Source organism: Cottoperca gobio, chromosome 15 (assembly GCF_900634415.1).
Source record: "Cottoperca gobio chromosome 15, fCotGob3.1, whole genome shotgun sequence".
NCBI classification, from domain to species: domain Eukaryota; kingdom Metazoa; phylum Chordata; class Actinopteri; order Perciformes; family Bovichtidae; genus Cottoperca; species Cottoperca gobio.
The window spans coordinates 14,979,912-15,229,911 of record NC_041369.1 but is presented as its reverse complement, the minus strand read 5'-3'; the positions used below and the strand labels follow the sequence as shown (position 1 = coordinate 15,229,911).

The following is a 250,000-nucleotide window of genomic DNA, read 5'->3' as shown; positions in this document are numbered from 1 at the left end:
AAACTGTACATACTGTATTGTAAATCACCTTCCCCCATTATCTTAATGACTTTGTTAATGACCAAGCACCTCGTTTCAGCTGATGCCGTTAATGAGCTTCGGCCACCAAAATAATATTCCTTGATACTACCCTTCAGGAAGTGGGTGTAGTCTGTCCCTCTTGACAAAGTGTGCTCAGTGAAAATGGTCCATTATCATGCCACGTTTTACTCCATCATCTCTGATATTCTTATATGGTCTCTGGGTTAAACAGTACGTCTTCCCATCCTTTTTACCCCATCCCTCGAGTAAAGTGTTCTTCAAAGGTATATATTTCATTGCAAGATGACAGCCATGACACCATAATTGACCTGAGAGCTTCCATCTTACTCTTTTGAAATTCTCCGTTGTAATGTGTGTCAACTAGATAAAATGATTCCCATCTCCACCTTTCTCTGGATTTCCATTTGCAAAGACGACTGACTGACTGACTGACTGACTGACTGACTGACTGACTGACTGACTGACTGGCGGAGAGGCTCCATTATCGTTCTGCGTGAATGTCTGTGATCGCAGGGGAAAGAAGGGAATGGATCCTTTGTTTGAAACAGGTGCTCACATTTAAGTCCTATACATTAGTCGAGCATACGGAGCTTTTAGATGGGCTGAATAGTTTGCGATAATGTTAAGGTTTTGATTCTTTGGGAATAATGCTTTGCTCTGCTTGACAAACCGCCTTGTCTGTCTGTCAATGTGTCATGGTTTCATGGAGGCAAAATTGGTTTTAGGCTTTCATTAAATTTGCTAATGACCTCCATAATGTTCATATTACTAAACTGAAAATCATCAAGAGTGGGAATGTAATGCACATTTTAACCTTTGAGTGCTGCCAATCCTGCAGCACGTGCCATTAAGAAATGCAATTTTCTTTGGTCTGTACTACACATGTATACGCAGAGTAGAATGCATTTTGCTCTGATAATTAGATCTCAAAATAATATATGTACAGAACAAGGTGTTTTCATATTGTATATATCGGGTTTCAAGCTCATTTAAGTTATTGTTCCCACATTCATCCTGAAAATAAATGCTAGATTGTCCCCTTTACCATCTATTTATAATTCCTTCATGTTTTTTTTATTGCTCTTGTGTGTCTATCACATTTATCATGTCACTTAAATCCACCATCAAATAGAAAGACCCTGAAAACATTTTCTTTCCAGTAAAAATACGAGCACCTCTTCCTTCTTGTTCCTTTTCTATTCTTTTTGCTTCCTTTTCACATGTGGCTATAAAAAGACATGCTGTGTTTTTGTATGTCATGTCATATTATTAAGTTTCACACTTGCTCCGTGAACCTGAGACATATTTTGTGCGCTCCCCCTGGCTAATTGGGAGATTGTTAGGACTGTCTCTATCCAGAGCATGATGCCCCCAAATGTGTCAATGTGCTCCTATGCTGCTGCTAGACTACATGTCTTCTAATCAGTATGGGGCATGTATTTCAGAACAGTTTGTTATTGGATTAATTAACACTGTATTGACAAACTGTGATAGTGTTGTGTGATCTTTGCATACACTCACAGTATGTAGGGACTTGTCTTGGGAACCAAAGGGATGGCGGTTCAAATCCCCGCACGAACAAAGTATGAACTGGTACGTTGAGAGGTCCCAGCTCACTGTCACTGACCCCCACACTGATAATATAATAGCTGCCCACTGCTCTTACTAGGATGGGTTAAATGCCACTGTGTGAGCTGTGCTGTGTACATATAGGAACATTAAAATAGGATTCAATTTCCATTCCAGATAACACTTAAAGTGGTATCTCTTTACTCGAAAAGGGTCTTTGAGGAACATTTTATTAGAGCAGTGTACTATGTGTTGAACAAATGTGACCCAGCTGTTTATTTTGCCTTTGTCCAAGCTTACAAAGTAGAGGGAGGCTTTATGTGCCTGAGTAAAAAGGTTTCAAGCAACACTTTTTGGGGGTAAAGCTGGGAGGCTAAAACAAGCTTTAAAGAGGGACCAGTCCCACTCAGGTTCACTGGTAAGCCTGTTGGACATCTGGCTTTGTTCCTCTTATAGGCTTCTTATCAGTGGCCTGATGCGGTTGTCCCCTCGCATGTTCCTCTTGTATCTCAGCTGGGCCAATTCGTTGGCCTAAGTGCTCAAATTGAGCCATTTTGTCTCACTTTGAAACAAACTAGGACCTATTATGCGTGTGTTTTTTTATTTTTTTTATTCATACCCCTCCTCCTTGTCTTCCTTCCACGTTGGCCTTGGTCTATGTAGTTTGTCAGTCCCCCCTGCCTTTCTCTGCTCTTAAGTTTGAAGCGCTAGCCTTGTGAGGGGTCAGTGTTTCCACTCCAGCAGTGTCAACTTCAATCTGGGGCGATTTGGTGTGAAATGTGTGCCATGGTGTGGGGGCTTGCAGGTCAAAGCCCCAGTAATTGATGTTGCTTATTCATCTGCTTTCCCTTGTCTACTCTCACCGCAGCACAGCAGCCGTTTTTGTTTGTCTAAATTGTTTGAAGATTTACTGTAGGTCTTAGGGCCCTGAGAAGCATCCCCCTGCTGCACTTTGTCTGTGTTCCTACCTAGCAGGGGGTTCAGCACTGGGGACACACAATGGTGTCTGCACAAAAGAGGCTTTCCCCAACACAAGGCCTGGAGGACACCTCATAGCATGATACTGAGCACTAGGGGACACACAATGGCGGAGGCACAAAGGAGGCTTCTCTTAAGACAGGACTCGGAGGACATCTAGCATGACAAGCAGGGCAGCTCTCACTGTAATTAGCCATGGAGCCAGCCTGACCAATGGCCCTATGAGATCAATGAACTATCAGTAAACAGTATTATCAAAAAAAACAGAAAGGCAGGGAAGAAGGCTATTGGCAACATACTTGTCCTGTGATGCAGCACACCAAGTGAAAGTGATTAGTAGAATGCACAGCCCTACTTAGTAAAGACAGCCATGTTTGAAAAGCAATATCCCTCTCTCCGCTGAGCTCTTTAGGTCTGCTGATCTCTCTTCCGCTCTGTTCCTTCTGAGGAACGCTGCCTGCTAGCTGAAGCGCAGGATGAAATGCTGGATCTGTTTAAGCACAAAGAGGAACGTAATGATGGAGCCACGTTTAATCTGGCCCTTTAGCATGTCAGGCAGCTGCATGGGTGGTATGTCCTCCAGGGCCTTTGAAGAGGGCCGATTTAGTGAAGAGATTTGGATCATTACACAATAAAGAACACTTCATAAGTACTGAAGTGAGTTGGAGAAATGACGGTTAATGATGTTGACAGCAATTCACCTCCGCTGAATTACAGAAAGATTTGACTCAACTTGCCTTCTTTAATGAGCCTCACTCTGTAAAGGTAATGGGCCAGCGGTAAGACATGGAGAGAGGCGGGGAGGGGAGAAAGTGAGAGAGAGTGTGAGGGATTTATTCTTTCTTTTTTTCTCAGGTAGCTGCACTGCTGCCTGTGGTTTACACTGGGCTGATAGACTATCACATACCTCCCTTTAAGCTGTCATGTCAGGAGAGACTGCCTATGAAACAAGGTTGTCTGATCTCTATTCTTAAAGATGCGTTTTTGAGTTTTGTGCATATGGATCACTAGATCTTGTGTTATAGCTTTTTTTTTCGATCTTCATAGACTGTTAAAATAAACACCCTACTTGCTTTTGCAATATGATGGATGTATACTATATATAAATAACTTTTGGAAAGTGCGTACCTTGCGTTCAAATAATCTGCAATTGTACTTTTCCACACTGCAGTGTGTCACAATGTAAAGGGTGATTTCCCAATAAGTGTCAATCATTTACTATTATTTACTTCTAAATTCGTCTTCTTAATTTTATTTTCTCTGCTTGGATCAAATAAGCCTATTTACACACTTCTGGAGCGAGGACAGCCTACAGCTCGTTTGCTGTTTCTAATCATGCATGTTTATGTGCAAGTTTGTGACAAAAAGCTTAACTGACAGCGCGACTGTTGATTTGCAGTTCTATTTTTTTCCACATCTGACTGTCATCCCATCAAAGTAGCATATCTGTCGCTGTCTTTGAGTGTCTCACGCTGCATGATAAATATGTACATCCAAACTGGGATTCACTGCCAATTATGCATTGACAGAGATGTCACAGAGAATGTAACATTTAGATTAAAATGATGGCATTCAATATCAAACTGCCTTGTGACATGTTCTATTATCTCCTTCCCGAGGTGTAAGACAAGGCGAAAACAACAACAATGAACGAAGGAACTATCCCAAAGGTCAAATCAATAACTTGGTTGTTTGAGTGTTTTTCTTTTGTGTTTGTCACACCTACATGTCAATCATTAAGACTATTAATAGGCTTGTTAGAGCCAAAACATACTCCTCCATTGTCATCTTGGAAAATCTCAACATACTTATTACTTTCTCCAAAGATAGAAGGCCTTGAAAACCTTCCAGCTTCTAGTAAACAGAGTTACAAGCTGCACTGAAAACATACATGATAGGTCAATGTCGAATATACTGTTACTACAGTTATATTGATTTCTCTATGATGGTTGTACATGAGCGATATCATCGTATTATGTTTTTTACATGGAAGATCAGCGAGCTCTAAATCACACGAAGGAAAAAAAATACAAGGCTTGATATTTTAATTGGCAGGAATACTTGTCTAATTATCGCTTTTCTCTTTGCTCTCCATGCTGAGATTATGTAATTATCTTTCTGAAACATTGTGGAATGATAATGCCTTGTGTGTGTCATTTCTGAGACGTCTCTGCACCTGACACTCAGCAAGCCACTTAATAATATGCTAGAAAGGCAGCTAATTATATCATAATAATGGCTTGATGAAAGCAAAAAGGATGGCCGGTGACGGAATGATAGCACTGTTAGACTGCTCAAGTTAAATCTTTGTCTCAAATTATTGTAATCACACTAAACAGGAAGTTCTTTAATTACTAATGTGTTTATTCATTATGCCAAAAGAATGTGGAGTCTTTGCATTTGTTATCATTATGCAAATTGCGGTTCATACTAAATGATATGTTTCTCTGCAATGATATTTTCAGCAAATTGAATCCCTTATCAAGTTAATTACTCCATGCTTACAAGCCCCCCCAAGCTCGGGTATCCCAATTAAAGACTACACCTGTTCTATTTGTGGGATTTGTATTTGTTACACATGTCATTACACGTTCTCCTGCAGAGCACAGGTTTGTCAGGGGGGAAGAACCAGCAGTTAGACCCCTTACTGGGCTTCATCCTGTGTCTACAAACGTTCTAGGCTGACTGGTGTGTCGTCTAGTTATGGGATCCTTTGCAGAAAAGAGGCAGGAACACAGCTGACACACGCATCCGCAGGACCTGCGGAGGGGGTAGATGGGTGATCTGACTGAGGGCGCGCCAGAGCAGCAGCAGCAGCAGCATCAACAGCAGCCATAGACTGCTTTCGAAACTTTTTAATTAGCACTAATTACCTTTGCAGGAAAATGTTGAGGCTTGAAAGGATTTGTGTCAGCAAGTGGGAGATCAAAGATTGTGGTGCTGTGCATTTTAATCTGAACACTGAGGGGTAATAGGGAGCTGTTTGTGTGTTAGAGAGCGGGAAGGAGGGAGAGAGGAGGAAAGGAAGCATCCCAGGTGGTACTTGAGAAGTCTACCTCTAGTGATGCTGTCTACCAATCACACCACAGGTCCCGTCACATTATAAAATCTTCCACTAATATAAAGAAATTAACTTTTTTTATTGTTTAATTGAATCATCGCTTTCATTCACTTTGTTCATTTTCTCTTTTTATCTGTGTGCATGCATTCCTCAGTGTCAGTATGTGCACACGCCTGTGATTTTGTGTGCGCCGCTTCATCAGACTGACAGGCATTTCATAGAGGTGGTTTTTAATGCATGCCTGGACATCACTGTGGCAGGGTCATCCATCAGACTTCAAGACAACATCGATCATTTGCCATGAAGAGAGCGCGGGGTAGTGATTATTTGCTATTAGGTGGATGCTGAGGCATACAAATGGCTGGCAGTTGACAGTTGAACTCACTCAAACGTAATGCGGGATGGCTCCCCCTCTCAGGGAAATGTTGACAAGCACTGAGCCTGAACACTGTAATGACAGCGCGTACAGGCAGACAGGGCACTGAGGGATTCTTCCTCACAGATCGCAGCATCTATTATTTAATGCTTCCTTTATTTTATTGCGAGAGTACATGAGTTCATATCCAGTTACATATTCTGTATACATATACTATATATTTGTGCATTATTTTATTCATGAATAACTCATTGTTTTATGTGACGTATACTCATAGCGATAGGCCTCGGCTGATTGACCCTGTCACTGTAATGTTATAGTATTATATACTTAAAGATGTGTGATGCTGTGTAGCATGCATGAGAGCTTGTGTGTGTGTGTGTGTGTGTGTGTGTGTGTGTGTGTGTGTGTGTGTGTGTGTGTGTGTGTGTGTGTGTGTGTGTGTGTGTGTGTGTGTGTGTGTGTGTGTGTGTGTGCTTGTTTGTGCCGCATTGATGTCCTCACTGACTGAGATGCCATCAGTGAATTGATTTCCAGCTCCGGCTCACTGAGAGAGGAGGGTGTTTGTCATGCGGGTAGACAACTAATCTTTCAATACAAACATTCTCAAGACGCATGGCCATACTTTGAGTACAGTCCAGACACTATGAGAAGGGAAGTGTTGTATAGGCTCTGAAGGAGCTCGGCTTCACTAGCCCTGCCTCCCTTGTCCGATGATGTATTTCACAGTGTACAATTTAGTGTTGTACACGGGAAGCAGCTGTCATTCTGTCTGGCCATGTGACAAACCTCACTTGCTGAAACTTTAAAAGAGACGTCCACCTTTCTGCAGTTGTCTCTCCATTTCTTTCTTCACTGGGAAACGAGCAACTCTCTCTCTCTCTTACCTCTCAATCGGGTCATTGTTGGAGCTTAGACTTCATTCCGGGCCAAACCGGGGTCAAGCAAGGCTTATGAGGTTGGACCTGACAGAAATGTCTGTCAAGTCCTTATCACTTGGCCAGGGTTGATCCAGGGTGATTAATCACACAGGGTTTGGAGATGCAAGGGGAAGCATGAAGCCAGTTGATGCTGACCTCAGTACAGTGGCTTTGATTTTGTCTAGCCCTGGATCTTTGTGTGCGTGTGCGTGTGTGTGCATGTGCGTGTGTGCGAATTGACAGGATCAGTCCCTGTCTGATTCACAGTGCTCTCAGCCCCTCTGCCAGCGCTAATGACATTGAGAGAGAATATTAACCTCACACACTCAGCAGGACATATCCACAGGGGTAGTCTATAACTCAGACACTGCAGGATCCACAGTGGCATTATCATTCAAACACACCGAAGCTAGCTTTAAACGTTCGACAGACGCACCATGGTGTAGACATTTTCAACAATTTAATCTGCACTTCTCACATAATAACTTCATATAGCATGAAGTAATGAGCAGTGATATTGAACTTCTTCATCAACAAAGAACTTTGCTAATTATATTTCACAGATTTCTTCTTGCTTGGATTTGTTTATGTTTCTCTAAAAAGATATTTTTGTTTTGCAAATGATGTAACCCTGTGTAAAGTTCAATCTGACATGCCACCTCCAATTGACAGCTTTGTAGCTAGTGATGCTTTTACACATTGGCTATCAGGAGCACACATAGCGCAATATTCAGAACAGATTAAGAGTGAACCCACATAAAGAAGAGATTTGCTGGCGGCGGCAAACGTACTCTAATGATTTGCATTGCCATTAATAGTAATTTGAAGCTGCCTAGGAGGAGACGTGTAATCCCCTTCCCATGTGTGAATTGACATGCATTCAGGGAAGGCTATGTGTGTCCCTGGACGTGTGATCTTTAAATGACTGCCACCTGAGGCCTGGCAATACAGAGAGAGGAGTGTCCACATTGAGCAGTGACTGTCTACATGTGAGGGAGATAGGGGTGAGAACGGGAGAGCTGTGGGGGAGATGGAGACATATAATGACAGTCTAATTCACCATCGCCATCAGAGATGCATATACAGAGGCGTGTATAGACCATAAACTGTAGCTGGAGGGAAGAGTGCTGGAACAGAACTGATCAGGGCTGTGTGGAGGTGGTAGGAGGGATGTCGGGGGCTTGATGGGTTGCAGGGCATTAATTTGCTTTACAGATAATGTCATCTTATTCACAACGAGCTAATCCTGATAGTGTTTTGATGCTGTATTTTGCTATTTTTTTATGTTTATTTGTGTTTTTGTTGTTGGTCCTAGTGATTAAATGCAGCTGTGTTGATCTAATGGAGACTTAGTGTATTAATAGGTAATATTTCAAAGTCACAAAGCTAAATAACTGCTAAAATCAATACAATTAACATTGTATTTTATACAAAACAAGAAAAGTATTTAATGATAGGTTAAATACACTTCTTCCCACTGCATTTTATTTTAAAGGAATTTCTTTAAAGATGGTCAGTAAACAGGACATACATACATATGCCCTTTGATGCAGTTGTATAATGGTATTTAGACTTGATTCTTGAAATATATTCTTAAAGTATACTATATTTATATTGGAAATATTTACTTTGATTGAAGACCGCATAATTTGGGAATATGGCCAACTGAATTACTGATTAAGATTGACATCTTGCATTGTACAGAGTGGCAAGAACCATCAGAATATTTCTGACTATTTCAGGCTGAATGGCTCTCCAGCCTCCCACCTCCCTCTCTAACCAGCCCTCCTCCATTCACCTTTCTTATTAAGTTTATTAAAGCCAGTCCAGATACTTCGTTTCCCAGGTCCAGTTCCTTTTCCCATTCATTACAGTACCTTATCGTGGCAGGCAATCTGAAGTGTGCTCTGAATAGTCCATTATGCACATATGAAGGCCATCATGGCCCCAGTATTGGTCAATTCATCAAACATTTATCTGTTGCCTTCTGAAAAGGACGTCATTATGCCTGTCACTCTGCAGCTCTGGCCCTCCGTTTAGAATAACAGTGCATTGCTTTTCTACACCAATGCGACCCTTGAGAGAACATCAGTCCTTTAACCATTGACTGCAGCTGCATGTGCTCTCCAGCGTTTCAAAGAGTTTGTGTGTTTCTCTTTTAAATGCATTGGACTCAGTAACTTTTTCAGTATTGTAGTGCTAGCTGCAGGGAAGTTGCGTCCGTGATCTCTATCGCCATTTCAGTAAAGGGGAAGGCTTTGAAGTTGTTTTACATTATAACTCTTTAATATACAGCTTGGACAAACTCCACATATCACCTATCTTCATCAGAGTAAAAATGTCCAACTATAATTCATTTAGGCAACAGTTTTAAAAGCAGCAGACGTACGAAGGAAGACAGTGTGACACGTGTAAAAGAGCCAAGGCTGCCGTTCTCCATTTTTCATCTGCTGCCTGAGGATATATGACATGACACTCGCGCACACCATTGGCAGGAGTGACTGACATTTCAGCCAATAATGGTCGAGAGTTTTCTTCCCTCTGTTGTCAGCAGTGGTTCATCAATCACTATGTCTGCATTAGTGTATTGATCTGGCAGGGCTGCTCTCTGGGTCAGTGTCTCCTCTCCAGTGTCCTTGTCTGGTGTCTCACATCCTCCCCGGCTTCCCGTGCGGAGTTTCTGCTCCGGCTAAATATTGGTGTATGTACTCTGTGTGCTCAGTAGACAGGAACTTAGCAGATAATGGAGATTTCAACACATACATGCACTACTTATGTAAGCTCAAAAGCACACATGCTGATGCACATGGGGCCGTATGATGTATGATGGTGAGCTTACACAGGCTAAGTGGTAGTCAAACCGTAAAGACAGCCTGTGTGAAGTATTAGCTCTGACAATGAGGCTGATCATAATTATCTTAACAAGGAGAGGATTCATCGTCTCACCTCGTTAAAGCTACCGCCTGTCTCTGTCTCCCTCTCTTGCTAGTTAGAGGTTTAAGAAAACGCATTTGATCACATGTTACTCGAGAAAGAATAATTTTTTTAATTTGTACAATAAGGCGATGCAACATGATGTGAGGGTTAATTATTTTTCATATAGAATTTGTAGGATTCTGTGAGTTCTCCATTGTTTTTAGTTAAAAAGAGTGTGCTTATTTGTTCATAGCTAATGATGTATATCTACCCGTTTCATCTGTGGAAATCACATTAGCAGATGTATGAAACAAGCCAAATGGCAGTAGCAGTATTTACCATTGCAGTGGAACTAAAGATACATTACTGAATATTTTCACAGAACATTTTCTGAGGTGAATTACAAAAAAATAATTCATTAGAAGAAAAAGAATTAAGTTATATTTCCTGGAAAAATCTGTGTGTTTTGACTGTTTGACATAACCTCTACAGCATTGGGACTCAAGTCAATTATGCCCATTAGTTTAAAGCTCCCTTTTTTTTTTCTTTTTTTTTTAGAAGTGAAGTACTTTTACTGCAGTGCTTAAACTTTGTTAGTTTTCCAAGCCTACACATTAAAACAAGAAAGCTTATAAAAAGTAATGAAACCAGCGATGGAAATCTGCAGTGGGAGCACAGGAAGCTGGAGAATATTAGAAGTTCAATCCCTGCACTGTAGTTAATGCTGGATGGGAATCAGTGGCTCTCCCCTGGCTGTGAATTTAACTGATTAAATCAGCCAGTGCACGCAGCAGTGGTGACATGAAAACAACAATTAATAAGGCTCCCTCCTGTGCCATGCGGCTCCCTTTAACCGAGCAGCTAATAACATAACCCACAGGACTGCAGCCCTTCACGCACACACACACACACACACACACACACACACACACACACACACACACACACACGCACACGCACAGGTGGCAATAGTTAGTTAGCAACCTGTGTTCACAGAAAAGGTAATAATGTTTATCCAATATGGTTTGTGTCCAACTACACATTCACAAAGATTATACTCGCAGATTAATTGCATGTTGTACCAAATTCCCTGCCAATACAAAGGCAAACACTGTGCTGTGAAATATAAAGTTTGTTTTCTAATAGCTAGTTTGGACCAACAGCCCTGTCAAAAAAAAAAAAAAAAGGAAGTATAAGTATGGTAGCATAATACAATACTTCCATTTATAGATTGTTCATGATTTTAGCTAGAAATTCTGTTAAAATCCAAGACAAACGACAGTAAATTATAATTATTAATTATAATTATAATGAACATTATAATGTTTGCCGTATCTTTAGATTTAAGTGTAGCTTCCTAGCTTAATGGGCCTTTTTGCTTTCATAAATGAGAAGCACCATGGGGGGAAAAAAACAAGCAAACAGAGTAGGATTTCATAAAACTGGCACATCTCTCTATTCATCCATCTTGCCAGTGCATTAATCAGACCTGATAAGAGGTTGTCAGCTAGCGGCTTTGCCAGCACCCTGGCTAGGTGCTGTCAGCTGTTGTTGTGGGTCTCAAGTGTGCGTGTTTGCAAAATGTTGATGTCTTTTGAAATGAGGCAGCTCAGTCCGCCTCGCTCACAAGTCCACAATGAATTGCTTATTTGTTGTTTTCCAACCGAGAAAAATAGTTGCAACATTTTTGCTTTGTAGTTCAGAGTTGCTGCCAGTGTGTCCACTCCGTGCATCTATTTGTATTTTTTTTGGCCACGGTCGGCGTCTAGGTGAAGCGCAAGCCAGAAAAAGCTCACAAAATAGCAGATGGAGCATGACAACAGTTGGTATAGATAGCTGGAAATGTGCAATAAACAACTACTCACTGTACTCACAAGTCCACATCTTAATAGATCCAGGTGTATTTTTGTGCACACACATTATATTTTTAAGAACTCATCATCTTCTTCCTTTGTCAGTATTCACATTCACATTTCCACAATTCCCTAATGAAGGTGACTGTACATTATGCTGTGTCCCCACGCAGTTTACTGCTCCTTGCCATCCATTTGCAGAGTTGTTATATTTAGCTCTAAGTTGATATGTATTATGGCAGCCATTAACACTAGGCAGATCCAGAGAGGAGTTATAGTTCTGTTAAAACCTCACTGTACCTTGAGTTTGTCATGTTGCAATGTGCCGCTGTTCACTGGAATTTATATTTATGTAACCTAATGTCAAAGGTCATCCGTCTGCTTTTACAACTAGAAACATACTGTACTATACATATCATTTAGAAAATGTAGAGCTTGGAGTAAATAATAAATATATTTAAATATATTTAGTCATTAAAAATACTACGTTACATTAAAGATCCCTGTTTTGTGAACTGTGATGAATATTTCTTGACATGTATACAGTCAGTATGTGTCAAGTTCTGGCAGATTTAAATGTCAATGAAGTCACCCAGGACACTTTAACGTGGCATGTTGACAGTGTGAAGGATTAGACAACACACACATTGCCTTTGTGCACCTTCCATGACTTGAACTTTGCAGGGCCCTAACATCACTCCTAACACCACACCTCTATCATTTTTATGACTTTGTGAATGTGTATGCGTGTGAAGGGAGAGAGTTGAGATGACCCTTTACTCTTTGCAATTTGTCATGAAAAGGAGCGGAAAGGCAGAATTCTTCCTTCCATCCTTTGATCTTAAAACCCAACACTAACCCCCATCGCGGTAAAGCTGCGAAAAAGTTTCCCCTTCCCTTCCATCTGTGATTGCGAGTGTATTCCGGTTCCTCTGTGAAAATGATGGATGACAAGTTAAATTTGTGTCTGGGGAGTGAAGGTGAACTGTGACAGAGTGATTTGTCTTGGGAATGGAGGGTTAGGGTCAGGCGAAACTGGGCGCCTCAAGGCACAAGACATTGACAAATTCATCCTGCCCGCCGCATTTCTGAAGCCTTTTGTTTTGAATCCTGGCTACTCACAAGTGACCCCCATCCCTCATCCTGCCAGCCGCTGAAGGATGCCTCACCATGCCAGGGGAGCTCAGCACCACTAATTCTTGTCATTCACTTCCCTGACAGGCTCAGACCCATACTCTCCCGGCGTATGAAAGAGGGAGGCTGAAATATTTATTTCTGCACAATAACGGCTCACCAGATTTAGAGCCATAACAGTTTTCCTGTTGCCTTATCATTGCAGGTCACTGACGGGCCTCAAAATGTTCACTGAGCTGGAAGAGCTGATCGTTGACAACAATCTGCTTGGAAATGACCTCCTGTTGCCCAGGTTACCCAGCCTGCACACCCTGACACTCAATAAGAACCAAATATCCTTTCAAACTAATCCCTTAGTTAATTTCTCACTTTGATTTGCAGCTGACTATGCAGACATGTATCACAGGCATCAGTATCGCAATCAATAGTGTGTTTTGTTTACGTTCACATGTCGATACAGCCTGCCTTTGTCTCAGAGAACCCGTGTTTCATGTTGTGCTTTTTGCAGGGAGCACAGTGTGTTGCAAAGGAGAGCAGAGGAACGTGGCTGTCACAGAGCTCCACACAGAACTAGTTTTTGAACCACAGGGACCTCTAGTGGAATCAGATTTTATGTTTTAATTTGAAAGAAGATAAAAGTGTTGGATTAAAACTACATCCAAGATGAGACTTAATGTTTGATGTGTTTGCTGTTTTTATATAAAATGATAGAGAACTAAATCAGGATTTCTTTTTTAGATTTGCATCAGTTGCTTTATGCTTTATTATCCTGCTTTACCTCGCTGAAATACAATGAATCAGTTATTTAATTTGTCACTAAACGCACTAGAACATGCTCACTTTTAGCGCGTTGATTATAGCGGTGCTGTGTGTTCTACTTGCCACCCAAAGTAAACACGGTAAAAACCTGAGCTCCGCACAGCCGCCCAGAAATTCAAGACATAGACACATTGCGAGGCTGTTTATGATCAGTCAAAAATGTGTGAACTCCCCCTCTAAGCTTCAGAACAGGTTTAGCAATGTGTCCTGTTTTCCTCTGGTTATGCAGATCCTACTGGGTAACGATGTTCACTCTCTCGCACATTCACACACGCACACTTCCAGAGTCAACATTAAAACTGGGGCTCCTTGAAGTGTGCGTCTGGGACTGTGTGCTGAGTTTGGTTGTGAAGTGGTCGGCACATGCTAATAGGCCAATTATGTACATCCTGTCGTGGCACAGTGCCATTTTAAAGCTCGAGCACTGCATTAGTGCAGTTGTATTTTGACACTTTGGGGCTCAATTTTCCAAGTGAATGTATTAGTGATGAATGTGCCTGCTTAGGGGCTGTTTGTTTTTTCCACGTTTCGCAAAAGTTTTTCCACAGCACGGCTCTGGGAAGCACGGACTGTTTGAACCACAGGGCATCCATCATTTTGTCACTGTTCTGCACCCGGCCACCTAGGAAATGAAAGAGATCGAGAGAAAGGGAGAGAGAGCGGCAGCCAAATTGTGTCACTACTATATGCCAAAGCCTGCACCTTAAATTGCCCCTCTGTCTGCCCAGTTTCACAAAGCCAGTGACTAGCCCCTTTGAGCACCTCGGTAAATTTGACAGTGACGTGTTTTCGTGCAGACAGGCCCGGGAGGGGCTGTGCGGGCAGTAAATGCTAATGTAATTAACAGCGCTAGGTCCTTGACATCCGCCCTTTGACACCTGACTGATATCGAGGCCCTGCTGGAACACTTGGCTGATGTGACCCCGTCACTGGAGTACCTAAGCCTGCTGGGAAATGAGGCCTGCCCCAACCAGCTGGTGAGCCCGGATAAGGACGAGGACGACTACCAGAGATACAGGTCAGTTATTATATGTATTGTGATGATGTCGCACATAAATAAGGAAAAGATATTACTCTGACCCGTTTACATAGATGGATAGATAATGTTCTGTGTCTGTGTGTTTTTATTTTCAGTCAGACAGTTTTGATGCTAAGCTATTCAGAGTGATAGCTTTTTGTAAGTAATGGATTTGGAGATGTTCCTTTTTTTTAACATCCAGCCCCTTACATTTCACAAGCAGACTGTGGATTCAACCACATCACTCTAAAAGCTTTGTCAACTGGCCCCTCTACACTGCAGTTTGCAAAATGGATTTCATGTGTGACTAGTCACCACCACAAATGAGTGTTTACTACCCTGCCTTACCAGAGCAGATGATGCATTAAACATCAAGCTAGGCCTTAAGCCATGCAATATGACCACCATTTGTCAGGGTCCTTTACATGAAATGCGATAAAAGGCGAAAAGCATACTCTCTTTTGTCTGTTTCAGCCCTAAGTGCTTGTTTCTGACTCTGCGTTGCTTATTAATCATTTACCACCCATGCCTTTCTTGAATAATCTTTCTTCTCTCTTTTTGTCTCCCTTCCCCCCTCCAGCCCCCTCTCTCACTTTCCCTCCCCTTCTCCCCCTTTCCCCTCTCCTCGCATGCTTATCTTGCTGGTGAGGAAAGCTGTTCTGTTTTGACTGACAACGTCTAGGGTCCTGTAATGTAATATTCATAATGTGTCACATAGTAAAACATCAATTTGAGCGTGATGCAGATTTCATGTCTGACAAGGTTAGGCTGTATGCAGGTCGTGACAGCACTGGCCTTGGGCAATAAATACCCAGCGCAATGCCTCTGGAGCTCTTGGTCTCTCAAGTGAAACACCCTGGTGCGTTGCATCGGTGCCCCAATTAGAGCAATGACATAGAAACATAGAATTCATTCACACAGTATTGTGTAGTCTGTGTGGAGGTTAAATGTTGTCCTGTTCTTAGTCGACCAATGCGTATGCTCAGTGGCCATTGGTAGTACTACAATAACACAAGAGTTCAAGGCTGTTCTATTATATGTTAACAGTGGTTACTGATCATGCGGCATTGTTGGCTTATAGGGCTCCTCAGAAAACGCTCATCTCATTATCTCTGATTCTGTGATGTATAAAGATTAACATATTTTTATGTGACACTTTAACCTCTTATCGTGAGGAAAGTTATCAGTTTGTCCGATCTCCCTTCGTGGCAGATCAAAGAGCTTGTGCCTGAGGTTCCTCAACCAGCAGCTGTACTTTGTGTTCACTCGACCTTTTTTTCTAAATGCCATGAATGCAGCTGAATAATAATTACCCACTATGTCTATAAATATACATCTTGCGTAGATGTAATACTAAGTGTAATGATTGTTTGAAAACACTCAGAGGTCCCATAGTTTCCTAATGTCTTCAATTCCTGTTAACTATTAGTTTAATCTTTACCAGAATAACCACTTTTCCTCAGTGCAGAGCAGGTCAGCTGAACAACACAATGTTAAATGTGTCCGTCTTTGTAGTTATTATTTACCGGCAAAGTACAGAACAATTCAAAAATGGAGAATAAAGTTTCCAACTAATATTTAATATTTATTTGAGTTTAAATGTATTTCGGTGAGTTTTGACAGTCATGGTTTAAGGAACTATGACTACAATATAATACTCAAATAAACACATTAAAATTATAATTCTCAAAGAAATAATTGTCTTTATTTTCCATACATTTAAGGAAAGTATAATTTAGTAGCATAATCTAGTTTACTCTACAAAAAAACACTTCCCAGGACATCAAATATCTTATTATTGTCATACCATGTTTGGTATTGCTAAATAGTATGTATAGTAACGTGTATGAGTCTGAGTTTTTTTTTTCCAGTCAGCTCTCCTCCCCCCTACCCCCCTGTGCTCCCTTATCCTCCCTCTTTGGTTGGGTTGAATCATTAATATCCCTACTGGCTGACAGAGCCTTGTCATCTGCTCTGACCCTGTGATGGTAGGTTACCTATGGAGAATAACCTCCCTGCATGTCTCCCAAGGGCATCTTCACATTTCATCATGGAAATGCGCTGAACAAAGTCATTTTGCAGCGAGGGAGACACTGGATGGGATTGGGGCCTCTTGTATTTGAGTGCTGGGGCTCTCATTGGTAAAGGAGCTCTTATTAAAGGGTTAGGAGCAGGTCATTTTACCCTATAATAATGTTCCTATAAGATTACATTTTGGGCCATGTGATAAGTTTAGTGTTTTAATCATTTTTTCTTCCACTCTTTCAAATTATATCAGATGTTTTTCTTCCTTAAATTTGCACGGAGATATGTTCTGTTCCGTGTTAGTCTAAACGTTCTCCCTGCATCCCCTCCTTATAATCCTCAGGTGTTGAAAACTTGACACAGGCTTTGTCATCTCCCCTCATCGCCATCGCCATCATCAATTTGTCACAGCTCTTTGCGCACAGGTCTTGTCTGTGCCCATATCCCCCGTCCTTTCTCACCCTCCACTTAGGTGCTGCATGCATGTCCTTTTTGGCTACCAGCTCAGCCCTGACATACTGGTTCCTCTATCCCTGCCTGCCTGTGAAAGGATCTGTTGTCATCTATGTATTCCAACCATTATCTTTTGACGTTTCTCTCCCTCCCAATGAAAGACAGAGTGTGTCTGAAAGCTTAGAGAGATATCTGTGATGCTGCCAGAATGACAGCTCTGGCAGACGGGTTGTATCTCCTTTCGTGCTATTTATATGTCGTACTTATTCTTATCAGCTTTGAAGGTTATTACATACAAGAAAATATCACCATTAAATCTGCACCACCATTAAGTCTCAGTAAACACGACTTCTTTTCAAGTTTTGTTGATGCGTGCATTTACATATTAGAATGTGTGTCAGTTTGATTAGAGTGTCACGGTTTACACACTTCCTTTCGATGCTCTGTTTGTCTCTTTGTCAAGAGCTGGCCTACAAGGAGACCTTTATGACTGTGTACGGTTCACTTTTAAGTTGAATTGTTGTTTTCTCACAGGTACTTTGTTCTGCACAAGTTGCCCCATCTGAAGTTTCTGGACACCAGGAAAGTAACCTTAAAAGAAGTGATGGAGGCGCAGGCAAGAGGAGCGTTCATGAAAGTTGTCAAACCCAAGTTGGAAGCTGTAAGTTAAGCTCTGTTTTGCTTTTGTGTGTAAATAGTCCTTCCTTTCTTTTCCTTTATCCTTCATTTTTTTTCCCCCTGTGCCTGCTTGACTGTCAGTCTCCCTTTACAAAGGTCCTAGTACTGTGGCCCTTTGTAAAGAGTCTCTCTTTACTATCGCTTACTATTAAGTGTACATGTGTGTGCGTGTTGTCTCTGAGTGCGTGTGTGTAACTGTCTGTGACCACAGCCTGACCTGATTCCGTATGCATGAGCCCAGATCAAAGACGACGGCCGGCTGTCCGGTCGCGGTTGTGTTACCGAGTGTGACATGGCTGGCGATTGGAGTGACAGCTCACGTACATGCCGCTCACAATCGCTTAATTATCCCGTGCCCGTGCACTTATTCCTTCCTCTCTTGTTTTGGGCCACACAGACTAATTAGAGTTCGGGAGGTTCATAGATATACCCACTTCACCCCTTTCAACCTCTTTTTCCCCCTGTCTTCCACCCCTTTGATAATGCAATATAGATGAACAGCTTTTGCCTAGATTTGATTTCATGTAATTGTAAGGTCATGAAATATTTACTGTTTGGATCAGCTAAGCTTTGTCGTTTCAAGGTCTCTGGGGCTCTGACAGTGAGCCTTGGAGGTAAAAATGGATCCAGAGTAGCAAGAGTGAAGGCATCCAATGACAAATGAGAAGCATGTGAGTCGATGTTGAGTTTAAAAGTGCACGAGGAAAACAACATATTTATTGTTTCAGACAATCAGCTAAGATAGTGTGTACTCTTTTAGTGTCAGTTCATGCTATGCTTTGTTCTTGATTCTTCATGCAAGTGGCAAGCGGGAAAGCAAAACATTGAAATAATTTAACCTCAGTGTGGCATGTTTGGTAGATGGAGAGAAGTGGAATGAAAACACTGTTCATCCACTTTATATAAAAAGAAACTAAGGACCTCTACAATGCTTTTTGGCAGGGTAAAGTCACTTTATGAGATTTTATTTACATAGCTTGTCAGTGAAAAAGAAATGTTTGCCTTTGTCGCCACAGCCTTAGATGAAAGGAGAGATAATCACTGATTCTAGCTGACATGATGTGTGTGTTTTTCTGTCTTTGTGTCTTTGAACCTGCTGTATATGATTATTTATTCCCTATGCAAAGTAAAAGGTTACAGCTTTGATAAAAACACGTCTACCTCCCATTGCACACAGTATTTTGTGCTTAACATACTTACTATCCGCAGTTCCTTATTACCAGTATCTGCGTCTACACAATGAAGAGAATTTTTCCAGGACATATTCCGTGTCTGAATGCCACAGCGGCATTTCCATAACATTTGTTTTGAGTCAGATGAGACGTGATGTGTCAACTATCACAGACTTGATGAGCCATGAGTACCTCCCGGCTCTAATTGTCCACATCATCAGAGTGATTGTTAGCTGACCAATAGTGCGGGCCACCAATTAATGCAACGTCTGCAACAGAACAGGGAAGCGAGGAGAGATGATGGCATAATTAGATATTTGTGTTTGCTTTTATGTCTGGTACAGCGGGGGTGTTGCTCATAACAGTGGCTCATGGTACAGTGTCTGCCATTTGCTTCATTACAAAGGATGGTAATTAGCTGTCTCGCTGTCGCTTGCGCTACCATTTGAGTCTCAATTAGTGCAAGTAGTGGAGGGAAAAAATACAGGGCCACAGACATGATTTAAAAGGTTTATTTATACTGTAAAAGTTTTTAGCTCTGAATGTAGTTTTTTTTTCTTCCTTTAAGACCTTATTTGACAAATCTCCTTTCTGCTGTTTACAGTAGATAAATTGAAACCATAGAAACAGCAGCAGCTGCCGCAGGGTTACAGTAATACATGCCCACTCATGACAGCATAAAACTGAAGAAAGAGCTCCTGCTCTATCAGATCATTCCCAATGCATGATGTGCGTATTGGAATAGTTAATGGACTCGCTATGAAAGAGACAGTGCTGAACTTTCGAGACCTCTCTTGAGTCATATCGGAGTGGATTGTGACCACAGTTTTAACTCCTTTTCAATCATGCCATTACAGCGTGGCACTGAGCGCCGCCACATGGTTCTGATAAAGCAGTTATGGTCTTTAGCACAATCTGAACACCATAACTTTTCATACATTCCCAATTTTTTCCATGTCGCCGAAATCACAACCAGACACTCAATGGCCGTTGTTTTGCAGGAAAAAGGCACACACACACACACACACACACACACACACACACACACACACAAGCGATGAGATTTCTGAGTGCAGAATTGACAAAAAGTTGTAAAAACAAAAATGTATATTTTCTTTACTTTACTGCAAAGACAAACGTTGTACGAACGAATTGTGCTCAAATATAATAGCCATGTTCATACACTGAGGATAATTGTGTCACTCCTTTAATTGTTATTGTGTGCCTTCATGCACTGGTGGGCATGACACCATAAGTGGGGGGACAATGAGCTGTCTCTGACTTGTCTGTATGTTTTGGTGTTTGATTCAAACTCACAAGGGGGTCATTATCTCTTTTTGGGTCTTGGTTATCTTGCATTTCCATATCTTGCGAGTGGAAAGGACAAGTAGTTGGACAGAAATGGAGGCAAAATGGCAAAGACAAGAGTGAGAGAGAGAGAGAGAGAGAAAACATATATATATAAATAAATACCTGAAGTAAACAAAAGAAATGCAGCGGGCACGATTGAAGTGTTTTCCCAAAACCACAACACTAAGCAGAGTCAGAGAGGAAAAGCCTTGAGCTGTATTTTGGGAAATTGGGCGTGTTGGAATGTTATAATGTGATAATTCTCTTTGAGGATTTAGAGGTCATGGAATGAAATGGCGTTAAACCACGTAGATCCATTTTGGACTGTGTTGAGCTGCTTTCGGAAAATACATGTGGTACTTCTTGGCTCGGTTCCTCCACATCCCTCCACTCTGCCACGGAGCCCACATTATGCTGTCGAACCCTTGGGTTAAACTGGCCATGTCTTTCAAAACACTATGACAGTACATTCTGTTTTCAGATCGCAGGCACTGCTAAAAAAAAAAGAAGTGCAAAGCAAATTTAACTAGTAGAATAACATTTACTCCTTGCCACATGTTTAAGAGTGTTTCACAGTGAATGAAGTAGGTTCTTGGTCCCCCCCCCCCCCCCCCCCCCTTACTAAGCACAGCTTGGTAGCTACGTCAGCGGGTATAAATGTTCCTCGGATGTCACTTAGATTTTCCCTGGACGAAGTATTTGACTTGATTTTCTAGCATGAACACAAGTTTTTCCCCCACATCCTTCTGCGTGTAATGTAAAGCAGACTGCATTGCAGGATGGCTTGAGCCAGCTCCCGGGTCCCATGAGTCTCTGCACACAGGGTAACGGTTCTTCAAGGGAATTGACCGTGACAGAGCCAGGAAAGTCCTCAAGTGGATCTTTTCAGTTGGGTTTTTTCTTCCCTAGACACTAACCTGTTTTACTCTGCAGCAGACAGCACTTCTTTTTAAGTTTGCACCGAAGGGATCAGTCCAAATCTAACGTAGACGGCATGGTTTTAGACCCATGATTGTGCATTATGTGATGCATGATTGTGGCTTTTATTTTTATTTATTTTTCGCAAAGCAGCTCTGGAAAAAGAGGAGGTATTTTGCTATAGGTTGGTTGTTTTGCTTCCTTTTCAAGTCTCAAATGTACCCCGTAAAGTATGTTGCCACGTTCATCTCGACTTGAGAGTTATGAGTTCCCCGAAGCTCTCAAACATAACAAACAGCATGCAATATAGCGCTTTGTGAATGTGCCTTCAGTGGGTTTGCTGAATCATTTTACTGAACAAATGTGTCCTCAGAGAAAACTCAAAGAATATGGTTCTCAACAGGGGAAGGCAATATAACCCAACAGATTGCTGTGGAAGCAAGTTTATTACCACTATTCGCTCTCTGATAGATTCTGTATTTGCACCAGCTATTATACATACAGAACTCTGATTTGTCACCTTTCTTTCATGACACATTCTTGAATCAATATGTAGTGTACACAGCAGGTCGAATAAGGACAGCACTGCGGACTGGGTAGGCGTTGTGGGCAAACTGTAACCATGCTGAGTGCCTGTCTGCTTTATGTTCAGACAAATAAACTCACTGACATATTGTGATCTGCTTGCTTTCAAATGATGTTCTTTCTCCCATCTTACATAATGTCTTGTTATCTGTTAATTGCATCACTTGAGACACTGCTGTTCTCCGTCTTCTAATGACAACATATCCTAAATGTTAAAACAGCTGTTTATAATTGTTTGGACGTGTTTAGTTTGTGTGATAGACAAAATACACACCGTGGTTTGTGTCAGATTATTCCAAAGGAGCCACATGTTGGCTCTCTCAGGTACGTGTGTTTGTCAGTTTCCGTTCGCCTGTCCGGTGTTTGGACCAGTGCAGCCAGGAGGCCCGGTTTTGAAGCGCTCTGACAGCTTAAGTTGAGAGGTCACGCGGGGGTTATAAAACCAGGAAAACAACAGCAATTAGAGGGAGGGATTCAAACTGTTGACATAAATCATCCAGACCCTACATATCATAAACACACTGTAAAACTTTAAAGCACAATTAATTGTAAGTAATAGCGCCAAGATTGATTTATTGCCTCTTTCAATGCCTGGAGACACGGGTTGCATGACCTGAGTGTCACGTCACTCTCGCGAGCAAAAATGATCGATGCTTTACTCATTTTTGGCTAAACGCAGAGCATAAAAACAAACATGTTTTTTTTGTGAGGGCTTTTATGAGACACTGAAGTGGCCGCGTTGCATTAGTTGATTTTCCTCTCCTCCTGCTGGCATCCAGCACAGAAAAGAAACGCCTCTGTGGTGAAGCATTTGTTGTCTCGACGTCTCTTGTGTTTAGCGGTGGAGTTTGAGGCCTGTCAGAAAACAGGCCAAGGCTGGCCAGCAATAATGAGATGTCTCCCTCTCCCATTTTGATATAAAGTTTTCATAAACTTTGACAAGTCATGCCATCGTTCACGTAACTTTTCTCTCTCTTTTTTTTTATCTGTATAATGTAAGTCTTTGTTAAGTTTTTATTAGTGCAATAATATTGAGTGCCTGGGATTGGCAAGCTATGAAGCCTTTGCTTTCTACACATACTGTTCCAACTAGATCCTTTATAAGCCTTTAGGAAGGGCCGAGTTTTTATAGTGATTTTGCTGTTTTCAAAGTTCCTTTAAGAAACCGAAAACTACAGGGAAATAATACACTTCCACCTCCCAGTATCATTGAACACATTATTTTTTAGATATATGTCAAGCATACAAAGCTCTACGTCTCACAGTCATTATGTTCGTCTATAAAACTTAGCCTTCTTTCATTGCATGCCAAGGGGTTGCATAACTCCACAATCCCCTGTACATGTGCTGTAGCAACAATATCATAGCCACTAAGGCATCTCTTCAATTACACTTCTTATCAAATGATGCTTTTAGCTATTACATAGTGCAGTCTCCCAGTGCGTTGGCCTATCAGTCCAATCAGAGCTAATCCTCCCTGTTGGTCTCTTTGGTGACAGGAAGATGCTGCTAGCCTAATGAGAGACAGCTGGCTTAGTGTGCTCTAAAAAAAAAAAAAATCCCATCTTTCTTTCTTACCCACTACCCCACCGGGTGTTTCCACAGTAATGTGCCAAACTTTAAATCTCTCAAAGAGATCAGTTATTTCTTTGCCTGTCTATTTTAGTTGATGTTGACAGTGCACATTAATCACTATTTCAGCACTCGCATTTATAGTTTACTTTGAAGTTGATTGTCATGTGCATCCTCTCGAGGCAGCTTTGCTTTAATTCACGTTCAGATTTTTATCAGATAATTCAAGTAAAGTTGTTGTTGTTTATGACATGCAGATGTTGATATGCTATTAAGAAAGTTAATGAATGTTAGAGCTTAAAATATGTGCCAGATGAGGTGGAGAGAGTCTACACAAAAGTGCCGCTTTTGTTTATGATTCACCATAGGGTCCAACGTGAAAGTTAATTAGTGTGAAACTTTAAAGGTTTTTCCTCATAAATATGCAAAAAGAAACATGGTGGCATTGGACTTTTTCTTTAATCCATTTCACCAGTTGTGTGTTTTCTTCAGCACAGTGTTAATGAGAGTCTTCTTTCAGCGGCGACTTTCATGAGCATGCAACAGAGGACGGCGCTAGAGTTGAAAGTCCCTTCAATGAAGTTTATGCTTACGCAGACCTTCTTTGTGGTTTTTGGAGCTTGTCAGACATGTCAAGCGCAGGCTCGAAAAAGTATATTGTTTCCAGCCACTTGGATTCCTTTCCCCCTGACATCTGCCACTCTGCCGAGATGATAAATTCTTGCCTCATTAAGCGTGGGTGTGGGATTACAGGCTGACAACACATTAATCACTGGGCTGGGTGGCAGCAGCCCCGCACCAGCTACAGGCATTGTTAACCAAACTTTTCTAATGTGTCACTCTCCTCCCTGACAGCCCATAATCAATCATCCTGATTGGCAGGGCTGATAGATTACACTATTTATACTTTGTGTAATGAAAGCTAGCGTTTCCACCTACTGTCATTGTGGGGACGATGATAGGCCAAACCGTCCAGCTGAATAGGAACACATACAAAAAGAGACAGGGAGAAAAAAGAAAGGGTAGGCAGACCTTGGAGTGAACTTTAAAACAGACACTGTTGAGCTCCATGGTGGCGGTGTGTGGGGCGGAGGGGGGGGGGGGGGGGGGGGGGGTATTCTGCGAGTCTGTATTGTTCCCCCTGCACGGTATAGCTTAAAGGCAGTCTTCACACCATCACTGAGCTATTGTCATCTTTGTCGCTATCAGTGGCAGGCCGTGCTCTCGCAGGTAAAACTATGCTTTGTCTGCGGTGGGATTCAGTTTCTCCGTGACCCCGTCAGTGAGGTGAGGTTTTGTTGTCAAAGCCTCTTTTCTGACAGAAAGTGAATGATTTACACATGTATAACAACAAAATGACAGGACACCACATACTGTATGTATGTACTTGTCAGAGTGCAGAGGTCGGCAGGATAATGGATTTCCCTGCTTCCTTACTAAGGGCTTAAGAACTTACATTGCTTTACAACCCCCCTGGCAGTCATTTGTTTGCATGGGAACTTGTGGATGAAATGACACACTGCTGGTAGCCTTCAAACATAATAAGGTTATGTTTCTTTTTTGTTCATTTTCAGCCGTATGTCTTTGTCTGGAATTAGAGATGTCCTCGGCACACCGACAGAGGATATTGAATATGAGCTCTTAGTTGAGAGGCTGCCAAGCAAAAGAACATTCCATCACGTTTTTGACAGACAGTGAATCTAAGACTTTTCTTATGAGACAGCGTGCTGTCAGGAAATTAGTTAACTCTACCATATTATGGAGAGCCAGGTAATTTACCCTCAGAGATGCAATCGCAAATAACTAGCAGGAGGCCGCATCCCTGACCTGACATTGCTTTGTGTATAATGCAAAATCTAGTAACATGCTCAATGGGTTCTGTCAGCTGCAGGATTGAATTCTCTGCCTACTGCGTCTCAGTTTGGAGCACGCTGGTCAATTATTTCTGAGGCTGTCAGTGCGTAGGGAGACACTGTTATTTAGTATGTGTTAACTTGGCATCATTAAGACACTCGCCTGACAGAGAATAGCACACCTGAATGCTATTTATTTTGATTCTCCGACAGGGGTAACCTTCAAACACGTTGACCTCTTCCTATTTTGCGTTTTGTGAAATCCCACTCGGTCCATTAGAAACAGGAGCTGTCGAGACAGTGGGGAATCAAATGACCGAGTGTCGTCTAATCTAACGCGGTAATGTGCGAGAGAAGCTTCCATTTGTTTGGACATATTGCTCTGATCACATGGTGGCAGTTCAGCGTCTATCTACGCTTGCGGAGCAGACGTTGCTGTCCACACAATATCTTTAAAGCACACACAGAAATGTCACATTAGATCCATGTTTTTGCCCGTGTTGAACAGTATTGAACACTCAGAAATGAATGCCGTGGTTTTATGTTATGTTCCTTTTAAGTTTCAACAGAAATACTAACTATGCATTATGTTATTGTCACTTTGTGTACAAAGCCAGATCCATTGCACAACATGTCATAATTTAACGATGGCATATAGCTGACAGAGAGATCTACAATAAGGTCAGAACATAACAAAAATATAATATTTTGACGAGAATCTCTAGGATTGTTTTTGGCCAGTTGACTAAAGAGAAACAGTTTAAAATTTGAACTCTGTGGGAAAATGAGGGTTACCATTCTACCCCCACATCCTCCTCCTCCTCCTCCTCCGACACCACCACCACCTCCACCACTAACCAGCCCTGGTGATGAATAGGAAACCTGATCGAGTAAAGCCTCAGCATCACCTCTGTACAGCAGGATGACATGATTAGGAGGTGACAGCTTCTGTAACAACATCTCTGCATTTATCTTTTCCTGCTCTCTATCGGTCACCCTGTGTGTGTCTCTCCCTCACTCTCTCTGTCTGTCTGTCTGTCTCTCTCTTTCTGTCTGTCTCTTTCCTCTCAACAAGTCAGACTACTCTATAATTAATGTCCCTGAGGGCTATCCGCAGGTCAAGCAAGGGGATTGCTGTTGAGACAGGTAGTCTTGACACCTTCCGCTTTGTAGCTTATGCGTGCGGGACAGGCTGAGGATCGGAGAGAGAGGCCAATGATGAGGGCTAGAGCATGTTTAGGTTGGAGGCTAAGACTGGAGGATAACTGTAGGTTGAAGGAAGACAGGCCTCGCTGTGCGACCTTTCCTCCTGAGAGTCAAAAAGGACATTTTTTCACAGGATTAACCAGTCAAATCTGGTGCATTAAGGGCTTAGCCTGCCAGGGGCTTCACATTTGAGTGGCAGAGAGGGGACTTACAGTTTCAATAATATCAGCACCACACGCATGTAGCCTTAGGAAGGCATTTTAAGTTACTAAATAAACTATTTTGGGATGGTTGATTGTGAGTAGGCGTTGGTTTTAAAGAGCACTGAACTTGTGCAAAGGCAGACAAATTAATAAAAGGCTACATTGCATCTGGTCCAAATATTCAACCAGTCAAAAGTTTGCGTAACAGTCATGATGTGAATTCATTCTCACGTGGTGTGCTGCCTCTCACGTTGCTGCTTGAAAGACTTTAAAGAATCTGTCTCCCTGTTCTGTTCGTATATAAGTGTGCCCTTACACCCTACACTTCTCATATGCATCTGTCCAAAATCCACACACTCTCTCCCACTTTTCACAAACACAGCAGCCCTTTTTCCCCCCAACAATCACCCTCTGAATAGCCACTCACCCCTATAGTTTTCTACTGGTGGAAAGGCGGGTTTTTCTCTCTCTCTCTCTCTCTCTCGCTCTCTCTCTCTCTCTCTCTCTCTCTCTCTCTCGCTCTCTCTCTCTCTCTCTCTCTCTCTCTCTTTTCTCTTTTTTTCCTACCCTAGTTTTGGATAAAGGCAGAAAAGGGGTTGAGAGAAGCAGGGTGATGAACAGGGCGATGGAAGAATTGGACAGCGATAAAGAGGAAATTAAGTTGAGACGGAGGGGTGGGGGGGGGGGGGGGGGGATCGTGTTTAGCAGTGAAAATATGTGAAAGAGTGAAGGCTGTCCAGGGTGCACTAGAGGTCATTGCGGGGGCAGAGGGGTCAAGTGACACTCAAACGGCATTCTTGTGTCATTCATGGGAGTGTTGGAGAGGGCTGTGAAGGACTGGCATACAGCTACAGGGCAAACACGGGCAGTGAAGTAGGACAAGACCCTTAATGCCACAACGTTTCAGTGTCACCAATCTGAAAAGAATGTATAGTCTTTGTTGGGTTTTTTTGTTGTTGTGATGAGAGCTTAGTGAAGGTGAAGTGAAACTTCCATCTTTTGAAACGTCTGATTAAAATGCAGCATCCGAATCCTTTACATGCTAAAACAAAGAGTATTAAGCTCTTCGTTTTGTACCAGCCAGGCTTTTTTTTTTTTTTTTTTTTTTTTACATTTCCAGTGTCAAATTATTTGCATCTTTCATTGGTTATCAAAGGAGTTATAACCTCTGACAGTTTCATTCGGTTTCTATTTGCAGTCGGTGTTCAGTTGCGAGCTGACAGATTCGTAGTGCCTCTTCCCAGAATAGGTCCGACTTCCATGCGCTGTACCATACTTAAGAAATTGAATCAGAGCCAATGAGCTGGAAAGGTCTGTAATACGATATCCTGTGAGGTGTACTGTAAGTCATGATTAGAAACATATTTTATTTCAAGGATAACTTCTCCGGGCAGTGTGGCACAAAGGTTTGTCATTTCATCAAGTCTGATTAAGTGAATACGGGAAGTACTGTACTGGGGTTGTGGCTGGCCAGCAAAGCCATTCGGACACACAATGGATCTCTATTTCTCTTTATTACAGTTTGTCTGTCTTCTCTGTTCTCTTTTGACTCATGGTGATAACGCGTTGACCTTGTAGCACACAACCCGTTGTTGTCCCATTCTGTAAGATCTATCTTTTATTTTGTTAAGACTTACAACTGTAACCCACAGCTCAGACATTTCATATGATATGATAATAGGTTTCCCTTGGGATCACCTGATAGTCTGTTTCAATGCAGCAGGCAGATGGGTACGGCACAACGGGCATCACTTCCCAGCGTTTGTCCTGCCAACTGGCAACGTCCGTCAATAGACGTGTTCGGGGTAATCTGAGAGATGGGCCGAGCTGCGGCGGCTCCGACTTTCATCACACCTGTGCTAAAAGCGCGGTGAGGAGCAGCCTGTCCGTCCTATCTCTCCCTCTCTTTCCCCCACTCCCTGTAAGGGAATGTTGAGACGGCAGTGGATCAGATGGGCTCACATCCTGTCAGACTCATCAGATTTCAGGACGACTGAGTGCTTTTGTCAGCTGAATTCCAGACATCTTCTCTCTTTCTCTCTAGAAGGGTTTTCAAAGATAATGTGTTTCAGGACTTGACCCCCCCCCCTCGAAACAATAGTATCATTGATACGGCGATGACTCTAACTAATGCTAATGCTGTATAGTACATAATTCATGAGGGAGATCAAAAAATGAAGTCCTAGACTACAAACCAAACCAAACCAGCAGGCCAGAAAGAGGTAGACAACAAGTCTGACGCTCCCTTCACGAAAACACTGTTGTCTTCAGCTCATCCGCTCGTATCCTCTAGCTTCTCTCGTAGTGCCCTCTGTCACAGATGTCATTCTTCCCTGACACCTGTCTGCCCTTCCCTCTTGTCTCACTGTCCCGTCTCCTTCTCTGTGGGGTGGAACTGTTTGTTTTTGGAGGTTTGTTTATGGGGGGAAGGAATACCCCGCTGCTCCAGGCCGCCTCTAGTCTTTCAGCTCATCACACAGAACATGACAGCCCTCCTTCTCTTTGGTGCTGAGATGAGCTGTTTCTCCTGTCCCCATGGGGAGTCAACATTTTCTGCTTGGCTCTCTCCCTCTTGAACTTCCCTTCAAGACAGCAGATCGATATTGTGTGCGCGAGCAAACGCTACCTGCTCTGGGCCGTGTACACAAACATTGTGTAATATTGCAGTGAATTGGTTCGAGGTTGTACACTAATTCACTCCAGGAGGAATGAATGTTTCATTGAATGCAGTTATTTCTAAGTATTTCTTCCACACATAAACTGTCCTTGAATGGAAATTCAAAAAACGAAAAAAAGACGCTTTTAGAAATGATCACGTGTGTGCCAGACGCAAACATCTACAAACCGCTGTAAAAGCAAATCAGTGGTCCAAAATCCAGTCTATTTTATTTGCTATTATAGTTTCATTAAAACTGTATAATGCCCATGTAATCTGCTCTGTTTGGACACTACAGCTGGTAATTATTGCAATGAAATTAGGCCTCAATTCTAGTAAACATGAGCTGTGAAAAGACTATGATTGGCCTGTAAATGGGAACAACGTGAAATCAGACACTGACAACTTGTAGCTTGTAATTATGCTGATTTTGCTGACACACGGTGTAATTATGTTATTACTTTAGCAATGATGTGTTAAACACTCAAGTGTTGCCATTCATAATGTCATTGAATTAAATAGGAATCCTGTACCCTGAAAAAAAAGAAATGCAGCGTATTGCAGTGTGTTTTTTGGATGTATGTCTGTCATGGCTACCATCACTTTCTAAGTCCCAGACCATGTTTTGTTTGCAGACAGCGGAAACTGAGGTTCATGGAAAATAGTTAATACCAATAATCATACTAGGTGGTCTACCACTGGCCTTCTAAGGCCTCCAGGACTCCACCTAGCAAGCCAGCTCCCGGTTTCACTCTCTTTTCTTTTTAAGCCTATTTCAGTCTTACACTTTTCTCCTTTTTTCTAGCTTTCAAGTTTCTCTTTTGAATATATCAGCACATCAGATAACCTCAAGGTATAACAGTAAAACCTTGAGTTCACACACACATACTCAGAAGTTGTTTTTGTCTGGCTGGTGTGTGCAAGTTGTGTGTATTTCTTCTTTTTTTTTTTTACTCTTTTTACAGCATGGAGTTAAGACTGAATCAGCTGTTTACACAACCTTCTCACATAGCATATACACACACACACACACACACACACACACACACACACACACACACACACACACACACACACACACACACAACTCAGATATGTACAAAAGCCCAATTGCACAGAAGCAAACACAATGTTTTTGCACACAAAAACACTCACACACCTAAAGCGGGGGCTGTGCCTCCCGGGGCCACGTCAGTTACCTGCTGACACACAGGCTAGTGATTGATGAGACGCCGGGGGCGCTGGAGTAGACTTTGTCAGCTGCTCATAATTTATACATCTTATCTCCATCAGAAGAAAAGACAGAGTGCCGCGTTGTGTATATGGAGATGAAAACACTGGGCTTGTTTAGGCAGCGGTGACAGGGTAGCTGCTAGCTGTTAGCCGTGGCGCAGAGTGATAACTCAGATTGCTATCTGTTAGCTTTCTCACCAGGTCCCTCTGTGGCCAGAGCCTTCACTCTTTGCCTGTGACGAATCCTCTGTCTGTCAGTCATTCTCACTCACGTTCATTGCCTCTCTCTCTCTCTCTCTCTCTCTCTCTCTCTCTCTCTCTCTCTCTCTCATGTTTCCTTCTCTCTTTGTGTCTCCTTTTCTCCAGTCTGTGACCCTCTCTCTGTCTCTCTTTCTTTCCCTTCTCTGTCTATCTCCTGTCTCATTCTCAGGCCAGACAGGCCCAAGCCTCTGCTGAAAGCTGCTGGCTCTTCCTCAGTCCACTCACAGGGCGAAGGTCAGGACAGAGGCAAGGCTTGAGTTACAGAATAGTTAGCTCTGTCAGCGTCATGTTGAAATCAATGATCAGATGTTGTGTGAGGGTGGGCCAGAGGATTTATTTTAGTACAGTGCAGGCAAGATTGCTTTTGAAATAACACTCTGAGAGTTCGTTTGTGTTTGATGTATTTAAAAGATCCATATATATTGTTATTAGGGCACAAGTGAGGACTTGCAGATGTCATGTCGTATTGTGGTGCATGTTTGGTATTGTTTTAAATAGATAATTTCTTTGTCAGCACTACAATAGTTTGTAACTTAATTGATGATTAGAGGGTCAGTGTTTTAGAAGAACAGAAGAGGAGCAAACTATTCTGATAAAAAAACAAATGCAGCATCTTGTTGATTTAGTATGTGTGATTTTTATTTTTATTTTACTGCGGTTCAAGCCAAGAAACAAAGGAATGTATCACTGATCCTTCACAGAGCTTGTCAGTGGTAAATTAATCTGACTTATGTTGCCCTGTACACTCAGTGTTTGATTTTGCCTTCCTGAATGTGAAAAGAAAGTTTATCAACCCACAGAACTTCACCTTACTCTCCTCCAATTGTCTTTTTAGCCCGCTTTGTTCTCTCAAATTGTGTTCAGATGTTTTTAAGAGTGTCAGTTAACTACTGCATCAGCAAAACAACTTTGATTCCATAACCCCTTCCCACTATTGATCTTGCCTCGTAGATAAAAGAGTGCTCTCTCTGAAATCATGCATTTTTCATTGTGGTATCAATGGCAGCCTTTGCATTTGGCAACCCACTTAGCTTAAAGCTATACTCACAAATGCTGTCTGTTTTGCTCTATTGATTCAGAGGTTTTGCATCTTGTTATATTTGAGATATCAGTCCCTTGGCATCATTTTACTTTGTCTTTGATCAGCCTGATTGCTGTAAGCAGCCACAAAGAATGAAGCAAATTATTTTAATTAATGTTTTTTTTGGTGTAGATTAGCATTGTGCTTTGCATTAAATATTCAAGTTGAAACATTTTGGCATGATTAAGAAAGTGTGTGCGGTAATTTAAATGTCCATGACTGCTCAGGCGACTGCAGCTTTGTCTGTTGTGGCAATTATTTGTGCATAAAATACTTTTTTTCAAATCTGGCACACACACACACACACACCGAATCAATGCACTGAATCTTTTTCGTGAGAATATTTATGTACTGTTATTTTAAAATGTTCAGACACACACCTCGAAGACATTTTTCATTTTTTTAGAATAGAAGTCCAATATTACCGTTCTCACGTAGTAGTTGGCATTGTGGGGCTGATGGTTGTCAGGTGTTAAACAACACTTTGGACGAAGGACGGACAAATGAGAGAGTCCTCCTCTCTAATAGAATCTAAAAAGATGAAAAACATAGTGCAGGAGGCAGGAAGGACTAGTCAAAGAGGTGACCATCAGCATCTCGGCAGCGAGGTTTGGCAGCCTCCAGCCTGCCATGGTGTAATTGGAGAGAAAACATATATAGGAGCAAATAACCCCCTGTCAGGGGCATTAAAAGGAGATGTTGTGACGACTGAGAGCCCTGCCAGTTGAGCACAGCAAAGTGGAGGGGAAGAATAAGGCCCTTCAAATGGAAACTGCTCGGAAAAACCGTACATCCAAATATTTAAGATAATTGTTGAGCGGTAGAGGAACAGAGCATCCATGTTTGTTTGTGGAACTTTCCCTCTAGAGAAAAACAGATATTTGTCACGATTGTCACCGTTGTTATCCATTCGTTGTCAGCCTTTGATTGATTTGACGTGTTTGCTTTGATGAGTATAATTTGAAAATGGTAAAGGGTAACATTAACAGTAGAAGTGCTCAGCCTGTATTACTGTGCTGGAGTGACATAAAGGTAGGTGATGGGAATGGTAGAGAAATATGACTCGCTGTCAAAACTCAGAAATGAAATGTAGAAGGGAAACAAGTAGACAACAATTTTATAATTTAAACAGATAGATGGTTTTACTCTATAGGAAGTGAAGCATTTAAGTGTGACAAACAGCACTGAACGTTTCCTATAATATAACATGAACAGTGTATCATTTTAACCCAAAATGTATGTGCAGTGTTTGAGCTGCTGTAGAAAACAAGTAGCCCCTTCCCAGGATGTTGTGTGGATGTGAAGACTCTGTAAGTGAGGCCCCTGTGGTGCCATTAAAACCATCCTCAGCCAACCTTTGCTTGGCAACTAACATATCTCTAACAAATAAGATTTTGGTATAGTTTACTTAGGTAAAAATTAGCCAAAGTCCTGTGCTCTTTCTCCCATGTCTGCTTCACGATGATCACAAAAGAATTCCCCTGTCTCTCCGAAACTTCCCCTGCGTTCGGAACCTGTCTGACCCCACCATTCAACCGAGCGTGTCAAATTGTTAATGAGGATCCCCCCCCCCCCCCCCAAAAGCGCTTAGAGGTTAAATAAAGTCTTCATAAGCTGTCGGTCGAAATTCAATAATTTATTTACTTGGCATGTTTCCACTTTCCCTGCCACTCTGCCTCAATTCCTGTTCCTATCGAGGGACAGGGCTTGTCTTGTTGTGTTTTGTTTAATTTTGTTTGTGTGCAGGCAGCTGTGCAGGCAGCCTTTGTCTGTGTGCGAGATTGCTGCTTTAGCTCGGTGGCCCCTCTCATTAATCATCCGGTCAGACTATTTATAATGCCGCAGCCAAGCCACCACCTCGGCTGCCATTGGCTTTTGTGTCCGTGGCACTGTGTTTTGTGGCGGGAGGAAGCCTAATTATTAACTGTTAAGATGACAGCCAGCGCTGTTCCGTCAACACGGCTGGCTGACAGACTGAAGTGATAGCCCAATGAGCACTGTGCATTTCCAAATAAAGTTTTTGAAAATTCACCACCTTTTTTATTCTATGTGTACAATTTAAAATGGAAACTAATCCTGTATGAACACACTGTATGAAAATTGCCTGATGAAAAACCATTTAAAATGTCAAAGTATGTCATCAATATGCATGAACTTACAGCTCTTTTAATCTATCAAGTATTTGTCTACAAACAACCATCAAATGTTTCCAGTAAACATACACATAATTATTTTTCTGATTAGATTTTGAGGAAAATTGCAGCTGTCGTTGTGTGGTAGAATTTATTGAGTAACGTCAACATTTCATTTACAGTGCTCTCTTATTTTGTATGCAATGATTCTGGCAGAAGTTGCCAGTCATGAAGTCTGTTTTCTTATTATTAATCAGTTATGTTCATGCTGGATACAGATATCAAACTAGCATGGATAATTAAATCACTCCCTTTGCAACACATTACATATCATGCAACGCTAAGGAAGCTTGAAATGGCGCTGGACTTGAAGTGTCAAAAGGATATATATATGTATCTTTTTTTTGTGAGTGGGGGAAAAAAAAAAGAATTAGTGAAAGCCTCCTGGAGAATGACAGTCTTTGTTATTTGTCTTCTGACTCTTTAGCAGACAGCTATCAGGAAGAAAGAGAACTCACTGTGCACCACCGAGAGAAGAAAATATGTGAGTCAGACTTTCCCCTCCTCCCTCCTTTCCCCAAAGCTTGAGATCCCCCTTCCAAAAAATGAAAAGGATCAAGTTGCTGTCACTGTCACCGAACAAACATAAACTTTTCTGGCACCTAATAAATAGGCAGTGTGGCATTGTTCTCAAAGCCAGACAGGTGTGTCTGCCTCAGTGATGATGGATTCCACTATTCTGTATGGAAAGCCTGTTGGCTTTCTTGTCATATGTTGTCACACATCTCTCTCCTGAGAGAGAAAGGTTTGAAAGATGGCCAAAAGTAATTACACAGACGCTTCCCTGATGCTGTTGCCATGTGTTTTCTTGTGCTCATCACCACTAAAGGTAGAAAAAATCTGTTACCCACAGCTATATTTCACCGGGAGAAGAGGAGTGCAGACATGTTGGTGCTCTGCTGCTCATCTTGTTGTGTTGATTGCTAGCTCATTAACCCGTCAGCTTTATTTTTCCTTGCTATGAACGCTAGCTTTGGGAAAGAGCCCTGGGCAGTTTTACTCATCACTAAGGTGGAGCAGCAGGCCCTGATCTGGGTGTGTGGTGATGACATTATTTGCACCTGAATGGCAGGTACATCAACATCTCCTTGTAAACGTATCAAAGGAGAGACTGTGGCACCTTTGTTCTCCTCACAGCCCACTTGGGTTGCTGACAGCTTGCTGATTGATATTATCATTCTTAATGTCAGTAAATAGTGCCGTGCCAGATAAAGAATCAGTTTCCTCTTGGTTCTGGAGAGCTCATTTATCTTTCTGCAGCTCGCCCTGGCATATGCCGAAATTGGAGCCGGAAGTAGTCTTCCATTTCAGTCAAAAAGGGACGTGTGGATTTTTTCCTCACCATCTCCTAATCTTCCCTCTCTGTCTCGCTTTTCTCTCCTTGTCTGTGTCTTCCTGGTTATTTTGATTCTGAGTGAGTGAGACTTAACTGGGAGGAAAGATAGAGCTTAAGTCAGTTGTAATATGTTGGGACAACTCTTGATTAGATTCTGTCAGAGTGAGGTCTTTCTGTGTCTCTGCTGCTCCAGCCGCCCTATCCTGGAACACTAGCTGAGCAATGAACCGATATCAGGCCACTCAAGAGCCCTTCCATAAATGTGTTACCAAAATAAGACCCTTGTTAGAGCGATACTTCTTCAAAGGGTGAGCCGCAAAACTATCTAATTGTGCCCCATGTGCAGTATATTTTCCCGCTCTGGGGCGGTCATGCATGTAATGAGTTATGCAGAGGAGCCAGGATATAAAACCTGCAGACAATAAGCCTTTCTATAACCGCACAGTGGCCACCAAAGGTCTCAGAGACATCATATTGAAAAGGTTAAACACTGACAGTGAACAAGCCTAACATGGTGGGTACACAACCTCCGCTGAACAGCAACAAATGATGACATTTGAAAAGAAGAAAGAAAAAGGTACAGGAGAAAAGTCAACGGTTTTTTTAATTTTAATTTTAGACAAGAATCAAAAGAGAAACAAGCTACACTTGACAAGGCTGGTGCATCAGGGTCGCGTTGCTCGGAAAATAAAACACACACACACACACACACACACTGAGTGCTTTGCGAAATTCAAAGTACATATCTCCATGTTTTTCCTTTCACCCCTCCTTTCTGAATTCCCGTTACCCCCCTACCCTTTGCTATTATGCTGACAGACAGCACCTATATCCTCTGAGCTGGTGATAGATGCGTCATATCTTGTGGAAAAAACGGGTTTGTCCTCAGCAGGTGAATACGCTGTCTCCCACATCCTCCGGGGAGACAGACACACATGACACTTTTCGACACCCTCTCCCTGATAGCACTTTGGCATGCGGGCAGAATCAAAGGGGGAATCTTTCACATGCAATTAGAGCGGAAAATAAAGACGATGAAGTACGGTGTACAAAGGAAAGCTGGGGATCAGAAGGCTGTAATGAAAGGTGATTAGAAGAAGAGGCCCGAGCCAATGAGCTGCAGAGAGCTGGGGAAACAAACTCATCCTGATAGAGTTCTCTATTGAAGGCACTATTAGACATTATCAAAGCTGATAATGACAGACAGCTACTGGCAGACAGACATGACTTGAAGCTATGCTAGATGTATGTTTGTGTGTGTGTGTGTGTGTGTGTGTGTGTGTGTGTGTGTGTGTGTGTGTGTGTGTGTGTGTGTGTGTGTGTGTGTGTGTGTGTGTGTGTTTAGGATTAAAAATAAACATAGAAAGTCAGCATGCGTGTTGATAAAAATGCTTCATTTGAAAGCCTACTGTTGTAAACGATTGTCCCACAATGCATTGCAGAAAGGAAATGGAGGTGCTTCACACAGCTGCAGATTGTGGATAGATGCAAGATGGCTACAGAAGAGAAAGATCAAGATCAAAATGTGTTTTTCTTATGTTTAGGTCCCCTTAAATGTCTGACCTTGACTGACTTGTATCTAGAGAGGTGTTTTCACATTCCTCTGCTGAAGGGGGTGATGTCTGTGCACTTCCCTAAAATCTGAAATTCAAGCACACATTATCTCGGGCAAGCCTAGTTTTGGTGCGTCACAAATTTGAGAGCCAATCGCTGTCTAATATGCAAAAGCCGGCACAGAAAGCTGAAACATCCATCGAAAACTGTACTTGTCAGTACAGAGAGCGAGAGTTTGCATTAGTAGAGTGAAAGTTTTGACAGAGTTTGCAGTTTTTACACGTAAACCAGACCCTGGAGCTTTCTTCCACTACATACCAAAAACTAGATATTCTTTTATGTTCCACAACCACTAATGCTGTAACAGCCACTTACAAGCTAACAAACAACATATACAAATAAAAGATGCTGACTACACTTACCATGCTGAGACGTCTGCTAGTCGCTGATTTTGGTGTCACGTCAATTTCCCTCCCATGCTATTTTTGCGTGAAAGTGAAAATAGCACGTGTTGTATTATTTCCTGTCCGTCCAAAAATGACCTACTGCAAGAAAAGTATACTAAAGATAAGTATATAATAACTACCATGTAAAAATAGTATATTTTGTGCATGGCTATATTACTGAGAGTGTGTGTGTTACTAATATTTTAAACAAGGATAACTGTATTCTGTTTTTTAATCAGATTACTTTGCCTTTTATTTTATCTTTCATCTGAAGTCATGTATCATCTTCTAAAGTCTGATAACTTTCCATATCATCCCGTAACATCGGAGAGGAAGCCACCAGCTCCCTCACTGTCAAATCTGGTTCATTTCACTCCTGACTGAACGGCATTTTCCCTCTGTCTCTTCGTCCCTACATGTTTGGCCTCAAAAAAAAGCCAGCCGTCCTGCTGGGTACTGAGTGAGTGAGTGATGGACATTTGTTTCACTTCTCTGTGGCTAAACTGAAGAGAAGGAACCCCATTCCTCTGCCTGCCATTGCCAGCTGTGAGTGGTTGTCAGTGTTGCGGCTGGTCCAGGGCCTGCTAATGGTGCTGTCTGTCTCAGTCAAGTCCTTGAGACCTTGAGTCCCTCAAGAGACATCACGCTCCTAAGTTTGACTGGAATTAAGCACCTGGTGAATGAACAGAGGGCAACTAAGCTGTCATGGATGAAATCATTGTGACATTACAAATACAGTTCACGTCTTAAGAGGCCACATTTGAAGATGTTGTCATGCACTCTTACCAGGATGAATGTCGGGATTAATCATTTTGCGTAGCAGTGGATTTGTAGAAAAGATGTTAGTGTACAATAATTCCTTGTGTGCTTTATACTAGATTAAATACTGATTATCATACCAAAAGTAACACCCTACAAAAAAACCATTGATGCTGAGAAAGATACCAGCGGCTTCCACAAACAAACAAGACTAATTCAATGCTTCACTGACACAAAAGCACATTCAATCAAAGCACCAAATAACATCCTTGTCAAGCATCTGGTAAATGGGTTATTTGGCACCTTAACAACAAGTTGCAGTTCAGGCCCATTCAGATTGTCAGCAGACAAAACAGGCACGCTGTCTGAGAATGAGAGGCTTAGCAAAACAAGGGGGCGGCAGGGGAGCGCCAGGGGCGGCCGGCGAGTTTAAGACCAGCAGTGTAGCTATTACGGGATGTCAGAAAATATGCTTAATTGAAAATGATTAGGGCTCTCATAAAAGCCGATCAAGTCAGGGTTTGGGGAGAAAGCGCAATTGTCCCACATAATCCTGCCTGTCGCTGCTCTTTCATCTGGATGAAGAGATCAAAAAAGAAGGGATTTGTAAAGGCCAGACCTCCCTGCGCCGCAGCCACTGAGCTCAGCTCCTCTCTCCGGTATTCAGTCTCCTTTTCAAATGCACTTCCTCTCTCTCTCTCGCACACTCCTTCTTCCTCCCCGTGTTTCTTTTTGTCTTTTCCACACTGATGTTTTTCACCGGTCACATGGTATGTGGTGGTCAGCATACAGCCCTTTGTTGTGATTCTTTGCTCCTAATATCAGTGTGCTTTTGCATGAAGCTGTGAATCATGATGTGGTCTTGTGTGACAGCATGTTTAGAGATTGCTCAGTATTGCCCTTCATTATCAGACATCAAAGAAAGACACACAAATGCGCTCACCCACACACAAGCCATGGGTTGTACTCCCATGTCTTCCTTTATCCATCTTCCAGAAAAAGTAAAAAAAAAAAAAAAGACAAGAGGATAGCAAGCGGTCTGAAATGAAAGCTAGAGGGGCCTAGAGAGAGTCAAAGTGAGACACACATAAACATTCACACACACATGGAGGAATCAGCTGTGAGCTGAATGGATCTGAGTTGGGGGGGAGTACACTGCCCTTATGCCCTCTCTTTGAAGTGAGGCACAGGCCGTATGTACAGGCCCCAGAGAGGGGCATGTCTACATCCCCCCCATAGGCTGGCTGAAGGCAGCAGTCCGAGCGGAGCACACAACACAGAGAAAAGAATGGCGCGTCCTAACTGAGCAGCTTTCTCATCACACACTAAAGGGGATTTTGTTGAGAGAAAGAATGTTGAAGGCACTGAAACTCACCACACTTGATTTAATGTCTGCAAATGTTTGAATTATATAAGATACAATTTGATCGAGTGGTGCTGTGTGATTGTACCGCTTGTTTAACAATCCGGCGGTCTTGATAAAGTTGTTTTAAAGATTTTATAGCAACCTCTGAACGCTGCTATCAGTCACTTTGAAAGTGATAGCATGCAGCTCATTCAAGTTGCCCTCTGAAAGATCTGTAATGGCATTCACTATTTATCTTAAGATTGATGTAAAATAAATTCTGCCAAACAGCAACATGAGTGATGGGTGTTTAGTCCTAGTCTCAACATTTATGTTTAAGTCAGTGGATGAAGAGGGATCGTGTCCATTTGTGTTGAGTGCAATGCCATTAACCTCTAGCCCGATTAGCAGGACGCAAGAAAAACTCTGAGCAGATGATTTCCGTCACTGTAATGTCACACTGTTGTTCTCAGCTGTCCAGGCACACCCTGTAAACACACACGCACGCACTTTGACGGACTGTTCCCAGCTTGTGCGCCCGGCACTCGGCTCTCGGGTTGGGTGGGAGACGGTGAGACGGTGTGAGGTCTGGTCTGGTCTGGGCCACTCTTGCTCTGCTCTGGCCTCGGGGAATGTTTGACGTGAGATAAGGCTGTGTTTGAAGAGGAGCTCCAGATGCTCGTATATTACAGGTTGTCTTGTCATGCCGCAGATAAAGCCTCAGAGAAGCTCCTGTCGCCAGGCCGTACCACACACAGACACACACTCACAAGGAAGATAAATGTTTACAGGAGGCATTCACCCTTCGACAGTGTCGTGCTGTGGACGGCAGGGCTGTCAGAGCTCTACCATTTTTAGGCTGTGACTCGTGTCTGCAGCATCTAGATTTTGACAACATGTTATATATTGCATATCACTTCTTATAAACATATGATTATATTCCCCAAGCTTTGAGAAGCTTCCGCAGTTTTATAAAAGATATGGTTAGCCTTAACAAACTCTGACACATGGCTACACTGGTAAAGGCCATGTGAAAAACATGTTAGCATGCTCTGGTTTCTGAGATTAGATTTCAGAGTAGTCTCTTTTTTCCTCAGTGCGTACTGCTGACTGGCCTTCCAATGTCTCTTCACACTCGTTAAAACAATTGTGCGGTTGTAAATTCACTTCCTAAAGGTGAAATTGTGTATGTGTCACACTCATAAAGATATAAAGTCCTGCAGTGGTGTTCTCTACCTGACTGTCATGCTTGCCTTAAGTTTATTATGCCTGGAAATAGCTTTTACTGTAGGTCAAATCTTTACAGACTAAAAGTGTGGATTCACTTTACTCTCAGCATGTAACCTGTTGAAAAGGCATAACACTTAATTCCTTATTGCTTCTCATCATTTAATTTGGCTAACCTCTGTATCTTTTAATTGTAAGTATTGTCATCACAGCTCCTTGAGGCGGAGACTGTGTCCCTGCTCTCCATCCAACCTTGAATGAGGTTATTCATCACTAATAAGACAAGAGATAGTGGGTTTGTGTAATGCAGAGACAGGTTTCCCTCATGTCATTAAGTCATGTGTTTGCTAAAGTGGAATGGTATATTGCCTGGCATAAAACATGGCGTGTCTTCATTTGTCAGGCTCGTAGAGCTGTGAGACAAACGATGTTCAGAGTGTATGTCTGAGGGCCCTCTGAGACCACAGTTGAGCGGCTGCTCACTGGTGCGTTTCTCATGCTAATGTCATGGTCTCCCAGTCTATCTGTCACCCCATTACGCTAACATCATTATGCATAGGGCCCTGTCTGTGTTGTTGAAAAGAAGAGAATCATTCCTGTCTCATTTTGAAGCAAATTGTTTGGGGAACATTTCTGTCTTTTTTTTTTTTTTCCAGTGGTAATGGCGGGCCAATCATTTTGCAAGGCTCCAGGTATGCAGATGAATGAATAGCTATTTGAGCTGTTTGGTGAAAGGAGTTTTTTGTATTATTCATGAGAGGGATGGTGTGTCTGAAAGAGAAAGTGTGTGTGTGTGTGTGTGTGTGTGTGTGTGTGTGTGTGTGTGTGTGTGTGTGTGTGTGTGTGTGTGTGTGTGTGTGTGTGTGTGTGTGAAGGGGCAAATGTGTCTCTATCAAACACGCATTCACACACAAGCACAGTATACATGCATTGTACAAGCATCAACCGTCACACACACACACACACACCCTACGCAGCGGCGTTTAAACATTACAGATGAATGTGACCTATGAGGGAATTTACTGCTATGAATTGGTAGTTGCCTTTTTTAAATACGCAACTAATGGCTGCATGGCACATATATTATATTTATGATGGTGGATTTCTTATTTATAAATCAAGATATCCACTGTCACTGCACACTGCTACAGCGTGGCATCATTTCAGTCTCTGAGCTGCGAGGTGTTTATGAGTGAGATCGTTCCACTGTGTTTTTTTCTTCCCTCTCTTCACCTGGAATCTTTTCATCTCACTCAGCACAGGTTCAAATCCAGGTTAAAACCCTTGTCTCAATCTATATCTCTCAGTCCTGGAAAACAGCACAAGCAAAACTAAAAAAATCACTAGCAAATTGTTAGCTCAGCAGATTCCCCGTGCTAGTGTGCACGTCTCTCTGTATGTGTGCACGTCTCTCTGTATGGGAGGTATGCTAGCCATGCACCCACCTGCTAATTCAAAAGCTTCAATCAGCTTGGCTAACTGAAGAGACAACCCTGGGTTGCTGTAATTGCCCTAGTGACAGTGCTTCGGCAAGAAAGAAAAAAAGCCTTTCTGTGTCATCATTTGCACAACGTTATGAATAGGTTAATAAAATAAAATACTTTAATTATAGCTTAGTTGCCATATTGTTAATGGTGCCACTGTGGCTCAATTGAATAATACAGTTTTTACTATTAATTATCTGAAAGTGAACTTGCTTAAATGATATTTTACAGCCCCTTGATAAAATTACCGCTAGAGGCAATGTAATGATAGACAGACAAAGGCCATGCACAAATTATCATAAACTATTAGCTTGTTTCCAAAGGGTTTTATGTTAATCTTTTAGCGCTTAAGTACCCTGCAATTAACATATCAGGAGGAGCTGCCTTCCAGCTAGGCTTGCAAATTGAAGTCCTCAGATAAAAAAGCTATTGAGATGAAACCCTGAAAGAGAAGAGGAGCTATCGCACTGAAGTGTGCTGGAATTTTTTTACTCGTGTGTGTGTGTGTGTGTGTGTGTGTGAGTGTGAGCGCACATTAGTGAGAGAGGGAAAGCGATAGAGAGACTTTAAGAGCACTGAGACAAAGAATGAGTAAAAAAGAGAGCAAGATGCCGTGAGAGTGTCTGTGATCAAGGATGTATAACAATTCCATTATCTCTCTTAGGTGATGACATGAGATGTCTCTTTCAGGCCTCGTTCCCTTTGTCTAATGCTACACAGTGTTCAAACTATAGGAGGATTGAAATGGCTTTCATTGGCTGCGATGGCGGCATCTGATGGAATGTGTTTACACATCAGCCTAGTGGCTTGATATGTAAATGTAGCGCGTTGAAAAGGCTACAGGGAGATATGGTTCATTGTTAGGTCTTCACAGTCTGTGTTCCCTTTTATGCTAAGCACAATTGTATCCACTGAGCGAGCATCTTGTAAACCACCCGTTGCCTTTGGTAGGTTAAACCCACAAAGGAGACCCATGCTTTGGAAGATATGCATGTTTTATAGGGTAATTGGCAGCTTTGCTTTGGTCTGCCTTCTTTGTTGTCACATAGCACATAGCAGCTGACACCATTTACATTTACGACAATTAAATGAAAATACCCATTACTTACGTTCATTCTAGTTTTATTGTCACGCTTACTAACTGTAGAAAATAAAAGAGGGTAATTACGTTTCCAGTAGAATATTATTCTCTTTTTTTGTGAAGAAAAATGTAGAATTTCTATATAAGTTTTTTGTTATTTTATGTATTTATTTTCTAACATAATTAGCTAATGTTTTTTGATTTAGCAGCCTTTTCTGTTTTGTAACCATCTCATCATCCTCGCTGTAAGAAGTGATTCATTGTGTATGTGAGTAATGAATTGTTAGACCATTACACATGGCATTCTGTACATTCTAGTACACATCACTCCTGACACAGTGAAACTCTATTGTCCATAGAGTGCTCGGATATTTTCCTCCATCACCCAAAGATAGATGGCTCCTCTGAGGCCTTAATCTCATGTTAAAGATTTGTTGGCCTCTAGAAGTCAGGCCTAGCATTGAGATGCCTCGCCTGATTTATATTCACTGGCATGGAAGGGGAGCCAAGTGCACTATCTGCAAAGCAGATGCTGCAGCAGTGCCCTTGTATTGGGCTTTATATTTCACCTGAAATACAACCTGCAAACAAGGTCATGTCCTTGAACCCCCTATTCCCTCTTTTTCTATTTCTCTCCTTGTATTTTTTCACTCTGTAATAATGATCGGCCTAACAAAAATGTTATGTCTGTATTTTAATTTGGAAGAATAGCATAGGAAATAGCACTTATAGTCTCTTAATTTTCTTTCATGGTTGAATATGAGAGCAGAAGAGAGAAACGAGGTGCATAGCCAGCCAAAGTCCTGATGAACACTGCCTTTAAAACCAAATTCTTGTCTGTCAGCCCCTGTAATTTATGGGGCGGAGATTACAAAGCTACCGATACGATAAATTAAACTGATGGACAGAATTATGCCCAGTGCTTCCTGCTCTCCCCAATGACGCACACTAACTTAGCACTGGCTGACAATGAGTGTGATTTACCACCCGGGCAAGAGTGGAGAAGGGAAAACATTCACATGCAGAGGCACCAAGGCCTCACTTTGGCCCACAGCCTAGTGAATAAAACCCCGCTTTAATTCACCCACAAACGTGTCGCCATTAAAAGACTAAGAATAGGGATTGCAGATCATAAATACTCTCTGATTTATTAGCTAACAACAAAGAGCATGAGCCCAGCCAAGGAGATGGAGATTGTTTGACAGAATGTTGTCAAGGAGAGAAAAAGAGAGGAAAAACACACTCATTCTCTCTTCTCACAGACACTCTTAGCTAAATCTGACCAAGGATGTAGCCCAGCTCTATCTCCTGCAGCAGCGTAGGAGCAGATGTGTCTGCTCTCTTCTCAATGTGTGACAGACAGAAAAGATAAACAGAGAGAAAAGCGGAGAGAGAGAGAGAGAGAGAGAGGAAGAGACGGAGGGAGGGAAGTAAAGAGAGCAGGAGCTGGCACGGCACTGGCTAATTTATCTCGCTGAGAGACAGATTAAAGAGAGAGGAGAGTGAAACAAAGTTCCACTGGCTTAATCAGCGGACAGCCTGCTAGCAGAAGACATGATAAATCAGAGCGAGCTCAGTACAGGAGAAAGCCTTTGCTCTGGGAGGGAACGGGAGACATCCTCCGCCAAACAGCGGTATCTTTTACATGCACTGTTGTGAATAGCAACTCGTGAACTTGCTATGTGTATTCTTGCAATCGATACTCATTGCTATTGTTTGAACAAACATTGTTATACAGTAGCCTTCTGCTGTTACTTTGTTCCGACACTGTTATTTTTAGTAGTGGGTGAACAACCCTGCTCGGCGGTGTTGTGTAAACAGGACAAAGGGACATGAAGGGCCTTAAGTTTCCCCCTTGGTTTTTGTGTGCAGCCGTGTCTTTCTTTAGCTCCGTGTCTGACAAGGGACTAACCTAAGGGCCTAACCCAGGAACAGGAAGAGGGGCTTAGATATCCCTGTGTCATTAGTTCACTACGGGGTCACAGCTGGGCCACTCAGAGCATGATTACACCCCTTGATTTATCTGCTTTGGAGCCCAAACACAGATAAATCTCCAAGCTCATCCCCGCCGTGGGATCCTCACTGTCTGATAAACGGCCCAAGCTCAATAAACAGCCACCACCCCCCACCCCCACAAGCCAGCAACCCCTCACACATTATGAATAATGCATTCAGATTGCGAGCTCTGTTAAATGTGTATATTTTGTATCTTAAATGGCAAAGGTGCCTCTATGATCTCTATCCAATCCTCCTTGTATGTCTTTGATGAAATGCGAGGGAGGCAGAGGTTGGCGGACATTTTGTTTTGTAGTTGTGAACTTTATTTCCTCACCCTGGCTGTCGTCCTCCAGCATTCTCACATAAATATATTTTATGCAAATATGTCACGAGTTAGCGTGCACCGCAGCTCCTGTGTAGATATTGGCCTGTCTGCGACTTTATGACAAAGTTTAAAATCATTCATTACAGTGACCCCTGCGGTAAATTCACTCAGTGGAAAATTGCCCCGGCTCTCCTGTTTGGTGTGTAGATGTGATCACGAGTGCATTTTTAACTTAATTAATTGGCCGTTTCTGTTGACAAGAAATTTATGCAGTAATAATTTGCTCGAAATAGATGCAGAGCGCAGGAAATGAGATATCCATCAGGGCGCTTGTGTTCCGCCAGCTGCACCGCGGCTAATATGAAAGTATTTCAGGCTGCTCAGACCCTGCTGTTTGCGCAGTCAAGATTATATATACCCACGATCCATTGCCTGCCTCAGAGGCGCTCATGGAGGTCTATGATAACAAAGACTATGTGATTTATGGCCTGCTGTGAAAGCAGAACTTGATGAGATTAAACAATTTCATAGCACGAGTGTTTCTCAGAGGGCCCTCTGATTTGTGGCGGCAACGCCGACAGTAAATCAGGTTTATATATCTGAAAGCATGCTCAGCAAAGGAGTGCAATTACTGTTTAAGACAGCTACTTTTTATTTAATTTTTATCCCTGGTTTGTCTCTTTTATTCCTGGCCTGTCACACAGCCACTCACCTTCATAAGTCCTTCTGAGGGAAGGGTTGAAGAAGAAAGGAGGTGGGGAAGTCGAGGAGGGGAAGGCGCAGTGGCGTGGGCCCGCTGCTATCTCTCCTTCACAGCTTTTAGAGAAACAACAACAACAACCAGGGGACAACAACGGCCACCGGCAGAACAACACGGGCATCCATAGAGCAGGGGGAAGCACTCCATTTTTAATGCATTGTTTGCCTGCTGCTCTGTCCCTGTCTGAGTAAATGGAGTAGGCAGAGTGTAATTAGAGAGCTGGGCTTTGCTCCGTGCCATAAAGATGACATGGTGTAATGATACAGCTTACAGGCCCGCAGAGGGTTCTGTCTCGCAATGGAGGATCTGGGTCGTTTGCCTGTGACTTATGATATGTGTGGAAGATGACAGTGTTATCATTGCGACGTAGAACTCAGAGATGTGGATGGGGGGAATTTCTTTCGAAAGGTTGTCAGGGATCGGAGGCAAGCGGAGATGGATAGGGAGCATATTAATCATTTGTGTTTACAGTTTGTCGTGTAACGTTTTTTGAATTGAAATAAAGAGGAATCTAATTTTCAGTAGCATCATTGTCATCATTTTGTATGTTTTTAGTGATCTGTACATGCTAAAAGAATGAAGTGTAAGAAAACACAAACAAAAAGCCCAATTATTTGATTTCATACCGCTGAACGTCTCTGCTTTGAGTTCAGAGGTCAGAGTTTTTACATTTCGATAACTGTAGTTGTAGCTGTATTTACATCATACAAGTCTGCATCTGCACTAATCAACAAATCAATTTGTGTTTGTGCGTGAATGTAAGTGAGCATGTAAGTACATGTGCATTAGTGTTTCACGCATTCAAATAATGTGAAAGGGTGTGTGTGTGTGTGTGTGTGTGTGTGTGTGTGTGTGTGAGAGCTTTTTAATGTGAGTGCATGCACACATGCAAATCTGTGTGTTTTTGAAGTTGTAGTTAAATGTTCCACGGGTGTGTGTGTCTGTGTGTGGTGTGTGTCTGTGTCCTTGGGTGAAGATGTGAGTTGTGCATCTGTCTGCATCATCCCATATCTTCCCAGAAAACATCAAGAGATCTCATTATTTCGACATATCTCAGGTTTTATTTTTTTTTTCTTCCTCTTTTTTTTTTCTTACCGTATGCCTTGAGTCAAAATTAGTTTTCATTCCCTCTGTGATCTTACTGACTGAAGCCGGCTCAAAGTAAAGAAAATCGCAGTCTTCGCAGCGAGGCTGAGTCAAACACACACTTCACACAGTCGCAGTCTGAGTTAAGCATTGCTAAGTAACCTTCACATTTCACTCGTGTGAAGAGCTAATTTCCTTTAAGTTCACATGTCACTTTTTGTGGCTCTTTTTGTGGGTCCTCTTCAAATGTCTCTCGGCGTCTAATTGCATAGGAAACATTCTAGACAAGCCGGTGTGACAGGCCCGCTCGCAGAGTCTTCAATTATTAAACATCCTACACTCTAGAAAACAGCCCTGACGTTAGCTACAGCCCCTAATCAGAACAGAAAGCCTCATGATATGTCACACTCCTTAGTTGCTGTGGTTTTGTGTATGTGTGTGTGTTTGTGTAAGAAAGATGAAAATATTTCTTTTCGCACCAATAAGGCAAAACTCTTGACAAAAATGATTTTTGTCACAGGTACGAACATTCACACTTTCCTTTTTTCTCCTGTTTTAGGAGAGGATTTTGTGTAAAAGTTTTGAACACACATAATCATTGTTTTAACTAATACATACAACATTTTGTGATTCTTTTTTTTTTGTCTTTGTAACTTCAGAATCCGTGCCAATGGAAAGGTCATACTAGTCCAAAATAAGAAATAGCCTCCAGCTAATTGTACTGCATACCTGTAATGTAGGCTTACATTCCCGCTTTAAATCACCTACACTTATTCTGCAAGACGCTCAAAGTAAAGGTCGGGTGGCTTTTTTAAATTTCAACCTAAAAACAAATACAGCCTTATTACCATCTATGAGTCATTGCTATGGATGATTAACGTCCAGCAGCACTCAACCTTTGCCTGTCTGATGCTTAGCCGTACACAAAAAGACAATGTTCACTGTTGCCGGTTTGCTCAGTGTGCCCCGTGCCCCGTGCCCCGAGCGAAACATGGGAACGGTTGCTCTTGTGATCAGTGATCATATGATACATTTACTCAGAGCAGGGTCATTGGAGTAGAACTGGTAAATCATTAAACACACGCTCAGCAGTCTTCCTGCTGAGCAAAAGACTGCTGAACTACCCACAAGTGCAGGCACCATTACATCAAATGTTCTTCCCCCCGCTATTACCTAAGAAAACAGAATTAATGCTTTTCATGTCCACAACAGCAATTTAAAACACGTTATTCTCTTCCCTCCTAACGCACCATCATTAAGGTCAGATATATAAAAAAAAACGTTAGAATTAATAAACTAGTGTTCTACCTTTCATGAAATGGTTGCTGGCCAAATGTGAATTTTAACAATTTTAACGACTTACGTGTTTTCCTGGCTATATAATAACATTTAAATATAATATTTTGTGTATTAGTACACCGTAATATTAGGCTTCTGTGAAAGCACTCTGAATTATGCATGCAAGTCCTGTGTGTGCATGTGTATTAGGGATAGATTCAATCTCTTGTAGTGAATTAGAGCATTTCTCATTTCATCATTACATGCTGTAAGACGCTGCAAGCTGGTGCTACTTATTCCTTTCATTGTTTATTTCTAAAAGTGTTGTATTGTTCGTAACCCCGAACTTCAGAAGTATGACACGTGGATCATAAAAAATTCTATCTAGTGAAGAAATAAACGTGTCATGCCAGCATTAAATGTTGACTCAAATAAGTTCACAAGTTGTGTCTCCTCTGATCTCTAACATGATCAGAAAGCAAGCACCAGTTTACAAAGACAAGACGTGAAAAAAGTTCCATGCACAGACACAAAAGAGATATTTTGATATAGACCCAAAGAGAAAACATATCAAAAGACATTTTTATACATGTCTTTTGCAAGCACAAAAAGCAGAAATGGTGTCAAGAGAAAACAAAACAGAAGGCTTGTTTCTTCCAACAATTGCTTTAAGCTACAAAAATCTCCTTGAGTCCCTAGCCTCCCCTCAATGTCAGCCCCCCCCCCCTCCCCCTCCCCTCGCTCTCCCTCCCTCTCTCTCCTATCCGTTTCTCTCTTTTCCCCTTTTCCCTCTCCGAGGCAGGACAGGGCCCTCTTTGCACCCTGATAGGTTGCGGGCTGATGCTTAGCAACAACATTCCTGTGCCCTAAGTAGCAGTAAGCCTCTGGCTGAACTCTTTGATGTGGCTGTCAGGCCACATTTATTTCCTTTTAGCACTTTGTCTACTTGTCCAGATGTATAAGGAGATAAAAAGGGCTGGTGTTTACACTGGTCTCCCTCTGTAGCGCGGCTGTAATTAGATTGTATTGCTGGTCAGTCTTAAGGAGGGAGGTGAGGTGAAGCCAGGCAGGAACCACCTGTGTCAGGATGAGACCTCAGAGTCTGCCGGAGAAAAGAAGCCGTGTGTATAACACTGTGCAAGATACTTAATGTATTTCACTTTTGTACATAACGCTGTGGCAGCAACATGATCACATTCTAGTGAAATCTTTCTAGATCAGTTGCTGTCAGCGTAATGTTCTGTAATATTACATCCATCAAGATGTGAAATTGACAACCAAGCCTGCAAAACTTTATAAACTTTGTTGCAGTTGCATCTGAAAAACACCTCGATATGCTTCAGCCTTCCCCAAGTCCCTTTTTAGTATCTCATATTTTCAGGAACCCCGCTGTGGAGGTGGTTATGTGCTTCCATGTGGCTCTCTTTGTGTTTTGATTTTGTGTCTTTCCATCCCTCCCCTGTCTCTCTCTCTTCCTGCTCCCCTCTCTTATGGTGATATGTTGTAAGTAATAATCACTATTGCCTCTGGGTTTCAACTTTATCAGCATTTATTCACATAACAACACAGACAAGGAGACGACAGACAGCATTGGTGTGATGTATTATCCAGTATGGGAATCATCTTTCATAATGACATCCAACAGAGCTTCCCCTCACTGCCACCACGCTTTTCTCTCTCACACACACACATACACACACACTTTCTTCATTTTTCTCTCCCTATTTTCCACTCCCCTCTGTCCACCCTTTATTATCGCAGAATCCATGGTGCTCCCCAGCCTGTAAATTTGTGCGGCATTATCATAAGCTGTGGCGATAACTCACATTGCACAGAGACAATAATGATGTGAACACTCAGCATATGCCCCGGGCCCAGCAAATTAAAACAATGCTCAGCTTGATGAGCAGACTAATCTGGACAGCAGAGAGACTGAAAGAGAGGGAGAGAGGAAAAGGGGGTGCAGGAGCATCTTAAATACACGACACAGCAGCACCTCCCTCTGTTCAGTGTAGGTACAACTGGAGAAAACAGAGAGGGACAAGGGGAGAGAAAGAATGGATACAGGAAAGAGGGAATAAAGAGGGTAGGAGCGGAGAGGAAGAGCTTGTTTAGAAAACATGAAAGGGATATGATTTGTGAGGACATCATGAGACAATCACTAGCTTGTATTTATGTCCTTGGAGTAATCATACTAGTTCATATTGTCATATGTTATCTAGTAGTTTATTAAAAAAAGAGCTAAATGTCAAATATTATAACAATCTTTGTTTTTTTAATACATTTATAAGACAGTCGTGTAGCTCTCTGTGTTTATTCTAACAATTGTGTGTCAACCATCATTTAGGTCTGCGAAGACTAGTGTTGTAGCCCGTTTCAGTATGAAATATATAATATACTAAAATAATCATCATCATAAGAGCTCCTTAAGGGCAAGAGATACATTTCTCCTTCATTTATTCCACATTCATTCTCATTACAAGCATTGCTGCTTTCTCATCCTCTGGACAGGACGTTGAGTAAATTGAAAGAGTGCAGATGTGGAGGGATACAGAGGAAGGTCTGAGAGGAGCAAAGGGAGGATCGGGACTTGGGGAAACTAGCTGATTGATGTTCTGTGGGTGGGGTAAAATGGTTGTGCTGGATAGGACAGGAAGTGACAACCACATATGTTGAATGGGTTGGGTGTTTGATCAGCAAGCATGATACTGAAGAGGTGAAGTGGTGGTGTCATGCATAGCATGGGGACTGAGTGGGTGGTGATACTAAAAGCAAGGTGACTGACGTCCCATAGGACCAAAACCAGCCCAAGGCTTCATGCAAGCAGTCCCTCCCTCTCCTTCTTCTCCTCCAACCCCATCCCCCCCCCCCCCAGTTAATGCAGTTAATAATGTGGCAACTAGGAAGATTAATTGTGAGCAAGCAGCAGGATTAGGAGGGGCTTTTGGGGGGCCATGGAGGCCAGAAGAGGCCCAGGCTTGTGATCTTTCAAGCAGGCCAGGAAACGAGGCAAGCAGGGGCGCAACTCCGCGGTGGCTCAGAAGAGCATGGAGGTATACGTCAAATAAAGAGGGCTCACAATCATTGTATTAGTTGCTCTGTTAGCTCATAATGATTGTCATAGACAGACTCTTTGTGTGTTCATCATGACGACTAATATCAATCATACCCTCAAAACCAAAATGCATTTTGTTGTAGATAGAATTTGTGGTTTGTCTCTTTGGCCCATTCCAACATCCATTGTGCCAGTGACGCAGTTTAAAGACATAACTGCGTTTGAATACCTCATTTATTTTTTCACAAATGGGGAGTTCACGTTTTTACTGAGCACAGTATGTTCTTATTTTGGGTCGTTTTAACTTTTTTGTATTACACATTCCATTCAAGTACAGCGGACAAGCAGGGAGTGATCTGTGATATTCCTAAACAGGTTTCAGCCACTCCAGAGGCAGCAGGTCTGCTGTCAAAGCTGTATTTTTATTACAAGCTGGTTCTTTTTAAAAGCCCGGTCCGCCACATATGTGGTAAGGCCTCAGAATAGGCGTATTTCGCCATTTTTCTCTTTGGTGTAATGTGACACACATGCCGGCCAGAACTTAATGCCTTTCAGAGATGCTATCTGAAAGCACATTATGTGATTGTTTTCAACTCACAGTGCTCTCTTTGCCCATGAAGAATATGGTTCCATTTAACAGTGCAGACCATTCCATTTCTCAAGGTTATGCATGGGCATGTAGAGGAACAACAATACAAGTGGGAAAAATGCAGCTCCAAACCATCTCTAATATGTATTTGTCAGTTGAGTCTCTTGCTATGATTAAAGACCCAGTGAATTCCTTCCTGCAGGAAAGGAAAGTATTTCTACAAAGGCATCGGATATCGCTGTGTCATGATAAACTGCCTGCTCCACTGGCTAAAAGGCTAAGGGAAGGAAGTGGATGTTTTGGACCTTGAAAAGTGCACAAAAGAACAACAGCACAATAGACTGTTGACCTGTTTGGGATAATGTTCTGAGATTCAGGCCTCTGTTTTCTCTTTCTCTTAAAGCCGCATTTGTCACACTTGTTTAGCCTGAACCTCTGACTTTGCTCACAATCGATAGCTTTTTCTTGTTTTGCAGCCAGGAATATACGCATGTATTTACCTCCCGTTTCAATTATGAGACATTAAATAAGGTAGCCGGTTAAAGATTTTTTTTTTGCAAATTGCATTTCCTCTCTGTGGAGAAGATTACTCTCGCATAACCACGCTACATTTGGCTGCTCAGAGTGAGTGACATCTACCCTTTAGATGACCACTGAAGGAGGTCATGGCTGAGTGAAGGTTAAGACCTCTCCTTCCTAACCAGGCCGTAGATCAGATCATCAAAGACAGGAGTGAAGCTCCACTACACGTGAGAAGTAATAAAAATTATGCCACATTATGTCATAAAACAGGAGCAGTGTTTCTAACATGTCCTGCACCAATCCCAAAGGATTTATGACAGTCTGCTACAATGATACTTGCCTTTTTAAAAACTTCCCATCTAAATATTCATTCTATTTGTTATGTCTCCTTTCTCTTATAGCCACCTAATGTGCCTGGATCTGAGAGTCACCCTCTGCCCTACACTCCTCTACCCCGAGGATCCAGAGATGCCAAGAACCACAAAGGTAACCTTTTCACTTAGGTGGTTTGTACATTCATCTGTACAGATATTCTTCAAAGTTAGCAAGAAGCAGCACAATATAATAGCAAGCATTCAATCAAACCCACGGATTATGTAAATATAAATTATAACCTTAGCGGCTATTGACCTTGAGACTGAGTGAAGCATGTTATCTATTCTTATTGATCTCATTTCATCTGCGTGATGTGTTGATAGTGGGAATAAATCTGAGTAATCTAGGTTAACTCTGATCTGAATGTATGCGTGGGAGCACACGGCGCATATACAAGACGAAGCATCCTTGATCTGTTGATACTAGACATTGATTAGGCCTCATATTGACCCGGTGTAGATGTAACTGTGTAGCAACTCCTTAACATCAAACACTCTAGTAATGCATTACATTAATTAAAAAGGCACAACGTTCTAAATTAATTGCGTGGGCCACCTTCTGCGTTTGTAGCAGATTCTAAGCTGAGGTTGTAGTAAAAAAGCCCATGGCAGTCCATTTTACTAAACTGTACCCATACATCAGATAAACTTGAGCCTTCACACTTATTCACAATAAGCCCCACATTTCTCAGGCCAGCTCTTGTGCTTTAGACATTCATCACTGTCTTCACAATGCAAAACACCTGTGATAGGTTGACCACCAGTGAGGTAGCACAACACGCCGGCAGTGACCATCTCTACCTCCCGTTTATGGCGCCAAGGACAGATCTATGTCATAAAAGCGCGGACGGTGGCAGCTCCCACCGGATATAAGGACAGGAAGAGCACCGTGCTTTGTCAAAATCAGACCCGGCTAAGATCAGTCCATTTAAAGGTGAGGGGATCTGACATGAAATATTTTCCCCTCCATCTAAGATCTGAGCAGCAGTGACAGTCTCCATTTGTTATTTTTATGATGCAGTGCTGCAGTCTTAGATAACACAGCCCTCATCTTCGCCCTTCACCTCCTCTTCATGTCCCCACCTCCAGCCCCTACTCCAGCTCTTTGTTATGTTTTTCTTCCTTGTATTTACACTTCTTAAACATACTTGAGTTTTCTTTATTTGTTGGAGACGGTCACAGTAACTCCTTAGTCAAAGAGAACAAAGCTGTGGCAAGGCAGCGCCACAACAAACAACATTTTTCAGACAGTAATTTCAAACAACCGAGTCTTTACCGAGTTAAACTCAGGGAAGAAAACAATAGAGGTGAAATAATGAGCTGAGCGATTTGATGTTGTTCATTGCAACAATGTCATTTTAATATGCATGGAGAATTAAACAATACCCTACATGTTTGTTTTTTAAAGTGAGAGTTGATATTGCATGTCCTGTTTGTGCTGTTCTCTAAAGAACTGCTTTTGTTGTGTGACATTAAATGCACTATGCTGTATTGAAAATATATTGAATTATGGCATTTGACAATATATCGAATCAAACCCTGGATTTAGTGGATTACATTACATCCTTTGTAAGCAGCTGACGTGTGTCTAAGTACACATTATACAGTATGTGATTGTGACAGTAGTTCCTTTAAGGTTTAATGAAGTGGCCTTGTTGTGGGTACCGTTCAAGGGAGGCTATATAGTTTCATCCTGATCAGCAGCACTTCTGACATCACCCTGTCGGCTGCTCAGAGAGAACCTCCCTTTCCTCCTTCCAACCCCCTGCACCCACCCCCTCCACCGTGTCACCTGTGTGGAAGCCCCAGAGCCTGGGTGCCAGAGGTAATTACAGCATCTAGGAGCTCCCAGAGGAGGGCAGCGCTGGCAGGTCACTGCCCAGGGAGAGAGGAGTGGAAACCAAGGACAGAACTCCAGGATAAGCTCCTGTCTTAGCTGGTGGAGGAGACTGAGCAAAACACGGCAGCGAGGAGAAGAACAGGGAGGGAAAGGGGAGAAAGGAAAGCAAAAGATGTGGTGTTATCTCAACCATAGACCAGATATGAAAAGAGATAGATAGACAAAACAAGAGGGCAAGATAAATGAGAGAAGAAGAGACAGTAAGAGGACCAGCGTTAAACAGTGAAAGTAGATTTGACTTAAAAAATGAGAGAGAGCTAGACAAAAAGACAAAGTGAAGGAGGAAGGTGGGGGCTCCAGAGTGTCTTGGTGAAGGCGTGACAAAGAGTGGAGTGGAGTATATAGTCTGGCAGAGGGGCCTGAGGATCCTCCACTACTGTCACCTTGGCTCTAACTCTCAGTACTGGTCCAACTGTCAACTCAACTTTAAATCCAACAGTCCAAAATGGAGTCCCAGCCTAAAGTACTGTGTGTGTTCACGAAGACTGGCCTCCACCATACTATTAACCCAAGCCAATGACATATTGTGTTCCTGTGCCTTACCATGATGATTTATCATTTCATCATAGGTTATTTATTACCACCCTGTTATTTTCTTAGGATGACACATTTTGAAGTTTATTTCATAGATCTAATTATAACTGTAGTTCAGAATTATGTAACAAATGATGCTTCAGACTTGATTGATATATCCATGTACACAGAGCAGATTTTAATGAAATATCTTTCATTTCCTCTGTATATTTCAATAAATATGCAGAGACTAGTAACTGCTTTTTTTACAGGTATCAGATTAAATGTGAGTAGGCCATCCCTCAGCAGTGACAGCGGTAAATGAAAGGGATATATTTGTACGAGCAGAGTAAACAGACGAGGTAAAAAAGGCCTGAAACCCGCCTTACAGTATGAGCCCTGGGCCCTTTTAATCTTGTTGTTCTGGGCCCGCTTCCAGCTACTTTGTATGTATGTATCTTAAATGGTGCACAACTGTTATTAAAATCCCAGGAGGAAAGCAGCTTTCGATGAAAAAAAAAAAAAAGCCTCCTTCCTGACGACACCCATGGGTTGTCTCTCGCATTTTGTTTGCCGGTTCGCTTTCATTACATGTCGGGGTGATCTGCACCGCAACTCCTGCTACACTCCACCTCGCTCCCTCGGCGCCCCCCCCCCCCCCCCCACAAAAAAAAATGGAGCAACGGGAACAGATCCAAACTAAGAGTAAACTGTTTTATAGTTGCCGCACAACAAATAAACAAACATCTGGAAGCATTCAGAGCGGCCCATTAGAAGGACTCTGGGCTTTGCCAAAAAGGGGTAAATGATGAGGAATGGGCTGTCGAAAGGCTGGCGGAGACAGGGGAGAGGCCAGATGACGGAGCTGTGGGTGCTAAGCACTGCCTTTTAGAGCTCAGCTGGGCTCAGAGAGATCTACACCTGCTGCTATCTCCTCCTCCCCTCCTTTCCTCCACCAGACATCTGGATGGGATACATGACTAATGGATGACTAAACTGCTAGTGTTGAAACTTAGCTGTTGTCATTATGAAGGGGAAGGTTGTTGGTTTGACTGATGACTTAATGTTCGTTGCACAACGCACTTAGTTAAACTAAAAGTGAGTTTGACAGCTTTAGAAAATGTTAATGCGTCAAAACAGATATACAGCTCCCTAATGTCGGTTTATTGTTGCTTGTTTAATAACCAGAGCTGATACTATTATTTATAACCGCATGGGTCAGATGCTGTTGTGAATACAAATATTAACCTTTCGTAACGTCCTGTTATTTAAAGTGAACACGTGCTACAGGGTACGGAATGTTTTAATTGACTACATTATCTCATACATGTGTTTCTTTACTCCCGACTTGTTTTCCGCGCTTGAGTGATTCGGCTCGTTACTGTTTGATGTCACTCAGTGGTTCGACTGAAACTCGTCTTTCTGTTGATAATCTTCTCATTCCGGTCTGGCCCGCCTTGGCATCTTCCATGAGTATGGAAATGTCCTCTCCAGAACGCGGTGAGAGAAGACAGAGCACCTTTTGACGTTTCCCATTAGACACATGTACGTGCTCTGCAAGACATTTCACTCAGCCTCGTAATGATTATACCAGCAGGATCCGTCCCCTGATAAACATCACTCTTAAACACAGAAACTGGCCCCCACACAAGTAAAACGAGGCGTATGGAAAGAACAAAGTGTAAGCTTTTCCTCCACACAGATGCAGAGCAAGTTACCCTTTGCAGAAATGCTTTCTGTAAACTTTTTATGATAAACTACAATGCGTGCATTCAACGCTAAGAAATGACAGACGATGAAACATTTCATAGAGAAGGATATATACAGATCTCACTGCCAGCTATACAGCATGAGCGTGTGTCGAGTGAGCCTCTGCACCGAACTCTACGAGGTGAATTGACAAAGTAAAGACATTCTTCCCGGGTAAAGAGATCATAAAAATGTTTCCCAAGCACTCGTCACGGCATGAAAGTTTTATTTTCTTGCAATGTTTGCCAGTTTGTGAGCTGATGAGGTGTCCACGATTAGCTTCTAATGACAGTGTAAGTTTTCCTCCACATAAAGCCACACAAATTAAAACCCACAACAGATGGTCTTATTTGTTAGCATGAACATAAAAACATGGCCCCACGAAAATATATTACTAAAGGGGTTGAAAGTGACCAAGTACATTTTATTATGTACTGTATTTACGTGCTTACATTACACCATGTTATACTTCTACTCCACTACATTTCAGATATACATATTACATTTATTCACTGATTTCCAATTTTACACATACTCATGCGATCAACTCATTGGATGTGAAGCATTGTATTGTGAAATGATAATAAACTGTGTGTGTGTGTGTGTGTGTGTGTGTGTGTGTGTGTGTGTGTGTGTGTGTGTGTGTGTGTGTGTGCATATATAGGCACCTATATTTGTGGTGTGTGTGATCTACTCACTAATTGTTGAAGCTGTTCTATATTAAATGTTTGTAACCCAGACTTGTAGTGAAGGAACTAGAACCTGAAAGTTCAGCCACAGTCGCATCAATCTGTTTTTTCGCGAGGTAGGTCCTGCTGCATATCACAGTGCTATCTACTCCCCGTATATGAGGACAGCCTCTATTTCCTTTATGCGAGTCAGATGATGTGATATTATTCCTCCAAGGAGTGGATTGGCTCTGCAACATGAATATCCATTAAAGCCGGCCTATGGAGATGGATGAGGGGAGAGGGGAACGAGGCAAACTGGGCCTGCAATCCTTCACCGCAGCTTCACATAACACTGCGCTGTCCGCATCCAAAGTGATGAGAGCTCATTTTTGGAGGCATGCCTGTCCTTGTTATTACTACCCTGGAAATCACCTCTACGTTTTCTCCTTCAGAAGCAGGCTAGATTAAAATGCCAGTATAACCTCCTCAACTTCCATGACAGGCTTAACTGCCGAACTCTGACGTGCCAGCTCTAAACTGCTTTGAGAAAGCTGCCTTCCACCAAGTGTCATTATCTCTCCGTTATCGGATGGCACTCCGCTCACAGTGTGTGAATAATTCTGTTTGTGCTGGGTTTGGGGAAATGTCAGTGACACTATTGTTTTTACCTTGCCGTTTGATGTAGCTGAGAGAGTCTCCTGAGTGCCTTGAGTTCTTAAACTGATGTTGGACGTATACAGCAAAAACTTAAAGTGAAAAGATAGGACTGTCAGCTTCTGAGCCATTTCAAGATATTTGTTAGGGCGTCTTACTAGAGGTATAAAAGTAAATATTTCTCTCTCTGATATTCTGCCTTAATAAGGGATGTTTCACAGTCAAGTTTAAAGTATGCTGGATTTGTTTTGACTGAAGTGATCCAAGCAATAGATCAAATTAGACATTTTGTATCTGAATGTTGTTCATTTAAATCCACTGTACAAATTCATCTGATGCTGCAGTTTTTGTAAAACACCTATATCACTTAATAATGATCATTACTCATGTTGGACACTAAGCCTAAAAGCACACTTTTGAATTCTTCCATCAATCACCACCTAAATATGATGATTACAAACTTTGAACCATTTTTGTCAGCAGCAGGGAAATATGTAGCCTCTTAAATCTTAACCGTCTGTGACGATCACAGACAAAGCTTTCTTATTTATGATGATACAAACCCAACTGGACTCACATTAGAAACTTGCTCAGGCACAAACGGATGCAACTTTGAGCCAATATGTTGGCTTCTACTCCAAATGTGTCAGCCCTCTTGGAAAAACACACCGCTGGTGCGTTGGACTTTGGTCTACTTCCCAGTTGCACTGGTCAGTCTCAGGAAAGTAGCAGAACATAAATCACCCAAAGTAGATAGGTCTTACTAGGCTTGAATCAGCTCTGAACTTCTGGTATGGCTAATGCTACACCATTATTCATTTTCCAACATGATTTGTAGTTGTGGTTCGGGAAAACTGAGATGCGGCCTCGGCTTCTTTCAGTCAGAAGTTGGAGCAGGTTTTTGCAGCCTTTATGGTTTCCAAAGGTGGGAGTCCATCATAGTCGTTTTGGATGGGTTTTTAGCTGCCAGATGGTTTTGGATATTTTTACAGCAGGATGGATGTTGGGTCCACCAGTTTTGTTCTGTGTCAGTACCCTTTGAAACAAATTGCTCCGTGAGCAGGCGGAGTATGTCTGTGTGAGGGGGCTCACTACCCTTCATTCTGATGAATAGCTACTAACATGCTGGCAGATGCTGGACAACTTGTCATGCTAAAGGGGACAGGATCGGACCTCAATAAGTCCTTGTAGCTTGTAATTATTGTATATTACCAGGTATGTTTACACATACGTACACGATGTCTCATATTTTAGATTGTATGATGAAGCAAGTTAACATACAGTACCTGCTAGATGTCTTGTTTGTTTATGTAGGATCGTACTGTATATCTCAGGGTGTTTTTAATAAATTATTTTTTGAGTAGACTGTAGATCGTAACGCTAGGGTAACTCAGCTCACACGGTAATAATTCAAAATGAAAACAGTCTGGTTAATGGCTCCAACAAATTAGATTCCAATTCACTCGGTGGACAGTTTATCATGCCGGGTGACAAGGAATTCTCTATGGCTTAACAGCTGTGCTACATCACTGAACTTTTCTGTCAGACATGATCGTAACGGAGCTTTACATGCCATAGATTCACTAATATGTAGTGAGAAAAGGGGCCACCAGTGATAATTTACACAGCTACATAAACTGCTGTCCTGTTAGAGGACAAGTGGAAATCACACACTGAAACAGCAACCTTCCCTGGTTAGCCATATAGTACAATATATCAATACAAGCATGCAGGTGCAAGATGCATGGGCCAAAGCTAGGATGATCACATACTATAAGTCTGTCTTAGACTGATAGACTTATCCCTTATCCCTTTAAGTAGTTTGCATCAGAAGACATCATCACACAATCTTCCTCTAAAACATAATTTATTTGTCATAATTATAAATTCTATGGTTTAGATGTTGGATTGAAGAATTATAGAGATTTGGGGCTTTTGAGTCATAAATAATTATGATTAAAGGATTAATATGTAAATAACTTATTTTATATTATAATAATTTTAGAAAATTGCTCTAAATGTTTGCACTGCTCCATGTGTCCGTATGGGCCTTGATAAGCTTTATTAACATTCTCAAGTAAGTTTGACAAAACATAGCATTGAGCCAAAAGTTGTGTTTTTTTTCCAGATACAGATGTGCAAATGTTCCTATATTACTAAAAGGGGGTGTTATTCACTAATACATAAACACGTCAAGTGTAATGTTAAGTGTGTAATGCCCTTAATCAAAGTAGGAATTACTGCAACCACTGTTTCTCTGGAGTATTGTGGGTCCTGAAACTTTACACACACGCACATACACACAAACACACACACACACTAACACAGTCATTCCCAGGTACCCTCAATGCTCCAAAGCTATTGTGGAGGATAGAGCTGAACTCATCTGTCAATTACGGTAAGCTCCATTGGGCCATTGTCTAAACTGTTTTCTCACTCACTGGTGAATCCAGTGATTTATTGTCATCTGCCTCGGCATCAATATACAATTGGGAGACACTAAGCTGTGATGTCTGAACACAAACTATTGTCAGAGTATCAGCATAGCTCACATTAAGTGCCATTTAGATTATTCATTGCATCGGGCTGTGTGAAAGCCTTGTTTGGATTTGTTGCTTGTATAAAGAAGAGAAGGTCATTATCCTCTACGCTGGGATTCCTGTGCTTTGGATCTGAGCTTCTATTTACTTCATATTCACTCTCCAACTGAATGAACAACTCCCACGCTGCACCAAACACAGACACAGTGCCGCAAATCTATAGGTCAGCTTGTCCTGCCTTGCCTTAAAGTCCATCGGGTCAACTGGATATGAGTGTCACAAATATTTTGTTGAACTGTCATGCATTTTTATCTCTCTTAGAATATGAAGGGGAGACTCGGTTACAGGAAGTAGCAGGTCTTTTATGGTTAGTACTGGCATCAACTTTCCAGCTCAGCCAATGAAGAGAGCGAGGTCACTGAAATGCTACGAAGTCCAAAACAACCTTTTAATCTGTCACTTTGATTTGCTGAAATCACTTTAAACAGACGGAGCAGGTTTCTCTGTCAGGATGATGTGAGCGGACAAGTTATTTCCCCATCCCAATTTGATTTGCAGATAGTTTCTGGCACATTATGTCACTGCAGCGCAAGATGATTGGATTGACTGAGTCATTTTAGTCAAACTCATGAATTTATCCCAGATTGTTGTGATTTAAAAGGCTGTTTGCTTCATTCCCCTCCCTCTGGACAAACGTGCTCAAAACTAAACCTTCAGAATTGGTAGCCATCATATGTGCTCAGAAATATGTTTTTTTTTTGTTGTGTATGCATTTGTATACAGTGTGTTGTATTACTGAGAGTATGAGCTTGAAGTGTTATTTACTGTTGTAATATACGGCCTTTGTTAGAAAATGCAGTTCAAGGACAGTAGCATTTCATTAAGAAACTGAAAACTTTGAAAAGTAATTCTATTAGTGTAAATAAATGCAACATTTCCATTATTTAGAGTATTGGATGCCTGGAGACCCTCAAAAGAAAGCTAAAATATGTTTCTCCATTTGACACCATTAGCAAGTGTTAACACATAACCTTTGGCAGGGCTGGCCAACCGCTCCACACCATGTTAGGCATCCTCTGCAGCACTAGTTCGGAGCAAAAGATTTAGACAGTTGGATAACAGAGATAGGGGAAGAGGGCATGATATTGGATGAAGTGAAATGAACATGTTCACATGTCTGGCGGTGGGAGTCTTTGTTTGCACACTGTGACCCTGAGATGCTATGTCTCAGGGCTAGCCAACTGTTTGTTTTGTGCCCTCTGATCCATGTCCGTGTGTTTGTGGTTAAAATAACGAGCTTGGTTATATTTTTTTATCCTTTGCATTATACCCTCATGGTAAAGAGTGAATACATTGTTTTATAGGGGTAGAATATGTTGTACCATCGCCTGTGTTATTGTTTTGCTTTATGTAGCAGGCAGTAGATTGTAATAGCTGAACTGAAAGGATGATATTAAGATAACCTTGGGAGAGAAGCGATAACACAGCCATGGGCATCTGTCCTTCCTGCCATCACTAACCCACTGTGACATTTTGGCTGAGGAACGGCCCAAGCTACGGCACTAACAGCTTATTTGCACTTTTTACTCGATACTTGAAGGGATGGCTTTTTTGTTATTGTACAGTTTGGGAAATTGCCTCCTTGGTCAGGTTGCATTGTGATATGCTGTTCGCCATTAGACTATGGCGAGGTAATCCTGACAAATACAATGAACAATTCAAGGATATTAGTGCTGTGATGTGCAGTCGATAATATTTGGCTTCATTAATTCCCATGCCCTGAGATGACATCCAGCCCCTATTAGGTTTGAAATCTCATCCCCTTCTCCTCTATACCTCAGCTGTAGGCTCAACCAAGCAGCCAAGCAGATAATATGCTCTGAGCTCTGAAACATGTACCATTATAATTAGCTTTGTCAGGTCCTAGCCCCTACAACCCTCATGCAGATAATATGATAATATGTCTTCATAACCGGCTGACCTTACATGCTCAATATTTCTCCCCTTATGAAGATTACATGTCAATAAAGTAATTGAGTCCCGGGGTGTGTGGCAAGTGAAGATTTAGGTTATTGGACTTTTTGGGGCAGTGATGTACGAGCGTTATTATTCTACCTGTCAGGAGATGTGCAGGGGGCTGGGGACAGTCCGAGAGTGTCAGGGGGGGAAGGAGAGGAGAGGAGAGAGGGGCAGGGGAGTGAGAGAGAGAGAGAGAGGGAGACAGAGAAGGGAGGGCGCAGAAAGACATGAAGTGAGCCAAAGAGAGACACGGGGAAGGGAGAGTGAGGGAGACGGAAATGAAGAGAGGAGGGAGGGAGGACCGGGGAGAGCAGAGGCAAGCTCATTTCTCACAAGGAGGGACCGATCCACAGTTAATCATTCCCTCATACCTCCATCTCTCTGTCCCCTCCCTCACTCTCTGCATATGAACAGGGGATATGTCATATTAATTAAGAGAAGTAGAGTTACAGTGGAGCCATCCGTCTGAATGTGGCCCAGGGAGGCCAGAGGGGTATGAAATATTCCACACAACACAAACCTATCATCACCTCTACCACACACCTGATTGGCTACTGTGGGTTCATTAGTTTCAATTCTGGCAGGAAATGACGGCATGCAATTTGACACAACCATCATTTGAGCCGTATATGATGCCACCAAGAATTCATTTTTCATCACTTGCATTAAAAACAATTACAATATTTCTTGGTTTACATGCATGTTGGCTGACTGCCATATTTACTTTTTCTGTAAATAATTTAGAACTATTTGAAATCATTAAGTCATTTTCTTTATTTATATGAAGCACACGCATAAATCAACATTTCTGTAAATGTGCCAATCCGATCATGTTCAACTAGATTCCTTTGGCAAGATGTTCTAAAGCCAAAACGTACTGTAAATACATGCTGTTTATACACTATATATGAATAAATGACAATGTTGAATTAATTGTGAGTCTTGAAAAGAAAAACCCAAGTAAGTAGCAATTATAGGGATTAGTTACTGAGTACACACACGTTGTATTCTCACATGTATATTACGTGTACATTTACCAATAAACATACAGTAAATGTGTGTCACCTCATTGTAATGACTTCCAAATGCTCCACCATGATTAACACAAACAAACAAACAAACAACAACAAAAGAAACCACACCTGGGTTTATTTTCCACAACACCCTGGTTCAAAACATAAAGGTTGAATCCCTGATCTTGACGCTGCACAAGTTCTTTTCTTGCCAGATATAGTGACAAATTGTGCTAAATGCCACATGTCAAGGAACTGTTTTGTCCATCATAATTTGACTGTCAGTGCTAGAGACAGAGGAAATGGGATGTGAAAATGAGTGTGGTCGATTGAGGTACCAACAATGAAGGTTACACACATTTTCAGCTGCGGGAGACACAGAAGCAGGGGACACACAAAGGCAGGGTTGGAGAGCAATGTTAAAGGATATTTTACCATGTCCTCTTGGATTAGGCCTAGAGATTGATATCTTCCAGTCAGATGAAGCTCTGATGTGAGTGATCCAGCCCCTCCATCATTGTGACATGCAGCTCTTGGCTAACGCTCATCCGTGTTGATGGGCACACCCTGCGCCACAAGGGCCCTGGCTAACATACCCACCTTCCTCTCTCCCCATCTCTGTCCGCCTCACTCCGCCATCTCTGTTCTTTTATTTCTATTGCCCTTCTCCCCTGTTTTCTGTCACCATGTCATGTCCAATCACTGTTTGGCTGGCCAGGCACTCAGTCGGGCAGGCAGGGAGCAGGAGCCCCAGGTAGAGAACTGCCTAACAGGCGTCAGGATGGGCACTGAAATGACTCTAATAATGGGGTCCCCGTGTGGCCCAGACAGGCCAGTCAGTTAGCAGGGCCAGGATGGGGACTAATAAGTGTTTGATGTCTGCAGGGGAAGGAAGTGTGAAGGAGTACAGCCAACCCTGGGCACTCCGGTCAGGCAGGTGCAGCCAGCCAGGGTCTGAGGGGAACGGCTGTGGAACAAGACGTCAGATTAGTATTGATATGTGTCACGCTGGAGGTTGCCAGGTTGTTTGTTTAAGAGAGTGTCTCAGAGTGGTAGCAGCGATGCGGTGATTGATGTCTAGCTCAGGAAGAGAAGCTAGAGGACAACCTGATGCGCGTGGTGGCTAGTGAAAGTCAAGAGCTTTGGTGTGTGGATGAAGGTAGAACATTCTCCACAATGCGTGCATGTTTTTATGCCCGTGTAAAGCTCAAGTAGCAGTTCCTCTCGTGGCTAAATTTTCTGGCCATCTTTGATTTGATGGAAATTGCCACTGACAGGTAGCGAGGTGCCATTTTGTCCACTGATGCATGAAGTCCATCATTGTCTGTGTAGTTGAGTTTAGTTAACACGGCACTTAGCGACTGACATTGCTTTAGAGCGGGCAAAACACTGTCATTGTCATGTCATTTATCTTTTGCTTACCAATTTTCGATGTTTTTCTCACTGAATGCCTCGCTGAACTCTTCTAGCTTTTTTTTTTTTTTTGCAGTAGGCTTGTTCAGCTTGACAGAGTTGCGGTGCCCTCTAAGTATAAACTGTATTTCAACCCCTCAAAGCATTTTGAGTCCAGATATCAGAAGGAATAGGTCGTCCAGCACCTTCCACTAATAAAGCCACTGCTGTCCTTTCTAGTATAGCTATCTAGTAACAAGCTACTCCCCTTTGAACAGTTTTATGTGGTTGTAATTGACCTGACAATGGGGTTCATTATGCAGTCCCTTTCATGCTGTTTTGCCTGATAATTATTATTTAATGTGTTCGGATGGAGAGCATCATTAATTCATCCCTTCCTCCAATGTCAAAGAGATGAACACTGAAGTTATCACTCTCTGGTGATTAATATTATGCTCTTTTGTTATTGAATCCTGTCCAGTGATTAAAGCTTCATTGAGTGACACACCAGCCGCTCTTATTAACGGCAACATTACCGAACACAGCCAAACCCCTAATTGCGATTTTCACTTTTTCTTTCTATTTCGGTCAGAGGTTTGAACCACTTATCTGTGCTTTTCTTTTAATTAGAAATCCTGGGTGTAATGAAGAACACAATCGATCAGTGTCAGGCCGTGTGGTGTGCCTGTGTGGTGATTTGTGATCCACGTGTTGACAGAGAAAATGAGCGCCTATGATTACTGCCGTCATTAGAGGTTTCATGTGCCCTTAAGGGTAGATGAACCCTTTCAATAACTCCAGCAATAAATAACCAACTTGTCATTATTGTTTCTTATAGGAGAGAGTTTGTGTATGCAAGGTGTTGTCAGTGAGCTGGCTAGATGATAAAGGATGCCTTAAGAAAGGCGCTCCAAGGGGATTTAGGACTTTGTAAACTGTCTCAGCCCCCCGCCTTAAACAACCCTCCTCTTATCTCCCGACTCCAGAGCTACTGTAACCAGTGTTCTCTCCTGGCTGTGTGGAATAAATGTCACTGAAATTAATTTCACCATTTTTTTTTCATTAGACCCCCCCACAACGGTAATCTCTTTCTTCAGTCAAAATTTATGTGCCCTAGAATTCAATTTCCTTCTCATCCTCATAAGTTGGAAGTACAAAGACTGATAGGCATTTATCTGGTTATAACTGTAATTCACCCATCAATGAATAATGCTGTCCTCAATGTAAAGTGTTTGATTATAGCCATTTAGTGAACTGGCAGTGATGGAGTGTCACTTTTCAGACATGAACCAATGTTGCAGATAAGCTCAAAACATAACGGATACATACAGTTAACATGTCTGATTATAATTAATCTGTTTTATTCTAGATTTTTTATTAAATTCCTGTACAATATTGACCTAGCCTCTTCTATAATAGTAGCTCTCAGTTCCTGAAGCATATGAAAACATACAGAATGTGTTATGGTTGCACTTTAAGGAGAATCATGTGGCAAAATCAACCTGATATTGATCAGAGCTGGTTGAGCCACTGACCCAGCAACCTCCCCCTGACAGCCTATCAGCCTGTGGCAATAGCAAATCTTTCAACTCTCCATCTCCCACTCACACACTCTACCTCTTTTATAAACCGTTGTTGGCCCTCTGTGTGTGTGTGTGTGTGTGTGTGTGTGTGTGTGTGTGTGTGTGTGTGTGTGTGTTGTTTTTTTACCTGAGTCATGCACACAGTTCCTAAATCTCGTCCGGCCTCTGAAGGGAAATGAAATGAAAGTTTGCGCTACAACAATGGGAGCAAAAACACAATATATATCACAATAATTTAAAGCTCAAGAATGTGTTTGTATACATTGCGTGTTAGTATACATACTGTGGTGGCGAAACGTGATGTTTGAATGCGTGACAGACTAACCACTGACTGACTGCAGGAAGTATACAACATGGCAGGCAAGTATTTGGAAAGTCTGACGTCAGAGCCTCATCAAATGTCAACAGAGGAAGCAACAGTTATTGTGTCTTTGTCCAGTGTAACAGACAGGCATATCATTATAGGGGCTTGTAATAGTGGGTACCTTTACTTTTATTTCTCTGAAATGGCACTTTGTACTGTATATACATGTACATGTATTTTTTAGTATTCCTGCTGGATGTTTTACCGTCCTGCATGCCTTGCTATGCACTCTTGGCTCGTTAGAGTACTTCTCCTGTTGTAGGCAATATAATCCCCTCCTTCCATTCCTCTTTCTCCCTGCCTTCTCCCCAGCCTCTGCCTGGGTGAAAAATGGGGCACATTTCCCTGATAGCCTGTGTGGATGTGGAGAGTATAAATGGCTAATGAATTACAGATGAACATTGACGCAAATTAATCTTCCTGATGTCCCAGGGTTATATGGCAGCTATTTAAAAGTTTAATCAATACGCTGAAGTTGAGAACATGCAGGCGCTGCAGTTGTTTGGCCGCAGTAAACAGCCAGGAGGGGAACAGAGAAGGCCTGAGCCCAGGGCATGCATCATAATGACAGCTATTTATGTTTAATGGACTAAATATTTTTTATTGGGAGAGGACAAATGTCACTTTAATTTTCAAAGTTACACGTTACGTGCAGGAGTTTTGACCCAAGAGAGGCGGGTGACACCTCAGCTGTTAGAATGGTAAACTGATTGAACAGAGGAGTCTATTAGGAGAGTAAATATGGAGTAAGGGTGGATTTAGAACATGTCATCTTAACCCTTCATTTCTTTTGTGAGAAATGTGCATCATAAAAATGATAATATGATGTTGGTGCCAATAGGTTTTACTTTAGTGACTTTCCCCCTTGATCCATTTTTTATACGGTACTGTTCTCTCTCCTTCACTCCTACACACACACACACACACACACACACACACACACACACACACAATAATAAAATAATAATAACTAAATCAAAGTAGCATCACAGTAGAGGCCTAATTGTAGAACACCGATTTAGGATATGAATCACATTTTCTTTGTTATTGACGAAGGGTGTAAATAATGACAATTTTTATTTTACAATTTCTGTCTTTCTATCTTGCATTTTACAGTTGTGACGCAGCTAGCTGGTGTGTGGAACAACGCTTCTGGAGCAAATATGTCCTGCCTTACATTGCCTTCCGGCTGGAATCTGTTAGCCTAATTGAGCCCAGCCTTAGTCACATACTTGAAATCAAGAATAGAGCAAATGCATATTCCCATATTTGATCAGAGGCTTTGGAAATATTTAAAAGATCATTTTGGGAAAAAAAATACAAATTAGCAAACCTACACACACTGACATATCCGTCATACCAATACCAAGGGAAACAATATAAATTCTCCCCCTGTAAATGTGCAGTGTGTGCCAGCCCGCCTCTCAGTAGGCTGAATCACAGTCCACTGGCTGTTGCTTTATGGGACGCAGGGGGATTATCTATCTGCAGGCCTCCCTATAGATAGAGAGGAGGTGGCGACTCCATCTCATGACGTTGGGCTGAACTGATAAAAGGACAGCCGGAGATGGATCGTGTCCACAATAATGGCCCTGGCTCACAGCAGCCTACGCCCCAAGCTCATAAGTCACTCTCGCACCAACTCTTATGGATGCTTGCCCCCAGTTCCATCTGACCCCATCCCCCACCTGCCCAGCAGTGTTATTTCAGCCCTTGGAGATAATACAGAAAGTGTAATTGCCTTGTTAATTGGCTTTTTTTTCCTCATTGCATTTTTCCCCTGATGGATGGCAGCACTGATGGAATTTTCGGCTAAGTGGCCAAACTAGAGGGTGGGACAAAAAAGGAGAGGAGGCAAAAAAAAAAATACAGAGAGCGAAAGAAAAGAATCACAGAGAGTAAATAAGAGAGTAGAGAAGGAGAAAGACAGAGTGGGAGCAATTGACAGAAGAGGGGAGGATAGATATGAAAAGGAGGTAGTACGAGAAACTAGAAGTGGAGGGAGTGGGTTCATGCCAAGAATAGATAACCTTGATGTTAAAAGCTACATCCGATGGATGTGTCTTTCTGTGACATATTGATGGCCCTTGAAAAGAGTCAAGCTGATTTTATGCAGCGAACAATCATTAAAGCCACTCCATCTCCCTCCTCTCTCTGACTCTCTCTCTCTCTCTCTCTCTGACTCTCTCTCTCTCTTTCTCTCGTGTGTGTGTGTGTGTGTGTGTGTGTGTGTGTGTGTGTGTGTGTGTGTGTGTGTGTGTGTGTGTGTGCGTGTGTGTGTGTGTGTGTGTGCTGATTAAATGCAGAGTTTTGAAGCAGGCTATGTGAATTAATGTGGCTAGGAATCCCAAACAGAAGCCCCAGTTGTTGTACTCGACATGACTTTTTAGAAAATAACCAAAATTATGGACACAGTATTCACCTGATAAACATTTTGTCAGATGTTTTTAGAGGTGCGCGGTACAAGTCGAGCGGCAACTTCCGGTGTTGAAAAATTAAGCCAAAGCGGAAGTGCCAAAAACTGCAGTTCATCGAATGGCCACTTGAGGTTGATAGCCAGGTGATAGTATGTCTTCAACTGTAAAGGAGAGACTTATATTAAGGTAAAACAAAATACCTGGATCTCCACAACCCACAGTCCATATTTTTAAATGATAAAAACAGATATGTAAAGCCTGGTGAGCTACATCAGGGAATATTGGCTCATTGTTGAGGAATCAAGTGAAGTAAGTATTTCTTAGTTTAGAGTTACACTCCAGGTTAATATATTAGCAATATATTATATGCTTGATATTCTGTGTGGTCCTTTTGACGTACCTCATCACAGCTCTCTATAGCCATGCTAGCACAAGTCTAAACCTGAGACCTGGGCCATACCCACATATATTAGTTTCAGGTTGGGTAGCAGATACCAGCAGGTACCGCAGCCTGACTTTCCTACCTCACACTTACCATCCTAGTGATTTAAAGTTACTTTTAATCAATGTGTTTTACGTAGGAGCTGAGACACTTTGACTTTTCAGCTTTTGAAAAACATGTAAAAGAAACCGCCCCTTTTAAATAATGCACTGTGGAGCTGAGACTAGTGGAACGGACACTAGCTTGGAAAGAGACGGGACTTCTGCTTCCGATTCAGCAAGACAAAATTAGAAATTAGTTTTGTAATTTGTTACGTATTTTGATATTAATGGCACAGAGTATGCATAGGAAACAGAATCTACCTAGATATCCAGGAGACAGTTCAGTTGGTGGTGTTCCTGCACAAATGAAAATGTCTAAAAACTCCAGAACCAAGAGCTGCTGCAGCTAGACGTCTCTGGAACCACTGACTGACACCGTATTGATCAACAACTTGTAAGCCTCTGTTCATATATCATGGTGACTTTGTACAACAAGGCAATGAAGTATCACAGATTGCACCTTTGTCAGAACTGGAGTCTTCAGTTGTCTGCAGGGATTAGTTAAGTGCCTTTATACTTTTGATCCCATATGTGTTCATTTGATATTTGAGCACCGTGCATAGGAGGCTTTGCACAGCTGGCTTACTCACACTGTGGCAGAATGGCCCATCAAGCCCCCATAGAGAGGACACATGCTTTGGGTAATCAGCTCTGAAAAGACCAGACTGTCTTACACTGCAGCATTCAACGAGAGGAAGATACAAGATACGGACTGTACGGGCTTTTAATAAAGACAAGAGGGTTAGCTACTCCCCTTAAAAACAACAAGGTGCCGCGTGACATATGCAGAACAAAGGCCTGATTGTTTCTCCACCAGGGCATGATGGAAACGGTAGCCTCCACTTCACTTTGTTAATCTGTCACTTTAATGGCTGCTCCCACTGTTCTCACTGTGTGCCTTGTTTGTGTGCCTGAGATGAAAGTGTGTATGGCGATAATGTGTATATGGTAGAGTGTGTGGGTGTTGATTCAAGTTTGCTCATCCATGGCTTTAGGATACACAGAGGATATTGTAGACTACTGGGTTTGGCACCGTACCACTTATTATTAAGTATCCGTTCATCAGGCGAAACCCCACAGGCGTGAGCGTGGCCTCAGAAGGCGTTATGTAAGAGTGAGTTTGGCTTAGTTATTTAGTTATTCCCTTCTGTGTCTTCAACCACCCCATCGTTCTCCTTGTTTCTCTCGTAATAAGAGCATGCTCTCGCTGTGAAGGGAACGCGGCGAACTGGAATGTGTTTATGCACAAACATACTGCTTAATGTACTGCTGAATTGTATCCAGAGCTTGAGCCAGGTTGCACAGAAAATGAAGAGGCACTTTTTCACCCACTGGGAAACAGACCTCATCTCTGTTCTCTGCTCTTTCCCTTCATTTACTTTTCGTCTTCTCCTTTGATCACAGTTATAGCTTTTTGTTTAAAGCGCTGTTGGAGAGTTACGGGTCACACACTTCCAGAGCTTTCTGATTGGTGCTGGAGAATCGCAGAATGTGTTCCTTCCAATCCTTCTCAGGTCCCCACGGGCTAGTGACGAGCTCAGCAGAGTGTAAAGGCTTGAGGGGCCTTTAGCTTTAGTTCCTTCATCTGTGAAGGTTATCTCTGAAAGGCTTTGGTTGCAACCTACAAATATATCCCCTCCAGGTAATGTCTTATAGGAGTCTTGGTTCTGGTACCTCAGTGGGTAATCTCTTTAAGGGCCCCACTCCTGGAGAGAGTGAGTTTCTCGCCGGGTAAGCTGTGAATATGTGAAAGGCCCCGGCGCCCATGTGATCAGAGTGCTGTGAGACACCCCGAGTCCTGTGGTGTCAAGCCCAGTCTCCAGCCGTGGCACCTATATCCCCAGGCAAATCACGACAGCTGGAATTCGCCCCCCCCCCCACCCCAACCTCCTCCCTGTCAGTGGAGCACATACACACATGCACACACACACACACACACGTATATGTACCCCTGACACACCGGGGGAGCAGGCAGGCATGGAGCTGGTCCTGGATTTTATCGGAGGTGACAGCTCCTCACACTTCAATGTTTGGATCACCTCAAGTAGCTGGGCTATGAGGGGAAATGAGCACTGCTCCACTACAAAGTCCAGATTTAGATTGACTGAGCTTGTCCTCGGGCCTGTGGGCTGCTGCTGCTGCTGCTGCTGCTGCTGTAGCTGCTGTACTGCTCCTCCGCCTGACAGAACACCCACTACTGCTGCGAGGGACTGGTGTGTGTGTGTGTGTGTTTTTGTGTACGTCTGCGTACTGTATATGAACGCATGTGTGTGTGTGTGACTTGGTAGAGCCTACTTTGAAGAGTCAGAGAGAGAGTGGGGGAACGAGAGCGATGTGTCAGGTTTGGTTAGAATTGAGGGTGGCATCAGAATATGCTTGGCACTAATATGGCACCAGTATCTCTGTCCCCGTCTCTGCTTTCTGTCACTTAGTTGCCATTCTCTCCCCGCCCTTGACAATGTCTCTTTGGATTATGTGATTGGACTTAGCGCTTGGAGCACCCCTCATCCCTCTGCGACACCGCCTCTCCCATAAGTCTCTCCTCTTCTGCCCTGTCTCCGTCCTGCCCCCCCCCCCCCCTCCCTCCTGTAATACACTTGATGTCTATTTAAAAAGCCTGGCGAAAGCTGTATCTGTTCTGCTGTCAGAGGATCATTGACAGCACTAATGCCACTTGTCCTTGTCCTTGCCTCATTTGGTGAGAGGTGACACCTTGCTGCAGCCCGCCACATTCATCAAGTGGCAGTGACATCAGAGCAGAGCAGCCACAGAGCTCAGGGCAGCTCCCCTCCCTGGACAGCAACACCTCTCTCTACACCAAGAAAGCACTGTCAGCCATCTTGGATTCATCCTATGTTCTGCATATAGAGGGCTTGTGGCTTCTTTTTTAAGGATTCTTGTTAAATGACTTCTGTAAATGAGCTTACCTTTGCTTAACACTACACTGTAGAAAAGATACATATCATGCATGCAACTTCTTAGTATCGTAAATACAGTATATTCAATCATTGGTATACTGTAACAAGGTCTGTATTATCTAGTGTGTTTTATTAGCCTTATTATGAACATATGAAAATACCATGCCTGCTGATAATTGAATAATTGCTTGCAGTTAAGGGTCGGTGTGTGTGGGTGTGCGTGGGTGGCTGTGAGCTTGTTACTGACAGGACTCTGCCCCGAGGCCACACTGGTATCTGTCTGTAGAACAAGACGTCCATATTTCCCAGCAACACCTCTCATCCCCTACAGTCCTGCCATTTAATTCTCAATGAAACTTATCGTCTGTGTCCTTAAGGTCTAACACATTGAATGCAGTTACTACATCATAAAATGCTACGCCTTGTTCTGAGTTTCTGAAACCCTGCGTTGGTTTTGTTCTTCGGTTACATTGTTTGTAGACCCCTTGCGAGGGTCGTCCCTCAGGTTGGGAACACTGGTGCTCATCTATAACTCGAACACTGCAATTATACACGTGAATGTGACACAAATGTCTATGATCAAGAAAGTATTGATCATATTGAGAATGCCAATGTGGTCATTTGTCTGTCTGTCACTGACATATTCGAAGAGTTACAGTGCACTTCCAGTCAGGAAAGGAGGTCAATACATTCAAATTGATTTCTTGTCTCAATTTTTTTAAATACATTTTCTCTTATTCATTTTTAAAAACAACAAGCATGAGCCACGCCTCAACTGACTGTCTCACTCTGTTTCCAGGGCTATTCGCCAAGTGTCGCTACGTCTACTATGGCAAGCACTCAGAAGGCAACAGGTTCATCCGAAACGACCAACTCTGATGGACAGCGGTCAGACACAAAGAAGGACGTGGGTGACGAGATGTTACCAGAAGGAAAGAGGATTAAATCAATCTCTTATTTATATATAAAAAAAGAAAACTGGTGATATTTGAGTCACCCGGATCTCCCACTGGAAAAAGATTGAAATTGTATTAAAATATTGTGTTATGTAAGTGGAATGTGTTTTTTAAAGTTTGTATTCCAGCCCCATAGTTACTGCCTCCCTGCTTCCAGCTCAGAGTCAGAGATGACACTCCCACTGACATGATTGCCTCTAAGCATCAGCAACAATTCCAGACACACACAACACGCACGCAAGGACAGTCTCTCTCTCTCTCTCTCTCTCTCTCTCTCTCTCTCTCTCTCTCTCTCTCTCTCTCTCTCTCTCACCCGTTCTCTTACACACAGTCAGTGACAAACACACCCAGCCAATTGCATCCTTTTCTTTGACAGCCATGATGGATCACCCGTCCACTATGCCACTAATCAAGGGTGAAAGGGGTGACGGTCACACACCTGGGGCCTGACATAGACTCATCTCTCTCTCTCTCTCTCTCTCTCTCTCTCTCTCTCTCTCTCTCTCTCTCTCTCTCTCTCTCTCTCTCTCTCACACACATATAACTGCTGTTTAAAAACATTAAGACATTGCCAAGAGTTTGACAGAACAAGGTTTATAAAGCCTGGTCAACTTAAGGCACGATCAGTCTATCTCGTTTAGTTTGTGGCAGACTGCAAAATGCATTGAATGCAATTTGAATGAATTTGATCTTTGTGCCTCTCAGAAAAGAAAGAGAAGTCAGACATATGTCTGATATCTGAGCAATGATTTGGTCAGTTCTGTTGAATGTGTGTACTGTATGTGTGTAAAGATGTATCAAATGCAGCTTTTGATGTCAAAAACATTCCAATACCAGCTTTAATGAAGAACAGAGTTGTAACAAAGTATGTATTCCAAGTATATTGTTATGTACAGTATGGTGCCATATTCTCATTGTTTTGCTTTTTCTCCCACTGTGTGCCTTCAACTGAAATATTCCCTTCATTAGAAAGTAAAAAGTACAAGACATAATCTTCAGATCATTTGCATCGATTGGAATATTGTCTCTAAAGTTGTAGTGTTCAAATGCACTGTTTTTTAAATGTTTACATTTTATTATACTCGTATGATCACCGTGGTTCTACAGTGCACTCGTAATGTGTTTATTATGATTTTTAATAGACAACAACCTAAGGTTAAATACTGCCATCTTTTATCATCTTAGTTAAAGTTCTCCAGGCAACGATCCAATCTAAAATGTTGACATGAATGATGTGATATCAATGATGTGATATAAAATTGCATTAAGTGGACATGTGTCTCTTGTCAAATGTCTGCAGAGCTTAAAGGAATACGCCACCATTTGTATATCAATTACTCACCCTGTGTTACCTTGAATTCATATATATCAAAACATCTGTTTCAAACTCTCACAAAGTTTGTGCAGTTTAATCAAAGTCTCATTTATCCAGTCATGAGGCTTGATTACATGTTGTACTTTTTTTTTTTTTTTTACAGGTGAAGCTGAATAAGTCATGGGGAAGTTTAAGAGGAGAGACTTGCTTTTTTTTGGGATTTGAAAGAATCCATGTTGAGCTTCAGTCCTGCGCGTCAATCATCCACAGACAGATGAAGGAAAGGTCAGAGATAGCCTCGTGCAATGTTTGTTTATTTCTTATTTCTATTAGCTTAAAGATAGCGTTCGTGTGAGTCTATGTGTGCTCGCTTGCCTGAGCTTATACACCACTTCCTACAGGACTGTGTGACCATATTCCAGCTGACATGCCGTTCAGGAGCCTGGTCACTAGTGCCGGCTTTTCAAAATGACAAGGTTTATTTGTCTGTGTTTTGACATGCTCAGAGGAAACTAGGGCTGACAGTCAGAGGAGGTAGGAAGAGGGGAGCCACAACAAGTTCCCCCCCGCACGACACAAAATGTCATCCTTCCCCTGGCTGCGGCGCGCGCCCAGCCATCCTGCTGAAAAGAGCAGACATTTAAAACTTTGTGACATGTGTCACAGGCACTGCCATTGAGCCAGTGCCACTGACAGAGCTGGAATTGACAGGCCCTGAGCCACCGGAGCTGGCTGGGGGACACACCGAGTTTGGTGTGTGTCACTTCCTATCCTCGTCAGGGACGTATCCTGAGCTGCCACACCAACACAAACTGCATTATGGGATGGGCGGGGAGTGCCAGAGTAGGTTGACATATGCTTGACGTGCGCCTTTGTGCTTGCAATGGGATGAATGTGATGCCTGGCATCACGGACAGTAGATTAATTAAGGTGTGAGCCACGGCCATCTACCTGAAGGCGATGGCCTGCTTGACCCTCAGCTCCGTCACTGCCGCTGCTCCTTGAGAACTTCCTGGCTGAATAAATGGCACGCCACTTCATCAGAGCAGATCAGTGACATTCTATAGTAGCCCTGCAGGCTCCTCTACTAGCCACTGTGTGGGCACTCAAGAAGAAGGTATAACTCTGTACCTACATACTTTTCGTGTCCATCCATCCTCTTCCATCCTGTGCACAATTTCTGAATTTCATTTTGTTTAAAATATCTTAGAAATGAAATGCGACGGTGGAAATGTAAACACAATAATATCAAATACTAAACATTTGAAACCTGCATTTTGTAAAAATAAAATAAAAAATGTTTTATCTGAACTTGAATTTATACTAATTGTAATCATGTTTGGAGTATCCAGTGCATTTACACTGGAAATGTGGCAAAAGTGGCAAAATATGCGTGTACCTGTACATGGACACAGTTGTCCCACAATGCAATACATAAGGGAAATTGTAAAACTAAAGAAATGCAGACAAGACTTCTCTTGGAAAAATATGATGTTATATTTGGAAATATTTAACAGTAAAGATCAATTTCTTGTTAGTACACTATGGTAAATAAAAAGTATACTAAGTGAATGTATCTATAGTGCATATTGTAACTTTTACTGAAATTCTGAGACCATATTTTCAGATTCAAATTCATTTGCATCCTACATAATCTCTGAGCTCTACATTACATTGGTGGCACACCACAATTCACCTCCCCAAAAGGCACAGTAGTGTGTGACTCACTGTCAAAGGAACGGAGGACCAATCACCCCGTCACTACATATCATCCCCCAGCCTGATGACTGATTGGCATGAGCTAATGCAAATTTACAAGGAGAAAAAAGGGACTTGTCTTTATGAGTGACAACTAGCCACTGATAGCAGAGCAGCAAACAGGATGGGGTGAGATTTAGATTTAACTGTTCCCCCTGGCTCTAGAAAGCCCCGCCTCTCTCTATCTGTCTGACATACAAACTCTTTCCCTCCTGCACCTGAAGACATTTGGCAGCACACTGCTGTCTCACTTGATCCAGAGAAGCCGAAGGGGGTGAAAGTGGCCCTTATTTCCGGGCCCGGTCTTAGATGAGTAACATTTGTCATTCAGGGTTGTGCTGTAGTAATTAGCTTGTCAGTGGGCACTAGGCTGAGCTGGCTCTTTCTGCTTAGAAAGATGGACAGACTGACACAGGAGCTGACAGCCAGTCGATAATGTGGCAATTAATGTCATAAATAATTCCACTGCCAATTATATCAAAATGGACTCTGTTCTTTCACAGGGCCCAGCACTGCCTTATCATTTCCTCTCATAAGGGGAACAACCGTCTTCATCCCCCCCTATAATTATGGGTCTTTTTATATGGAAATACAAAATGGCCTTACTCTCCCCACATGTTTATAGCACAGGGGTGAACAGTAGAAAGGGGGACACATGGACAATAAATGTAACATGCTAATGAATCCGTGTTTTGTGCCCTTTACCTCGGGTATTTCAACGGGTCATATAACAAGACCTTGAGGCATTCTAAATGTCATTGGCATGTACAAAAGAAAGAAGGAAAAACTTTATTTGAAAATACAGACAATTATGTGAGAGAGATCGATTAGAGCTGATATTCTAAAGGTTGCAAAAGCTTAACCAACAGTGAGAATATTGATCCTGACGCCCCATCACTCGCTGGGAAAAATGATATCCATTCTCCGTCTTCAAGATGCAGGTCAATCAATCGCAGCAGGTGAGAATATGCGATGAGCTGGAATCAACAAGGGTTCGCTTGAATAGTAAATGTGCCGTATATTGAAGGAGAATAAAACTGGAAAAGTGGGAATTTGCTTTGAAATGCTTATTATCCTCCGCCTCGGCCTGTTTCAATGGGCTCATTTGTCTCGACAAGTGACTCAGTCACTGTGAATGGTCCCCCATCAGCCTGACACTAAACTCTTCCTGTGAAATGTATGAGCAAATAAAGTGAGCTCAGCACATGTAAAGCCCTCCTAATGCATTGTAAAACAGCCTTAAACACATCAGATGTATCTTCGGGATGGGAAGGTCGCTCTGATGGTAATATATGGCCTGTGCTGAGAAGTCTCAAGGTCGTGTCAGATTCACCTACATAATGCATGATTTCCCGTTACTCTTACAGACTCCAATCATGCCTCGCAAGCCTTGAGATGAAAATTTTACTAAGTAAATCAGCCACCTTGCTGGCATTTCTATTACCCCTCTGTGTGCAGTGACAGAGAAGATGAATAACGCTAAATAATAACACGTGGTAACAAATCATATTTACTACTCATAGAGAGAGAAGCTACAGCGGATGTAAAACCGTTAGCTGGGTTTTGTTATTCTTTCATCTTGCCTGTATGGATTTTACTTCCGTTTTTTTTTTTGTGCGTGTGTGTAAATGTGTTCTTTGTACTTTATGGAGATGAGTGTGTCACTCCTCCACTTGTCACTGTCCTCTTGTTAGATTGTGTGCGTAATTATTGTGTCATTTATTGCACGAGAATTGCTTGCTTTGAATAAAGCAGTTAAATGACCCTGTTAGCATAATTAATTTAACCATCCTGAGGGGCTGCAAAGTCGCAGTCTCATGAATATTAATTATTGTCAGTGTCAGTGCTAAATATTGTACAACAACAATGCAACATGTTTTTGTTTTGAAGTGAAACACTGTTTGATGCAATTTTTGAGCGAAATGTTGACTCTTTGTTCCTGAATCCCTTTCTCAAAAATGTTCTTTTAACAATAACACATAGAAGAAACATGTGAAATACGATACTTCCCAATGGCTTCGTGTTATCAGATGAATATTAAAAGAGACACTTTCTCTTTCATTGCTTCAGCTGCATCATTAAAACAACAACTATGTTCATTTGGCAGACAGCATACAATAATTATACAGAATGGTATTGCAGAGAACATGCAATGTTGGCATTTTAATGTTCTCACCCTTAGGCCCCACAGCTAATACTTAACATGACACAAATCATCAACCACTGACTTTACACGCTTGACTTGAACAATCAAACATTTCAAAGGAAATTCCTGGAAATATTGGCATTTACTTCTTTTTTTTTTTCTACCAGGTCCTGAGGGCGAAGATGTGGATTCTGTGTTTGATGTGTGTTTGTGCATGTGTGCTCATCTGACACATGGACATGAACAAGAACCCTCAAGAGAGACGGGTGATTTTCTCACATGGGCAATTCTGTATGCCTCCATTGAGGTACAAAAGAATACTTGAACAAACAGTGTACTGTACATTGAGCTAAGTGATGTGTACCTATCGATGATATCACGCTCTCATGCAACTGGCTGCTGCAGTATATGTGACTGCCGTTCTGTATCTCCATGGGGAGCCCAGTGGATGCAGAAATTACACTTCAAAATGGAAAAGAATATTTCCCATGAATGTCTTTGAACTGTAAACAATGTTCATACATTTCATATGAATACACACTTTTATGGGCCCCACAGTGGTGGGACCTGAGGGAGGAGTGTTTTGTGTTGCGTGTCAGACTTGGTGGTATTTCCTGAGGCGCTCCGATGCTATCTGTGGGGTCCTCCGGAGGGTAGCCTCTCAAACCGCTCAACTTGGCCTTGGCCGATGACAGTGACGTACAGAGGCAGTCAATTTTTGACACACGGCTGTGACTAAATGTGAGGAAAAGGTGAGGGAGATCTGTTCTGGGGCTATTTTTAAAGACATGGAGATCCAGCACAACTCCCCGGAGTGAGGCTGAGCACAAATGAAATCCTTGAATCATGAATACTCTGAAGGTGAGCAGCTATTTATTGCAGCCAATCTTTCTTTTATGGGAGTAATATTGGTGGTCAGTGGTCGGGAGCTCATGTTTTAAGTATGTTTCTCATTCTCTGTGGATAGTATTTAAAGGAAGATGTTATTGACTTTCATTTGTCTTCTGTCATGTGACAACTTGGCTATTTGTAATATGTGAAAAATAATGTAATACACATTATTATCATTGGGAATACTGACCGACAGATCAGTACTACAACAAGACTATGAGTCTAAAGCCATGCTAGCAGCTTGGTGCAGATATACTTGCTAAACGCTAACGTCAACATTAATATTAAATTAACATGCTCTCAATGTCAATATGTCAACCTTATGATGGTTTAGTGCCACCATTAATATGTCTGTACAACATTTCTTGGTAAAAGTTATTTGACTTTGTATGTAGACAATAATTTATTTGCTGGAAGTTGTGTGAAAGCAGAGTTCTCACAACAAACTATACAAATCATTCACCATATCAAATATGCATATGGTGATTCACTGCCAACAGCACAAAATATTGAGCTTCTCAGTAGAGTTAGTTTGAATGTCCCTGAGCTAAAGGTTTATTGGTTGTTATGCTTCTCCCTCTCTATGTGTGGGTAAAGTTCAGCCGTGAACCTTCGCATTTGGGTATTAACAATGTTTTTTTTCCCTCTCTCAGACAGGCTGATAGGCCTAACCTTGTCTGTCTCTCCAAACATATTGATTAGCCTGTGAGAAGAGAGAGGATATACTTGAAGTAATTCACTTCCTACTAATATCCCATTCTTTTTGCAATAAGGGAAAAAGTTTTTGCTCTGTATTTTTAAAGAAATAATTGTACAAGGTGGCAGAAGCGAAATGTTCTAGTTTTGACCAAATAATGAAATGAATGTCCCTGTGTTATTAGCAACTTGGCAACCAAAGCTGCCTGCTTTGAGAACATAATCTTGATTTCATGACAAAAGCACAAGTTACATTGTTTGTGTGTCAGATGGAAAATACAACCGTCAGTGACGGGGCTGCGAGAGGAAGATTTGCCAACTTTTCCAGAAGGAAACAAATTTCAAATGGCAGTGGCAGGCAGGAAAAAAGAGAAAAGCCAACCTCTGTGCCTTTGTTGTTCTCCTTTAATTCTGTTAATCGCCCCCAGGTAAAGATTAACTGCTCTTGCCAATTTAAATCAGCCTCAAATGATGCTGCTACAAGGTCACTTTTTCTTTTCTTCCTCTCTTCCTCTGTCTCTTCATTCACCCCCTCCTTGCCCAACTCCCCTCCTATCCCATCTCCCTCTCTCCTCCATTTCTCTTTCCGTGAGCAGGATTGAGTTGTCATGTAGTTCTAATAGGCAGCACAGGGAATCATTAGTCCACCTCGGCTCCCTGACTGATGGGTATTTCACTCCAATCATCTGAGTACCGTGCGTGTGTTTGCGTAAGTGAGTGAATGTGTGTTGGAGGGTGGTGTACTCCCGCTCTACACTCACACACGCATACACATGCACGCACGCATCCTCCGCCACAGACATCACCATCCCCCTACCCACCACTGCATTGTGCGCATACTGCTATTGACGGAGTGTCAGAGCTGAGGGGAGATGTCTTAATCAACTTGGACACACTGGGCATTGATTTGACAAGCTGCTGTAATGACCTTCTTGTTTGCGTAAAGGATCTCTGTTTATCTGGGCCACAACTGATGCGCTGAGCATGCCTTATTGTCATGGAAACTATTATCACGGCTGAATTGGGACGGTGCTCAGTCTTTGGATCTCTCTTTTTCTCTCAGTGTCTCTGCGTCACACGCACAAGCACAGTGTCTCTTATACACACACGCAGCTACGCGTATTGATATTATGTGTGGTGTGTGTACTGTACACGTGTGCGTTTGTGCTTGAATGTGATGTATAACACTCTCAGTTGAAATCGTCAGGGGTCAAAGGGAAATGCTATAATTGATGTCAACATCATTCACATCAATGTTATGGAAATCATTACAGACTGGACGGTTCGACTGAGAAGGCTCAATAATCCCAAGACAGCCGTTTCATTTACCTGCCTCCGCTCAGCTCCTTTTGAAAATTATTTTAAGCGTTGTAGCTCATTGATTTACTAAATGAGCCATAATGATGTAAAATGGACAGTTTATTCTCAAAGGGAAAATGAAGAGAGAAAAAACTACATATAGATATTTATATACGTATATATAAAAAGATAAGGAAGATTGCTTTTTTAAGCTTAACACTTTTATATGATTTTCATCCTTGATCTGATGTCAGGCCCTATCTTAGAGGCCTATGTGACATTGATTTCTTTTATATGAATTATGATCTTCTATCAGCCAGTACATGTTTAAAGATGAAGAGAAAGATTGCTTTTGTTTGTGTTCAGGCACTAACTCATGAACGGTGTTGTGCTTCATCACCTGGTTCATGGCCACAGGCACACCCTGCTGCCTTAAGAAGAAGAAGACACTCTGCTGAGTCGATTTGCAGGGATCTCAGGTTCAGGGTGCTGTCAGCTTCTGTCAGGGCAATCAGCAACACTCAGCCTCCCCTGAATAGCCCGCACAGCAGACGGTAAATATTATTGGCATTCTGACACCCTCTCGCTGCGACCAAGTGTGTAAAATTGTTAATAAGGAACATGATGGGGCCACTGCATGCTGTCGTGAGAATAGAAAAGCTTGCTCTTGTTGGCAATTATCCAAATAACAGGATGAGGACAGGTGATTTAAGTCCTTAGCAGAGTGGTGGAGAGGTTTGTTTTGGCAGGGAGGAAGTGAGGAAAAGTCACAGAGGTCACATGGTAAACATTGTCCTTGTGTTATCCATCACTACAACTCCTTATGAAATGTACACGGAGACCCTTGTATGCATTGTTTGGAAAAATTGCTAAATACATTGTCCATCGACGAGACACTTTAACACTTGAGGGCTATTCTACATTATGTATGATAGTCATCTTAACAATACTAAAGCAGGTAAAGGTTGTTGGTGTGTCAGCTTAAAGTGTGGCTGAGAACAAACTGCTTGTTTACTGAAAACCACTGTTATTAGTTATTTCTATGCGTCCCCCTGAAAGTCTCAATGTGACACTGCGATAAGGCAAACAGTATTCCTCCGCTTGCATACAGCACGTAAGTCATTACTTTTAAAGGCACAGTATCTCCAAGTCGCAGAAGGACACGTTGATAGCAGAATAAAGTACACAATCGTAAACGTTTATGCCAGTGTTTCTCACTGTATGATTACATTTTTATGGTTCATATTCTGATATGGCTTGTTTTTGCTGCCACCGCCAAAGCAATGAGACAGGCCCAGAGATTTCTCCTTTGCTTTATGGGGGGAGAGATGCCTAGAGGAGAGTCCTGCTTGGTTTCGTTCGGTAAACACACTGCCAAGCTAAATGGCTGATCAATCAATTTCAGTGGGATCGATCTGCATCAGTTCTGCCTGCATGCACACACCCGGAGCCACTTTATTGTAAATCAATCATTTTGAAAACAACTCACAGAGGGGCCCGTCCTCACTAACAAGCCATCAATTCCAGCTGCCTGTGTAGCACCCTTATCAGGCCACAAATCAACAGCCACACAAACATCTGCTCCATTTCCATCGCTTTCCCCCTCTGCCTCGCTCTGTCTTTTACCCCCGCTCTGTCCCCGCCGCTTGTCGGGTTTTGATGGTGTGTCTGGCGAGGAGAAGAGAGGAGAGGCTACGAATCTTCACCACACCACTTAAGATAACCCAAGGGTAATAGTGTTTGCACATTTGAGAGAGAAATGAGGACAAATGCCAGGGTGGGTCATACATTCTCCTTCTGACCGGCTGTTTGACGCTGGAGTGTGAAATTGCACACTTCAGCTGAGGAGGAGGAGGAGGAGCGGGGCAGGACCCAGAGACTCATGAGATGTCCACTGATTTCTAGATATGAGAGAGAAGAGTGGGTCGATGTCTGAGAAGTCATCCGGCCTCATCATAACACCTCAGAATTGGTGCTGTTTATGATGTTTGAAGGATTCTCTGGAGATATCTCAGTACCCTTGACACCGGAGACACAGTGTTTAGATCGGTGTATCTGGAAGCAGATTATTTCAGTTGGAAAATTGCTGCGTTACGTTAAGGTTAAATATCCTTTATGCTTATCACTGTTCAGGCTTTGCCATTAGACATGTTAAAGCTCCAGCAGGGGAAAGAGGATTACTTTCCTAACATATAATTTGCCCCTGGAATAACTGTATCTGTAATCCACATTAAGATGCTACACTTCCTGATGTGATGCCAAAACATTCACAGCTCTGACATGACAGCACAGCGAGATACCTGGTATGATGTCCTTTGCCTATCGGCTGTCACTGTCTCCATGGAGATATACGAGCCAATGTGGAGAGAATGTGATTCCAATGCTATTCCTACCCATCACCGTGGATCCCTGTTGATTGACAGTCCGACAGGTGAAAGTGATGGAGCAGCTAATAGCATGTCAGCTAACGTAAATCAAGACTAATGCCAGCCTCAATGGATAAGCGGATTGGCGGTGCGACATGGACCAGGGGGTCACCGACCCCTCCGCAGGGTGGGGATTGGTGAAATACAATAAACATTTATCTGAGGCTTCTCCTGTTGATAGTCAAGGTCAGGCGCTGGGTCTATTGTATACTGTAAAGTGGTGGAGCGACTCACACATTTACTGATCTATCTCGTGTTTTTTGATGTGGTTTTGTATCAAAAGTACTATGTGAACAGTGAGCTATTATCAGTTTTAATCCCAGAGTTTGACTGGAAGTTCTCAGATCTGTTCATTTAAGGCCCGGCGAACATTAGCTTCTTACTATGGGGCCCTTTATAAACAATTCTTCTTCCAAATTTAGTCACCGTTTTTGTTTTGTCAATAGAGAGATTTCTGTCTGTGCTGTTTTGTCTGTGGCTTTTTTCACTGGGTTGAAGTGGGCAGGGCTCAGTTGGAAAAAGGTGATGTCATGTACATCCCTGCACCAATCAGAATTTAGCAACATTTGAAAATGGGAGGACTTGTTGCTTGTTTGTTTCTGTTGCCAAGCCGCTGTCAATCCAGGGTGTCCGTGGGGTCTTAACACAGTTGAAGACTCAAACAACATTTCACAAGGTATTAAAATGTGTAGCTTGTTTTTAATATTTATCCAAAGAGGTTGTTTGTTGAAGTTTGTGTAAATGTAATCATTGTGTAGGCACGTAGTTTGTTTATTGCATTTTGTTAGATTTGACTTCATCTGAAAAGGACAACCGCTCATTTCCCTCACTGAGCAACTGACTGCTGATGATAACTTGATAATAAATATATATTTATATATTTCATGGCATACTATACCATGACATTTTTATGCCATTTTATGCCATACTATATGGCATACTATACTATTATGTTTTTTATGACATTTTTTATGACATATTATGCTTTGACATTGTTATGACATACTACACTATGACGTTGTTATTATGTTTTTATGACATCATTTACTATGACTTTTTTCATGACATTTTTCAACATACCATTCGTGGACTTTTTTTATATTCTTCGACATATTAACTACTTCACATAATGTTGGGTCGGCATTATAAAAAGTAAACATATACTGTACAGTAATAAATTAATCCTAATCTGCAAAGTAACTAGAATCTATAGCTGTAAAATAAATGTAGTCTAAAAATTATTTTATTTCCATCTGAAATGGGACATGAAACATACCAAAGTTTTACATCATTAAAGTTTAAGTAGTAATAATTAAAATGATACCTAAATAGAGTAATTATAAATGTATTTTGTTTTAGGAATAACATGTGGTGGAAGGTGACAGAGGGAGTACAATAATAGAGGAACATATTTCTTTGTAGTTGAAATAAAGAAAACAGGAAAGTTTCAAGGTTTAGAACACAAATACATCCATTTTAATTTGAGAAAATACAAAAAGAAACCATGTACAATCTATGTACAAACTTTTTGTACAAGACAGTATATTTATCAGCAGATTATATTTGACAGAGTCAGGTAGATCAACTCAGCACCATCAAATAATCCATTTATCCGTCATATTTAGAACACATCCAAACTAATTAGACTGCTATGTCAAACTCCTGTTTGCTGCGATGACGATGTGCCAACAAATCCTACCTGTGATACGCAAAAGCAATGTCCTGAATTCTTCCTGAACTGATAGGCAGCCAAAACAAAAATTAACAAAAATTGCAACTTTTCTTTAAAAAAAAAAACAACAAAAAAATTGCTGAATGCAATTTTAATGTATTGTTAAGACTTGAGACCCACCTCCCATCCCCATAAGTATTATATGTTCTATTATATCTAGTACAATTCCCAGCAAATAAGTTATTATATCCATCCTTTACAGAAGAAAATAGATTAACAAAAATAATGCAACATACTGTAACAGTAACGTATGACGCATCATAGTCTTTGATTTGTTCAGTGGACACAACACATCTGATGTTACATGTGCCTCTATGTGCATCTTTCAGTCATCCATATCTAACTACACTACATTACACGACCTGATAGCCTATAACCAAGCACACAGCAGAAGCGCTTTGTGTGGTTTGACGACTGGGGCTATCTGTCTGCCCCAGCTGACCTCAGGCCTCCTATATGCCACTTTTCGCTATAGTGGGACTTGATATGGGCCCTCCGCTTGACCTTTTGCGCTGCCTGGCACTATACTGGCATGGAGGCATTGATGGCTTGGATGTTCTCCATGCCAGTACAAGACACCGTTCTCACAGTGGAAAACACTTGGACTTGTGTCCCTGAATGACTGAAGGATGCTTGCTCAACTAAACTCTTCATGGCACTTCAAAAAACACTCTAAAAACTTTAGAGGTATACAATGCAAAGACCTAAAACATCTAATAGAGACATATGACAAGGTGTAGGAAGAAGAGACATCTCAGTCCAGTGTTGTGAATAATGCCAGTCTGAATGAGTCGCACAATGAGGGTTCAGGTAGAAAAAGCACAGTAATCAAGTGTAATGAAAACAAATGGTGCATTACTTTGAGAGTTTATGTTAATGCCAGTTTGCAGCATGTACCGTTTTATTTCTGAACAATGCTATGTTTAAGTACCTCATAAAATACTCTGTAAACAAAAAAGAAGCAGTTGTGACAGATCGTGACAGATGACAAGGTGACAAAATGGAATGTTAACCCTGTAATAATGCAAATTAATAAAAACAGGAAAATTAAGGATGTTCTCTCTTTTGATAACCTCTGCTGAATTGGTGCTACCTTACATATTTGTGATGGCTGATAAACGAGATCAAATTCCGCCCAACTTTTCCTACTCTTTTTTTTTTTTTTTTTTCAACATAACAATCAGTTTGTCAGTTCTGTGTATGAGTCATTGCCATTATCAAATATTAATAGTTCCTTGTTGTTCTGGCTAGAAAGTATGCCATTAAGGAGCCAATTATACATATATTTTACTCACATATTTTCTGAAAAGAAACCTATATGCTACAATGTGTGACAACGATGTAATCACAGTTCAAAAGTTCACTGACGGACAATGTGTATGAGGTTTCAGAATAGTTGCAACACACCCAATAGACGGACATTGAAGCTCAGATCATTTTTGTTTGAAAAAGAAATGTGATTTATATAGTGGGTTGAATTTACACAAAACATATTTAGCACAATATTATGTTCTTCTCCATATTCCAAATGTTTTTTGTTTTTTAAGAATAACTTTTTTCTTTACAGTCTATAGAGAAGAATCACTGCAATCCAGCCAAGCGTCTCCATGTCTTATTTGAAATCATATTTTGTGGAAAACACCAGCACACTGTGCTTTAGTGTACGCACTCTTCCTCCACACTAGGGACCTAATTTAGGTCAAATGATGGAGGTCATTCAGTTCTGGCCTGCACGCAGAGGGAGCGACTCTATGATCTTCTTGTTATTATAACTACTCTGATCTGCTCTCCATCTAACTACAACATTTACCCCCCGATACATAATTACTTTTCACCTGTCTTTCCGTCTGCATGTTCGCAGCAAGGGATGCTTAGTAGTAGACGCATTATTTATTAGATACGGCTCATCTGTGAAACTAAAGGAGGCTTCAGATGAGCCTTAATCTGTTTTTCTACAAGCACTCAACAGAGCTGAGCTGCCAGGCTGAAGATGGTGGTTTCACAATGCAAGCTAGTCTAAGCTTTACTGGCTCCAGAGTGATGCAGTTTGTTAAAGATGGGGCAGGTGGGGATAAAACTAAACAAAAAAAAAACCTTTCTTTTAGTACGATGTGAAAAAAATAGTGATATAGTCAAACACAAAATCCTTTGATATGTTATTGTAAATAAAGATATTATTTGAGCCTTTTCATCTCCCATAGTACACTTCACTTGGTTCTTGTCTAGAAAAATAAGTACAAATTGAATATGTTTATGGATACAAAATAATTATGTTTAAATGAGTACAAGGCTACCACCTCACTCCTCCGTCACTATCCTAGCTGGAATTGGATCTATCGTCGCCTAAACGTGCAAAATGCACACTCATGTTGCACACAGGCTAGCATAAAGAACACTGGTTCCTCGTCAGTATCCTTATTAGCAGTCTGTGGCATTGTTGCGTTTCAACCCAACTATGTTTGAGCATTTCCTCGTGTTAGAGGACCGAACATTGCAGCTTAACTCCTGGGAGTTTTCAGGCGTGTGACATCTGGATTGGCAACAGAGAACATCCAAGCTCTTTATTGCCTCTGTGCCAACCCTGTGCCAGGCAGCTTTGATCAAAGGAGGACCCATTGGTGCCCACTTTTATGCAATATGTGGCATTTCTTTCCTTATACATGGACAGACAAAACATTCAGAAAATACACCACTCTTCTTTGTGATCCCAAATTCTACCGCAGGTATCACGGCAAAGTGTCAACGGTGGGCACGCAGCTGCTGTTCGGGTTTGCTCGGCTCAATCATAGTTGGGGATTTTGGTTTGATTTTTGATGCAACACAATAATTTTGATTGTAGATCCAAACCCTCTAGACTCTTCCACTGTTTGTTTTTCTACCATGACTTTCATTTTTAGAGCAAAAATCCCACATGCTGCTCCTTCAAAAGGTGCACCGTCACATACACAGCGATGGAGCAGATGATCAGGACGAGTGGCTGCAATGCACGCGCACACACACACCCACCGCACACACACACACACACACACACGCGCACACACACACACACAGCGTGCATATGACGTAAATGCTCCTGAACGTATGAAGGTAAGGGAAGGTTGTTTTCAATCCTTCCCATGTATTCAGGTTCATCAACCGCACTGTATCTGTTATAGAGGGGGCTCAGGCACATATCATGCGATAGGAGCTTAAAACAGAGTCACAGGCTTGATGATCGGACGTATCAGCAGAAGACATGTAGGTACAGGGTTCTCTTTCAGCCGGCAGACACCAACACTGAACCATTTTCTGAGTTATCTTGACTACTGTTTTGCAAGATGGTTTTGTTCTGCAGGACTGGAATGCTCTCACTCAACATGACGAGTCAACGGTGAAGTAGCAAACCTTAAGCAATAACATGATGTATAACAACCTAAGAAGATTAGTATGCCTTCGAAGCCAAGCAGCCTTCCCCTCCCTCTTCCTTCCTTCATCTCCTCAGCGACATTTTATTGGGGGGGGGGGGAATCTGTTGGTTCCAGTTGTTCTGTCAAAAGAAACTTGTTCAGTTTTAGTGCAAATAGAACAGAAGCAGACGGGAGATATGAAGTCGGTGGACCCAGCTGGTTTGACGTGATGCATCTGGGCGGATCTTTGGGAGATGATATGATCAGTTTATCGCCGCAACCCTCGTCCTCCAATAACCAGCCACCTTAGCAATGGAGTCTGGTCACACGAAGAGGTGAACTATTGCAAAGAATTACAGGAAGTACTCTCTTTTTTTTTTTGTCAACTCTTAAAATAATTCCAAAAAGTGCTAGGGGGAAGGGGCTGTACAATCCTTATTTGATTGTCATTATGTACATCACTATGGATACATTAATAAATAAAACAATGTCCAAGAGCATGGAAGTAACATTAAAGGTATACACATAGGAGGTCCCTTCCAGTTTGGGTTTCTGTCCAACCCATGATTAGAAGAATGAGTGAAGAGAAATGTGTCAGTCTTCAACATCCCCGTCGTCATCATCATCAATCCTCCATGGGTGATCTCCCATCTCCTTTGAAAGAGCGTACAGATGTCTGGTGAGTCAGCGAGAAAACCCTGTGTTTAGCATTCATCTTCAACTTCTCTGATCGGTGGAATCAGACTACTTGTGGATTTGTATTGGTTGACTTGGTTGGCCATGTGAGTGCTCATGGGCTTGATCTGAATGTTCCGTGGGTAGGCATTTTCTGGTTCATCTGTAAACCATTTCTTTTCTGAAGGTCGAGGGAGGAAGAAGAGAAGACAGAGTTAGTTTGAAAAGTACACAGCATTGAATTACTTACAACCACACTGCCTCAGTTTAAGTACTAGATTTGCATGGCATTCGTTGTGATTAGCATCAAACCGTGAAGTCCAGGTTAAGTCTGTTTTCTGGAGCACTGAGCCAATTTGAATGTCATGGTGTTGACATGGTGTCGTTGTGTAATCAAGTACAGCTGTGCAATTCTGAGTTTTTTTCCGTTTTAGATAACACAAATAACATCCTACGGGTATTTTTCAGTGTCTTAAAGTCTCCCAGATTGCAAAAAACTCACTTCCTCCTCACATCTAGCCACGCAGAGATTTTTATTTGTTCCCCTGTTTTGAGAGAGATTTCTGATGCCATCTCAATACGACGTAGGTGAATGGAATTTAGTTAGTGTTGCTCACAGCAACGGTGTCCCCAAGTTTCATGAATCAGCTTTCTAGTGTTCAAAGCTCTTGAGCTGGTTCCATGGATTATCCAAACTAGATTCCCTTCGAGGTGCGAAGTGAATTAAGTTTTAAATATAGCGTGATTGCCTATTGTGCAATGCAAAGACGCGAGTGGAGGGCAGGAACCGCCGTGAGTTCACCTCGGGCTGCACAAATTGAGTGGGAAGACTCGCTCGCACAATTTGAAAATAAAAAGAAGCTTATCCTGAGGTTTTATGACTCCATTTGGTGCACGGAGAGAGACTGGAAGGAAATAGTATAAAGAGCTTGAGGGGGAGTTCTGAGATGACGTTGAGTATGTTGCTAGCAAACTAGAGCTAACGTCTGTACAGTCTGTGCTTTAGCTGTTTGTGAGGTCCATATGTATTTACCTCAAACACTCCAGCCCTTCATTTTTTGCAATCTACGCATTAGGTCTGACTACATTTTAACAGAGACACAGTGTCTGGAAAGTAATGTTGCCTGAATATTTATTAACGTATTTCTTCAACACTGTGAGCACCACACAATTCCACTGCGTATGTTAGGAAGGAGGCAGAAATCTCAGAGAGAAATATCTCAAAACAATCCTGCAATTTGAAAGAGCTGACCCTTTATACTGCCTAATCATTTACAAATTATACTACAGTATATCTTAAACAGTCACATGTCAAAGTAAGCTTTACTCTCATGCTGACATTATGTGATGAAAGAGATTTGAAAGATATGGATATGTCCTTTGGGAGAGAATCTCTTCATGTTTAAGTAAGCTATGAAAGCATTATTTCTGAGGGAAGGGAAAGGTGTATGCCAGCTGTCAGAAGTTTGTAAACTCTCTCCTAGCACTTCACAGGCATCTGCAATGCCATTCAAGATGTCACTTCCTTTCGGGTGAAGTTTTAATATCAAATTTTAACTTCTCTATGTGGAGCAAACCTCGTATGTGTGTGCGTGTGTGAATGCGCGTTCACGTGCATGCAGGCTCGCATGTGTGGAGATTCATTTGTGTGGGTTTGACTGTGTGTATGTGTGTGTGTGTGTCAGCAAGCTTAAGGCTGCAGGGCCATGTGTTACAGCATGGGTATTTGATGTGTAGAATTGTGCCTGAGGTGAAGCAAGATGTCTGCCATCTCTCCAGAGTCTGCTGCTGATACGGTGAACTTAGTGATGTCGCCTTAAACCACCATATCAGGTGCACAGGGCAGGAGGACACTTACAGACTCATATCCCCCTTCAATTTAGACTTTCAATTGGCCACACCTCCCACTTTCTTGGTGTGACCAATGGCACAGGGCTGGACACACTTTTATTTTTTTTAAGTTCTGTGAAGAAGTAAGCAATTGGCTGCATCAGGGGGATTTGAATCAGTCTGACCTACATGTGAGCTATTATATTGGTATGTAGAGTCAGGCAACGTGTTGTTACCCTGTGATTTATGCTGATGCCGGTACAATAATTCCTTACTGTACTCACTGAGAGAACAAATATGACATCTTGAAGTCTGCTACAGTCATCTATTAGCATTCAATAGGAGGGAAGATGTGCAAACACACAGACCTCTCACACAATGCAAACCATCTCAAGTTGAAATAAATCATAAAAAGGCATGAGAAATGACAGAAAGAAACAATGTGGAGAAAAGGATTTGTCTGGAGAAAAAAGAAAACTCATATCATCAAGTGAATAACTGAGGTAAAGGTACAAAGAAAGGGGGTTTTGTCTCAACCTCATGCAATGTAAAGATGGTCCTGATCAAGGCAGGGAGGGGGGCAGGAGCAGCAGCAGACATTTTGCTTTCCAGATGAAAGCAAAACTTAAACTGAGGCATGGTTCAATTAACGTCTGAAGAACATAATAAATAAAACAAACTCCCCTCGTCATAACAATATCCACAGAGGACATAGTTATGACCAGAACCCCAGGTAAAGGTTGCTAAGTCATGCAGAATCGTTAACTTGCATACCTTGGCCCATTCTATTCATCCTTGTTGCACTTCAGAAAGAGAGGTAAGTAATCTACTGTAAGTAAGTAGTATTTACAGTCAATACACAACTGACAAATGACTACCAGTCCAACTAAGGCTTACATATTGTTACTACTACAGTATTTAGGCTGTATCATACATCTTACTTTTGTAAGATGTATTGAGGGCTTATTATCTACCGTTTAAAAATGCTTGAGTACGATCATAACAAATCTGCATGCTTTTAGAATAGGTTACAATTTTAAAATTCAGTTACTTTATTCTCCCAGGCGAAAATTTAATTCAAAGTGTATATTTTTTGGAGGGAGAGAATAAGGAGTATATAACATGTAGGTCAAAATATTTCACCAAATTTTAAATAATCTTATAGTATGTATAACAAACAGAACAGGAAAGAGGGCTACCAACATGGACATGCAGTAAAGCAGTACAGATGCACCAACAAAATATCAACATGATTATGTTATGAGTAGAAGCGTATCAGTAACGTTAGCCAAATGTGCTTTATAATCAATATCAGCTACAGTAGGTAAATCACAAAACAATACAGCCATGATCGAGGCGTACTGATCATGTGCGTTGTATATGCACAAATATCCAACAAACAACAGTTAATTACTACACAAATATTAAGAGCTAGAAAGACTAAATATTAAGACGGATACAACAGATAGAGCGAACAGCATACTGAATGTGTGTTGTGTTGTGTTGTATCAATTTATTTGGCTGTGGTTGAGGCCTTGACTGCAAGCTTGTTTCCAACCACAATGGCTGTGCCATCCAAACAAGTGGTTTTACTGTTTACAATGCCACAGACTTCATTAGTATGAAAAGACTCTGAACAGTCTTTGACTACAATAAATGAACTTTCCACAAAGCGAGTTTACCATTTTGTTCATGTCATGTTATGATTGCTGTGATGTGAGAGTGAATACCACATGCAGATGATTATGAAGGAAACGCACAAACACTGAGCATGGACGCAGAGCATGACTCAAACAAACAAACCACAAACACACAGTGTTTATCAGTGCATGAGACAACACAGTCTGCACACAAACACAGCTATAAAAATAGAGGTCAGGTATAAAACACTAAGCATGCAGGCTAAACCTCTACGGGACACGCGAGCGCACGTACTTCTGTTTGTCGCGGGGCTCCCGGGTCTTAGTGCTGCGGTTCTGCCGGTTGGAGGGCGGGATGGAGTGGACGGAGGAGCTCTTCTTGCTGGAGGAATGGGAGGAGTGAGAAGAGTGGGACAAGCTTGTCCGGGACTGGCCGGCGTTGTGGTCGAACTGCATGAGGCAGAAGATCAGGTCTGTGGGCACGAGCTCAAACTCGTACGGTGGGTTCGTGATCACATACCTGCGCAGAAGAAAACTAATGTTAGACAAGATTACGTTTGTACGATCCTTGTAGGGAAGCAGTGACGGATACATCGAAGACACAAAAGCATATATTGAGTATATTTAATCACTAGAACATTTAAAGGAGCAAAATGCATGAATGTGTGAGAACAAGTGGATCCACACTTTAAGAAGATGTAAGGTTGTACTTAAGGACGAACAGAAACTTATTAGAATTTGCTATGTAAAAATAAACATGCATATGAAAGAGTGAATTACATTATATTCCATTTATGGAACAATATATGAATTCAAGTGCATAGACGCATGCATTACAATTAAATTTAACGTAATTAACAAGATGCAATGTCATGTTTATTACATAAAGAATGAGAATATATGGAGACATATGTCTTTAACAGGACATAATTCTGTTTAATATTCAAGAACCTCGCTGTACAGCTTTGAGCGATATCTACTTGACTTGCACTAATGTACATTTTATATCACAGTATATGACTATTGTTGTATAGCATATATTCAGTACATGTTAGAGTTCATCTTTATTGTCCCTTTTTATAAATTTCTATAACGTAAATCTATTGTAGCATAATATAATTTTGCCTTTTAATTGGACTTGTTTTTCACCTACCTCATTTGTTTTTGCAATTTATGTGAATTAGCTGCTGTAACACTGCAATTTACCTTTTGGGATTAATAAAGCACTCTATATATAACCCTAATTAATACATCAAAGTATTCATTCTGACACAGAGTGAAGGCAGATATTGTACCGTTTTGTACACGGGCTCGGTCCAGTGATGTGAGCGTCTCTTAATCTGTAGATTCCAAAACACAGCATGTTGTACGTCTTCAGTGCTTTGCAGAATAAATCTCCGTAGCAGCCGCCGTCCTAATGAACAACAGAAAAAAGACACCATCGGTGAGGTCAGCCCGATGATCTGGATCAGTGGCAATAAATCATTCTCTGTAAAGTTGTCGTGAAAATTCAATGTTCTGCATTACTGAGGCTATTTCGCTTGCGAGCGAATACCAACTGTTGGCAATGCAGACTGTAACAATCAGTAATGTTTTAAAAAAAACATGCCATGATTCAGTCAAGAAGAAACTAAATGACTTCAGTATTGCAAGTTTTCACAATAACAAAAACCTGTAAAAACAAGATTGGAACCAATCAAACTTGGAATTTCTTTGTTGGTGTTCATTGTTCTCTCTAAAGCCCTCTTCCCTCTCCACCCACTAAGGGCTGCTTTGCGTGATCACTGTTCTTCACATCGGATTAAGGGCCGCGAGGAGCGGAGGCGGCCAGATGTGTGCTGCTGGGTAGTGCCAAAACGTGTCATCTTCGCTAAAACATCCACTTACCCCCAAGTCGGCAAATGGCCCGTCGTAGAGGGCTAGCTGGGCAACGCGACACCTGTCTCTGTTGGCCAGTGTCTGCGGTGTGCTGTAGCCTCCTCTGAGAGCGTTCTCCTCAGCCAACAGGGCCTCCAGCTCTGGTGTGGCTCCCCCTGTGACCAGCGTCCGAATCAGTGTGAGGATGTTATCATTGAAGTATGTCTGGGGAGAAGAGAGAGGGGATATCTGTTAGCAGATGCAATTACAGTCACAAGTAGGGAGGTGGCAGATGTGGGAAGAAAGCACAGCCCCTGTTATGTCCACCGTCAGCCCGTCTCGTTACAGAGCTGACTGAGGAGTCAACAGAGGCTCGGTTCACCAAAATTACAAAAAGCTTTTCTTTATTTACCTCCAGTGGTATGCAGCCATGCAGATAGTTTTTAAGGTTTTTAAGATATCTGTCTTTGAGACTTCTGCCTCCAACGAAATACAACGGATGTTAGTGGGATTTTTTGTGGTGTTTTTAACATTGATTAGTTACGTTTTGTAACTTAAACATGCCTTTGCAGGATCAGGATTTCTGTTACTTTGGATATCTCAACGACCTCACTGTGTACAGAAGCAATAATTGTAACAATAGCTTTCTCTGTGGACTATCTAGACAAAGTGACAAAATCAAAGAAAGACATTTCCCCTCCACTGTTTCGGGTGGAGGCAGCAATCTGGAGACAGTTTTATTGGCTAAGATTTTTGAACAGATCTGTTTGCATGACTGTACCACTAGAGCTCAGTGAGATATACATGTTATTATAAATTGAGTTAACGCCCCTTTAGTTATTCACTGTAAAATGTATGTCATTTGCTTTTCTCTCTCATGGTTAAAGATACATAAACGTATCAAACTTGACAGAGGTATGATCGAACATTGAGAATTCTCATGTTAAATAAAACAGGTACTTCAACACAGCACTATTCTTTCCTCTAGCATCACTGATCTACACACTGTATGATGTCCGCTTCTGAAACAACGATTTGACTGCGCTCTGCGGGTGTCAGGTTCTCTTGTCCTTCAAGCCGATCAGGAACTGCTTTTCCGTGTGTGAAGACAGCCGATGTCACTCGGCAGCCGGGGCAGAGTGGCAGCTCCTCTCCCCGGGCCCCTGACAGGCCTGCAGAGCCTCATGATGGATGAGCACTGTCCATTAGCTGGCTTCACCTCTGACCAGTGCCAGACTACAGCTGACGCCTGCTCTACTCCCCGCTCAGCTCGGCTCTGAACGCCCCTCTAACCCCTCACTCACTGAGAAGGCTGCTGGAATTAAGCCATCACAGCACCAAAGGGAAAACCACAGTTGGTCATGAAAGGGGGGGGATTGGAAAAATGAGGTGTAGAGGAGGATTTATTTTCCCCCCAACCTCCTCTCTTATCATATCTCTAGTGCAGCAATGACATTGTCAAAAGATGAGAGAGTGTATCTTTGGCCTGCTACAGCCAAGCTTGTGCCATCACCATTACACTGACCTTCAACACTTACTTTGTTAAAAGATATAATAAGGCTCTTGAAAGTTGAATTCATAATGTTGATGTCAGTGGAGCTGGCAGGCTTTGTGATGAATGCACTGTAAGATTTAATTTACCAACTTCTGCCTACTTGAAATGCCAATGCCGTGCATCTACTGAAACTCATTGCTAAATGCACCTCTCTTTCCTCTACTGGGGAAGCATTCACTCTCACAGTCTGAGATAAGCTACTCTTGAAAGGTAACTACTGATACGTCTGAAAAATAATTGTTTTGTTTTGTTACCACAAACTTCAGTATTTGAAAATAGGTTTCTAACATAATATGAAATAACAGAATAGTAAAGTCATAACCACCACAGAAGCGAAAGAATACATTCTGGGGTCTGACTCACTAGTGCTCACCTCTTTCCCTCATCCTGAAGTTTCTACCAGTGCAACAACATGCAATTGTTACTCAGTGGGCTCAGCATCTCCATGCACTTTGTGTGAAACTTCTCTCTACTTTCTCTTTTTAAATGTTCTGAATATGACTCAGTTATAGCATCCAAACACACAAATCGAAATATGTGTTGCAAAATGTATGATTTTGAAAAGTGATTTTGAAAAACACTCCAGCACGGCGAGTGTAAAGTGCTTTTGAGAACTCACCGCGCTCATCAGGGAGTCGAGTACACTGACAGCGAAGGCAGTGCCGCAGGCAAAGGGCTGAGTGAGGTACAGCTCTGTGTCTGGGTCGTCATCATCATCTTGGTCCAGGAACTGAACGTTTGAGTCGTTCACTGAGAGACGGGAGGGAGAGAGTTAGAGACGGGCACTGTGAAGAGGCAGGAGCCCAACACACAAACACACACACACACACACACACACACACACACCCAGACACCAACACACCTGAGTGATTAATTTAAGTTACATTTGAAAATATTTGGATATATCGTGGTAATGTAACAGAAACGTCTCAGGTACATGGGAATTAATCCAGGCTTGCAATATAATGTAACATTGGATGCACATTATATTTTGCTCATACACTTCTGCACATATTTTAACTAGAAGATTAAAACTTTATTTCTTCTCCAAACAATTGACAGGTTGTTGATTGACCATAAAATATTGTCGACTGAATTACACTTTATCTGTAATGTGCATGCTTTTTGTCCATGTGTAATTGTTTGGAAGGTGAAAAAAGTGTTTTAGACTTATTTTTTAAATTATTCAGCATTTTGAATATTAAATTCACTGTATATCACATGCAGGGTGCATTTTATACATTTAAACAAACCCATGACTTAAAGAGAAAAAGGTATATTATGCATACACAGTGATAACCATTGTAGAAGTCCACAACTCTGAATCAATCATACAGCTATCCTTCCTTTGTAACTCAGCAGCCACTGTATCTTGATATATTGTAACACACACAAACAGATTCTCCGTCAAGAGACAGTGACCAGTCTGTGGACTGTGTAGCTGGCGTAAAGAATAAAATAAAATCATTTGCTCAGAACAAAACGGCATACAGGTTTTTATTGATGTATCCAGTAAATATGGTAAAAAGTGAGACTTCAACAATGGCTAATATTTCACAAGAGAAAATCATGCACTTTAAATTCATGCTATGTTTTTCAGAGTTTCCCTTGATGAATGCGTTTTGTCACATCATCACCTTTAGAGAAATGCATCTCAAATATTTACCTTTACCCTGAAAGTCAAATTAAAGCCCAGTGACATTACACTTTTTTATCTCATGGTTAATAATATTCAGGTCTCCTGAATAACCTAAATGATGCAGTGTGAATGAAAATAACCCAAAACTGAAATAACAAAGATGTTTGTTGTCTCTCATGTATGGCATAATTGGAAGAGTAAAAAACACAAAGTGCTCCCTATAGTCCGTGTCTTTTTTCTTAAGAGTGTGTTTCTGGCAGCAGTGGGCAGTGAAGGATCTCTGAACCAGTTACTTGAGAAACGAACATCACACAAGTTTTTGTTTGACTCCTTCGATATCTCAGCTTCAGAGATATGGTCTGGGAGAGAAAAAAGAAACTGCAAAATACATTTAAAAAATAAATAAACAGCCTAAAAGATGGTTTGATCTGGAGTTTTTTTGTTTTTTGAAATCTGATTTCTTCCCAGGCTTCCTGTGTGCTGTGGAACAGAAATGTCAGTCAAAGAGACAAGGGGCTGATGCAAAGGGGCCTGGGCCAAAGGAGTGAATTGGGATGGGATGTGTGTGTGTGTGTGTGTGTGTGTGTGTGTGTGTGTGTGTGTGTGTGTGTGTGTGTGTGTGTGTGTGTGTGTGTGTGTGTGTGTGTGTGTGGAGCAAGAAGGGGGGTGACGGGCAGGGGGGTGTTGCTATGAAAGAAGCCACAAGGACAGACTGAGCATGATCAAAAGCCTAGCTATGCTCTGCAAAGGCAACTGGAGAAAAAAAAATTAAAAAGGGGACCAAAACAAGACAGTCAATTTCAACCAGAACGAAGAATAAAAATGTGTTCAAAGTGAAGCCATGGGAGCAGCGAGGGCCTTGACTGCAGCCAGATAAATCAAGACAAGCTGATGAGGAGCAGAGCGGCGGAGCGAGAGAACGAACGGCAGCAGAGGACAAAGGCTCGGCTTACCCAGCTCTGTTATCATTTGTATGTTGGTTCCACTCTTTTTTTCCTGACTGAGTGAAACCAATGGCAGTAGTTTGCCAGGTTTAGCTAATGCTGATGAGACAGCGCAGGGAAGAGAAGAAATGGTGTCGTTATTCAAACGGTTTCAAAGACCGCAATAAAGGCCTTTCGCTGTCTCAGACTACTCGTGTCAACCCCGGGATTTACTCCGAGACATTCATGGTTGTCCGGTGTCTAACAGTAAAGCACCCAGGATTAGAGTGCACAGTGGATACAAAGCCAGAGCTGTCATACCGCAATACCACTACAACGACGATAAATTATTTCACGCTAAGACAGTGAAAAGGATGAACGTGGTCTTATCTGTAAACACACCCACTGTATACGCCACGCACACAGAATTGATCATGCAACTCGTGTTTTTTGTGTTCCAACTAGACTTTAATCTGCTCCTGGCACTGTATGCTGAACATGTGACAATATAATTACAGTAGCGTTTCAGTGGGACATGCAGCCGCTCTTCTCCTTTGCACAGAACACTGGAGCTTCTCGAGTTTGAGTCCAGGATGGCAACCAATGACTTCTGCATGGATAGCATCTAGTTTCGATGATTACGTATGCAGTCAGCAGTCTAATGGGAGAGCCTCTCTGCAGGTAATGGCTAGCCCGGTTACAAGTAACATTAGGTAGCTTCATTCTCTTTGTGGCCTTTTCTTAGCTGGCCTCATGCTCCATTGCTCCTTAATTGGGTCAGGGGAGATAGAGTAGCCAGTCTCTGGTGCTTTAGAAGGCCCCTCAGAGATCTGAAAGTTTCATGAGTCCCCACCACCAGTGGGAATACAGCCTATGCCATTGTTATTAATAAATGGACCCATTTTGCAACCAAGGCAGTTTTTTTCCTTTCCACCTTTTCACTCTCTTCCCCTTTCTCCCTCTCTCACCCTCTCCATCTCTTGTGCATTAGTGGACAAATTGCAGGAGATGTAACTATAGTCCTTAAAATGCCTGCGTGACATCCTCAAGTTACAGCTGTCCACGCTGACCTCAGAGCAAAGATTTGTTCCAGGCCTCGCAGCTAACATTATCAACACTTGATACAAAACCAGCCAGATCAAATAATTCACTTGTGAATATGAACTTGATTTGGGCAAAGCTCCAAGCACCATGAAAGTGAACAAAAATTATCCAACCACGCATTCCTCAAGCTCAGCTGACCTTGAATAAGTTGGAACTTTTGGTAGCAGCATGATGTTTAAGTCTTGTGTTATCAGCTCTATGTGTCTGGCAGTGAGGTATGAGTTGATCTGAGGGAAGTGGGTATGGCATGCGATATTTTGCATTTGAGGTGTGTGTAAATAAACAGCTTTACCTAGTTCTGTGATGATGGGGATGTTGGATCCAGTGGTGACGGAAGCCTGACGCACAAAGCCATGTACTGGACTGCTGTCTGGAGATGACCTGTCCATTCCAGGAGGCGTGAAACCTGAAAAACACATACAGATTTATAGAAATTAGCAAACAATATACAGCAAAAGGTTGAAATGAAGACATATCCTCGGCCCAACAAAGGCAGAGAGCGGTAACTACAGAAGCAGGGAAGACGAAAGAAAAAGTGTGCTCAGACTGCTCAGTTTGTAATTCCTTCTTTTACACCCCAACTTGAAATTAATAAGTGTTTTGCCAAAGAGTCTACACCATATGGCAGTTAGTGAGATCTGCAAAGCTGGATGCTTAAGCAGGAGTTTAGCAGTTTTTTTTCATGCTATTATAATTGGATTTAGCTACTGCCTCATTTAGTTTTGTGGATTAACAATCTGAATTACCAAGATGTCAGTTCATCTAAATGGATATTTTTCAAAATAAGAGCTGCAAAGGAAAAAACTAGCAATTCCCATGAGCTAGCTTTAACTTAATATAGCTCTCTTGTTATTTGGACGTTATCCTTCTGCAAATCGGAATTTCTATGGCAGAATAATTGATAAAAACAGATGACAAACAGACGTCTTAAATATTACATTTTTTTAAATGTATTAGGCCCCCTGCGCTTCTGTGGGCAGTACTTTATATTGCATTTTTTTCCAGTTGAAGAAAAATACAATGTAAGCAAAAAACCTGCATGTCTCATAAGTGTTTTACTGCAGATGTATCATAAGCATGAGGATGTGACCTGGAACTCTGTATCAATACCATTATACATAGTGCATGTCAGCTCAGTCAGCATAAGGTTGTTGATGTGTGCTTTCTGTGTCATTCAAATGAGTGGATTGACAGAAAGAAATGGGGAGGAGGAGAAGGCTAAGTGAAGGCACCTACCTAAAAATTGCAATATGGATACTGTGCTTTTAGGGGTCAGCGAAGACATATTTAGCATTCACATCCCTCCATCAACGGGTAGCCATAAATTTTATATGTTGTTCATTTTGTTACAATAAAATTGGTGAAGTGGATCCTGAAAACCTTTTATCGGAAATGGCGTGGCGGGGACCATGAAATACAAGTGCAAGTGACAGGAGTATGAATTCACATGACTTCACATTTTTGCATTTCCTCAAAGTGACAAGTAAACACCTTAAATCTGTAATGCTATATGCATAATGCATCAACTGTGTTTTGACATCCATCATTTAGTGCTGACTACAGCAAAATACCAGCTTATAGTGCCACCACCAAGGAAACATAATGCAGGGAATATATTCAGGTCACAAAGTTTTAAAAGGATTGCAAATTCTCTACCTATGTGAGAGTGTGTGTGTGTGTGTGTGTGTGTGTGTGTGTGTGTGTGTGTGTGTGTGTGTGTGTGTGTGTGCCTTTCCTGTCAAGAAACTCAATGAGCTGCTTACATTACAAAAGAGATCTTTCAGCCCTTTGCAACCAAAACGACACCAAATAGTTGAGTACAGAGCAGGAAGCACACACTGAACTGAAGCATGGATAATCATAACTCTTGTTACACCAATTATTGAACTTGGAAATAGCAGAGGTTTGACACTCCGAGTCAACCAGGGAGCACAAGCTCAGACAGTGCGAACATCATTTTGTCGATGTCCATAAAGGATGATGTTTACTCCACTGGAGAGTGACAGCAAGTGTTTGGATATGGCCTCTAAAACACTGCTCTTATTGTATCATAGTGAACATGAAGACAGCACAGAGTTGTAGGAGAACAGCTTCCGTTTTACGCAGTGTATACAGTGACTGTTGGTGAGAACAGCGATACACGAGGCCTGCTGCTGAGCTGCTTTCAAACCCTGTTAGGTTACAAACAGCTCAAAAGTTGCGATGTGAGCAGGTGAACTCCAAACAGAGAGCTTTATGTCTTCCTAAGACGGAGCGAGAGCAATGCAAAACAAGAGGAGCTCAAATGTGTTGATCTCCGTAATCATAGGGATCTATTAAAAGTGAATCCACGCAAGAATGAATGTCTTTGACACATAAAACATGTCCATATCTCTTTATGCAATTCAACCAAGGAAAATACCAACAATCATGCTGCTTGAATCCTCTTATTTAATTGGCTTTCATAATTGGTATATACTTGAAATGTTACATTTAAACAATAGGACATTATTTCCTAGTTGCTTAAAATATAGGAGCCAGAGTTTGAACAGCAGCACACACACACACACACACGTTGTCTCCTCTCCTGGCTGGCTGTTGCTACTTAGAGGCTGTAACCTTGTCTGTTCAGCTACAGTATACAATAGACAAGTGAGATCTAGGTTACATACCCCCTTATCCCTGTAGCCCCCCGGGCACAGCTATGCTCTGTGGTTGACTACATGCTACAGCAGCCGTGAGAAGCTCTCCCCCAGGAAAGCGCATGTTTACTTATTCATTTGCACCTTCTTGTTTTAAATTCCACAGACTGTGTCTGAATGGGAGCATCGCTGGAGAAAGGAATCCCCAAAGCAATACCTATGATACAATAGCAGTGTCTGGTTATGTGCGTGTGTGTACTTGTGTATGCATGATTGTGTGTGTGTGTGTGTGTGTGTGTGTGTGTGTGTGTGTGTGTGTGTGTATGTGTGTCTGTGTGTGTCTGTGTGTGTGTGTGTCTGTGAGTATCTTCTAAAGTGAAGTATTTATCACTGAAATGGGTGGTTGATGTAAGACCCAATTATTGATGACAATAGGCTCCATCCATCGACCCTGGGAGAAGATATAGGCTAGTGGGCTTCCATATTGAGGTGGCATTCTGTGAATACTGCTCCCCAGAGCGGCATGCTCTAAGATTTACCCCTGCTTATTGTTCCTCGGTGGCACTGCTATCGACAGCACATCACTCACTCAAGGCTGGAGAAATAACAGCATTGGCATTCTCCTAAAACATGTGGAAGTGCTCTGCACTAAAAAATAATGGCCTCTTGGACCTTCAGCTTTGATTTGTATTTACAACAGTCACTGCGGTGGCACTAAATAGCACCGAGCTCAAGGCATGTCATGCATTCGGGCTAGTCATAAACTGAGGATTACCTGTTTGTAGGTAAAGATTACGTTGGCATGTAGGTCTGTGTGTGTGTGTGTGTGTGTGTGTGTGTGTGTGTGTGTGTGTGTGTGTGTGTGTGTCACGTACACGAACACACGTGCATACGCATCGAAACAAGAAGGTGTGTGTATGCATGTGTCGCTGTTTTGTTGTGACTAATGAGGAGCAGCTGAACTGGCCTGCCTGGTGATTTGTACTAGCTGCTTAATGATGATGAGGCCTGATGGGATGCCAGGTTCGTGTGTTTGTCTGCAAACATCAACAATCTGTTCCAGACGATCTGCCAGACACCAGATCAGGGGGAACAACATCAAATGACACAGTCATGTTGATTACATCATTAAAAAAAAGTATTATCAAGGAGGTTTAGCAGCATGTTATTACCAGGGACAGGACTGAAATCATCAGAAAACAATGTGTTGTAAACACTCTTCAAAGGCTTGATGAAGCAATCAACACAATGTTTTGTGTGTGCACTCCTTCAGGAGTACAGTAAAGTCAGTTTATTGATGCCACTAACCACAAACTTGCACAGTATATCAATTAAGAGCACTTAGCAGACTGTGTTTGACAAACTACATCCATCCCTCCTGTGTGGCCTTCTCATCGCCCACAATCTTTCCTCTTTCTTTTTCCCCCTATCTTTGACTACTGCCTTTCCTCCCTGCCACAACCTGTCCCCTTTGGGCTGCAGTGCAGATGGAGTGTAATAGGATGCTCTTTACCTTGGGAATTAGCCTGTAAGACCCCAATGCTGTCATCAAACTGCATAGATTTGATGTTGAGTGATGCCAAGATGCATTCCTTATCCTGCAGTGAGGCATCTTCAATATTGTTCTGATTGGCTGACAGTATTACGCACATGTCGCAGAGGTTGATGTTGACAGCCCTTAAATCTGCCCGACTTAATGGCGTACCCTTCAGGTTGACGAGAACAGAGACAAAGAGCAAGACAGAGAGAGAGAGAACAGACAGACAGACAGACATAGGGGAGAGAAAAACAAATTTAAGGAGTGAGCAGAGTGGAGCTTTGGGAAATTAGTTAACAAGTATTCTTGTTTTGAGGCGATGACATTCCACTGATCTAACTGGGCATTGGAGAATCAGAGACATGGACTAATCTAAAGGCTAGCCTGTGCTGAGGGCTGTGTTTGGGATTCTCCTCTGATCATCAGTCAAGCCAGGCCTAACAAGCTCTCAGGCAGCACGCCACGCCATCTGTGATGGGCACTGCAACACACATACACTCCATTTTGAATGTGTGTGCAGGATGTGTCACTGCTCTGGATGAGGGGGGCTGACTATGCTCTCATCGAGTGATCATTCAATTGAGTAATGTGTGATCAAATCAAACTGACAATCCCTCTCAGGATTCCAATGTCCATGTAACTCAAAATGTCAATGCCTTGTTAGTTGAACAGTTTCTGGTTTGAATGCATCTCGGCAGTGAACTGGTATACTCACAGGTAAGATGGAGACTTTAGGGAAGTTGTGTAAAGTCTCCCACTCTCTTCGCAGGTAATCCAGCGAGCCCACAAACACTATAGGTTTTAGCTCGTGGTAATGGAAGTTACTGGCTCTTAAAGGCATCACCAAGTTTCGCAGCCCCACCAAAGCGGACGTGACATCCCCAAATATACAGACCACCACATGGCCGCTCAGTACTGTCATGGAGGCTTCACTTCGGGTCTGCAGGGAACAGGGGAGGGATAGGGAGAGAAGAGCAGAGAGAGAGAGGGATGAGGAGGAGGAGTGCAGACAGAGAAGAGAAGAAGAGACACACAGAGACAAACACAGAGTTACAGAAAGAAATGAGTGTTAACAGAAAACTGGTTAATGTGCATGAAGTAACACATTGAGGTTTTAACAGAGTTTTAAAGTCTGTTATAAACTGTTATAAACCCATGTTAAATAGTCTGTTAACCAAGTATTTAGCTGAATTCTTTATTTAATCCACAATTTTAAAAAAACATTCTACTAACAGGCCTTACTATTTACACAAAAACAAAAGTTTGGTTAACCACTATTCAGTTTATAAGCAGTTTATTGGATAATCAGAAATAGGAAGTTTACAGATCAAAAACACAACATGTGGTCTTTTTTCAAAGGGCAGCTGATTCAATCAGGCTGAAAAATGCAGTTTGTAAGATTTTAGGCACATACAGTATGTATGACTAGGACCCTGTCATAAATCAGAGATGTATAAATAAACAAAGCTCCTCTATTGTATGACGTACGTCTTGAAAAGAACAATGCAATGCCCTGCTTTCAAGATCTGTCGCCTGTCGCAGCAGGCTTGATGTGCAAGTTTGAGTGTACGTTAAGTAAACTAAACGCTACTATGATCCCAGTGGGTTTGAAACAAAAACTGTATCTTTGTTCACTGGAGACCTACAGTAAAACTAAGAGTAATACGGGGACTACTACTGTAAACTTTTCTTTTTTTTATTATCATCTACGTGGCTGGAACATCTTTTGGTGACCCAACTAATGCAGGAACATCCTTTAGCCCCACTTAAACTAATTAAAGCACCACATATGCCTTAATGTCAACTATATAGATTACATTTGTTAAACATTTGATTTGAACAGTGTTAACGCTGCGCAAACAAATTGTGCACTAACACAAATGCTTACAAACTGCCTTGTTAAAACATCTGAGCAAACCCATGCGTGGAGTGTTGAAATCCTTGGTGGATATATAAAAAACAATAAACTCACCTTGAAACAACAGAGAGGCAGTGAGAAAAATGTCAATACATATTAGTATGTGATTGTTTTACTATAATATTGAGGGATTGAGGGGAAACTTAAGCTCCAGAGCATACTTACTTTAACCTTTTTTTTTTCATATTCTATTATATTTTAGAGGTTTTGCAGTAACAGGGTTCTTGCCCTACTCACCAGGATGACTTTTTCGATCTCCTTTGATGGGCACCAGTGAAACATCCCTGTCGAGTCATACCTCTTCACGTTCATGTCCATGCTCTCGATTTGTTCATTTCCAGGTATTAGAAGGGGGTCGTGACGACTGAGAAAACAGTACAATTTATGTTAGACCATTTTGTGAAATGACTGCAGCCTTGTGGATAAAGTGGTACCGTGAAAGAGGCAAAAGACCACCTGGGTTTTCTCGAGATCTGCACTGTCTATTCATACGATGTATCAAAAGTCATTCTCAGAGTGTTAGACTTTCTACTGCACTACATGCTGTAGGTGCTATAACTACCATATCATTCCTCTATTGCTTCTTGTCCTTGATGTCAAGTCATCAGAAAACTCAAAGACCCTGGTGCTCGCAGTGGTGCAGAGAACAGCAATACTTGAGTGCTACTGACTGAATGGCATGACAACACAAGGCCAATTACCAGCTTTTACCCTCTCTTCCAGCTCCTGACTCCATGCGGCGCAAATAGTAAAAGCTCCAACCGGCTCACACTTTAAATATTTCAGGAATTTGCCCAATCACATTTTGCTTCCCCAACTGATGGCCATTAATGTTTCAACAGCATGTCACAACCAAACAGGCTAATCCACAGCAGTGGTCTGCTGAGTTTTATCCGCTGTAACACTGACCATGAAAGGGCTCCTGTCAGTCCTGTTATACCGCCTCTCTTGTTCTTGCGTTTATCCTACAAGACGGCTTCTCACACGGCAATCCATACAATTTCATCCCAAACACTGAGTCAGGATAAACTGCATACATTTAGTGCTGTTCCTCAATAAACACTGCTTGTTTTACGGTGTAATTTATTTACAATTCAACCCAAATAATGAAATCCTTGGTTAAAACGGCACGATACAGACTCCAAAAACGGGGAACTGCGGAGAGACAGACATTTGAGTAATATGGGGGAAAACATCTCAAGAATTTGACATACATCTCTCTCACTATCATTCTCTCTATCCTCTATCAACACTGTCATTCACTGACAAGGCTTTGATGTTCCCTCTTCCTTCAGCCTGCATTTGAGCTGCATACCAATGCAGTAAAAGTACAAAAAAAACAAAAAAAAGCTGTCAATTAGCCACCTTTCTATCTCCACCTCTCTTCCCTCTATCAGTTAGTGCAGGTGATAATAACACTGACAGCATTTAGTGTTTTTACACTCAGCCTGAATCTTTCATCCACAGCCGCGTGTTGCGCCAATCAACTCCACAGAGCCCCCGTCACTTCAATCTGCTCAGCTCTGCTCGCCTCCACACAGGGGCTGACTGGCGCATGCAGGCGGGCTGCCGATCCAGCTCTCTCTGCCAAGACAGCTATCTTTCACAGAGCTGTCAGCGGTGTGACTGGCAGCCTGTCACAGGCTCCACACACCTCCTTCTGCCTCTGCCTTCTCCCTGCCTCGGGATGAACCTAGCACAAGACTCGGGGAGAGCAGACATGACGTCTGTGCCACAGTGCCACGCCCAAGGGATATCAGCTGCGGATGATACTGTGACATCTTCTACGATTGGATGCGTGTAGTCAGTCGTGACCCGTCAACAAGGTTTGTGGGAATGGTGTTAATGCCATAGTGGCAATGCAGCTTGTTAGCACAGCGACACGTCAAATTGGCAACTGGGAAATTAAGTTATGCTCAGGATAGGTCAGCTAGGAAGTGTGATTACATGTCACCCTCAGTGCTTAAAATAAATACACAAATACTCATTTCTAAATACATTAAAATAATATGTAATTTCTACATTTAACTTGGATTTATTATTTAGAAAAGTATATCCTTTATAAGAAGTTTACCCACCAAAAAAACATTTGCAAAATGTAATAAATTCAAAGTTTAGATTGCAAAGCAAACATTTTCCCCGAGTGAAATACAGTATTGTATCTGATGCACTTTTATATAGGACAAATATTTCCCTTACAGCATGTCTCACTCCAGTGTCTCACCCTCTCTTCCTCCCTCCCTTTCTCAGTATATATTTCAAACAGAGTTGAGTTATTCAAGTGTATCACTCTGCAGTCACAAACTAGGGATGGGCGTGCTCCCCCAATCCCTCTCTGCCAGACTACGAAGGCAGACTCTTGCTTTGAAAATTTTCCCCATCATGCAAACTGACAAAGGCATGCTTTTCAAAAGCCCACAGCCAATCTGTTGATCATTATTTATTTACAAAGGCCTTCAGGCTGCAAGTCCTGTAAAAACCATACTTGATACGTATGCTTGCTCTCTCGCTAGCTCTCTACTGTGTTTTCCCCCTCCTTGCTTGTAGAATAAAGTATCCCTAAGGCTACCTCAAACAATCACTTTTCATTGTGCATAAAATCCACCTTGTAAAGCACAACTGTTTAATATATATGGTGTAATATGTTGACGGGGGCAGCTGTGAAGGGGGGTTGTGGACTGTGATGGGTAATTTGATGTTTTGCTGAGGGCTAAGACGGGGAAAAAAATCTACACCTATAACAGAGGACCTGTCATCCCAGTACCCAAGAGCCAGCAGAATACAGAAGCACCCCTAAAGCAGAGAAAACTTTGACACCGCTTTGAAGCGTTTTCAAAACTGAGTAAATAACTCGCAAGAATTATTATCACTGCGAGATCAAAGCGGAGATGCATATATTACATGGCAAACAGGGACCATCTCCTAAGCAAAAAAAGGAAGAGAAGAAAAGGTTTTGTGCTTTAAGTTAGGCAAACTAAACAGCCTTTTAAACAAGCAGTTAGCTGGAAATGTGCCAATGTCTAGTTGTTTTTGTAGCAGTTCTACAAAAAGAAATCTTCTCCCTCTGAGCAAGGGCATCTAAAATGATGCTCTGTTGCAAACTAGACTGAAGGGTATGACTCTGTGTTGAGCTAATGGTTCGGCAAGTGTGAAGGCTTATTAAGTACTTGTTTTGTGGAGAACTGAGGGGGAGGCCGACAAGTATGCTGGACAAAATCACATAGGCATGCCAGTGCAGGAGGAGGAACTCTGCCTAAGGGAGGCTAGAAGGACCGACACACAAAGAACTCAAATAGAATGTAAGTAAAATACACTACAGTGCAATAATAACAGTATGTGAAAAACGAGTTAAATAATAGAAATTGAACTAATTTATATTGTATTTAATAGTTGTGTAGTACTCTTATTTGTAGAAATTAAAATAGATTCTTTTTTTCTTTAAGGGATTTAAAATCCATACAGTGTTTTTTTCTTCCCACACAATCCAGATACAAGAGTTTCTAATGCAGTGCAGCTTCACTGCGTACATACTTAAAGTGACAAAAACCACACAGCTCTCTCTTTTAGATTTCCCTATTGTAAAGTCGTAGAGATGACAACCCTAACACTTACTCTCATTAAGAGTAGGGCGGCGTAGCTATGAGTGTTCCTGTCCGGTTAGATCTTCCCCACCATGCCTTTATCCTGCCTTCCCAATCCGCACGGCTCGGCCTCACTGTACTTTCCACGCTTTCGTGTTGCTAACCTCGCCTCGCAGCCAGGGGAGCACAAAAACCTACCCCCCTTTTATCTTTCAAAATCAATTAACGGCAATTTAATTCCACAGGACAGGATAAAAGGAAGGTAATATTTGAATTCATATTTGATTGTGATGATACATCTCACATATGGCCTTAAGTACCAGAAACAGTACTCACAGGGGTTCCCACAATAGAGGAGTAGCCTGAGGGCAAAGTAACCATGCAGGTCCCTCTGATTGGTTGCTGGTGTCATTAGTGCCAGCATTGTTTAAGGAGCACATGTGGACCAGACCGGAGGAGGTGACAGCTGGGACTTTAAAGCCAGAGGAGTTTTCAAACGGCTCCTCACAGACACATATCATGACAGAAATATTATTTCAGCTCAGTCATTAACTGCTGACAGCATGCCATCCTAAACAGCCAGTGCCTAACAGGGCACTTCTCCTCTCTCTTTCTCTCACAGAGTTTCTTACCTCCTTCTTCTGCCACCCCTAATTTGCCCCCTCCCATCCATCCAAACTCCCACCATCTCAACATCCGCCTCTGAAGTATCTCTCACACGCATCCCTCCATCCCTTCCTCCCTCCCTTCTTCCCTGTATCTGACTTCCTCTCACTCCCCATTTGAAGTGCTGGAAGGAGAATAAAATCAGCGTCTCTTACCTCATCATTTTGGGCGAGCAGTTGGGTGAGTTTCGCATCCCTCCGTTGCGCTGCTTTTTTTTGGGCGAGAGAGTTGACGGGTGCTCGTCTTCGACTGCAAACACATGCACAGAATGTCAGAATAGAGACAGATGTTTGGGAAAGTGTGCTGGACCTGACATATAGAAAGAAATAGCCAACAATCAATCAATTATTGCAAACAAAAAACTGAACAGAAAAAAAGGAAAATTAATAATTCAGTGTCAAATTGAGAAAATATAGAGAAAGCATTAGTAACGGACAATGGTAAATCTGAGAAAGGCAGGAGAAAACCACGGAGAAAGAACCAATTTACGACCTAACAAAAGGTAACGGAAGGCTCACATCCCAAAACCCCCATTTTTTTTTGGCTTTTCTAATGTGCACTTTTACAGGGCCTTCAGTAATACACTACTGCATCCGTTCAGTACACCCGCTAAAATGTGCAGATGGTTGGACCTCTAGCAGTCTGCATCAGAGTGACCATGCTTACCTACGCCATTAATTGCCATGTGATGGTACAGACTGTCATTGTCAGGGTGGCACGGGCAAAAGCAATGACAATGAGATAAATAAAGGTTATGAAGATGGATCTTGAGTGGATAGTTTTTTGTTTGTTTTTTTTGACAAAATGATCTGAACCCCACCCCATCATTCCAGTTCCATCTAAAGCGCACAATGGCTCTTCTACAGGTCTACCTCCATGCCAAGAGAAACACTTAACACTCAACACACACACACCACTAAGGACAGGGCACGAATTAGTGGACTGTGAATATCCAAAGCAGCTAATAAGTACACATCATCCTCCAGCAGAAGAAGGTCAAGACTAGTCTTAAAAGTTTAAATGAAAAATTAATTATTAATGTAAGATTTAACAGTCCTGTGTTTGACACTTTGGTGTTAAGCATTTGCAAGACGCTGAGCCACACAGCCACAATGTTTTTTTAAGATTATACTGATCAGATTCAAGTTCAGCTTCCTGTCAGCTCTGCTTCGCTGTGCTAAAAACACACAGTTTTTTCAAACTTTGCTTTAGTCGCAGTCAGACAGAGAGGACGAGAAGGAGCAGCCAGATTGAGGCCAGGCCCAGTCCTCTGAAGATTTCAGGCGAGCTAACAGTAGTCTGATCTTCACTACTGTCTGTGAGTTTCAAGAGCTTTCAGACAGGCACCCAGATACTCTTATCCACTCTGCACTCTCCCAGCGCAAATGCCAAGTGCACCGTCACTTCAAACCCGTATTAGTCTTTTGGTTAGAAATCAATAACACAGCATGATATTAGTGCAAATCAATGTGCGCACTGCAAGCCGTGACTATTCCAAGCATGCGGAAATTCATTATTGTCTGAGCACCCGTCCTAGGCTGTCACCTAATTCTGCTAATAAAAGATAAGAAATATGACTTTGCCTTCTAATAAAATGTCATTCTCTGACATTTCCTTTATGCCATTGGGCATTCAGAATAGCTAATATCACAAGCACTTTCCACTTAACAAATAATTCTCTCTCTAATGTACTTTGAAAATACCACATCAGAAAATGTGCATTCCTTGCCATATTGTTAGACTTCTGGATAGACTTAAGTTGTTGACCGTAAAAGCATAACACTTCTCATTTACACCCGCAACAATAAAGTGAAATGCTTTCCAGCCACTGAGTTATAAAAGCTTTTACAGCAAATGATTAAAATCTTAAGTTTCTATTACAGCTCAGTATCCTCAGAGCTCACAACTGCTGCAGCATTTCTGAAAAGAAATAATAAGCAACTCTTTTGTGTCAATTCTAAATGTACATGATTTAGCACTCCTCAGTTTGGAAGTCACCCTATGTAGACAGTAGCAGCCACTGCACTAGCAGGCAAATCCGTGCAAAGCAGCACTGACAACAACAGCAGCAGAGTGAACCGTCGTGAACCGTCATGCAGCAAACAAGACAAAATGAAGGGACGGAGCAGGCGGTGTTACTGACTGATGCATCCCGCTAAGGGGGGCAACCTACAGTGCCTACTGTGACTGAGCAGCATGGCATTACTGGGGTGGTAGCGGTATTTCACCGGCAGACTGCGGGCCCGGTTCAGCCGACTCTCAGCCAGGGATCTGGCCACCACGTCTCCTGGACCTGAGATACTGAAGCGCAGTTGCGAGGGGTCAGCCCTAGGCCCCGGCCCCAGGGGGAGCAGGCTTCCTTTACGGTTATTAACAAGGGGGATGTTGATTTTGCCCGGGTTGAACAGGGGGTCCTGGTTGGGGTGCAAGTTGTTGGGAAGGGATGCATTTGAGGTGATGGAGGTGGAGTTGCAGCCGGTGGTTTTAACTGATCGCTTTTGAAAAGACGGTCTAACTTCATCCATTACTGTTAAAACAATGGAGAATAAAAAGTGTGAGAAAGCCTGTATTAATGCTTGAATTATTAATGAATGAATTAGTTAGTAATTGAACTATAGTGTTAAACTGTAGAATTTTTTTTGTTAGATTTGTTTTAAATGATACAATTGTTTTATCAGAGATTTTTTAAAAAGGGATGAAATTATTAATTGTCCTATACTTGACTTGAAATAAATATATGAGAAATAAAAGTTAATATTCATTAAAACCTGTATAAGGATCAAACACACAGTCTTTCTTATTTAAGTTTTGCTAAAGTTGTTTCAGGAAGCAAAAAAAAAAATAATCATGCCATAAAAGCAGGAATCATTAATCATTTCATTTTTTTGAAAACGTTAACATCTCTTGTCTGCTTGGCACACACTCTGACTGAAATGTTCACAGTGATATTTACTTTGCATTTGTGACAAACATGAATTAATAAGAAGTCTCTATGTTTTTATTTCTCAGTTGCGCTACACTTTCTGGTAGAACAAAGCAGAGACACAGCTTGGCTAAAGCCAGTCATGCTCAATCAGACATTGTGTCATTTCAAGCATAATGTGTAGCACAGTACTTTCACTTCAACAAATATAAAACAAGAAACTAATAATTTATAATATTACTAATTCAAAAACTTTGTAGCATTACACATTTAAAGAATTCATTTTGGATTGTGTATGGAAATGTGGTTTGATGACAAAAAATGCATCCATTCTCAAACATGCAGATCTCTACTGTAACTTTGACAGTAATAACAGTTTGTCCAGTGACAACCTGCTGTGTCCAATACAAGAACACACACTTTCTGCTGTGTGTAGAAGCAGTGATGTTCACCCAGCCATCATATGTCTCTCACACACACACACACACACACACACACACACACACACACACACACACACACACACACACACACACACACACACAGTGACTTAGGGTGCAGAGTCAACCCGTATGTTTGCATGTATTGAAGTGGTTGTAAAGTTGAATGGGAAAGGAGGAGCCCTGTTCCTCCTTTTGGAAGAAGGGTGGTTGGTTGGTTGTTTGGAGAAGAGAGCATGCTTGGGTGGCCCCGGGCGATAAACAGACGTTTATCCCAGCCGTCAGCTGCCTCCTTGATTTACGGGGCGCCACCGATAGCTCGTGGATTCATCTGGCCCTTGTCAAACACGTGCAGCGTTACAGAGCGCTCACCCGCCCTGGCAGGTCCACTGTGCATCCTGAACAACCCAGACGGCAACTGTCCCTTCCTGAAATGCTAATCACATGACGGTACTGTCCTGCATGCAAGCCTTATCAGATCGTCGTGACCCAATGTAAACTGGATGATGAGGCAGAGGAATAACAAGTACAAATGTTTACTTTTGTATGTGAGCGGAGCTGGCTTTGCCTTTGCAGTGTTTGCTGCATGAGTGAGCTTTGTTCTTCATCTGCATTGCAACTGCATGAAAAAGCTTTTTTGCCATGCATTGTTGTTTTTAAACCTAAAAACTAAAAGCTGATATTATGACAGCTGCAATTCCTTTTAGTTATGCTAAGAGCAGCCACTATTTCAAAGAGGAAACAAAAATCAATATCAATATGCTTAATAAGAACATATACATTGAATGAAAATATACATGTTAAATGTTATAGGTGACAAAAAGCATTGCAAAACTAAATGTATTCTTAACCAGTAGAGTAAAGAAGTAATGCATTTAACAATTATTTAAGATTTACCTAAATTGCAATCAGCTTTGAATCGAACGCCAGCTTCTTTCTGACTTCCACTGTTCCCTGGTGTTGTAGCGCCATCTGCTGCTACATGCAGCAAAATACGAAAAAAGAATATTTTATGGAACTACATGGTATTATCAAAACACAAAATTATGTATTTTCAGTTGCTACCAATACCAGGGACTTATTACTTTAATTTCTTGTCAAAATATGTTGAAATTATTTAAGTTAGAATAAACAGTCTATCTGAGTAAACATTGACTTTAACACTGGTTAAAGGGTGGGTTTACTTTGTCTCTGTATAAGACAACATCAGTTAATTCTAAAGGAATAAGGGACAACAAAGCAAATACTAAAGCAAAGCATCAGTATTAATTATGTTACATGACATAGTGAGGGGTCTACAGTCTAAACACAGAGTTGGAGCAGAATGGAGAAGGACAGAGAAACACACTTACGTGATCTGACATATCCATTATATTTATATTTGGCTGAGGAGAATGCAAAGACAAGTGGCAGGTCACACGGGGGGAGAAAGGATGTAATGAAACAGGCACATTAGGAAATAGAGACATCAACATAAGAGCGGTAGATGGAAATTAAATCAAATATATCTATAATGAAGAACTACAGTATCAGTGAAAAATATGAACCAAAAAGTAAAAGGTACAAATAATGAAAGTTATGGAAAAACCTTATGATGGTGAGGACTAAAGTACAGCATGGTGGCACAAAATAGGCAGACAGCTGAGTGAAATGAACTATCCATTCTCAGAGTGAGCCATGCTTTTAGGAAAGTGTACTAAACCTGTAATGAGATGTAATAACAGACTAATGACTGATTGTATAGAACATTTCCAAAAAGCTACATTTGAGGTTACACAGCTTCAATGGTAGATTCAACAACGTAATGTCTCTCATTTTAAAAAACTCATTCGATGCTTTGAAGTTTTACATGTTGGTTTAAATGTGATGGACAATGTGAAGTCTGTAGATAGAACAAATAAAGCCACCATGGGGAACAAAGACAACAACTACATACTTGTGTGCATGTAGACAGCAGGCACTCGCTACTCAAAACAGCCACGCTATCAGAGCACAAATGCAAAGAGACTTGATCCTTACATGCAATCAACATCTCTTGCACAAATGGAAATATTTAATTAAAGGACGTTTTCAAACATGGGTTTAATGCTACACTTTTAAATCTCTTGGGTTGTTCTTTAAAAAAGGGTTGACCAAGGTCTCCACTTATGCCAGAACTATTAATTATCTGGAAATTACGGTTCATGACCTTGACTGAGGAGGTACTGAAGACTGGTACCGATAGAAGTACTGGTACAGTGGGCACTTGAACTGATCTCTGAGCTGCTGACACTCCCCACTCTTTCCCAGAGTCTCTTCCAGCAGTAAAGGTCACAGCGAGGGCCCAGGGCTGGCCTATGACACAGATCCTCAAACAGGGACCCACAGTGGCCCTGGCATCTGTCTCTAGCAATCTGCCCGCACCGCAGAGGCGGCAGACTAACTGGCTAGCATCTGGGGCGTAGCGAGGCGGCATAGGACAGAGGGTGGGGGGTGGGGGGGGACCAAGCCTGCCTGGTGGACAGGAGCTGTCAGGGCAAGTTTGGTGATGGACCAGCAGGGCTGGGAAAATGAAAATGCAAACATAATTTCCGTGTCAGGATAGATAAGGTCCCCAGCAATGAGATGCAGATGCACACACATGCACGGACAGAGAGATAGAAGTGCATGTTGTTGCACATGCACGCGCACACACACACACAGAGCCCAGAAGGCCGACGACTAGCCAAAAGCATCTCCAGAGCCCCTGGTCCTCAACCCTTGTCCATAGCCCAGCTTTATAGAAGCTTCAGGCTCTCCATTATATAAAACCGTGTCACGTCTCTAGCTCTTCTCACTGAAGGAAGCAGGCCGACTGTCATGATGGTCAGATCACAAAGAAAAGACCATATGTATTTAATATACAGACCAAAAATAAATGTCTGATCGAACGACTCGGAATAACTTATGGAAATATTTCAAAACTTACATTGTTGAAGACAAGAAACAGTATACACAACCACATCAGGGGGAGCTCTTCTTTCTACCCTACCTACATATATCATTCCTGCTTTTAACTATATTCTTCAACTCCAATTTTTCCATATTTTTATCTGCAAAGAAACTCCGCCTCTAAAATAATTCACTGTCTGACCAAACTGCAGAATTTCTATATGAATCATATCTCGTAACAGAAGACTGCATTCAATTATTTGGGTCATTTGTCCACATATTGCTCTTTGTGCACAAGGTGTTTATCTATTTCACTAAACATCACATTATACTCACTAAACCCCTTGAATGATTGCATATTAAATATTGCTATTCATTTAATATTGTATCATTAAAGTCCATAAAGCTACACAGAGGTTTATGTTTACGTCATCATTAATGAGGTGTGTTTGTGTGGTCTGAATGTGACTTGCATCAGAACACAGGGTGCATTAAATATAAGAGGGCTATCCAAGAAATCAATTATCCAAGTACTCGGTCTAGAAAAATCTGGTTCAGATGTACAAGAGCATGAAGTCATCAAGGATAAAGACGTCTTATCCTGTCAGTCTGGTGGGGAGGGGGGGAGAAAGAGTGGAAATGGGGAGAGGAAATCCAACAATCCCTGACTGACAAAGCCCAATGCACTCCTTTACTAAACTCACTTTGTTCAGACAAAGTCAGAGTTAAAAAGGGAAAGAAATCTAAGACAGAGGAGGCTTTTCTGAAATCCTACAGGGGGTTGAGGGAGAAGTGAGATCAGTAACCATGTAATGGCCAGTAATTGGTACCGAGGGATATCAGCGCAGGCCGAACTACAAGAGGCCAAGCCAAACTCATCATGGCATGTTTGACACTAATCTAGGCTGAGTCGGCAGACGGTGAGAGAATGTTGAGGAGGAAATCAGATCTGTATGTCTGAACCCAAGGCTTTGATAGCTAGGCCTACTGCTGCCATGTGTAATTGACAGACAATTTAGTATTTCCTATCCACTCAAAAATAAAATCGAAAGAAACTATCACTATTTTGTGAATTTGTCTCGTCTCCTCTTCTCTCTTTTTTCTTTCATCTATTTGTTCATAATCTACCGTACAAAACCTCTCTCTCCCCTCATTTTAGTGTTCTTCTCCTTCCTCCTAAATTCTCCTCCTTTCTCACAGTGTATGTGTCGTAGACTGTTTAAGACTGCAGGAGAGACACACTACTTAAGACTGTTTCAAACAATTGTGATCAGAGGCCGAGCAGCATTATGTTATATGATAAAATGTACAATGTGAGACTTTCGGTCCAAAAAACAACTGTTAATCGTGGGCAAAAGTGTATTTGTTCTTCTTGCTTTAGTTCCTCTCTAATTGCTTAAAAGAGTGAAAGGGCATTTCAGTCGCTTGAGATATTATTAGTTACTTTCCTGAACGAGTGTCACCGATAAAAACGTGTTTTAATATCTGCGCACTGCTCATCATTTATAAGGCTCGGCGAGACTGTTAGAAATCTTCAAAACACCGTCTCATGCGTGATTTTCTCTCATCTTCGGCATAAAAGTGAAACTTAAAATCTCTGCGCAGTTGTGTCAAAGGTAAAAGAGAAAAAGAAACAGAAGCAAAGCTGATTCAACTGAAACGTGTACAAACTGAAAACAGTGTTAACGCAGAAGTTTGTAAGGAATTTCAAAGTAAAGATATAAGACAATAACTTAACAAACATTAGCATTAAATTGCAGGTTAAAACCTTGAGGATAAAATACATTCCATTTTTGTGAATACAGATTATCTTACCTCAAAACCGTTCAAAACACATCAAGTGATCTTATCACACACCTGCATGACTGATGCAGCATACTGTACAGTACAGCAGCACCACTTACCCACCACACATATTACACTCATGAAATTAAATTGCCACATGAAAATAATGATTAACTGAAAAATACTGATGAAATTCAACTATAAATAACAGAAAATGAGGAGATTCAGAGTTCAAATAAACTTAATAGAAAACATTATTGACATAGACAGACAGATAGCAATTGAAAAAAAAACCAACAATCAGTTTTCAAAATGTTCACAAACAAAAACAAATTAAAATACGCCACACAAACTATGGCGTCACAGTTAACGGATCACACCACGTAGTAGACGTCACAGACACACACGTACAGTACCTCTGCATGGTACAATACACACGGAGCACACACCACAGACATGTAACAGCATGTGTTGGGCGGTGTAACTTACAGGCACGTAAAGTGGTTGCGCAATCATGAACAGAGACAGAGGAAAGTGGGTAGGCCCTCTGAAGGGTGTCCATGTTACTATGTACACTGCCTGACATGCAAGAGCAGTCTTGTTCTGAACGGCCGCAATCAAAACAACATGCCAGTTTCATTCGTTTGTAGACGGACATCCTGGCTACGGTCATGTTTTGGGATGAGAGGAAAGGAAAAGCAGCAGGTTAATGGCAAAAGGAGAAATATTCATCCAGGGGAAGTCGGAAGGTAACTTCATCAGAAAGTGCGAGCCTTAGCCACCTGCTCCAACAGACTTGAGCCACAAAAGTGAAATTTGGACACATAACACTATCACAATATTAGTAACAGAATAGTCATATGCCAATTCAATAGTTCTTGTTCATATTGACATAGTCTGGAGAGGTCAAGCTGTGTGCTAAGGCTGTAACAGGTCAAAAGGCAAAACTATAACAATGGGAAAGAGGGGTGAGGGGAAAGGAGAGAGGGCGGGAGGCATTCAGGAAAGAGAGGCATGAGCAATGTCTTCAGCAGCAAACCTCATACAATGTTTCACACATTTGTACATCCTCTATCCATTCGGCTAAAGGAGTGGATCACGTACCTGTATCCCATCATGCAGCAGTAGCGGCTCTGTCCAAGGCATCACACTATTCTACTGGCTCGACGGGCCAATTCATGCTACTGTATATTTTAACTCTGCAGTTTCACTGCTCCACTCCCCAAGGGAAGCTTCACTCTAATGTGCCTGTGTGCATAATCGGTGAGTCTAGACAAGTAATGTACATGCTTGTAATGTCGCTGTGATTCTTGATCAATTCCATGTGAGACGATGTAACTTTTGAAAGCTCTGCTCATTACACTCAACAATACAGCCATACACGTGGTATGGTATGACCAGTAGCTTATAGTGGCTAACTTTAGATAGATATCGCTGTATGACAGACATGACGCTAACTTCATTTTACTTAGCTCTACTTGTCATTATCCTAAAGTTGACGGTTGTTTAATAAATCTAATTATAATGTGTATATGCTGTTAAAAAGTAAAAATACTGACTGGGCCATTGTTTCTACTTTTAGATTTATTTATTTTTGTCTCCGCTCAATGAAATCAGGTGATACAACTTGCAAATAAGCTCCTAGCAATTTCCAGATTGCAGGTCATAATGAAATGTATCACCCATATGTGAACCTGCATCATCAGTGTTAATGTGTATTTTATTTGCAAGGATCAACACCAATGCCATAATGACTCTATCAAAGTATTTCAGTGATGTTTCTTTTAAATGATCGTCTAAAAAAAAACTGCCAATTTGGAGGCTAGGTGCTCTCGAGACTGGACGTGAAAGTAGTATTACACAACAATAAACTCCTTAACTACAAGTCAGCCTGCAGCCAAAAAACTGTAAGCAGCCACTTTCTGTCTTTGTGGAACGATGTGTGTGTTGCTGTGTGTGTGTGTGTGTGTGTGTGCGTGTGCGCTCAGAACCCCGAGGGAAGCAGGAGTGAAAGTCCCCAGAGTAGCAATTCTAGATTGCTGTGACTCTGGGCAGAAACAGTCCCTGGTCCCCATTCTCTCATTACCAAGGTGCAAACAGACAGCAGACTAATACTGTCTGGCACCTTTACAGAGACACTTTCAGCATCTTTGACTCTGAGTCACATCGGAAAATAAGATCTTGAATGAAGTAATGCGTTTCAGCTGCTGGCCAAGAATAGAATGGGAAACGCAGATCATAACCCAAGGGATGACGGCATCAGGGACTGTTGTATCCAGTGGCATGCACATGTGCCTTATGAGCATGTAATAAGCATGCAGAAATTGTAGGTGTTGGTCCGAGCAACAAGGGGAGGTACAGAGATAATAACTGTTCACAGTGTTGGAACAGTTTAGGGGTGCAGCGAGGCTATCAAGATGCAGCGAGGCTATCACTTCATGCGGACATTTCTTAACTTCAGAGTTTTTGCTTAGGCATTTGGACCACAGTATACGTATGTTTACAATGTAGATTATTGACACATGGAAGGGGAGCAATGGTCAACACAAGACACACACGCACATACGCACGTACACACACACACACACACCGACAATGTCTTTGACTTCTGACTTCACAAATTCTCCCAGATTCTGGCCTACTGTGATAAGGTGTCCATTTCGGGGCATTCCTAATTGAAGATTCAACATGATGGCTTCCCTGATAAACTGTCTGCATGTCACCATCTACTATAATCCACCAAAGCACAACTTACTCAAACAGAAGCTATCAGGGCACAATGTTGAATACGAAGGATGTCCCAAACAAAGCACCATTCTGATATAGCCTCCTAAAGCTTCTGTACTCAGCAAGAGTGCAAGGAACAAGTATACTGTTATACTAGATCAAGAGATGAACTTGTGAGAGATAACAAAGAATGCATCAGTAGTTTATTGCAGTGGAGGCAAATTAAGGGTGTAATACACACAGCCTCCACCACTTCCAAATACACCATATCATATAAACAACACATTAAGGACTAAAAAGTGATAAAAACAAATTCAGGATGATGAATTTGTCAAACTGTAGATTCAGTTTTCTTTCATTTAAGTAATTACACTAATGCACAGAAACGCACAGATTTAATCCTTGCATTTTCGCTGAATAGGTTTCAGGGGATTTAAGTTTCCTCTACAGACATCACTGTTTAAATATTGTATTATTGGACAGGACTCTGGCATGACACCGCCATCTAGTGGCAATCTAACATTATGACAGTTAATACTGTATCGCTTAGTGGACTTCATCCAGTGCAGCGAGTAAAAAGAAAGAAAAAAAAAAAAAAGGGCCCAACAACTGTCCTCATTTGAAATGCACAAGACTGGTGTGGTGACATTTCAATTGTGAGAGGGATTGATGATCTCTGAAACCTCGGCAACAGCAGGGCGAGGACCCAGAGTTTAGAAAGGGGCTGAGATCACAGAGAAGTGGGGCAAAGGGGATACACCAGATTGTTTTGATTGTGTTTTGGCAACCTAGCTCATTAGGATTTGCACAACTTCCCACAAGGACATTTTCTGCTCTCTGAAAGTACAGCCACACACAAAACCTTCTTTGACAGAAAGCAGATCAATTTAAACCTCAAGTGGTTCATGTTAATTTTCTTCTCCTTGCTTTAGCTCTTCTAAATCTTTGATTACTGTATGACATCTCAGATTTTTTTATTACGTTCCTTCTGTACTTTCTTGGAGCGTGACACTATAAGGAGGTTAATCATGAGTAATGACATAAGACGTACAGCAGATTGGCTTCCAAATGCCAAATAGTGGTTTGAGTTTGAAGATCAAATAGTGAGGAAAAAACTGCAGAGCTCACCGGCCACATCCGATTAAGTCACACTCTATTTAATTGTCATTTCCAACTAGTAAAAACATCGGCTAACTGGGCCTATGATGAGGAGACCTGGTGCTGGTGTGAGTTTGATTTCAGCTGTTTTGCTTTTGGTCTGGTCTGAGCACAGTGTAGAAATGAGAGGCGAGGAGAGGGATGCAGAAGCTCCACTGGTACATGCAACATCGATACAATATACTATTTGCTGAAGAGGAAAAAAAACAATTGCACTGCACTCGTGGTAACAGTACACCCATTTTCTTTTTACTCACAATAAATCACTACCAGTGAGTAGTTAAAATAAAGTGGTGTTTTCCAATGGCAGCAGGGAAGGAAATACATCAAAAGTGTGTCACTGGTCATAAAGAAACATGGGAAAAACAACACAAGAGAACAAAACATGATAGAACAGAACATACTGTAAGACAGACTTCCACTGCAGTAATGGAACTGTCATATTTCTAAATGCAACTCTCTTGTTGGAAACTAATGAGATAAAACATAACGCCGTGTCCATCAGCTGGATCTGAGACAGGAAGACATTGAGGAAGCAAACAGAAGTAAACAGTGTATCTAAATGAAACTAGAGTGTGAAATGCCTGTTGATTATATTGAGCTGAATAATTGAAATGACACAGACAAAAGAAGGAGATGGTGGGTATCTATTTTAAAACTGGGCTTTGTCTGTAACAGGCTGCTTACTTTAATCGTGTGTGACCTTTTGTGGAAATATGGGATATTCACCTGAATTATTTATCCAGTGGCTAACATGTCCTGACAAGTGACTTCTGTACATAGGTCAGGTTGTATTCATGTGCTGTTCCTGCCTAATGGTAATGTTATGTCTGCATAAATAAAAGGGGAAAGGCATTTGACAAGGACATGTGTGTGTTGTGAAGTCTCAAATAAGAGCACAGTGACTGAGCTCAATACTCGCAAATACTTTATCAAGAGCATTTATGTGTAAGAGGAATATAATACAGTGGGTCATATCCACCAGCACGTTTAATGTTGCCAAGAAAAGCTCATCGTCTCATGGAAAAAAATGTAGAATGGTACAAATACTGAGTATACTGCATACATCCTTTTAGTTTCTCTTAAGAGTCAATGGGATAGTAGGATTTGCACTGCAGTATGTAAACTCACTTCTCTTACCGTAGACTTTGTATTTTGTGTTAGTAGGGTTAGTACAATTTCAATTCTATCTACTGTTTATTTCTCACAAAGTTTTGCACATTTCATTCCCTACTATAACTTCTCAGTTTGTGTAGATTAAGTAGTGAAAACACACTCAAAGATGACAGGAAATACATTTCAAATAGGAAAAAAAAACAGAAGACATATTGAGTGATGATCATACAATAATGGATGTTATGGAAGTTCAAATGGGACACATAATAAACACTTTCCTAAGGGTATAATGGTGTGATAACATATATTACCTTTAAAAACACAGTGCCACAGTACAGAAGAAACAAGGACACAGTGAGAGGTATAACACAAGTGTTCAAACGAGTAAAACCTAATGCATAATGAGACAGACAGACCCGCACGAAAATGTTGGAGTGAGAGGAAGGGAAGGAAGGGGTGGCGATGGTGCAAAGTAAATGTGCATCTACTCACATCGTTTGCAGCCACACTTCTTAATCCGCTTAGGGTCAGTGATGTCGTCGTGACAAGCTTTGCAGTAGAAAAATGCCCTAAAAGTGACAAATGTTTCAGCACCAAGAATAACACAACTGTTCATTTTAAATAATCGAGTGATCGGCTGTTCACCAGGATTACCTCTTTACTTCTTTGGCATCACTGGCGATAAAGAATCCCAGTGTTCCCTCCTGCATCTTGACATTGTTGCCCGGGTTAATGAGGATACTGGGTAATCAGAGAAAAAGAAAAGCAATGCTCATTAACTTCTGGACAAAAAAACGCAGCTCATGCACACGACATGCTAATCAAGAGGAATGGTACACAGCCTTGTTGAAGCCGTTAAATCGGACCTGCAACACATCATCCCCGCTTAACTTTTCAGAGCTTGCTTTGTGTCCTACGTGTTACCATAAACACACTTTGCTCCTCTGATTTTGGGCAATTTGCCGATGCGATACTCACATGGATAGACAGAATGTACAAGAGTATGATCGCACATTGAATTTTAATTCTTTTCATTACAGAATGGTTTTTGATTGCCCAGAGGGGAAAAGGGGGGGACAGAGAGATACGAGTAAAGGGACAAAGGGCAGAAAGAATTAAAATTATGGCTATGGAGTGGATTCAGTGTCAGCACTCATATACAGTCATCTAGTCAAAAACAAATGTTATGATGGCCACTGAGACATGGCTGTAGTACAGAGAATGTACAGTACGTGTTGTAATCTAGGTTAGTAATTGACAGTGGGATGCAAGGGAATGAACAGCTCTTTTTCTTGTCGATGCCAGGCTCATTCTACCCAGTGACTCGCTATAGTCTACACAGGATTGCTCTAGGAAGAAAACAAATGGTGACGTAAAGTCTTAAAGGGGATTAACTCACATTCAAATGTGTGACTTTGCTCTATTGAAATGTAGTGGGAAAATAATTTGAACGCATGTCCAGCAAGGTCAATATTGACTTAAAATGTTATATTATATTCATTATATATATATGTCTGAAGCACAAGTATAATAAATAAAATATATTACAGCATGCTGAACAACAGCTGCAGTAATAATACAAATCACAGGATATATTAGTCAAAGCATGTTTATCATGAGTGGGAGCTTAATACCCTAAGCACTTAAAGTGACTGGCTGTATCATTCCCCATTAATTAGACTGAGACAAAGAGTAGACACCACACACACATACTGTACGCTCACACACGCACACTCACACACACACACACACACACACACACACACACACACACACACACACCACACACACACACACCCTGGTCATTAATGGTTACCTGTGGGCAACAATCATCAATGATGTGAGTGCGAACTGAGAAATCAAAACACTGAACCAACAAACCTTTAAGGGTCAAAGTTCAACATACGACAAGCCCAGACAAAAGATGATGAACCATTACTCAATCAAAAACTTTTAAACTTTCACCAATTTGTGACAATAATACTTATGGCTCACAAACATAGTCAGTGCTGGGCTAATGTGTCTCTTACCAACTTGATTCAAATCTTTGTATTTTTAAATATCTATGTTGTGACAATATAGCAGACTATGTTATTTGTGTAGACTCAGGCAGAAGTGATCTGAGAAAACATCTATCTTACTACATCTTTCCTCTGGGCTCTGGGGGGGGAAAAAAAAGGGCTACATTGGAGAAAATAAACAAAAATATTAAGGGAGCAATTGAATCCATACACATATCAGACTGTGATCAAATTGCACCAGTCATGCAGATCAGATTTTTCCTTCCACATTTTTCTTTTCAATAAGTAAAATAGCATAACAATCACTCAGATTGAATCGCCCCCAGAGAAGTAAACAAGCATTACGCCTGGCATGCGCTTTAGTGAAAATAAATGAAAGAAACAGATCAAATCAAGACAGTTCCACAAACATTGCTGCCCAAATCTGAGATTTTACAGGAGTATCTATCATGTTTCTTCAGTCAGGTGCAAACTGGTGAATAGAAGCTTAAAAAGCATCAAAACCTCATATTGTGAGCAACAAGGCAAGCATCAAACACCTTATGTGATGTTGTCATAGCATGCAGTAACCATACAGCGTGAAGAGGACAATAATTACAGGTATAAGGACAGGGACGTAGATGCAGACGGTTGCAGTAACTTCTGTGCAGTTGGATTGTTTCTCAAACACCAAACTGACAGGAAGTGACCTCATTTAAGAACATCTACTAGAGAGACGCACGAGCGTGACTTGCACATTGTGGCTGAGACGCACAAAAATGGACATTCACACACAAAATTCTCCCCCTCTGATCACACGTAAACCAGACGAACAGACATGCACAGATGGATATACATTTAACACTGACACATGAGAGGGTGATGGAATGCAAAAGTGAAATGTGAGGCACTTGTGAACATTGTAACCTATGGTTATTAAATGTTGGATAAACTTAATAATATCCAAACTCAACAGCTCCATGCCTTTCCTAGAGTGTGAAATGAGGAAGAACAATAAGGATTGGTGAGGTGCTGCTGGTGTAATAAAACCATTAGGAGAAAAAGACATGATATATATATATCAGACACTGCCTACAGCAATGACAGATAGTCAGCCAATAATTTCAAGATTAAATCCAAAATGAAGAACAAAAGATTATCAGTGCTTATCGACATCTCGGGTCTAAGATATGTTGTATACAAACTCCTCACTGAGTCAAAGAACCATGAAGTACTGATTTAAAAACACCATGAGTGGAATAATTAACTTGGCAAAGAAAACATACAGTAGGGTAACAACTGAGCAACACTGAAAAATAACTGAAAGTGAGAGAAATAAACTAGACTGGTAAAGGACAAAACTGAAAAGATCAAATAAGAGGTAGATATGGAGAGGGAGAGCGTTTAGCCTTGGTACACTGACAACAGCAAAGACAAAGAAACGGCACTTCTACAAACATTTTCCAATTGATCTATCCTCTCTCTGCCTGCAAAGAAGTTAGTGCATTAAGCACAAGTGACACCATAAAAAATAGTTAGAAAAAGAGGCCTGTGAGATAGTGCTTGCAAAAATATCCTTGGGGAAACTTCCAAAGTCAGAAGCTTTAAAGTGGTGGAGATTGGGTGGAACTTTGGGAAGTAAGATAAGGTAGAGGGCATACCGCTTTCGACTTCTGCAAACAACAAGAAAAAATCTCAAATCAAACAGTTATCATGAACATAAAAGAAGAGGAGAATATGTTTCTAATGTTTCTCTAGGAGCTACACCTGATATGGCAGCATGTGGCGCAACTCTGCACAGATACACAGTTCAGTTATTGGTATAGTTTGCAAAAAAAATCTTTTGACAAGTTTGTGATTAAATCAAATGGCACTTAACTTTGTGGAAGTACATCTTCTAGAAAAGAGCTGTAGTTTTAAGCTAACTTATGTCTTTTTTTGTGGCTAGCCAGACAAAAAAAGTTTGGTTTTTTAGCTTGTAATGTCAAAATGAACATCATTGTGCCCTGAGACCCTGCCAGTACACATATACATTTGACAGAGGTGAATGGGGAAGGGTGGGTGGGAGTTTTGGCAATTGAGAAGAAAATAGTACTTCATGTTGTTATTGGTGATAAGACTGACACTGATGTAGAGTTAGTGGTTATCATACAGACTGACAAGGGACACAGTAGAATCAAGTTAAGGAAAAACATGACATGAAATTCGAATGTGAAGCAAACGTGTTATTTAGGTTGCGAATGTATCTCTGAATTGACAACACAATATAATCAATATAAGACAAAGAAAGGTTGTTCCAGTGCGGTTACCTACTTATGCCTGCATACCTGCAAGGTTTGGTAAATATATCAGACGTGTGGCTCTGTAATAACCTCCACCAAGGACATGCAGTCAGTATTATCAGGCCCATGTATTTGTTTGCAAAACAGCACGATATTCCAAAAAAGTTAATATCAGAATTACTATAACATTTTAAGGAACGCTAGGCTATGAGGGTAAGGAATAAGTGATTATTTTTGGTGCAGATCCATGATTTCTTTTTTTACTAAAGTTTCTTAAGATGGTGAGATCGGATAGTTTTTCATGTACCTCAGCACTTACATGAAAGGTTTTGGCACGCTGAAATGAGAAACAGAATTTCCAGATGACTTGTGCAGCCTTGGCAAAGACATGTGCTCTTCTGAGTGCTTTCTGGTTGTGTTTTTGTGTGTGCTGATGCTCATATTGGCATTCACATGACATTCACCAACTTAATATCATCAAATGTAATACGGCTGTTGTTAAAAGGTGCAAAGATATTTCATTAGAAGATCCACTCGAAGCGAGTCACACAGTAGTTCACTTTTAACACAGGTGTACCTGATGTTAGTGGAAGAAAGATGCAATAAACAAACCTGCTCTCTCTCTGCTCAGACTTGTATTCGATGGCAATAAGCAACAGCTTCAGCTTCACGTAACACAGCCTGTAAAACACGTGCACTCATTAGAGGACAGCGGTATGTAAGAAAAAGACTGATGTGTTCAAACGCCTTTGAAATTCACACATCTTCACTTCAGAATTATACCTACCAGTGTGCTTGCTGAGGGAGGAAAGAGTGATACTTACTCACAGATCGTTGGGAAGGTGAGGCCGACAAAGGCACTGGACAAATACTCTGTGTACATCTCATTTGCGACCCCCTCTAGGTAATACTTCTGCCATGTGTCCTCCTCAATCTGGCAAAAAACAAGCACGGAAATGTCACATGTGAGGATTAAAAAAAAGAAAGAAAATAAGCAACACAGTTTTCCTTCCAATAGCGGCCCAATGTGGTCTGCAGATGTTCCGCCACACAACATCAGCCTGGTCATTATAAGCCGATCCATCATCTTTATGACAAAAGATCAGTTCTTTGATTGAGACAGGCACCTCTTCAATTTTGAGCCACAGAAACACTGAACAGAGTCCATATGAAATGTCACAGTAAAATATGACGTGTCAGGACAACTACAAACACTACGATGGAAGTCTTTCTCTGGACAAAGATGTCAAACTGTTTCCGAGGAAAGTACTGCGTTTGATAGATCTAGTCCATCTGTCAGCTGAGAACCTACTGCATCCACTTATAACCTCGCCTCCAAACCCTGAATAAATCATCAAATTTACGAAAATGCAATGTGAGAATTCATTCATCCATATTACTTCCGTCTGTTCAGAAGGAGTGAGACAAGGAAAGTTAATCTTGTCCTCGGTGTTACCTCAATGAAGGACCTCATGGAGAAGAGGTTGGCTAGCATGGTGGACAGGCCCTGGGCCAGACAGCTCTGGGCTATGAAGCCTGCCTTCAGCTCCGCCAAGCAGATCGCATCGTCACCTTCCCTCCAGTTCCAGCTTGGAATGTTCAGCAGATGGGCCTTCATCACACGACAGACAGAAGAGGTCACAAGTCACAGAAAACTAAGCACATGTTTCATTTTCTTTTTTTTTTAAAAGGAATACTTTGACATTTTGGGAAATATGCTTATTCACTTCCTGGCAGAAAAGTTAGGGTTTAATGAGAAGATACAGAGCAGTAAATATAGAGCTACAGCTATAGTTAACTTAGCACAAAGAATGGAATCATGGGGTAACAGCTAGCCTGGCTCTGTGGCAATTGCCAGGCAACTAGCAGATACTTCAGGGAGTTACTTGCCCGAGCCGAGAAACAGAACAGGACATATTGTTGTTTTTAGTCATTTTTCCTAAAATGTTGAACTTTTTCTTTAAATTATTATTAAGCAATTTTGAATCTGCTTGGAAAGTGGTAATTTGATTATAAATGATTCATTTGGCATTTACTACAACTATTGCATTTGTTTTTTTAGTTTGCCAACTCTCAGACATGTTATTTACAGAAACAAATGCTGCTCCATTGGGTGTCATTTTCAAAAATGCTACTATAAATATATGACTATCTTCAGAAAGTAAATAGTTAGGTAAAGGCCTATATATATATATAAAAATATAAAAATGGAAATAGTCGTTTAAGTACATACACTGTATTTTAAGCTTGCCAATATTTCCAAATAATAAGGTAACATAATAATAATACGTTTTTATAACAATGTATATTGTATTCATAAGAATATGTATTTAAGAAATATAGCAACGAATTGTCTTTTTGTCAAGGGACTGAAGAACAAGTGGTCACTCGTATGACATTAGTTTTCCAATGATGAAACAAACTACTGACATGCAGCACACAGCTCTTATGCAGACAGGGTTGCAGGTTAACCCCGTAATAAATGTTCAATATGACGTGAAGCAATCTAATACATCACAGGGTCACAAAACATCTTACCTTATTATGGTACTGTAGCATTTGTGTGATTATTCTGATCTTGGGATGATAGTTCTTGATCGAAATAACCCTGGAAGATGAAAAACAGGTGCAATGTAACACCCTATCTAGTCCATTTCCGATTTCCAAGTTCAGAGGATACAATACCTCATGATGTTGGAGGCATCTTCAGCATCAGGATCTGCACAGTATTTATTGGCAAGGATTAGGCAGGCATCTGCTGACTCGATCTATGTGTGAAGAACCAAAGAAAGGGACATATTAACATTGTAGTACATGCCAGTACTTACTAACGTTCACTGACTGTTTCAAACTTATTGTGTCTCTCTCACATGGAATTAAACACATTAGTGGGCTTAACTTTGGCAAATTTCAATTCGTCACACTAATAAACTTTTTTTATTTTCTCTTCTGACTCTTCTGAGTAACATGTTTTTGTTGTTTTCCTCAAATGTAATCTTCACAATGACTGTTGTCTATAATTGTATGTGATTTCATCTCTCCAAGAGTCCCATCACCGATTGTACCTTCACTCTGGCGAGATCGTGAGGGTTGAGAACAGATCCCTGGTAGAACTCTACTTGGGTAAAATGACGTTTGAACAAGGCTTCCAGCTCAAGATTAGGGGAAATACTAGCACACAGAGAAAAAGAGGAGAGGGGTTAGCGTACCTCATATACATACTGTGCATTGTTTCAAACATGGTTTTTCTGCTAACCTACACAAGGTGAGCAACAAAAACAAAAAAACTTACTTATGGAGAAAAACAATTTCAACATTGACATCATCCCTGTCCTTGTGTAGGAAGTCTTTGAGGAAGTTGGAGACACTTTCGAGGGTAATATGACCACACACCACAATATGCCTGGAAGGGGGGGAAGAAATCATCTTGAGTGGGCAACATAAATCACTGCAGACACTGGCATGTCTCCCAAAGATAATCAGTCAAACCAAAGCACTCTAACATCTAACTCAAATATAGACTGAACAAAAAAAATCTATATACATGTCAAGAAATGTCATTTCAAAGGAAACAAGTAACTGAATTATATATTTTTGCCATAAAAGTGAATATTTTTCCCCATGTAATGAAAGTGGTTAAATTCTGCACGACAAGTGCAATCAAACACTCAACTCTGAACCACTTTAGAAAATCTAAGATATAATCACACAGCCCACAGTGGTTGGATTGTCATCCGTTCTCAATATAAAAAATGTCCCTTCGGCCAAACCACCCCTTTTGTGAGCTGAATGGATGTTGACAAAGACATGTACATCAATATGCTTGTGCTTTTATACAGAACATTACTAAAAACTTTCAAAGTGATTTGGAGGCCTGTGGTTGACACAAATTCTAAACAGGACCTCTGAGTTTTTGACGGGTCCTCTGGCAAAAACATGTAGCACATTACAGCAGAGGGATCCGTCAGACGGTGGGCCGGGCTAATTACAGCACTAAGGAAGTACGAGGTTAGATTGGAACGATTTTAGAGTTGAGGTTGTGTCCCTGTTTGTCCTCCGACTGCACTGTAGGCCAGAGTGATCAAGTTCAAAGGTCAGCTTCACAGTTATTTAATAATATGAGAGTAATTTAGGCAGTTTGGACTGACCAAGTCTTCACTAAGTGTGGTGCTTCTGTACATATAAAAGTGTTAGTGTCCCAGAACTGAGAGAAATTCCTTTTTCAAATTCATGTTAAGGTTTATGTTTTCTTTCTCCTTTAATTGTATTATAGCACAGTTGTAAGTCCTTTAATAAAGTACTACAAATTGTTGTTATTAAAAGTTTGGAACTTAACCATGATGGTTATGATAGGCAATTTAATCACACTAATCTGGTGGATTTAGGACACTTTATCTGCTTCATTTTCACTGTGGTAAACTGAGCTACCCTTCTGGACTTAAAGTTAAATGTCACCAAGTCCTATTGCCAAACCCCTAAATGAGAAATCCAAACATGCTCAGTAGAATCCAGCCCTTATATTGACATGGATTAGTGTGGACACTCGGCAGACACCCTAATTACCCTATGGAGACCTGTAAGGCAATCTGTGTAATGACAATGGCCTTATCCACTACTTAACAGGATGTGCCAGGAGACAAATGAACCACTTTAGTTTTGAGTGCCTGGATACTGGACAGCTTTGGATTTAACACTATGAGTATTGGGTTACTCTTTCCTAAAATAAAAATCACCGTGGTCATATTTGTTCACTGTTCAAGTTTTCATGATTAAACTAGATTTGTCTCCTTCAATATCATTATCATACTCTTAAACACAAGATGGAGGCTCTGGCTAACACATTAACCTTTAAAAGTTGACATCTAAAATTGTAGAACATTACTAAATCTGCCTCAGTTTGGCAGGTTTAAAGGAAACAGATATTTATTGACGTTAGATGAGAACCGTAGTCCAGCTCAGTGTTCTCCCATCCTGTACCAGATGGACCGAGTAGCTCTGAACTGAAGTGGACTTGGCAAAGTAATGTGACAGACATATTGAGAGAATGTCAGCTTGTGGATGTTGCAGGACATAATGGTCTTTGCAGATGTCGCCTCTGTCCTTTAAGAGAATCTAATGAGCAGCCGTGATTGCATGGTTGGCCAGAGTTGAGCAAAGGGCCGTGTGGTCTTACAAACTGATGAGCTGAGATGTCTGTAGGCAGCCGGCAGTATTTGGCACAAGACGTCTCTCATTTCAAAGAATGAAAAAAATCGGTCACGTTTTCCTATTCCCAGTATCCAGATGCCCTTCCACAGGGGTAGAGGGGATAGAAATATTTATATGGTGTATTATTTGGTTTGTGTGGGCTCAGCGTTAGGTGATGAATCTCAGACACACACACACACACTTGGTGTAGTAGGTGATTTATCAGCAATGCAAAACTTTCTTCGTCATACATCAACCTATGTGTTTTTTTCCATTGATCAAGCCACTAATTTGAGTTCCTGTATTTAAGACTGAAATAATGTTGAGATATTATGTTTCACTTGATAGGCGTATTAAAGTTGGCATGCCTCTTCTGAGTTTTCCTCCCTTCAGTGTGCCAATAGTGGCATCAAAGTGAACACTGAGGTCATTGGCTAGTTAAATAGCATATAAGAAAAGGATAACTTAGATAATTCAACCATATATAATTGCATCATGAACAAAGTATTAGGGCTGTGTATTAGCAAGAATCTGGCAAAAAGATACAAACCATGATCAAGGGATTATGATTCAATATGTTTCGATATATTGCAGATGATTCTATAAGCGAGGCAATATTTTTAGATTCTTCTTCATTCTAATTTGAGAAAAACTGTCATAATATAAAGAACACACCACAGTATGCATACAAACTAAGTACAAATAACTTGTTTTGCAACATTAACGCTACTTCTTGTCTCTGTCTCTATGTAGCAGTAGGGGGTTTAAACGCAACACAAAATGACGGTCTGCCACAGATCTTTATATATATATGTTTTCTTACACCCCTAAAAACCACTTCACATCTGGTTAACCTGATTGCGCCGTACAGCTTAAACCATTGACATATCTTAAAAAACTAAACAAAGGAAAACCAAACACTTCAACCCAGAAACTAAAAGTGTAGCACACAATCACATTAAATGCAGAGAGGGTATTACAGAGCGTGCACACAGAACATGCAGTCTGGTAACATCCCAGGATGTCACTGGGGATGCACTGAACACAAAATGAACAAACACAGAGCTCAAACATCAGCAACAGAGGTCACTCAGTTGGTACTGCTCTAATCCTTAGGTCACTGATGAAACTGCAAAATGTTTCAATTCATACAACTTACTACGAAGTGTGCAGGTACATACAAATGCACTTTACAGTGTAATAAGTATGCGGATTACTTGGAAACTCAGCCTTATGCGAGCGTGTGTTCGTGCCTCATAGTGTCGTAGTCTCTGGGACTGCACGCCTCAAGTTGCTTTCCCTTACAGACGACTTTCAAAGGTGTATGTCAGAGTTCAGCCAGGGTTGAAGGCAGTTTCCATGCCAACCCCTCTATTGAAGTTGGGGCTAATGGAAACCATAAAGGCATAATGGAAACCACAGAGCCCCGACTTCAGTGGGCGCCAACAGAATGCAACACTTGTCATTATTATATCAGCATATGCAGGCTGAGTGCTGTCACTGCGCTCACGGGTGTATGCTACACTGCACAGAGTACTATAAGCAACACTAGCATGAAACAGAAATTCAGTATGGATCCAATGTGTGTCCCTCTCACTTCCAAATAACCTTCAAGGCCTGTTTCAAATGACAGCGGCCAGGCAGCGAGATGAAATAAGGGTTAGATTTTAAATAGTTCACAATGTATCATGACCTCATTGTTTGTGAGCTCTGTAATCAGTCAGATACTTGTAATCTCCTAATCTCATTTCCATGATAGACTTCTTTTTTTTTGTGCTGACAGCTGCTAAATAACTGAACCCCGATGGCAATCCTAAACCCACATGACAAAGCGGTTTTGTCTATGTGTCAGGTCTTATTCACGTAAACACCAAATGCATACATATCTAAATGATTATGCAAAGAGCTTGGTGCCACTCTAAGCCTGTGTGTTTAGTGGGTATCTTCTGATTGTTGCCATATGTTTGCACTGTATGTCCAAGCTGAGAGAGAAATGGAAGGGGGTGTGGAAAGAGAAAATAAAGTGTGTGGGAGAAACTATCCTCAGCTTTGACAAGGGCTTCTCTCAACACCCATCTGGGAGTCTGGGCTGAGGTCACTGGCCAAACATAACATTTCATCAATCTTATCTCAATGACAGGCAAACATTATCGAACAAAGGCTTTTTTCCAACGTCTCGTTCTACTGCTGACTCGCTAGAATATGCCCCGCTGAACAGAGTGACTGGAACCAATTGGAGAAAGATTGGAAAAGAGAAACAGAGTGAGAAAGAAAAGACTGTATAGTAGTAGATGTTGAGCAAGAAGAAAATGAGAGAAAAAGGAAAACGAAGTAGTCTACCCCTCCCTGTTCTGGACACAACACATTTGGATTCCAATATATCTGTATGCTGAATATTAGTAAGGTTTGAGCCACAAGGGGAGGAGAACAGTACTGGACAATAAGCACTGTGGTGAAATGACCACAGTGTCACACATACTTCACAGTGCACTGGAACCTCTGCTGTGAGAGGCCAATTCCACATATACATAAATAACAAGAGCTTTTGGAGACAAACTCCACCACCACACAAACACGAAAACTAGGCGAGCACCGAGAACCAAGCAGGCAAAGCAAGCCAAAAACAATTGAGAGCCTCCACTGGGAGCGAGGCATCCAGCATTCAGGGTGTGGGAGCTGACTGAAGATCAGGGCCAGAGTCATGTCAAGCATTGATGATGCGATGGGCTAGCGGTGACAGACAACAAGAAGATGGCTTTTTCATGGAGTTCGCAAACATTGAAAAAAGCCACATGACTGCAGGTCATAGAGAACATGCCAGAAATTATGCAGTTAAAGAAAAAGTAATTCCATAAAACATGCAAAAAAAAAATAACTCAAGCAAAATGAAACAAGAAAAGAAATTATATCCAGCAATGGTCATTGAGATTGATGACTCTTACAAAGACCACCAATAATAATGCACTTGCAGATGTTTACATCTTTCTATTTTCTTGTTAAAAAATCTTTTAGAAGTGGATAGTAGGGGTTTCATGACTATTTTCTTTCATTTTGAGGTTTTATGTACCAATGGACTGAATTAATAAGGGACAACACATAGTGCACAGATATATTGCATAGAAGCACCACAGTACTTAAAGTCTAAAGTGTAGTAGTCATGAAAGCTCTATTTTCCAAATTAAATTAAAGCGCAACACAGGATGTGTCAAGGAGGACAAAGAAAGAAAATGAACGGCACACAAATGACTTCAGGAAAGCTCTGAGTGAAGGACAGATAGAAGCAGATATAGACCAAGGTAGACAGAGAGAGAAAGAAAGAAAGAGTAAAAGAGAGAGTAAAGGGGCATGGACATGTGTGTCCTAATGGCCAAGGTCTCCAGTCACGCAGTGACTCGACGTTATAAAACTTTACTTTACTGTCCAAAAAAAAAAAGTTAACTAACCCCCAATAACTATAAACTTTGAGGGGGTGCACTTAAGTCACACAACCACACCTTGTCTGGATTTCAACTTACTTTCTGCCTCGTGTTGAGTTATAACTCCCTCCGTATTTCTTCCGATTAAGGATGAGAGCAGCAATTTCTGGCACGTAGCGAGCAAACATGGCCTACATGCATGGAACAGAAAAAAGAAAGAAGGCATGCAGAGAGGGTTCTACCGCACACCGAAAAACAGCAGAACCATCTTGAATACTTACTTTCTCCCATTAACCGCACTATAGGAACCACCATATTTCTTTCGGTTTCCTATTAACTCTATGATTTCAGGGACGTAGCTGGCAAACATGGCCTAAGGAGAAGATAAAAGACAGAAGAAGAGACTAAAAAAGAGACTTCTACGCCGCAGAGTGGGTGGTGGGGAAACTGGTGCATTAATCCAGATTTCTGAAGGGGGAAAAGTATTACTTTGCTATGGAAATGAAATTAAAAGCTCTCTCTTGTCTGTAGAGACTTGATAAACTTTAGATACCAAATCTGGTTTTTGCTGTTAAAAAAAAAATAGCCCCCGTTTTTAAAAGGTAAACGTTTAGGAACAGGTTTCGTTAGTGGGCAAGAATTTTGTCACAGCTTATGAATGGTCAGTCTGTGATAGCACCCAATACCTTTCTGAATAGCAGAATTTTATAAATTTAATAAAAACCTATGTGCCATGTTTTGTCCAACAAACACAGATCATTTGGCAGGTTGATTTGAATAGGCCCACCTGACGGTCCACAGCTGCAAAACACATTAAGACTCATTTGTTGGGCTGGAAAATGAGCTGGATGCATTTTGCAAAGTTTTACAGCCAGTCATTCTAGCACAAGGGTTGTGTTTAAGTGTACCAACTAACAATGGAGTACTCACTGGCACTAGGCTAACATCTACAATAAGAATCAAAGAGGTGCCTTTCTCCTGTAAATACATACTTAACTCATGCTTGGAAAGTGCATCTTTAAATCAGCAGGAATAATGTGAAATGACGTGAGTTTAATATGATCCTTGGCTTTATATATCTCCAGCCTGAAGTCATTATTCAGCCACTGCTGCTGATAGGAAGCAGGCTGAGGTACTAGCCCTAAAGACTTCCAGAGCTCTCAGCACTGAGAAAAACACACCACCTATCACCATGGCCACAACACGGTACACATCCACACAGCTGCAGGTCATCAGTGCATAGCGATAGCTGTCCAAATGCATAACACAGTGACTGTGATTTGGCTAGATCCTCCGTCCCTTTGTAAGAGAAGCTAGAGGAGGCGGAGTCTTCAGTATGTGTGTGAGTGTGTGTGTGTGTGAATGCACAGAGGTGTGTACACCCATGCATGCTTATGTGTAAGTTTCTGTACTAGTCGCAATCCAACAGGATGCTAGATCAGAGGAAGGTGAGCGAGAGGCTGCTGATGCTATGGTAACAGTCAGGCTGGCCTAAGCCTCATCTCCCTGCCCCTGTGTTTGTTGGAATTGTGGGAAGAGACACAGGAGGAGGGGTGTCCTGAAACTGCAACTTGCTTTTTAAGAGAACAGTAACAACATTATCAGACATAAACATACACTCTTATCAAACAAATACAGGAGTGACACATAAGGGGAGGGGACGAAGGAGCACATAGTACTGTAACTACAGTAGACGAGATACAGTAGGCTAAACAGAAGGATACAACTTCACTATGACAAAGAAATAACATTTACCGGTTCAGTCAACATAGTTCTAGCATTTTAAAAACAGCACTTTGCAGAAATGTCATTAACTATGCATAGTAATAAAAGTATTTAAATTACTTTTTCATTCATTTATCATTTCATCAACAGTTGTATACAGTCTAATGATGGGGACAGGCAGGATTTAGGAGAAGATAAGGGGAGTAAGGGAGAAAGAAAAGCCTGATTTTACCAAACCACCAAGGATGAAGAAGACCATAAACAGCCGCCCCAAGGTGGTTTTTGCATAGACATCCCCGTAGCCCACTGTAGACATCGTCACCATAAGCAAATAGACACATTCCCAATAGGAAAGTGACTGAGAATTCTGGAAGTTTTCCCAAGGATCCCCTGAGTTTTCCACCTAAAACGGATATAGGAGAGGGAGGGGAGGGCAATTAGACACGACTCTCACCACCAATTTGTAAACAGAGTTTTGCATAAAGAAACTCTTTAATCAAAGTTTGATTAAATCCAGCTACAACTGCTCATGTATTCATCTGTGTTGAGCCACACAGTATATTCTTTGTATATTGAGCTTAGGCTACCATCTAGTGGTGAAAACAGTTAGATGCTTTACTGAGTTTCTTTAAAGAGAAATGTGTGACACACAATAATCAATATTTAGCGAGGAGGCATAACATAAAGGTCTCTGACCAGGCTTTGAACTTGGGAAATCACAGTTCTTTGAGTGCTGAGTCACCAGGACACCCAACCTGTGTTAATTATATTACTAATTTGGTTATAGTTAAAGTTGTATGGGACCTTTTAAATTCTTAAATTAAAAATAATTTATTTACACATAAATTGGTGGTCGTTTGCCTTCTGACAGTTGATCATAATTTACCTTCCTTTTATTTTTTACTGCATTGTTGGGATGCATCTATCAGCATCAGCGCCAATACTAACCTTATTAAGCAATTGCAGTCTATAATGTTTAGTGCTACAGCAATCTCTGGCAAACAAATTAATGAAATGGCCAAAGCCAATGAGTTCCACGCGGTGAGGTACGCAGATTTCAAATTTGGAACAAACAGAGCACTGGCATCGGATCATTCCTAGGTATTGGCAGAAAACACAAGTTAAGTTACTGGAATGGATATTTGGAGAAAACAAGTTGCATCAGTGCATCCCTACATTTGTTATTACAATATCTTTTGTTGCACTTTATTCTTATATCGGCTCATTCTTAGAAAAGAATACATTTGACTTGTTGCTGGTGTCACAGTTGTATTGTACCTGTTAGTCAGTCAGTCACCTTATTTACCGGCTCCTTAATCACTAGACCTCACATCTGTCCACTTACCAAATGTATGAAACCAGCCGCTGTGAGCCATGTGCTTATGAAGATGGAACACAGGTTCACCAGCTTGATGGAGTTACTGGGCAGAAGAAGAAGAACCATAAAACTCTCACATTAGGCATTAGACAGAGAAACTGAGCTTTGTGAACAGATGAAAGTTAGCCAACTAACAATAACCTACAGCCAGGACAGAGGAGATAGGACTTAACTAGATTGTTAGCAATCAAATGATGAAGAAAAGTAACATCCATTAGGGAAAAAATGGGATTAAAAGCTTAAATTCAACTTCCATGGAGAATGATGCTAAAGGAGGAGACACTCTTTAAACCTGCACCCTAGTACAGTTATGGTATACTAGTGTAAGTATAGTGTTTACTTACAATGTGACAATGTATCACACCATTAAACACATCATTATTAACCTAAACATACACTTATTATACCTTATAAAATATGCATTAGACATGTAGTTTAATACAGATTCAAGTGAGTACTACTACATACTCTATTCTGACAATGCCACATACATCATTTAACATTTCTACTCACTGTTAAACATACCGTAGCTACTGGTGGTAGTAACAGTGAAATGACTATTTTAGGGTGCATATGTTTCTTGCGAATGAACGAGGAAAGCTTTTTATTCTTACCTTGTTTTCAAGATATTCAAAAACTGTAGGATTTCCGAAAACTGAATCAATCTTAGTGCTCTTAGAAATCTTAAGCCTGTGAGAAACAGAGAAAGACAGAGACACAGAGAGAGAGAGAGATTAGCATAACAGATCCATACAGAAAAACTAATGGTATTCTCACAATAGAGTCATATTCATGCTTTTATCCACAAGTTGGGTGTTTTCTGAAATAGCTTTACAGTGATACCAAAAAGAGCACAAGAGTGGCCGCTATGACGAAACACAACTGAATACAAACGACATGTATGAGCTGTCAGACAATATGGTCCAAATGTTTTTCTACCGAACTTTAGCACGGCACAGCGCGATGTAAAATGTAGTCCGCGAGACACAGGGAGACGACACAAAGAAAGCAGACACTTTATTCTGGATGATGTGTTGGAATTATTTATCCACATAAACAAGTTCGGAGGAACATCTTGTGGCCTAGTTTATATGAGCCCTCGTCTGCATCCAAGAGCAGCTCGCTTAGGGATTATAGAACAATGCGACACCTGCCTCATTGTCTTTTTACATAACACGACTGATCCCATGGATTGTGTGTGTCCTGTGCTTAGTTTGTGTGACAAAAAGTGATCTGAATTCCTTTTTTGAGATGATCTTTACAAGCACTGTATTTACCTGCAAATACAACACAGTTGCCATTTGTTGTCACCAAACATGTTTCAAAGATCAACCAGATCTAAATCGAGAAGCAATTTCAAGATCTGGATAAATAACGTACTAAAATGCTGTGCACACCTCCAGAAAACACATGTCTATACACTGACACTAATGTCCTTACCCCAGTTGGAGAGGATGCGCAAACATGACCGCACCGAATGATACAGTCCTGTCTGCTGTTCTTTTTGCTCCTGTCCAGGATGCCCCTGCCTCACCCTGTACCCATTCTGAAAAAGTTGGCCACAGGACTTCTTTCGCCTCCGTGTCTCTTGGATGGTCTTCAATTTAGCATTACAGTATGTATGCCGGTACATAAGCAGCTTAGGAGGAATCATTGTTTTAGACTAAATCCTTTCCAAGGAATTCCTTTTTCTTCCTGCCAAGACGGGTATTAGAAATATCCAAAAATATTGAGGGCCTAGTATTTCAAAAGCACCTCCAGAAAGAGATAATTCCGCAGACTCTGGTCTACCTCGATTCAGCACCACCGACATTAAAAGGTTCCTCGTGAGGCAAACACCTCTGAATGCTGTGATGGTCACTGCTGCAGACAGACAGTTCGTTTAATCATATCAGCCCAGCCAGGGACTGTGTCTCTGTGAGCAAAATGTCAACTCTAATAAGTGATTTTTTTTTCTTTTCATTTTTGGTACAGTGCCTTTAATCCTAACAACCCAAACAGATGTAATGTTCTCAAGCCCATTTTAGTTCTTTACTTTACCGCTGTGAAGCTTTGTCTCGATCAACACACAGCTGTGTAGAACCTATTTTCTAAAAAAGTCTGAACCTGCCAGGGATTAGCAGAGATGAAGGTAAAATGAAAATGATGCATAACAAAAACAATAATCCGGATTTATAAAGTAAAAGGGTCAAACTACTCTACAACGATTTGCTGATAGTAATGTAATGATAGTAATGGGCAACGGGAGGGGGGGGGGGGGGGGGAGGGTTCAACTCGCACAGACAATCCGACAATCACACCCACTTTATGTTCATACAAGCACACACACAACTTCTTTATAAAAATTAATTCTGTTACTATTCGTTAAAAGCAGGGGTGTCAAACATGCGGCCCGCGGGCCAAAACCGGCCCGCCAGAGGGTCCAGTCCGGCCCGCGGGATGACTTTGCAAAGTGTAAACATTAGTTGTTTTGATCATAAAGTAAAATACTGTTCCAGATGCCTGTGACAAAATGTGTTGTGCCTTTGTAGATACACTGTGATCTGTAAGTTGTAACGCACATGTGTAAATGATAAACTGAGGCATACTATTGTTGAAATTGCACCTTTTTTTCTTAAGAAATATCAGGTTGTTCATAATGTTTTGTAAAAAGATTAAATTTGAACATTTTCAGAATGTACTTTTTTGCACTAAAACGAAGGTTAACATTTGGAGTTGTCGTTATTTATAGGTTATTATGCTGTGATTTTGAGCTTGAGATCAAATTGTGCTGCATGTGGCCCCTGAACTAAAATGAGTTTGACACCCCTGGTTTAAAGCATACCCTGTTGTTAAGGTCAAACCTGTTGTCTACACTTTGGCAGTAAAATGACTCTGCTGCGACATGTAGAGTAAGTCTGTGGAGGTGGAAATGGTGGAAAGTCACAAAATACATTCACACAAGCTTTTACTTCAGTGAGAGAAGTACTTATTTCATTGGCTAACACATTGATAGCGGTACTACATTCAAGCAGATGTGTATGTCTACCGGAGAAATGTTGTTCAGGTATTATTCAATTTAAGAAAATGTAAAGTGACAATATGAATGTGGACAGGACTGTGTGACACTTTGTTTTTTGCACACATACTGTGTAGCTAAATGCTATTGAACATATTGGCAGACCATCTATCTCTATGTCATTTTGAAGAAGGGGGGCAGATCTTTCTTCTCTTTTCTCCTCTTCAGTTATGTAATATGTATGCTCGCTGGATTGCCGAGGAAATGCTGTGTGACATTTTGTGTTGGAAGTATAAACAGTTATGAGTGAAAAACTAAACAAAAAACGGTAGATACTTTTCTCATTTTAAAAGTAACATCAACAACTGCTTCGTAAATCTGGCATTCTGAGCACAAACATTATAAATTATAACAGAACACCCAGTGATGCCGTGATGGAGGCCGCCGGGGGCTCAATTACTGTGAACATCTTTGTTTGTTTGTTTGCTTGCTTGCGTGTCTGTGTGTCATGTATTTAACACCGTGGGACATTTTTTTTTTTTAAGTGTATTTGCCTACAGACAATGTATGTACTGTAAGTCAATGCAATGTCCTCACAAGTATAGTAATGTGTTGCATTGCATGTGTTAAAAAACTCAATTCTGCTCCCTTGAACATGTGTTCATGTATGAGAAAATCCCTTTGCTACACATGCCAAAGCCTCTTGCACAGACACAAGTGTCAGCTGGCCAGATGTTCATTCAAAAAGGGTTTTTCTGCTCCGTGCCCACTCTTACTTCATTGAGGCTTTGCGAGTACGGCCTCTCTGTCACATGTTCTGACAGAGCAGCCTACTGGGGCCTTTTATCAATCACCAGCCTGGGACAGTTCATCTGGGATAATACTGAAAGTCAACCCTGTCAGGATTAGATCATACAATACTGCGCCCAGCACTAAGCACACACAACCATACATACACGCACACAACAATACACACAACCACACACACACCTAGTGTAGAACTGGTTCCTACTGGACAGTCATGCTGGATAGACAGCATGTGCATATTAAATAAACAACACATTTGTGTTAGTTTATAACTCTACGTATTGCAATGTAATTATACGATGACATGCGAGCAGCCTGGCTACAGCAAATAGGCTTAAACTTCCCACAAATTATCTTCCCTCCCCTGAATGTACAGGGAGGCTTCCTGCCAGCAACTGGAGGTGCCATATAAGGCAGACGCACTCATGCCCATGCCTCTTTATGCAGGGAAACACAAGGGATCAACAAACAGTATAATAAAGCACCACAAGGAGGCAGTAGCAGGTTATAATCAAAGCCATGCCTGAAGGCTTCTACAGTACTGTACATCCTCAGAGCCAGTGCAGATTAACAACATTAAGGTTGCAACTACAAAATCAATACACATCAATCACTTTGGATTGTAAAATAATCATTCATTGATGCCATTTATAATCAAAAATCGTATTATAATAATAATAATAATCCAAACCAAAAGTGCAGTTCCAGGGGGTTTAAATGACTAAGGAGGAAAGTGTGAAGTTAACCAGCTGGTTGTGAGAGTTGGAGCTCAGTAGGCAGGTGAGCTACAACCATCTTTTAAACCTCCATATGCTAATCCTACACTGCTAGGACTCTCTTGAGAGCAAGTAGTTAAAGGAGATTAATTCCTTTTTCCAAGGAAGAACTCTGCATGCCCTCTTACATTAGCCGCTCATCGTTCTCCTCCTCTTAATCAATGTCTAATTTGCCGAGGCAGAGAGAACATAACTTGAAATGCATAGAGCATATACTTCCTCGGGCGCAGAGTGGGCAGACACACTACCACACAGCACAGGGCAGAACCCCTATTAGTAGTCTCTTTTTATTATGCACCTCCACTGGATCTCCAACAGTCTTCTCATGCAGAACCTCAGCTGAAAGAGTGGAGCGAAAGGTACTGTAATTATGATGCATTACTCTGGCTGTGGTGTGTATTACCCAGCAAAGAAGAAAAAAAGATCAACTAATCCATTGGAAATTAGGAGCACAACACACATTGTCTAACAACGCTTGTTAAGGGACCGTATATACACTTAGCTAAATGAAAGTAGCACCAACTATGGATTAGTCTTATCGATTATTAGGAAAACCGCTATGGCCATGTCAAGCATGAAGACATACGTATGGTGCAATAGTCTTTAGGGAAATGGTCTATGGCATTTATTTATCAGTGAATATCGAAGGTCATCTGCAGATGATGAATAAGGAACTATAGAGTCGTATACTGGTTAATTGTGTTTTCCTGTCACCACATCCTACTGTAGGTCCTAATTTCCATATTAATACAGAGTAGAAGAAGCAGCTAATCATGATTCCTGTCCTAACTCCTCAGAGCCTGAATATTTACAGACACTTTCAGCACCTCATCAGTATTCTGGAAGCTATCACCAGCCTGTTAGGGTACACCACATCACTGCAGAACTACACGCTGTTAAATGTTTATAACTTAGGCTTTGCAACACTGTATGTAGCCTTTAACACGTGGACAAGCACACCGCCAGGAAACATACACCTAAGCCACGCCCGTGGGAGTTCAGTTACCATGATGCGCCGTGGTTATATATGTCCAACAGTACAAAAATAAACGCGCTCTAACGTCTGAAGGAGATGCCAGCCGAGACGTCTTCCTTGAAAAAAAAAAAAAACAGTCCTCAATAAAATAATAGTAATAAAAATAAAGATGTTAAGAATAGCTCGGAAATCTAGGGCATCGCTCAAAAACAATGTATTCAGCTGCTGTTTATACACAACAACTCACACTGCAGCTGTTTTGTATATAAATAGGCATCTTTGCTTTCTATATCAACCCTAGGTTCCAGGATATTTAATAATTGCAGGTAATTATTCACTGTGGAGTGTCAGGCAGCAGCCCGGCCACAGTTTCAAAGTCTTTCATCATCCTTTATCAAGGCCCCCAACACCAATGGCTTTCTGGGGATGAGATGAGGACACCTTACATCACGAATACCAGAAACCAGATTACTTGACTTCGGCCATATCTTATTCATTACACAGCTTGTTCTCTGTGAAATTCATGGACCAGAGTGAACCTCTTAAGAAAACTTCATCACCTCAGAGATTAGACTTTCACAGTTTTATATTACTTTACAGATTCAGTGATTCAAGTGGGCATGTAACAACAAGAGGTAGACCTTCCACATCCCTGACACTATAGTCTATATCATGTCATTCATTAATAATTAAGGTTAATTTTGGTTATTTTCATAGTGTTGGGCATCATTCTTATCAGCCATAATAACAGTGTTACTATATATAACCAAAATTATAATGTGGATTATTCTCATTATTAATAATCTGCAGAAACTTCTCTCAACCAATCGATTCATCATTTGGTCCATGTGATGTTTTAATGGTGATGTCCACCGATAATGATTCAAAACATAGAAACGCTGCAAATCCATTTCAGAAGCTAAAACCAGTTTGCCTGAAATAATCTGAAACGATTAATAGATTATTAAATTAGTTACTGATACATGTTTTACCGATATACCAATCAAGTCATTTCCTAATTAATTTACTTTCTTACGACTCTAAACTATTTTTGCTCACAAATCTCTAATTACTAAGTAAAACTAAGATAAGCGAGGCCAAAAGGTTGGTAATAATCCCTATTTGCAAAGGAATAATATGCGCGCATATAACTACTGTAAGCATGGTAGGTCTAAATTGAACCAGGACGTCTGTAGACACTGATGTTTTAACCAGAAATCTTTCTTTGTTTTCTCTTTCAAATAAGTTCCAGAGCCCTGGGACATTTCCCAGATCTAATAAAATGAAGTTATTGTGAGTCATTACTATAGGCCTTTTTCATGAGACAGCATGTACAACACCAGAACCCTGATACTGAAGCACCTCAATTGAATTCAGTCATCATCCATTTTATTATCTACACCTGCGCTTTTCCTACTGCGACGTGTCAAAATGTCTTCCATGAAAGAAACCTAATAACACACCTTGAAGAATAAAAAAAGGAGAAAAGAAACTGGATTTCCCTTCAAATGTAATTATGAAGCTAAATACTGACACAATTTATATAATTGCTTCATTTTATATAATAGCCTCACATTCTGACCCAGCAGTCTTGATGGTCAAATGTCATGCTCAGATATACATTGGATTAGCATTCAGCAGAGTATAGCAAACATTTATAGAATTGTATGTGGTGTATGTGGCCGTGCACCAGATACATTAATACAGCTACAATGAAACTCTTCTAACTGCAGTGAAATGTAGGCCACAATACTCTGAATGCACTGAGAAAAGTAGGTTGTTATGTAATGCAGGTTAGGGTGTTTTCCAGCCTGCTCATGCAAGAGTGTGTGTGTATGTGTGTGTGTATATGCGTGTATGGGGGTAACACATGCTTTTTGTGTTTTTCATTTCTTTCTGCATTCGATGGCAGTTTTAGACTGTTGTGAGGTATTCCAGGTGCAACGCCTAAACACGGCAATTACAAATGAGTCTGAAGCACAAGCACACACACACACACACACACACACACACACACACACACACACACACACACACACACACACACACACACACACACACACACACACACACACACACACACACACACACACACACACACACACACACACACACACACACACACACACAGTCCATTTCTGAGTCACTCTCACTCCCATTAGCCAATCCACTCCGCTGTGTTTCCTGAAACATCAGAGGAACCCAGCCCTGTCACTTTCAATAACGAGGGAAAGTTGACTGCAGCCCCGAGCAACAGGACCTCAGAGACACACTCCCAGTAATGGGGAGACAGAAGGGGGACTAGGAGGCAGAGGGAGAGACAGGGAGTGATAAAAGGAGGGGTGACATGTGAAGATAGAGGGCAACACAATAAATGGAAAAAGGGGAGCGGTAGGACAGAGGCGTTGGGAAGTAAATGTGAATAATGGTGAAAGGAAGCGAGAGAAGACAAGGCTATACAGTGAGATATTCAGACTTACCGAGCCAGCTTCTGTTCAAGTAGACAGAAACAAACACGGGAGGAACGGTAAAGAAATCCACCACTGAGTTGACCTCAAGCCAGAACCATAGTTTATCATTGGCCGCTATAAACTGTGAAAAGAAATGGGGACGTCATCAGAAATAACAATCCAATTCTAATTTTATACCAAACACCACCTCTCCACCACTGTCTTCCTTTAGCATCGCTGACATATTGTATAGAATGACAAAAGCTTCACCCCGCTTGCTGAGTCATGCGAATGGTTGGTGGTGTAAGCTGCTTATGAGTTTATTTATTCATACATTCAGGATGGCAGGCTTGCGTTTGCACCACTGGAATGCTGCTCTGGCATGACAGCCATGCTAGCAACATTATTGCAACAGTGTCAGTTTAAACTAAAGGCATGCTGTGTGAGTATTCGTGGATGACTTAGGTGGCGTCTGCTTGTTTGTAAGCAGTGTCGGTTGTCCCTGTAAAAATTGTGTGTCTCAAATGATTACCTTTTTCAAACTATATATATAGAGAAGATGTAGAAATTCAATATACTGGGGTGCAAGTAAATAAGAAGCATGAAAGTTATTTTTGTAGCATGCTGAAGACGCTAATGCGTGTAAAACAATGCCCGCCTACATGGCTGTGTGCATGTGTACATTTGTATGCATGTATGAGGGAGTGTATGCTTGTATGTGTGTGTGTGTGTGAGCATGCACATGCCAACTTACGCGCAGTCCAAAGTAAAGTAGGAAAAAGACGTTGAAGGCCATATCGATTTGTAACGTGAAATCTTTGTAGAAATTCTGGCAGGATTCTATAGGACTAGAGAACAAAGAGAGAGAGACAAAAACACGTTATTACAAGGTTAAAAAGTCGTGAGCAGATATTGTATACAAGGTTTTTTATTTATCTATTTTCTATCCTGAACACACAAATGGAAATACTGGGGACCTCAGCATATTTCCATGCTAGGAATGTAATGTTATAATCTTATTACTTTGTGTGTTTGTTTTTGTATATGAGCTTTGCATATCTGTATGATTAATATGTAATATGCTCAAAATCAATATCACAACATTACAAATTGCATTACATCAAAAAAAACTCTGCATACATGTAACTTCAGTATCTAATTTTGTACCTTTTGAATCACAGTTTATTAAGATATGATCACAATCATCACGATTACAATTCCGCCAAAAGACAATGACTTACGGCTCACCCCTTCATATCAGGAGAATCATAGATTTATGCTGTCCTTTTTTTCTGCAGAGATGCATATGTGTCCTGATTCCACTGTGCTCACCTTCCCTCAATTCAGCTCACAGGACTGATAAGAAACCGTTCTCTGGTAAAAAAAACAGCCAGCTTGAATCTGTCAAGGTCAAACGGTGCTGACCAATGCTCGCCTTTTAAACCGACTGTACAGCATCCTTGCCACTAATATATTTCTTTACAGTTACTGAGAAACACTCTGTCTGTTAGTGTAAAGGAATTTGATCAACATATTGGATATAAAACCCTATTATTAATACCAATTTAATGACTTGCCATAGAGTTTCACTTACACCCTGCAATTGCTCCTCTGAGCTATAGGGGGTACCAGACCCAGATAAAAGACCCGCTGTAACTGTAGTCAACCACATATAGATGAAACCTTTGAAAATAAACTGAAATTGGTCGTTGCTTTGATGTGACAGTACATGCAGCATGCTTAAATTATTCAGCATCTGTAAAAGACAAATATTCCAGCAGATATTCCCTCATATGACAGAGACTCCACACAAAGAAAGGGACTGCATAGATCTCTCTATTTAGTGCAATAGCAAGCCGGGTGTTGCTTTAAAAAAAAGGGCAGAAGATGATAAATGAGTCCTGATCCGTCCGGCCTGTCACGTAATCCATCTTCATGTTTACCCTGTGATGATTAACCATTAGCAAGTGTGTGCTTTCAACAAAAGCAATAACAGGCTGTGTGCCCACCCCATTCTTCACTTGTGCATGGGCCTATAGCATTTTGCTCCCACGTAATGAGGAATTCCCACTGCGGGAAAAACATTAATATGCATTATGGTTTGGCTGGCTATAGGCAACCTTTGGGAATGTACAGCCTGGCAAGGGAAAACACACACATGGCCTTTATGAGAGTACACAGTTACAAGTCCCATATGTTCAAATTCAAACATTAAAGTGTACATGTGTATGTATGGGGCCCACAGGGGCACAATGTGAGATCCAGAGTAGAGCTCACTGAATAATAAGAACCTCCAGAGGTAGAGAAGAGTGAGGCTTAATCATCTTCCAGTTAACATCAAACATTTTATCTCATGGTGATGCATTATAATGGATGACTGAGTACAGACACGCCAGAGAGGACGTATTGCTTCAAGTGGAAGATCCAACTTCTAATTCATGAGTGTGTGGTCTGTCTGGAGCATATCCTAAGGACTGATGTGATCTTTAAGATGATGTAAAGCCCTGGCTTATGTCCAAGATGATTAGAATGATTCTGGTTTGTGCAGAAAATTATTAAAAACTAAAGTGACTTTTTTTTTGGTTGAAAGGCATTTCCTTATACACTGCCATCAGATTTTGGGAAGTTGTTCATTTGCTTCTGACCCCTTAAAGGAGTCAACATTGATCTGGCCTAAATACTCAATTATTAAAACACCACCGGCATCCGTACGTGATTCTGTAGGCATCAACAAACATGAATGTTAAACAGACGCGTCATCATACATACAGCCTAAGTATACACAATATTCCTCACATCCATCTACACACTCGTGTAACCTCACTCCCAAAACGGATCTGGAAACACAGCCTAAGTTAAACTTTAAGACCTTTGTGCAAGAGAATGCACACACATACAAGCTAATACAAATACACTTACAAGCACTTATGTTCATATACACACACACACACACACACACACACACACACACACACACACACACAGATGGTGAACGCTGAAAACACCATTTGGAGTGGTCATTGTAGCGTTTCCCCTCGGGCCCAGCTCTGGCCTAATTCTGTATAACCGCTCATCTACAGTCACATGACCCAAAGCATTCTCCATAACACAGAGAGAGCATGGCGGCACACAGCAGGGGCTGAGTGCTACATTGAATGCGTCTTGATTTTGCATTTTAAAGAAGCACAATAGCTACACTCTGAGAGCTTTAATTTAGTTATTTTTACAATCATTATTTGAAAGTAAAGCTTATCATTAACTAAAGTAGTGGGAAGAGACATCAGGCAGACCTATGTTTTTTTCTCTTAAGCTCAGAGGCACAGTAGGAAATTAAGAGTTCAGCAATGCAGGCTGGGAAGGGTTTTATAATAGTGGAGCTGCTAAATGCGTTTCAAAAGGCCATGCATACTGAAACATAAAACATATTATTCAGTAGTTGTTATATACAGTATATAGCAAGTCAAAATGTTTAACTGTATCATCTTTCAGGATAAATACTTCTTAAACAAAACTGCATATTAATGAGAAAATGGATGGAGCATTAAAAAAAGCGAGAATTAGATGTGCTGTGTGACTCATCACTTAAACACACACAGCTTAATAGTGAGCAATCCTTTTGCTGCCGACATCAAAGCAATATTCCCAAATGTATTTCTTTAATCTATTCTAATTTTAACGAATGAATAAATGTATATTGACGATGGAAAAAATGACTATGTATAATGTTAAAGGTCTCACTTGTCAAACCCACAGTGAATTATCACTTGACATTTCCCCTCAGCTCTAACAAGCATTTTAGCGTCTTTCAGATCATTGTTTTGGTTTTACAGCCAACAACTTTATTGTTTTACTTCAGTCTCACTGTTTGCCTACCTGGCAAACCTAGTTTAGCATTTAGCAGACCCAGATATATTCTAAGAGTTGGTGGAATGGAATGTAGGATTTTGAATCCTCTCTTAATGGTCACACACATGTACACAGCACGGTACACACACAGCGAAATGTAGACATTTAGTGCATTTAACCCGTCCTAGTATTAGGACTGGCCTCATGCTGCCAGTGTCCTAAAGAAAATCGATCTGTCCACCGCCGTTCTTATTACTCCTTCAGCCCTGGCACAGCCTGGGGTTACAACATCCTGTCTGACAAGAGGAGAAGAGAGGAAAGAGAGAGGAAGAGATGGATGAGAGAGAAAGAAAAGACAGCACCAAGACACGGAAGATAAAAGAGGCAGGGAGAGAAGAGAGGCAGTGACAGTAAGAGGGCGAGGAGGAGCGGAAGATGTGAGAGTGACAGAGTGAAAAGGGAGGGGGACTGAGCTCCCAGAGGTACTGAAGAATATCTCTCAAATATATATAGCACATAATGCTCGCTTTAGGTCACGTGGAAATTGCCTGGAGATTCCAGAGCTTCTATAATAAACTCTAGTCTTAGGTTTGACTTTGCGAATGCCTGCAGCATAGTAGTCCTTCTCTAACCCCACTCTACTTATTAGCAATGCTGGCACAAACATACATGCATGTACACACTTACATGCAAACACACACACACACACACACACACACACACACACACACACACACACACACACACACACACACACACACACACACACACACACACACACACACACACACACACACACACACAGTAGAGCATGTAAGCATTTCCCCATGTGAACCTACTCTGACCAGGAACTCTGCCCCTGCAAACCAGAATGGTAAAACTCATTTGTTCACAAGGGCAAAGGAGTATGTTGATGATGATGTTCTAAAAATAGTCTCAAACACCTTCAGTCAGTCAGCCGGAGCAAGCCCTTTCGTTAGCCCACACACGACCTTGGCTAGCTGCAGGAGCAACAGCAAGGTTGCCCCCTGAGAAAACAATAATTACACACTGTGCTCCCGGCTTGACTAATGCTCACAAACACAGGGCAACGCACCAAATCTGAGTCATTCTTCATATCTCATAAAATGTCTTCTGCTCTAGTAAGCTCATAAGCATCCTGAGACATAGTTACAGATGCATAGTCTCATTTACTAGGGTTCGAGTCACCCCATACAATCAATACACAACGCAAAGAGAAAAATACAAATGCAGGTAGAATGTGATTTAAGCAACATAACTGAATGTCTGGCTCACATGCAGTATTTCTCCTGAGGGTAGTGCACATATATATGCAAGATTCTATCTATCTATCTATCTATCTATCTATCTATCTATCTATCTATCTATCTGCATGTACGTGTAGGGGACGCAGAAGGGAGGGGTCTGTGAAGCTGAAAGAAGGGCAGGTTAGTACTTAAATGATTGATTTAGGCCAAGGCACCATTACTAAAATAAGAAATACTTTAGCACCTACAAGGGCAATGAGCAAATAAAACCTCCCGAGGGAGGCTAAAATTAGCTAACTCAATTTATTCATCTGACTAAGAATGACTCGCATCCCGCTTCAAGCGTTTCCTCTAAAAAGGCGTTATTTATTTTAGAGTCCAAAGGAGTAGCTTGTGAGTGAAAATAGAAACACTAAAAGAAACCACAACTTCATAGAGTTTGCTCAGCAACACAATGCATTTTAAATGAGACAGCAATGTAAGAAAGAAATACACTTACACTAGTTTATGCTTAATTTATTCAGACGCCAATGTTTCAGAACAATAGCTCAACTACACACATCGCATCACTCCTCTTTTGAACACAAACCAATTAAGAGATAAACGCTGTGGTTATGTGCCATATACAAAAGGAGAAAGTCGTCACAGTATACTGATTAACATTGTCAAGCAATTTAAGTCATGGGTGTTAGGTTTATTTGTTCTAATTCCAGGTCATTCAATCAGTGCATTTAGACCTCCTTGTGTAAAAATACCTTCAAATCAGAAAGAAAAAACTAATCTATAAATGATATCAATCATAACATCCCCATCCTAAACCCTTCATAAAGAAATAAAGAAAGGAAATGTATCTCTTAGGACGCAACATTTGTCGATACATTTCAACTCATTCATGTATTCTACAGCAACATTCTTAATTTTGTTTTTATTCTTATCTAAATATAATAATTGCAAGCTGGCTTTTCAGTTCATCATATCACTGAGACAGTAAAGGTTTAAGCAAATGAACATGGTGCATATACTGTATCATTAACATGTTTGGTAAACAAACTCTAGTGAATTTCCTCTTTTGGATCCATTGGTTTTAAATGATGTGGAAAAACAAATACCATGTTATGTTCCAGTAGGGTTGGTCTAACAACGGCACTTAAATCATTTAAATTTAATCTGGGGTTAATTAGGTGAACTGCATTTTTCGAGAGTTGCTCATGCTGTGTTCATGCTGTGGTCTGAAAATAACCCCTCCGCTGTGCATTGAGGGATATCAGGCAACTGCAACAGCAAATAGCCTTTTATATTGCCATGCAGACTTTCATAAACAAAGAGGTTGGGCCACTCAGCGCGCACTGATACCTCGTGCATAGAGACTTGACTCATCTCTCCGGTCATTGTTTTATTCTATCAGTGTTTCACACACCATGTGAATTTGCCAGATCGAGTGACAGCCAGGGTCATTTCACTCTTGTGAGAATAAAACTTGAGGGTTAACTTGTTGTACCATCACACTAATGTTCAGCTTTACTACATGTCAGTGAAGCAGGACTCCAAATGTTGGAACTTCCCTCCGCTCATGCTCAGATACCAAAAGCATACAGAGAGAGGGGCTCCACAATCATAAAAAGCTCTTTATCTATCTGTGATGTTGACATTTCATATTCACTCACAGCCAATGTTAATAATAACGCGAAAACTGTCCCTGAAAGTGTTTGGAAAAGTAAAAAAATGGCATTTAGTTTGAAGAGGGAGGGATGTTAGAACATTTTAATTTGAGTAAAATCTTTCTGCCACAGTTTGTGTATTTAAATCTGAAGCCACTTGAGAATGGTATAAAGTACAATTGAAGTCTTCTCATGGTTACTTGGTCTTCTCTGACCCGCGTGGTGACTCACTCCATCCAGATCAAGGAGAGGTCCTTATATAGGCTACTCTTCATCGCCACAAAGTCTGCCACTGCTAAGCCATATTTCTCACCTTACCCAATTAATTAGTCATTAGGCACTGTTTCTTTTTTCAGTGCTGTCATTGATCGCACACTAATGATAGAGTTACAGACACCGGCTGCTGCTTAAGAGTCCTTTTAGACAAGACTCAAAAAGAAGTGTGCGTCTATTCATGTGTGCAAATCTGCCAGTTAACGTGACTATGCAAGTGTGTCCCCGTAATAGCCTGCATGTGTGACAGGGACGGGTCGAGAGAGGAGAGGAATAGAAACAGAAGTGGAGCAGGAACAAGGGCATCCCTTTAAGAACAGCCTGCAGAGACTTTGTCCTACATTCCTCTCTATTTGTTTCATCGGAACACAGAGGAGGAAAAAAGAAGGGATGAAAGATGAGCCAAGGTATTAAAGCAGATTCGGGTGTGGGCGGGAGAGGACGCAGTATCCTCCCATTGAAATTTTCACGAAAATAGCATCAGTTTGGCAAGTGAAGTCTGCTGCAGAGGAACAGCAAAGGCAGCGTCTTATCATACATTATCATGTGTTGCGCAGAACTGTGGTAAACAACCCGCTTTGTCAAAACAAACAGATGGATGTGCATTGTCAGCGAAGCCATATATTCATTTCCCGCCATTCATTTAAAAAAAACAAAACAGCCCTCTTAACAACAACACCGTTGCCAAGTCGATGACTAATGATCTTTGTTCTCAACTGGGAGGGAAGCCAATTAATAATTTCCTCCTTTGAAACTCTGTCTACCTGCTTCCACAGAAGGTTTTGCAGTGTTTTGTGGATCTTTGCTGCAGGATACTCGCCAAACAGAGCTCCTGATAGGAAAGCCCCGCATAACGAAAGCTATAGGAATAAAACAGCTCGTGGGAGACTGGTGACTGGCCATCAAAGGTACGCTGCTCTTCAGTGTGTGTGTGTGTGTGTGTGTGTGTGAGTGTGAGTGAGTGTGAGTGTGTGTGTGTGTGTGTGTGTGTGTCCTTGCCCCAAAGGGTTACCCTGCTTCACTGAAGAAGACATAAAAGCCCATCGTGCAGCTCCAGCCTCCCCCGGTCTAAACCACATGACTCTTTCAGCTGTTACCACAGGGACTCAACCGGAATCCTTCCTATTAATGTTGCCTTTTTCACAGACAATTTCAGAATTATGTTTCCTTCATCCGATGGCCAAAATGTCAATTTGACCATAAACCATGAAGTCTGAATAGTTAATGAGTCTGTACCATAACACTGTTAATATTTGTACCATTAAAAGGTTATAAATCTGCATTAATTGATTTGCTCAGTCATTAACATTTAGATCTGTACATCTGTAGAGAATTTTTTGCATTTGAGTACAGGGGTATGAATGTAAATCACATGTATGGTTGTATGCCCCTGCTACAAGGGGATAATCAGAGAAAGGGTATGTCAAGATGTGTGTCTTTGTGCAGAATGTTCTTAAAGAGATTGGACTTGATTAATGCAAAAACAGAGAGCAAAACCTTTTAGTTTAAGATTTATTTGAGCTCCGACCCTGCGCTTTATTTCAGCTTTGTTGGTAGACTATACCACTGTTTACTTTTGACAGCTAGTGTGGAAGCAACATGATAATTGGGAACCGTTTGTCCTTGATGGCCCGTATGACGCATCTTGGATTATTTTGAGGTTGTCAAGTTCAGACATAGTTTGGTATTAGCTATTACGTCGAATAGATTTGGGGCAGAGATAAAAATAGGTCTTTGTCAGTAGACAATTGGGAAAGATTTAGTGTCATGTCAGCTCTATGACATGTAACAATGGGTGTAGAGCACATAAGAGGCTCCAGCTGTTGTAGTGAAAGTATGGCTATAACACAAGCCTAGCACTGTTAAGGATGTCAAATCCCCCTGATTCGCCTCAACCTGCTCTGGGTTGATCAGTAGCCCCCCTGAGAGGACATGCACACTCAAGTGACAAGCTTGAGCTAATCACGATGATGAGGGTAGAGAAGGCCTCAGCTTAATGGGAGCACAGAGAGATCAGGGCAATGCCTTAGGGAAGCCTAACATACAAGATAACATGAGGAAATACAGAGAGGGAAAGTGCAGCTCTACACCAAACAGGGCTTTAACTATGTTCCTTTTTTTGCCCTGCAGGTTTGATGTTATGGCATGATACATCTCTTGTGCTTTCAACCTTCCTACTTTGTTGTGTATATCTAGTGGATAGCTTATCGATGTTTCCATGTCTGTCAATGGAAGCATGCTCAAGAGCCTGTTGATAATGCCAAAGTAATTCTAGACCTCATCACATGAGATCTGTTACAGATGCATTATTACTTTTCCATAAGTGAAGAGCTCAATGCAGTGTATGTACAATTATACATGTTGTATTTCAATGTTTCAATGCCTCCCAATCAGGTAACTTGATGACATATTGGAGGTTTAATTTCACCCTAACTGAATAACTGCCTGCTGCCCCCACCTCATACATTCTCTGTGGCTGCTTTTTGTATAGGGTTTCAATGGTTCATTGACTATTGATCATTTACTTTGCATTCCTAGTCATCATGGGAATATTGAGAGGGGATTATACTCTTTTATGAGAAGCAAATGTGTCCCCTGATCTGCATTTCTTTGCTAAAATATATTTGAAAATTAGAGGGGGAAACAAAGAGGGAGAGATGAAGGGACATAAAAAGAGAAATAGAGATGTAGAGGTAGGTAAAGGTTTTTATCCTGAGGTATAAATGGGTGACTGGACTCATTCCAGGAACAATTTCCCACTGCTGCCAAGATAAGACTGTACAAGTTGGATTGCATTTTAGATTGACCCATTTTGAGAAGTTTAAATCTCTATCCCTGTTTTAGACTCTCAGTTCCCTCGGGGACATAATTTAAAAGTTCAAAGATATTGTATTAGAGCTAGCCATTACTTAAAGATAACATCCTGCACAACAGCCAAAAGAGAAACGAATGTGATGGAAAAGTGCGATACAGTAGCATGGTCAATACGTTATGGTCCCTTTGCAATCAACCTTCCATAACTGCAGGCACAACAGTAAACTTGAGGCTGTATTTGTGTAAATCAGTGGTGCATGAAATACTGTGAAGTCAAAGGCATACAGAGGTACTGTGTAGGGCGTAGTGAAACATCTTTGGTTATTTCATTACCAGAGGCACACGCAACAACTTCTACATAATTGCAAACATAAAATTGCCTCTTTTTCTTTCATTTGAAATCAGCGCACTTGGAGCCGTGGTGTTTTGAAAATTAACTTCCGCTAACTGAAGTCTGGAAGTGCAGAACTGCTGTCAGCAAATATACATTATAAAGTAGCCCCTTAAACTAAATTAGCCTGGGAGAGATAAGACATTTGACTGCTGTGTTCTGCCGTTTCTTGAGACAAAGCAACTGAAAAATAGAGTCACCAAAAAGCCATTTAAACAATAGCTTTAAATTACACATGACGGCACATGTCAAAGTTGTTTTGTTGTTGAATAAAGAGTTAAATTATGCTACTGTACGAATTAAACAATAACCATATTCAGCACCAACCAAAGTAAATTAGGCTGAGAAAATGTTTTTAGTTGCCCCTGTTAGTTTATATTTACCTGACACACTATGGTGTGACCGTGGTTTCCACTGACAAAGTCAATATCTCTAGCAGAAAGAAACTCACAAGACTTCAAACATTAAACAAATCTCAAACGTTACATTTCAAAAAGGTACAGTTTGCATCTGGATGGTGTGAAAGTAGCTGCAGTGGTTATCGGAGAGATGCCAGCAATCTGTCTCTGGGTGACTGTCAGCCAGGGATACGTACATAAACTGACAATACACACACTCACTTACTCACACATAGAACCACTGCCCAACACATGCACTATCTGCCTGTCTCTGTTACCATGGAAACTGACAGGCCTCCCATTGAAAAATTCTAAAAATGCAGATGTGTGTGTGTGTGTGTGTGTGTGTGTGTGTGTGTGTGTGTGTGTGTGTGTGTGTGCATTTCACAGATTGCAGTGTGTGGAGATGAGTAAGGACACATGTGCACCTACAGTATCATTCAGATACAGTAAGTAGGCCAATGTTAATGCATGCAACAAATAAGTGTATTTGTATCTATATTTCATCATCAGTGTAGCTGCTGGAGCATGTGTGAAATGTCAACTTGTTTCAGAAAATACGACATGAAATTGATACTTACTCTGATGAGTCTATGAAGTATATCCCGAGGGCCCCGATGCTTAGTGCAAAGACTAACACCACCTGAGGAGAGAAAGTCACAGACGAAAGAGAAATTACTTCAATGCATAGATCTGGTCATTTATGCACTCTATAGTAAACAAAGTATTCAGTTTGGGCGGACACAATAGGAAACACTAGTTACAGTGTCTGTAATTAAACAGTGACTTGCCTCCTGTGGGTTGCATTTATTTTTTTTAAACATGCACTGAATAATGAATGCTCTCCCTCATGTCAGCAAATACAGCCTATTAAATACATTATACAGAGTCAAGCCAGCACATTCACAGGAAGCAAAGAAAGGACACACATTTGTAAGCTCAACTGCACAGAAGAACAGCCACAATGTGTCGGGGTGTTGAGAGGAAGTGCTTAGACAGGACCACCGTTATCAAGTGTTGACATGCACTCCTCAACTACTGCGCTGAGTCAGTGCTTGCATTGTGTGAGATTGTGGCCCTGCTGGACTGCGGTGTGTATAATGTTTCAGTGACTATATGTGGCTGGTAAGGTAAGGCAACCTGAGCTCTGCATCTAAACAAGTTATTTAATCTTGTGGAGAGACTTAAACCACTTTTCTTCTGTTTGAAAATAAATAAATTAAATAGAATTAAAATGTATTTAATTAAATGCCACACAGTAAAAGTATAGAATGTTCTGTTGTTTGACAAAAGGAGGACATTTCTTTTAAAGTTCAGCCCTGGTGATTAATGATGTTAGTGACCTGTTTAAGAGCAAAATTCAGCTTCATCATGTTCAACACCGAAGAAATAAATGGCAAAATGTGCCACAAAAATCGCCTCCAGCAAACTACACTTGCAAACAATGAGTTCACATCAACATTGGAGCTGCAACATCGACCATCGATTAGACAGAAAAAGACTATTTTGATAAACGATTCATCATTAGTGTTAATTTTCATGCAAAAATGGCAGAACATGCTGTTTTAAGCCTCTGAAATGTGGAGATTTTCTGTTTTATATCATATGAAACTGAATATCTTCTGGGTTTTGGACTGACAAAACAAGACATTTAAAGGCCTCACCATGGACTGGGATCGACATTGTCCAATATGTTCTGACATTTTATAGACCAAACTATTAATCTAGAAAATAATTGGCAGATTAATCGATAGTGAAAATAATCACTATTATCATCATCTTCGCAAACAGCTGAGCAACATAGCCATGCACAATAGTTCCTCCCCTGTGATCATTTCTCCCATTCAGCCAACTCACAATAGGAGCCCAATGTCCCTGTTGATTGTGCCATTCATTATTGATGATGGGAGCTTGATTACTTTCATGTGAGGGTCCTTTGGATCGATTCTATGCATTGTGGCTGAGGTATTAAGTAAACACTGCCTATCCCCTTGCATTTTTAATGGCTTGCTGCTTGAATGGAGGACGATGGCAATCCTGGTCACGGAGTTGCCCAGGATAGGAATTACCTTACAAGCCAAAGACATCAATGATGCGCCACACAAAGGAGATGGGGAGAAGACTCTCTAGCTGAAAGTCTACAATAACATAAAGCTTTTTGAATGAAACACATTCCGCTGGTAGGAAGGGAATCAGATCACTGCCCTATACAGACAACAAGATGGCATGGTATGATTACAGTGTGATTGATTATATTGTGCAGGTGTAAGGTAAATGCCAAAGCCAAACTGGCTAAAGACTACTATCTGGGGATGCGGAGATAGAAAGAAGTGAGGTTGCTAGATATTTGTAGTCCACTCTTCACCTCTGCTTAAGGCCTGTGGGCTACATTAGAAGCATCTAGCATAGCAAACTCTAATCTTCAAACAAACTGTTGGTGGTTGATGTTGCATTTTGGGTAATGCACCAGGTAAAACACCAGGTTTTGACAAGGATGCATGGAATTAAAAAGACAATATCTCTGGTTGTGCTACAACGATTTTGATTCGAAAATGAAAATGAGTAGACGTCATCAAATCTCAGGAGCCCAGACGAGAGAAGGCTCTTTCTGTGGGACTCGACTCTGACAGTTCCCCCCTAACATGGAGAGTACATATAGATGCAGATACACTGACATTTCCTTGGAGCTAGTTTGTGCTTCTACTGTTTATGGAAGTAGCAGGGTCAAAAGGGTTAATAAAGAGAAAGAGAGGATGGGAGAAAAGGGCTCAGAGAGAAGTATGGTTGAGCAGTGGTTGGTTGATGAAAAGCTGAGCAGTGAACAGTGAACACCCAGCGATGAGCTGAGGATATAAGAAGCGTCATCATCTTAAACTGACCCAGTTATTCAGCTGTGAAAGCCAGTCCATCCCCCCACCCTTTCTCTCACACACACACACACACACAATGTCTACGAGGGCTAGCTATCGACGTCAAACCCACAATCTACCAAAGACAACCAACCGAGCAACCGCCACTGCAAATTAAGACCAACGTAATAACACTCAGGGGGAACCTACAAGGAAAAGGGGCATTCCCTCCGCCTACAAAAGAAAGTGATACATTTAAAAAAGGATTGCTAAGGCTGGCCCTGCAGTTGTTTATGACTTAATCAGATTGTTTACATGCAGATTTCATGATTCACATGTGACAAGATGACAGTGAGTCAGAGCCGACAAACTGCATGTGTCAGAGGAGCAGCATTCAGACGTGATGACTATGTTTTCTCGTTTAATACTCATGTATGTGTTCATTGGTGTACCCTTTCCTTGCCATACTGGAAGACTAGAAGTGTAAAAGAGGGCAGTGAGAGATTATGTGTGTGTGTGTGTGGGGGGGGGTTCAAGTAGCAGTATTGCAAGTGGGCTAAATGTGGTAGCTCTCCCATTACACCGTTAACACATAATAACCCTAACTTACATGTATAAACACACGTGCGAGTCTGACGCTCTCAGTTTATTTGGCCGCCTAAAGAATTTTCGAGAGCTCATCGCGGCTTGCCAGTGGAAGAAATATGAAGTGCTCTAAAACTGAGGCAGAATTTCACAGGAGACTTTTTCCTGCAACAGGGATCCTGTCTAATGACTTCCTCGGACTCTTAAATGCACCCTGTGACAGGGAGAGAGTCTTACAGACAGGTGATGTGGGCTGACAACGTACGGAATAATCGCTTCACATTAAGGACAACTACCCAGGTCAAGAGAGCGGTGACTCAAAGCCTCTTCGGCATTTCAGTCAGACAGGACTCTCTGAAAGATGTTCTGTTTACACGCATGGATACATGTATTATGATTCATGGAAAATTCATTTAAGAAAACTGTTTATAGATAGTAACCAGATGGGAATGTCTTGTGTTTGGGCTAATTCCAGTGAATGAAAATACCTGAAGAATTACGACACTTAATCACAGACGACAAGTGACAGTTACAGTTGTTTCAGTAAACGCTCTAAAACGTTTGTTAATGTTCAAGCACTCCAGCGATAAATGTAATGATGACTATTGTCAGTCGGGAGCAAAGGACGAAGTCAGGTGACACGGTAGAGCCACAAACTCTGCGTAGGGAAGAGGTCGGGGCGAATAGGAGGCTCAACAAAAATGGGTCAGGGTTGCTTTTTGCTTCCCTACTTCTGACTGACAGTGAGCAAGTGTTCCTTAACCTTAAGGGATTACAATTCTATTCATGATAAAAACCTTAAACAACAAAGTCATTCTAACCCATAGCGTTGTCATATCATAAAATCTCTTTTTTTTTTAAACTGTTTTGAAAGAAACAAATGAAATCATCCTGCTTGTGAAGGTGTCATTCTGGAGGACAGTTATAAAGAACATTTTGTTGTTTATTTGGAGTATTTGTTTACAAAAGTCCAAATATTATAATAAACTATGACACCTACCTTGGCACACATTACAAAATTGGCTCCCTCTTATTAAATCATTTAGTTGTTTTGTCAGTGAGGTCAAAGGGCGACAACATCTTGTTTGGTCTATTAGTCATCTCAACTACTGAGTGGAGGATTGGTGTCAAAATGTTCAGTATGCCTCTGGTAGATAATCTGATATAATTGTATGTGACGGGTGTTGTCCAACGTAGAAACATCTTTTAGAGTACAAGTTGTCATTGGTTAATATTCCATTGTTGGAAGATGGACAGATGTGTGTCGCTTAATTCCTCTGTAAACAGAACCTATTATGCCATAATTAGTGTATTACACTTTGTCCGTTTAATTATCATTATTATTATTATTATTCATCATAGATTTATAATAAAATCCACTGTTCACTGATCATCATCCATTAAAAACCTTGGCACATAGCGTACGGAGGAAAATTGGACTATTTTAATCCGAAGCTATTTTAGTTCATTTATGAAATGAGAAACCTACTTGTGCAACATATTAATAAAATCCAAAGCCTGGGGCTAATGAGGCAGCCCAAATGTGAGCTGATTTGCATGCTATTATTACAGAGCTTCTCGAGGTCGACACCAAAGGCAGGAAAACAAGTATCCTTGCGGGTACGTTAGGTGAGAAATGAGAGGAAATCTGAACTAAAATATCAAAACCTGAAATAAATACTTTCTAAGAATCATAATGGGTTCCCCAAGATTACATGAGCGGGAATCCTTGGTGGGGAGTCAAGAATGCCCATCAGTACTGTGTGGCATCAGGATAAGCTTGTTCATTAATCTGGCCTGGCTCGCAGCGTTAGCCAGAAAGAGAAGTTCCAAAATGTCCGATTGATGCTTCAGCCAAGGATTTCAGGTTCACAGCCAAGTAAAGCTCCGGCCAAACCAGTGTACTCTTTCTGCTTTTCCTTTGGCTTTAATCCCTAAACATACATCAGTGGGTTTCAAACAAATGAAAAGAGCTTCAGTCAGTGTATATTAATCCGTATGACATAGAAAACAAATGCAACTCTATAGCATATCTATCATTTGTCATCCATTCTCCAAGTGTTTGCTTTCATAACAAATACTCCTACGTTAAAGTTTCAATGCAAATTGAGACACAAAGGGAAACAGAATCACATGTTGGTGCAGGAGGAGAGAAAGTGAGCTCCTATGAATGTCAACAAATGAAACTTCCATTAAACTCTGATGGCATGAATCCATACATCGGCAAACATCGTGATCTCCCTCACCTTCAAATGGCAGGTGGTTCGAGACAGAGTCCGCCAGTGTAGGTTTGATCTGACATCGTGTCAGAAGAACATGCTCTGTATTTCAGTCACACACTGCTTAACTCCACACACACACTACTCCCACTGTGTGACTGAACAGACGTACCGCAGGCATACCAATTCATACCAGAGCATCCTTACCAGTTGGACAAGAATGACTAAACATGGGCAGTTTCATTCATTGGTGATTAATCATTTAAAAAAAGGAGCTATACACATGAACATGAACCAAGGACTGACAATTAAAAAACAAATAGTGTACATAATGTTTTATTGCTACATAGATATAACTATCCGTTGCCCAAATTCAAATAAAAGAACACACTTTATTTAAGAATGGAAAGTCCACTTCAGACTGTCTAAGGCTCTGTCTGCTAACATTAAGCCTCTGCACAGCCTTTCCAATGACATGAATGCTAATTGCCATTTCCAAAATAAAATTCACTCAAAACAGTTTTTATTAGTCAAAATAGACAAGCCCAATCATTGAGAGCCATTGATACCCAGATTTCAAATATACAATTCATAAATGATGAGAGGAGCAAAGGACAAAACAGGCAGAATACAAGCTGAAGCCTGAGTAAGTTGTGAAGTAGTGTGTGTCGGAGTCGGAGAAATAAGATGCTGGTCATAATTACTACATGAATTATTCTTCCATTCTGTCATGCTGGGCACTTCGACAAGTCTAGATGACATGATGTACATCTCTAATCTGTCTTTATTTATTTTCAGTAGCCGCTAAACATGCAAGCCTATCTTTAAGAAAAGAAGGTATTTGAAATTTGATATCCGATTTGTCCGGTCAGTGCGGAGGAGGGAGAAATAAGCTCGACAAGGCAACACAGTCCTTCCGCTCTTTGCTCTGCTCATATCTGCTCCTGCCCGACCCTCCCACAGCCAGCTCCTTTTGTGTTGCCGTCCAAGGTCATAGCAATGGTACGAAGGAGGAGAACAGGGGGTGGGTAGAAGGTCGTTACCCTGTCGTTCAAAAATCATCTGTATCATTCATCCACATGTTTTATTGTTCAATGAGCATGTAAGGATTATGCTTCACACAAAACATGAACTGTACAACCTGAACCTATTGACGGTAGTAAAAAAAAAAAATGGTAAGATATTTTCTATTTATTTTGACGTACGTTTTTCTACTTAAGTTACAAATAATGCGATATATCATAGATGACCGTCACAAACGACCTTGGGTCTGGAGAAAAGTGTGGATTTGCCTTAATTCTGGTACAACACTAGAAGAACTTTGTATATCAAAAAGTATTTATTTTCACTGTCAATACTGCTGCTGCTGATATCACTAATATTCCTTCACTCCACTAACTTCCCGTCACTCTGTTCTTTGCTCCAAAAGATTTTCCTCTCGAAGGCAAGAGGGATTGATTTCGCCGCAAGGAAGCAAATAGTTTGGGGTGATGTGTGTTGAATGAAACATGTTCAATTATGAAACAGTTCTGCAGACAGAGACTGCATCTCGAGTCAATCACGATTCTATGGGCATGGAAAAAGGAAACTTCGTCTATAGCAAAGATGGTGTGAAAGATTGTCATTTATTTGAATCTGACATCGCAGAATTGGAAAGGTGATAGTACTGGGACTTTGCCTGATTTTGACGTGTGAAAATACAAACACGGTGTGAAATGTAACACTTTCAGAACGCTGACTCAGCTTAAAATGAACTTTGGCATCGTCAACAGGGCAGGTGCAAATCAACAAGCCGTAACAAGCAGACAGACATGTGCTCGTTTGCATGTATCTGAGATCACCCTCCACAAAGCTATATTACTAAATATAATAACTAGATGAGTAACTGCCAACTATTTTGATAATCAATTAATCGTTTGTCAGTAAAGAAAAAAAAATTCTTCTTAAATTTGAATATTTTCTGGTTTCCTTCGTCTTAATTGCACACTAAAAATATTTAGAATAAGATATTCAAAGACTCATCTTCTGCTTTAGGACATTGCGTTAGGCATTTTTCCCTTTTTTTCTGACATGTTATACACAGAAAATATTAATCAATAATGAAAACAATTGTAATAAGTTGCAGCCCCTAAAATAAATGATATGTCTATTTGCATACCCAGTCTTACTCTTCAGACAGCAGACGGTGCATTATTTCATTTTACATAACAAGGATGTATTGTAAACAAACTGCCAGGCCCCAACAATGTTTTCTTTAATCTCCGAAAGGAAATGGAATTTCATAAATCAAAAACACAACAACTGAAACTGCAGCCCTGGATTTGGCTCCACTTAACCTTGGTGGCCCTTAAGAGACGCCCACATATTGTGGTACCTAGGCAACAGCAACAGTGATTGACGGGGGAGAGGGTGGTAAGGGGGTCGGTGTGAAGGAAAGCCTCTCAGGTCTGACAGGATGACAGCTTATAAAATGAGCATCTGTCCACGGGAGATGAAGAGGAGGCCTTCGGGCATCTGTTATAGACGGACAGGACAACCAGTCTGAAAAATATCCTCTAAAATATCTTTTGCTACTGTGAGAGATGAGAGAAGTGTCACTGCCGAATGAAACAATCCCAACAGAGGTGAACCTTTTGAGGTGTACAGTATCCTCGGGATACTAGGTAAGGCAAGTCACACTTCCTCTACAGCATTCCTGTGTCTAATGGCAGCCTTCCCAAGAGAACGACATTGTGACCATGACCTTGAATCTTCGCAGAGGATTCCAAAAGGACAAAAGAGATGGAGAGAAAGAGGTAGAGGAGATAGAAAAGATGGTGGTGATGATGACAGGAGATGGGAGGAATGAGAGACTATTAGAGATAGCTCCCCTCCTCGGGACATAAGGAGCGTTAAGAGGTGGCAGGAACTGGCTTGTGGCTGAGACAGAATGAGAGCGAGAGAGAGAGAGAGCAGCTGAAGAGAAAGAGAAGCGGAGGGATGGAGAATATTAGAGCATGTCCTCTAAGGCACAGCAAGAGCTTAAATGCCACAGCGTGTACACGCCCGTGCACGTGTCTTCACCTCTTTGCGAGCGAGCACGCGTACATCATGTGTGTATGTCTTCAACCTTTGCGTGCGTGCGTTTGTCCATGAGACAGAAAGGAGGACCCCTACTGGGATTATTCCAGCGCAGAGAAGATGAGAGGATGTGTGTGACCAGCCTGCAAATAGGGGAACATTCCTTAACTCATATCCATGCTCCAACCAAACACATGAGCATATAAAGTGTTCCTTTTGAGAACTGCAATAAATGTGCAGAATTTAAAATTGGGAGTTTATAGAAAGCAGTAACATCATTGCTCATTGTACATACAGTATGTATACGATGGCTAGAGGGAAACGTTGTTTTTAGTGTGAATGCTCTGACAGCTAATTCTAACTCGGTGGTAAATTAGCAATATATGAAAGATTTAAGTTCTGTGGAGGCTCTCCGTGACATAACACCACAAACTGATGAATTCTGGGTAAAGTGCGGCTTTTTGCTGCTGGACATCACAGGTCCACGAAATTGTTCCCATGCCTAAGGGTAATTAAAGTGTCAGTATGTTTGCCCCTGCCTACTACTGACCCTTCTGAGTGGAGGACGAACATGACAAGGACAGCACCCGGCACCCAGGACACATTTTTGGTTTTACTGCATGACAGTAAAATTCTAAAAAAAAAAAAACAATACAATTATCATCATCATGACTTTTCATGATGCAAATGAAAAAAAGTGACTGAATGCAGGAAAAAGTTGTCAGAAGAAGAAGTAGCTACATTAGGTCATATATGAACTTCCTATCAACAATCCTTACTATCCAACTTTAAAAAGATAAGAACCGTTAAAATACATAGTGTGTGGTAATATGTTTAATCTAATTGCTACTAATTTATGAATACAGTTCAGTAAGATATATGCATCACTGATGAATAAGGCTCCTACTTGTGCTAATTCATGCACCGCTGCTGGCCTTAGATTAAATCCTTAAAATGTCCTCTACTCTCACCCTCCCTGTATCTCATAAAGCTTCAATAAAAAGAAAATGCCTGATCTCCCACAAGAGAGGAGCACTGTGACTTGTTACCATCGCCCGTGCTATCGATTCATGACTTATATTCAAACAAGGCGGCTGCATAAATGTAGTGGATGCAGTGTTCGATAGACAGTACAAGAAAGAAAGATTGTCAAGAATCGAGTGGGTGGTCTGAAGGAATAAGAGGTCAAATGTGTAATTCCTACTGTGATACTCTAACTGCATCATCTGTGTTAGTCATAATCAGAATCAGAGTATATATATAATGATTATAATGATGATATAATGATCTTCTCAATATTTCCATTTACTGGGATTTGTAAACACCTTTGTCAAATGTATTTGTACCTTTATGTTTATCTCTCTATTGTTAGGAATTTAATCGTGCCATGTATCAACCAATATCCAGCTTGACATTTACATAACAGGTATAATTTCCCATCAGAACAATGAGAAATGACCACTCTACAGTAAGAAATGAGGAGAAAGAAAGGTGTGCTGTGTGAATACTAATAGGTCGTCTTTAAGTGGCTTCTTCTCCATCTGCTCTGCAGGTCATAACGTATTCAGGTCACTACACTGTTTTCCAGGCACCGGTTACTGCCACACAATTCCATTATGTGCCTTTAATCAGAGCATAAATCATCCCTGTCACAGTTAATAATATCAAAACTTTATCACACCAATGCCATTTCTATTACAATGCATGCAGAACAATTACTTTGTCTGATGCATATTGCCGAATTCAGCGAAACCTTTCATCCTTCTACAAATAATGTCGTTCTGCCTTTGGCAGCCAGAGGAAGAGCCCGGCGCTGCCAAATATGGAATTAAAAACTTCCTCTTCCCTCCCAATAAAGCAAATGGATCGACAAATCTTCTAAATGATGAAACAATATAGCTGCACCACATCCTGTTTTCTCTTTCTTTTCTTTAACCCCCCCCCCCCCCCCCCCCTTCTATATCACCAAGAGACTGGCGCATTGGTTTCATCTCAGAGGAGAAGCAGCGGTGACATGATCTTTATCTAATTAAATCAAGGTTTCGTTTAATTTCCCGAAGGTTAATGAGAAGTTTATCATCCGCGCCGAAGCCCACTTTCGCTCGCTAACAATGCTGTGGGTCCTGATAAGGTAGAAACCACGCTTGCAGCAAGGTGAGGAAAAGCTGTATTAGTATCCTGTGTTTGTTGGCAGGCTATGTGTAAAGTGGAGAGCAGCAGTATCTCAGTGTATCCTTCCTCTGTTTGCTCTCTGCCACATCAGATCAAACCCTACACACAGCTGTCCAGCTCAGTCAACAGGGTGGGCGGATGCCTGGAACCTGCCACGAATGACCTTAACACAATACCGCCGGCCATCAGCAGGAGGGGTGAATGTGTCACAATAAACATTTGTACCTATAGTTGCCTGTAAGGAGCTGAAGTCTCTCATATAATATTAAAAACAAAGCAATTATAGTTTATATTCAATTTCAGTCAGACTTACGTGGCCCTCAGTATGCTTCTGTAGTTTGAGATATGGTAGAGGAGAGCAACACAAGGGCAATTTGCAAATGGTTTATGCTCCTTTGCCTTTTGGGGTATCCATTATTAATTCCACTTAAGTCATGCAGTTATTCATTCGGTAGATAATTAATAGTCTCCGTGGCAAAAAGATAATCCAAATCCACCAGAAACAAAAAGTAAAGGATTTTACTCAGTAACAGAAAGTTCATTAAATACAATTGTACATGTTAAAAGAACCTCAAGTCGATGAACCTTTCGTTCCTGGCGGAGTCATGACCCTTATTAAGAAGACATTGAGCCAAACTCTACTTCAGTGTCCATCAGTTCCACCTCTCACCTTTCCTCTGATGATAGTCTGCTGGTTTGATTGATTGTTGACACCCTGTATCAATATTCAATGCCCAACACTTCAGTCAGTGAAAAGTTCAGCCGCCTGCTGCCTGGAAGTCTCGGCTCCTCCTGAGACTGAGGATTTTATAGGTTTAATATCAGTCGCAAGCCTTTTACAATCCCCCTCTCCATCCTGACGTATGACTGAAAGTGCCTCATAAAGCTGCTGAATACACTCATATCTCAAGCACCTGCATATATACATTCCTAAGTTCAAACCGGGCCTGAGGTAGAGCTCTTGTAAGTGTCTATCAATTCAAATAGGAGCTATGACTGCGACACAGTCTTGACTTTAATTCTTTCTGGCCTAAGCAAGCAGCAGCCTGACTACAGACCAGGGAGGAGCTGTGTTACCTTACTTAGAGTGTCAAACTCTACATGGTTTTAAAGCACAAAAAGAAATCTCTGTAAATCATTTAAAGATACAAATGTCACTGCGACAACAGCTTCTTATTTTATAACAGGACTACATATAAAAGCAGAAGAGTAAAAGGAAAGTTATTATAATAATGCATTTTTTCTTTTTGTGTCTAGTTTGTGCCCCTGTTAATTGGTTCAGTATAATTTAGACTGATTCTGAGTTAGTGTTGATAAACTCCAAAGACTAACCCTTCAAAGTACCCAAGTTACAAATCCTCCAAAACGAATAGACGACATAACCGTTTCAGTCATAATTCCTACGATTGCTAGAGGGTTTTGTCACTTGAATGTTCAGAATGTGCTGAAACGATCTCCTTGTGAGGACACAAATGGCGGCAAAAGATATTTCTCATGCAGATAGTTTTGGTTTTACTTGAGAAGCTCTGTCTGTGATATATCTGCCACCACCCCAATACAAAACCAATTTATAATGTGGCTGCCCTGGCTCTTCAAGCTCATTGACAAATGATGGATGCGATATATAGAAGCACCCTGGGATGGTAGAGCGAGAGAGAGAGAGAGAGAGAGAGAGAGAGAGAGAGAGAGAGAGAGAGAGAGAGAGAGAGAGAGAGAGAGAGAGAGAGAGACCGATGGCACATTCCTGAGAAAAGGGAGATGTGATGTTGCCACGGTGATATGCTACTTGTGGGAATAACTGTGAATGCAATGTGCCAGAGAGACACATACAGCTGCAGCAAAGTAATGAAAAAGGGATCACAAAACCAAGACATCATTCAGTCTTCAGAGGCTAGGATCGTCTGGCCCTTTAGCCCCGCTGTCAGAGGGAGTTTTATGCTTTCATTACTTTGTCTAAGTAGCCCCATGATGGAGCTCTCCCCTGCTTCTGGTTTGCAGTAAATCCATCTATGGGATTATTTCAAAAGACAATAAAGTAAACAGATCGTGTCATTTTCAGCTTGGCTGCAGCCGTTTACCAGTCAAGGTATTTATTTTTTATTCATTAGTATGGATTTAACCTGAAGGGTAATATGTCCCTACCCTCACAGTGACTGAGCCTGACCGCAGTGTGCATATCCCATAATAATCAGAATGAGCACACAAGCATCTCATATAGCCTACATACGGTACGCATTACTCATGCAAGCTTTTGTGTATATAATCTAGGAGGGGAGAAGAGAGACGGAGAGGAGAGGAGAGACAAGGAGAAGAGAAACGGAGAGGAGGGACGGAGAAGAGAGACAAGGAGAAGAGATGGAGAAGAGAGGGAGAAGAGAGACGGAGAGGAGGGACGGAGAAGAGAGGAGAAGAGAGACGGAGAGGAGAGGAGAGACAATGAGAGGAGGGACAAGGAGAGGAGGGACAAGGAGAAGAGAAACGGAGAGGAGGGACGGAGAAGAGAGACAAGGAGAAGAGATGGAGAAGAGAGGAGAAGAGAGACGGAGAGGAGGGACGGAGAAGAGAGGAGAAGAGAGACAGAGAGGAGAGGAGAGACAAGGAGAAGAGAAACGGAGAGGAGGGACGGAGAAGAGAGACAAGGAGAAGAGATGGAGAAGAGAGGAGAAGAGAGACGGAGAGGAGGGACGGAGAAGAGAGGAGAAGAGAGACGGAGAGGAGAGGAGAGACAATGAGAGGAGGGACAATGAGAGGAGGGACAAGGAGAGGAGAGACGGAGAGGAGAGGAGAGACAATGAGAGGAGGGACAAGGAGAGGAGAGACGGAGAGGAGAGGAGAGACAAGGAGTGGAGAGACCGAGAGGAGAGGAGAGACGGAAAAGAGAGGAGAAGAGAGACGGAGAGGAGAGGAGAGGAGAGACAATGAGAGGAGGGACAAGGAGAGGAGGGACGGAGAGGAGAGGAGAGACAATGAGAGGAGAGACAAGGAGAGGAGAGACGGAGAGGAGAGACGGAGAGGAGAGGAGGGACAAGGAGAAGAGAGATGAAGAGGAGAGGAGAGACAAGGAGAGAAAAGACGGAGAAGAGAGGAGAAGAGAGACGGAGAGGAGAGGAGAGACAAGGAGAGGAGGGACAAGGAGAGGAGAGACGGAGAGGAGGGACGGAGAGGAGAGGAGAAGAGAGACGGAGAGGAGAGGAGAGACAAGGAGAGGAGGGACAAGGAGAGGAGAGACGGAGAGGAGGGACGGAGAGGAGAGGAGAAGAGAGACGGAGAGGAGAGGAGAGACAAGGAGAGGAGGGACAAGGAGAGGAGAGACGGAGAGGAGGGACGGAGAGGAGAGGAGGAAGCGAGCAAAGTCGTACTGATTCTGGTCCTTCTTTGATGCATTGAGGCTTTGAAGTTAATACTGATGCAATTCAGGGCCAGGGGCAAAGACAGACCTACAAACCATTTAATTTTCACCTTGCCATGGTTCTTATATGAGAGAGGCTAAGCCTAACAAGCCCCTTCATGTAACACGTCTTCACTTCTCTGATGTACTGACAAGCAAGCTAGACTTTGTTTGATGGTTATATGCAAGATGATTAAACCAAGTCAAGTATATTGAAATAGAAAAAACAGCTGCCAATATTAATTTCAACCTTTGCTGGAATGTATATCAAGATCAATCCTTCTGTAATATGAATTTCCTCCTGCTTTTATTTGTTCTCGTTCCCTCTCCTTCCATATGTAATGTGCACCTGCTCTCTCACAGAATGCTCTTTCTCCTTCCCTTCCTGTGCTTCTTACATCACCTGTGATCGTCCCCTAATGATCTCATGGAAACTGTGAGCAGTGAGCGGCAGGTTGGGTGGAGGTGATGTGTTTTAGGGGCATTGCGTGGCCTCCCCATCCCAGGAAACAGAATCCCAGTGGGGGTAAACAGATCTGAAACCTTGTTTAGCAGATGGTCCCCACTGTGCTGACTCCTCTGATAAGCAATTAGAAGCGCAAACATGACACGAGTGACAACGGCATATTCAGAACGAACCTGAGACCATATTTACGACCGGGGTCTGATACGGTCACAGGAGTCATAGGACGGTCAAAAAAGATTGAAATCTAAAGCATATAATACAGCAATGCCTACACATGGAAAGCTGGCACTCAATCATTCACATTCTGAGGCTCTGCACAGCAAAGTAGGGAGGTGTTTGCCATCAATATAAAACCTTACGTGACAGTTGCTTTGTGTTGACTCTTATGTCAGTTTCAGGAGGAGTACAACCATACCATCTATCTTTCTAGCACCGATGTTGCTGCAATAATAACCTGTCCACCCTATGAAGCTGAGGTAGGGATGCAGCCGGCCCCATCTCCAATGATCCTTTCACTCCCACACTATGTCTCTCTACGTGACTCAGACCTGCTGATGTATAGATGGTGAGACAGACTGAGAAGAGGAGGCAGTTCCTGCTCTAAAGAGCCTGCACCAAGAAAATGTTAATAATTTGATACTTTATCAGTCTCCACTGGGGAATTCTCTTAATGCTCAGCCCACTCCAGGGAGTTGGGATTGAGTTAGAGAGCAACACCTACAGTATGGAGCTGGGAGGTATTTTGTTTCTTCCTCCAGGAAACCTCCAGGTTAATTTACCATCATTCAGGAGCAGATGACGATTTATCGCTCGCTCGTGCTAAAGAACCTCCATCTGAAATCACAGATAGTCTTCTATGTTTGCAATCAAAAATCCTGTTGAGGAGGGGAAAAAAGGTATTTGGGGATATGTGAGAAATGCTCCTTTATCTTCAAGCCTGCGAGTCGGTGAGCTGGCGTAGGAACTTGACTAAAAGCTGAGCAAGTGACGGTGCTGATGCACAATGTAAAGCCTGTTTACAAGTCAGAGACAGAAAGCATTTCATTGGTAGTTATTGTGGAATAACGAACACTCAATATAGCATCTAAAGGGATCGATTTTAACATTTGCAGGTATGCTGTAAATGTGTTCAGTGTGCTGCAGGTGACTAGCTTATTAGCTATCTAGCGATGCACTTCTCTGGAGGTGGATGTTAGCTCGTTCAGCAAGCCAAGGTGGAGGACATTAGACGTTTTTGTGGACAAGGATGAGACATTAGTGGAAACCAACTTATTCAGGCCTCTGGAGGAGGCATCGCTCCGTGTAATTACCTTTCCTTCCACACACCCGCTCCTCTGTTACTTTCCAAGGTTTCCAGGTAACCAGGTTCTCGTTTACATGATAATTAGGAAATCGGCTTACCCGAGAAAGCCAACTGTAACCCGATTACTTAAGTGCAAGTAAACACACTGCATGTAATTGTCAACCGATGACAGAATGGTGCTTTATACAAATGCAGTATTAAACATGCAATTAAGTTCACTAACTTGTATTAATAAATAAGGTATAAAATATGGGTTTTCCTTCTTTTGCTCTACAATAATGCCCTTCTGCGTCAGTTGGAAGAAAAAAAGAAAAAAAAGAAAGCCACTATCTGATAAATGCAACCAAAGGAATTTATATTCTTTGCTAATCTTGGTAATGTCCTCAGTCCCTGATCCTATTTTTGGAAAGCTTTAAGAAATGTGCCTGGCAGTGGCAGCGGTGTTAGATGCGGTTGGATCAATGTGATGCTGCAGGTTCTGATCCATTAGGTGTGCGTCATCCCAGAGGCACTGAGTCACTCAGCACTCCTCCCCGAAACCATACCAGGCAGCCATGACAGAAATGAGACAGGGAGAGCGCTGTCTTGAAGGTGACAGGGAGCTCAAAATGACAAACATGAGAATGCCTGCATCCTCCGTGACTGCCTACTTAGGCCTCTCTCTGTCTGCACGCAATTTGTATTCCCGTCGACTGTTTGCTTGGTGACTGTGTGCCTCAAACTGTCTGTCTGTCTGTCTGTCTCTAGCCTGCAGTCTAGTGTGCTTGTGACTCTAAATGTAATCTCTTTTCTGACTACCTTGTCACTCCTCAGCCTGAGGTTTCATCAGAGCATAACTAATCATATTGTAAAGTAAACGGAATATCATTATTGCAGCTACTTTTTGAAATTCAAGGACGGCAATATTTTAATTATCTAATAGCACGCAAGACTTTCCTTACTACACACTCCAATGGCAATACAACCAGACAAACAGTATTGGAAAGAAATGATGAAACACAATACTTGTGCTGAGTCGTTTCTCTATGCCCAGACTTAAAGGAAACTTGTACTGTCGCCATAGTGACTCGGACACATTGCCCTGTAAGTCACAGGTGACTTTGATCTAATAAGGAGAAGGCTGGGTAGCCAGCTAAGTGAAACATCACTCTTGTGTCTGCTCTCTTGACCTTTCCCTCTGCAGAACACTTTGAGGGATGGTGGGACTGCGGGGAGAGAAGAAGGGTGTAGGTCACTGGCTCTTTAGCGATAGAGGCCCAGGTGGCAAATAGATGGTTTAATAGATGGGGGGGAAAGAAAGAACAAGCAATGATGAGTCATCCCGCAGGACTGCTCAGAGTTATGACGGGCGCAAAGCGAGGCTGCAGGGAAAATCATTCAAGAGGACAAATTGAGACCAACGATTTCAGAGTTGTAAAACTGTGCTCCAAATTCAAAAGCAGTGAGATGCTGATCAATTAAATGGAGCAAAAGAAAAAAAAATCAACTATAACTACACTCTGATGTGAATTGTGTTATCCATTATGCGATATAACCCCCCCCCCCCCCCCCCCCCCCCCGACTTTTTAGCCCTGGGGTACAATTTATTGAATCTTTCTTCTTTGGTTTATCTGGTTAAGAAGCTCGAGCTGCAGCTGAAGTTGTTTCAAGCACTCTTCCTCTAGTCTTACGTGACAGAATTTTAAATGGAATGTTGTCTGTATAACATAACACTGTGTTTATATATGCATGCTCAGATGTGCCGCACTATGTCTGCTGGCAAAGTGAGAAAGCGGTGCGTGAATTTCTACCCGCTGAAACGATGCAGCTTGATGGCAGGGCTCCCTGTTGCTCTTCTTTCCTCCTATGACACCCTGCTTTCCCTCTCATCCCCTCCTCCTCCCTCTTCACTCCTCCACAGCTCAGTGCACGACTTATGTTTCTTATGTGGCGGCAGCCCAGAAAAGAAACAAGCCAGCAGGGCTGCCTTTACACAGCTGACGTGTGGCCATGGTATGAGAACACATTCTTAATCTAGTGACATGTAGCACTAACTCAAAGACTGAAACAATTTAACAGACATTTATATAAATGACTCATACACTTGTTATACACTTAACATAATTACTTACCTTTAATATCTCAGAAAATACACAAAAAATTATCATAAATGTGCCTGAAACTAAAAATAGGATACCTTTAAGACTAAGTGTCACTACTTAAGCAGCGCTGCTTTAAGCTAAATGCCAACTTAAGCATGCTGCCATGCTTGCAATGACAATGCTAACATGTAGCAGGTATTATGTTTACTACGCTCACAATTTTAGTTTAGCATGCCGGCATGGTAACATTTGTTATTAGCACTAAACTAAAACCTAATCATTTTCATTAGTTGCAGGTATTGAAATGTTGAGGCTAGAGGAGGAGCCAGGGATCATCAAAGTTACAACCATTTTCCCCACAGAATGTCTGAAAGTATGTGCGCCATGGCTAGCTGTTCAGTCTAAACCAAAGTGGTTGACTGACCGAAAGACCGGCAGACCAGCATTGCTCTCCCAACTAAAAACCAAACACTCATTGGCAATAATTACTTATATGGAGGGCCATCACTTACTCACTGTTACAAACCTATTTAGTCATCCTGATCCAATACTTTTATTTCACATTTGGAAAGAAATAAACTATGCTCTCCACAAAACATTTTTTATCATGCCTTATCTTCAAAGTGCATAGTTGTTGTGGATTAATGCACTTCGACATGAATGTATAATCATAAGCGACTCTGGCTGGCACCACACCCTTCTCTCTCCTGCTCCCCCCATCTCACTCGTTCTGCTGCAGTGCTTGTACCCCGTGTTCCCTCCAGCATAAACAGCTATTCATCACAGTTCAGAGGATTTAAGTCAATGCCAATTGGATTGCCATCGACTGAACTGATAAATTATGGCAAATGACAAGATGAATAAGCTGTGCAGCTAGCTAAACTGTACAACTGGGAGAAATGGGAGGGGGAGACCAGGAGACAGCCTGGAGGTTTCAGAGGGCACTGAGTTTGAGTTAAGAGAAAAGGAGTTTTATTATGGAGGAACACACTGCTGGAGCAAAGTGTCATGTCACTGAATGCTGAAAAAAGAGAAAAATTGATAGATTTGTCCGTGTCCACTGCTATTAATTTACAGAGAAATTGGTTGTAAAGCGAGTGTGAAGATTCCTGGAGAGATGGTCTCTGCGGCTATTGATTGTTCATTTCTCACGTCAACACCAGAGGCGCTTTGTTTTAGACAGATACTTTTGACAGACACGATGGGAATTGAGTGTGTTTTAGTGCAATGTATGTGCGTATATCTGTCCATATGTCCAGGGTAGAGCCGGGTAATAATTCAATATGGTTATTGATAAACCTGAACATATAATGCTATTGTACGTTAAATGTCTGTTGTTTGTGCTCATATGATAGCAGAACATTGTTTTGAACATCAGAATTACTTTACCAAATCATGGTATATACTACAGATATATAAGAAATATCATTATTAATACTGCGATAATGATTTCAACCAACCATCGCTAAGTCCTAGTTCAGGGTGTACTCGCATACGTGTCTGTATGAGTGTGGGTTGATGTCCTTGTTGTACAGTTTCCTCATTCATCAGTAACACACCATGGATGGATAAATAATATAAAACACTGTGTAGTAAAATCCTCACTCTTGCAATCACGCGATATAATGGACAAGACTTATTCTACTGAATGCATATGAAGAGACACATTACTTTTGTGTGAAAGGATGAGGCTATTGTCACGATACAGGAGCATGATGCAGGAGATGGTGCTGTGTTGACAGCTGTATCCATGCTGAGGAGTTTACTGACAGCAATAAATTAGTTTCACACACGCAACGGGAAAGCATAATTAGCAAGCCAAAACAAACAGACACACACATGCATTTACACATTTATGCATGCCCGTGAGAACACATCCACATCCACAGCATGGAGAAACATACTGTATGTACTCAGACAAACACGCATTAGACGCAAACACATATGTTCATGGGTAAACTCTGTGATGCAAACAGACTGGCGGTACCCAACGGCTGCTGAAAGAAGACACAAATATGCCTTTATAAGCCCAAAGGACTGTCAGTACAAGAATGTACTGATACATAGGGGTGAATACACACTGTATAAATATAAAACAATGCCAGTCTGAAAAGTAGAACACCGTAAATGACAGCTGTTCTCTTTGCAGGCAGTCACAGGGAGTCTGAGAGAACGCATTCACACAATGGAAACACAATGGAACATACGCACATTGTCCTGCACTTTGCACAATCTAACCTTGTTTTCTGCCAAGACACACACACACACACACACACACACACACACACACACACACACACACACACACACACACACACACACACACACACACACACACACACACACACACACACACACACACACACACACACACACACACACACACACACACACACACAGAAGAAAATGGAGAATATTAGATAAATCGCAGGCAAAGGTGCACAAAAGGAGAAAGCGTGAGAAAGAAAATGGTGCTTCCTGTCAGAGAATCTGCTGCAGAATCTGTGTCACAAACAGCTGGACTGTGCTGGATCTGTTACAATTGCAGTTAGAATGCATGTGCTGTCACTCTGCACTGCAGAGATAGCCAGATGTGTTGTATTTTCAGATGACAGGGGTCAATATGCAGAGTGCCATGCAGTGTGTGGGTGGATGGGTAGGCAGAGGGATGACCACGGGGTTTAGAGAGCGGACCATGTGAACAGATGGTCCCTGGTTGCCACCCAAGATTCCATTAAGAAAGATGGTAGGGATGACCTATTTCTGGACCCACCATGCTGTGCACTGCACAGAGAGATAGGTTGAATATCTACATTCATAGGTCATAATCCTCGCTATTTTTGCTGCTCTTTATTGGAATACATATGTTGTTACCATATCATTAATGCAGGAATCAATTAGATTAGATGTTGTGTTAATGCAGCACAAGAATTCCGCCCACTCATATTTCCAGCTGTCCAACTAGTCATTTCCTCGGACAGCGTGCCCTTGAGTGCTTAATGAGGTCTTTCTACAAAGCAACTGGGGTGATACGGTTGTCAAGAGACCGATGAGCCATCCAACGTCAGACCAGAGGTGCTCTGCCTTTCACCTATGCTCCACACGCAGTGCATTTATGTGGACAGCTGTCTCGTGAAGCTCGAAGAGACACTTCCTCCTTAAGCTGCAGCTGGCCCTTAGTTGCTTAGTTGTTTGCTGCTCTGCATAAATCCCCACAGATTGACTTTATCACCTCTCAATCAATGTTCTTTCAAACCATTAAAACATATGTGTAAGTGATTACTCTAAGAAACTGTGTGTTTTTATTCTTCTCTTTTGTTTTTGTGTTCGGTTTATGTTTTAGTTCATCGCCCTTCATGTTTTTCCCTTTGACCGAGCTTAGTGTCAACTGAAAACCACACTGGAGGCAGATCATTTGTAAGTGAGGTGATAAATATTTGATAAGGCGATATTGTAAAAGTGATGTGTGAAACAAAAAGCTAAAGACCCACGCAGAGGAGCAACAGCGGCTCATGCTAGCATCAATCATTTCCCCCGGTATGTAATAAAAGGCACATAAGGTGACACGGAGCCTAATCGAAATTGGATATATAGCTCTGTGTGCGTGTAATGGTGGTTGGAGGACCTCATGCATGTAGGTTACAGAGGCTATCATCGCACAACGACAGGGGACTTTGACATACGACCAGCCTGAGGAAACAACATATTATCAGCACCTTTGTCTCTTGAAAGCACATATATTCACACACACATATGCCTGTGTGCACCTGCTGCTCTTTGTTTACGGTTATTACATGGTCTGAGCGATTCCGTGGGCCATAATAGCTTTCTGCTCTCGCAGACTAAGACTCAGCGATGGGACTTCTTTAAAACCGCCCGTTAATGACAAGAATGATTCCCATGCAGCACGTGTCAGCTCTTAATGGTTATGCAGCGTGGGTGGATGTGTGTTCATTTCATTTCTTTCTCATCAGAGCAAAGTAGTTTGGCAAGGTCACAAGAGGCATCAATAACAAAGCGGACCTTGTTCTTTGCACGCCAGCGATTCGGTCTAGCGTGGTGAAACGAGATGGAGGACACCTGGGCCAAGCTGCTGCCACGGGTGTATTTAAATGTGTTTGGTGATTCAATAAGTTTGGGGATATACTTGATCTTTCCCTGCCAGTGAAGTCATCAAGGCAAACAAATTAATAGAGTTGGAGGGCTCTGCCTTTCTGCCTACCAGAGGCAATCTGTCTCAATCTGCTTTTGCTTTGGCTCTTCCACCTGTGTGTGTGTGTGTGTGTGTGTGTGTGTGTTGGGCCCAGGCAGACTCCCCCCTAATGTCAGATGACTGAGCGCCACTACACAGCAGTTGCCATGGTTACCAGCCTGGTTCTGTGTACACGGATACTCATCGCAATTTTGATCTGCAGTGAAGCACTGATGGTAGAGCAAGAGACCCATAAAATCACCCACACACACACGCACACACACAAGATGTCACGCATGTACTGTTTATGTGGAGTAATACAAGCATACATCCACAAATGTATACATTCCACCCACATGAAGGAGATACTCATTCACCTACACGCTCATCAGTATTGTACATATTGTGCTGCATATCATTACTCTGAACACGTAAGCAAACACAGCCTGTTGGGCAGAATTATCAAACCCACCAGAAGTAGAACAAATCACAGCAGGTGATACGCGGGGATATCTCCGGGCCTAGAAACCCCTTTAAAGCAGCCAGTGCCGTTTTTCTCACCGACTATCACAACAACTATCCGTTTCACTCTCCATCCACCTGTCTGTCTCTCTGTTAGTGTGTCTGTCTATATGTTTCTTTGCTCTCTCTCTCTCACACACACACACACACACACACACACACACACACATACACATATATACACACATACAAACATACAGGGCAGATTGGGAGCGCTCAGTCAGAGCAGAAGATGAAAGCGAGAGGGAGCTGTGTCCGTGCCAGCGGAGCTGTGTGAGTGGGGAAGTGAGGAAAGAGAGGCTCATTTAGTAAATTGACAGCTCCCTTCAGGATTCTTCATCTTCTTCACCATGAAAGGCCTGAATCCTTCTAAACTTCCAGCTATTCTCACCAGGCGTGAAGAAACTGTCACACTGCAGCAAATATTTACAATGACAGTGTTTAGTTTGGATCCATCTCTCTCCTGACTCCCACTGCTGCTTCATTCAGTCCACAGATGCACAGTCATTGCAAGACAGACATACTGCTGTTGATACTCTGATGCAGTGAAAAATTAAGTAAGACAAGACGGAGCTAAGAGTAGATTAAACATTAAAAAAAGATAATACCTGCTGTTGAAGAGCAGCTGATGCAGAGACCCTCAATATCTTATCTCAATGAGAAAATCCCAACACTAATAAAGAAAACAGAAAAGCTGTTGTCTGGGTCATTTCACTCTAAGGAATATTGTCCAGCATGGAAATGACGGGGTTAACTTGAATGGGCCCCAGTTCTAATCAGACACTTTGAAGTTCATAATCAACTGAATGCCGCTCAGTGAAGCTAAGCTGAGAGGAGGAGCACATGAGAAATGCTGCTGATGGAAAGGCAGTTTTTCATTTTAATTATGTATTTTGCGAGACCGGTCCGCTGGCATGGATCAAATGTTTTTACAACCTCAAACTGTGTCATTGCAAGCAGTGCTTTCGAAGTCGAAGTCACTTGGCATTACACAATCGGCTAATTCTATCGCTGCGACAATTTTCTGTCATTATAGTACGAAAAGCCAAGCAATATGGGAACAGGCTGAATAGCAGCACATCCTCATATATTTGAGTTAGACGCAGATACATCAGGATTTGGCAAAGAGTTGTAGAACGCAGGAGATATTCTGGGGCAAGAGTGAGGGATGAAGCTAAAAAAAAAAAAGAGCGGTCAGCAGAGGTAAGGGACTGTAATTCATAGCAAGAGAAAAGCCCCAGTGATAGCCTCTTACCTATTGCACAAACACCATCCTATCTCTTGTACACATAAATCTCCCCCTCACATACACACAGAGTTGTGCATCCACACACACACACACACACACACACACACACACACACACACACACACACACACACAGACTCATCGGTTCAGCTGGCAGAGGCACAGCAGAGTGAGTTACAGCGTGCCGCACATAGGCCATTGCAGCAGAAAGAAGGCTTGCCAGCCAAATAGCCGACTGAGATTCAGCGAGGACTGAGCATCGCCTGGATTCTGTGGGGATCAAATTAATTGCCCAACAGTACATCTCCAGTGGGACCTGTATAAAGCAGGTGAGTACATGTGTACATGGCAGTGGATTAATCAGAAAGCCAATTTGGGTGTGAAAACCAGTTGCAGTCTGTAGGCTTGAGGAAAGACCAAACTGCTGCACTTACTATCTATTTTTGTCAGGCAAAATGATTAGTGGAAGAAAAAAGTGCAACTGGATTTGAATCTGGGTTTGGGACATTTATATCAACTTAAAGAGATCAAACTTACCAGAACTCTGCCAGTGAGTGTCTGAGCGGAGATCATGACGCCGGCCCAGTCTTTGACTGAAGTCATCCATCCCACCTCGCTCATTGGGACCTCCTCCTTCACATCACCCTTTGGTTTGTCTGTTGCCAGATTGACGGGGTTGACCACCTTCTGAGCCTCCTGGAAGAAAGAATTATAATTTGTGTGAGGAAATGGAGCATATTAAATATAGAGACAGGAATATGGCCTACTTTAGGGATAAGGAGAATCTTCAGGGGAGAAATAAAAAAGACACAAACTTCAAGTGGCATTTACGAGGAGACACTTCAGGCAAAAATCCTTGTTTTTTCATGCACTGGTCAATTATGAGAGTTTTGGGCTATTTTGCTTCCATAATATGTCTTCTTTCAGAGTACTGGAAAGAAAACATCCAAAATACACATTTAGGTGTCTATTTTACTACCTTTGTTAGAATTTAAAACATAATTGTCTGATGTAATGAGCTGGTGATATATATCAATTAAAATTGTAACCCTATTTACCTGTCGTGTCTTGCAAGATGTATGAAAATTAACAATTCATTCATTGTAACACTTACATGCATCAAACTCACTTATAGCCTGACTTATACACATTAATTTAATGTAACTCTTATGTATTTTCTGATTTATGAATAGAGTGATACAAATAGATATCCAACATTCCCTATGTAAAAATTCTTGTCTCTAATATTACAACAAAATGAAACAAGAATTCTCTGAAAAACACCAAAATCTCTGAAATATTGTAATACAAACAATAATTCTCTTAATTGAAGTAATCAACTGGAAAGGTTGTACTATTCACCTGTAGTGTCTCCCCTTAACAGTGAGAAGAGAACGATATTGTTGGCGTATTTCTCTTAACACATGTGCAAGATATGTAATAACACCTTGAATATAATCAACAAACAAACTAATTACTGATATAAGCTCCTATCGTAAAACTTGCATGTGTGCATGAGTTACATAACGACAGACTGTATGTGATGTCACTCTCCCCATTATGCACATATGGCACTTTAAGTTAATTGTTCCGCAGGGTTGAGAGAATAAAGCTGTTGTTCACATGCAGGCCATTCAACGTTCCTTCCTGTGTCCGACTGAGTGAGCAGAGTTGCATGGCAGTTCATTGACATGCTTTGCTTGGCACAGACACTGCATGCAGCTGTTCCTCTCCAGCCATTCACTCAGTCCTGGGGTTTTTTTGACACAAGTAGGCACTCAGCTTCCCTTTACTTCTGGCAGAAAAAGGGAATGAGCTGATTTCCCTATGTTTTACAGCCTTTAAGGCAACACAATCAATCCTGCAATTACAAGCAGAGTAAAGGCTTGTGTGTCACCCCTCAGCCTCATAAAACCATGCAGTTAAGCCGAGCAAATAGCGTCCACAGAGAATCCTTGGAATTGCAATAACTTTCGACCCTCTTGATGGCGGCCCATTGCCCCTTTCCAAGGAGGCAGGCTCGTATTACAGCAGGGTACACATGCAGCACTCGGAACGCATTTTACAATGTCCCTCCTCACAGTGACATCCGACAAGTAGCCATCAAAGCAGATTATGTGCTATGTCAACAAAGTGAAACGTGTTTCCCGGTACTGTACATGTCACATTGCTGCAGTTTGTTTCCGATGACCCACGTAACATTCAAAAACGATGATGTAAGTTGAAAAATATTTGTGTTTACAGCAAATGTGTTGCTGTTACACAAGACACATTTTGTTCCAGGAAGAGTATGTAACCAAAGGCAAGGCAGCCACGGGGGTGACCAATACTGTATGTGCCCACATAAAACATGAAAACAAACCGGACTGCAACTTGAGTATTTCTCCAGGTCTAAAGAGCAGTGCTATAACAGATGAGCCCAAGAGATGACTGTCCATTTCAAGAGGATTGTCTGGTCAAATTGGATTACATTTCATAATGATATGGCATGGACACAGTTGCCATTTTCCTAATTTGATTCCAACCCCATAACAACCCCAATAAACTGGCCCTGAAAAAGCCTGACTAAGTCATTATCTGCTCCTGCCGTCAGGCCTCTCAGTACTGCGGTAGATAATTCAGTTACTTATGCCTTATATTCTCGTTAAACGGCTTAGTGTTACGGGACTCTACACTAAACTTTTAAAGTACCTATGATGGGTGTTATTTGAAGCATTTAGTTGTGTCTTTCAAAGTCCCACCAAAACAATGCGTGATTATAAATGGCAGCTGCTCTTAACTCGAAGAAGGCTTGTCTTCTGAAATTTCGGCGGGATTCAATAGTGTGTGTAACCCCCATTTAGAAAAAGTAAGAATATTATTTGACAATACAAGGAGTGAAGAGGACACATGGATTTAAAAAGGTTATTAGCCTAACTCAGAGATACAATTAGCTTCTTTAATTTGATTTACTTTAACTAAAACTTATCCTATTTTAATCCTAATTTAAACCAATTTATTTCCAAATCTTAACGATAAAATGTTATTTTCATTTGAGAGTTAAATGTTTTTCACACATTGCCCCACGATCCAGTTTGTGTTGAAAATGCTTACCTGTATATAAACAACATTTACATCTTAAATCACTGAGGATCAATGAGATGAATTTTGCCTAAAGCTGGAGGATACGGTAAGATATAAATAGTTAAATATGCATAACTAACTGAATACGCAGGCTGCATGACTAAGATGCCAGCATGTGTCTCGCCTGTCACATGCTCCAAACACTCAGCAATGTGTGTATGCATGAGGGTCACAGTGCACAGGGATGTCCAATCTGATTGGCTGTGTGCTTGCTCTATAGCACTCCAGGAATGCCATGGTGGCGTAGTATGTGCTAGTCTGTGCTCAGCAGTTACCTCTTAGCCGGAAGGCCCCAACAACTTCACACTCCACACACACACACACATGTGCCACAGTAGGAACACACCTCATAACAGTAGTAGCGTATGTCACGTAAGTCACGTCTCACAGTAGCAGTACCTGTTCCTAGCTCTCATTGCTACCATTTCCTCGAAATTATGCCTTCAGGCATCAGTCCTGTCGCAACGATTTTGCGGTGAACACTGCTGACTGAGTAACAGTTTTGCTTCTGCAACATCGCATCAAGGAAACGCCAAACAACAATGTCTTCACAAATTAGTTTTTCTTTTTAAAAGACAAACGACAGCGTAGTTAGACATGGATTGTACCAGGACCAAGGAGATTTATTTTATAATGTGCACTCTGTGTCTAGACCTCCACGGATGCCGGGTTAAAATGGGAGTAGCAATTCTCACTGGTACACGCCTGAACAGGGAGGCTATACGTAAGAACACATTGAGCAGCAGTAATGTTTTACTGTGTGTGCGTGCGGTGGAGGGGAATACATGAATAATGGATGCAGTCACAAACTGATGGTTGGGCAGATCGGAAGAGACAATGTAAACAAGGAATTGCTTCTAGTTCATTTGAGTGGTCGGCGGTAGGCCTGAGCCAAGGGAGAGAGAAGCACTGAAGCAGCCTGCCATGGGAGAATCCATCTGCTGGCTATATATACACACCTGTGATGTCAAACAGAGAGAGAGAGACAGGCAGAGAGGAGGGGGGGGGGGGTATCAGCAGGGGTCGGTAAATATGATTATAACCAAACGAAAAAGACGAAAAAGTGATATGATGCTCAAAAGACTTCTAAATAAGTGTGTTGATGCGCACCAGACAGCTACGAAGGAGAATGAAGTCTCATGTTTGTCTTTGAAGTTACAATATGATATTTCTATCTAATCAAACCCCATTTTTTACACTATTAATAGTGAGAATTGTTCAGCAATAGCTTTTCAATGTTTAATCATTCGGTAATTGCTTCTCTATAAAAGTGGTTTTGATTGTTTGCTGGATTAAAATTGCCCATCACTAACCCAGGGATTGACAGGAAACGATACATGCATGTATTTCATTGTATTTCATTGTATTTCATTGACCTCAGCCGCTTCAGTCTGCCACAGCTATATCAGAAATGTACTAAATTACAGCTGATGCAAACAAAACATTTTCTCACAGTGCAAATTAAAAGTGTTTGACTAGCAAAACACTTGTGAAGCTGTCACAGTAAATTAAAGGCATTAGTCACTAAGATCAGAGCTGACAGCGAATGCTCATCAAAAATGCTTTTACAAAACAAGACAACGGCCATTTTCAGCATTTATTTTTTTGCCAGCAGTTTCAGATTTTGTAGCCACAGTGAGCGGTTATAAAGAGCTGCAGGCAACATGCCGCACATCTACAACTTTTTCTGTGCCCTGCTGTATTGACTAACTTAAAATTTAAATGTTGTGTGGTTTTGCTCAACAGATATACACAAGGAGTGTTTACTGTAGTATTACCACCATTAGCCACCACTGGTATAACTAGTTCAAGCAAGACTGAAATGTGCATCTTAAAGTATTATAACTTTAAAATGCACATTATGATCATGAGCATTTAGTGAATTACGGACACTTTATGAGTTTATCAATGCAAAAAGTGTTTGTTTAACATCTGTTTGAAATTCTATTTTTAAAAATGTATGTAGTTCAACCTCCTACATCACGAAACCTTTTTATAACAACAGAGATGAACACTGTTAATTTTAGGATTGTACCAATTAACAGAGTACACAGGGGAGAACTGGTAATAATGAGAAAGTCAGATAAAACGTGACAAAGAGAGGGACTGACAGTTAGATATCTACAGGACAGGGACAAACAGACGGAGGCTATGGGAGACAAAGAAGGACACGCACTCAAACAAAGAGTCAGAGGGAGCAAAGAAGATAGACTGACAACACGATAAAGCAAGAGGGGCAGAGATAATGGCAGAGACACAAATTACAAGACATCAAGAGAGACGGAAACCTGAGCAAACAGGACAGACAGACAGGGGTGGAGACAGTGTCAGAGAGACAAAGATACTGCAAGACAAGGAGATAAACAATTGGGTGAAAGACAGAAAGCGGGACAGATTGGGAGCAAGAGAAATGGGAAGCGAGGGTGAGACAGAGAGCGAGACAGAGAGAAAAGACAAGGAAGAGAGACAGGAGCATGCCCATGTGACTCCGCTGATCTAACAGGACTCGGCTTAAGCGCAGCTGTTCCTCTGGCTTTCGTCCGCATCGCTGGGGAAAACTCTATTCCAGTGTGAGAGGCTATTTATAGCCTCACCCAGGGAGACGTGAAACTAGTGAATCTCATAACATGCTTTGTTCCCCCCGTTTGCTATTTTAATGCCGGTACAGTTACCCAGTGTCCCTGGGTTACAGACCTACACTGGGTCACAGCAAAAAGGGAAGAGGGAGGAAGAATCAGGAGCCTCTGCGCATACTAATGCAGATGCACACAAACACAGGTGAATCTGACAACACCATGTGGAGAAAAGCTGCGACTTCTGTGTGTAGGTCATGCCGGCTGAACCATATAGAACTATGGCAAATGGTACAGGCCAATTACTGTCAGGCCATAGGAAGTGAAATGTGACTGGAGTGATGTATCTCTGCAACAACAACTCGTGTTAATGTAGAAAATGTGAAAAACAAAGAGATCAATGTGCGACAATAAAGAGAACCGTCAACTGCATCTCTTTGTTTCTAACATACGTGTGTATCATTTATCTTTGTGCGAACTTGTGAGGATTTGCCGTGTAAATCCTTTTATATATATATATATATATATATATATATATATATATATATATATATATATATATATATATAGAATATTCTGATTTGAGATGATGGGACTTTACGGGCCAAAGCCTGTTGATCCAGAGGTTAAGGGCTTACCTTGGCTGCCATGTGTTTGATTAAGGGATTACACAGGTATAGCCTGGAAGGCAATCTGCCCCGGACGGTACCCATACATGTCACCGCTATCAACACAACTTTCCTATCACCACTCTATTGGGATTTACAGAGGCTGGAAAGCTGCATATCAAATCTGCACATGTGGTGTAGAAGATACTATGAACACAGTTTATGCTCAGGGGGTTTGAGTCGACATCACAGAGTGATCATTGGTCACACCCAGGATACTAAAGCCATCGGTGTCATTGGAAAGTTTGGCCATCTCCAGAATCACATTAGCCCTGTGCTGCCCCTCTGTGCCAAGCCTACTGAGCACTGCAGGCCAGAGTGGGATTAGACCATTTGTGGACACTGAACTAAATAGATGACATCAACAATGTCGACAAACAGGAAGACAAGCCAAACAGTTTACATCTCTCTGCTTCACCACTGGACAGCAAAACCCATCTACACAACAGGACATGAACTCATTCCTCAAAATGGCTGCACTCCAAGTAGGCTTTCTTTTCTCCAAATTGTGACGTCTCCTCGGCTAACAAAGAGAAACAATAAGACAGCGATGTGAAAAAGCATAATGTAAGCCTGGCAGTGCAAGACGTAGATACATTTGTTCATGGCCCTCTGCTCAAACAGAAGAGGACAGATTAAAGACACATCTGCGTTAGTGAGACTTTCTTACGTTGAATTCATAATGCTGTACTGCACCTCTTCCATTGATACAACATTTCAAGCCCCAGTGGTCCGGGATAATAATAGACGAGGAAATGAATTGTGGGAGATTGAAAGGTCTGAGCTTGTCATCCGTAACATCTTTTATCTGCTGACATTAAGATGTTAAACTCAGTGGCTTAAATGAGGGCATCGATATGTAGGTTATATAATAAAAGAACTTGGAAGTTTTTCCATCAGAACATTTCTGATGTCAAAAGCCCGACTAAAGAGCGCAGAAAATGAGCTGATGTACGACTGTATCTCTATTCCCTCTAGATGTAGTTGTTTGGCAGCTGAAAGCTTTAAGAGCTTTAACAGTCGGGAGAACAAAGAAAATAACACTAACCTCAGTTTTCACTTAGTTTACTGTGTGGCTGAGCAATAAATGGCACCACAGCAGTTTCAGACCTAAAAAATCAATATCATAATTTTCTTTGGACTGTTTTTGCACCTCCAATACTCTTAAAAACCCAGAGAGACGGCTGGTACCACATAATTGGAATTTGTAACCAGTAATCACGTCTGCTCCCGTCTGCGAGGCCTAATAATTCACCCTGAACAAAGTAAGCAGCTGTCAATCAGGCTCTCCGCCACTGACAAGAAGCTGCTCGCCTCTTCTGCTGATCTTTGCTTCTACTGTATCGGGTTGCAAGTACAGATAATTGCCCCTGTAATCACCACAGAAAGCAAGCATTAGAAAGATTTATGGCCTCACACAAAAAGACCATGATAACAAATAAGAGACAGCATAATTACTTTAATGTAGATGGAGGAGTGAACATTTAACAAATGCTTGTGGAGGGTGGGGGGGGGGGGGGGGGGGGGGGAAGCGCCATTCAAGTCATAACATACCATACACAAGCAAATCACATTCTTCTCCACATGTGGACATGTAATAATTGGTCATTTAATTCTTGACAGGTGTAATTTATATCGGGTTTTTTTTCTTCTTTTTTTCCACCAAACTAGAGATTATTTGTTACTATGGTGATACACACAGGGCTGTCAGGCTCACGTTCTTGTTTTCAATGCAGATGAGGTCCGACTAGAAGGGAACCGCTTCAAATTGGTCCATTTAATAAACCAGACAAATGCCCTTCAAGGTGGTTGCTGACACAAGAAGAATCTAGAAGCAGAGGTTATCGCACCAAGGACGAAAATCACAGTCTTTGATTCTATAATGAAATCATTCTACGTATAGGACACGTATTCTGACCACAAACTATAACCTGCACTCTTTTCCCGGAGGGGGTTGCATACAATGTCTTCCTATCAGGAAGTAGGTGGAATAAAATTTTAAAAAGCAACATCCTTGAATGACAACAGCCTGTGTTGCCATGTGTGGCACAATCACCTGAGGCTAATTTCAACCATGTGATACTGAAGCCCAATGTGCATGTGTTTTATTAGATGAATATACAAGTGGAGCATTCAAGATTAGAGATCACAAGAAATATACGTCCAATGTTCCACATATTTATAAAAAAATGTAAGAAATAAAATGCATTCTGCCATAGTTTGCTGTACTTTCACAATTCTTTGGAGTAATTGTCTGTCATGCTTGCACTAAATGCGACCGTGACGTTCCTCACAATGACATTGTTGTCCCTGTGATGTTCTTGCTGTTTAGAACCACCAACCTCAAATCTGTTCAGCTGTACCCTGAAGGTTGGCTCTATTTTCTATTATTGCTCTAACAAACAGGACTTTCATCCATTCAAGGGCACTGGACAATGTTGTGTGTGAGTGTGTGTGTGTGTGTGTGTGTGTGTGTGTGTGTGTGTGTGTGTGTGTGTGTGTGTGTGTGTGTGTATACAGTATGTGTGTGTGTGTGTGTGTGTATATACAGTATGTGTGTGTTAAGGGCAAAGATTGATTTCTATTTCAACTGGGTCTCGGTTTGTGTCGGCATTGCTTACCACACCTATGAATCAGGAGGTAATAGTGTGCCTCCGTGCTCGCGGTCTGTCTGGGCCTCCTAACCACGGAGCCTGTGGCTGAACTCAAATCTCCACTTAAAAGAATAACAGCAGCAGGACGTTCTCAGTGGCGTACGGCACTACAGCGCCAAAAACAGAGGTCATTCCTTTACGTCAAAAATGTGTTTTAACCACATTGCAGCACAGTAGGCAGCTTTCATTGTGATATATTCTATAACATTCTTATACAAGTGCAATACTTGTGCAATAAAAAAGTGCTGGTACTGGCTTTTGCCTCAATACTATTTTATCATGTTGACTAGTAGACTGAAATAAGAAAACGGTTGAAAAGGTACCCTGTGGAGGTTGCATACAGACAGTGTTTACTTGTACTATTACAGGTTTCTCTCCTCATAAAACACTTGAAAAGGCCATTATATTGTAAGTATTCTCAAAAGTGCATTGCATTGCTCTTGGTGGATTGCTTATCAAAGCACACAAGAGGAAAGATATTATGATTAAAAACACATGCTCATGATATTAATTATGTTGACAGATGTGCTATTATTACTCCTGTAAAAAACTTGAATTAGTTAAAGAGGGAATTTCCACAAAGTGATAATCATTTGTGGAGGGTTACATATTTTTATAAGATTCTTGGCATCTGAAATACAAGTAATTCCATATTTAATCTGATTAGTATTCATTTCATTTACGTTTTTTTTGGAGTTGTATAAACAAGGTTTCATGGCCCCTGTTAATGAACTGAAAGTATGAGTCTTTCTTCTCTGAGGTCTTGTTTCTTCCACGCCCCTCAGTGTATTTAAAGAGCAGCAACAGCAGAATGGAGAACAACAACAAGAGCAACAGTTACAACAACAGTCTTATGAAGCGGTCACCTATCTTAGCCCTGATCCCCCCACCGATTCCCCACAGAACCCTTTAATGAGTGCTCCGTCTAAACACAGACAGACGGAGAGCTCTCTGTCAATTAGTGCCCAACAGACAGATGAAATCGGGGGCCCATTACCTTCTGCAGAACTGGCCGTTTAGGATTTTTCCAGGAGTGAAAAACAAACAGGATGGTTGCTATTGCCCTAATTGGCTCCTTGATGTCTAACCGGCACTGATCAATGTCCCCCGCTCTATAAAGAGCAACATCCAGACATGACTGGCATTTTTTTTAGCAGCAAACCTGTAGGTGTGGTGGGTCAAAAGTTATTAGTGTTATTTACTACAACCTGCGCAGATTTCGCAGACCTGTGTACTTTAATGCAATACCATCTTTTGTTATGCTTATACAAAGACATTCTTGTTGAGATGGTGCTGGGGAGATGTGATTCATTGAATTTTTAGGTCATAGTTTGAGATGTAAATTTGGATTATTATACTAAAAGGTTTTCCTAAAATGTTTCCACCCATGTATATATCAGAAATAGACACAGTACAGCCTGTATACTCTTAAATATGCACATGCGTCCGTGCAAAAAGCAGAATTATGTGCATTTTATTTATTCATCAAACAGAGTTGATTCTTAATTGGTTGAACCAATTTCTCTCATGGGAGAAGGAGTTAATGTTCTTTTCTCCTTGATGCTTTGGCGCTGGACAGAAATGTTGTTATATATAAATGGCCATTTATTTGTGTGTGTGCATTTGGATTAGCCCTGAAAAACAACTCTGTTATTTAATGAATCAGTCCGTCCAGAAAATGTGTAACCGCAGAACAACAGATGAGTGGGAGATGTTGCATGATGGGACACAGTTTCGGAGCATTGCAGTCCATGCATAACATATAAATGACTAAGGACGAGCAAAATCTTTCAACACGCCAAGGTAGCAGATGTAGCTACATTTTATTTACAAGTCTGGATACCTTCCTCACACCTAACAGGTGAGGACGCTTCATCTTCTACTGCTACCTTCAGAGCTCTCACATTGGTTAATCTCTCTTTATGATCTCTTTCGATTTGTCCTCTCCTTCCTACCCATAATCCAATCAAACCAATATTAAACCCAGTCACAGATGGCTGACCATAAATTACCCCAAGATAGAGCTTGAGATAAACTGGTATAACCTCGTATCCAGCTTTCTACCCATTATTCTTTACTCTCTCTTCCGTCTCTCTCTCTCTCTTCCGTCTCTCTCTCTCTCTCCTCTCTCTCTCTCTCTTCCGTCTCTCTCCTCTCTCTCTCTCTCTCTCTCTCCTCTCTCTCTCTCTCCCCCTCTCTCTCTCTCCCCCTCTCTCTCTCTCTCTCCCTCTCTCTCTCTCTCTCACTCTCTTCACTCTCTTTCTACTCCACCAGCTTAAGAGAAGTCTGAAGAGACCAAGGAGATTACGCTCTCTCTGTTTGAGAGACAGGTCTCATTACCTTTATCTTCTCGTGGTGCAATAATACTCTCAAAACTATCGCTGATGCCAGCCGGTGCACAGGACTATGCATGAATGTATTGAGACGAGCGTAAGCCACACGTTTGATGTGGAACAATGGAGAAAGAGCAATGGGTTTGAATTTTAATCAACAGTTCCCCTGGTTAATTGTTTGGTATTTGTACAAAAAAAAAGAAAGGCTAATGAGGAAGATTAAACAACGCTGGATTTAAATTCTTCCAATTTCTGAGAACGTGTCCATTAGGTCCTCAAATTGCATTGCACAATACAGGGGCCAACAATGTTATTTGGGAAATGTTCTTGTTAAAGGAAGTAAAACGAAGGCAGTCATCTGAGCCTAATGATTCAGAGACTTGCCCTTGATTTGAGCTCAGAGGCTAACAATGGAAGTGCAAGTGATTTTCTAACTCTAGGCTGATTTAATCATTTTAAACTTAGATCTCACGCCTCCCACTGGGAGAAATAAATCAACTTCCTTCATACAGAATGTGCATGTTGTAACCCTGGAGTTAGGAAGAGGGAACGGGGAGAGCACACGCAGGGGGTTGTTATAGCTTGTGTTCACCCATCAATGGGTTCCACGGGGAAAGCTGTGTTTCTTTACGGTGACCCTAGACAGAGAGGAGTATGACCTCAGCTAACAAGAGGCACTGGAGTCTGGATAAAACACTACAGCAAGTGCGTGCACACGTTCTGAAGTCTACAGAGAATCTGTGTAATTATGCAAGATGGCAGCGCAGCAAACCAATCTGTGTATTCATAGGAAAGGTCACTGCCTTCGGAGAAACACTGGACCGTATTGCACAGCATTAAGACCCTATGTGATGTGAAGTGTGAAGTGGACCGCTGGGGAGGACTGAGGCGTCCTATCTGCTCAACTTTACCACATCAAAGGATTTTTACTGTAGAAGGAAACATTCACAGACACGGCACACAGGGCTCAGAGGAAGCACTGTCTATCCAAGTCGGACCCTGTTTGCATGTGTGTGTGTTGTCCGGGGTCGTGAGAGGTATTCCCTGCGAGGGCGCTGCATTGTGGGGGTCGTTTGTGCTGGTAGGGGTGGTGCACACCACCTTCCGAGAGTCAGCAATTTGACCCTCGAAGGCTTGGTACAGGCTGCACTGTTGAGCATAAATAAACAACACTGAAAATTCAGCACAAAAATAAAAAGTGTTGTCAGGATGCGTTAGAGAGAGAGCTGGCAACAGCTTTCACATGGGATGATGTGAAGACTGAATCAGCTCTCCTCTACTGTCCACACAGTGTGCACTTGATCACTGCAACACTGTACGAACCCAAGGACAAGTCACAAGTCACAATGTGTTATAGCCGCGTTTTCATGAGTTAGTGATTTACTTTATGGAATTATACTGGAGGAATGTACGTGCGTGTGCGTGTGTGTGAGAGTGAGTGATTAATCATGAAGCAGCTAGAATTCTTCAAAGCTCTTCGTTTTAAGATCATCACTTGCTGTCCTTGCAGATGACGACTATAATGACGTGCTCCTCGGCTCTGTTTTGATGTGTGTGGACAAGGAAGGGACAGTCATTACGAGGCTTGACATCCCTAAAAGAGCTGATAATGTACAAAGTGGTGTATACAGTGTTATGTGTATTACATAATGTGTGTTACGTCATAATGAAGACCATTTACATTTCTGCTTCATCTGGGCTATAGCTAAGAGAGAGCCTTAGTAATCCACTCGTGTAGATGCATTATGCCTGTTGCAGGGAAGTAACCTTGAGCTTATGAGCTGCTCTTCATACAGCGGTGAGGAAATCTACATCACTAATCCACAGCCTTAGTGCATTTGTTTAACAGGCTGTGGATGGCCAGCAAAAGGGTTTACTGTTGGAACGTCTTCCTTTCGTCTTCACGAGCTAATAGCCACTGTTAATCAATACTGTTGTAAGTGCTTTTAGCGCTCAGCACCAGGCTCATTTGTCAAAATAAAAGCCGTAAAAGCCCAAGGGACTAATCAAAAGGGATGAGGCAACAGGAAAATTTGCAGCTTGGTAACATGAGAAGGAGTCAGGGAAGGGATGGGGAGGGGCGCAGCAGTGGTTCACGCATGTTCAGCAGCAGCTTCAGATTACAGCATACTGTGAAATTGTAATATTTATACAGCTTCTGTGCACAATGATCTGACACCCTCCAAGTATAACATTTTCTATTTTGCAACACAAAACATAAACGAGGTTAGGTTCATGCTTTCATTTGAGATTAATAATCATTTTGAATAAATTCAGTAATATCTTATGAGAATAAGCGTCTAACGTGTCATTTTATTACTGTGTAATATTACGAGCAAATAATGGAATAAGGTTAGCACCAGCAAATACTGCAATTTAATTCCATGGCTCTATCATTTATATTAGGGAAGAAATCTTTGCTCAGTAAATGAACTTAATTAATTTTTAAGGCACAATTTCAATCTTCACACAGACACTAATTGCGATAGGATTTTAGGTTGGTTCAATTATTCCAGTTGCAAGTTGCAAGCCACTGCACCCATTATAAAATGATGGCTCAGCTCATTTAAATGGACGATAATTGGAAATTTAAGATGTTTTATTAATTGGTTCAATACAAGACTCAAATATACAAGCGTATGTCATTTAAATGCCCGGAGAAATCTGCTACAACTCTATTATGAGAAATCCTGTGTATGTGCATAGGGCACAGGCAAGGAGGAGATCATGATGGACAAACGTCGCTCTCATAAGAGCAGTCCATCGCTTATAGCTTGTCGCCTAGCAACAGAGACCTGGCGGGCAGACAGTAGGTGTGTGTGTGTGTGTGTGTGTGTGAGACAGAGTGTGTGGGAGGGGAGGTTTGGAGGAGGGGGGTAGAGAGAGGGACAGAAGCAGAGCTGCGGGGCGAAAACGACACAGAGGCATGCTGAGAGGAGATGTAATGCAAGACGCCTGTGGCCAAAGTCAATGTATGATTTTGTGGAGTTATTAGAAAAGTGATCATTCAAAATATTTGAAAAGTAGAGAAAACTCTGGTGTATGTCCTAAATACATTAAATTAAAAATAATGAGCAAAAATCCTCAACATCAAGCCACATTTTCAGAAATATCTTTTTAGCGCCATAGCAGGACATAGGAAAGATAAAGTGGTTAATGTAGTTGCAGAGTGTCCTAACACAAGTTCTGTTACTTCTCATTGAGTTGTAACATGAAAGCTGTTTTGTTGTCTCAAAATATAATTGTTTTTATCCACCGCTGGCCGTGCTGCTGTTCACAGACACACTTTATAGTTCCTACTGTGGGGTTTTATCTGGTGCGTGCACACAATCAAAGCACTGGAAGACACCAATGAAAGTAAGATAGCAAGACTAAATTAAACTAAATTCAAATTAAAGATATTCGTGTAAGCTCATCAACGACTGAAAATGACATGCAATTTGCCGTTCAAGAAATTAGCAGGGAAGGAATGGCAGCACAAATTAGCTTAGCAGTTCGCATCATGGGACTACAAGCGCAAAATCTGTGCCAAAAGAGAGACAAACAGCTGGACACTCATTGAAAAACAGAAATATTAAACTTAGGAGCACAAAGAGAGAATCTACGAATACGTTCCCAAGTGAAGGAACACATTTTCAACACAAATAAGTATTCACATATGTTCAACACAATTGAAAATGTCAAGGTTACACATATCTAATCTTTTATTCCCATATTAAAAGGTGCTGCGGTGGGCAAAGGAAGGGCGTTCTAATATTGCAGGTGGCAAAATACCAAAATACCATCACGTTATTTTTAGCTCAGTGGAGGGTGAAAAATAGTACAAGTGCAACCTTGGTACACACTCAATCCTCGTGGCCTGGGCTTTACAAGACATATATTCTCCTACATCGGTCTAATGTCACCGACAGCAGCCAAGTCTCAAGGAAATCTCAATGACAAGGACAGAGCTGTGCTAGGGTAACTTAAGAATGTCACAATTCGTATCGAGCTTTAACGTGATCATACTTGAGCACACCACTGTGAGTGGCCAATGTGTGCTCTACCTCTTGAGCCACTATAGACCCACCGCATGCTTCACTTGCTGCGTCATTCATTCTTAGGCTCTTTCACTTGTCAATCTCTTTAATGTGCTGTCAGTCAACATTTTGTCCTGAGCTTTTCACACAGCATGACCTGCTTGTAAATATTCCTGTAGGGCACAGGCAAACAATATTGTGCGCACTATACACGAGATATCCAACATTTCGTGGTCTCCAGTTGCATTTCATCAAACCCATTATTGGTGACTTTTGTTTCAAATAGCATACTTAAGTAGATTGTGAGGTAGCATGTGCCAATCAATCAGCATAGCGTAGCTAAACACTCCAAGAAAAATAGCGTAACAGGAGACACTCTCTCGACCAACTTGCTGATGGAAAATATCCAAGGGATCTCTATAATGGACCCAACTGACAGCACTCTAATTCAATCACGTGTGTTGCAGTTGCAACTAAGCTGCCTCCAAATACCCCCGTCTATTTTAAACCCCGTTCAACAATGACAGACCGCGAAGACTCCAGTATGCCTGAAAAAACATTACGCAAAAGGAAAGAAACCAAACACCCCGGTGCGCTCTCTCTGTCTGTCTAGCATGTGCAAATGTGCATCTGTGTGTGCATGTATATGCGCAGGGTACATTCCTCTGTGAAGCCTCAGAGAGACTCATCTTTTGTGCTTGTCCCGTTACATATATCTGTGTTCAGAGTGTAGTTGATCAGAAAGAGTTAGACAGACACTAATATGTGCTGCTACACACAGATTGTTCACATAATGTAGTTACAGTAGCCACGGTTCATTACCTCGTGTGCAGTGGACATTGCAGATAAAAGAAATAGCAAAGCTAGAGACAAATCACTATATTTGTATGTATTTTTACACAACTCAAGTACCCCGGGACAGAATAATCTCACAATATATTATTATCTTTCCCCTGACGAGTGAGCATGTAAGAAAGAAGTAGGAGACACATTTGATTGGTTGTACGGCACACTGGTGGGAAGCAACACTGTGTTTTCATTTCCTTCTTAATCAGAGCACACTGGTGCCCTACAGCTGTTGTTTACTATTAAAGCAGGATTAGGGCCAAGTTTTGTTGGGTAGTTCCAAGAGACGGCGCTGATCGCATGGTCGTTCTACGAATGCCTGGGTCTTTCAGATCATTTCCTGCAGTGTGTCAAGCTAGTGGGGAAAGGCCATCTCCTCCTCTGCTTTCTAGTCACAAGACTAGAAAGACTGTCACAAGGAAAGACAAGTATGATTAATTTCAGTCATTACAAATTGGATTATTTCCTTCAGATGCATTTTACAATTTTACAACATAAATCAGCAGGCTCGGAAGCAACCGAGAGTAAATACTGCGGCCCAAGGATCAAGAGCACTGCATATGTATAATGCGCAGTAGATTGTGAAAAACAGCTGGAGGGATTGTTTGTTATTGATTTATGAATAGCACCCATCTCAGACTTGGTCCCATCAATAATGCAGCAACAGTATCTGTGTCCACACAAGAAATAAACAACACACTGGCGCCTCCATTATTCATGAGGGATTCAACCTGTAGCGCTTCAGCTGTATTATATACGTCCCATAGGAAGATTTGCAGCGGCTCTTTGCAAGCCATCACATTCTTGCACGGAGTAAACGTGGCACTACATTGATGTTATGTTGTTCTACCAATGGAGCTTAAACACTTAATTCATCACAGTCCTTAACTAATGAGAAATGTCTGGGTAAAGACTTAATGACTACCACTGGTGCAGCATAATGCTGTTCATAAATATATAATAATGTAAAAACAGAAACTGTACTAGTCAACAAAGACTACATACAGAATATCATTTTTAGCCGTTTTCTGGTTTAACGATATCTGGTACAAACTACAGTAGAGTCTCCTTTAAAACCAGAGGGAGCTCCCAGCTGTTCTCTGTTGTTTTGTTTTCCCAGAACAGAGGAGGTACACAGAAAGCATCTTTTCCCGGCAATAATTGGAATGGCAAAACAAAAAATACAATTTGCCTCTGAACACTGTTGACACAGATTGGGACGACTTTTGTAAAAAATGTAATTGCCTCATTTTCTCCTTCAAATCCCAGAAGGCTCGCTGCAGTTAAGGACTCTAGATGTGCACGTAGAAGTGAATGTGGATATAGAATTCTATCACACTTTGGCATGTAATACCAGGGCTTTGGAGACTCCAAATATTGAAAATATTTCAAATCAAAACAAGTTTGATCGCTTGATCCATAAACTGTAATCTGAGGTTATTATGACCAGTGATATTAAATTTACGTTTTTAAAAAAATTCTACATTTTGGGAATACACTTTGGGACCAAAAACCCCAGTCTCCGCTGGCACACAGTTACCACCTGTGTTCGATGCGCAGCCTAAAGTGTGTGCGTGTGCGTTGTATGTGTGAATAAAAACTGCAGGGCCAAGGCTGGCCGTGAGACTGCAGTAAATCACACTATGCATTGCAATCTCTATAGATCACAGCCACTGCCATTCTGCCAACCGGCTTCCCACAGTTTATTTCACAGCTCTAAAAAAAGAGTGATGCAAACTCAAGACATAGCAGGGTAACATTGATGAATTCATTGTGTTTGCGCTTATTATATGTTTTTGTGCGCAAAATGTCCATATCAAAAGAAGTTGCACTATAACAAAGAAGCTCTCTTTCTTTGTGATATTGGACCAGAGTGTGCAAATGGACGTAATGAATAGACCAGGGAGGCTGAGCAAGGCCACGAAAGATCCTCTTTATCTATTTATAACAAGGAGATGCATTTCCTGACTTGTGTGTCTTTGTTCTTATCGCCTAGCATGCATTTTTAAATCGCATAAACCCTGTATTTCTCACACCCACACGCACGCCTCGCCAAGAATGGGTTGCTTTGATCGACAGAGAGAGTGGCAGTGATGGTCAGAGGCTGTGTGTTAGAGTAATTACAGAGCAGCCATGTTAGCAGGCCAGGGCTAGTCCCACAGGAGGAGGAAACAGCAGCATTGCAGTGAACAGGTAGGGTTTCACCTCAAAAGACAACCCGCCTTTGTTCTGTTCTCTGGACTGTCACGTGAGAACATGCAGACGGCTAATTTCTCCTGCGACCCTTTTGAACTTTGAACCTTGACCCCTTTCGACACAGGTTAAAGGCTTCTTCTCAGGTCACGATTAAGTTGCAGTTTTCAATTTCGGATCCCCTAAGCAGGGGTCAATTCTCTATCGGGAAAGGGTGAATCACCCATAAAATAAAGAGAAAAAGGGCAATTTGTGTTCTCATAAATTGTCAAAAACAGACAGCTGAAAATTGCATCCATTTATTCCTTTCCTGGTGTGCACCTTTCTCCCTGTTAACCCTCTTTGCCATGCTCCCTTATTCTGAGACTGGTGAAGGCAAGTCTTTTCCAGCGTTTTAACAACGCTATGTTTCCACATGGCGTCTGTGATATCAGATATAATCTGTCCTCCCGTGTTTATATCGCTTAAGGTGGAGGGTCAAATGAACAACAAGGGTTTCCCAGCAGAGACCAGTCTGGTCTGGCGACCCAATACTTATATTGTGGCTCCTTTGGGGGAACACAAAGGAAGGACAATGACAGATGAGGTCGCTTTAGGTCAAGGGAAAAAGGAGAGAGAGAAAGATAAGGAGGGCGATGGGCGGGCAATGAAAGGGAAGAAAAAGACACAGTGAAAATACCAACATATGGAAACCAATAGAGATACACAAGAATAAAAGATATAGAATAAACAAAAAGGGGAGAATTAAAGAGGATAGATCGATGGAGAGAAACATGCTAAGAGCCGAGCCTGTTGCTTTCTGAAAACATGCCAGCATACTTCTGTTGCTCATGTTCACTTGAGACAATGTGCAGTAGAGCAGCTGCTAAGCTCAGCAGTCTCCTATTCCAACCCCTTTCAGAGATCAGAGCACAGGGCAGCAAAGCTAATCAGAACAATACCCAGCCTCTGTCCATCAACACCACCCTTGCACTTGTGTATGTAATGTGCACGTAATGTCCAGTACATTGATGTCAATGACAGACAGTTACTTTACAAACCTGAAACTTCAGAATTATTATATGAATTAAACTTGTAGATATTTGGTACTGATAGAAACCTGAATTTAAACTTCTCTACATTCTTTCCAGTCACATTTTCTTAACCGCAATGATTTCAAAATTTGTTAACATCTACATTAAGTTTTCTTCTCACTTTGTTCAAGACATGACAAATAACTGCACTCAAGGGTGAGTGTTAACGCCCTTTTAAAAGCTCAATTAAATGTCTGTGTGGGATAGTTCTTTCAATTGGCCACTCCCTCAAGATTTCAGACCATTACTGCCTGTTCCTGCAGATGAGCCAACCCACTCCTGCTGCCTGCTCCTGACCACTCCTGTGGCAACACTGTTTTTATTCAAAATCTTTCAGCCCTGTCCCACAGGAAAATAAGACACATTAACGCTTATGAGTTCTTTTAATTTCACTTTTTACAGTTACTCAACTGTTTAAAAGCCTTGTTATCAAACTTAGTGAACGTGTTATTATTTACAAACAATATTAATGAACAATTCCTACTAATTCTATATAGCCAAAATAAAAGATATCCAAACATAAGATGTCCTTAAGTAATAAAAACAAAGTTATCTAGTTCAAAAATCACATTTTTCCATACCATCTCCAACCAGAGGAATCAGCTGTTTTGTGGTTGGCCTTTTTTCACAGCAGAAAATGTGACTCGACATGGCAGAAAAAGCACAGGTGGAACTAATAACATTAATTATGGTTCTGTCCCAGTAAACCAACAGTGAGCCAGCATGCACAATGATCTGGGACAAGTACATTTAAATGGTATGCAGCCATTGCTAACGTTATTAATTACACCTGTGCTTTTCCTGATATGACATGTCAAATGAAGAAGGCCTACTGCCAAAGACGGCTCAGGACTGGCCCCGTGCTTTACTGTGGAAGGTTAGGGTAATCAGGGCAGTCAAGTCACCAATATAACTTATTAACTATTATATCAATAACAATATGCATTTGTCTGCGATACATCGTATTGGCATATATAATGAAACAGGGTTGCCTTCACCAGAGAACACTGACTTGCTTGGAGTTGGGGATATATAACCGAGATACGTTTGTCAAAGTAATCAGTCGGTCCGAATTCTTGGAGCCTTTTCTCTTGTAAATCACCTTTGTGTAACTTGTCCAAGTGGGGCTAGCAAATTAATTGCTGGTTTCATTCTCTTTTCCAGGCACATACTCACAAAAGATGGAAAGATTTTGTTTTTGTTCTATAGAAGAAGATTCTGGGACGTCATACATTTTGGCCGTTTGATTTCTGCTAGCCAAACTTTCTAGTTACACATGAAATGTTATATCCATGACATTCACTGCGTGCATTTATTCTCCCCAAATAATTAATCTTGTCGATTCTGAACACTCATGAGCTTCCTCCCAGTGGCACCCCTAGGGGCAAAATGTCATCTTTGCACAAAATGTAATCTGATACGCATAATCTAATAAGCAGTTTGCCATGAAATGTGCTGAGCAAATGCTCCCATGGGGATAAACCCTTTCCTTTAGCCCCACTCTTGTGAGAAACTTTACATTTCCAGCCCCACTGCTGCTGAAAATGAATAGCACTATCGTCAGTATCTTTGTTATGTTCAACACTCTTACTTCCTGTACTTGCAAGAAGAAAAACCTTACATTGATTTTTAGCCAGTTTTCCACCGGATGCTGCACTCTTTATCACTGTCTGAGCAACACTCACTGCCCAAAGGGATATTTAGATAGTACTGCACGCCATGCAACACCGCCCCTCCACTGCTGCTATATTAACAACCTGTTCACATCCCTGCTTAGTTTCAAAGCAACCAATTAAACCCTGCTTTTGAGATTACTCTACCTTGTTCATTCCCTGAGCATTAGTTAAAGAGCTGGGAGGTGCTCTTTAAAATGAGAAAAAAAGTCCAAATATAACTTTAATGGTGCATACAATTGGATGAATTTTTACTTTCCATTCATTCGATTTGAAAAGAGCAATCTGTTATTTTATATTAGAAACTGTAAGGTGTTAGAATGTCTAACAACCACTTTTTAAGTACTCAACAGCACCGCCGTAGCCTCACATACTGTACATGTGTATGTATCCTTCTTGAGCTCTCCATGGTGCTGAAAAGCTTCACTTGTGCAGAATAGCTGAGGCCATAATGCTTTAAATATCCTGCAAAAACACTGAGATAGAGCACAACTGCTGTGATCCATCGTGGCCAATTGATTCCACTTCTAAGATGAGCACCAGACACAGCATTACGTTAATATATGAACTAATCCCTGCTGCTCCCCTGGTCAAAAATCATAATTGAACAGACCACAAACTACCCAGAATCCCCCAGAATGTGATTTCTGATTGACAATGGTAAAGAAAATAACATTAAAATAATATAGTGAGTAGTAATGACCATCAGTGTTGAACAAATATTACAAATTAATTTCTTATCATACATAAGTACATCTGCCTGCCATTCAGAATCGATTGTGTTCTCACATTTTACACATTTCTTAGCCGAATGACAACAATGCTGAAATCCATTTAGGATTATTGTGATTCGAATAATTACCATGGAGCCACATTTCTGTAACTTGACCTTAACTGAAATGATATTACGACACTATTTCCATTGTAACACAGGAAAACTGGCACTGTATTTAAAGCTATGAAAAGACAAAGGAGAAATGTGTTAATAGGCAGCACTTCCACTCATTATGCAAGTCCTTCTGACAAAACAGGAGAAAAGAATGAGAAATCACATCTGGCACTGAACCCGTAACAAGTGGCTTCATAACAGACACCCACAGATAACAAGTACATACTGACCGAAATTACAACCAGACCAAGTCTGCATGTAGTTCCTAAAATGATGCATATATTTTATAAATGTGTTTGTGTGTGTGAGAAAGAGAGAGAGAGAGAGAGAGAGAGAGAGAGAGAGAGAGAGAGAGAGAGAGAGAGAGAGAGAGAGAGAGAGAGAAAGTGTGTGTGTGTGTGTGTGTGTGTGTGTGTGTGAATCACTAACATCAACATTCAAAGCACATCAACAGTGGAGTATCTGCATTTTTCGTCGTCGAAGGTAAATTATAACGTATCATGATGTGTTCAAATGTAATCTTGTAAAAATGTAGTTTTAGGTGAGAAACTAGCCAACATTCTTTAGAAGGAGATCTTTTAAAAGCAATATAAAATAGATATTAGAGAGGGAATTATGACCCGTTAACTTACTAACAAATAAACAGTACAAAACCGGTAATAAAAGGAGTGGATGTTGATATGGAATAACGATGGAGTTAGACATGTAATCTTAACACTTTCATTTATTTTGTGAGAAATGTTTAAGTACATGGGATTAACGGTTTTGTTTTTTATCATGGTATCGAGTTGGGTATGAAGATTTGTGGAATTTCACTTGTATTGGTAACGACTACTACATTTCTGGTATTGTAACTAACATCCCTACCCATGAGAGTAGCAGGGCAAATTAATAGTCTTCCAACTTCTGACCATTCATAGCGTTGCTTAATCTCAATGGCAAATGCTCTCAGCGGCATGGTAGCTCTACATTATCATCCAACTTTAATGAAGCATTCAGCAATGAACCCATGCACTCTGTGCATCATCTGTACATGATGTCTACACATGCTGTCATTCGTGGCTCAACACTCGGCGCATCGTCTAACAAAGCTCATGTCACTCTGAAATTACCTCATTTCACAGCTTTCAGAGCAATGCCAGGCAGCACACGGAACCTGAGTGAGACAGCACCTTCTGGGATTTCACTTTTGCAAGCATCATGCAAGGCTCTAATTGACAGCTGGCCTATTCATTCTGCACAGCCACTCTGGCAAATGTCAGAAGAAGTCAAGAGGTGAAATCATTGTGTAGCAGGCCCGCTCCCTTTGGCTGAACAGGGTTCATCTTGTAGGCTGCCCTTCACTGTCAGTTAAACTTGTATTTCCCCGTAAAAAACATTTTATTAGCGTCTAGTGCTCACTTAACTAATAGACACCGACTGGGATGCTGCCAAATGGGGTGCCAGAATTGTAGCATGGTGGATATGAAGGCACATTACTGGCATGCAGAGAGAAACCTGAGCCTGCTGTTAGCCTGCTAGGAGAATGACAATTAGCATATTAGCCTAGCCCCCTTGGAGGTTAATTGAGACAGGTTACTGAGAGCAGTGGCGGTGGTGGTGCCGTGTAATCCTAACACTTTGCTTTCTGTCTCTAAGAGCTTGTAGGTTCATTCACAAGGCCGGCCTCACAGAACCATGCATGTTTCTAAGAGAGAGAGGGAGCTAAAACACTGCTTGCTGAGATCTTTGAAGGTCACAGCCATGTCCTCTACACACTCCTCTCTCTCTCTCTCTCTCTGTGTCTGTCTGTCTGTCTCCATCTCTCTCTCTCTCTCTCTCTCTCTCTCTCTCTCTCTCTCTCTGTGCATCCGCGCACACAGCTCAAAGCAACAATTATAACGTTAACCATGTTTTGATGTCCACATATCAATGCCCTGATTTCTGAGGGTGGGTGGTGGGCTAAGGGGAGAAGAGCGAAGATGAGGGAGAGAATGGGAGATGGCTGGCTGGCTCTGCCTGATAATCCGCACCAGAAAAAACTAGTCCCAGGGCTGTGCACGTGCTGGCCTGTCTGGTTGCTGTGCTTCCATGCCACGGAAGGTTTGGACATTTTCTTGTTTTTTAACACTTCTGTATGATAAAATAAAAATCTCACTATTCAATATATAAAATGGAGATGAAATTATTAGTCGACTAATCGTTTTGTTGCTGCCAGAAACATAATCTCATACTATTTTGATAACTGATTAATCGTTAAAGTTATTTACCGACAAAACAAAACATTTAAAGGCATCATCTTGGCCTTTGAGCATTTTCTTCGATAGTGAAAATAATAGTTAGTTGCAGCACTAATATAAAATGGTGAGAGAATCTCATCAGTATGAGACTATAGACAAACATTGCATAAAAGACACCATATGCAAAAGGCCCATATGCACTACAGACTAGTATACAGTGGTACCATTGGCAGGTAAAGGAAATACATGCTGTGCTGTCCTTCTTAACCTTGCGCTTAAATACCTGCTAAAACAACTCTTCTCTCTAAGTCGGTACTGCTGCAATACCATTAAAGATGGCTGTAGGGAGAGCCTTCACACACACACACATCACACACATCCTCTGATGTTAAGCAGTTTAAGGAAAACAACAGCTGAGGAAGAAAGCTGGTAGACTAGAAACCATAAGCCATGATCCCACTGGCCAGCCAGGCCCTAGCTAGCTATCTCCCTCCGGCAGGCCTCCCTTGCCAGCTTAGCCCAGCCGGTCTCAACCAGCAGATCTATATGCAAATGGTTTTCCACTGCCAGTTTGAGTAGGCAAGGATCAGGTGGCTTAGACCCTCGCACACATTTCACATGATGGGAATGCCAGTCTAGCACTCTTCCCCCATGTGGAGCCAGGTATACCCTTGCCCTCTAACCTTTAACCTCTGAATAGTTCCTGGGGCGTGGAAGTCCTTTTAATAGTCCGTTGACTGGCCAAAGAAGACATAACAGCATGACAGCAGGGGAGCACGGTTTGGGTACAAGGGGGGTTGACCTCCGTTTCTGCCTCATGATATACATAGTCTGGCCTGATATATAGCCTCTTCTTGTCTGTGGATTACCATACATCAGCGTGGCACACTACAGTTGTCCCTAGATGGCCATCAAATCAGGCCCAGAGAATTAGGGATTAGGGTCGTGAAAAGGGAGGATCCCCACTGGAGAATAACTCATGAGTCACACATTTCATATTAGAGGAGTATGAGAAATCAGTGAGGCTGGACAGAGCAAGTTTGTAAAAGCAGACATTAAATGGACTGTGTGTTGCTGCGTATCTGTGTTTAGTATCATTGGAATGTCTTTGCATTTTGGACTGTCGTTTGGAAATTGTAAAGAGCATTTGTAACTATTTTTCGGACATTATACAGACTAAATATATAATCGATAAACTTTTGCTAATGAAAATATCTTTAGTTGCAGCCTTACTCCTGATAAGAGGGGCTGCGGACAGCCATGTGTGCTGTGGTGGAAACTGGTCACGCTTTACCCCGGGACAGCTGTGAGGCATGCTCACTCCCAGCAAGTGTCAACAACACATGACAAGACACATGTAACTCAACCACTGGCCCACAAGAACATAGTAGTCCTCCTATGCACACATTCCTGAGATGACATAGAAAACTAAGGAAGTGTCCATTAATACAATTAATACAGCCGTATGCGCACAATAAGTCTTAATCAAGTGTTTTGTGCTATCCAGTGGTACTCATTTAGTGAGGTCTTTAAACGTTGTATTTCTTCAATTAACTCTGGATTTCAATAAGCTAGCGTGGGTCGAGCAGGGCCAAGTAAGGCTGCGGGTAGTGAGAGCAACAGCTGATGTCAGGGTGTGTGCTCTATGCTGTTCTGGCGAAATGCAGCTGGTCTGTTGCCAAGCAAAAAGGAATACACAGGCTCACAATAGTTCCTCTCTGCAGGCACCTCCGCAATCCACTCCACTTAAAAAGGTAAGCGCAGTAAAGATTGTCCCAGCATACCTCATTCACTTTGCTTTTCCTAGTCACATAAGCGGACACAAATGTAGACACAGACTCAGACTCATGCAAACACTGAGGTGGGTTTTAAAACTCATGTTTGATTAATTGCTCTGCAGTAAAAGCCAAGCTGTCGTGCATAAAAATCAATCTTTAATTATGGAAATGCTTTGTGATGATTTAAAATTCACCAAGTCTGGCGTATCTGAATAGATGGCCGATCATAAGATAGTTTCTCCTTGTGGTTTACATTTTTCCACCTTTAAACTTAAAGTGATGGAGTGTTAAGTGATAATAGGTGTGTTTTTATCATAAATCCTCTAACTGCAGACGGACTAGGGTCAGAGAAAATGGAGCCTGATGTGTCCTCGCCTCACCTCCTTATTAGTCGCATCATAGGAGCAGTGTCTCGCTGTCTGTGAGGAGAACCAAGGCACAGCACATCAAACTCTCATTAGATAAGATGAAACTTTAATGATCCCATGATTGCCATGGGGACACTGGGCTGGTGCAGCAGCAAACAAACATGAGAGACTACATGAGCTAAATACAAATGATAGCGGATAAAATGGAAAATAGCAGTTTCAATATTCATGTTTGTTAAGCCGAAATGTACAAGCCAGAAAATATAATGAGTCAAAAAATGTATGATTTAAAGCATTAAGGGAGTAGATTGCAGGCGGAGCAGGTACTGAAGTTTCATCAAACCCCCTTGTTGAGCCGTTATGACAGAAACAATTGTACAATTCAGACGGCTGTTGGCTCTAAAGTGCACATAAAACACTCAGTGTTGCACCTTCGGTGGGGGGGGGGGGGGGTGGAGGGTGTGAGGGGCAGGCTGTTGTAAGGTGAGGTGGGAGGTGTTTTTTGTAGTCCACATTTATATCTCACCATAACAGTGATACATTGTGTAGTTTTGTGCTTGGAATCGAATACATGACAGTCCACTGTGACTTGGCCTGTACAGTGGCTCCGTAATGTCAGTTCAGACCAGTTTACAGCTGATCCAGGTACTTTAGAGAGCGAACCATCTCGCTCCTTATTGCTTTATGACAGCTGATGCTCATGAAGCAGCTCCTCCTGTTACTGATGCAGAGCTGTCTTCTTAACACCTCTAGATTCTCTCTTCTGTAAACTAGTTGTGACAATATAAGTTATTGTTAATAGAATTAACTGGCATTAACCTGCTGCCAAATAACCAGCTCACAAAGGGCCGCAACTAAAGATTATTTTCATAATTGATTAATTTTCTCAATGAATAGTTTCTAAAATATTTTTTTAAATGTGGGAATAAATGTCTAATCTGTTTTTTGGCCAACCAACAGTCCAAAAAACTAATTATTCTGTTAACTATAAGATCATTAAAAAGAAAAACCAGAGCTTAGTTGACATTTAGGTGACTCAAAATGATTACTTGATTATCAAAAGAGTTGACTATTTGTTTGAGCTCTGACGACACAACAACAAAGTAAGGGTGGGCAATGTGAACAAACATTTCTTATCAAGACAAATGATACGATTTTTCCTTGTTATTTTCTTATACGTCAGTGCAGTCATTTTCTCCACAGGATGATGGTGCCATTCATGTTTGAATAGAGATTGGTGCCACAAATGCACAGCCTCTATACTCCTCCTCCCCACGCATCCCAAATAACAGAGGCATCATATAAGAACTCCTGGAGGTGGCATGACGCAGAGTAGATAACTAAACCATTAGATAACCATACAGCAGTGAAGCAGCACAGCACAGAAAACAGGCCAAAAACTCTACAAATTCAGCAAGACTACAAGAAGGGAATAAAGAGCAGGCTTATATGCTAATAAGACTTGCAACATAGCAGTGGTTTTCTCCACTTCAGCATCACTGTCAGTCATGCGTATGCATTGTCTTGAGTGAGTCTTTCCCTTAGTAGGAAACCCCTTATTTAGAATGTGTGAAGTCTCAGAAGCGCACTGTAAATAGAGTGAAATATTGAAGCTTATCCAGACAGCCGAAGAACTGCTGTTTGCAGAGGGACTTACCGTAGGGAAAATTGAATTACATATGTGGTTGATATGTGGTTTAAAAATGGCTTCGGAGCACCCAGCAGATAAATGTTGCCATTAGTAGCACAGGGTTAGAAAAATCAATATGGGTTTGTTTTATTTTTTTTGTCCACCTGGAAGACGGCACCAGAACAATAAAACATTGTTTTGTTGTCTGCAATGCAATTGTCCTGTCTGGTTTTTAGAAAGATAGAAGTAAAAAGGTGACTATAGCCGATTCCTTGGACTTTGCAGTAACAAGAAGAGTGCAGGTCACCATTAGACCACTGTCTTTGAACCGTCCAAAGTCCATTTTCTTTGCTGCATCCACTTATCTCAGTCCTTCTTCCTGTATGATGTCTATGACCCATGACCTCTCCCTTATAATCCTGACAGAGAAGAGGGCTATTTACAAGAATTAGGACACAGTTGTGTGTCAATGGCAGACCACAGGAGGACACTTTGCAATGCAACACCCCCTCTCAAACCCTTCGTCACCCTCACACCCCCCTGTTTCCACTTCCTCTTGTATCTCTCTCAGAGTTTCCACCTCTATTTCCTTGCCTCTGAATCCAGGTTCTTAGTACTGGAGAGAAAGCACCCCCCCCACCCCCCAAGCCAACTATGCATCCTGTTTCTGACACATACCAACTTAGCCAGCCGTACAAGTCAGCTGAACACAGATCCAGTTTCCCCTTCTTAATACTCCTAACAAGCCTTTTCCTTCTGCAGCCAAGTGTCAAGCCTTACCAAAGTCACCTAACGGGATGGCTCTGCCTTCCACACACAGCGACACAGAGAGGGAGCGCACACAAAAACATGCTTTCATTTTCACCGTTACTCCTCATTTACAAGAGATGAGATGCAACCAGATACCCACCAGCAGCCACAAGATGGATACCTCATTATATTTGCATGGTTTACTTTTATTACTTTCCTAGCAAGATGGTGAGAAGTATGAAGGATGGCATATGGTATGGTGCCATTTCGGATACGGGGACCAATGAGCATAACAAAATGACAGGAGGCAGACAGCCAAGTAATAGCCTGAATAGCATACTGGGTAGAATTATCTCTCAAGTGTCAATAAGAGCTCTGTAGAGATGGGACTATTTGTTGTAAACAGATTTGAGAATAATCTGAATCCCAGAGGTTGGATTGTATTTGAACTTTGATAGTATGTAAATATCTCACCTGTGTCTGTCAATATGAAGCCAATAACCTGACTGGACAATTAAAAAGTCATTTAAAAAAAGCTATAACTTTAGATCAGTGTAATTTCATGTCCTATTCAAAATCTTGATCAACACAGCACAGTGTAATTGAATATATCTGCTTTTTGTACATAGCTGAGGCTGGCAGATATGAATGAAATCAATATGACAACATTATTTAGAATATATTTTTCAATTTATAATTGCATAAATATATGCAAAATAGCATTTGAAATCCAATTTAATTGCATGTGTTTCACTGTTGTGCAAAAGTCTTCACAAATGTAAAAACTCAAATTAAAATGAGTAGTAATAAGTATTAAGATGCACTAAAAACCCAACCAAATGCCCAGTATTGCATCTTACAGCATTCAGTGTTCCAGAGCAGTGGAGGCTATTGTCTGCTTTTCTGTGCAAGTTAAAGAAGATGACTCTATGCCCCGTCTCCCACCTGTCATAATACCCAAAATAAAAAAAGGCCAAGGCCACCGAAAGGAAATGGCAAAAGAGCAGCAGGAGGGACACAGCTCATCCATTTGAATTGGACACAACCCAAACATTTCAAGGACGAGGAGGCTCACTATCGCTCTCTCTTTCTTCCCTTCATCATCGTCACTACGTCCTCTTTTCAACCCATTTGTACTTAACGATAAAGACACACTGGCATTGCCACAGCACTTGCAATCACCTGATTTCTTTTCAGATTAATCATCAAAGATATTTTCTCATTCCAAGCAAGACATTAGTCCATGTTTTGCACATTGAGCAACATTACCTTTTCACTGCCCCTCTGTTCAGCCAGGAGACCACTTGCACTATGCACAAGTGTGTGAGTCATGTATGAGGCAGGCTAATAAAAACATGTGAATCAGCCGTGATTCATCATTAAAGCAGGCCACCCCAAGCAAAGTAATTGGCAGTCATCATTTCAATCACACTCTCATGATTCAACAAAAGACATTTAATGTGCAGCAAAAAACACATTACCACCACTACTGAGTGTAAACATTTCAGAATAGAATAACAGAAAGATGTGAAAAGGCGGAGTAATATTTCTATTGCATACTATGAAAGCGACAACCTAGATGTTGTTGGGTCTGCATGAGAAGCCCCAATGGGCTTCATTAGGTCTCACTGGAAGAATGTGCAGGATCGTATGTTCAGTTACATGAAACTTGTGTATGGCCCCCTGAAACGTTAACTTTCACCCATTAAGTCAAGCGCTGATGTGGTATGATGAGGATACTTTGATGTACGTTGAAGCAAAATCTAATGAAGGAACTGCTCTCCTCTCATCCCACCCATCTCTGTCATGCAAACACCACCCCTTTTATTCAAGAGTGGGAGTTGGTAAACACAGCCAACGGATAATAACAATCTTCAAGAGATGCATTCATTATAAAAGGTACTGCAACTGGCACTTGATATGTGTTTGGTGGGTGCAGATGAAGAGGAGGGAAGCCATCAAACTCAGCTCAGTGGCATGGCACTTGCACGATGAAGGCCATTACAGAACAAAAAGTCAGGCCAGTGTCACATAGAAAACATACAGTATGGTTATGTGTGAGGCGTTTAAAGACATGTTACATCTACAAACTGATTGTGGACAAACTGTCAGCCATACCTTCGGTTTGACGTTGCAGTGGCAGCAAACAGTCCACATATATTTCATAGTCCTCCACAGCAGGATGATGAAGAGACCCCCAAAAAACGTCACCATGGAGGAGGCGAGGAATGCCCACCACATGCGCTGCCCATTATTGTCGCAGGGCACCTCAGACGAGAACGGAATGACAACGTCTACCATCTTGAATATTAAGATAGAAGAGTCCTGATTTATATTATTATTGATATTGCTTGTCCTCATAGAGCTGTCGCTTCCATGGGGAACTGTGCCACCTGCCTCAGCTAGCATTTAGGAGCCTTGGAGAGCCTGTGCCAGCGTCCCCAGCCCCACTCACCAGCCATATTGCTTGGAAAAAAAATCCCCCTCTTCGCTGTAGATTATGTTCACCCACCCGATGGAGTCTTTTTCAGTATTTTAGCAGCCTATGAATTGTTTATTCGTGAGAGCGTATGACACCGCACACGCGAACCTAACCAAAATAGCGGGTCGGTGGCCCTTGGAGAGAGGCATTTAAATCCGCAATATTGACGAATCTTAACCGCTTCTCAGTCTGAGGGGTTTTCTGGCTCATTCACGCCAAAAGCCATGGTGAAGACGGCGTCGTGTGCAGCCGTCGAGGCTGCCGATGATATGTCGGGTAATGGTAAACACAACGACAGTGAGAAATGTGAGCAGTCTGTTCTCGGAGAGGCGACCTCTCTAGCCGTCTTCCATTCAGGAATCCTGTCGATTAGCAGGCGGAGAATTCGATCGATCGATTTCACTTTCTTTCAAAAAAAACAAAACACGTCAGTCAGCTGGAGCTTGTAACATAACGGAGGGGGAAACACAGCGAGAGATAGATTAAATCTACGATTGGTAAACGGTCTCTTCAGCGTTGAAGACTACATAATATTGCGGGTGTTTTCGTTGTCAATTCTGCGTTAAGAGGACAAGCGCTCGGGTGGATGTCACTGTCTCCATTCGATCCCCTGCAGCCCTGGCACGGAGCGGCCAGCTGAGAGCGCCTGTCAGATCCGCTCCAGAGGAGAGAGTGGGGAGATTTACAGGTAGGAGGGCGGAGCGAAGCGCTAATAATAAAGATGGACAGAGGGCAGTAATACCGCGACGATGCTTATTCCGAGTGCCGACCCGGGTCTGCGCTGCTTGGCTGTATAATACAAGAGGTAGGCTACAATTGCGCCTCTGCGTCTCTGATGCGCGCCAATGACGCACGTCCCAAAAAAACGAGGAGGGTTTAAAAAAGGAAGCTATATCGATTAGTGATCAATTTAAGATGTATAGCTGATATAAACATCACAGGAAATGATGAGTCCCCATAGGAATTGTCGTGATGACAGTGGGTAAAAAACGACAATAAAGTGAGGTTACTTATCATTGACTACAACAATGGCTGTCGGGATGTTGTTGTACTGACTTCTCATTAAGGATAGTGCTTCCCCTTTTCATTTACTGAGTCTGTGGCTTGACATCCATGGATGATGGGCGTCCCTGTTTTCATTTTGAGAAATAAAGTCTCACACACACACACACACACACACACACACACACACACACACACACACACACACACACACACACACACACACACACAAACAGAGGGAGCGTTATGAACGTCCTTCCCAGTCAATTACTGTAATATGCTTACACTTGTAGCTCACATATTGGGTCAAAAACAGGTGTGGATTGGTGATGTAGGAGAGGCATGACTACCAGTAGTTTATGGCTCCACACGGATGCCCCTTAAGTAAGAGCTAGCCCACAGGATATGTGGAAACAGCTGACCCCTGACTACCATGTGCACACAGCCACCTGTGTCACAAGGCTCCAGACCTCTTGGAAATCCAATAAATCCCCCCCCCCCCCCCCCCCCCCCCCCCCCCCCAAGTCCTTAGTGCTTCAATTAAGTGGCAGTGCAATTAAAGGGTCCTAACCCTTCTGCAGTCCATATGGTTTAATGTAGAGGCAACATGATAATACATATCAGCAATAATATAAGTACACTTATACATTACCTAATACATGTCATACAGGAATTATGACACTTCGCAAGCGCAGATCATTTGAAAAGTAAACATGGCTAAGCAAGGTGCGGCGAAGATATGTGATATATGTTCTGTGATTTATTGTCTGGGAAATATTAGTGCTTCTTCAGGAATAGCTGTTGTAACAGAATCCTTTAACTTAGGAGGAGGCGAGCTGCAAAAGATCAAAGATAAGGGAATCTGTAAATTATAGCGAATCAGTGTTATGAATGTCCCTGCAAGCATTTTTACTTCACATAGAATAGAGGCAGCGCAGGTGCTGTTCACCAGAGTTAAAGAACAAGATTAAACTCGGATGCAACAAGTTTAAAATGTTTGTAACAGTTTTTTCTTCCCTAATTTCCTCCACATCATCAAGCTTGTTTAAGAATGACCCTGCAGCAAAGATTAAAATAAGTTTAGCATATAGCTCTACTACTCTATATATTGTAAATGTTGATTTATGGTTTGAGGCACCACTGAACAGCATCTGATCAGCAAGCGGTCAGGCAGCCAGATATCTATTAGGATGGGCCTTGAAGAGCAGCGCTGAAGTTGTCCTCCTGCTGGTGAAATGGTGAACTGTCACATTAAAGGCAATTGATGCTGCTGTACAGCAGCCTTATGGAAGGATCCACCGCCATTTTTCTTTTTTCAAACACTGCAACATTTTAATAAAAAACTAACATTCTCGCTGGAACCAAGAGCAATTATAGTCAGGAGATAACAAAGCTGAGATTTACAGTGTCTCATGATGATGAATGTTTTATTATTGCTCATCTTTATGAAATAGGTTATGTTATTTTCAGGAAACAAGTGAGGTGTAAATCATACGTAGGTCCGATTACCAGAGGCCTTCTCTTGAGAGCAATGATGTTTATTCATGTTGATTCACGGAGAATTTTAAATATCTCTGCATATCATTTATGCTGCGTATTCTCTGATAAATGTACAAGAAAGGAAAACAACAGGGAATCTTACTCCATACTATGTGTACGAGCCAATTGAGATCCAAGTTCCAGAGCAACAATACGTCCCCTAAAGAGGTCACAGAAAGTGAGAGCATCAGCAGCACATGCTACATACGTTATGTGTCATAATAAATCTTGCTGCCGTTTATTGCAAGCCGCAGAAGAAGGGACTTGAATTGATCATCCCCCATGAAAGGCCAGCTGTTGGCCGAGTGGTTCCTGTGGGCCAGCAGAACTTTAACCAGAGGGTCTCAGTGTCGACAGATGAAGAGATTAACATGAGCGCAGTCAGGTGGTAATCCTGCGGGACATTTGGAGATGCTAGATTTAACGTGCTATAGAACCAGCAGAAGGCCAAGTCGGACAAATTCATCCCTTCACGCACAGAGATGGGAAAGGCCATGTGGCTTGTCAGTGTGGACTACAAAGATCCCTCGCTGTCAGACGTGAGACTTCTCAAGTTCAGTTGAGCTGTCTGCAGCTGTCTTGAAACAGACACCTCAGCAGGAGAGCTGGAGACCCTACCCCTTTCTAAAACAGGCTAGAGGGTACTTGGAGGACATTGAGAATCGGGACACGACATAGCAGATCTGCACCTACAGTACATCAGATGTAGTGGGATTGAGCGTGACATCCCTGACCTTTTCCACCAATGCACAACTATAAGGCCTGAAGTGCAGGCAGTTTGAGGCATTGGAGGATGTTGTGGAGACACTGGGTGCTCTCTTGCCCCAATGAACCTGACAGGCAGCTGGAGGGGAGTCATCCACTGTGACATCATTGGCTATTGGTCCTATACCAATGTGTGTGACCCTGGATGCTCAGATGAAACAACCTGGAGCTAAAGGCACCCAATCAACCAGCAAAATGTGGTGTAGCTACAGGCTGTCCAACTGCATGGAAAGTAAGTCTCATAGAATGCTGCAGAAATAGTTTTTCTTGTAATATAGATAAGTACATCGTGTTCCTAAGCCTGGGCACATATTCATCAGACTTCTTTGCACTTAAGAGGAAAAGGAAAACACATATATTGAGACACTTAATCCTGCTGGTGTAACCTTTAAGTGATCACATGTGTAATTACATGCATGTTCTGAGCAGGGATAGCCAATCGGAGACAACGATTCACAACATGTGGGATGTTTTGAAAATGGTCTTTGTATTTGAGTGAATTATTTCATATTTCCAGGAGGAATAAACGCGTGAAATTGGCAGCAATCTAATATATTCACAATATATAAATAGAAATGGGCTGAAATTGAAACTGAACTGTAGCATGAAATAAATGATACTGCTTGTAGACAGAGGGATCATGATAAGGAGAATTAAGTATCACATTGACTAGTGCAGACAACACAGTGACGAATGCATGGAAAATGATTGCAAACAAAATAAATGGAACCTTTATTGGAGTGGTTTGTACCCATAATGAAAGGGGGGGGGGTAGAAAAAGCAGTGTAACAAATATTATTCATCACCAAAGTTATTCTTGTACAATTTCTCCAGAGCATGTCTCAGAAGATCGTTGCTCATCTATTTCTGTACGTCTGTGACATCTGGGCTCTATTCTTAACCAGCTGAAGAGATTTTGATCTCAATAAGACTACCTGATAAAATAAAGTATGTCTGCATTTTTGTGGCACGTAGAACTCAATGTTCTAGTGCGAAGAGAGCACACATTGACTTATCACCGTCAAACTGCAAAACATGATGTATGATTGTAGTGCTGCTGAAGAACAAATAAGAGCCACAGCATCTCTCAAAGTGTATTTAAACCAGAGAGCGCAGCCGCTTCTTTAAAGCTTTGAAGCAAGGCCACATCTTTATCGCTCTCGCGCTCGGAGATCCTGGCAGATATCGTCACGCTACCTTATCTGAAACCCAGAAATGGATGGCTATTTCGTCGGCCACTTTTTCACTTTAAAAGAAAAAAAGATTCACTTTTGATCCTTTTTCTGAAGGACACGGTCACATTTCAGCGAGACACTTACAGAACATTTGCTCTGAGCTCAGCTTTCATCCTTGTCTAGGAGAATATGGAGCAAAAATATTGAGCATGTACAGTATGTCATTTCACCTTCATTGAAGTACCAGTAGGAACAAGTATTTTATATGTACGGATTCTTACAAGAGTATTACAACGTAAGCTAAGAGGAATTACATGGTAGATGTTGGGAAACTACTCTACAAGTATTGTATTATAAAATGTTACATGCTTTAGGCATAGCCTGAACAGTCCTAGACAAGAGTTCAATAGTTACATTTTCATTATCAGACAAAACAGAAATTCAGACCAAGTCCATATTGTGATACAGAAAATGAGTTTTATTCTCATGTTAATGTCTCAACATACAAATCACATTCTTTTTAATAAAAGAAAAGTTCAATCAGTACCTGGCATCTAGACTCTTTCTAAAAATACAACCATTTCACGTTGCATCCTGCTTTCTCTCTCTAACATATGCTATCTACTCAGAAAAATAGTAACATTACAGTTTGCTTCCGCTTACTCTTTTAGCCCAATAGTCAAACTTGTGGACCAATTTTCCTTTGAAAAACTGTGCAAGAATAGATCCCTTTTTAATAATTCAAATAAGAATCCTTTTGTTCTAATTAAGAATAAAAGGCCATCAATGTAAGGAACTGATGTGATAGATAAAAACGTGAATTAGTTACAGTAGAAATTATAGTACCTATTCGTAGTCTACTGGAAACCTAGGAACAGTTACATGTTTAAGGTTTAACAGATAAACAAGTGCAAAACAGAAATAAAAGGATAAAGTTGCCTTAGTGGATTTTGGCACAATTAGATACAGGATATGGTTTCGAGGAAGGACAGAATATTTTTTGTCAATATCGTTTGCCTCCTGAATAAAAAATACAATTAAATAACAATGAAAAGTCACTAACATTTAAACAGAGCAGAGGAAAATCCTTTAAGATATTACCCTGCAAATTTTGCTTCATAGTGTCTCTTTTAATGAGTACATCGATAAGTGACCGACAACCAACCACAAGGAAAACAAAAATAAATTCTTTTTTAAAAACATGCTAATACCTGCTAAGACTTGACCGCCAGACGTTCCTAGGCATATGGCCTAGTGAAAATACATGTAATATATATTTATATATATGTTTCTTTTTTTTCTGTTGTATCTGCATACTGTATATGTTATACTCTATATTGTTGTTAAATATATGTTAGAGATAGATAGTTACACAGTGGTCTGTCTAGCCCTGGAGTGCATTCTGAGGAGTTAACCCGTTGGCTGCCGCTTCGGCCTACCCTCAAAACCTCACCATTGTCATGCGCTCTACACTTCACTGGTCTCAAATCAGCCCCTGAAGTCATCGAGTCCATGATGGGTGAAGCGATGCATTGGATCTCAAAAGAGAAACTTTCAACAACAAAAAAAAATAATCTGTCGTCTATGTGACCAGGGGCTGGTTTCAGATCAGGCTTCTTCTCCGAAGGCACTTCCGAAAAGGCCCATAAACTGTCCACAGTACACCCAGCTGCTATACAAACACAATGCATAGAGCAAACATCGATGCGTTTTGAGTGTTCATGGCCGTCACTGCTGGCAGTCAGGTTCAGTAAAACCACAGCTACATACTTCAAGAGGTTTGATGCTTTTGCACGTTTGTGATGAAACACCACGAGGAATGTGATGTCTGATCCTGGCATTCCATTTCTATAGCATCGTATTCATGCTAACAAAACAACCATGATTAAACTGACATGGTCAATACAATTTTGAACAACAGTCTCAATGTTTTCGCTCTCTCTCTCTCTCTCTCTCTCTCTCGCTCTCTCTCGCTCTCTCTCTCTCTCGCTCTCTCTCGCTCTCTCTCGCTCTCTCTCGCTCTCTCGCTCACGAACAAAACACAAACACACACAATTAGTTGTCAGTCGTCGTCAAATGGGTGCATAATTGTAGGGAAACCACAAATGTCATTTGGTACATGGGAGGGTCAGGGGGCTGGCTGAACTTCATTAGTGTTGAGGTTTGTGTACACAGGAGGGGGGGTGGGGGTGGGACACACGGACACACACACACACACACACACACACATTCAAGCAAATATTGAACACCAATAGTCAGACTCATCTTTTGTAAACGGACGCTTACAATGCAGCATTACAAATACACCACCAGAAACCCTTAGGGAAGACTGACTGAACTTTTGACGCCGAGATCCAGTGCTACTAACCTGCTCCGGAGCACATCAGAAATAAATGGAGGCTCTGATTATAAATCAAGACAAAGACAAAATAAAAAAATATCAATAATTTACATAACTAGCTCACTGTAGTGTACCTATTGGTATGGTGTGAAAGAGTTAATTAGTGTTTGGGGAATGGAGATGAAAGCCGCAGCTTGCTGTAGTGGCAGCCGGTCTCCTCTAGGGGCAGCCGAGTGGAGTCCACAGGACTTTACTTTGTTCTTGATCAACTATAGTCATGATCTGAGTGCAAATGTAGGGGAGGGTGCCGCCTTGGACAATACCTGCAAACAGAGGGAACATTTATTTATAGTGCAAAGAATATACCGACTGATTATCTGTCGTCTATGTTTCGTATTTTTAGATGTTTCGATTGCATACAAACCTGTGAAGAATTTGCTGTACTCTTGCTCTATCTTCTGCGCACTTTCAAATTGCTCCTTGGAATGTTTTTGAGATACTTTGTCCCGCAGATAAACCTGGATCTTTCTGCTCCCTGTGTGGGGGGATAGTCATTTAGATCAGAGTATGTGAGGTATGAATCCAACACCAGTGACCACTTATCTTCCTTATACATGTTGATTGTGTCTAATTAATCATTCAGTGTCTAATACGTAACTGATAAAAGTATATGCTCAAATTTAGAATTCACCTGTTAATTATTTTGCCAGAGAGCGTCTTGGGAGAGAAATCTTTTCTGAAAATCAGTCACAAAATAGGGAAACTATAACTATGTCTATCGTTTATCAAGTATGAAAGTACTATGTGCCAAATACATTTTTAACATACAACAATTCCGAAGTGAAGAAAGGGATACAGCACTTGCGCCGAGAGACTTTATTTTTAAAAAAAGAAAGAAAAAAAAAAAACAGGCATGTTTCACCAGCTGTTTGGGATTATGCAAGAGTTTGTGGTGGGGTGAATTGACAGACGCGCCAAAGGGTTCATGGTGGGATGGAGAGTGTGAAGGCTTATCCTGCTCTATCCATCTCCCACACACACACACATACATATATATATATACACACACACACACACACACACATATATACACACACACAGTACCAGGACAGTGTATGTGGTTCAAAGAAATGCTACTTACTTGATCTGCTTTGCGTTTTTGTAGCGGACAAAAACAACAATTGGATAAATGTGAACGCTGTGGAGCCTTTCGATGGCGTGCGAGGCAATGTCGAGCAAACAGTGACAGCCCTGTATCCCAAAAAAAACAGAACAAACCAATTTAACAGTTTCAAAAGGCTCGACAGTGACACTTGCTGTTACAGGAATCCCGCTTAGCATATTTATTTATTTATTATATATATATATATATATATATATATATATATATATATATATATATGATTAAAGTGCAGCAATAGTGATAGCTTATCTTGAGCAGAGATTAAAAAGACAAATTGAAGCCACTTTATCTTTCCTGATCATCTCTAAAGAGAAAGAAAGCACTGGCTAATACCTTCTCGGTTATTTCCTTTATAGAAGCAACAGTGGTCACGTCGAAATGGCCGCTCCTGCGCTTGTAGTCGATGAAGAGGCAGTCTTTGACGCCCCGCTCGATGGCTTGCTGGGATGCCTTCATCACCTCTGCAGACAGAAAGAGAAAAGTGACCATCGGAGGTACATTTCTTCAACCCTAAAAAGTGGTATTTAAGATGCAGAAACAGTTATTAAGAATGAAGATGCACTATTTATTCCCCGGATTTATTGGACTGACAAACATCTGGATCAAACTCACCCAGTACACATCTGCAGAACTTCCCAGGAGACTCTTTGACCAGCATCTCCTTTACGGCGTCAGTGAGCGGCCCTAGGACGAGTACGGGCCGGGGAGAGGTGCACTCCACCTTCTGGACCCGCTGGTATGCCAGGCTCACACAGTCTGACACAAACGAACACGCAGATCAATCAGCATGGATTTACATGGGGGCCATTTCGATGATTCGGGCTATTAAAAAAAATAATAAAAATGAAAAACATCTAAACGTTTGGTCTCACCGTCAAGGAAGGGGATGGAGTCCGTGCTGATGGCGTCCAGAGCCACCATCTCTTTGCTGTCTTTGGAGCTGCTGCGTTTGTGTTTCTGTTTCCTCCTGAAGAAGGATCTGCGAGCCGCTGCAGAGAGCGTCTTACTGGAGTCGTCCTTCATTTCTGTCACACTGTGTCTGCGGTAGAACTCTTGGTCCATCCTACAACAACACAACACAACACACAGATTTAATTGAAGCGGATTCTCATAGAAAAAGGCCGTGTGTGCATCTGTGTATAAACGTAGGCCTCGAGAAGGGACATTAAACATGATTCCTACATTGCAGCAGATTGTTGTCACAGCTGCTACAAACTGTCCTCCAGCTCAGAAATGTATGTGTGTAAGCATGCATTGCATTCTCCACCCACATGTACTTGCTGGGGATCTGGCCCCTCTGGATCTTCTGTGCATTCTCATCTAGCTGCCAGGCCATCCACGTCCCAAAGCTGCCCTTTGGTAAAGACTCATCCACGTACAGGATGTCATCCTTCTTGAAACTGAGGTCCCCCTCGGCCTCCCCCACCCGGTCGTAAAGTGCTCTGGAGAGAGGGAGAGACAAAGATAGATGGGGAGTTATGAAGAGTAGGGCAGAGCGAGGGAGCGGAGGAGCATAAAGTTGATGAAGTGTGTGTGTGTGTGTGTGTGTGTGTGTGTGTGAGAGAGTGAGAGAGAGTGAGAGAGAGAGAGAGAGAGAGAGAGAATGAGGTTTATCAGACGAGAAAAAGGTGTGAAGATCCTGAAGGAAGGTTAGAAAGGAAGTGTAGTGAAAGTTAATCTATTGACAGTGTAGACTTTGCTTGCCTCTTGTTGGAGCCTCGTAAGTCATTCCCCAACAGCCTATCTGCGACAGCAAGTAAGGCTGAGTGTATTTACTGCGGATGACATCACAAGCCCACTTATAGCCTATATGACAAGTGACTGCGGCAGCTGAGGCAACACGCCCAGACAGACTCCCTACAATAAAACGTGACTATTTTAGAGCCTCGTTTTACAATCGTATACAGTGTGTTCCTTATGGCCTGGAAAACACGGCGCACTAAAGTGGACGAGGTGTTGGGTCTGGTGTTGTAGAGACATTACATAAACTACGTTTGGGGTGCAATTAGCAGCATTGCAGTCACACGGTGGATCTGGGAGATAATTGGTTAGATGAGAAAGATTCCAGATTGTCCAAGGGGCGCTCCAGTGGTGCTTCTATATATAGCATAGCATGGACAGAGATGAGGCTGCTTGGGGGAGAAATTAGTGTAAAGCCTTTTACAGAGCTGTTACACACAAACGGCCCAACAATGATCACGCGTACCGTGTATATGTATGCATGTACCTAATGTAGAAGCCATCTCCTGGAACATCTTTGAGTGTGCTGAAGTCATCTGGCCGATGCTGCACCTTTAATGTGACCGTCTCCGCAGGCTTCAGCATCTCCACGTACACCTCTTCTGCCGTCTTATTCTTCATATTCACAGAGTTGTACTGAAAGATGTGAGAGGTGATGAGAACAGAAAGAAGAAGAAAAAAAGGGGGGGGGGGGGGGGAGGAGAAACTTCACATCATGAAAAATAAAGAAACTAAGGAGCAGAGACATTTGGTGAGAGTGTACGCTCATCTGTGTATTCATTTGCAGTGTCTTTGAAGGGTCCACAAGTAAATAGCTACATTTCGTCCAATCTTTCAGCTGTATTAAAGTGTCGCAGTATTGATTTGTGCCTTGTATGCGGGAAGAAAACACAAACAAGAAGGGAGATTGAAGGACAGGCTGATGCTGTGCGGCCTGATGACAAAGCTGCATGGCAATTCAGATAGCTGGCTCTTTGTGGCAGAGAGTAGTCCCAAAGTAAGTGGGAGCAGGTCACGAATTGTCTGTTATGACTTTGCTGTGCTCTAAATGGATCACGAACGCGGAGTGAGAGAGAACGCAGACGAGGAGAAGATCAATGAGGAACAATGACGGGCAGAAAAAAAAGAGAAAGAAATGCCTCCCCGCCTTCTGGCAGCGCTCGAGTCTAAAGTAACAAAAGCTTTGTAATATCTTATTTATAAGAGTTTAGCTGTGAGATCCCTTAAAAAACTGATTACACCTACAACTATTTAAATCCACAGATACTCCATTTGTCAAATTGAATAAAACTTCACCTAAAAATATCTGTCCCTCCAGTTACTTCATGTACTCAAGTAATTGTAAATATCAAACACACACACAAATCATCTTTTTGCACTGCGTATTGATGGGTTGCTGAAGCGCTTGTGCATTAGGTCCCCTTGCGTACAAAGCAACAGGTTGCGCGTGTGTCCATGCATGTGAGATAGAATAAAAGACACGAGTCCACACCTCGAGGATGAGGTCCCCAGGAAGCAGCCCATCGGGGCCTCTGGCAGGACTGTCCTCATCCAGGCTCTCTATGTAAACGCCCCGAAGGTTTCCGCCGCAGAGTGTGACTCCCACCTCCACGCCGGGCCTGCGCACCGTCACAAGCCGCGGCTCAACCGCCTTCCTGCTGCCCTCAGACGGCATTCTAGAAGAGAACAAGCGTCCGGTTAGAGAGATACGGGAGTGTAAGGACGTAGCATGGAGCAACCACCTCTTCAACACCCAACTGGTTATTATGGTGGGGTTGTCTCCCCCCCCCCCCCCTTTTTACTAAGGTTTGTGTCGAAGTTTACCTGATGAAGTTGTGGGGACTGGTATTGGGCGTGGTCTGCTTGGAGGAAGGAGTGAGCGTGCCCTCGTCCTGTTCGCTGAGTGTATCGATGGTGGAGTGATTGTCGGGGGTGGCGGCTCCGCTCCCCTGGGGAGTCGACTGAGTGCTGACTGGCTCCAGACGGGAGCTGCACCGGAAGTCAAAAATAGGAACGTTTTGACTACATCAACACAATGACATTGCAAAAAAATCATTGTGTAACGAGGGCCGATTAAAAACAGTGTTTCGCCACTACACAGTTTGTCCACCAGAGAGCACAGACAGGTTTATTTATCTTATACCGTCCAATGTCTATGTACATATTTTGGTCACAATAAAAAAATAACTACGGCTCAATGCTCAGTGTATGATAACTATTTAAAAAAATATATAATTACTGTAAATATAAATACCGGACTCCATATTCAAAGAGTAATTTGTGCATATTTAAAGATGAACAGCTACATAGTTAATTACATCCTTATACTTGGCACCGTGGCGAACAACTGCTGTTCCAGAGATTTATTTATGTTCATTCAGCAAAAAAAAAGAAAAAAGAAAAAAGCATCCTCTGGCCTCATTACAACAAAAAGGAAAGAGAGAAAAAAGACAAATGCATTTAGAGAACACCTGGCCATTTAAAGCCATATCAATATCCATGTCATTCCTAAACTGAAAACACTTACAGGAAGTGACTCAGGAATCAGCAGAGCAGCACATTTGGGTCTCGCCCCACACTGAACCTCTACAGACAATTCTACAAGAAAGGTCATGTTACCTGGAGCGAGAGTGGTTTCCCAGCTGGTACATGTGTGGGTTGTACTGGGCCATAATGGTGATGGTGTCACACTGCTGGCCGATGATCAGACGAGCTTGCTGCTCCGTCGCGTTCCGCAAGTTGATCCCATTATACTAATAAAAAAAAGATAGAAAAGTGTGATTGGGGGGAGAGATGGGAAAACTAAAAGAAGATATGAACACAGTATGTGCCCGGTTTATTAAAGGGTTTTAGTAGCACTCGGTGGGGAAGAATTGAAAGGGGATTAGTGCGACACTTATTTTCAAAGTCTTACAAAGAGTGCATATTCTTTGTTGTGTAAAGACACCAGGCTTTGTCTTGCATCTGTAGTCTAACTTGCACTTCTGAAATGTTGGTTTTTTTCCACCTCAATCATTCAGAACACATCATGATTATATTGAACAGAGTTACAGATCATCTTGTTGCCACTGAGGTGAACATCTGCCTTCATTTAATCTCTTTGAGCTATTTAACTACTAACAAGGGGGAACAATCATGAATCTTAACAATTTCCAAAATGATTCGTAAAGCATTGTAAAAGCATTTACACTGACACTTTAAAACATGTGAATATGTGAAAACTGTGCAGCGTCCACAAGAACAGTGTGCGTGTCCTCTTGATGTGGCATTGGAACAGAATTTCAGCTTGGTCAGCCATTTATTATGCAGTGAAAACACATATTTGGCAAATGCATGTCCGCAAGTATTAAAATACTGGGAACTGTGACAACGACGCTAACAAATGCAGTCTTGCAGGAAGTGAAGACATATGGAATAAATGTATGGTAGGCAGCAAAATGGCCGAGCTTTCAAAAGCGCGCGCACACACACACACATATTAATGGCGTTCGCACGAGACTGCTCCTGTGTTGTTCTGCTCCTTGACGCGTTCTTGTTTACGCAGTTTGAAGCGGTAACCTTTTCGACATATGGTAACTTGCTCATACCTCCAGTAATTGGTCTCCGTACTCCAAGCCTGCCTGGTGGGCGATGCTACCTCCTGTGACTTTAGAGACAAAGATGCCTCCGTTCTCCCCACTGACGATGGAGATGCCCAGAGGCTCCGCGCCTTTGTGCAGAATGACATTGCGGGGTTCCTCCAAGTATGGCCTGGTAAGAGAAAAGTGTATAAATGAATAGCAGCCACAGAAAAGCAGTTACAGGGTGCCACCCAAGAACAGAACGGGAGGGTGATGGGACGGCACAGTTGGACTGACCAACCTTTTTTTTTTTACAACTCTGGAGATTTAGCTCTAGATATACAAAACAAAAACTCATATCTGGTCCAAATTATAAGAACACTATGAATAAAAAGATTTTGTGATTAAAGAAAGTTTGTTTCATGTTACATTTCCCTCCAGGCCTGTAAATTGATCTCTCCAATCTCTCCCGAGCACCACTTTACGCCTGGTTTACAGACAAAACCAGAAGAGATTTAGACTACAGAGACACTGTGTCAAGTGAAATCCCTTCACATGAAGGAGATTTGCATGAACTCTGTGTGTCTTCGTAACAAGTTGGCTTTGGACAGGGCATACAATTCCATGACGGCAGATAAGAGGGATGGATTAGCAGCCAGAGACGAGGGGTGGTGGGGTGGTGGGGTGGTGGGGGGGGTTGGGAGGTAAAACAGAGTGGTGGTGTACAACAAAGACCATGACCCAGAAGCTCGAGGCTGAATAATAATACCATTACGTAACATAACATAACATAACATACATACTGCGGACTGAAAGGTGACTTGGCTTGAAACATGCATGTTGACCATGTCGTCATCATGGGGCATGGACACTGCATGCAATATCTGAGATTCGAGTGGGTTTTCCGACATGAAGGGAGACAAATGCAGACAAATAAACATAACACTGAACCTTTGAAGTTCAGAGAGTGTGGCTAATCAGGTCTATTTTTGTTGCTTTCCTAAGGCACTAATATTGTGGCATGCAAAGAACTGGAAATCTCTAAATTAAACCGCGCTCTCGTGGAGGGTGAAAAACAACACAATTCTCTTCTTTCTTTTTTTTGTTGCATTATGTATAATGCATGTGGACTGCTCCTCTACATTATCCAGCCAACTGCAGTGAAGCATGTGAACGACGTGAACTTGGGGGGAAAGGGTGGGGTGGGGTGGGGTGGGGGCATTCCCTTGTTTGTAGCACTGTGAGGGAGAACGAACCTGAGGCTCCTGAGAGAGGAGAACCTCGGCCTTGCAGCCAGAGGAATCCTTAGAAAAGATCGGTTACGGTAAAGAGATCTGGAAGTGGAAGGTTGCAGAGAGGCGGGAGGAAGATAAAGAGCAGAATGGAGGACACGTATCACACAGAGGCAGTAACAGTATAAAAGACTGAGAGGTGTCGGCGACAGAAATGTTGGGAGGAAAGAATAGAAACAAATCCCAACATAGGAGGCGAATCACTGATTCTTCTTTGGAAACGGCAAACGGCTTCCATAAAAATGATTAAAAGAGTTTTAATAGGATTTCCATGAGGGACTGCACAGCTCTGGTTAGGATAGACCTGTTGCCTGGCAACGCCTTTTGAAATAGCCTAAGAGGATCCCTAAGGGCAGACGTATTGTACCCGCTTCTGAAGTCATCCTTAGAAAATCCTACTCTCCATCATTCACCCAACAGCTACACCATTCATAGAGACATTTTCTCAGAATCCTAGTCCCATTACAGCGGCCGCACACATAATCATCTGAGTCATATTCCCAACAGGTCGTCGGTGATCGGCAACTTCCAGTTTTCGGCAGCGTCGCACTAGTGCAGACACGTCATCCAACTGGGCAGTTTGTTTCTGGTATACTGCTTCTTCTTTTGTTTTGTTTTTAATGCATCTGTGAGCACCGTCGTACCTGTCTTTCCTGCGCTCCCCTATTGGCAAAGGGCTGACTGAGATCCGAGGTAAAGTGGAAATGGAGCCTTGAGATTGGCTGCTGGCAAACGAGGAAGTCTCCAGATTGAGTGGCGATTGTGGAGGTGTGATGAGGCTGGGACTGCTACACTCAGAGTGCGAGAGGGAGCCTGGAGGAGGGAGGGAGGAGAAGCAGAAAGGGACAGAATAAGGGTGTGTGTGTGTGTATGTCTTGTCTTGAATACATATCCGATCACAATTGTGACTTCAAACCATTTTGTGATACATGGAGACAGTAAACACCTCATAGAACTCGACACACATCCACAAACACTCTTACAAGGATATTGCCACCTGAGATGCCCGTCAGCAGTTTGTTGACTTTGGTTTCTACGTCTGCGTACGAAAGCTTTGATTACTTAAAGAAGCTTGGATTGATTTTACAGTAATGCAAAAAAGATAAAATGCTTCTAACCACCTAGGGAGGAGGTTTGGGTAATCGGATCTTGAATTGCCTGGAGGCTATTTACACCTGGACACATTATCTTTCTGTCTGAACACTATCTGATCAAATGAATGCAGAGGAGATAAAAGGGTCACTGTGACAAACTGCTCACGCTGATGTTTAAAACTGGTGTTTCAGAGACATTTCCACATCCGAGGTTTTTCTTCTGTCTGTGCTGTAAAAAAAACTCAATTTAAAACTTAATAAAAGACAAGTGAAACCAGGCCTGACATAAAAAAAAAAGAAGAACTTATGGCTAGAACTACAGCTGCTGCTGCTGCTGCTGCTGCTGCTGTGCAGTTTTTGAGCAAAAGGGCTTAAGTTAAAAGTGTTTTAATACTCATGTGTCGATTGTGAAGATTTGTTTCCCCACTAGCGAGCGAAGTACCTCTGTCTGACCCCAGCATGGAGCGAGGGTAGCGAGGAGTGGAAGGGATTTTGATCCTCTCCGTGCGGTACTGGACATTATTGGAAGAACCTAGCAGAGGGATGAGATGATACAGGAATGAACGCTGTGACACACAATATCCAAGAAGATAAAGGGCACCGAGTCTGTGACCTTTAAGTGTGTGCGTGCGTGCATGAGTGTCAGACTGACCGAGTCGTGCGCTGGAGGGCAGTGAGTTTGTACCGTGTGAAGCTCTGCTGCTGCGTGACGATGAGGATTCAGAGAAGTCACTCGTGCGCTTCTGCTGGCTCAGGTCCAGGCTCAGACGACCCTGGTGTTGAGGGCTATACAGAAACATTAATAAAAGCCTTTAGTAAACACTCATAATTATGCATACAATTATTTCAACATGCAAAATATTTCACAGTTCAGAGTTAATTAAATTGATGGGCTGAGCAAAATCCCAACCGCACAATATTAAAAAGCAACAGTAGGAAACTCTTTTCCATCCTAACCCAAATCTAATTATGAGACTTTGCCTTCAGGACCAGGCTAATTCAGAAATGTTAGTCATCATAACAGGCCCTGTGAGAAACACTGAGCCGACAATTTAAGAACCCTTGACATAAACCACCCATTTTAAAAACACGGGTCACGGAAATTGCGAGTGTGAAATAGAAGGTAACCTGGTGTGGGTGTGCTGGTGACATATCTGGGAGGCGACAGATGGACAGTTACTGGTGTGAACGCGGTGACTGCGCACTGTGTACACGGGATTCCTCATCACGGCCGTCACAGCGGGGCAAGGAGACAGACCCCTATGGGCTGAATCTGTCAAGGCACAGACACACCATCGTGTTAGAGAGGGAGGCTATGATTATGGGGGGGGGGGGGGGGGGGGGGACAGCATGCAAGCCTGTGTTTATGTAATAGTTTGAGGAACTCACTCGGAGGTAGGCTGCCATTGTAGACTGTAGGGACGAAGCCAACGCTGTGCCTGTGGGAGCGGCTGGGGGAGGAACGCAGCATGTCCCTGGGCTCTGGTGAATGCTCATCGTTAGAGTAGCTCTGTGATGAGTGACAGAAACAAACTGTTATCATTTTCCCTGCAGGGGAACAAAACACCATTACGTCTTGGGAGAAATTCTCTACCCTTTGCTGGAGACAACTTCCATATGAGGAAAATGACAGCATGAACACCCCGCAACAGTAAAAATGAACATTTATCCCCGCTGCGTTCTCCTGTGCGCTTCAGGGCCTGAATAGGTAGCCAGGCATGGTTGTCGGAGCCCCAGGCACTGACTCAGCTCCTGGGTTGGGTACTGTACCAGTGCAGAAGCATCAATCACCCAGACACCCTGGCTAAGAGGCAAGTCCCAGAGGCATAACTCTGACGGGGCTGTAAATTATATTACAAAAATGGATGCTTTGGCCCACTGGGATGATTTGAAACTTTGGTTTGATTGACTCTTTCCAAATGCATCATGTTCTCATCTCTTTATTAGAGACAAACAAAAAAATATTCAGAACCAAGTGCCCCACATAAAGACAGTAGATCCATTTTTGAGGCCCTAAATGGACTTACTTGGAAGGAGGGAAGAGTGATGTTCTGGGGGGTCATCCTACGTCGAAGGGCGGGGGCAGATTTAGGGCGCGGCCTCTTCACTTCTGGCTCCTCCCCTCTGGTTCGGCCGATGTCCTCATCACACGACTTCCTGGAGGTCAGGACCTTGCCGTCCAGGAAATAGTGGTTTCCATTCCTGTCTCTCTCTCGCTCGCTCCTCTCTCCTGCTGCCATGGAGATGGCAGCCTCTCCCTTGCCGTCTGAGGTGATCGTGCAGTCAGAGGCAGAGCTGCTTTGATGTTTGTGTTTGAACTTAAAGGAGTCACTGCGAGTGGGTGGGGTTGGGGGGATTGGAGTAGGGGTGGATGATGAGGAGAAGGACTCTGTCTTGGAAGGTTGCGGGGAGTGGGCCGCTGCAGCAGCTGCAGCGGCTACTGCCGCAATCTGATTGGCTGCCAAGTACTCCATCTTAGAGAAGGAAGGTGTTTCGGGGCGCTTGAAAGTGTCTGGGTCGAAGATGGACTTCCTCTGCTTGGGCGATTTGTAGATGGAGAGCTGGGCTGCTGCTGTGACTGGACTGGTGTTATCTGGTGCCACCGACATACCTCCCACCATCATCTTGGGCCACGTGCCCCCGCTGTGCTTCTTCTCCAGGGTTGTCTCCATTGTGATGCAGTCTGAGGCAGAGACAGGGTCAAAGGGCAGGGAGGAAGGCGCCTTTGTGTAGGGACAGCACTCTTGGAAAGCACTGGGCCCGTAGCGGCCAGTGCCCAAGTCAGAGGCCGGCCGAAGGCTAGTGGCATGGAGGGAACCTGTGGAGTAGGGCTTGCTCATTTCGCAGTACACCTCATCAGATTCACCTCTGATCTTCCTCCGCTCCACAGAGATGCTACTTGTGCTGGTGCTTCCGACATCCGGGCAGAAGATGTCGGTCTGTGTCGAGCTGTTGTGTTTCAGGTTGCGGCTGTTCCGGGAGTGAATCTCAGACAGGTGAATGCGCCCGTTGGATTTCTCCGATGACTCACGCAGACTCTCAAAGATGTTTTGGCCTGATGTGCTGTGAGGGAAGAACTGCGGGGAGGACAGATGAAGGAGTGTTGTGATACACTGGCAAATTCATTTGTCACACACACACACACACACACACACACACACACACACACACACACACACACACACACACACACACACACACACACACACACACACACACACACACACACACACACACACACACACACACACACACACACACACACACACACACACACACACACACACACGGCAGAGGTGAAGTAAAAAAAGTAGCTTGGAAAGAGAGTGTGGCCCACCTTCATGAGAGAGAGGCTAAGAGAGTCCCTGCAGCTCCTCAGCAGAGCCTCACACTCGGTCACAGATTTGTTATCCAGAGCAATGCCATTTATCTGGAGAGTAGAGAAAGACATTGGAAATAAGGACAGGTCCTTTAACACTAAAGTAATCCACGTTAGCCTGTTTGACATTCCTCTGAAGTGTGCGTTTGGCTCATTGACAGCATTATTAATAGTCATAGACGTCTATAAAACACATCCAGGTGACATATCTCCTGAACATGTGATTGCCTGGAGCCTGCGGATGCGTCTCACTGCTGCGGTGAGGTAACCACAAGAAATCTAGGCCAGCACATTTCCATCACAATGGGCTCGACTTTGCTCTTTTTAATATCCCTAACCGCTTAAAAATCTTAAAGAGGGTAATGTATTATGGCTAGAGAGTTATCATGAAATAAGTTCAGGAAAGAACTTTTTTTGCTTTAACCTCAAACAAGTCGGACACGTTTCCTGGAGCATCTGAGCTCACCTCTGAGTCACGGAGTTCAGCTCCTGACTTTCAATTCATTGCAGATTCAGCACTCTTTTTAGGAAGCACAAATTAAGCATTTAATAAGTTATATATAACCTGATACACTCAGGTGGTTAACTTTCAGAAGGGCATGATATGAATACGATACTCTTCCACGATTAGGATCTCTTAACGCATCATATGTACTTACCATTGCTAATTGTAGCCGAGCTATCATCTGGCATATCACTTCCCTGATTACGTCGCGGAAACTGCTACGCTGCTAAACCGCGAGCGGAGATATCCAAGTGCTCCGGGATTAAAAAAAAAACCGTAATGCACAGGTTTCATGCTTACGCTTAAACTAACAGGGGGGAGTTATGCTACTCTCAAGAGACAAGGTCACTTTTCAAAAGATAAGAGATGGAGATGCTAAATTCCATTTCTGTCACTTGCCTTTTCTCTTCCTTTCCCTCAAGTGTGAGTGTATTGCAGCTGTGCGTGCGTGTGAAAATGCAACTCCACCTAACCCTCTAAAGAGCTGCAGGAGACTTTCCTCCTTTTACTTCACACACACACACTCCACCAAATCCCACTTCATCTGGGTTTGGAGTGTGTGTGGTGGAATGGATTCCTGTATTAGAACTCCAGAAGGAACCTGTGTGTGTGTGTGTGTGTGAGCTGTGGTGTGGTTGATGTAAAAAAAAAAAAAAAAAAAGGGAGAGTATAAACAAATATATAGATTTTATTGAAGCTAAGAACGACTCACAGCAATCAGTCTGTCTCCAACTGTGAGAGAGCCTTCCCTTGCTGCTGGACTGCCCTGGACGAGTGCAGTGACAAACACGCCGCTCTCCAGACCAATACCGCTGTCTGAGAGGGAGACAGCACAGAAGCATTAGATTAGATTCAACTTTGTGCAGAGTACAGGTACAAGCCAATGAAATGCAGTTAGTATCTAACCAGAAGTGCAAAAACATGCTATATTATATACAGAATGTGCATTGAGTGGTGCTATAAAATATGTAACATAGTGCAAATGCAGCTTGTATGTGCAAACAGTAATGTATGACCAGCATATACATTTGGTTATATGCACTCTACTATACCTTTGTGTCCCACAAGGTTGATGTGGACAGGAGTGACGAGCCTTCCTCCCAGAGACTTCCTTCTTCGTACCACCATGTTGATCAATCCGCCACCATTGAGGACAGCCTTCACCACCTGCTTCCTGTCCTTATTGGTCAGGTCCATGTCATTAATCTTCAACAACCAGTCATTCACTCTGGAAACACAAGACGACGGATTATGAGGGATCGAACAAACCGTTGGTCCGGAAAATGACACGGGATAGTTTCACGAGGCGGCTCATACCTTAACCTTCCATCTGCGATACTTCCTTTGTCCACCCTTGTAACGAATATTCCACAATCTCCCGGTAAATAGGGATCATTTACCCCCTCGGCGATATCAAACCCAAGTGCCTTCAAATCCATGTCGTCCTGTTAAAAAGGCAACAATACAAATGTTAGGGAATTCATTCGTTTTGACAAACTTGTTATTACGTTGCGTCGGTCATTAGAGCTCCTCTGGCTCTCAGAAGAACTGCCGCGTCACCAGATCACTCTCAGTAATGAGAGCGAGCACTGCGCTTACCCTGTCCTTCTCAAACTCCACCACCTCTGTCTCCCACTCCAGGGAGTCTGTGTCGATGGCTGAGTCGTGAGAGCTGTGGGCCATTAGCTGACAGAACCGGGCCTCCTTCTCCAGCTGGCTCTCCATCTTCTCCCTTAACAGAGCAATACGTGAGCACACAAGAGTCAAAAGGTCAGTCGCATGAGGATGGAGGCGCAGAGACGGCAGAGAGAAGGAATCACACACACACACACACACACACACCGACACACACACACACACACACACATAAAATGACAGTGTGGATGTAGAATTCAGCCTGGATTAAGAAAGTATACTTGTTTTGACCTTATTTATGTGGACTTGGGCAAAAAACTTCTATCTTTCCAAAAATATTTCTCACCCTAGCACCTTCCGTTTTGTGGTTTAGGGAATCAGATTTATATTTACTCCTGAGAAAACTAAAAGTAGATTTCACACAATGCCCAGCTGTCAGTAAGATATATGGCGTCCTACTGAGGAATGCCTTTAGGGTGGCGGTGACATTAAAACCCCAATCTTACATTGAGGATAGAGGAAGAAACTCACTGCACCGAAAAGTAGCTGCATTCTGCATCAATGCTTTGACTCAGAAATGACTGTCATATTCCTTTTAGCCAGCAGGGGGAGCTTTAACATGCAATTTAGAAAGACATTCATATGCAGGGCTATAGGGCCAGTGAGAAACCAAATGTGAATGTGTGTCCTCTAAACACTGACACTTTTCGGGATTACACTTTTAATCCGGGCATGTGGAAATGGCGCCAGACAAACTACTGAGCTCTGTGATGTCTCCAAAGGCAGAGTATCGCAGTTTACGCCCCGCCACACACAGAGTACATCAGCTTATAGAGACTAAGACACACCAAGTTGGCCGAGTAGAGGCAGGCATTGCGGGAGGATTTTTTCCTTGGATTGCTAATAGGAGTCTTTACTATAATTATCATCATCATCATCATCATCATCATCATCATCATCATCATCATCATCATAACTGAGGCTTCATGGTGAAGACTCACTTCAGTTCTTTGAGCTCTCGCAGCGCATCGTTCTTCTGTTTCCTCATATCGTCCAGATTCCGCAGGGCATCGGCCAGATCGCTGACTGCCCGGTCCCTCTCTCGCCGCAGGTTATCACACAGAGTCCTGCGGAAGGAGAGCAGAGAGGTGGCGACACGATGCGAGATAAAAAAGGGTGCAGTGTGTTGGGAGGAGTAGGAATCAGTGAGCCCTTCGGACTTTGTCAGGAGTCTTTAAAAACAACACACAGACTGACCTTATGCTCTCCCTCTCTGCCACTATTTTGTCCCGCTCTTGAAAGGCCCAGTCCCGTCGACATTTGGCCACTTCCGCCTCCTGTGTGGCCTCCTTCAGTTCCTGGGACATGGCTTCATACTGTTTCCTCAGCATCTCGATCTCCTTATTGGCTCGCTCCATGTCCAGGGTGGCAGAGTCTTGTTTCTAAGGACATCGAGTACACGTGAATACGATTATTCGTTAAAAACTAAAGAGATGCATGACGCGTTTCAACATCCAGTCAAAGAGTGTCTGTTTGAAAGTCACACACCTAGGTACACTTTCACACCAAACTGCAGCTCATTTTTAAGGTTAAAAAAAAAGTACATGTGACGGGCAGAATGACTGTTAGGAGCGCCATCTAGTGGGCAGACAGAGGTGTGACAGAAATACGCTTCAGAGTCGGTGCATTGGCATACTGTAATCCACCAGCTGGATGCACTAAGCTCTTCATCATGCGTCCAACCTTTGACTTTTTACGGTCAAAAGGTGCAGTTTGTTACCTGTCTGGCCTGATAGTACTCTCGGAGCAGCTGATCCCTTTGAATGATGGCCTCCGTCCTCTCCTTGCGGGCCACGTCCCTCTCCTCCCGGACCATCTCGATGTCCTTGCAGGCCTGGCTCAGCTCCTTCTGAGCCTCGGCCTTGTCCTTGACCTCGTGGCAGTACTTCTCCAGCAGCTCGTTCCTCTCGCAGATGGCCCTGTCGCGGTCCACCAGTGACGAGTTCAACTCCTGGGGGGGACGGGGACGGGGGGGACAGAGGGGCAAAATGGAATGAGGGCATCTCAACACTGTGAGTCATTAATGCGATGTGAAAATGTTATTTGAGGTCCAATGCGGAGTGATCCAACACTAGTTATGAATCTCTTTCGTCTGTCAACCACTGTTCAAAAATAATCTTAAAAAATAAAAAATAAAAAAATAAAAAAGGAGGCGGTGGAGCTGAACTCTTTGTGCAGCGTCACTGGGAAATGGTCTTTGATTCACTGACTGAAAAGTAGAAGGCTGGCCCAAGTCACGAACAGACGCACTAAAACTTGACAGCTTCATATAAAAATTCCGTCCATCCATCACAGAGGAATTGGTTCACTCAGTAACTGTCAGGGAGACAGTAAGTCTCTTGGGGGAGGCTGTGATTGATGAGTAATGACAAAGAACAGTTTCATTCCAAAAGGCTTTATATCCAATTTTTTAAACTAAATTATTACTTAAAAAAAAAAAAAAGGTATTGAAAATGCTCTGTTAAGATAAGTTATTGATCCTCTCATCCAACTTTTGGCAAGAAAGCGAATAAGTGCACGTTCAAAGTTTGTCATTCAACATATACCGTCCATAAAACAACATCAGATTTGGTGGGTATAAGTTTAGTCATCACTTATTTGTGTATGAGATAGCATTGTTATGTTATCTTTACTGCTTTTTTTTGCAGCTACCATGTTGTGTTTTATGTTATTTTATTGTACAGCACTTTGGTCACTTTGGTCTGCTTTTATAAAAACACTTGATTTAATATCGTGTGTGTTGTTTGTGACGATGTATAAACAACAGCGGTTCATCCTCCATGCTGGCATCAGCTCTAACTGCTGTATAAACTTCGATACACTCTTGAGCCTGATACCTGTCTGAGTGCCTCCAACTCCTCGCTGGCCACCACTCTCTCTGAGGAGGTGTTTTTTAGCCGGGCCTCCGCTGCCTCCAGTTCCGTCTGCAGCTTGTCCAGCTCCTTGATCACCTGGTCCCTCTCACTCATGATGAGACGATACTCGTTGAACACCGAGTCCCTCTCCTCCTTGTACTTCTCGCAGTCTTTGGCTGCCTTCAGCTGCAAGTTCTTGTAGCGCGTCACCTCCGACTGCAGCCGCTCCATCTCCCTCTGCAGCTCCTTGTTCTGCGCTGACGACTTGTTCAGCTCCTGCTGCACTGAATCAAACCTGGGGAGGGCGGAGGAAGATGGCGAGTGTTTCCGTGAACAAGTTTACGAGATGCCAATATAAAATGATGTGCTGGCTGCAGCTTGAGTGTAGCTCATATCAGTGCTTGTTACTGTGTGTGTGTGTGTGTGTGTACAGGTCCTGGGTCATCACATCCTCTGCTGGACTGATTCAAGCAGAATATTTACTGCATATCATGAGTTATATTCCCTCGTGCACGGATTCATCTTCATGCGTTCCGTTCTCTGCACGTGTGCGGGTGATGAATGCCCTTTACCTCCTCATCGACGTGGAGTACTGCTGCTGGTAGTGCATGGCCGAGTCTCGCTGTTTGAGCAGCGCGTCCATCTGCTTCTGCAGCCTCCGGTTCTCCTCCTCGGCCTGCTCCAGGCGGCTCAGGTCCGTGTTATGGTTAGCCACCTTCTCACTGTAGCGCTGGCTCAGGGCGTCGTACTCCTTCTTTACCCCCTCCAGCTTGTCCATAGCTGTGTCATACAGTTTGTTTAACACCTCTGATGAGCCCTTCTCTCTCATTACCTGGTAAAGGACAACAAAAGTCATAGGATATGCGGTTATAAAAACTACCTATATGGCGTCCAAAAGAGTTGATGCCATCAGCTGAAATCGAACTAAGCCCTGGATTTGTTGTGCCCCACCTGAGCAGCAGATGGCATCAATGTGTAGGCAGGATTCTCCTTCTACAGTGCAAATCCTGTGCCAGCTTAAACAAAGGCTTTTTTTTTTTTTTTTGACGTGCAAGTTCATTTGAAGAACTGCGTTTAAAACAGAATGACGGGCCTGTAAAATTAACAGTTTTATGTGCGGAGTGTGTCCTTCAGAATGCATTATTCATTCTCTGCGAGGCTGTTTTCCTCATTACTGCAAGTCTTGCTGATTCCTGACTGCTGTGACCCGAGGGCTTTTATTGACCTTGTCCACGCAGCATATACTGCGTATACACTGATCTTGTAGCCACATAGTTTGGGTCAGCGTGCCCTTTGCCCAAGCCAAAAAGCACTTTTCTTCTGCGCTTGCCCTTTCCAGAAAGTGCTCTATATGCATTTCCGTCTGCTTGGCTGGCCTGTGCTCTTAACAACTGCAGTGTTCCCATGGGTGCTGTGTGAGACTGTACTGCGTAGTAGTCCAATACGGGTCACAGCACCCTCGTGCTGTTTAGAACAAAGTAAGGAAACATTGTTTGATGCACCAAAATTAGGGGGAATCCTCAGCACCGTTACAAATATGTGATGCTGTAGCAAAAAAGGAACAAATATTGTTTGTGAGAAATCAGTTTGAATTTGTATTTTGGCTCTTGCACATCAGTAAATCACCGAAGGCCATTCCTGTCCTTATAACATCTGGGCAGCTACAGCGCACACACCCTCACACGTGTCTGTGCAGGTGTGCGTGTGCGTGTTGTTGTACCTGTTGTTGCTGCAGCAGGAGGTCCGCTAACTCTTGCTGGTCTTGGCTGTGCAGTCGTTTGAGCTCCTCGCAGTTCTGTTTTAGGTGGTTGTGCTCTCGGACAAGTTGGGCGTTGTCCCTCCGGAGAGTCTCCATCTCCTCCTTCAGCTGTGTCTGTTCGCCCAAGACGCGGCTGTGCAGCATGCTGGACGGAGGAAACACGTGTGTACATTGTTCATGCAAATATACAGAAAGCAAGCTTTGATGTTATTCAGTACAAAGGGTGCTTAACAACCCAGCAGGACAATTCTGCAGGTGATATGCAGCAAAGATAAAGTTATTTTAGGGGTAATCTAATTTATGGACTGTATCCAAGAGGGGGAGAGGGGGGGGGCACTATCTGGAGGTTTACCTCTCTATAAATGTATGACCAAAATGCAATCTCCTGCTTTGTATGGGGAGCGTTGGAATATCTTTTAGTTGATTAGTTTGTGATTTCAACCAAAGAGTTTCCTATACACACACACTGTATAAATTGTGAACCTGATTAGCAATTAACATCAACTTAACTTTACAACTTATCTTTTGCTCCTTTCATGTTCAAAAATATTCTAATTAGCAAAACCCTTTGACAGCTAATGCACCCGTACGATCGGTCTATATGCTCCAGAAATTTTGCCGCGGCTTATGAGCGGGTTAGGCTTAATAATTCAATAACATAAATGCTTCCATTTCCAAGCTTATTTTTTGCAGTGCCAATTCCCTCCCAATGGGAAAGGCAGCTGTAGCTTCAAGGGATGTTCTTTCAATTAGGTTAATTGGAACACCATGCCAGTATTTGCTACAATTCCAGTGAAACAATGCAATAAAATGTCATTATTTCTACACTGAAAAGCAGCAGGTGGCAGGTGGCAGAATGCTCATCGCACGCTTTACGACATTTGCACTTCGATAATGAGTCCCGACACACATTCACCACTGCTTTTCTATGGAAATCTAAGCAACTAGATGCATTAGAGATTTAGACATTTGCACAATACAGGTTAATATTTATAAAAGGGTCCTTCGTTAGCAATGAGAAAAGGGAAAATAGGTAGCATGAGGAACACTTACTGGTAGAAGTCGGCCTCTTTTACAGCCTCCTCGCACCTCTTGAGTGTTTTGGTGTGCTGGTTCTGGAGAGACTGCAGGTCTGCCATGGCCCTCATGCACTGACTTTTCAGACGTTCATAGTCATGGCTGGCTTTGGAATTTGGCCTTAAAGGGAGAAAAGCAGCAAGGAATCAACACTCTTTCCAGCAGCCTTGTGCTATATAATGTGGCCAAAAACAGCTCAGACAGGAGGACGTGAAAGACAGACTTCCACCTTGTATGAGAATCCATAAGATTGGAATGAATATTTGGACTGAATGTAAATATATAAAAAAAAAAAAACGTATGCACTGATTTAAGCAAAGCAGCCTTCGTCTGTTGCAGAAGAAAACATCTGGTAACTAGAGCACATTAAACTTAATTAGGCAGCCAGTGTCAGGGCCCTCTCTCTCGGCAAGGTAGAGTCAACATTATTCCAGACGGCAGAGAATTAGTAGATGAAAACATGGCAGCCAGAAGTAAGGACGCTGACATCACAGTGAATTTAACAATCTACGGAGAGGCGTAAACATTTCCAGTCATAAACTTTGCTGCTCTGACAGCAATTAATCTCAGGTCAGAGTCAATAGTTTGATTTGATGCGATTCATTTAGGCATAAAAAGCGTCTAGAGTCACAGTAGACAGTGTCATAGACTTCAGTAAGTGTTACCAGAAGGATTAAAAAAACAAAACAGTAACAACAACAACTTGGCAGGCAGGCCAGGATTTGCACCTGCAGTCGTCGAAGGTGGTCCCGGGCGATGCCAACGCCAGACGCTTACGGAGCTCGTCCCTCTCCCTGGTCACCTGGCGGAGCTGGAACAAGATGGTGTCCAGGTTGTCGCCGGAAGGCCGGTTGTCGTTGATCGCTGGGGGTGGGGAGGATGCTTCACCGTTAACGGGCGAACCTGCAACAGTGAGCACATTACCAGAGGCTAGGACTGTTGATCAAAAACACACTGGCAATGCATATCAGCTATGGGGGGGGGGGGGGGGGGGGAGAGATTCATGTAAGAATCAAGATTATTTTAAGACTCGTGAAATATCGATTTACAAAAGAACCAGGATATTTCTACTGATGGGCAGTGATCCATAAATCATACACACCAACTGTTTTTGTGTAAAGTTTGTGAGAAATAAAAAGCCTACCAATTATATTACATGTAACAGGCAGCATTTTATATTTCTGAATAACTTGAACTTGTTATTCTTGAAGTCACTGAGAGTTTATAAATACTAAAAACTTTAAGTTAAATGTTTTATATCAAGTTTATCATGAATAAATGTTACATTTGTCTTAGGTTTGCATGTTTACATTTTTGCACCCAGTTGATATAACCTTTTCTCACACACACACACACACACACACACACACACACACACACACACACACACACACACACACACACACACACACACACACACACACACACACACACACACACACACACACACACACACACACACACACACACACACACACACACACACACACACACACACACACACACACACACACACACACACACGGCCTTCTGATCCGTCTCCTGTACCTCGGGTACGTTTGTTTTAACAACACAGAAAGTACCAACGTATCCTTTAATTAAACTTAAGCACTGGTTTTGTGGACAGCCAGGGCATCTGAATAATACCTCCACTCTGAAATACTTTATTTATAGCGTTTGTTTTCAAGGAGACTTCATTTGCTTTAACTCTGGATTTATCTAATCTATTACAAGATCTATTTGTGGCTGAGATTAAAATTCACCTGATTGATTTTAAAAACAGAACAACATTAAAATGAAAAGGGCATTCTCTTCTCCGTGTCCTTGACACTTAGTCAAATAGACAGATTGTGACAGAGTACTATACCTCATTAAAGAGTGATTTTCAGGGTTGTTTCCTTCATTGAACACGGCAGGAAATCTGAGGATTAGGTCACTTTTGGAGGTTTATGTAACACAGCTGAGTCATTTGGACCTTTGTCAAAACTAGGAAAAGGCGAGCAAGGTTTACTTAAGGAAAGAGGAAAACATTGGTCCAATGTGAGACTTAAAAAAAGGAAAAATAAACTTTGTAACCCAGGAGACAAATCAGGAAGTCATCAGGAAGTACGCCAATATCAGCATAAACAGCATTCCCCGTCATGATGCAGCCGTACTGACTTTTCTTTGGCATCGTTATGGTGCGTTTGGCGATAGTATAGAACCCGTCTGGCATGACACACACACACACACAAGATAACAGGCATCTTGGGTCAATATACATACCGACACTACTGAGGGAGCTGCTGCTTTCTGAGTCAGAGGGCATAGTGGAGAGAACGCTGTATGTGGAACCTGCCAAGAGACAAAAGGCCAAGAGATGCATTTAGATATAGAGCACGGATAAATTGATTAGCCAATTTACACGGCAGCCTGAATTAATTGCCTGTACTATGCGGAAAGAAATGAGCATTACACAGTCAACTTCATATTCCCTGCACAGTTGTGTGATAGATTTGGTGCAGGGTTTAAAAACTTGGAATAATAAACTTCCACGCTCCTTATTAGCGGCGCTATATTATCACTCCAGACCGCCGTCGTCATTAAAACCTCCTTTCCCTCACTGTGCACTCTGCCTTGCTTTGATGTATAGTCCCTGTATGTTTCTGCTACACAGGCAGAATGTCACGGCTGAAATGGGATTTTCTCTTTTTATGTCAAGCACATAGAGAGAGAGGGGGGAGAGAGACAGAGAGAAAACGGTTCTCTATCTGAATAGCTGTACACACCGTTAAGCTGGGGGATATTTCACACGGGCTACCACAATCCATAGGAGAGGCTATGCAGATCCCCATTATACTGCAGAGTCCCTGCTCCACAAGGCAACATAAACACGGTTGACAATTTTCCTAAAAAAGACACATGTTCTCGTCTTGTGCTTATTGCAGAAAGCATCATCTATTGTACTGTGCACTAAAAGCTCTATTTTTAACCCACATTTTCCAAGAGGAGTAGATGGGTTTTCGCATAGATTTGAAAATCCCACGCTTTACTTGGTGATTTAGCTGTTGAAATAAGACACTGTTCACCACAATGTACAGTGAATAAGGTCCTCTGGAACCAGCACAGTTTGGAAAAAGCTTCCAGTGATAGAAATTGAAAAGAAAAGAGACAAAAAAAATCTCTTTTAGTGAGTAAAAATAATAAATGGCTTTAAAGAAATATGTATATGCACACAAAATAAATTAAATAAAAAGAATTCAGAACCGTAACTAACAATTATTTTCATTATCACTTTGTCTGCTAAGAAAGTATTTTCTCGATGAAAGCGTTAACTGTTTAGTGTCAAGAATGTCAAGGTGACCTCTTCGAATGTGTTGTTTTGTCTGGACAACCCAATAAATTCATTTTCAGTAATAAAAAATCATTAAAAGTAGATGCTGATTATTCAACCCATCATTTCACCCCCAAAACAAGTGCTGTATACACTGATAAATAGAAGACGCATTTAAAAAACATGCGTAAAGCCGTACAGTGAGGCACATAATACAAATCTAATGGGAGAAATGCACAGCAAACACATGGACAAGGTCTTACTGTGTACAGGGTTTAAGACAGCAGGGGAATGGTAGCTGGCTTTGTCAGCAGTAGGCAATAGATTGACGCCAACTGTTTTAGATTGCCATCTCTGTCCTTGCCTCCCCACTGGGTTTAGCTACAACTCTGGCTCCAGCCCTCAATGTGTGACAAGGCCAAGCCTAATTAACTATGAGCTCTGTGCGACTGAGCCACTCCATCTTAGGCCTCGCAGACAGAGGAGAGGAGAGGGGGGCAAGAGGGGAAGGCATGGAGCAGAGGAGGACAGATGAAAGGAGATAGCCTAACTAAGTCGCAAAAGAGATAAGGAGGAAGGGTGTTTGAGAGACAAAGAGGGAGAGGCTGTGAGAAAAAAAAAAGAGAGAGCGAGATAGGAGGAGCAGGGCGGAAAGGCTTTTAATCTGTTCTGACATTCCCTGATGCTCAACACTTTACACTGCGAAGAGCTCGCAGCACACAGCTTTGATTTCATATTGTTCCATCAGACACGATGAGAAGCACTCTGGGGCTGCACGGTGTTAGTCCTCCACAATCAACACAGCTATTCAAAAGGCTCATGCTCATTTCCATGGCTGCATTTGAAAAGCAACAACTGACTCCTTGAGCCCAGCATCCGACTGACGAGGTCTCATAGTAAAAAGACGTGAGCCACTGAGAGGCATTATGCCATCTCAGCTGAAGGATTAAGTCTTTTTTTTTTTTTTTATTCTACACAGACTCAGTAAAGCTCTATGCCAGAATAAGCTGTAAAAATGTCGCTCATTTTGCGATTTGGAAAACCAAAACACTCGGATGAATTAAAAACCCCAGTAATCTCACACGGAGGGCACTCGCCAATCAACGGACAGCTATAACTCCCGCGAACAGGGCAACTCTGGGACAATTCTCAGTATCTCACAATCTGATTTGGCTGCGATGACACATGTGCACAATCACGGGCTGATTAGTTAACCCCGTAAACAAAACAACGAATGCAGTATGGATTTGCATGTCGGACACAAGCCAGCTATCTGGCGGTCGATAGGTCAGCAGCATTAGCTTTTTCCCCAAACAGGCTTTTAATCATCGATAGCAATTAGCACCAGCCACAGTCAGTGAGGCTGATCATGTGTAAACCGGTTCACCGCATCAATAAAGCAGGCATCTATTAGCGTTGCATAGATCTGATGATCTACAGCGGGAGAATCCACTCGTCACAGGACAGATCAGACCTGAGAAATTGTACCTGCACGTAAGGGCTGCAAGGCATGAGCAAAATATATAGATATATAGATACATTCTGAAAAATGTCATTAGGAGCCATTAGATATGCATGTAGTATTGTGGAGCGAGTAGCAGATACTGACTTCCATCAGGAGATACTCTAAGAAGAAAGGTGAGAAATATTCCAGCGGAGGACCTGAGGCAACCGTAACAAAGGCCTGTCGCTGTGATCTAAATAGGTCAGGGGAGTACTCGCCCTACCTAAGGGGTTCCACGTCCCCCACTCGCCCCTCTGCTTTCCCTCCCAATCATGCAATGTGCTCAGCAACCAACAGTTGCTTTAGACAACCAGATTATGTTCTCCGGCACATAAAGCAAGATGACACACGTTGCCATGGTGAAACTGGATGAGAGGAATAGTAAATTCTGCAGCGTGCAGAAAAAAAAAAAGAAAGAAGAAGAGTATGAGAGTTGGAGAGGCTGGTGGAGGAGAGCCTTATCAAAGAAGGATGCAAAGTCTGGCTTCCACTGTCGGGTGAGACTAAATTATTCATCAGTTCCAGAAAATTCTCTTATCTGACAATGAGAGCGTCCCCCAAAACATAAAACACGTATGATTACCATCTTCAAACTCCCTTTATCGGAACATGTTGACAAGCCTTGAGACTATGGATTGGAAGCAGCCAAGGCGTCTGTTCCGTTCTCAAGAATATGAAAAGACCCAACATTTCCAGGGCCTCTTGGTGAAAGAGCAGCAATAGCGTTCCAAAAATAATACTGTGTACTATTCTTTATTAGCCGCTGTCAGATCTTCTTACCGTCAGTGAGCAGCAGTGATTTAAATAAATAAATAAATAAGGAGGCGAGCAGAGCCTAAATAGCGTTTGTGGTCTTCCTCCTTTTGTGTCCTCAGCCCCTCAGCTATTAAACTACAGAAGCGCAAATAATAGCAACACTAATAATACGGTTGAAAACCACCCACTCATATTACAGTGTGCTCAAGTGAGGCTGGGGGGGGGGAGGATGTGTCAGCATTAAGCCAGAGAGCAGAAAGCATCTCTTTTACCCCGGTGTTTCAGACCTCTAACCCACATCCCACCTACTCTTGTCTCAATACCTTTAACTCAGGATGTTCACAAACTGGAGAGGTGAGAGTGGAGAGGTGGCAGAGAGTGTGTTGGGGAGAGAGAAATAATGTTATGCAACAAACAAAAAGGTCCCCAGCTGGAATAGAACCAGGGAGAGTAGACGGCAATTGTAGAGGAGGAAGAACATTTCTGATTATTTATTCAAGTGAAAGTAGCGACACCACAAAAATACGTCGTTAAAAGTAAAAAGTAAAAATTAAATTTATTCAAAATTCTACTTAAGTAAAATTACTACTGGCAACATAATGCATTTGAAGCCTATTTTTAGACTAATATTATTATTCTAGCATTAACATATAAGCAGCACTTCGGTGGAGCCGATGTTAACCGGTCCATATGCAGTCAGAATATGACACATTGTTATAGATGAAACTACTCATCAACTCATGTAGAATTATAATCTGGAAAGAAACTATATCTTAAATTAATGCATCTGCAAATCTGCAAAGACACACAACATAAATGTCCTTGTCCAATTCTCTCCCTGTAATCTGGGACCATGTAGTGGGTTCAAATTCTAGGGGAGGCAAATGACACCACAGAACAAGGTTCTAGGCAACGCGCCAGTGAAGCCTTGCTGCCGGGGTAAAAGGATTGATCATCTAAATTAAGGAGTCTAAACTACGCATAAACATGAAGACATCTAACATGATGACTCCATGAGGCAGGATTACTCCACTGCACGCACATCGCCTGACTCACAGCTCCATGTTCTTCTAGGCCTGTGGTCAAACCCACCCACCTTACTCACTCATAGGTCCAAGTCGAAGAGCCGTTATACTGTTGATTGAAATGCAAGATGCAGCTGTGGCATGAGGTAAAAACAAAATCAAAAAAACAAGGATGTGGAGATCAAGACCTTAAATCTGATCAAGACCCGTCAGAACTGCTGATCAACACCAAAGTCCAAAAAAAAAAAGCACCAGAGTGCAATCCGGACTGGCGTATTATCAGCACACCATAATGGGCTTTATCTTTGCAAAGAGCCCTACCTCAGCATAAATGAGACATCATTTTGTTTTTGAACAGCTTGCCTGTGCCAAGGGTTGGGTCACAAACAAAAAAAAAAAAAAGGTGAAAGATGTCTGCAACACGTCCTCCAATGCTCTGCTACTTACTGTAGCTGTACAAATATAAAAGCCAAAAGCCTATCTGTGTGGAATAAACCCACTGCTGGAATTTGGGCAATCTTTGTGACATTCCTTTCATGTTTAATCACAGAGGAGGCCATGTTGATTCAGACAGCGTTTTTATGGTGTGTTGAGATAATTCAGTGATTAAACTGCACTATCATTTTGTAAAAGGTCACCAATAGAAGGGAATCTAGTGTAGAGGAAAAGTGCACATAATCAGTAGTCAGAGCTAAAACTGCAGATGTCACATATATGCCTTTTCTATTGTATACAACAATTTACGGGCAACAAAAAATGTGTTGCACTGTAGTCCCATTTAGCCCACTGTGTGAAGCACATGATGTGGAAGCTTGGTGATATATCTGAATGATTCAAGCTCTTCCGTGCAAGTAAATAATTGCATGTGTATAATGAGGTATCTGCACCATCAGGTGAATCACAGGAAACAATCATCAAAAGGTTCTATTCCGTCTCATTTGGGATTCGGCTCCTACTCACACGATATCAAAAGTACGTGCCCTGATTGTCCTAAATGTTCAAATTTGACCCGGCATCATGGTGCCAGAGATTTGGAGGACAAATGACTGCAGGTGTGGACAGGACAGAAGAAGTAGAGAATTAAACAGATGGAGAGACAAGGCAAACAGAGAGTGGTAGAGCAAGCTAGGACACCATGATGGGAGGAGAGGAGAGGAGAGGGGAAATGAGGAGAGGAGAGGAAAGTAAGAAGAGAGAGGAGAGGAAAGGAAGAGTAGAGGAAAGGAAGAGGAGGAGAAGAAAGGAAAGGAAGAGGAGGAGAAGAAATGAAAGGGAGAGGAGAGGAGAGGAAAGCAAGAGGAGGAGAAGAAAGGAAAGGAAGGAGAAGAAAGGAAAGGGAGAGGAGGAGAGGAGAGGAGAGAGAGGAAGAGGAGAGCAAAGCAAGAGGAGAGGAAAGGAAGAGGAGGAGAAGAAAGGAAAGGGAGAGGAGGAGAGGAGAGGAAGGGGAGAGCAAAGCAAGAGGAGAGGAAATGAAGAGGAGGAGAAGAAAGGAAAGGAAGAGGAGGAGAGGAGAGGAAGAGGAGAGCAAAGCAAGAGGAGAGGAAAGGAAGAGGAGGAGAAGAAAGGAAAGGAAGAGAAGGAGAGGAGAGGAGAGCTAGACAGAAAAGAAAGCA

The 250,000-nt window shown here is 41.9% G+C and overlaps 3 protein-coding genes across 12 annotated transcripts in view; 1 reads left to right on the top strand and 2 right to left on the bottom strand.

The window, feature by feature from the left end:
* Window positions 1-75,931, top strand: part of lrmda (leucine rich melanocyte differentiation associated) — a 190,470-nt gene extending 114,539 nt beyond the window's left edge. The window contains exons 3-7 of the mRNA XM_029449994.1: window positions 13,055-13,181; window positions 14,547-14,686; window positions 17,699-17,825; window positions 53,371-53,455; window positions 74,419-75,931. Of these exons, the coding sequence (XP_029305854.1) occupies window positions 13,055-13,181; window positions 14,547-14,686; window positions 17,699-17,825; window positions 53,371-53,455; window positions 74,419-74,498 (559 nt within the window). The 3' untranslated portion in view covers window positions 74,499-75,931. The remainder of the gene's footprint in view (window positions 1-13,054; window positions 13,182-14,546; window positions 14,687-17,698; window positions 17,826-53,370; window positions 53,456-74,418) is intronic.
* A 12,001-nt stretch (window positions 75,932-87,932) lies between these two features.
* LOC115020475 (calcium-activated potassium channel subunit alpha-1) lies at window positions 87,933-215,585 on the bottom strand. 10 transcript variants are annotated; one of them, XM_029450525.1, is made up of 33 exons: window positions 214,465-215,585; window positions 184,095-184,253; window positions 160,054-160,115; window positions 149,579-149,672; window positions 148,855-148,966; window positions 141,432-141,507; window positions 140,785-140,860; window positions 139,672-139,842; window positions 137,996-138,087; window positions 132,404-132,514; window positions 132,177-132,282; window positions 131,797-131,879; window positions 131,650-131,719; window positions 130,568-130,723; window positions 129,936-130,045; window positions 129,724-129,792; window positions 125,484-125,570; window positions 125,322-125,398; window positions 123,971-123,979; window positions 120,318-120,491; window positions 116,486-116,518; window positions 116,031-116,111; window positions 111,926-112,019; window positions 107,761-107,887; window positions 106,321-106,545; window positions 105,582-105,774; window positions 101,740-101,853; window positions 98,401-98,531; window positions 96,257-96,451; window positions 95,665-95,783; window positions 94,665-94,889; window positions 93,504-93,532; window positions 87,933-91,080 (listed from the first exon to the last, which is right to left on the bottom strand). In XM_029450525.1, exons 1-33 carry the CDS (start codon window positions 214,753-214,755, stop codon window positions 90,929-90,931), a joined length of 3,903 nt encoding a protein of 1,300 aa, XP_029306385.1. In that variant the 5' UTR covers window positions 214,756-215,585; the 3' UTR covers window positions 87,933-90,928. The 10 variants fall into 10 exon arrangements, with proteins under 10 accessions (XP_029306385.1, XP_029306386.1, XP_029306390.1 ...); XM_029450526.1 differs by having other exon boundaries at window positions 116,031-116,108; window positions 214,465-214,755; XM_029450530.1 differs by lacking the exon at window positions 120,318-120,491 and having other exon boundaries at window positions 214,465-214,755.
* Window positions 215,586-219,766: 4,181 nt separating this feature from the next.
* The window catches only part of dlg5a (discs, large homolog 5a (Drosophila)), a 35,790-nt gene continuing 5,556 nt past the window's right edge, over window positions 219,767-250,000 (bottom strand). The window contains 34 exon segments of the mRNA XM_029449131.1: window positions 219,767-221,973; window positions 222,075-222,168; window positions 222,170-222,185; window positions 222,342-222,386; window positions 222,792-222,901; window positions 223,167-223,294; window positions 223,446-223,589; window positions 223,706-223,896; window positions 224,105-224,275; window positions 225,061-225,209; window positions 226,066-226,249; window positions 226,398-226,562; window positions 227,193-227,326; window positions 228,161-228,323; window positions 230,070-230,238; window positions 230,962-231,051; window positions 231,172-231,305; window positions 231,648-231,792; window positions 231,909-232,029; window positions 232,547-233,596; window positions 233,857-233,949; window positions 235,116-235,219; window positions 235,456-235,631; window positions 235,721-235,848; window positions 236,003-236,135; window positions 237,040-237,165; window positions 237,296-237,480; window positions 237,819-238,049; window positions 238,936-239,248; window positions 239,526-239,785; window positions 240,674-240,857; window positions 241,766-241,909; window positions 242,518-242,692; window positions 244,055-244,123. Coding sequence (XP_029304991.1) covers window positions 221,870-221,973; window positions 222,075-222,168; window positions 222,170-222,185; window positions 222,342-222,386; window positions 222,792-222,901; window positions 223,167-223,294; window positions 223,446-223,589; window positions 223,706-223,896; window positions 224,105-224,275; window positions 225,061-225,209; window positions 226,066-226,249; window positions 226,398-226,562; window positions 227,193-227,326; window positions 228,161-228,323; window positions 230,070-230,238; window positions 230,962-231,051; window positions 231,172-231,305; window positions 231,648-231,792; window positions 231,909-232,029; window positions 232,547-233,596; window positions 233,857-233,949; window positions 235,116-235,219; window positions 235,456-235,631; window positions 235,721-235,848; window positions 236,003-236,135; window positions 237,040-237,165; window positions 237,296-237,480; window positions 237,819-238,049; window positions 238,936-239,248; window positions 239,526-239,785; window positions 240,674-240,857; window positions 241,766-241,909; window positions 242,518-242,692; window positions 244,055-244,123 — 5,828 coding nt within the window. The 3' untranslated portion in view covers window positions 219,767-221,869.

Bases quoted from the DNA above. Each gene is read 5' to 3' on its own strand.
- LOC115020475 (XM_029450525.1), bottom strand. From the start codon at position 214,755: ATGCTAGCTGAGGCAGGTGGCACAGTTCCCCATGGAAGCGACAGCTCT. The intron at 98,532-101,739 runs GTAAAGCTGTTT...CCCGTCTCTCAG, and splicing joins CCCCATCATCACAGAACTAG to TGAACGACTCAAACGTTCAG. The intron at 93,533-94,664 runs GTACGTGCGCTC...CTCTTTCTGAAG, and splicing joins GAGCCCCGCGACAAACAGAA to TGCAACAAGGATGAATAGAA.